General features: G+C 53.2%; 4 protein-coding genes across 12 annotated transcripts in view; 2 read left to right on the top strand and 2 right to left on the bottom strand.

Annotated features, from left to right (window-relative positions):
• NTNG2 (netrin G2) overlaps positions 1 to 53674 on the top strand; it is a 63735-nt gene extending 10061 nt beyond the window's left edge. For 3 of the 4 annotated variants that reach the window (XM_036261256.1, XM_036261254.1, XM_036261255.1), the window contains 8 exons: positions 20065 to 20708; positions 40677 to 40849; positions 43908 to 43934; positions 48462 to 48536; positions 49852 to 49944; positions 51324 to 51491; positions 52760 to 52894; positions 53439 to 53674. In XM_036261256.1, the coding sequence (XP_036117149.1) occupies positions 20065 to 20708; positions 40677 to 40849; positions 43908 to 43934; positions 48462 to 48536; positions 49852 to 49944; positions 51324 to 51491; positions 52760 to 52894; positions 53439 to 53674 (1551 nt within the window). The remainder of the gene's footprint in view (positions 1 to 20064; positions 20709 to 40676; positions 40850 to 43907; positions 43935 to 48461; positions 48537 to 49851; positions 49945 to 51323; positions 51492 to 52759; positions 52895 to 53438) is intronic. The other variant, XM_036261257.1, reaches the window with a different exon arrangement.
• A 6230-nt stretch (positions 53675 to 59904) lies between these two features.
• SETX (senataxin) lies at positions 59905 to 121053 on the bottom strand. 4 transcript variants are annotated; one of them, XM_036262017.1, is made up of 27 exons: positions 120956 to 121053; positions 119949 to 120064; positions 113835 to 113900; positions 113539 to 113722; positions 110175 to 110388; positions 107538 to 107647; positions 105466 to 105685; positions 104307 to 104426; positions 103676 to 103847; positions 103467 to 103554; positions 98157 to 102299; positions 95291 to 95390; positions 89440 to 89613; positions 87254 to 87486; positions 86258 to 86425; positions 85572 to 85722; positions 80030 to 80131; positions 79723 to 79838; positions 77703 to 77774; positions 75938 to 76087; positions 75060 to 75167; positions 72140 to 72327; positions 71505 to 71597; positions 69376 to 69540; positions 68274 to 68372; positions 67309 to 67396; positions 59906 to 63404 (listed from the first exon to the last, which is right to left on the bottom strand). In XM_036262017.1, exons 3-27 carry the CDS (start codon positions 113843 to 113845, stop codon positions 62676 to 62678), a joined length of 7998 nt encoding a protein of 2665 aa, XP_036117910.1. In that variant the 5' UTR covers positions 113846 to 113900; positions 119949 to 120064; positions 120956 to 121053; the 3' UTR covers positions 59906 to 62675. The 4 variants fall into 4 exon arrangements, with proteins under 4 accessions (XP_036117913.1, XP_036117910.1, XP_036117911.1 ...); XM_036262018.1 differs by lacking the exon at positions 113835 to 113900; XM_036262019.1 differs by lacking the exons at positions 113835 to 113900; positions 119949 to 120064; positions 120956 to 121053 and adding an exon at positions 116994 to 117180.
• Positions 121054 to 138190: 17137 nt separating this feature from the next.
• TTF1 (transcription termination factor 1) lies at positions 138191 to 164395 on the bottom strand. Of its 3 annotated transcripts, none has more exons than XM_036261283.1 (11): positions 164355 to 164395; positions 159025 to 159966; positions 157546 to 157769; positions 156034 to 156219; positions 155115 to 155193; positions 151403 to 151533; positions 149894 to 150128; positions 146083 to 146172; positions 144789 to 144854; positions 141273 to 141358; positions 138191 to 140065 (listed from the first exon to the last, which is right to left on the bottom strand). In XM_036261283.1, exons 2-11 carry the CDS (start codon positions 159957 to 159959, stop codon positions 139884 to 139886), a joined length of 2214 nt encoding a protein of 737 aa, XP_036117176.1. In that variant the 5' UTR covers positions 159960 to 159966; positions 164355 to 164395; the 3' UTR covers positions 138191 to 139883. The 3 variants fall into 3 exon arrangements, 2 of the variants coding, with proteins under 2 accessions (XP_036117176.1, XP_036117177.1); XM_036261284.1 differs by having other exon boundaries at positions 159025 to 159977; positions 164355 to 164382; XR_004959499.1 differs by lacking the exons at positions 138191 to 140065; positions 141273 to 141358; positions 164355 to 164395 and having other exon boundaries at positions 149901 to 150128; positions 159025 to 161222.
• A 2630-nt stretch (positions 164396 to 167025) lies between these two features.
• On the top strand, positions 167026 to 279608 carry CFAP77 (cilia and flagella associated protein 77). The gene is made up of 6 exons (XM_036262022.1): positions 167026 to 167268; positions 228370 to 228469; positions 228928 to 229156; positions 252482 to 252587; positions 256098 to 256199; positions 279486 to 279608. The coding sequence occupies exons 1-6, from the start codon at positions 167083 to 167085 to the stop codon at positions 279606 to 279608; spliced, it is 846 nt and encodes a 281-aa protein (XP_036117915.1). The 5' UTR covers positions 167026 to 167082.
• Positions 279609 to 284271: the final 4663 nt, after the last annotated feature.

The raw sequence follows: 284271 nt of genomic DNA, 5'->3' as shown, positions 1-284271 counted from the left end.
AGAGACTTAGAGATTCTAGAACTTTCCAGTTCACATATGCCCACCTTCCCCCAGGCTTATCTTCCTGGTTGTCTCTACGTTCCCCAGCCCTGATTCTTTGTATATTTTCATGTTTCTCCTCTATTGCATGTATTGTCACGGTCTGCCTCAAATCCCATGTGTGACGAGGTCGGGGATGGACGATGGACAGGCAGGCAGGCTGCACCCGTGGTGGACGGGGATTTGGGGTTTGGGATGGGGCAGAAGGGCTCATCCTTGTCCTGCCCCTCTGGGTTGTGGCACTTCGGGTAAGTCCCTTGTGGCTCTGAGCCTCAGTTTTGTCACCTGGAAATGGGGTGATCCCAGACACAACCTCGAAGGCAGCTTGTGGGATGAGATGAGACAGGGCGTGTAACGGCCTCAGTGGGGGGCCTGGCACCGAGGAGGTGTTCCACAGGTGAGCTGTTGTTTTCCATCCTGGAATTTAGCCTCAGAGACAAGAGGAGGAGTAAGAGCAGAAAATGCAGGCTGAAGACAGTCCTGTGGGCCGCGTGTTCCACGTGGGGGAGCCATGGGGGCGGGGGCGGTTCAGGGTGGTCTGGGTGGTTGACGGCCTCGAAGGGCTGGGGGCAGTCAGGAGCGATGGTCAGGGCAGGAGGAAGGGCAGGAGCAAAGGCGCAGAGGAGGGACCGGCGACATGAGGGGCATTGTGTGGATGGCGGGGACAAGCCTCTCCACCTACTCAGTTCTCACAGCCTCTCTCCCGGTCCCAGCGCCTGCAGAGGGGGAGGATGTTGCTGTGCCATTTGATGGACGAATAGACTGAGGCTTCCCAAGTCTCCCTAAATGCGTCAACCTTCCTCTGTCTGGCTCTAGGGTCTGGGGGGTTAGGCCAGGGGCGTGGCAGGAGGGAGGGGAGGAGGGAACAGTGAGCAGGCAGAGGCCTGGGGAGTCCTCAGGCATGAAGCCCCGAGCCACGAGGCTGGAACAGAGCTCGGCAGGCTCCGGGGATCAGCCCCAAGCTGCACCCCTTATCCTCACCCACCAGCCACTGCCCCAGGAACAGGGTGGGCGGCAAAGCTCTGTCCCCATCGTGCAGCCCCTGACCCAGGCTCTCCTGGGATGGACCTGGCCGGAGCCTAGAAGGCCCACGAGGATGCCGGGCTTCTTCCCGGAGGGGCCGAGAAAGTGGGAAATGGCAGATGAGGCTGTAACCGGTTCTGTTCAGCTTTTGTTTGCGGGTTCTGATTTGTTTTTCATCAGCAGCAGATTTGCTGAAATATATGAAAATGTGTTTCTAATTCCCCGAACACACGCCAACTGTGGGGGGGAGGGGGCGGCGTGTTAGAGCAGAGTGAGGGCTGGCGGGGAGCCAGGCAGTTCTAGCCCTGGCCGACTCCTTGCTGCTGGGACCCCAGGCCAAGTCCTGTAGCCTCTGTTTCCCCAACTGTGCGACACTGGGTTTGGCTAGATTAACCAGATCCCGGGTGCTTGCCAGATGCACGCTGGGATGTGGGGGAGCCTAGGCTGGGGAGCAGCCTTGCTCACAAACAGACCACACGGGACTCCAGTGCAGAAAGAGGCCTGCTGGTGTGTATCTGACACCCAGCACAGCACTCGGCTTCTGTTTTTCAAGTTCGGTTTCTTTCTTTCTTTTCTTTTTTAAGTCCTCACCCAAGGATATTTTTCCATTTATCTTCAGAGAGAGTGTGAGGAAGAGAGAGAGAGAGAGAGACATCAGTGTGAAAGACACATCGATTTGTTGGCTCCCGCACGACCCCAACCAGGGCCGGGGACCGAACTGCAGCCGAGGTACACAACCTTGACCGGAATCAAACCCGAGACTCCCTGGTCCTCGAGCTGACGCGCTAACCGCGGAGCCAAACCGGCCAGGGCTTACGTTCAATTTCTTTATCATACTATTCTCATAAATGAACATCAAAACAAAGAAAAACAAAGCCAAGCACTTAACAATATAAGGCTATGTCACAAATGAATTATTTTTCACTTTAATTGATGTAGTTTACATACAGCATTGTATTAATTTTAAGTGTTCAACGCAATGATTCGATACATGTGTATATAGCGAAAGGATCACCACATTAAGCTTGTTAGCATCCATCACCACACGTAGTTAAAAAAAAAATTTTTGTGTGGGATGAAGGCATTTAAAATTTTTTTTCTTTAATTTTTAAATTGATGTGAAATTTACATAACAGAAATTAATCACTTAAAATTTTTATTGCTGTAAAATCTATACAGCGTGAAATTGGCCTAATTATTCATTTGATGTGAACAGTGTGGTGGTGTTGAGCACATTCACAGTGCTGTGCAGCCGCTACCTCTGTTCAGTTCCAGAACTTTCCATCAGCTGTCGCTCCCCATTCCTCCTTCCTCCAGCCTTGGCAACCACTTATCTGCTTTCTGTCCATGGATTTGCCTGTTCGAGACATTTCAGATAAGTGGGATCGCACAATGCAAGACTTGGGTCTGGCCCTGGCTGGGTGCTCAGCCGTTAGAGCGTGGGCCCCAGGACCAAAGAATTGTGGGTTCGATTCCAGTCAAGGTCATGTACCTCCTTTGCGGTTCAGTCCCCAGTCCTGGTTGGGGTCGTGCAGGAGGCAACCACTCGATGTGTCTCTCTCACATCGATGTTTCTCTCTCCCTCTCTCTTTGAAGATAAATGGAAAAATATCCTTGGGTGAGGATTTAAAAAAAAAAAGACTTTTGGGTCTGGCTCCTTTCACTTGGCATCTTGTTTTCGAGGTTCATCCGTGCTGTGGCAGGAATCAGCATCCCTTTCCTTTTTTATGGCTGAGTAATATTCCATTGCATTATCTACTACATTTTGTTTATCCATTCACCAGTTGGTGGGCATTTGAGTTGTTTCCACTTTTTTGGCTATTATAAATAATACTGTTATGAACATGTGTGTATGAGTGTTTTTGTGGACATATGTTCTCATTTCTCTTGGGTATATGGCTGGGAGTGGAATTGCTGGGTCATGTGGTCATTTTCATATTTAAGTTTTTGAGGAACTGCCACACTGTTTTCCACGGTGGCTGCACCATGTTCCATCCCCACTGGCACTGCACAAGGGTCCTGGTTTCTCCACATCCTTGCCAACACTTGCTATTTTCTGGTTGTTGTTTTTTTATCCTCACCAGAGGACATTTTTTCCATTTTTTGCTCAGATAGAGTGGGAGGGAGAGAGAGGAGGAGAGAAAGAGAGAGAGAAACATCGACATGAAAGAGACCCATTGAGTGGCTGCCACCCGCACAACCCAACCAGGGCCAGGGACAAACTGCAACCAAGGTGTCTTAGCGGGAACCGAACCCGGGACTCTCTGGACCACAGGCTGACACTCTAACCGCTGAGCCAAACCGGCCAGGGCTCTGGTTTTGGTTTTGATTATGGTTAACCTAGTGGGCGTGTAGGGGTCTCTCACTGCGGCTTTGATTTGCATTTCCCTGATGACGAATGACACTGGGCATCGTGTGCTTACTGGCGATTTGTTTATCTTTGAAGAAATATCTATTCAAGTCCTTTGCCCATTTTTATTTATTTATTTTTAAGATGATCTATTTTTTTTAATTGATTTTAGATAGAAAGGAAGGGAGAGGGAGAGAGAGAGAGAAACACTGATGAGAGAGAACATCAATTGGCCGCCTCCTGCATGCCCCCCACTGGGGATTGAGCCTACAACCTGGGCATGTGTCCTGACCAGGAATTGAAATGGTGACCTCTTGGTGCATGGGTTGATGCTCAACCACTGAGCCACACCAACTGGGCTCCTTTGCCCTTTTTAAATTGAGTTGTTTGTTTTTTGTTGTTGAATTGTACATGTTCTTTATATATTCTGGATGCTAGACACTTGTCAGACATGATTTGAAAACATTTCCCCTTTCTACAGATAAACTTTTACTCTCCGATTGTGTCCTTTGATACAAAAAATTTTATTTTAGTCAAATTTAATTTATTTCTTCCGTTTGTTGTCACATCTAAGAAACCACTGCCAAGTCCAAGGTTATAAATGTTTACCCCTCTGTCTTCTTCTAAGACTGTTATGGCTTTAGGTCTTATATTTAGGTTTTGACCCATTTTGGTGCATTTCTGTACCTGGTGTAAGATAAGCATGCAGCTTCGTTCTTTGGCACGTGGACGTCCAGTCCTCCTGGTGCCGTTTGTTGAAGAAACTTCTTTTCATCAGGTGTCCTTGGTCTTGTCCTTGAAAAGCAATCATAGATGTGAGGGTTTGTTTCTGGGCTCTCAAAGTTATTGCCCTGAGGCACTGAGCATCCTGGTGCAGTGTTCATCCAGCCTCCCCCATAGCCTTCAGGGCAGAAACTGGTTTTATCCATTGTCCCCAATTCCCAGATGAGGAGACTGAGACTCCAGTATTGAGTAGCAGAGTCTAGGCTCAATAGCAGACACTAGTCGGGTCACCACTAAGCCACGGCGAGGCCCAAGGACAGGGAAAGCCCAAATGCTCACCCCTCTTCCCTCCCCCTCTCCTCCCTCCCTCTTTTTCCTAACACATCTTTCGGTTGGGATGTTAACTCCGATTGTCATCGAGAAGGGTCACTGGAGAGCAGACACTGTGACCTATGACCTTCCTGATTTCTGAATGTCTCCTCTCCAGCTCCCAGCTGACTCCTCTCCCACGCTCACCAGAGTGCCAGGGCAACGCTTGGACATAGCGGGTGATTAGTAGACGCTGATGGTACTTACCCCTCATCTCAAATGGAGGGTGCCGTTTGGAAGGGGTCTCAGAGATCGGCTAAGATCAGAGGAACCCCAAAGTCTATAACTGCTCAAGGGAAAGTGGGTGCCTGGAACTCGGCTGTCGGTGTCCCTCTGCCCCTCCCAGGCAGTCCTAGGGCCCCTGTGAACACAACGTGGAATCGCTAATGGAGTCTAACCCCTCCTTTCCTACGGGGGAAACTGAGGCCCGGCAGGATGCAGTGACCTCCTTGGGCTGCCGTGAGGGACAGCAGGCCCAGGAGTTTCGGACGGAGCCCATGGCTCTCCATTCTTTCCAGAGTGGACTGGGGCCCTGGGGCGGCACCCCACACCAGGCCTCTCTCCATCCACACACATGGGTGTGTCCTCACATGGTGGCCCGTCTGAAAGCCGCCTTCAGGGGGTGAGGCCAGAAGGTGAACGTGTTGCTGTCTGGGCTGCTCAGCTGCCCTCTGTGCCGGGCAGGCCGGGCTCTGCACGGACCTGGTCCTGAGAGTTCCAGGACCCGCCAGCCCACCCGCGCGCCGTGTCCGCTTGCTGGGGCAGCACGTCGGAAGGGGGACAGGAAGGGGATGTCTGTGGCAGGCAGGCAAGGCCGAGGGTGAGGCAGGATGGGGGATCCCTGCCAAGTCAGCGTCCGTGATTGCCCTGTGACGCGGCTGCGGGTGCCGGTCCCCCCAGGCCCTCGGGGAGTGGGCAGCACCCTGGCCTTGCGGGCGCTGGTGCTTCTTTCACACGCCCGTGGCGGGGACGCAGCGCGGTCTCCCGTGTGCCCGGCACCCCACGGAGCACTTCCCGTGTGCGGTGTTTTCGTGCCTTCTCCGCAACACCGCGCCAGGTGGCAGTACAGGTGAGGGGGGCCCAGAGAGGTGGGGAGACTTACCCAGTTTGCCCAGCCGGTGACAAAGCCAGGATCTGTCTCCAGGGCCTGGACCACTGCCCCATCCTGCCTTGCTCTGTAACACCAAAGTCCAACAGCTGTCCTGAGATCGCAGGTGGAAGGGGCCCAGGGCCTCAAGGTACAACTACAGAGGGGCCCCCTTACCTCTTGGGGTCTTGTTGGTGAAAAGGAATTACATGAATCTACGTTTGTGGGTCCGTCCAGCTCTAAACCTGGGGGCTTCTAGAGCTCCCCCTCTATTAAAGACTCGGCCCCCGTCTTCAAGGATCGGGTGTCCTTCTCCCCTAGCCGTTTGTCCTGGGTGCGGTGGGACCCCCCGGAGCCCTCAGTCCCTCATTCCAGCTCCCTCCTGCTGCCCGAGTCATTTGTCCACTGGACTCCAAGCACCGCCCAGGGAAATAAAAGGAAATGAAACACGACCTGAGTCTGTCGTTGGGCAAAAGGTGAAAAGGAGGCCAGTGAGAGGCGGAGGCTGCAGGTTGGTCCGGAGCCCATCCCCAGAGGGCGGGGACAGCCACCGGAAGTGGGCGGTGCCCGCTGTCCCCGCCCTCTGGGAGATCAAGAGACAGCCAGAGGCAGGTGGCAGCAAAAGGAAAGGCCAGCTGTCCAAAGGGCGTGCTGTCTCGTCCCTGTCCCCACCCCAGGTCCATCCCGAGCCCTGCCAACAGCTCTGGGCTGGCATGGTGCTGGGTCTGGCTGCGGGACTAGGCTCCGCACGAGACTGCCTGCCAGGAGCTGGGTGAGGGCAGGCAAGTCTCCCCCGTGCCCGTGGGATAGAGGTCCCCGGGTGCGGCGTCTGGCCTGCGGGACGCCTGCGGGCTCCCTAGCTTCGAGGGAGCGGAGAAGCAGGCAAAGACCAGTGTGCTCCCAGGCGGGGAGACCAGCCCTCACCTCCGCAGCCAGACCCCGAGCAGGGCTCCACCTTTGGGGATCACAGCCCTTTCAGGAATCCATGTGCTCTTTCCAGAACAATGAACATGCACACACACGGACACATATACATGCACACACGTGGACATACACTCACACGCATACGTTGCACATGAATACACATACACGCAGGTACAGCCCAGAGCTGCACACACCCGCAGGGCTTCCTAGGTCACCTTGAGTTCACCTGTGAGCCCCAGAGCCGCTCTGGGAGCCTTTAAGTTCAGGAAAATCACCGTTTTCTCTTGTAACTGCTTCCATAACTGTTAGGATTTTCTGGATTCCACGTCTTCCTTTTCTTCCCCAGACCAGCAACAGCTTACATTTATCGAGTGCCTACTGTATACCAAGCACTTGACCTAACTAGCTCATTGAACCCTCACAGAACACGGATGGTAGATCCCATATTTATACCCATTTGAATGTGAGGAACCTGAGGTTCAGAGAGGTTGAGCCACTTGTCCGAAGTCACACAGCTTCTGAGTAGAGGAGCCTGGCAGGTCCCTCCTGGGCTGCGACCCATCGCCCACCTCCTAACCAGGGTGCCTAGCTGGTGTGACGCGCTCCGAGTGTTTCAGAAAATGCCCGATAGACTGAGGCTGCTGTCGTGTGTGCACGCGTGTGTGTGCACGCGTGTGTGCACGCGGCCGCCCGTGCTGGGTGAGCATGCTGCCCTTGGCAGCCTGTCCTCCCCAGCACATTCTGCCAGCCCCGGAGAGGAGAGCGGATGGAAGGGGTGTGGCGCTTACCCACCCGCTCTGCCCTCGGGGACATGACAGTCTGCTAATCCACTTATTTCATGTCTATCTGGCCGCGTGTTTGCTCCCACGTACCAGCTCTGGAGAAGGCAAGATAGCTTTGCCAGGGAACCTGACTTGCTTTTCTGGGGAAGGAGTGGGAAAAACACGCCCAACAATGGACAATAACGGACCTAAAAATAGAGGTGGGGGAGCAGCAGGGCGGGGTGGGTGGCGTCTGCTTCCACTGGGCCTGTCTGCCTGGCCCCGGGCAGCCCACCCCCCCCACTCAGGGTCCCCGAGGGTTCGGCTGCGTCTCCGCCTAGGGCAGAGGCATGGGAAAGAGGAGGGGCAGGAAAGAGTGTTGGGGGGCCAGGTGCCACCCCAAGATGGAGAACTGTCCCATGGCAGGGTCCGCGAGGCGGTGGCCTCAGTCTTGGCTGCACGTGGCATCCCCTGGGAGGCTGGAGTCAGCTCGGTGCCCAGGACGAGACCGTCCCTGAGTGTCTCTGTGGCTGGCCCCGGGCGCCCCCAGGTGAGTCTCACATGAGAACACTGTCTCCGCTGGAGGAAGGGGTTTGGATTTTGTGGCTCTCTTCTCTGCTAACCCTTGGGGCAGCCTTCTTGAAGTCCCCACACCCAGATGGCAGCTGGGACTCCAGGGGTGGAGAAGGCAGGGCGGGGCTCTGCAGACTCCTGGCCCCCATCTCTGCAGGCCCCGTCCCACCTGAGGGGTTCTCGCAGGCGGCGGCTCCCACTGCTGCTGCATGGTCTCGGGGGGTCAGAGCTCCCAGGGCGTCCCTGGTGCCGCCAGATCTGAGGACCTCACGCCATCTCTCCTGGGACACTGGGTCCCTCCCAGCCTTACACAGGTTGTTTTTTAAATTCCAAGAACGGAGGGGGAGGGCTTGCCCTCAGAACCCTTCCTTTATCTGAGCTGCAGGCACTCGTCCTTGCTCTGGTTCCGGGGGGCTGAGGGGTGCTGGCTCCCACCTGCCCTTTGTTCCCAGGTCCGTAACCTCTCTTCCTGGAAGGAGGCGTGCTGGCCAGAGCTGCGAAATGTCAAGTCTGCGGCTGGCTCCAGGCCTCCCCCTTGGCCTGGTCTCCTGTGCTCTCCGCCAGGCTGCTGGCCTAGCCAGATGCATTAACCCCTCTCTCCCTGGAGCGTTTTGCATGTCTGGTTCCTCTACATACAGAATCCTCCTCACAGCCTGTCCACATCCAACCCATCCATCCTTCTAAAAGCTCACCTCCCCCAGGAAGCCCTCCCGAATATCCCAGCCAAGTTCCCTCCAGGTTTGTCATCCATGCCATTCACAGGACCAAGCATGAGTGACTTCTCTGGTGGTCACAGCAAAGTTGTCAACACTCCCATAGGGGTCAAAGTGCCTGGGGTCAAAGTGACCAGAGGTGTGCCTGGCCCTGGGGGCCTCAGTCTCCTCACCTGTAGAGTGGGGATGATGGTGGTAGCGGCTGGCATTATGGACAGGCACCCTTCCTTGGATCGGCTGGACCAGTCTCCCGAACCTGGCTGGGCAGCTGAGTCACTGCAGAGGGTGTTCTTGGTTGCTTGGTTGGACGGTTGGTTTGCTTTCAATCTGGAACCGAATTTCTGGCCCCAGGGCCAGGATATTTTCCTTCGCCTCTCCTTCCCAGGGACCCTGATGGGCGACCAGGCCTGCTCACTGCTTCTCCGGGGCTGTTGTGCACACAGAGGGCATTCAGAAGTAGTTGATGAATACATGAATGAATGAACGAATGCGTGAGTGAGTGAGTGAGTGAGTGAGTGAATGAATGAAAACTTATTCAGCATTGCCACTCTCACCCCCAAAAGGGCTTCATCCACAGAGTGTGTACCTGTCCAGGTGTGCCCAGAGGTGAGGCAGGGCCAGGGACTTCTTACTTGTTCTCCGTCCCACAGTGGGGAGGGCAGGGGATGGCTTCAATAGGATCATAAATAATCCGCAGGAACCGCGTACACGGTTTGCAGACGGGGACGTCTGCGGCACAAAGGCGCGTGCCTTCCCCCTGCCCCAAGGCCTGGCCACGGCAGGAGGCGGCATGGAGCGCAGGCCTCCCCTGGAGCACGCGTGGAGCGCAGGCCTCCCCTGGAGCACGCGTGGAGCGCAGGCCTCCCCTGGAGCACGCGTGGAGCGCAGGCCTCCCCTGGAGCACGCGTGGAGCGCAGGCCTCCCCTGGAGCACGCGTGGAGCGCAGGCCTCCCCTGGAGCACGCGTGGAGCGCAGGCCTCCCCTGGAGCACGCGTGGAGCGCAGGCCTCCCCTGGAGCACGCGTGGAGCGCAGGCCTCCCCTGGAGCACGCGGGCTCCGGCCGCCTCTGTCCCCGGCTCAGCGTCGCGTGTCTGCGTCTCCATTTCAAAAGTGAAATTAGGAGCTGTGTCTTACCTCATAGGATGGTCACGAAGAGAGAAAATGAAATTTCACATGAAAAGCCCTGACCTCAAGGTCTGAGGCCAATACAGTGCTCAACGCGGATGTTTTTTAAGAAAAGGAGCCGGGCCAGAAGAGGCGCCAGACGGTGGGAGAGGCGGGCAGAGCCAGGGCCGGTTTGGGTTTGACTTTATCCAAGGGGGGTGTCTCCGGGGCCCACAGGGGAGCTGAAAACGCACTGGTGTGTGATAAAGGGGGTCTGGTGGCAGCGGGGGGTGGGCAGAGGCCAAGGGGATCAGGCTTCGCTCTCTCCCTCGGGGACCCGCCCCGCCCAGGGGTGACCCCTGCCAGTCCGAGGCCTCTCCAGCAAGAGGGCCAAGGGCACCTTTCAGGAAAGAAGAGGGGCTTCTGCAAAGGCCCCAGGGATCTGGGGACAGGCAGCTGCCCTGGGAGCCCTAGCCAGACCCCAGGAGGGGCCGCTGGCTGCCCTGCCCCCACCCACCCCACCTCCCTCCTCCCCCAGGCCACTTTCTCTCCTCCGTGATAAAATATTTATGTCAGCAGAGCAAGCCCTCTTTGGGAAGGCTGCATGTGTCTAGCTAGGCTTTGCACAAGCTTTTAAAGAAGGACGCTTTTCCTACTCTCTAAGCATTTTCTAAGTCCTGAATCAATAATGCACTTTACTGGGCTGCCTGGATGGGGCTGTGCTTCCTCTCGGGCCCTCCCCCACCCTGCCCCAGTTTCTCTCTTCCTTCTCTCTTCCTTTCTTTAGCTCCTTCCTTCTCTCTTCCATCCTTCCATTTCTCCGAATATACTTAAAAAAAATTAAAGGGAAGTGTTGAGCTGTTTGGGTGGGGAGCCTCCAGGGGGTGGAGGAGGCGAGGGTGGCAGGAAGGGTCAGCACAGAGGCTGTGGCTGCTGGGCCTTCCCTCGGACCCTGGTGGGGGGCTCTGGAGCTCCTGACCTGGGGAGGAGGAGGGCTTGGGTTAACTCAGCCCCATGCTCTCCTTTTTCTAATCAGTTAGAAAATGTTTACAGCATAACCAGAGAAAACAGCCAACACGTAAAAGAAAGGGGGCCCAGAGCAAAGAAAATATGTCAAGTGTGAAACAATGTATTACCAAACTTTCTAAGGAGCGAGCAGTTCAGTTTGGCCTGCTTTTTTGTGGTAATGAGTTCCCTGACACTGGGGTATGCAAATGGAGATGGTTTCATTCCTTCTCTGAGACAGATGCCCATATGTGTCTGGTCAGTTATATGGTACCAGGTGAGGGCTGGGGTGTGGAAGTCACCTGTGGGGGAGGGCACAGCGATTGTACAGGATAGAATTTCCCGCCCCAGACATTCCTAGAAATCTGGCTGTGGGAAGAATCCACACATGCCTGGGGCAAAACAAAATGTATCCTTCCTTCCTTCCTTCCTTCCTTCCTTCCTTCCTTCCTTCCTTCCTTCCTTCCTTCCTTCCTTCCTTCCTTCCTTCCTTCCTTCTCCTCACCCGAGGACATTTATTTTTTTGCATTTATCTTCAGATAGAGCAGGAGGGAGAGTGGGAGGAAGAGAGAGAGAAATCTATGTGAGAGAGACACATTGACTGGTTGCCACCCAACTGGGGTGGGGACAAACTGCAACCGAGGTACGTGCGTGCCCTTAGCCACTAAGGCTTAGCAGGAACCAAACCCGGGACTCTCTGGTCCTCGGGCCAACGCTCTAACTGCTGAGCCGAACCAGCCAGAGCTTTTCTTTATTGATTTTAGAGAGAGAGAGAGAGAGAGAGATAGCAACATCGATGAGAGAGAACATCGATTGGCCACCTCCTGTATGTCCCACACTGGGGATTTGGCCCACAACCTGGGCATGTGCCCTGACCGAGAGTCGAACTGGTGACCTTTTGGTGCATGGGTTGATGCTCAACCACTGAGCCACACCAGCTGGGAGAATGTATCTTTTTTTGTTTTAATGAATAAAATGTAAGCTCCTGGAGGGAGTAGCCCTTGTCTAGGCAGAGCCTTGGCAAGACCCGCCCCCCCGCTGTTCAGCGGATGCTCGGCATCTCTGACCTCAGCTTCCCAGGTGAGCCGCCCCTGGACAGTGCCACCCTCCCTGCCCCTCACCCGAAAGTCGGGGGAAAGCCGTGCTGGCTGGCTCTGTCGGGGAAGCCAGAATTGGGGTGAGGAGGGCTCCCTGCCCAGCAGTTAGAACAGCACCTATGCCGGCTGCTTCCAACCCCCCTCGGTAACCGCACATCCGCTGGGCGATGCAGGCAGGTCACCTCCCCTCTCTGGGCCACAGCAGAGCAGCAGGAGTCAGGCCGGCTAGGAAGTGCAGCCGGGCGGGCGTTAGACCCCCTGGCCGAGGGCCCTCGCTCAGCAGCCTCTGTGTGCGAACAGCCTGGGGAGGCGGGGCAAGTGGCCGAGGCTGGCTCCTGCTGTCCTAGAGTCCAGTCTCAGGCAGAAGATTCTGGAAGGTCTCCCTTCTCTCCCAAACAATGTGGGGACTGGAGCAGAGTGGAGAGCCGCTCTGGACAACCGAGATTCGTTCCCCCCATCACGCCAGGCCAGGCGGCTTCTGGCGGCCGCCTGAGACTCTGGGTCTCAGCGGACCGTGGCCTAGGAGATGTCCACGTGGCTGGCCAGGATCAGGGTCTGGGGGTGGGCTGGGGGCCGTTGCGGCTTCTGGAGGCTCTGGGACAGGATGGATGGGTCCCAGGGAGACGCCTCGCCCTGGCTCCTGGCCCTTCCCCGCCTGAGTAATGGCTGGGCTGGGAAGACACAGCTCCAAGGAGAAGCAGAATCCAGACAAATCAGAGAAGCTCCCTGACCAGCTGCAGGCCCGAAATGCCCTGAGGGTCGGTTTCCGCTGATTCACGAGCAGAGAGGGTGACCTTGGTGCTGTGGGCTTTCGCTCAAAAAGGGAAGGGAAGAGAAGCCCGTGGGCGGAGGGAGTTAGAGGCAGCAGGCAAGAATCAATGAAAGCAGAGGGGGGGGGAGAAGGGAGGGGAGAGTTTGAGACAGACTGGGCCATCTAGAATTAGAACCCGCTCCCAACAGAATCTCCGTTTCCGCTTTGTTAATAATTTATCCTCGCTGCAACTTTTCTTACCAATAAATAGGAAATCATTTGTCAGGGAGAATTCCCCTGGCACCCGGCTTTCTCCCTGGAGTGGGGGAGGTGGGGATGTGTCTCGGCTCCCTCCTCCCAGCGGCCCAGGGGACTGAGGGCTGGGACTTTGGGATGCCAGGGCCCAGCGCCAGCATCTCATGAACGTGGAAACTGAGGCACAAGGCCCAGCCCAGGTTCCACATGGGGTTAGGCACCGGCTCCCGCATCCTAACCGCGCCCCCGCCGGTCAGGGTGCTCCTTATTGATCTGCAGGCCTGCCCAGGCCCGAAGACGGTCCCGAAATCCCAGGAACGTCGCGCAGGGTGGACGGTGGGCCCAGCCCGCCCGCCTGACGTCCTCTTCCCGCCCACCTTTGCTCCTCTAAGTCCTGTTCTGTACCGGGGAGCGGGTGCACCTGGCCCTTCCCCTGCGCGTCCCCCGCCCCCGTGATGGCCGAGCTCACTGTTCCTCTGCCTTGGCCACCTCCCCAGGGCCCTCCTTGGCAGCCTCCCGCCTCCCACTGGCAGATGCCTCCAGACCCAGTTGAGGTTGACAGGGCTGAGGATGAGACGACAGACAGGTTCAGAAAAATCTGTCAGTTGCTAAACTGTTCCCTGGGCCTGCCCACACGCCTCGGCGCAGCGCGGTGGGCTGTCTGCCTGAGTAGCAGCCGAGTCTCAGGAGCAGGGCTCAGGGCCGGGGGCGGCAGCACCCTTTCCCTTTCGGGTGACGGGCACCGGCGACTGACTTGTCTCAGAGCCCAGCTGCCTGGCTTCTTGTCCCGTCTCTGCCACTGAGGAGCAGGGTGACCTTGAGCATGTCTCAGCCTCTCCTCGCTTGTAGGCTAAAGGACCCCAATATCCAGGTTAATCACACAGCACCTAGAACGGGCCGTGGACCGTGTGTGTGCTCAGGCCACGGGGCTGGTGGCGGTCATGATGCTTTGTCTCTGCACCCACAGTGTGTGAGCCGGGCCACACGTGCTGCAGGTGATGTCCAGAGTGATTCTCACGACAGCCCTAGGAGGCCAGTGTTCCCAGCCTTCCGGGACTTCCATCCAGTGGACTGAGTCCCTCAGGGGTGCCGGGGTCTGGGTGGCAGCGAGGACGGAGGCTGATGAGGCCACTGTCCTCATGGTGCTTCCCCTCCAGCCGAGAAGCCGAGACTGAAGGGGGGGCGAGGCTCGCCCACACGTGTGTGGCTAGTGAGTGGCTGGTCGAGGACTCTCCCTGCTCACCCGGCTGCAAATCACAGAGCTCGCTCCACGCCGCCGCATCCGTTGCCAAACCTGCCTTGTTGGCGTCCAGCCACTGTGAGATTTTGTGTCAACACAGGCTTGGCGCGCACAGGCAGCCTGCATGACGGTGTTTATTCCTCTTCCCGAGACTCTGTTACAGTTCTGGTGACTGCCCCTCCACGGGCGGAGGTCCAGATAGCGGACCTCCCCGGGGCACAGTTACCTCTGTCCCTGCTAAGAGAGACTTTCCAACTCAATTCTATTTTCTGCCTGGAGCTTGTCTGCAGTGTTTACAACCTGGTCGCTGATTCCAACTGTACCCTTTTGCACAGAAAATAACATAACAGCAAAAGCATTTCAGAGACTGTCGCGAGGTTTGGAAAGCGTGGTATGAAATGGCTTCTCCTTCATGTCAGGTGTCCATGGAGGAGACGTGTTCCCACCCCTATCTCCAGTGCTCTTGTCCGGCTGGCTGCCTCCCCCTGGCCCTGCACAGCTCCTCACCCCTCCAGCCAGGCTCTCTGACCGTCCAGGTGACTCGCCTTTATGTGCCTATAGAGACCGGACAGCCGCAGATTTGATGGGCTTGGTTTCCCCAAGATGGCCTTGGTTGGGTCCCACAGTGTCCAGAGGAAGTGAGGAGAGGCCAGCAATACTCAGCTTCCGGTCTGGGACATGGGGCTCCCTGTAGGGAGCTCCCTGGGGGGCCGCTGGGGAAGCATGAGGAAAGTGAAGGGCCCAGCCAGCTCAGCACGTGGTCGCCACTCACTGAAGGTCATGATCATTGCGTTCTCCCCAGCCAGTGCTCCCACGTGTAGGTTCTGGCTTCACTGTTAAGAAGCCTGGACTCGTGGATGGGAAGCTGATGTTGGATAATAATTGCGACCACTTGGGGACATTTTCTAGGCCTTTCATACACATTATCTCACGAGATATTGGTTGAGAAAATAAAGACTCAGAAAGGTAAAGCAACTTTCTCAAGGTCACACAGCTTCAAGGGACAGAGCTGAGAATGCACCCAAGGCTTTCTGATCGAAAGGCCAGTTTCTTTAACTGCCCCAGACTCCAGAAGAGGGGTTCCCAACTGGGGAGATGGGGCTCCATGAAGCCCCCTGAATTTGCATGAAAATGTAGTGTGTTATACTTTTCTGGAGGAAGTTAAGAGGCTTTTCATCAGGGGTATGATATATATATATATATACACACACACACACACACACACACACATATGTATTTATAAAATTAATGAAATGTTTAAAGAAACAGTCACTGCTTTCGATAATATCAAAGACTGGCTTTGGTGTCATTCGAAAAGTTTAGAGGGGCGCCTGAAACATCCGAATGTCTGCCCGCTATTCGGCCCCTTTTTGGACTGTTTGTTTCATCGTGCAGTCTGACCTCACAGTCAAGTGGGGAGGCTGAGACCAGGGAGAGGCAAAGGCTGACCCTCCAGCCTGCCGCCCCCACAGGCGCTGTCATCGGCGCTGAGATGGAGGTGGGGGCTAAACCCACTGCCAGCGGCTGGCTCCTGGATGCTCCGGCTCAGCCCCCCAGCACCTGCCGCGGAGCCACGCCCCTCGCCCCTCAGTGGCTAGGTGCAGCCCTGGGATCTCCCAGCAGCAGGGCGGTGGGAGGAGGAGAAGCAGGTGATGGCCTGGGATTGATTCATTGTCCTCGCTGTTGGTGAGGCCGCTCCGCTCCGCAGCAGGTGCGGGTTGTAACTACATGGGCTGATTCACTGGTGTCTGACCATCTGCTCCCTGGGTTGGGGGCGGGGGCGGGGGTCAGTGGACCCTGCAGGTGAGGGCAGTGAGGCTGGCAGCCAGGTTGGGGGCCCTGAGCCCTGGAGGAACTGGCTGTGTCAGTCTTCTTGGTGACAGACAGGCTGGCGAAGCTGGGGTCTGTGAGGGGGACCACCGGGAGGCTGGGAAGGGGGAGGGGAGGGAAGGCAGGGGGATGAAGAAGGACCAGGGAAAAAGATGAGGTGTGGTGACACACAGAAGTTTGGGGTAGACAGGAATGATGTCAACACTCAATATGAGATATATAAACATTAATCTACTTATTATACTAGTAGCTAATTAATATAATGACAATAATAGCTATAATTTAGTGAACAGTTACTGAGGTCCAGGCCATTTAAGGAGCCTTCGCTACACTGCCCCAGGGAAGCACACAACAACCTCAGGATGGATGACGAGAGAACTGACTTTAACAATTGAGTCAAGCAAGGAGGGCTTCCTGGAGGAAGGGTCTCAGAGCCAGGAGGAGAGAGAGTGGCTGCAGGAGCACAAACTCAGGTGAGGGGGACAAAGCAGCTGGGGAGAAGGCACAGCCTCCGGTGCTGTGTTGACAAGAGCTTTCCAGGTGGACAAGGAAACCTGACAGCACTTGGTGACGCTAGGCTCATAGACACTAGGCTCATGGAGGAGCCTGAGAGAGAACTTCGAAGGAAATTATCAAAAACTCACAATTCAGGCCCTTCTTCTTCCCTGACCCCAGTCATTCCTGCCCCGTCCCCCTTCGCTCACCTGGGATAAGGCTCCCAGTTTGCTGAGGCCTGGGTGGTTTAAACAACAGATTTCTTTTCTCAGGTTCTGCAGTCTTCAAGTCCAAGATCAAGGTTTGTTTGACCTCCCAAGACCAAGGCAGGGTTGGTTTCTCTTGCGGTCTCTCTTCTTGGCTTGCACACCATGAGGAGCTACCTCTTGTCTCCTTTTCATATGCTCTGTGCGCCCAAATTTCCCCCTCTTATTAGCACACCAGTCAGCCTGGGCCCACCCTCAGGACCTCCTTTCTTTTTTTTGTTAATCCTCACCTAAAAATCCACTGATGTTTAGAGAGTGGAAGGAAGGGAGGGAGGGGAGGAGGGGGAGAGAGAGAGAAACATCTGTATGAGAGAGACACCTTGATTGGTTGCCTCCTGCAGGTGCCCCCAACCGGGGCCTGGGATGGAACCTGTAACCCAGGTACCTGCCCTTGACCAGAAATCGAACCCGCGACCCTTCAGTGTGTAGGCTGACCGCTGAGCCACGCCGGCCAGGACACTAAAGACCTCGTTTTAACTTGATCCCTTTAAAGGCCCCACCTCCAAATACAGTTCTTCCATGGTGAGGTGCTGGGCCCAGGGCTTCAGCAGGTGGATTTGGAGGGGGCACAGTTTAGCCCCTAACAAGGTGCCGGGCAGTGGAAAGGTGGTGGCGGCTGAGGACAGAAGGCAGTTGCTGGCTGCGGGGAGTTGTGTCCCCCGCCGTGTCCAGGCCTAAGCTCTGCAGGCTGCTCACCGCCCTCCGCCCTGACCGTCATGAGCAGAGCCCATTGGGCACTGGGCTCAGAGCGCCCTTCCCGCTGTGGCTGGCCCAGCAACTGGGGAGGGGGCCGTCCTACACGGGCTGGCCTGTCTCCCCAGCCCCAGCTGGAAGTCTTGTCTCTGCAGGCCTCTCAGTGTCCCCCCCCCCATTCAAAGTGACAGCCCAGGGTCACCCAGCTTGGAGCACCAGGAAGCTTACACCTCCAGGAGCTGCACCAGGCCCCTCCCTATCGTGTTGCCTGTGAGGTCACCAGTGTTTCCGGACACCCCTGAGGTTGTCCAGGACAGCAGCAAGCTCATCCTCAGAAAACAGCCCGCCCACAAGGAGGCCTGGGCCTCCGTTTCCCCATGCGCTCAATGAGGGTTGGACTCAGTAGTGAACCTCTTCAAACCCCATGTTTGTGGGTCCTGTGAGTCACAAGGCTGGCCAGGTAGGGTGGACAGCAGCAGCGTGGGGGCCAAGGACAGAGCTATTTTTGTCAAGGAGAGCTTTGTAGACCCTGCCTCAGTAAACCCCAGGCCCAGGGCCAGCCCCCCACTGAGGAACCTGGGCAGCCTGGGAACTCGCCTCCTCTAGAGGAGTCAAAGGTGACATCCCGAGGCCACTGCGGTGACTGGGCTGGGGCACAGCCCCTCCCTCCTGGAAGCTGAATGGCTCGCTTTAGAGCGAGCAGCTTTAACTCAGATCAAAGCCCTTTGTCACCGAGCAAACGGGAGACCTGAAATATTCATCAAAAAAGCCGCGAGTGGTCCGGGTGCTGTGCAGTTCCTAGTGGTGGTTTTATTTTTTAATTAGTAGACGTTAGCTTTTAGAGCAGTTTTAGGTGCACAGAAAAGTGAGCAGACAGTATAGGGAGCTCCTCGTGCTGTTTCCTGCACGCGTGTGGTGTAGCTGCTACATTTGTTCCAGATGATGAACCAGCCCTGACACGTCACTGTTCGCTGAAGTCCACAGTTGTCAGTAGGCTTCCCTCGTGGTGCTGAGGTTCTGTGGGTCTGTACCCACCACATCAAGTCGTTCAGAGTCGCTCCCCTGCCCTCAAATTCCCTGTGCTCCACCTGTCCATCCCACCGACCCTGGGCAACCACGGTGTTGGTGACATTTTCAGGCCCCCAGATGAATTCACACGGTGAACCAGATTTGAACTGCCATGGAGGGGAGCCACCGCGGGCCCCCACTGGGCAGGGAGCCCCCTGGAGGCGGAAGGGAGGACAGTAAGCCAGTGGGGGCCGTGCTCTGCTTTGCTCACCAGCCTCCCCCACTGGGTCTGGTGGGCACATGCCAAGGAACTAGAAATGGTTTGCCACCAAGATGTACTCCCTTGCCCTGGCCAGTTGCTCAGTGGTTAGAGCATCAGCCAAGAACCAAAGGTTTGTGGGTTTGATTCCCGGTCAAGCACATACCTGGGTTGCAGGTTTGATCCTGGAACCCAGTCTGGGTCATGCGGGAGGCAACAGATCGATGTGTCTCTCTCAAATCGATGTTTCTCTCTCCCTCCCTCCCTTCCACTCTCTCTAAAATTCAATGGAAAAATATCCTCGTGTGAGGATTAACAACAACAACAACAACAACGGGTTCCTTGTTGGAACCCGTAAACACTCAGCATCCCGCCAGTGTGCCCAGCTTACGTGTGAGGCAGTCACAAATGCTGTGCCAGTGACCGGTGACCATCACGCTCTGCACTGACAGGCCGGGGTGTGGCTCGCAGCTCTTCCCAGCAGGGCCTTGGGCAAGGCCCATCAGCTCCCTGAGGCCAGGTTTCTTCATCCAGAGCACGAAGATAGTACGCCCATTCCGCCCATTCCGAGTGTGGAGGGGGAGAGCAAATCGCAGAGAAGTGAGGGGAGTCTGCGTGAGCTCAGGTGCCTGGCGCCAAGCGGCAGTTCAACAGATCCTGCAGCGTGGGGCTTTCTCACCGCTGCACTGTGGCAACTGCTGTGGCGTAGAGGGTCAGGGAGACGGCTCGCCGCAGGAAATGTTTCACGAGTCAAGGATGTTGGGAGGAATTTTCGAAGGACAGGGACTGTGTCATCTGCAAAGGCTCAGAGGCCCAGACAAGTGGGGCCTGGAGGACAGGTGTGCTCAGGTGGGCTGAGCCCCAGGAGGTTAGGAACAGTGGCTCCGGGTGTCAGGGTCAATGTGTTAAAGAGTTAGAACTTTATCTTCCAGGCAATGGGGAGCCATGGGAGACCTTGGAGCAGGTGACACACCACATTTTTTTTTTTATCCTCACCCGAGGACATTTTTTGCATTTATCTTCAGATAGAGCAGGAGGGAGAGAGGGAGGAAGAGAGAGAAACATCAATGTGAGAGAGACATTGACGGTTGCCACCCACACAACCCCAACCGGAGCCGGGGACAAACTGCAACCGAGGTATGTGCCCTTAGCGGAACCGAACATGGGTCTCTCTGGTCCACGGGCCCACGCTCTAGCCGCTGAGCCAAGCCGTCCAGGGCACACCACCTTTCTTGATGATCTGTGCTTAGGGTAGGAACAAGTGTGTGTTTTCCTGGGCAGCCACAAGGCTGCTTCACAAGTTTTGGGGAAATAGGTACAAACTAGCGACCCAGGAGATGCTTCTTGGTGCCTGGACATGGGAGAGAACACAGGCTCTGTGACCTCTGGGCAGACGCCTGGGCACGCGGTGGGGCGGGGCGGGGCGGGGCGGGGCAGAGGCTTCCCAGGCCCCGCAGAGCAGCCTGTGCCCACCCTTGCCTCCTCCTGTCCCCCTGCAGGAGAACCCCTACCTGTGCAGCAACGAGTGTGACGCCTCCAACCCGGACCTGGCCCACCCGCCGCGGCTCATGTTCGACAAGGAGGACGAGGGCCTGGCCACCTACTGGCAGAGCGTCACGTGGAGCCGCTACCCCAGCCCCCTGGAAGCCAACATCACCCTTTCGTGGAACAAGAGCGTGGAGCTGACGGACGACGTGGTCGTGACCTTCGAGTATGGCCGGCCCACCGTCATGGTCCTGGAGAAGTCCCTGGACAACGGGCGCACGTGGCAGCCCTACCAGTTCTACGCGGAGGACTGCTCGGAGGCCTTCGGCATGCCCGCCCGCCGTGCCCGCGACCTGCCGGCCTCGGGCGCGCACCGCGTGCTGTGCACCGAGCAGTACTCGCGCTGGGCCGGCTCCAAGAAGGAGAAGCACGTGCGCTTCGAGGTGAGGGACCGCTTTGCCATCTTCGCGGGCCCCGACCTGCGCAACATGGACAACCTGTACACGCGGCTGGAGAGCGCCAAGGGCCTCAAGGACTTCTTCACCCTCACCGACCTGCGCATGCGGCTGCTGCGCCCCGCGCTGGGCGGCACGTACGTGCAGCGGGAGAACCTCTACAAGTACTTCTACGCCATCTCCAACATCGAGGTCGTTGGCAGGTAGGACCTGCTGGGGCACCAGGATGTTGCTTGCTTCCTGGGGCATTGTCTTGTTCCCAGGACATTGCTGGGATGTTACCTGATACTTGGTATGTGACCTAGTACCCAGGACATTAACTAGTTTCTGGGGTGTTATCTGGGCAGTTGTGGGACAGAGCATACCCAGGAGGGGCCGAGGGCAAGAAAGCCGCAGTTCCTCAGCCCCAGGGACCTGGGGGCCATGAGCTGGGTTCCAGCCCCGCCCCTCTGCAGATGCTCAGTGGTGTCCCATCTGTAACATGAGGACCAGGGCCTCCTGGAGTCTGTGTCTCCCTGGCAAGGTAGCAGGGCAGTCCCAGCCCAGCAGCTCCCAGATGCCCTTGGCACCCAGCCTCTGCGGGTGGCGCATCAGCTCTGGTGGTGGCAAGAGCCCGGCAGCCCATTCACAGACAGAGTGAGTACTCTTCGGGCGGCTGGTTGGCAGGAAATGGCAGCTTGCTTATCGACTAATTAGGTCTGGTTAGGTGGTTCGGCAAAGGGCCGTGACTGCCTCTGCTTTTCCTTTACAAATTCCGGGTGGGAGATCCCCGCTGGGCCAGGGAGCCAGGCAGACCCAGAGAGACAGGATGGGGTGGCAAAGGTGGATGTGGGGCCCATCCTGAGGGAGCACCTGGGGACCCCCCAGGGGCTTTCAGGCTCTGGAATCTCAGATTGAACCTGTTCTGGGCTCCTTGAGAATTTCATGAGCCAGAGATATAGGTGTGTCCTGTGTGACCTGCTAATAATAGAGGCTGAGCCCTGGCCGGTTTGGCTCAGCGGTTAGAGCGTCAGCCTGCGGTCCAGAGAGACCCGGATTTGGTTCCCACTAAGGGCATGTACCTCGGTTGCAGTTTGTCCTCGGCCCTGGTTGGTCGTGCGGGTGGCAGCCACTCGATGTGTCCCTTTCATGTCGATGTTTCTCTCTCTCTCCCTCTCTCTCTCTCTCCCTCCCTCCCTTCTTCCCTCCCTCCCTTCCAGTCTATCTGAACAAAAAAATGGAAAAATGCCCTCAGGTGAGGATAAAAAAAAATAATAGCAGCTGATATTTACTGAGCATTGGCTACAGCTCATTTCCTATTGAGCAGAGCTAAGGGCTCCATGTACATTTTCTTATTTCATCAATAGACATTCACTTTCCCCATGCTTCTTGAATCCCTAAGCCCACAAATTGAGACTACGTCATTGAGCAAGCCAGACCTGATCCCTACCCTGTGAGCTTTCCCCACAGGCTGAGGTCAGGGTATGTAAGGCGGTCATACCAGACAGCCAAGATGCAACCCAAACATGTCTAAGCTCAAGTCCCTCTCTATGTGGGACCGTGTCACCAGCCTCCCTCCCAGGTCTGAAGGGCTCTGATACAATGGTTATTTCTTGCTCTGTCACTAATGTCAGCCTTTTCCGACTTCAAGGAGGACCCAGGGGAGAGGAGGGGGCAGGAGGCAGAGGGCAGAGACACCTGGCTCTGGGGGAGGGGTGCAGCATCAGGAGAGCCCAGGACCTGGGGAATGAGGAACGAGCACCAATCACCGTGAGAAGAGGGCCGGGTGAGCTGCAACCCCACGAGGCGGGGTGGGGGAGCTCACTGCCCCCAGCAACCTTCTCAAAGTGGAGATGTCGTAATGACCTCCCTGGCATGTGGTGAGATGATGCATTAAAGAGCATGTGTGTGTCCCATTCCTCTGGCGTGGTGTCCGGAGTGGTGATGGAGAAGTGAGGGGCCAGGGTTGCCCGGGAAGGAGGGCATGACCATACCAACCCCCAGAAACCGCAGCTGGAAAGGAGTGGGGAAACGTGCTTTATTGGATTATGGGGATTATACACCTAAACATCCAAAGTGGCCTGGAAGACAATATATGGGTGTAGGGGCAAAAGGGAAGGGTGTGGTCTGTGGAGAAGTGGAGAGAGCAGGCCCTCAGGACAAGCGACCAGTATTGCCAGATCTTTTGATGTTGCAAGAGAAGGCACATAGCAGATACATACGTGAAATGTACTTCGAAATTCTTGGAAAACCTTTTACAGATCAAACAGAACCCACTGGCAGCTCACGAGCTACTGGGGTGCCCCTCTGCTGAGATTTTTACGTCCGTCCTCTTGCCACGGTGATAACATAGCCACTAGACTAACAGCACTCAGCAGGCACCCTGGGGTCTGCGACATGGGCAGAACAGCCTCGCCAAGTCCACCAACTCTGAGTATGGGGCAGAGAGAAGGGGCATTGGTCATCTGCCTCACCCCCAGACCCTGCTCAGGGGCAAATTCTTCTGCCCAGAATACTCTCGGAGGTTCCAGGGAACCAGTCTAGCTGGGCCTTTCCAGCCAGAGAGAGGAAAGAAAGGAGTGTGTTCCCCATTCCTGGAGGTATGCAAGCCGAGCAGGGTGGTGTTTGTGGGAGATGATGGAGGAGGTTCTGTGCCCCTATTCTGTACAATAACAAATGTTGATTAAGTAAACAGAACGTATAGATACCGTTTTAAAATGTGGTGGGTGCCAGGCATTGCATCCTCATCCCCTTTTGCTCAGGAGGCTGACGTCCTTGGAGAGAGATGAGACCTGCTAGACCCTAGCGGCCCAGCTGGGCCTGGACTGGGTGAGCTAGTCCACTTCCCCAGAGTCTGCTGGGCGGGGCTGCCCATCTGAGCCCGGGGCTGCTGACTCGCCTGGTCTTCTACCTCGAGCCCCCCCCTTCTTGCTTTCTGTCTTCTTCCCAAACGTCCTGTTCCTATTGATCACCCGGTAACTGGAGATGGATGGAACTTAGGACGAGAATAGAAACTGCAGGAGGGAAGAAGACCTGGCTTCGCGCGCGTGTGCGCACGCATCTGTGCATGTGTGGTGCGTGTGCGTGCGCACGTGTGTGGTGTGTGTGTGTGTGTGTGTGGAGGGCGGGGGTGGAGGAGGGGTCAGGGAGAGCTGATGCTCTCCCCCTCACTGTAAGGCTGTAGGTGTGCGCCAGCCCTCTTCCTAGTCTCCTCCTCCGCTGTCTACAGGGAAAACTGCGGGTGTGATTCCGCCTGATTCCACCGCGATCCCTGTGGAGGTGTGGGGGGCAGGGCTCCCTCCTCTGGCGATGTTCATTGTCGTCTGCTGAGCAGTCCTTATGGCCAAGCAGTAGTGTGTCTTCTTTGCCCTGTGACAGTCCCTGTCCCCAGTCCACAGATGAGGAAACTGAGGCCTGGAGGTTAAGAGATAGGTGAACGTACCCATTATGATGGCTGCTGTCAGAAAAACAGGAATTGACGGGTGTTGGCGAGGACGCGGGGAAATCGGAACTCTGTGCGCTGTGGTGGGAAGTGCAGTGGTCAGCGCCATGGGAAAGAGTTGGTGGTTCCTCAAAACACCAGAGAGAAGTACCGTAGCACCCAGCGGTCCCAGAGCACGGAGGGCGGGGCCATGAGCAGCTGTGTGAACGCGTGTCCCTAGCGGCACTCACGACAGCCAAGGTGAAAACAACCCGAGTGTCCGCTGGCAGATGGCAGATACGCAGCCTGTGGGCCACCCACATGGTGGAATATTACTCAGCTTCGAAAAGGAAGGAAATTCCAAAACCTCGAATGTGGCTGAACCGTGAGGTCAGGATGCTCAGTAGAACGAGCTGGTCACGGAAGGACAGATACTGTGTGATTCCACCAGTGTGACCGCGATTCCTGAGTCCTTACCTTCACAGAAACAGAAAGTGGGACCGAGGAGACCTGGGGCTGGGGGAGGGGAACGGAAAGCCACTGCCTTGAGGGCACGGAGCCTCTGTTTGGACCGGTTCCACCGCTCTGAAGGGCATCCCCGTAGCCTGCTGTCACTGAGCTACACCCTTGAATGGCAGAGAAGTAAGCTTTACGTCATGTGTATTTTATTATCATGTTTTTAAAACGAAAGAAGAAATGGATGGATGGATGGATGGATGGATGGCCTCCGGGTCAGACTGTCCAGGTATAAATTTGGGCAAGTTACTTCACCTGTCTGGGGCTCCTGTCTCACCTCCATAAAACGGAGACAGTCACCATGGGGTTTACGTGACAAATGCCACTGTCAATGATAGAGCAGGGTCGCAGGGTGTGCCGTGGAGGCCCTTCTACCTGCCCGTGGGCTTTTAGGAGGCCGTGTGGGCCCAAAGGGTGCTGACCCCCCTGAAATTTATGCTGAGTGTTGTGTGTGATTGGCCTGGGAGAGGGTCCCATTTCTTTTGTTTTAATCCTCACCCAAGGACATTTTTGCATTTATCTTCAGATAGAGTGGGAGGGAGAGAGGGAGGAAGAGAGAGAGAGAAACATCGATATGAGAGAGACACATCGACTGGTTGCCACCCACATGACCCCACTGGGGCCAGGGACAAACTGCAGCCGAGGTACGTGCCCTTAGCAGGAACCTAACCCGGGTCTCTCTGGTCCATGGGCCGATGCTCTAACGGCTGAGCCACACTGGCCAGGGCGACAGGGCCCCATTTTCATTTCATTCCCAAAGGGGGTCCGTGATCCCAAAATGTTTAGAGAGTTGGTTTGTGTTCTGTTTATTTTTTTCAACTCAACGTATATGAGCCCAGCTTGTCGGGGGACGGAGATTCATTAGGTGCAGTTCACACCCCCTTAACTGAATCTGCAAGTTCACTGAGTCTTCGCCCCCCATGCTCAGTGAAAACCAACATTGTCCGCTGAGAACTGGGGGTGGGGGAGCAGAGCTGTGCTGAGGCTGTGTGGGGGCCCTCCAGGTGCCTCTGTCTCTGTATGGGACTCGCCCTGTGTCTCTTCTTGTTGGATTAGGGCCCGTCCTGCCACAGTATCCCCTCGCCTTAATTTATGTCCTCGTCCCATCTGCAAAGACCCTACTTCCATATAAGGTCACAATCACAGGCTTCCGGAGTTGGAACTTCAGTGTATCTTTTGGGGGGGACACAACCCATCCCCTAACAGGTACCTGCTACGTGCCCAATGCAACCAGTACTGCAGACCCAAACACCTCCTGGGGTTGGCGTCTAGTAGGGAGAAGGGAATAAACCCACCTGTAGGGAAAGTGCTCGGAAGGAAACCCACCGAGGGGGTCGTGGGGGGCTGGGAGAACCAACCCGACACCGGGACCCAGGTGGTCCAGGAAGGCCCCTGGAGGACACAGCTTTGACGGTGAAACCTGGAAGGTGAGAGAGCAGGTGCATTCCCAGCGGGGGGCGGCAGGTGTAAAGGCCCTGTGTTCAGCATTAACAGGGACGTGCCTTCTAAGCACTTCCTGGGACTGACCGGCTGTGGAGCGGTGGGCGGGTCCTGCCCGGCCTGCAGCCTGGGGAGGGGCTGCTTCCTTCTGCACGCAGGGAGAGCCGTTGTAGGCTTTCAGGCAGGGAAGCGACACGATCTGATTTCTGATGCTTGGAAATTTGAGTTAGGAGGGGGACCAGGCAGTTTCTTCCAAGACCTAGGACAACCTGTACTGGGCTCAGGCGGTGCAGGCGGGAGCCAGTGGCCTTTGTCAGTAGAGTGGACAGAGCAGCTGGTGGGGGCAGGGACGGGGACATTGAGGGGACTCCCAGGTTTCTGGCTTGAGACACTGGGTTGGCTGGAGATATGACCTGGTCAAACGGGGACAACTTTGGTGGTGGGGAGGGGGGAGTTTCTGGAGGAAATTATTTTTAACATGTAAATTTTTTATTTTGCATGTTATGCAGTAAAACTGACCTTTTGGGGTACAGCTCTATGAATTTTAACACATGTATAGATTCATGTAACCTCCACAATCAAGACACAGTCGAGTTCCAGCTCCCAGAAAGCCCCCCGCAGCCCCGGGCACCCGATACCCGCTCTCTGGCCCGGCAGCTTTGTCCTTTTTTTTTTGCATCCTCACCTGAGGACATTCTTCCATATTTTGTTCAGATAGAGTGGGAGGGAGAGAGAGAGAGAAACATCGACGTGAAAGGGACACGTCGAGTGGCTGCCACCCGCACGACCCAACCAGGGCCGGGGACAAACTACAACCGAGGTACGTGCCCCTAGCGGAATCAAACCTGGGTCTCTCTGGACCGCAGGCCGATGCTCTAACCACTGAGCCAAACTGGCCAGGGCAGCTTTGTCCTTTTGAATGTCCTGTCAGTGGAGTCGCAGAGCAGGTGACGTTCGGATTGGCTTCTGTCACTCAGCCAGCGCCTCTGCGGTGCTCCATGTGGCTGCCCCTCCGGCGTGGACCGTTGCCTCGCCGAGCGGTGTCCCCCTGCGTGCGCCCCGTCCACCTGGCCATTCGTGCAGGGAACCCCAATTGCTTCCAGTGTGGGGCACGGATGAGCACAGCTGCTGGGAACATCGGGCAGAGCGGGGTGGACATGGACTTCCGTTCCTGTTGAGGAAACGCAGGTGTGGCGTCGGGCGCATGGATGTGGGAACCACGGGCGAGCACGCTGCCCACGGAGGAAGGTGGGCGTATATCTCGGACCATTGTGTGAGGTGCCCTGGAGGCATCGGGGGCATTCGGACAGGAGGGAGACTGGGCCCTGGGGAGTCTCAGGCTTGGAGATGACCCCTAAGGCATGGAAGTGTGGGACACCCCCTGAGAGAGAGGGAAGATGAGGGGCCAGGTGACCAGAGCCCTAGAGGAGTTGGATGGTGACGGCAGGACCCAGGAGGGGGCAGAGGTGGCAGAAAGCAGAGCCCCAAGGCCAAGCGGGAGGAGAGTGTCAGGGCTGGGGGGGCACCTGTGTCTGATGCCACTGGGGGTCCAGACAGGAGGGCGAGGCGGGTCCATGGACTGAGCGACATGGAGGTCAAAGGCGACCTTGTCGGGGGCAGATTTGGGAGAGTCAGGGACCAAGGGCGTCTTAGGGTGGATTCCAAAAAACTTGAAAAGAATGAATAAGGGGTGAGAAAGCGGGGCGCAGACAAAGCACTTCAGAGGTTCGCCCCTGAAGGGGGCAGGGAGGTGGGTGTGAGCGGTGGGGAGTGTGGGGCGAGGGCGCTCGTGCTGCAGAGGGGGAGGCGCTGGGTGTGCTGGGTTCTGACGGAATGATCCAGAACCGACGGTGAAGAGACCAGGGGGTGGGGGACAGCAGGCCGTGCTGGAGGGCCTCACCCCAGGTGGAGACTGGAACACACGCAGGCTGACAGATTTAAAATCTAGGTCAGAAGCCCTGCTTCTGACACCTCCGGGGACCCCGCGTGGGTCCTGACTCCAGAGGTCTCTAATGAGTCGGCAGCCAGGTGTCGGCGTCAAAGAGAAGCGGACGTTTGAATTCACACTCTTTCATTCGCCAGTTCATGCCCAGGGCGGGTCCCTGCCAGTTCCCAGCCTCTGTTTCCCCGCCGTGAATGGAAACTGCCGTTTCGAGGACTGTGTGGGGACCTGCAGGTGAGCTCGGGGGAACGGAGGTGCCTGTGATTTGGAGAGTGTGTTCTCGGTCACCTGAGCACAGCCCCTTCCAGGGGGCGCCACCCGCTTGGAGGACTCTCTCCCGCCAAACTGAAGCTCGGCCTCTCATCTGGCTGGCTCGCAGCCCCTCTGTCCCCTTCACCAGTCAGCGGGGGTGCAGGGGAGAGAAACGCATCTGCTGTGAGCTGGAGCCGCAGTGACTTTGGAAGAAGGTGACTGCCCAGAGCACAGGAGTGGAGCCCTGCTCGACCCAGTGCCCAGCCTCTGGCCGCCGGACCTGGGACAGGCTCTGGTCCCCCTGCTCTGGGCTGGTAGGACCTGCTTAGCTGTAATTGGGCTAATGAGGCAGGGGCAGGGCAGCCGGGGCCTGAGGGGGGCAGTCAAATAGGGGAGGAGGCAGATAAATCCCAGAGACTTTCCAGGCCTTGCTCACCCCCTGACCCCTTCACCCCTCCACCCCTCCACAGAGGGAGCCTGTCTGAGACTCACAGACTCTCCCTACATGTGCCCCCTGCAGGCCACACACACACACACACACACACACACACACACACACAAGCGCGAGCGACTCCACTTCCTCTGCCCCCAGATCCAACCCACAAGGTGCACCAAGGCCCCCACAGCAGCCCAGGTCAGCCAGGGCCTTGACCTTGGGGCGTTTTGCTGCTTCTCCCCTTGTCATCGCCGGTTGGGTGTCTGGGATCCTGCAGACCTGGCTCCACCCTGTGGGGAAACGCCCACCTCTGGTTCCGCCCCACCCCCACCCCATCTCAGCCTGAGCAGGTTTCCAGCGAGGACCCCACCCAGGGAGGGGCGCACAGGCCTCAGGACCTTGCCGGCCCCTCTCCCTTCTGTCCTGTCCCTTCCATGCGGAGGATTTTTCTCCCAAACGCAAACAGTGTCACTGTGCTGCGTGGGACCTTCAGTGGCTCCCCGTTGACCTCAGAATCAAGTCTACACCCTGTCACTCCACTCACGTGGACCACGGGCTCCCCCCACCTGCACTGGGTCCCCCCGACTTGCCTCTGGACTGTTCCTTCTGCCTGGAACGCAGCCAGCCCTCCCCAGACCTCCTGTCTGCAAACTCCTGACCCCCAGGGCTGGGCTCTGACAGTGGTTCTCTGGGGCTCCCGAAGGCTGCAGACCTGGGAACCACCCGTCCCCTTCTCTGGCCTTCAGCGCTGTCCTCCCCGCGGTAGCCACGCCGCCCGGCCACCTAGTCCCCTGCCCCAGGCTCTAGCTCGGTCACCCCGCGAGGCCAGCGCCCAGACCAGGTGGGCAGGCGGTGTACCTGCCCCCTGCGTTCATGAACAGATGAATGTACATGACCAAGTGAGTCTCACTGCCAGTGACTGTCCAGAGAAGACAGGGCCTGGACACAGACGCTGCGAGGCGGGAGGAGAGCTCAGCTGGGCCTGCTAGCACCCACCCCTCGCGGCCCACACCACCCCGCGACTGCGCCGGGCACCTGGGCCCGCCCTTCCCTCCAGGGGGCTGGGGCCTCACGTGGGGAAAGAAGGGATTCTGCTTCAGTCGGCCAACCTGGTCACCTCCACCATGTCCCCCCAGCCGTGCCCTGGAAGCCGCCGGTCCCCTCCATCCGCTGTCTCCCGTTCCCAGGGAAGCTGCCTCTGGCTTGGTCACGGGTAATCGGATTTAGCAGTGACTGGAGGAGGTGATATATGTTAAAGCACTTAATATAAAAGGACTTCGCACAGCCGCCCGAATTTGATTTGGCCAATGAACTCAATTGCCGGTCTAATTACATTGCAGGAGGAGCGCCAGCCGGCATCCATCCACATTACCCTGGGAAAGCCAGGTTGCGCGGGGGGACGCAGGCCTCCGGACCCTGCACCTGTCCTCCGCCCCCGCCTTGGGGTCTCAGGCCTTGCAGTGCAAGCTGTCCATCAGCCCTGTGTTTCTTCGTGCTAGTGCCCCCGCCCTCCCTCTGCTCCACCAGTGAGCCGGCAGCCACCCGGCAGAGCCGGTCAGTCACCAAGACCCCAGGGCTCGGGGCTCTCCCCGGCACCCCCATGCACCCCATGCCTGAGGGCTCGCTGCCAGTGCCCTGAAATCCTGGCATTGTTGGACCTCAGAGGGGAGCCTGCCCTGGCCCCCTCTCCCTGCCCAGCTCTGGCACTGGCTCCCGCTCACCCTAACTCCCTGCTTCCCTGGTTCCCCCAAGGAGCCGGTGACATCACTCCCTCCAGCAGCCCGAGCTGACCTACATCCCTCCGCCCGCGGTCTGGGAGGCTCTCCAAACACCTTGCTCCTCTCACCATCAGGAGGGAAGGGCTCAGCTCACGATTGTCACGGAGCGATGGTGCCAGGCCCGTGTCCAGATGGCGCTCCTGCCGGCAGCTCCTGGGCACCGCCGGCCCCTCCCCGCAGAGCCTGGCACACTCCGGCCCGGCACCTGCTGGTGCCCCTGCCATCCTGACGGCCGCTTCGTGTGTCTGCCGGGCACCCCGCCGGGCCCGGCCGATGGACAGGACGGGGTGAAGTCAGCGGGCCAGTTGCCCCCAGGCAGAGGCAGAGCGAGTTCCTCATGAACTTGGGGTGTCTGGGACTGCTTTGCCCTGGAGGTGAGGCCTGGCACTGCCCCCGAACTGGCGTGGTCTCCTGGGGCTCGTTAAGGACTCATCAGTTTGAGAGAAAGGGACTTATCAGAGCCGGTGGCTGAGGCCATCTGTCCGGCGGGCAGCAGCAGGGCCGGCTTCCTGTGGGGAATGGGTGCCCCCATGCCAGGCCTCGAGAGAGGTCAGGGGGCAGGCTCAGCCATGTGTGTGAGCAGGTGGTGCTGCCAGAGAAAATGCAGGGTGCATTGAACATTGTATTTTAGATAAAGAACAAATAATCTTTTTATTATGTCTCAGGGGATATATTTATACAAAAACATTATTGGTTGTTTACCTGAAACTCAAATTTAGCAAGGCATCCTATGTGTATGTGTGTGTGTGTGTGTGTGTGTGTGTGTGTGTATATATATATATATATATCCTTTAACTGATTTCAGAGAGCGAGAGAGGAAGGATGAGAGAGAGACATTGATTTGTTGTTCCACTTATTTACGCATTCATTGGTTGATTCTTGTGTGTGCCCTGACCAGGGGTCGAACCCGAAACCTTGGCGTATCGGATGCCATTCTTACCAACTAAGCCACGGTCCAAGGCCCTATATTTTTATTTGCTAAATCTGGTAACCATAGCGACAGGAGGCGTGACTACCATGGGGAAATGAGTGTGTCCCCCTTGTGGGGGTCCCCAGGGGCCTGGGGAACATGTCAGTCATGTCTGCGTTGGGTGCTGCTGGGGATGAGAGGACATGTCCCTTGGGGCCGGTCGCAGGGCAAGGCCAACCTTCTTTCTAGGGACCCCCCGTCCCACCTGTGACGCTCACTGGCCATTACTATACGAGAACAGCAGCTGGCGCTTCCGGAGGGGTCGCCGCGGGCCAGCCCCTGTGGCGCACGCCCCACGTAAGCCCAGCTCCTCCCCCTACAGCCCATTCCCCATTCTGCAGACCAGAAGACAAAGCCCCTGAGCCTGGCCACCGGCCACCACATGCTGCTCCAGTCCAGCGGCTCTGACTGGCCTTTAACTGAGCAGCTGCTCTGTGCTCGATGCTGCAAAGGCTTCTGGGCTCATGTCAGACACCGAGAGCCCGCTGTGCGCCAGGCAGTGCGGGAGGCAGCCAAGCAAGCAGATAACAAGGTGAAGATCTAGGAGACCGGTTAGCCCTTCCCGTTTGCCAACGAAAGGTCTGAGACCCAGAGAAGGACTTGCTCAAGGTCACCCAGCAAATCGGTAGCAGGGCCTGCAAGAATCTGGCTGCTGGCTCAGCACCCCCGCCCCACGGAGAGACTGCTGCCTTCTAAAGAGTTAAAGGCATGGATTCTGGACGGGTGGGGTGGGAAGGGGACAGCAGGCCCGTGGGCCGCTGGCCCACACTGTCCCTCTGTTCATTATTAAATAATGCTTCCTGATGGATGGGCCGAGAGTGCTGTGTTGCGGGCTCGGGCGGCTCGGGCGGCTCAGGTGGTGGTTTTCTGCTGAGATTGATGGCTCTCGAAGGTCAGATTCAGAAAGCAATTCCTTGGGAAAATTGAGCCGTGGATGCAGGGGAACCATTTGGGCTGGAGGTGCAGCCAGGAGTCTGGACCACCCACCCAGGTCTGGACGGGGCAGAAGCTGTTGCTGGAGAAGGTGGGAAGGGGGCCTCTTTCCTCTGTGGCTGCATTTCCTGGCCAAGGCGGGGCGTCAGGATTGGCCAGCAGGGCCGGGCGGCAGGCACCGGAGGGTCTGCCTCGGTGCCCCTCCCTGGTCGTCATCACCCACACGGAGCCCACACACGGCGAGTGCTGGGGGTGGTGGAGTGGCCATGAGGTCCAACCCTCACACCGACATTCCTGGGTTCAAATCCCGCCTCCTCCAGCCAGAGACCGGGGGTGTTATTGCCCTTGACCTAACCAGAATCTGCACCCTCACCTGTGAAATGGGAAGAGGTGCTTCTGGGCACTCACGGGGATCCCATTCACAACGCGCGTCGCCCAGACCTGTTCACGCGAGTCCCCAGTCTGTGTGGATACGCCGGCTTCCTTCTGTTCTCTGTTCCACCTCCCCAGCGCCTCCGGATGGGAGAATCACCGAAGGAGAGCAGCCCGAGGGAGGGAAGGATCCGCCTGTACCGGGGAAGTGTGGGCTGGTTGGACTTCTCTGAGCTGGGTCTGTCTGGAGACTCCCCAAGCCGCCGCCCAGCTGCCTGCCTCCTAAACTGGGGGTCACCAGCGGTGTGGCCTTGAGCAACTTACTTAACGCCTCTGTGCCTCATTGCCTGGTCTGTAAGAAGGAGATGACAGCGACACCCCTCGCAGGACCTCGATGAAGGGCCGATGACGCATGGACGGCCAGGGCCCTGACCTCTGCCCAGCGCTCACCCGCACGGAGCCGGCGCTGCCCTGGCCGGATCCCACTTGCTCCTTAGAGCAGCTGTGCGGCGGTGCCTGCGCCATCCCCGGTTCACAGACCGGGAGGCTGAGGCCGAGGCGAGCCCAGCGGTTCTCCTCAGGTCGGTCAGTGGCAGAACATCCCAGGCGAGCGGGACCCAGGGCCAGGGCTCCCGTCTTTCAGCAGAGGCTCTGGCTCGTCCCAACCCTGCGTGTGTGGGCTCCACCCATCCGTTCATTCCCTCGTTCTGAACGACCAATGTCGCTGATCCTGTGTCAACCCCCCGTGGAAGCAGGACCATTGCTGCCCACTTTTCAGGTGTGAAGACTGAGGCTCGGATTGGTTAAGGCCTTGTGCAGGGCCACATAGCCGAGGGCACTGGGAGCCCGCGGAGGCCCTGCCCAGTGACAGCGCGGCGGATGCCTGCCTGGTGGGTCGCAGGGGCACCCGGCCACCCGGTGGTGAAGACAAGTCCTGGCTCTGCCCTGACCAGACGGGGGACCTCGGGCGGCTTACGTCTCTCCCCAGGACTTGGTTTCCCCATCTCCGCAGTGGCGGTGATGACGCGTGTCTTCCACAGGTGCTGTGAAGGGCCGTGGGTCACGGTGGGAGGTTCAGGATGTGCCTCGAGTCTGCCTGTTTGCCCGCAGCCGTTCTCTGGGTCCAGCGCCACAGGTTTGCTCGGACGGTGAGCAAGCCTCTGAGCGTGTGGGGCCAGACATCGCGGCCAAGCCGGTTCCGGCTCCAGTCCTTCGGGTAACCCTCACAGACCCCCCAACCTCTATGTGTGTGTTGTTTACTGAACAACTTCACTGAGATATTCACATACCATAGAATTTGCACATTTAATTTTTTTCTTATCCTCACCCGAGGACATTTTGCCATTTTTTGTTCATGGGATAGATAGAATGGGAGAGAGAGAGAGAGAGAGAGAGAGAGAGAGAGAGAAACATCGACGTGAAAGGGACACAGTGAGTGGTTGCCACCCGCACGACCCAACCAGGGCCAGGGACAAACTGCAACCGAGGTACGCGCCCTTAGCAGGAACCGAATCCGGGTCTCTCGGGACCGCAGGCCAACGCTCTAACCACTGAGCAAACTGGCCAGGGCTTACTTTTTTTTCTTTATTGATTTTAGAGAGGGAGGAAGGGAGAGGGAGAGAGATAGAAACATTGATGAGAGAGAACATCGATTGGCCACCTCCTGCATGCCCCCCTCTGGGGGTTGGGCCCACAACCTGGGCATGTGCCCTGACCAGGAATCAAACTCGTGACCCCTTGGTGCATGGGTCGACACTCAACCACTGAGCCACACCAGCCAGGCAGAATTTGCATATTTGAAGTGCACGGTTCAGTGTGCCTTCAGTGTACTCACCACAGTAACTAGAGAACATTTTGTCACCCCAGAAAGCAACTCGCTCCCCTTGGCCATCACCCTCCTGCCCCTCCCCCCAGCCCCTGGCAACCATTGAAATGCTTCCTGTCTTGATGCATTCTCCCCCACATCACTGGGGTCACACATCACGTGGCCTTCTGCGTCTGGCTCCTGTCACTCCGCATGTTGTTTTCATGGTTGGTTGATGTCATTGTGTGTCAGTTCTTCGTTCTTTTTTTATGGCTGAGTAATATTCCATTGTGTGGATATACCACATTTTGGTTTTCTGTTGATGGACATTTAGGTCATTTCTACCTTTTGGCTATTATGCATAACACTTGGGTTTATGTACAAGTTTTCCTGTGGATGTATGTTTGCATTTCTCTTGGGTAGACACCTAGGCGTGGAGTTGCTGGGCCTACGACAATTCTAAGGTTCACCTGTTGAGGAACTGCCAGGCTGCTTCCCACTTATTACCTGCCATTGCCTGTGTTTTTAATCTCAGCCACCCAGGGGTGTGCAGTGGGACTCTGATGTCCATTTCCCGGAGGATTAATGGTGGGGAGCATCTTTTCACAAGCTCCTTGGCCATTTGAGTTCCTTCTTTGGAGAAATGTCTATTCAGATTCTTTCCCCATTAAAAAAAATTGAGTTCTTTGTCTTTCTTATTGAGTTGTAAGAGTTCATCGTATATTCATGCGATGAATTCATATTCATATGATAGATATAAATCTCTTATCAGAGATGCAGTCTGCAAAACCCTTCTCCTACTCGGTGGGCTGTCTTTTTGCTTTCTTGCTGGTGTTCTCTGTAACACAAAAGTACTTACGTTTGATGAAGTGCAGTTTGTCTGTTTCTCCTTCTGTTGCCTGTGTTTGGGACGCCCTGTGTTTGGGACGCCCTGCTTAAACCACGGTCATGATTCCCCCGTGTTTCCTTCTCAGAGTTTCTCGCTTTAGCTCTTAGGTAGAGGTCTCTGACCCACTGAGTCTGCTTTTGTTCCTGCTGTGAGGCGGGCTCTAACTTCATTCTTTCCTGTGAGGGTATCTCGGATCACTTACTCATTCAATAATTAAATTAATATACTTATAAATTTTGGCCTCACCTAGGTAATAACGTCCCAGGTTTGATGAGTTTGTCACTTAAAAGAAATGCTGTGTGTTCAAAAGCGCTTGGTCACCGTCGAGCCGCTTTCTCGCTCACGCCTGCTCCGCCGGTCACGCGCGCGCCTGGGGAGACGGGGGTCCACTGGGTGCTGGGGGAGGGGAGTGTGGCAGGGCCGATCCTGGCCTTTAACCTGACACCCCCTGCAGAGATCAGCGTAGGAGCAGGGGTGGAGCCTGGCAGCGTTTTCCGGGGAAGGAGACGGCATGTGCAAAGGTCCAGAGGGAAGTAAGATCAGAACAGATACTGGACAGAATGGGAGAGAGAGGAAGAGATGTGGAGGGGCACAGAGAGACCCAGAACGGACAAGCGCCATGCATGCGTGCGCGCAGACACACACACACGCACACACACACACACACGCAGCATCACCCAGAGCTTCCTGCCAAAGTCAAGAAGACACAGAAGCACTGGGTTCTGTTTCTGTGCCAGCCCTGTGAGGCTTCCCCACACTGTGGGCTCCTCCCGCAGCCCTGCCCACAGGGGACTGCCCATCTCCTTGGTAGAGGGGCGCCGTGCTCATTCCGGGACTCAGCCAGGGAGGGCGCAGAAGCCAAGACACCCTGGGGAGATGGGGTTGGTGGACGGGCTGGCCAGCTTGCGGTGGGGCAGCAGGGGCCGGGAGGGACATCTGGGTTTGGGTCAGGAATAACCAACCACGTGACCTTGGGCAGGCTTCTCCCTGACCTGCCATGAGGCCTGCCCAGCTCTGACATCCGAGACTCGCCGCCGCTGTCACTGCAATGTGCTTCTCTGAGTCCTCTGGTCTTTTCGCATTTTTAACAAGCCACGGTCAGCGTCGCCACCCGAAGCTGAGGCGGCGGTCTTCTCTTCACGTAGCTGATCGCTGAGGATGCCCTGGCCTCAGGCCAGAGGCCGGGAGCACGTTGCTGGTCCCACACAGCTGGTCCCTCTCCAGCTAGCGCAGGGGGACGTTAAATAAGAATCGAAAGGGGGGAGCACCTTCTGAGGTCAAATACATTTTGTAAACAAACTTTTGTTAGACAAAGTCAGACAGACTTCGTTCCCGCAGGACTTGTCAGAGCCTTTAACATGCTAGTGTGCACTGTGCTGCTGGGTGCGGGGCCAGGGGCAGGGTGAGAGGGCACGAAGAGCGCATCATGTATGTAGGCCGGTAGGTTTGAGCACAGGATCCTCCCGGGGTCCCCTGCAGGAAGAGTCCCCAGCGCCGACGGGTACCTGGCCACCCCCCTCGTGCCTTTCCCAGAGCCGGGCAGAGAGGCCCACGGTGTCTGTGTGTGTGGCTGTGGACTGGGCTCCAGAGAAATAGTGGGCCAGCTTCCCACAGCCTCCTGTTGCGGTTCTGTGTTGTAGTGAAACCGCGACAGGGTCAGTGTCCGGGCTGTAGGGGCAGCTGGGTCCATCCTTGGACCTGGGACTTGAGAGTCACCAGTAGTAGAAGGCATGTATCACGGTCTCCAAGGAGCACCCGCCCCGCCAGGCCTGAGGGACCCTGTCCTCCTGGGAGGGAAGTTGTGGCGAGCTCAGGGACCAGCCGCCGCCCCACCCGGGCCCGACTGCATGTTTAAATAGCACTTGGATCTGCTCGAAGAACTAATAGCTGCTCACTACACAGAAGGTAGAGAACATGCAAAGTGACAAAGAAGAAAAGAAAAACCATGTATGCCCCATCTCCCTTCCTAAGACAACCAGAGGAACACCAGGTGTGTTTTCCGTTGGTGTTTTGTGTACAGAGATGTGTATTCTAAACATAATCGGAAGTGACGTGTGCTAGTCGGCTCAGGCTGCCGAAACGGGGCGCCACGGACCGCGGGGCTCAGGCCGGGGTATTCTCGCCCAGTGCTGGAGGGGCGTCCGAGGTCCAGGTGCGGGCGGGTGGCTCTGGTGAGGCCCCTGTCCTGACTGGCCACCTTCTCAGGGGCTCACGTGGTGCAGGGGGGCTCTTCTTATGGGGCCCCGCCCTGATGACCTCATTTAACCTCCGGCACCTCTCCAAAGGCCCCCTGTCCAAAGGCAGCCATGTTGGACGGTAGGGCTTCTACACATGAATTTGGGGGACACAGTTCAGTCCGCAGCACTGTAAGAGATTCGACTGCATCCTACACGCTGTACAACAGTACCCAGCTTTCTGCGATGGGCACACTGTCCTGTTAGCCTCTGGGACTCGGACTCGGCTGTCTCTGAGGCCCAGTCCCTTTTGGGGCAGCCCTGTGACTATGGGCAAGATACTTAACCTCCCCAAGGCTCGGTCTCCTCATCTGTAAAACGGAAGCAAGAACCGGACCAGTCTTGCGGCCGCCAGAGGACCGAAGGAGACACGGTTGGCACACAGTGGGCACCGGGTACGTGTGGCACTACGGACCTAGTCCATGGCTTGAAACGGTCTTTGACAACATAACACTTAATATCTCCATAACATCCACAGCACAGACATCCTCATTTCCTTGACCATCTGCGGGATAATTGGAGGCCAGAGAGAAAGTCCCTGGGGATGCTGAAGCCAGAGGCAGCGGCTAACTCTGAGCGGTACCCAGGCTCCCGCCGGGATCCCTGCCCGGAAGGCGGCCCCGCGATCCCAGGGGGCTCCAGTCGGGTGGAGACAAAGGGCAGAGCGGAGCTGAAGGTCTGGCAGGGCTGGATGACCAAGCGGGAGGGAAGGCAGGACTGAAACGTGTGTGCGGCGAGGCTGGAGACGGAACGCACCCCTCCGCCCAGTGGGAGGTTCGGGGTGAAGAGAAAGGGACGTGTCTGGTTGGAGAAGAAAGGCCTGGTGAGGGGGAACACACCTGCCAGGCACCACTGGAGACCGTGGGCGACTCCATCCGAGTCCAGGCCACTGTCCCCTGCTGTCAGCCAGACCTCCCTGCCCTGGCTCTTGTCGCCCAGACACACCTGTCCCCATGGAGTGGCCATGCCTCCAGCTGGTCAGGGCCCCAGCCTCTGGGTTCTCCCGGACCTCGGAGGTTGAGCTCTGTGTTCTAGGTCTCAGTCCTTCCAGAAGGTTCTCCCCGCCTCACCTGAGTGACTCTTGATCCTCTTCCAGGTCTTCACTTCAGGCTGTTCCTCCTGGAGCCTGTGCTGCTCCCCTGTGACCCAGGACCCCCCAACTTCTCCCTTGTGTGACGTCGAGCACCTGTAACCACTGACCTGTAGCAGGCGACATCAGGGACAGACATGCATGATGGCTGCTTTTCCGTGGAGTCTATTACTTTCTAGGTTTTGGGTGGGCAGGAAAGGGGGCAGATTGTACGGAAAGTTCCTAACAGCCTGCCTCGCGCAGCCGCCCTTTTGCGACGCCTGGCGGGGCCGGCACACCTGTTCCCGTTGCTGAAGCAACCCTGAGACGTTACTGTCCGCTGACGTCCACAGCTGACAGTCGGCTTCCCTCTTGGTGTGATGTTCTGTGGGCTTGGACACGTGCCGGATGCCGTGTCCCCGCCACGACAGGTCATACGGATCGCTCCACTGCCCTCAAACTCCTGTGTGCATCCCGTCCACCCTCCCCCAATCACTGACTTCTTAAATCATCTCCCCGCTAGACCCTCCACTGCATCCGCGCAGGGACCCGTCTGCGTGGCGGAGTGTCCGCGCACTGTCCCCAGCTCAGAGCCCGGCGCGTGACGGGCGCCCTCTAAGTTTTTCCTTTGCGTAATTTAATAAAAATAGGATTCTATTAAACAAGTTATCCTTCAATTTGCTTTCTCCTAATATTGACAATATATCTTGGCTATCTTCCCGTCAGAGAATATAAAGCATTCTCTCTCTCTGACTCCTCATACTGGAAGATTTCCAACGTGCCTACGAAAATGGAACCTGCCACAGGACACTGTCCCCCCGCTCCAGCAGTCACCGGCTCTTGGCCTTTCTTGTTTCATCCCCACCCCTGTCCACATCCTCTCTTCCGGTGTTCCCCGAAGCAGACCCCAGACATCAGACGTTTCGTCTGTAAATGTTTCCGTGTGCATCTCCAAAATATAAGGACTTTTAAATACCACCCAATAGACGTTCATTTAATTCATCAAATAGGGTCAGCGTTCAAATGCCCAGCCGTCTCATGGATATGCATCCCGTTTGTTTTATGTGAGTTTAGAGATGGTTTCAGTGAAGATCCAGATGAGGTCCACACCCTGCAGCTGGTTGGTGTGTCCTGGGCTTTCCCTCCGTCTAGGTCCCTCCTCCCTCAGGGAGATTCTGCCCCTTGCAGTCCATCTGTCGAAGAAACAGGCTGGCATCCCGGGGTTCCCTCCATCGGGATTTTGCTGACTGCGTCCCCCTGGTGTTACCTAGTGTGTTTCTCTGTCCTCCCTGTTTCCTGTAAATTCGTAGCTGGATCCGAATCCTGATCAGATTCAAGTTCAGTTTGTTTTGATGAGACTGCTTCCGGGGAAGGGGGCGTCTCTGCAGGGAAGCTGGTCTCTGTCGTCTCTCTGTGCTGTTCCAGGCTGTTGATACTCAGCCTAGAGCCTCTCATCCAGTGGGGCTGCGAAAGGGCAACCTTCTCAGTCTGTCCGTCCCTCTTCAGTTATTTGCTGGAATGTTTTCATAAAAGACACCCCCCCCAACTCTTGGTTACCCAGAGGTGCTGTTTATACAGGACAGGCAGGACAAATGCTCGATTCTTTCCCTTTATTTACTGGTTTTCAGAATAATGAGTTGCCTATGAGTGAATGAATGAATGAATGAATGAATGAATGAACGAACGAATAATACACGTGTGGATGAGTTGAGGGGTTCTCTCTGCTCTCAAGGGCATGGGCGTGGCCATGGCTACCAGCAGAAGTGCCACCTGGGCCAGGTAGGTCCTCAGCTACACAACAAGGGGCTGGGAGCAGCTCTTGCTACCTGTCAACCCCCTTAGTCTAGAGCAAAGGTGGTCAGAGCTGGGTTGCTAAAAATACAGCATCTGGGACAAAGCATCCCGTCACCCGCCCCACCTGAGACGTAGGAAACCCTCGGAACCACGATCAAGGAGAGCAGACCTGCCGCGTGAGTCCCGGGGCGCCTTGGTCCTGGGCCGGGCTGCGGTGACGTTCCCCGGACGGGGGGGAGTCGGGCAGCGTTCGTCCTGAAGGAGGATCCTGGCGGGGCCACTGGGCTCTCGGTGCCCCCAGGCGGCCTGCCAGGAGCCGGCTGACTCTTCGTGTCCCTGCAGGTGCAAGTGTAACCTGCACGCCAACCTGTGCTCGGTGCACGAGGGCAGCCTGCAGTGCGCGTGCGAGCACAACACCACCGGCCCCGACTGCGGCAAGTGCCGGAAGAACTTCCGCACCCGGTCCTGGCGCGCCGGCTCCTACCTGCCGCTGCCCCACGGCTCTGCCAACGCGTGTACGTACAGCGGGGCGGCCGGGCCCTGGTCTCCCCACCCTTCCACCCCGGAGTTCTGGATCACTCACACGCATGCACACACACACAAGCACACGCACACATGCGTGCACACATACATATGCTCAAATGTGCACATACAGACACAAGCAGACGTGCACACAGACACATGCAAACACATCTGAGCACACATGCACACACATAAACATGTACTCACAAACATGCACACGCACACACCCACACCCCTTGTTACGTGGGTCCCAAGCGCCAGGCCTTGTAATCAGACCCTCTAGGACACCTGTGTTCTCCCAAAACCCAGTTGGCTGTCGGGCTCGGTGGGGGGCCCAAGGCAAGCTGCTCAGCATCATCCCTGCTCTCGTGCCCTTCTCGACCCCGAAGGCTGGTGTCAGGGCAGAGGGTGGGCCCTCACCCAGCTGACTGATGAGCACCGCCCCTTCTAACCAGTGTTCATGGGTGTTTACGGCACGTGCTGCCTGGTCAGCAGCCCTCCAGCCTCAGAGCCGCCCTGGAAGTCGTCCCCATCACCCCTGTGCAGAGGAGTCCTGTGAGGCCGCCCAGTCCTCTGTGCCCCGATCCTGCCCACGGCCTTCCTGTCAGGGAAGCAATCCCGGGGTGCAGCACGTGGCCCTGCATCATGAACACCCCCACTCACGGGGGCCCAGCACAGTCCACGGTGTCTCCCAGGGCGCTCCAAGCTGCAGGGCAGAGGGGCCCGGCTGGCCCTGGGGGCTCTTCCAGACACGCCGAGTGGTTTCTCTGGTGTCTGACATCTGTGCTCTCAGCACAGCTTCTCACTCAGCCCCTCGCCACAACCCCGCTGGTGGGATGGTTATTATTGCCCCATTCTCTGGACAGGCAAACTGAGGCCCAGCACCCTCAGCGCCCTCCTGGGTCTCCAGGCCCGTCACCAGGCCCGATGCCAAAGCCAGGGCTGGGCAGTGGCCGCGGGCACCCGGACAGCCGCCCGCCGCCTGGGTACCGGCAGGAGCCCCTGCAGCGGCGCCCCAGCCCCTGGGGAAGACGGATGTGGCGTGAGGCTGATCAAAGCCTCACAGTGAGGTCGTGACAGGCGTGTCGTGTGTGCTGGGCGGGCTGTGTGACAGGCCTTTGAAGCGGTGACTCCTCAGCTCTCCTGGCCTTCAAAGGCGCAGAGAACTCTGGGCGCTGATGGGCTGGCCCCTCGCTCCCGCCTCCCCAGGTGCCCGTCCCCCTCTCTTTGTGGCTGAACCATCCATCAGTCCCTGTCACTTCTCTCTGATGGCAGCCTCACTGGAGTGTGCCTGCCTGCTGGCCTCCCCTCCCCGCCCTGCCCTCTCCTCTCTGTGCCCAGCCTCCTTCCAGAAGGATCCTCCAGGGCCCCCGGGCCCCAGCAGGTCAGGCCTTCTGTCTGCAGGGCCAGGCCTTTCTCCTGACACCTCCTCCCCTCGGTCAGTCCTGCAGGCAGCTGAAGCGTCCTTGTTGGGGTGCCGGCTCCCGCTCCCCCACGGTTCCCAGGAAGTGTGGTGCACCTGTCCAAGGCCTGCGGCTTCCTCCCCGCCCGCCTTCTCTGGGTCGACCGGCCTTCTCCCCTTCCCCACCTTAGCAAGTGTCACCCACACCCAGAGGCCCGAGCTGCAAGTCTGGGGGTCACCCTCGACTACAGCCCCACCTGCCACCTCCTCCCGCAGGGCCCCTCTGCCCCTCCTGCCCCTGCCCTTCCTCATGGGGTGTTCATGGCTCCGGACCTGTGCTGCCCCCACCCCGCGCCCTCAGGGTAAAATCCTTACCAGTCAAGCCCCCTTCCGAGGCCCTGTGAGCTCATCCCCCCACGCACCTCCCACCGCGTCCCCCCACGCACCTCCCACCGCGTCCCCCACGCACCTCCCACCGCGTCCCCTCTATACCTCCCACCGCGTCCCCCCACGCACCTCCCACCGCGTCCCCCCTCGCACTTCCCACCGCGTCCCCCCACGTACTTCCCACCGCGTCCCCCCATACCTCCCACCGCGTCCCCCCGTACCTCCCACCGCGTCCCCCCGCACCGCCCACCGCGTCCCCACTGAATCCCAGCGCCCGCCCTCCCCAAGTGTCCCTGTGGCTCAGGACACACCCCTTGCCCTGTGACACTCACCTGACCACCTCCCTCACCCTTGAGGCCCAGTTTAGAGGTCACTTTGCCCCTCTGTGCCTGCCCCCCACCCCGTCTCTCCACACAGCCTCCCTGGGTGTGCCAGGCTTTCCCTGGGCTCAGGCTCTGACCAGCGCCCCCTTAAGGAAGGAGGGCGTGTCCCCCAGGCCTCCCTGTCACCCGGAGTGGGCATCCCCTGCCCACACCAGTGTCCCCAGGGCCTCCGGGGTGATAAGCGTATCCTCATTCTCACGGAACACCTGGAGGGAAGCTGAGGCCCCGGCTCCCCCTCCTGGGACTGTGACCGTTCTCCCGCGGGTACCATGAGACCCCGGTCAAACCGTGACCCTGGGCCCTCAGCCCCGGCACAGACACGCACGCACAGCTGTGGACGGGCCATTGCTCCCTGGGCCTGCGTCCTCACCTGTGGAGTCAGGCCCCGCACGGCCCCGTGGGGTGGTTGTGAGGACTGAAGGGCTCGGGCGGGGCAGGGCCGAGCACACCACCGGCGGCCACTACAGTGTTCCCAGTGTTCCTGGGCCGTCCCTCCCTTTCCCCAGATGGGAGCTCACACCAGGGCCTCTCTGGCGGTGACTCCCATTGGATCTCCAGCGAACCTGTCTGGCCCCACGGCTGTGACACTGTGTTCTCTGACGACATCGCTCCAGCCCCTTGTCCTGCGCCAGGGGACCGACAGTCTGAAGTCGGATGAGAGAGGCCCATGAGCAGCCACTTATGGGCAGGTCCCTGATAGGACAAGTCCTGGCCCTGAGACTCAGTTTCTCCATCTGCAAAATGGGCACAGTGAGGGTTCAGAACCGCCGGTGACGGGAAGGGCCCCTCCCCTGCCCTGCTCCCCCACGCCCGCTGAGGGAGGAGGTGGCCTGGGTCCTTGCTTCTCTGGCCACCATGCTGTGACCCTCTCTCCCACAGGTGCAGCTGCAGGCTCCGCCGTTGGCAGTAAGTACACACCTGGCCCCCCCTGGGGTCGGTGACAGCCTCTCTGCATGTCCGGGAAGAGCAGGAAAGGAGTGGGCTCTCCCGCCTGCTGGGCCCTGGGGTGCCCCCCCCCGACTGCGCCTGGTCCATCTCACAGCCCTTCCTGCCCCACTTTGCTGGGGTGCACCCCACCTTCACTTCCCTCCCGCTTCTTGGTCAGTGCTGCTTTGGAAAGGTCCCCATGACCCCTGGGTCAGCCAGACAAGAGTGGGGGCCACCTTCTTCCCAGCCAGCAGCAGAACCCCCCGGCCTGACGGGAGCTCTGGCGAGGCTGGGCAGTGAGCCTGGGCCCAGAGCAGGCAGGCCCCCGGAGGGACAGGAGCGTCCCAGAGCTCCCGGAGGAAGGCGGGGGTGGGGTGGGGTGGGGGGCATGCGTGCCCCGCAGACCCCGTGCTCACAGGTGGGCAGAGGGAGCATCTCATTGAACCTCGCACCTGGGCGGGCCCTGCCATCTGCTCTGAGCGCGCCTCCAGCCAGCGCTGGGAGACCCCGACCTCAGAGGTGCTTTTGGGGGGCACCGTCTCCTTCCACCGGGGCTCTCTGGGGTCAGCCCTGATCTGGACTGCTCCCTGCGGGGACGCCAGTGGGCGGAGAGGGCGCCAGGGGGAGCTGGGTCTGGAGGGGCCTCGGGTCCACTCACGGGGTCCTAAGTTGCTTCTCTGAGTGACCCCCAGCCTCCAACTCCCCCACCCTCTTTCGCTTCTCACGTCTCAGCAGATCCCAGAAAGACCCTGTTCCCACAGCTCGTGTGCTCACTGTGGCCATGAGGGGGCCAGTCACTGTTGCCCCTCCACATCCACTGCTCTGGCCCTCATGGCCCCCGCACCCCACAGCCCAGGTGGGTGCCAGGTGCCCGCCTTTCCCGCGCTGCCGAGTCCCCGCCTCTGTCTGTGGTGTTGGTGAGGCTGTGGGGCATCAGCCCTGGGAGGGCCGGGGCTTGGCCTTAGGGAGCGCTGGGACCCTGCAGGACTCACCTGCCACGGCCCCAGCCAGGGGCTTCAGGGCTCCCTTCGGTCCTGGAATCTTCCTCCTGCCCCCACCCAAGGCACCAAGGCCAGCTTAGCCAAAGGACAGGGTGCCCAGGAGGGCAGCATGCTCACCTGAAGACAGAGTCTTACTTCCTCTGAAGGCAGGACTGGTCTGTGCGCGGGCCGTGGGGTGCTGGGATGGCCCTCTGGTCTCACCTGGGTCTCGCCAGACTGCCCTCTGTAGGTACTGGGGGACCTAGAGGGCCCCTCCTTCCCAGAGGGTGCCAGGGACCCAGGGGTGGCCCACCACAGCCTGTCCTTCTCCTCCCTCCTCCACGGGAGCATTGGCAGGAGGCGGGGCTGGCCAGGGGAGTCGAGGACTTCAGGGAGGCTCTTGGCCGGGAATCATCTGGGGTGGAGGACGGAGTCACTGTGGGGTTGAGAGAAGTTGGCCCGGCCACCTGAGATCTCTGCTGTTTTCACTGAGCCAGTGAAGGGCAGACGGGAACAAACTGGTGGGTGTTGTGTCCGTCTGTACGCGGTGGTCACAGTGGTCTGTCTGGGTGGGAGGCAGATGCTCACACACACACGCACCCCGAGGACCCTTGGCTCCATTTTCTCAGCTGCGGCTGACTCGGTGCAGGGTGCAGGGTGCAGGGCGCAGGGTGCAGGGTGCAGGGTGCAGGGTGAACGGCAAGGCTGGGAGTCGGGGGTCGGGGGCCAGGGCAGTGAGCTGACAGGTGCAGGGTGCAGGGTGCAGGGCGAACGGCGAGGCTGGGCGTCGGGGGTCGGGGGCCAGGGCGGTGAGCTGACAGGTGCAGGGCGCAGGGCGCAGGGCGCAGGGCGAACGGCGAGGCTGGGAGTCGGGGGTCGGGGGCCAGGGCGGTGAGCTGACAGGTGCAGGGTGCAGGGTGCAGGGCGAACGGCGAGGCTGGGAGTCGGGGGTCGGGGGCCAGGGCGGTGAGCTGACAGGTGCAGGGTGCAGGGTGCAGGGTGCAGGGTGAACGGCGAGGCTGGGAGTCGGGGGTCGGGGGCCAGGGCAGTGAGCTGACAGGTGCAGGGTGCAGGGTGCAGGGCGAACGGCGAGGCTGGGAGTCGGGGGTCGGGGGCCAGGGCGGTGAGCTGACAGGTGCAGGGTGCAGGGTGCAGGGTGCAGGGTGAACGGCGAGGCTGGGAGTCGGGGGTCGGGGGCCAGGGCGGTGAGCTGACAGGTGCAGGGTGCAGGGTGCAGGGCACAGGGCGAACGGCGAGGCTGGGAGTCGGGGGTCGGGGGCCAGGGCGGTGAGCTGACAGGTGCAGGGTGCAGGGTGCAGGGCGCAGGGCGAACGGCGAGGCTGGGAGTCGGGGGTCGGGGGCCAGGGCGGTGAGCTGACAGGTGCAGGGTGCAGGGTGCAGGGTGAACGGCGAGGCTGGGAGTCGGGGGTCGGGGGCCAGGGCGGTGAGCTGACAGGTGCAGGGTGCAGGGCGCAGGGTGCAGGGCGAACGGCGAGGCTGGGAGTCAGGGGGTCGGGGGCCAGGGCGGTGAGCTGACAGGTGCAGGGTGCAGGGTGCAGGGCGCAGGGCGAACGGCGAGGCTGGGAGTCGGGGGTCGGGGGCCAGGGCGGTGAGCTGACAGGTGCAGGGTGCAGGGTGCAGGGCAAGGCTGGGAGTCGGGGGTCGGGGACCAGGGCGGTGAGCTGACAGGTGCAGGGTGCAGGGTGCAGGGCGCAGGGCGAACGGCGAGGCTGGGAGTCGGGGGTCGGGGGCCAGGGCGGTGAGCTGACAGGTGCAGGGTGCAGGGTGCAGGGCGCAGGGCGAACGGCGAGGCTGGGAGTCGGGGGTCGGGGGCCAGGGCAGTGAGGTCTGAGTGGGAGGAGGCTGGAGCGTCCAGTGAGGTCGCGGTCGGCTTCGCGTCCTGAGTCCGGCGCCAGGAGAAGGTGGTTCCAGGGCGACAGCCAGTGACCTGAGGGGCCTGCGTTTCGGGGTCGTCATTCCTCTTTAGCAGCTGAAGCCCCTGCCTGGGCCCCCAGTGTGCCTGGAGCCCCTCTAAGAACCACAGCCGCTGCCGCTGGTGGAGACGGCTCCTGGGCTCAGAGCTGGGCGACGGGTCGCTGTCCCGTCCCCAGGACAGGGTGGGAAGAGGCAGCTGCATTTCAGGGTGTGTAGATGTACCTTCAGGAAGCTGTGCGAAGGCAGAAGGCAGAGGAGCAGGTAACAGGATTACCAATGCACTTGCGCAGGACTCGAACTTGGGGCTGCTGACTCCGGGCGCTATTGCCCAGAGGCCTCTGGGGCTGTGAGGTGCTGCCGCCCTCAGACCTGGCCTGCACAGCTCCCGGATTCCGAGGGAAGAGGCAGGGCCTCCGCCTGGTCTTGGCACAACACAGGCCCCTTCGAGAACGTTCTTCCCGCACGTCCCTGTCCCTGGAGAGCCCTGCGGGGCCTGTTCTGCCCCCAGACCCCAGTCCCCAGAAAGGTCCCGAGTCTCTCCAGGCGCCTCCGCACAGGTGCTTCGGGCTCTCTGGCCCGAGGCCAGCTGGGCCTGTGGACTCTGGCCCAGATGCTTCTCCCTCCTGCCAGTCAGGCTGTCTGCAGGGGCTGCCTGGCGAGAAGGCCGCTCCCCACCTCAGCCTGTCCCCCAGGGGGAGTGGGAGGGAGGCGCCAAAGCCCTCAGGCAGGTTTTAGTGCGGCTCTAATTAAGCCCTTGAGTTGGGGCCCAGGCCTCGGCTCCTCCTTGGACACCAGAGTAATGTCACTTTGACGTCCGAAGGCTCCCGTCTCCCAGCTGGACCGTCCCCCGCACTTCTCACTGGTAGATTTTCTTTCTCTCCCCCCAACCAGCATCCTGCATAATCCCTTTAGAAGCAAAAAGATCCGATTTCTCCCGGGTCCCTCTGGGTCTGCCTTTGAAATTCGGCACACAGCAAGGCCCTGACTCCGCCAGCCGCTGCTTCTGCCGCTGTGTCCCGTTGGTCTGTGGCATTTGGGACTTGACTTACACTGGGGTCCCTGGTGTGCATGAGCCTGAACCAGGGGTCAGAGGGAAAGGTGGTGGCCGAGCAGGCAGGCCGGATGCTGGAGGACGTGCTGTCCCTGCGTTGGGTTGGACAGGACGCCTTCAAGGACCCTCTGGACACGTTGGATGTCTTGGCCAGAACACATGTCCCTTAGAGCCATTAGCCAGAGACTTCAGCACAGACAGGTCTGGGCCCAGGTACAGACTCGATCTGACTCTCCTTCGGTGGGGACGGGACCACAGGGCGGGTGGAAGAGTTCCCAAACCCGGAGCCCGCACGCCGGAAGAATGCAGCCACAGGCACGGAGCGCGCCCCCCCCCCCTTCGGCCACACGTGCCGGCTGCAGGCTGCAATGGTAGACACCGCCTCCTGGAGCTGGACCCGTCCTGCCGGTCAGTGTAGACAGAGCCGCCTCTTACAGTGCTGTTTCTGATGAGGGCCAGTGGGGTGCGGTCCTCAGTGGCCCCAGGACACCCCAGCCCCACCCCCTTGCATGACTTTGTTTCTTCTCTTTTTCCCCCAAGAGTGGAACAGGCCATCGACAGCAGCCCCCCCAGGGGAGAGCCCCCCCTGGCCCCAGGTGTCCTCCCGTGCAGAAGGTATGGGGGGAATCTACTTCTTAGACCCACGGGCACCCCCTTAGTGGAGGCAGCAGGTATACGAAGTGGGGATCTGGGGCGGGGGGGGGGGGCTGAGGGGAGGGGCCTTGGAGCTGTCCCCACCCCGCACCTAACTCTCACCTAGGTAGGGTCAGTGTGACATCACCAACCCCCCGCACCCCCCAGGGCTTCAGAGCCCAGCGCAGGCGCGGAGAGGCCTCTCTGGGGCAGCCATGGAGCTGTGTCAGGGGGCTGCCTGCCGGCGGCTCTGAGCAGATGACAGCAGGCTCGGTCCAGGCAGAGGACCTGTGGGCAGACTTGGCGGTGGGTTGGCAGTGAGCAGCCCCCCTGACAAAGGGGGAGATGTGCTGGTTAGAGGAGGCCCTGGTACCAGGCCCAGAGCCCCGTTCTGACAGCAGGAGGCACGCTGGCTTGTAGCCATAGCCTGACACACACGGGAGGCACACAGGACCTGCAGCGTCTCCGAGAAGGGAAGCCATCCGCGTTCCAACTCACCTGTGCCCTGGACATGAATCGCTCGTGCCCCTGAGGCAGAACCCGACCCTCCACCCCTCCAACCGATTCCCCTCCAGCACCAGCGCTGGGCAGTGAGCAGGGCTCTGAGCGCCCTCTGCTGGCAGGATGTCCAGAGCTGGAACCACAGTCAGTGAGGGAGGGTCTGCAGGTCACTCCCAGCAACATGGGGGCCCCTGAGCCTGGCATCCTCTTAGGTGATGTACACAGAGTCGGCTAGAGCCATCACTGCCCTGCCCTGGACTGGCTGGGGCACCAGGCTCCCAGGGGGAAGCTGAGGGGATGATGCTCCCGGCAGGCTCACCCACAAACGTGGGGTGGGTTCTGGACAGTCTGTGCTCATGGGAATCATGGATGGGAAAGGACTCGCTTTGGCTGGGGCAGGGAGATGGCTTCTGAGAGGGAGGGAGAAGCCAAAGGCTGAATGCCAGGCTCAGGACGAGGCACGCTCGGGAGTTGGGGGCAGGACAGCAAGAGAGAGCGCTGGTTTTAATCACACACAGACTGCCCGGCTTCAGCAGAGGGCCTGTGCGCCGCAGGGTGCTGGGGCAGAGGAGTGATTTGGGAGGACGAGTCCAGCAGGGGAACAGCTGGTCTCCCAGGGGGACCAAGGGAGGGCCGGCTCCGTGAGCTCCGTCACCTAGAGTCTCAGCAGGTGCGGAACTGCCCCGAGCGTGCAGGGCTCCTTGGGAGCCTTTGCCAGGCGCATCCTGGGCCCTGACAGCCTGCCCTGGGCAGCTGCCCTGTGGCTGAAGGAGGAGTTGTTTCTCATCTCTCCAAGCTGCGGGCACCTTCGCCGCTGCCCCGGCCCCGGCCTCCAAACCTTTCCAGCTCAGGCCCACATCTCAAGGGATGCCTGCTGAAGAATTCCAAGGTAAGGGGAAGGCCCAGGGCCGGGCCAGCCTCCCCCAACACCTCCGCGGGAAAGCGATGCGGGATGGAGTGCCCGCACCGGGCTCAGAAACCCCGGACTAGCTGGGTCAAGGTGAAACGGAGCCTCTTCCCTCCAGCCCTCTCTTCCCAGGGGAGTGGGGAGCGGGGGTGAGTCAGAGCACAGTGGGCAGCCCCGGGCGGCGGAGCAGCTGCCAGAAATAGCCTGTCCCAACTCCCAGGGGCTCGCCTGGGTTGAAGCAAGGTCTGGGACACAGGGGTCACCGACACTGCTCCTTGGGACACTTGGAGGGTGCCTGCCTTCTTGTCCTTGGAAAAATAAGGTGAGGGGGGCAGGTGCAGGAGGCCCATCTCCTCCTGGGCGCATCTCTCCAGGGGCTCCTTTCTCCAGGGTCTCCCATCCCCTTGACCCCTGACCCCTGGTCATCCCTCCCTCTTCCATCACAGAAGGGAAGGTGGGTCCTCTGGAGACACAAAGATGATATCAGCATCCTTCCTTGTTCAGGGGTAGCCACATCCGCTTTCTTACTCAGGGGGGTGTTGAGTCCCATAGGAGGGTCACTAAGAAAGGGCCCCTCCTCTTGCATCAGGGAAGGTGACCCTCCTTACCAAACCCCAACCCTTCATGAGGTCATGGAATCTGCCTCCCCTCCTCAGGGCCTTGCCCCAGGCGGTCCCAGGACTGGCTCCGTCCCAGGACTGGCTCCGTCCCTGGAGCGATGGAGGCTGGAGGAGACAGTGTGGTGGTGCGGAGAGGGCTGCCCCCAGTTAGAGTCCCAAGCTGGGCTGGGACTAGGGGGCAGCAAAGCCAGCGGGCCCTCTGGTGTCAATCAAATTGGCAGAACAGCTCAGGCTTCTAAGGGCCTGCAGGTGGTGTTTTACCTTCCAACCATCTTCCAAAGCAGCACAGGGAGGAAGCTTCTGGCCCTTTCCATCCATCCAGGGTGCATGTACCTCCCTTCACTGAGTGTGGGGACACAGCGTGAGCGCCGTGAACCCAGGCACTGCCCTCCCTGCATGAATCATTTCTAATCACCCTGGCATCCCTCGGGCATCCCTGCTAAGAGCACCTCGCTTGGCACCCAGCAGGTGCTGCCCACTAGCCCTCCCCGGGGCCCAGCCACGGGGCCAGGTGGGAATTCGTGAGCTAAGCCCACACTGGCTCTCCTCCGGGCCCAAAGCCGGCCTGTCTCTCCCCAAATGCTGTCGAAGTTATGGAGGCCCAGGCCCCGTGCCAGGTCCTACACCCCGCACGGCCCGGGGCGGGTCCTGGCGCTCAGTTTCCCTGGAAGCGCGGGGGAGGGGCGGCAGGGGGCCCCCGTCCCGACCCGCTGACCCGCCGTGTTTCTCGGCTCGGCCCAGACTGCGAGTGCTACGGCCACTCCAACCGCTGCAGCTACATCGACTTCCTCAACGTGGTGACCTGCGTCAGCTGCAAGCACAACACGCGAGGCCAGCACTGCCAGCACTGCCGGCTGGGCTTCTACCGCAACGGCTCGGCCGAGCTGGACGACGAGAACGTGTGCATCGGTGAGCCCGCGGCTGCGGACGGCCCCGCTTCAGCCTCGTCCAAGAAGGGAGCCTCCAGAATCTGTCCTGGGGGCGCGGGGGCTGGGGCTGGTCTGACGCCCCCTTGCTGCGCCTGTGGGCACTTCCCTTCTGGGGCCCAGCTTGTTTGTAAAATCAGGAGGTGGATCGGATCAAAGGTTTGAACCCCTTTCTGTGGCCAAAGCCACAGATTTCTCAGATGCAATTCTTCAAATGCTTTATAAGCAGAGCCCAGCTTACAAAGTGCCTCCACCCCCCCGTGGACCCCTGGTCTGCTTTTTTCAAACTCTGCTCCAGAACTGGCTTTGGGGACCCTGAGCCTGGGCAGAGACAGGTCATCCCAAAAAACCAAAGCCATGCCCCCAACCAACACCCACCAGCCTGGAAGGACTGCCCACCACCCTGCCCCTGTCTGCAGGAGAGGCCAAGTCTCAGCCCTGGTGCTCACCCCCCCCCCCCCCCCCCCGACCGCACTGCCCCTCCCCCAGGCCCGCTCCGGCTTGGGAGAGGGGGGCTGCCCACAAAGCCGGATCTGTCCGTTTGAATCACAGCAGAGGCTTTCAGATAATTCCATCAACTCTAAAGTGATCCAAATAGAATTGTGCCGCTGATGTCACACCGGCCAGCTGCAGGGACAGGGCAAGGCCTCTGGACCCGATTAGAGGCTCCTCTCGTCCCCCAGCATCTGTCTGCCTTAAACCTCGGGCCTAGCACTGGGCTTCAAGAAGTCCCAGAGTGGGGGCATTTGCCCCCTCCCAGAGAGCAGAGGCCCCAGGAAACCAGCTGGGGAGCAGCTGGGGGAGACTGGAGGCCCCTGGGGCTGTTCCTCCACCCGCCCTGGAAAAGAGCTGTAGGTGAGGACCCCCCCCCCCCCAGCCCCCAGGGACACAGGCCCCTGGGCCTCTGATGAGGCTCCTCCCACCAGTCAGTCGCGGCTCTTTAGAGCTGAGATGGATCAGCGCCCACCCCAGTCACAGACGCAGAGACTGAGACCCAGAGCGGGAAAGGGCCTTCGCAGGCACAGTGCCAGGCCAGGGGGAGGAGACGGAATGCCGGGGAAGCGGTCGGTCTTCCCTCGCCATGTGGACGCTCCCGGCAGCTCCCACCCTCCGCCCGCCACGGGCTCGGACAGGGCGTGGGGAGTATCCTCGGGCAGTGCGGAGCCGGGCTGGGAGGAATGAGGGGCCGGGCGGGGCGGGGTCCTGGTCCGCAAGTCGCCCTGACCACACCCGGTGCACCTGTCCGTCCAGAGTGTAACTGCAACCAGATTGGCTCGGTGCATGATCGGTGCAACGAGACCGGCTTCTGCGAGTGCCGTGAGGGCGCGGCGGGGCCCAAGTGCGACGACTGCCTGCCCACGCACTACTGGCGCCAGGGCTGCTACCGTGAGTGGGGTGGGGCCGGGGGGCGGGGCGAGGGGCGGGGCCTTGTGCTGGGGGGGCGGGGTGCCGGGGAGCTGATGCTGCCAGGGTAGGGGCCCCCGCGGGAAGGAGGTTTCACGGGGGTGGCCTGAGTCGGGGCCAGCGGGCGGGGCGGGCCTGTGCGACGGGCCGGGGTCGGGCGCAGGTGGGAATCACGGGAGAGGTGGAGCTGGGTGGCTTGGGAAGGGAGCTGGGGGTTGGCTGGAGTTGGCCGGCCGGAGGAGCGAGGGAGCGAGGCTGTCCGAGGAAGTGGCCTGGTGGAGACCCGGCGTCAGCCACGGCGAGAGGGTGGGAGGGCGCGTGCCCGGGAGCGGGACAGAGCCAGGGCAGCCGCGGAGGGAGGCAGGGGCCCGGGCCCCCTGTCGCTGCTACTCCCCCGAGGGCACGTGTCGAGTGCGCCCTGAGCCTCCAACATCCCCCTGGCCCAGGCCGCGCCCCGAGGGGCACGTGGGGCTCCTGGGGGGAGGGGACCGGGCCACCACCCAAGTAACTGCTCCACCGCCCGCAGCCAACGTGTGCGACGACGACCAGCTGCTCTGCCAGAACGGCGGCACCTGCTTGCAGAACCAGCGCTGCGCCTGCCCGCGCGGCTACACCGGCCTGCGCTGCGAGCAGCCCCGCTGCGCCCCCGCGGACGACGGCGGCGGCCTGGACTGCGACCGCGCGCCCGGGGCCGCGCCGCGCCCCGCCACCCTGCTCGGCTGCCTGCTGCTGCTGGGTCTGGCCGCCCGCCTGGGCTGCTGAGCCGCCGAGGACCCCGCGCCGGGCGGCCTGCCGGGGCCAGGGGCCGGGCGGCGAGAAGGGGCGGCCCGAGCTGCTCCCAGGTGCTACTCAGCAGAACCCCCCGCCCTCCTCCCGGCCTCGCCGCGGCACCTCCCCTCGCCCAGCACTGCAGCAGGGGGCGCCGTGGGGCCCTGGCCCCGGCGGTCTGCAATTTTGGTCTTAGTTTTTCTATTTCCAGCACCCCTTTCCTTTTTTTATGTTTATTTTTGCTGGCGGTGAGACGAGGGGTGGGGAGAAATGCCGCGCACCCCAGGGACACACGACTGTTGCGCACACCCCTGCGCCTGTCCCTGGCTTGCCATCGGCCAGCGGAACTCCACCTCTCCAGTTGCCTACAGCTCCAGTCGCTGACTTCTCTTTTATATTCTTTTCTTGGTTTTCCTTCGCAACCCGCCAGACCCGAGAGAGGCCTGGTGACCGGGAACTCGCTGCCGGGGAGGGCTAGGAAGGCAGGTTTGGAGGGCTGGAAGCGGTTTTGTAGAGAACTATTTTTGTTTGTATTAACCGTCCCCTGGGAGAAGGGACAGAAGCGGATGCTGGTCCCCACGGGGTGGGCGATGGCGTGTAATCGGACAGAGTAAAGAATCTGCTCGCTGCTGCGTCCAGGGCCTGTTTTCTTTCCGTGCTCACTGGGATTTGAAGAGGAGCCCACAAAATAGCCTTAAGGAAACTGCTCACTTCCAGGCCACGACCCCCAAGCCCTCCGGTGCATGGGAACAGGCAGCCCTGCCCCCCAGGCTGGCGGAGTAGCCCTCTCACCGCCTGGCCAGGCATGGCCCTGCCGGTGACCACCACGTGTTCCCCAAACTTGGGAGGTTGCTTCCCTCCTTTCACTAAAACCAAAACCAAACCAGTTTATCGCACTTTTCCTCAGCTGCCTTCAAATTCGAAAGCACGTGGTGGACACTGATAGGCTGCTGAGAAGGGCAAGGATGTGATGGGGCAGCGTTCTAATTTAGAAATCAGGGCGGTGGTGTGGGCTCAGACCTGCCGGACCCCACGACTCCACCCAGCATCTGCAGCTGCTGCCTCCTTCCGGAGCCCACTGTTGGCCCGAGTCCCAAGGTGGACACAGTCCTGGGTGGGCACAGCAGGGACCCAGGGGCAGCATGGGGGTTGAGAGAGGGTGCGCTGAAGGATGGGGCCCATCAGTGGAGAAGAAGCCCTTAGCTAGGGAGGGTGCTCATGTGTTTCCAACCCCTGGTGGTTGCACCCAGATTTCCCTGCCCGCTACTTACTTTCCCACAGCCTGGAAGGCTCCCGGGCCGCGGATCCGGGTCTGGCCCCGCACTGCCCCCGCCGGGACGTTCAGACTGGCCACACTGCATCCAGGCCCCAAGGCAGGGCTAAGACCGAGCTGAACAAAACCTGGCCTTGAGGATGAAGCCAGCACAGCAGAGGGGTAGCTGCGGCTGATGATGTGACTAGCTGCATCTCAAGGCCCACCTGCCCCCCCAGTTCCCGTCCCCAACGCCAGATTGCAGGGGTCAGCTCCCAGCCCCCAAGGAAGTGCCTTCTGTCAGGTCCCTGTGGCTTCACCTCCTTCCCATTGACTGAACCCACTCCGCCCGCCCGCCCGGCAGGAATAAAACTTGTCTGGGGCTCCTTGTGCCTAGGAGTGGCCACAGGACACAGTTCTGGCCAATGAGATGTAAGCAGGAGTGATGAGTGGGGCTTCCAGAAAGTTCCTTCCAAACCCCCCCACCACACACACACGCTACAGGAGCCTCAGGTGGCCCAGGACTAGGCCCTGGCTTCCTCTCCCCTCCCCCACTGCTCAGTCAGCAGGGCTGTGGGGAGGGCGCCTGGCAGCCCTGGGTGAGAGCGATGGGCCAGGAAGGTGAAGCCGCCTGTCTGAGGACCTAGCCCAGGAACCAGCCCTGCTCGTGACCTCCGCACTTCTAAATGTGAGAAAAAATAAACCTCGATGTGATTCAAAACTGGAATTTGGGTTTTCTGTTACCGGCAGACTTACCAATTCCTGCTATAGGCCCCGCCCACCCAGCATCCAGGCACCGAGTCCCCTAAGGGCAGAGAGACTTCCACCCTTCGGTCACGGCTCCCAGAGCGCGTCAGGCCAAGGACCAGGCCCTGCCGCCTCCAGCCGCCTGTCCAGACAGGACCTGCCTGCGCCCTCCAGCTGCAAACGAGTCCAGGAGGGGCAGCTGACCCAAATCCACCTCGGCAACCACCAGTGCAGGCTGCAGTCTGTAAGCAAGTCGCCTTCCCCTATCATCATGGCGTTAAAATACGAAGGCAGGCCTGGTGGGCGGCTCAGCTGGTTGGAGCCCCGTCCCATCATGTCGGGGTTGCAGGTTCGCTCCCCAGTCAGGGCACATGCTCTAAGATCAATCAGTAAAAAAGTGATTTTTAAAAATACAAATGAATGCCCGCCAGTGTGGCTCAGTGGCCCGGTCAGGGCACATGCTCAGTGAGGGACGTGCAGGAGGCGCCAATGTTCTCTCTCATTGATGTTTCTATCTCTCTCTCCCTCTCCCTTTCTCTCTAAAAATCAATCAATAAAAAATACAAAGGAATCACAATAATTCACCCCCCACCCCCACCCCAGTCTGGGTCCGGTTCCTTTGCCAGCAGCAGAATTCAGACGGGTCGATCGGCCCGTGTGTTTGTTGAATTGAGAGGGGACGGCCCTCCAGCATAAATCACAGGTTGAGGCAAGGGGGCAGCTTCCTGCTGGTGTGGGGGCTGCAGGGGGAGCCCCCTGGTAGAGAAGGGGTGCAGCAGGAGCTGTTAACAAGCCAACACAGCAGTGGGGCAGGGCGCTCCCAGAGAGGAGCCCAGGGCTGCAACCAACAGCATCTGCTACGCACGTGCCCACACACACACCCCTTTGTGTCGCTCTGGGTGTGTCCCCAGAAGTCTCCCGAGGGGTCTGGGAGGAGAGGGTCCTCAGTGGCTGCACTCTGCCCTCCCTGCCCTCCCCCAGCCCGACCAGTGCCGCGTCAGCTTCCCTGGGGCTAGCCCTGGTGCTGCGGGCCAGGGAGGTGGAGCGTGTCATAAATCAGAGTGGCAGCCCCAGTCCCTGAGGAGGCGGCTCAGCCCTGACCTCAGCCGCAGGCTGGAGGGAAAGTTGCCAGTGGCTATTTGGAAATTCTGACATCTTCCAGGCAGCTGGGAGAAGGAGAAAACAAGGGTATTGGAGCCGAGTCAGAGCCCAGCCTCTTTGCCGCTGTGACCATGTCCTGAGCTGGTTTGACGTTGTTCAGAGTTCAAGAGAAGGCTCCGCTTCACAGCTCACCCCACCTTCACCCTAAGCCACTTTCTCAGCCTCGGTGCCCCTGACACCTAGGGCGGGATAACTGGGGGGAGGGGCCTATCTTGATCACTGAAGGGTCTGCAGCACCCCTGGCCTCCAGGCACGGCTGCCAGCCTAGCTCCCTCCCGGTGATTACAAGTGCCTCCAGACACCGCAGCCTGGGAGCAGACTTGCCCCAGGTGAGAACCACTGAGCCAGGCAGGATGGTCGCCCTCCCCTCACAGAAGGTGGAGAGGCTAGGAGGCACCTCTGCCTGGGGCACTGGTTTGGGTTAAATGCTGGGTCTGGAGTCAGGCTGTTCTTAGCAAGTGAAGTAAGAAAGCCTGACTCCAGACCCAGCATTTAACCCAAACCAGTGCCCCAGGCAGAGGCGTCCTCCCAGGGCTGCACCCCAACCGCTCCAGTCCCCTCCCTCGCCCTGCTGCAGCAGGAGGCCCGGGGGAGCCAGATTTCATCCGAATGGCTTTGCTGTCAGGGAAATGCCTCCCGGCCACCCCTCCGCGGCAGCCTCACCCCTGCCCCCACCTCTGAATAAGCAGACAGCTAGGTCTGCAGTTTCTGCCTCTTCTGCCTGGTCCAGTTGTGAGCGTTTCACAGGCGCCCGGGGAGCAGCTGTGGGCTCTCGGGATCTCAGCAGGCTGGCCAGGCCGGAGCAGGCCAGACCGAGGCGGCGCACCCCTGCCTGCACCCTGCCCGGGTCCCAGCACTTACACCCTCCCGTCCCCTGGGACCCCCGCACATCCCAGGCCAGAAGAGTTAAGGGAAAAGGCCCACAGAAGAAAAGCTTTACTTGCTAATTTGTCCTTTTAAAACCACAAATCATGGCTGTAGGGAAGTTAGAAATACAGAAAGGCAAGATGATAATTTTTATATTAAAATCACCCACAAACCATCCAGAGCTAATAACTGTTACTACTGCTGATGGATGTCTCTAGTACTTTTCCATAAAACAAACAGCGCAGACGACCTCCCCGCATGTGCTGGGCCCCCGTGAGGCTGTGCTGGGAGCTGACATCTTGTTTCGAGGACGCTGGCTCCCACTCATGAAGCCACTGTCCAGCTGAGAACCTGGGGCTCCCAAAGCGTCCTGGTCACAGGGCTGAGGCATCGAACCCAGAGGCAACGCTGGGTGATTTCGGCAGGAAAGGAGATTTGAGGGACCCCAGGACGCAGAGATTCAGGTCAGGGAACTAGAGGGTGGGAAGGCCCAGGAAGCCATACCAACACCCACACTGCTGCCTCCGGGGCCGGAGAGGCCCCTGTCCCTGTGGCCTAGACGCTGCCTCAGCCCCACCCTCGCCCCCAGGTGCCTCCAGCTGGTGACGCCTGCCCCCCCCACCGTGTGCCCACCCGTGTCCAGCAGTCTTCACTCTGTCAATGGAGGTGGACTGTCTTCCCCCAACCAGAGGAAGGGCACAAAGAAACAAGGACAATCCAGCACAGAGAGGGTAGGTGAGTTGGCCAAGGTCACACAGCCCAAAAGAGGCAGAGTCCAGATGCAGACCCAGTCTCGGCAAAGAAGCCCAAGCTTATAGCACTCAGCTGCACAACGGCCTCCTTTTCCCTCCTTTATTCATTTATTTATTTTAAAGAATACTTTGTTGCTTTTGAGAGAGGGAGGGAGAGACAGACAGAGAAAACCAATATGAGAGCGCAACATCAATCAGCTGCCTCCTGCACAGCCCCTACCGGGGATGTCGAGTCCGAAACCTGGGCCTGTGCCCCGACAGGGAATCGAACCAACCACCTCCTGGTGCACAGGGCGATGCCCAACCAACCGAGCCACTCGGGCCAGGGCTTACCTTTTTTTTTAAACAGTAATAACCTTGTCTTATATATACCCTCTTCAACCCAATGACGTTTAGCGATGTTCCCTGAATGTCAAAGATCTTTTAAGATAAAGACAGCAGCACTCCATCCCCCCTCCGGTTTTCTGCCTCTGCTGCTGCCCTCTTCCCAACCTGAACCCAGGATCTGCTGGCCTCGGGACTCTGCTCCTGGCAAAGATGTCCCACTGTCTGGCCCATGTGCCCCTCGGGCATGACAGGGTCTGGCCAGGTCCCCAGAGTGTGTGGCTGTGTTCCTGGTGGCACAGTTCACAGTTGACCCAGTGCCCACATTTTCCCTGAAGAAGGTGGTCCTCGAAGCAGACGGGATGATGGCAAAGGGCACCTGGACGACCTTGGGCAGGTTACTGTTTCTCTGTGCCTAGTCTCATCCGTGAAATGGGTGTTCAAAACGCTGTCGTTGCCCTGGATCACAGGGTGATGGTGAGATCACAGCGGTGACTCGGGCATGTGGTACCCACAGCACTGTGGGCGCACGCTGCCAACTGCCAGCCCTTGTCCGTGTCCCTCCCCTCCCACGTGGTGCCAGAGCCCATGCTCTCCAGCCGCAGGATGCTGTCACCACCCGGGGAAGGGGAGGGCGTGCAGGGCCCTCCCTGCCAGCAATGCCGGTATGCTGGGGGTGGCCCTGGCGTCGGCTTCGCAGCAGCCTCCCCGTGCCATCGGTCTCACGCACACTCTGGCATGTGACAGTGTTAAGAGCTGGGTGTGTACTGATCCATGGCCTGGGAGTCACTGTGGACATTCGCGGTCCCAGGTCACACATTTAGCCCTAACTTGCTAACCTAATTCACTCGGCACCAGACTCAGTAAGTGGGAAATTGTGGGGCACAGCCCAGGAGTGGGAGGTTCTGGAGAGCTCCCAGGTGACCACGAAGCGTGCCATGGGTTGGAAACTCTGTCTAGAGGTCCCGCTTGCAGCGTGCTGCTGGGCATGGCACGTCCAGGGCGCCCGGGCGTGGGCCGTGGGGAGTGCCACCCAGCACTCGGGACTGCCGCCACAGGCACCTTGTGTGTCACCTGACTTGGCAAGTGCCTTCTGTGCAGGACAGTGACAGTAACTCAGGTCCTTTAAAGAGTTATGGAGAAATCCCACGTGTATGGAAACTGCCTTTTTGGTGCCACCAACACTATGAATTCTATTTAAGCTGAAGCTAAATTTTCGTTTCCTCCCTGAATCACCGGCTCCTCAAACCCCGAGCGGAACCCCAGGAGGGGAGGGGGCTGCGCCCGGGGCGGACAGGAGTAACTTCGAAGTCACTGCTACAGCAATAACTGGCTCTGAAATGACACGGCCGCCGAAGGGCACGAAGCTCTCATCAGGCCCCGTGGCGAGCTCACTGTCCCCGCACACTGTCCCCTCCTGGGAAGGTGTGCACGGCTGGGAGGAGCCAGGGGCCCGGGACGCTGTCTGCTGGCTCGCCCAGGGACAGTGACACCGAGGCTGAGAGCCGTGGTCCCCCAGGAAGCACACTGCACCTTCGTTCAATAAGAGCTCCTAACCCGTCTCAGCTGTTTCCACATTTTAATTCTGCAACTTTCTCTTAGAATTCAAGTTTAACAAAGACAACAGACCTAACGTGTGCAAATCCCAGCTAGGAACTCAAAAGCATAGAAAAAATCAAAGCTTCAGCACAAATTACAATGTGCACATTTGCTTTAGAAAATAGTTCAGGTACATTTTGGTTATAAAACTCATTTACAGATTATTCACATGTACTTAGCAAAATTCTCCTGATAATATATGAAAACAGAACTTAATAAACTGTGCACAATGAACCCAAGGCAAAGAACATATAAAACAGCAACGAAGTAGAACGTGCGCACGCGGAAGAGCCGACCCGGAAGGAAGCAGGTCCTCCCGCACACCGCCTGGCCAGGACCAGCACACGGCCCTGCTCGCCGCCCCTGCAGCGAGCGCACCTGCCGCTGACGCCGGCTGTGACAGCCACATCAAGAAAGGCCCCTCGGGAAGTATGACATGCTTTATGCAAATGCTCTCACCAACTGAACAAGCGTTTCGGACGAAGGTCAGGCCTGCCTGCACCCTGCGGACAAAGCCGGGCTCCGACTGCACTGCGCGAGAACAGGCATGGGACGTCACTGGGGTGACCCTGCTCGGGCATGGGGCACAGCATGTGTCCTGGGGAACACGTGCTTCTCCATTCCCTGCTGCAGAAGCATAGTGGGTGACAGTCTTCACCCCAACATTCTGTCACGCCTCCTTTACAAGTTTGCAGAGTCGTCAGACGCTACACTGTTGTCACCACTCCCAGTATCTGCTCTGTGAGCATTCTGACCAGGCGGTAGGAAAGGAAACCTTAAAGTAACAATGAGATTTCGTGCCCCAGACACATGCGGGAAGCTTCCCGAGCCCTGGCCTCCACCCTGCCTCTCTTCTGTGGCACAGCCCAGGACGAGCGCTCCCCGAGGGACAGGGGTGCTGTCGGACACCAGTGAGAAGGACACAGGCAATGAAAAGCAGACTGTTTAAACTTTGGGCAACCAAACATTGCTTTTTAAAGAACTCTTAGCAATGCGCTTTGGTAGAATCTCTGACACAAAGCCTACAAAGCAGATGACAAACGAAAGCTCAAGAGGTGCACACTCAGCTTCAGGGCTTGTGGCTCTGCCACTAGCTCGCGCTGCAGCACATCCCCAGACCTGGTTCCAGCAACTGCCGCTGTCACCAGTGGGCCTCCCCCGCCTGTGACGCTTCCCCTCGGTTCTGTGTGTCCGGAACATCGCACTTTGGATTCGGCCCCTCCCTGTCCAAGTCTCTCAGCTCTGCTCACTACACTCACTTCCCCTCACCAGACGCTCTGCAACACTGGTGTCTTTTCACAGGTTCACGTGGTTTCTAAAGGTCATAGGAAATGTCACCTCTCTTCCTGGTTCTCAACTCCCAAGTACTTGCACCTCTCTACTAGCCTGCTCTTTGAAAAGGGTGCTGATTCCTGCCTGAAACATCCACACCCTGCCTGCCTCATGGTCCCCTAGGAGCTGGTGACAGAGTCGCTGGGGAGATGCTTACGGGAACAAGCAGCTGGTTCTCCGGGTGGCGTGCAGGGCCGCCCAGCACTGCGAGCCCGGGCGACGCAGCTGGAGCGCCAGGCAGGGGCGCTCACGGTGGGCCGGGGTGTCATTCTTTCAGTCTCCTGCTTTGGGAAGGGTGGGATCTTAGCTAGAGAGCTACGTTATCCTAAAACAGGTAGCTGAGCTCATCACAGGAATGTAACGTCCCGGGCCAAGGTGCCTTGTCTGAAAACGCACGTCAGCAGAACCTGACCTCCAGGAGGCTCCTGTCACTTCTGTAAGTAGAACTGGAGACACTGACCCGTTACCTCACGGGTCCCAGACCACCCAACCTGTCACAGACCTGCTTGGCACCTCAAGGGCTGAAAGGGTCTGCCCTCCCCCTGCTTTTCTTTCTTTTTAACATAGATATGTTCTGGTGAAAATAATTAACATTTTAAGCAAGGGTTAGCAGTCTACTAGATTAAATTTTAAAAGAATTTTGCTATTCACTATACAAATATACATTTCAGCTCCTAAAACACTCACTGGGTCTGACCTAACTTTTATGGAAGAACGAGACCGACACCTCGAGCCTTTGGCTTCAAGGCACCATCACTAATGCACACAGGCCCCGAGTGTCTGCAGCTGACAAGAAGTCCTGCAGATGCTCGGGGCCCAGGGGTTCGGATATACTTTCCATGGCCTCCAACAGCTCACAAACTCCTTTAAGAAAAAAAGTCTTATCTGGATAGTCCTCTTAGCCGGTCACCATAAGCTTGCAATGACGCTTGTGGCCGACAGCGTATGTCCCCTGGCTTCCCTAGAGCTTCCTTTTCTTTGAACCGCTGTCCTCCTCTGGTCTCCCATTGTCCCAGCCAGAGTCCCTCTTGGAGTGATGGCTCACAGAGCTAAGCATGCCCTGGTCCCCGTCACTGACAGCCCTGGTCTCTCTCTGGTGGCTGTGCTCCACTTCCTGGTCACAGGTACTTGTATTTGTGGGGGCAGCGCTGGCAGCAGGAGGGTCACATGGCACGTGAGGTCTGTGGCTGCTCCCTGTGGCCGTGGACTGCTCCACGGAGCTGCCCAGAGCCTGGGGACTCACGGGGAAGCTGGGCTCTTCCGAGGGAGGGCTTGCTCCAGACTGCTGGGGGCTCAAGGGCTCTGGATCTCTCAGGCAGCTCCCTCTGGCTTCAGGGCTCAGGCCCATCCTCCTGAGCAGCCGTGGGTCCCGAAGCTGGTCCCGCACAGGCCTTTCAGACTCCCTCGCAGCACCAGCGGCGGCAGCTCCGTTCGAGTCCCAGGGTGTGTGGTACAGGGAGGAGGCGAGCAGCGTCCTGAGGGGTTCGCTGTCTAGTCTGCTGCTGGGCGAGCCGCCCTGGGGGCCGCCGCCCTCCGGGCCTGTGCAGGAGGGGTGGGTCAGACTTCGCTGCAGCGTGGGCCTGAGTTTCAGGATCTTCACAGCATCGTGTTTGTAGTTCTTGCTGCAGGTCTTGATGATGGCGCCTCGCCTCTGTGCGTCCTGAATCAGATGGTTCCAATGCTGATTGTCCTTGAAATCAAGACAAGGGAGAGACGGTTACACCCCAACAGACACTCACAGGCATGAGGGCCCAGCTTCATGTCTGAACAAAGAAGTAGACTTCCACGAACAGATTCTCCAGAATCCGTGACTCGTGAGACACGGCTGAAAGGGAAAGAAGTCAGCCGGCAGCCCGACAGCCGTCAGAGCTCACCATGTGTGAAGAAGGGCGCTGGCCACTCCCTGCTGCGGCTCCCGAGCGGCTGCGTGCAGCTGCACCCTGGACAGCGGCCCAGGGACCCATTTACATTTCGACTACTTAAAATCAAATGAAGCAAAACTTTAGTTGTACCAGCCACATTTCAAGTGCTCAGTGGCCACCTGTGACCAGCGATTAGCGTGCTGGACAGTGCAGACAGAGGACTTTGTCGTCATCCCAGGAAGTGCCCTGGCCACTGCTGATCTAGTCTCGCCTGCCTCTTGCAAGGCTAATGACGTTCGGAACAGGAAGGGTTGCTTCACAAAGCCCTAACTTCTGAGTGCTCATGACTGTTCTAGAAAAAGTGCCTTAGCTTTCATCAAATTCCTGCAGGCTTCCCAAACTCCATAGGGCTAACCCATCTTAATCCAAGGATATCTGTCCTGGTGCTTCTCTGTCTCAGAGGAGCTGAGGTTAGAAAAGCACGTCTAAGGAAAGAAAACCCACCCGACTGCTCGTCTCTCTCCTCTCGTCCTCAGCAGCGAACTGCTTCTGCATACCCTTCAGAACGTGGGCCTCATTTGAAAGGAAAAGGAGCATGGGGAGACAAAAGACAGAAGCCGGGGAGAGCGGAGGCGGCCAGCTGCCCCGGGCCGTGCTGCCATCGACAGGCGGAGGGCGCCAGGACCAGGCAGACACAGAGTTGACTGTGTGGGACCCGGCCCCTCGACCTCTGAGCCTGTCTCCTCATGTGTGAATAGGATATTGCAGTCAATGTGTTCCACATGCACGCTGTCTTTGCATTTTACCAGTTCTGAATTGGGGGGTGCCCCTTGGCCATGGTGCAGTCCCGTGTAGAAAAAACTATAACCTCTGGACTTTTAAGCAAATAAACTATTTAAAAAAGGAACACGGCTGGCTCTTGCCTGAAAACCTACGCGCAGACAGCTGATGAGACCAAGGAGGTCAGCATTAGAAGCAGAGAGTGGAGACGGCGCTGAGCCAGCAGCTCCCCAGACCGCGCGGGGCAGGGCGTGCATGGCCGAGGACGTGTCCTGAACTGGGGAATGGGAAATATCTGCCTAAATAAGTCTGCAGGAGCTCTTTCAATACATATAAAACAAAAATTCTAGGCAAAAATCAAGAGTCGTGTTACAGTTTAATCCTACACCAAGTAATGGTGCACATAACCGGTGCCTTCCTGAGCTGACAAACTATGAAACCACGCGGACTCAGGGGGTGTCTGCAAGGTTCAAGGCAGGCATGTCAACAGCCGCTCCACACAGGCCCGGTAGGCGTGGGCTCCGTCTCCATTGCGGGCTCACAGAGCTCGGGCCTCGCCCTTCGGTAAAGCACAGACTGAAGCAGGCGGCCTCTGCCAGGTCCGCGGCCCCTAAACTGGGCGTTTCATCCGATCTCATAAAGACAGTTGTAATAAGGGCTATTAGTCTTGGTTTCTCAGAGGAAACCAAGTGCCTTAATCTTTGATTTCCTTTGATTTCACTTCCATAAGGGAAACTGAGCTAAAGAACCAAAAAAAAAAAAAAAAAAAAGCAGCCACAAGGGCAACAAACATTGAAAGGCCCAAATGATCATGGGAGTTCTTCTCTTCTGTCTGTCTCTGTTAGTAGCACTGGGATGCAAGATAATGTCACGGCTAGAGGTCAGTGGCCTTCAAATCTGGGTGTGATCCTGGGGCTCCCAAAGTCTTTCTCAGGGGTGCGAGCACGCGCAGGAACCGATTTCCAGGGACTCGGCGCCCTCGGCCCTCATGGGCTTTCCTGCCCCTCTACTCCATCCTCCATGACCACAGTGGCGCTCGTCCACCCTAAACCTGACCCCAGGTGCACTGCCAGGGCACATAAACAGCCTGGGTGCCAAGTAAGGGGGCAGTGAAAGTAGGGGTGCCGTGAGGGCTTCTCTAATATGGGCACCGCTAAGAGGCACAGTTCTAATAACGTTGTACTTTTCAGATTTAAACATCAAAATTCAACTGTGTAAAAACAGTAATTATAATAGATTATTCAATTGATAAGAAACCTTTTTTTTTATCCTCACCTGAGGACATTTTTCCATTTTTTTTGTTCAGACAGAGTGGGAGGGAGGGAGAGGAAGAGAGAGAGAGAGAGACAGAAACACTGACGTGAAAGGGACACATCGAGTGGCTGCCACCCGCACGACCAACCAGGGCCGGGGACAAACTGCAACCGAGGTACGTGCCCTTAGCGGAAACCGAACCCGGGTCTCTCTGGACCACAGGCCGACGCTCTAACCGCTGAGCCAAACCGGCCAGGGCAGACACTTTTTTTTTTTTAATCCTCACCTGAAGATATTTTTCCACTTATCTTCAGATAGAGTGGGATGGGAAGAGAGAGAGAGAGAAACATCTGACTGGTTGCCTTCTGCACAACCCCGACCAGGGCCAGGGATCGAATCACAGCCAAGGTACGTGCCCTTGACTGGAATCAAACCCGCTGCTCTTTGGTCTTCGGGCCAATACTCTAACCGCTGAGCAACTGGCCAGGGTGATCTTTTTTAAAAAAATCCTCACTTGAGTGTATGTTTATTTATTTATTTAGAGAGAGGAAGGGACAGAGAGGGAGGGAGGGAGAAAGAAACATCAATTGGCTGCCTCTTGTAGGTGCCCCAACCATGGACTGAACCCCCTGCAACCTAGGTATGTTCCCTGACCAGCAATCGGACCCCCAACCCTCTGGTGTATGGAACGATGCTTCAACCAACCAAGCCATGCCAGCCAGGGCAACAAGAAATCATTTTTTTTAAACACTCAGATCCTTATGGTCTCAAGGAAAATAATTTTTTACAAAGCCTTTGATTTTGCCCTGGTCAGCGCTGGTAAGAGTTCAATGAGAAAGACTATATTTGAGCGCCCTCTGGTGGTACTACCAAAATGGGGAAATCGCTGTTAGAGAAATCGGAAAAACTGGAAGTTACTGCCCCTACTGAGACAGGTAGTGAATACCAGCCTCAGCTAGCTGTGATATGACCAAGGTAAGCCCAATATCTGTCTACCAACGAGTCTGCTGGCTCCCTTCTAGCGCTGCACCGTGCCTCCTGGTGACACAGCAGCTCCGCTTGGCGCCAGGGCCAGGGGACAGCCCAAGTGCGCTCTTGCACACGCCCTTGCGCTGGTGTTAAGCTGAGCCAACAATAGCCATGTCTGCTAATTCTAACCCTTCACGAACACATCAGTTTAACAATCCTAGGATGGAGATACCATTTTTTTTTTTTTTAATCCTCACCCGAGGACATTTTTCCATCTTTTTGTACAGATAGAGTGGGAGGGAGAGAGAGGAAGGGAGAGAGAGAGAAACATCGACGTGAAAGGGACACATCGAGTGGCTGCCACCCACACGACCAACCAGGGCCGGGGACAAACTGCAACCGAAGTACATGCCCTTAGCGGGAACCGAACCCGGGTCTCTCTGGACTGCAGGCGGACGCTTTAACCGCTGAGCCAAACTGGCCAGGGCGAGATACCATTTTTTTAAAGGTCATCTTGAGAGGACACTGGGCACCTGGGCCTCAGTGTATGAAAGCCCCAGGGAGAAGCTGCTGGGGGGCACACCACTTGGGGGAGGGGCTCATTCTTTCCTGTCCTCACATACTCCCGAATCCGTTTCCATGTTGATGAAAATAAAAATTAGCCCTCGACCCACTATCCATAATGACAGGCCAACTTCCAGGTTCTCTGGTCACCAAGAGCGTACCTACCATCAGCGTCCTCAAATGTCCAAGGATGAAGAGGCTGTACTTGGCTCGTGTAATGGCGACATTCAATCTCTGCAAACTCGCCAGAAATCTAGGCAAAAAAAAAAGAGTTACTTCTTTTTACAGAGGGACTCAGCGCTGTGTCGGCGTGGGTGGGACAGGCCACGGTGCTCCCTCACTCTTCCTCCCGGCACTGGGCGCCTGGGGCCGGAGCAGGTCCCACTGAGCCAGCAAACAAACATCCAGCGCTTCCCTTTCCTTCAGAGGGATGCGTCTGTCCGTCAGTTTCCTATTTTGACTTGAATGAGATACTGGAAATTTTAACAGTATGATTTCTAAGTCTTAAAGATATCCTACAAATATGACATTAGATTGATTATTTTGAAATGTAAATGTATCTGGGATTACTAAAATATTGTGGAACTAATGCAGAAATATACCCAAATCAGACAAACTTAACAGAAACAGCAAAACTGCTTACAGATGAAGCAGAAATTTCAGATGAGCTGGAAAACAATCAGCTCTGTTTACAGAACGGTCCTGAGATAACTGGTCTCCATGTGCACATGCAGACTCTGGAGGAAGGGGAACTTCAATGACCGTTTTCTTCAGGAACAACTGAACATGTTTACAGTCTGTGAACTTCATCTGCTGCTCAGGAGAAGAGAATCTCAGCCCCCAGACGGAGCACGGTCGCCCTCTGCACACCCACGGCAGGCCTCGGCATCCTGCGCGCACTGAGCAGTGCAGACCAACAGACTCCGCCAACGTGGACGCACAGCGGGAAGAGGGAAAACCACACACGGCACATCCCAGTGGAGAGCAGCAGGCCCGAAACACACCAGACCCAGTGACTGACTTCACTCTTACTCACACTGTGTCACGGGTTCGCATACAAGGTATCAAGAGAGGCAGCCCCACACTGGATCAGCCTCACAACTTAAAGCTCAATAGTGACAGCGACTCACCCGATCGAGCCTTGCAGGGCGTTTGCTCTGACACACGTGACGATAATACAGTCTTTCTGACGACCCTGGAAGGCATCCACAGTGTCGACTTCTGCGGGCCTAGTTACAAAAGAGGAGAGTTTACTAGAAAATGTAAGATGGTTATTAAGCACACACAGTCACAGAGTAGCATTCATTTCTCAGAAATGTCTTCATGGTATCTGCACTCATGCAGTGTGACTCACACAGCACAGAGCCCCCCGGAAGTGCAGTGGTTTGTAAGCACGTTCACTGCCGTGCAACCATCTAATCTCACACCTCCGTCGCCCAAGAGAAACCCCACAGGCCCCGGCAACCTTGAATCCACTGTCTGTCTCTGCAGATGCTCCGTCCTGGACATTCCTATCAGTGGAACCACAGAGCATGTGGCCTGCGTGTCTGGCTTCTCTGACTGTGTGTCCGCGGCTCAGCTGTGCTGCGGTGTGCCAGTGCCTCCTCTCTGCTACGACTGCACGTTTGGTTGTTCAGCTGCACCAAACCCACCCCTCCATCATACAAAGCCTGGTCCTGTTCTTTGTTGGAAAGTGTTTGATTACTAACTCCATCTCTTTACTTTTTATAGGTCTGTTCAATATTTCATTTTTTTCTAGAGTCAATTTTGGTCATTTGTGTGTTTCTAGCTCAAGAAACTTTTGAGTTAATGGGTTTTCAATATTACACCTTTAATTTTACAGTTAAGGTAAAAAGACGACAAAAACATGATCTTGTCCCTACACATAAAAACACGAAAAGGTTTAAATCATTCCTTCTACATGGCGATGTGACTTTCCGCATCCCTCCAGGAAGAGAATTCGGATGGACAAGTCAAGGAGCTAGGGGAAGGCCTGGGCTGCTCCTGGGTCTGCTCCGCCGCTAGGTCTCCGGGGGGCGACCAGTGTCCCACGGCAGGAGCTCTGCCCACCGGCTGCAAGTGAGCCCCTCCTCCACCCAGCGCCCTGTGCTAGACTAACGACCATGGTCACTAACGATCACTCCCCAGTGCTTCCTTTCCTTCTAGCCCCTCTTTCTTCTCTGTAATTCAACAGAAAAACTAGAAATGGCTATAAAAATATAGATGCCTCACCCTTTTCCTTCAAATTCTTTGTCCAACTCCTTCTGAATCATCATTTTCTGAGCCTTGTAATGGGTTATTATGCCAATGTTTCGGAAAGTAATGTCCCTTCTTTTGTCTTTAAGAAGTTTAATCAATTCCATTACCACTTTTATTTCTTGAATATTCACATATGAGCTAAATCGGATGGAAAAAAGAACACGTCAGAACGAACAGCAGGCCGACTGCCAACCAGCTCTGCCACCCGGTCAGCAGTGACTTGGAGGTACTATCCCAGCCCTCATGTATGTGTGAACAGATGCAAACATCATTGCCTGGTGAAACAAAGCTGCGAGAGAGACAAGAGTTCAAAGCTAACTGAGGCTTAGGCACCCATTTTTTTTTTTTTTTTAAATCCTCACCCGAGGACATTTTTCCATTTTTTATACCGATAGAGTGGGAGGGAGAGAGAGGAAGAGACAGAGAGAGAGAAACATCGATGTGAAGGGGACACATCGAGTGGCTGCCACTGCACGACCAACCAGGGCCAGGGACAAACTGCAACCGAAGTACGTGCCCTTGGCGGGAACCGAACCCGTGTCTCTCTGGACCGCAGGCCGATGCTCTAACCGCTGAGCCAAACCAGCCAGGGCTAGGCACCCATTTCTTAAGCACCTATTGAGACAGGAAGAGCGGTAGTAAGAACAGAAGGATACGAGCAATAATGGGCTAATAGTAAAGATGTGCGATCTTCCACACACTGAGAAAAGCGCTTTAGCTGGGTCGCCTTTTTCAATGCCCCCCACTGGCTGTGGGAGGCCACGTGCATACGAGCTCCAGTGACTCGGCCCTGGAGGTGAACAACTTGGGGTCCTCAGTGGCCCAGTCCTCACCGCCCTCGCTGGCCTCACCCTGCACTCCCAACTCACCTCCCAAACAGCACGCGTCCCCTCGGTCCCAGCCAGAGGCGCCATGCAGGGCCTGGGGGCAGAGCACTTGCACCTTTATTCCTGCCCATCTGCCTCCCTGTAAGAGCCCTGAATACCCACCACCCAAACTCCAAGACTTACTGCTCGGTCAACCCAGTTAGCTAGTTTTTTCCTCCATCCTTGAAACCTTGGTTCTGCTTGGTCATCTCAGGTCAACATCCCCTTGTGACCTGTCAAACCCAAAATGCTTATAGGGCTCCGCCCTCAGTCCTCTGCTCCACCCACAAGCCCTCTGGCACTGCAAGGCTGGCCGCCTGTGGCTCTGGATCTCCAGCTCCTCCACCTCTACTGACTCACACCTGAGCCTCACTGAGGACAGGGCCTGCTCGGCAGCTCTCAGGACACAGGTGACTTTGCACATCCTCTGACTTCATCACGACAGGTGGTGTGTGCACCTGTGCTAACAGAGCAGCCCCCCCCCCCCCCCGACCCCCTTGGTCTCTTATAAGCAGCTCTGGTCCTCATTAGCAACCACCAATCCTTTGTGTTGTTACTCATAAACCACTTAACAATCCAATACAGGTAAAGTAATGCCCACCCTCTGTCTCACACCCTAAGTCAGCTGAATCTATACTGACCTTTCACAACACTTACCCCAATTGGTGTAATTAATGACCTTGGCGACTACCTGGTTGATGTCTGTCTTTCCTATTAGACCACAATAAACTCGCTCAGAGCTATGACCTCGGCAGAGATCTACTCAAGTGCCTACCACATGTTAGGTACTACAATCTCCATTATACACTTAAGAATTAAAAGGCTGAAATATAGCCCAGCTGGTATGGCTCAGGGGTTGAGCATTGACCCATGCACCAAGAGGTCGCCTGTTTGATTCCCGGCCAGAGCACATGCCCAGGTTGTGGGCCTGATCCCCAGTGAGGGGCATGCAGGAGGCGGCCAATCGATATTCTCTCTCATCGATGTTTCTATCTCTCTCTAAAATCAATTAAAAAAAAAAATTAAAAAAAAAAAAAGGCTCAAATATATAAAGATGTTAATAATTTATTTTTTAAAAGGAGAGGCTATCAACAACCTGGTTAAATAAAAATGATTGTACTCTGACAATAGACACAGAGATGTGTATATGGACAGTATTCTGAATATAAATATGAACAAATACACTATAACAATTCTGGGCCCGCCCCTGGGGAGTGGAGAAAGAGAAGAACGTACTCATTATCCCGTCTTTCTGAGCCGTCCCCGACATCAAACACGAGGTAGGGCTGAAAGGGCCAGTCTGATGAACACCGATAGGTCTCAGTCACTCTACAAAAAAGCGATCACCGTTCAGAACACAAGTCAAGTTATATGAAAAAAATTTAAGTTATTATTACCATTTTCCTTGTAGAGGAGGAAACTAGGGAAAATAAGAGCACAAGAAGGGCCTTCTTTTATTGCAATGTGCTTTAGTGAAAGGTATAAAACAAGTTTTAGTTCTATTCTAGTGCCAGGGAGAATGAGCTATGTAATTAAAACATAACAATTACAACTGGAAAATAACTCATCATACAGGATGTAGAGAAAAGAGCAAGCCATTCGATGCTATATAGAGTATGGCATGGTTTTCTTTCAGTTAAAAAAAAAATAAAGATACACACAGTACAAGGACTAGAAGAAGATGTACCAAAATGTTACCAGTAACTATTTCTGGGTAGTATAAATATCGGTGGGGTTCCCCTTCTTTTTTGCTTATCTACATTTTTTACAATAAACATGACTTTTATAATTAGAGAAAAGTATTAAATCTTTGCTTTATGCTTTTCATGACAAGAGTTAAAACTAGCTACCAAGTGATGAGTGGAGCCCACCTGTCAGTTTTCAGGTTCCTGTTGTAAATATAATTGGAAGGGAAGAGACAGATGTCGGGGTGCATTCTGTACTGGACGGTCAGCTGCAGGATGGGCAGTCTGCCGCTCACGTGGTGCTCCACGTTCTCCTCCAGCAGTTTGCAGAAGCGGGCCATCAGCGACTGCTCGTAGCCATACTCCTGGGCCTTCTGGGAGGGGGAGGATGAAGCAGTAACCTCTGAGGATCGCCTGTCCTCGTCCCCGTTATAGAAACAAGCACTGAGCTCCACTATGCACACGGCAAGGTTCAGGGGACATTACCAACAATCAGAGTCAGAGAAAGAGGTTTCTGACCCTGGCCCCTGAAAAGCCATGTGGCTTGATCATTCAGGTTGAGGTATTTTCTCCTCATTCAGAAAACCCACACACTGCTCTGAAACCGATATGATCTTGTGAATGACCACAACTGAAGCTATTTTGATGCTAACAGAGGTCACCTGACTCAATGATGAAAGAAGAAAAAAAAAGTAACAGATTTTAACCACTCTTTCTGGGTTATGCTCTCAACAAACAGAAATATTCAGTGCCACTGTAAGCCCATTTTAAGACCAACTTCGCCTGGCCGGTGTGGCTCAGTGGTTGAGCATCAACCCACGCACCAAGAGGTCGCTGGTTCGATTCCCGGTCAGGGCACATGCCCAGGTTGTGGGCCAAATCCCCAGTGGGGGCATGCAGGAGGTGGCCAGTCCATGTTCTCTCTCATCGATGTTTCTATCTCTCTCTTCCTCTCCGTTCCTCTCTCTCTAAAACCAATAAAGAAAAAGTAAAAATAAAAAGCACAGCTCCGCCCACCCTGCCAACACGCACTCAGCAGTCTCGGCAGCCCAGACAGAGCCTCCCAGAACTGTGCTCTGCGGAGAGCACACAGCCGACGCACTAAGCTCATCTCACACCCCCAGCGATGGGCTGCAGCGTGCAACCTGCGGACAGCCTCGCCTGACAGACGGAGAAAGCTGTTATCCTGGAAGAACCTTGGATGTACTTTTCAATGTCAGCATCACACTAAGATTTAAAAAGTATTTTATCAAAGAATCTAGAAGTAGCAATGTGCTCTGGGAAACACATGGAGCCAGGAGGTCTTCGCGACAGCGGGGAGATGTGGAGCCGACGCTGATGTGCGGAGTCTAAACACACCCGCTTCGCACTGTGAGAGCGGAGGGAAGAGGCAGTGCTTCTAAATAACAGATTATTTCTATATGTGAATTTAAATAGGTTGGCACAACTGAATAAAATAAATATTAGTAGACATTTGACAATTTTCATTTATATTCCCCAAAGCTCATTTATTCAAATTAGCCAAAACCTCATTTTGAACCTTCTCTCTGGGGAAAGAAAAAAAAGGACCTACAGGAGATAACACCTACTTCCAGAAAACAGCTGGGCCGCCCTACACGATGACATGGGTTTGCATGTCCTGACACAGAAGCTACTCCTCATCTAGCTACTGACGCAAGAGAAACCAACTTGGCACAGAATGATTCTGCCACCTTTGAAGAAGGCCTACCACCTATATCCACACATACACCAAACTGACAACCACCGGACACACTGACTCGTCACTTGTGCGCCGGTTCCCACTAGAACAGACGCTCCACGAGGGCAGGATTTCAGTCTGTGTCCCTCACTGTCATAACACAGCAGGACCTGAACTAGGCTGGCTCTCAGTAAGTATAGACTGAAAAGGGTGAATCAATGAACATACAAATGCCCAGCCAATCTGTTAAAATACTCTAAACTCTTCAGTTATTACCCCTAGAAAGAGGTTGAGGAAATTAACTTTGTAATTATTTTTTGAACATTCCTCAATAAGCCTGTATTATTTCTGCAATTTAAGAAAGCAGAAATGGACTTTTCTCCCTTTATTTATTTTTTAATCCTCACCCGAGGACATTTTTGCATTTATCTTCAGATAGAGCGGGAGGGAGAGAGGGAGGAAGAGAGAGAGAAACATCGATGTGAGAGAGACACATCAACCACCTGCCACCCACACGACCCCAGTCACCGGGGCCGGGGACAAACTGCAACCGAGGTACATGCCCTTAGCGGGAACTGAACCCGGGTCTCTCTGGACCGCAGGCCGACGCTCTAACTGCTGAGCCCAACTGGCCAGGGCACTTTTGCTATTTTCAATCAATCATGAAAGCAGGCACTCAAGCTGAGGCTCATCAACACCCCTTTTCATTCCCTGCCACAGCCCTTCAACAAGTTGAATCCGTACAGCCTTGAAATATGTATATGATTTAAATTTCAAAACCATGGTCTGGCCCCATTCTGATGGCCCCAAACATCTGCTGAACACCGCCTGGGTGCACTTCTGGGGGCCAGCCTCGCTGAGATGAGCAGCAGAGCGGCGGGTCATGACGCAGGCACCGTCTCCCACCAGCAGGGCTCGCGGTCCCCTTCCGGTCACCTTCCCTCCCCGAGGGTGTGACGGCCACAGGATGCAGAGTTCTAAAACTGGAAATTTCTCTTTATACTGTTTTCCTCAAAGTAGCACCTATTTAAATATAAATCAGTAGGTTGGGATTCTTTTCTTGCTTTTAAAGTTTTTCTTCCATTACTGTTTTGGTGTTTATGTAATTAAAATAAGTCAGAGGCGACCCTTAGAACAGCGGCATCCCGCCTGTCCCAAAGGAAAGCCCCGCACACGTGGAGCAGGGTCTTTTTAGTCTCCTGGTCTCTGACACGGCTCCCGTCACACACACAATTACCAACAAAGGAACATTTTCAGAGACTGAGAAAAATGGTGGTCCTTTTTTCCCAGCCTTCCCAATACTTTTCCCTGCAAATAAGAGGTGATGATCCAACAAAGAACGCCCCACCGCCAAAATTCCAAAGAAGCCCCTTCTACTTGAACTGGATGGGAATACAAGGAACTCACCAAGGAGATGACTGTGGGGGGCAGCTGCTTCGGGTCCCCCACGAGGATTAGCTTGTTACAGCGGTGGATGAGTGGGGTGAGGGTCTCCACTTCACAAGCCTGCCCAGCCTGAGTAACACAGTACAGAATGGAGAAATCATCTTAATCATCTTTGCTTTTTATTTCTCCGTGTGCGGGTCACCAAACTCACACAAGCTCTCACCATTCAGAAAAGAGCCATACTTTCTCCTTCTGCACCAAACATCAAAAACAAGGATTTCTTTAGAGAAACAAACAAACAATAAAACAAAAACACTCAAAAAAATTCACACATGTATTTAGAAGCCAGCCAGCAGCTGGAGGGCACGCCTGTCCCACCCCATCCCGCGCCCTCCTGTTCCTCAGCGGGCGCTCCCTCCACTGGAGGCCGTTTTATCGTGCCCACCTCACACGTTCTCACTAGGGACTACGGGACCTCGGCCTCCTGCACTGGCTCTCTGCACCTCATTGCCCACCCCTGCTATCTTCTGGCTCTGCATCTGGCACACAGTAGGCACCTAATAAATATCTGCTCAGTGGAACAACTAGGAAAATACTGCATCTCAGAGCTGTCCAAAGTTACATTAAAAATGCTTCGAAAGGTAAACTGAGCTATTCCAAGCAGAAGCTTAGACAGTCCTGGGGAGGGCTGAGAGGAGCCATCAGGCACCCTTACAAGGGAACCTCACCACTGGAAGAGCAGCTTGGACCTGGGTTTTGGGGGTACGGGGTCAGCAGCAGCATATTTCAGCACGAAGGGACACACATGTAATGGCAGTAAAGTCAGATGCCAAGACCACTGTGTCAACATCTGGCTCCTACAGCACTAGTCAAAGCTGAATGGCCGCCTGCTCACCAACCTCATCAACAATGACACAGCTGAAGGGTACACCTCCTTGGCCCCGGAACGCAGACTCGAGCAGTAAGCCGCCGCTCGTGCTCAGGGTGCAGCAGATGATGTGGGACTCGAGGATGATGATGCTCTGGGTTTTCTGCGGGCGTCCTTGAACCTGAGACAACAAACACAGGATCATTACTATTCAGCGGTAAGTTCTAGATTACAGTAGGCCTACTTTTGCTATAAAACACCCACCTTCATTATGTGACAGAATATTTGGTAAATAGAAAGGGAGAACCTCAAATCTAGAAAAACAGCAGAAACATTCTAGAGAATCAGAAACCACCAGAAAGAATATGCTTTGAGTTCAGACTAAGCTTAGATAGACTCAGATTTAGGTACCAAAGAAAAACGTATCCCAGGTTTGATCTGGGCTAAGTCGATTACAATGCTTATACAAGCCAATGTACACGGGCAGGTATCCAAGTAAGCAGAGATGAAATAATTCTGAGTTGTAGGGCAATTATCTGAATAAAAACAAGGTCAAAAATAAACCTGAATGTATGTTTTTTGTTCATTTTAAAGTATATAACGTTATTCTTCCTTCTATAAAGGCTAGAACCAACAAAAATAACTGTTTCTCCTTCCAGTTAGAAAACAACCTTGGTCTACTTCTCTAGTGCAGTCTACAGCTCACCCTTGAACTACATGGGTGTTCGGGGAGCTGAGTGTAACTGAAGTCTGTTCTCCGCGAACTCACACCCTCGGATGGAAAACGTCACTGTGCTGCGGTGGCCCGGACAGCGTGAGCGACACCTCTCACTGCACACCACTTGGGCTGGGGCACAGACTGGCATTCTCCGCAGTCAGCCCGCGCCCGCGCCCGCGCCCGAGAGGCAGGGCCGACGCTGCCCTGCACAGGGCCGTCAGCATGGACTTCGAAGCGCATGTGAGCTCTGGGCGGAGGCTGGCGACTGGCCCACCAGGGCCCACCCGCTGCAGCGCCGTCGCCCGGCTCCTCTCAGCCGCGAGCACGCAGACAGCCAAAGGCCGCAGCACACGCGACGAGTAGCAGAAACACGCTACCTGCACACATGAACTTCAGCCTTCAATTTGGGAAGACTGAGTTTGGGCTCAGTTTAAAATTTTAATGAAGTTTCCACCGAATTTTTAATTTGAATAAACAAATTGCTAATGGAAATATGCATTACATTCAACTGTATTTATTTAGTCACATAAAGAAGGCTGGCAATACATTCAGGAGAAAAATCTCCTCAAAAATACTGACAATATATCACTGTTTGCTATTCTACCCTCTCCTGACTCCCAATTGAAACAGTGTGTCATCCGAAGAAATGCAATATGGAGTTGCCACTGTCACTGTGCTCGGATCCAGACATGTGATTCCTTTTCTTAATAGGGAAACACCCACCAACTTGTTTTTATTAACTACTCATCTGGCTATAATTTCATAATGGATCTTGCAGTGGGGGGGGGGGGGGGGCTGACATGAAGCTTAGTATCTACCCAGACCGAGAAAAGAAAAAGATACTCCATAATCACTTCCTTCTTAGATCTCTCAAGTAGTGATAAGAATTCATTATGAGGCTAAAGAAACAAATGTAAATATACATGTCATTACACCATCTCCACTTTCATATTTGTTTGAAATTTGTCTTAATAAAAAAAAAAATTTTTAATGTAATTGACAAAAGCTCAGAGGTTTTCTGAATATGTCATAATTAAAAGAAGAAAAACCAGGAAAATGCTATAAGTAAACAACTTACCTCTTTAATTTTAGAAGCAAGTTCCTGCCTTTCTTTTGAAACTTGGGCAATTTTTTGATCTAATTCTTGCCTCTGGAAAAAATTAGAATGCCATCACTAAAATCAAATAAGCATTTTATTTATTTACTTATTTATTTAATCCTCACCCGAGGACATTTTTGCATTTATCTTCAGATAGAGCAGGAGGAAGAAAGGGAGGAAGAAACACAGAGAAACATCGATGTGAGAGAGACACATTGAGTGGCTGCCACCCACACGACCCCAACGGGGCCGGGGACAAACTACAACCGAGGTACGTGCCCCTAGCGGGAACTGAACCCAGGACTCTCCAGTCCACAGGCCGACGCTCTAACCGCTGAGCCAAACCAGCCAGGGCTAAATAAGCATTTCAAAACGCTTTCCAATGGACTGCTTCACTTCAAAAGGGTGAGCCTACACTTGACAATGGCAAACTCATCCATCCAGGTTTTCTCTTTGCCAGCAAAGTCCTGACGCTCTCTGATGCTCACCTCCAGGGACACCAGCCCTCACAGGAGCCACGCCCCAGGCAGCAGCCCAGCCACAGCAAATGTAAGCTCCTGACAGGATTTCTCCAACAACCTTCGAGATCAAGTCTCCCCTGCCCCCCAGGGCCTGTCTGCCTTATGCAACCCTTAGATAAGACCCCGTGGGGCTGACCAAAACTCCACTTTTTGGTTTGAACTGACCAATGCAGCCTTAGCCCGGGAACCCCAAAGCACTCCACCCAGAGGCCCTATTAAAGGGATGTGCGCCAGGTCCTGCCCCTGGCTGCACTCTGCACTGTGCCCTCGAGGCGGGCTGTGTACTTCCTCCAGGACCCGTGAGTAATAATGTCTCTATTGCAATTTCTCTCAGGTCTCTTGCTGAACCTTGTTCACTTTCCAGCACCCTGTGCTCCACTGAGCAGCAAGTGTTGGTCTGATTAATTCTTCACGCTATGAAAGATCCCCCTTAGGTCCAGCAATATGGCACGTATGCTATTTCTGAGCATCCAAACCCCTGGGTCAACATGCCTTCCGTTTCTAGATGGTTTCAATGAGGCTATCAATCACACCTCAATCATCTCTGTCACAGTGACAGGCATGTAATGCAAGCCCGGCCAATCCTGGCATCCATTCTATTAAAAACAGGAATTAGACCTGCCTGCACACCCAGGGACTAATCCAAGTTCTTCCTTGGAATTGATGCATGGATCATGGCAGGGAGGCCTTCTCTACCTGTGGGTTTTCTAAGCTGGGGTGGTGGACCCTAGAAGTGCTGGGCTCGTCTTTTCCGGGAGAAGAAAAGGCTAACTCACAGACAAGCTAATTAAGGGCACAGAAATGACATCATTTGCTACAGTTAATCCACTCCTACTTTCCCAGGTCTAGGCAGGTGTCAGTAAATTCCACTTCTGTCTAACTTAACTTTTAAAAAATTGTTCTTGATTGATTTGAGAAAGAGGGAGGGAGGGAGGGAGGGAGGGAGGGAGAAATGTAGACTTCTTGTTCCACCCATCCATGCATTCCATGGTTGATTTCTTGTGTGTGCTCTAACAGGGGATCAAACCCACAACCTTGACACATGAGGATGATGCTCTAACCAACTAAGCTACCTGACCAGGGCTTGTCTAACTTAACTTGAATTGAGTTTCTTTAACTTGTAATTGAAAGATACCTAATGAATTCAGTGCAGCTTTAATATAAGGCAGGCAACAGCAAACTACAGCAGGTGGAACAAATTCAACTCGCCATCTGTTTTGTAAATAAAGTTTTATTGGCACAGAGCCACACCCCTTTGTTTATGTACATCTCCTGTGCTACACAGCAGAGCTTAGTCAAAACAGAGTCCTGCAAAGTCTAAACCATTAACTATCTTGTGCTTTTCATACCACTTTTGTACACATTTTTTAATCAACAAATCATGTTATTCCACAGTGAAAAATGGTATCAAATCCTCACCAACTAGCTCGTGCACCTATGATTTACTAGAAACCATTAGTCAAGAAATGTTTAGATACCTGTATTTCCCGCCCACCTCGGCATAAAGCACGCTGGCGGGAAAGTTCATCTAGTTGGTGGTCTAGACATTCCTTTCTTCTATGCATCTCCTGAACATAAGAAGGTAAGTCTTTTTCTAAAAAAAAAAAAGATAAAGAGTTATATGCCGATTCTAACATATCTACATATGCATAACAACAAGATGAAAACCTATTCTCAAAGCCAGGCCATCTCTCGGGTCTCCACATTACATTAAATGCCTAAGCCACTGTCCACTGCACAAAAGGAACAGAGCTGACATTAGCATGAAACTTTTTCAGTACTTACTCATTCTGTGGTTAACTTGGCTGTCCAAACTGAATTTTAGGACCTCACTATTGATAGACTTTTCTGGACCCAGACGTACTAAATTGATATCTCCACAGTTTCCTGTTGATAAAAATCACACTTAAGAGATTAATGAGGACATTGTGAACCTCTGTCCATTATAATATGTATTTCTAAGCAAATGTATTAACAATCAGAAGGGAGCGAACATGAACTATCAGTTAACTGGATACCTGGAACTCCACTAGAGACTTCATGCACATTCTTTCACAGATTCTTCGTAACAACCCTATAAAGTAGGTACTTACCATTTCTACGTAATAGTAGCTATCAAGGTCATATACAAACAGTACAATGCAGAGTTGAGATTCTATTCTACTAATCAATATTTTTAGAACTTTCCATGATAAAACAGATTTCAGAAATGGCGAATTAAGATAAAACAGATTTCTTAACCACAGGATGTTTAAAAAACATATAAAGACTTTTATATGAGACTACATATTGCATTTCTAAACAGTCTTATTTGACCAGCAATCCTTTTCTACAGAGTACTCAGGACAAAGCTTCTGAACCCTGCCCCACTCACATTCTACTCCACCAGGAACAGCCGGGGGTGCCCCGCAGATGATGACAAACACCCTTTAAATTACATAAGTGAGCTCATAAGAAGGTAGGACAAATTCTAGGGTCAGAAACAAAGAGAAGCTGGAAACCAGAGCGGAATGTCCTGAGCTGCTGCGGCTTCCCGGAGGGGGAGGGGCGAGGGCTACGCACTATCTCGGTGACTCGGCATTTTTAAGTTAACATTCAATTAAATGCAGAGCTTTAAAAATCTTTAGTTCGATAGAGTCTGACAAATGTCTATACTGGCTAACTACCGTTCCAATCAAGATACAGAAATCTTACAGCTCAGGCTTGGAATTAAGGCCCACTACAGAGCAAACGGGCCTAAGAGAGGTGGCAGGATGCAGAAGTGAACATGTCTGTCCTGGCTCAGCTGGGGAAAAATTCTCTCCTGGGACTTTCCAATCAGGCCCATGCCACGTGGGAATATGCAAACTAAACACATCATATAGAGATTGACCAAGGTGACCCTCAGAAATACAGTTGAGATTTTAAAAATGAGAATACAAAATACAATTTTATACCAACATATTTAAAAACCTAAGATAATGAGCAAGACTCACTCAAATCTAGAAAATCTGATTAGACCTGTTACAGTTAAAAGCATTTCGACAGTAGATAAAAACGTTATCCTTCTGTCAAAAACAGACAAAAAACAAATAACACTAAGAATGAATTAACCTTCAAGAAAGAGATAATCTGTTTTATATAAAACATTGCAAAGAGTAAACAAAAAAAATTCCCCCAACTCCATTTTTTTTACTCCTCACCCGAGGATACTTTTCTCTTTATCATCAGATAGAGTGGGAGGGAGAAAGAGAGAGAGAAAAAGAGAAACATCGATGTGATAGACCCACATTGACTGGTTGCTTCCCGCACGACCCCAGCAGGGCCGGGGATGAACTACAACTGAGGTACATGCTCTTGACCAGAATCAAACCCGTGGCTCTTTGGTCCTCGGGCCGAGCCGACGTGCTAACTGCTCAGCCAAACCGGCCAGGGCCCAACTACATTTTTAAAGTTTGTGTAACTTCAATACTAAAACTAGAAAAGAAAGACGAAGAAAAACTACAGGCTGGCCTCATTTATGAATAGTAATTTTTAAAATCCTAAATAAAACATTAGCAATCCAGACATGTTAAAAAATAGTAATACACAACCAATTTGGCTTTATTCTAGGAATCAAAGCTCTTTTATCATTAGAAAAACATTGTAATTTACTACATGAACAGATTAAAGAAGAAAAACTTCACTACCATTTCAATGAATGCAACAACAAAACACCCCAAAAATGCAATCAAATTCAACATCCATTCCTGGTAAAAACTCTAGTGAGAAGAGAACCTGCCCTGATGAAGGGCATGTATACACAATGAACCCCAGAAACAAGATCACACTAACTGGCAAGGCCGTTTCCTTACAGGACACCAGGACCACGGGAAAAGTAAAAAGGAGTGGGAATGAAACACTGAGAAAGAAGAAAAAGGTCTTCTGACTGACAGAAGCTATGTTCTCAAAGAATGAAAACTCCGTGCCAACGCCTGGCTTGCAGGGCTGCCGCCACCCTGCCGCGTGGTCGGTGCACACTGGACCGCTCTCCCCACCTGGCCTGGGAGGTCAGTGAGAACCGCACACTGCTGCCCACCCTGCCGCGTGGTCGGTGCACACTGGACTGCACTCCCCACCTGGCCTGGGAGGTCAGTGAGAACCGCACACTGCTGCCCACCCTGCTGCGTGGTCGGTGCACACTGGACCGCTCTCCCCACCTGGCCTGGGAGGTCAGTGAGAACCGCACACTGCTGCCCACCCTGCTGCGTGGTCGGTGCACACTGGACCGCTCTCCCCACCTGGCCTGGGAGGTCAGTGAGAACCGCACACTGCTGCCCACCCTGCTGCGTGGTCGGTGCACACTGGACCGCACTCCCCACCTGGCCTGGGAGGTCAGTGAGAACCGCACACTGCTGCCCACCCTGCTGCGTGGTCGGTGCACACTGGACTGCACTCCCCACCTGGCCTGGGAGGTCAGTGAGAACCGCACACTGCTGCCCACCCTGCTGCGTGGTCGGTGCACACTGGACCGCTCTCCCCACCTGGCCTGGGAGGTCAGTGAGAACCGCACACTGCTGCCCACCCTGCCGCGTGGTCGGTGCACACTGGACTGCACTCCCCACCTGGCCTGGGAGGTCAGTGAGAACCGCACACTGCTGCCCACCCTGCTGCGTGGTCGGTGCACACTGGACCGCTCTCCCCACCTGGCCTGGGAGGTCAGTGAGAACCGCACACTGCTGCCCACCCTGCTGCGTGGTCGGTGCACACTGGACCGCTCTCCCCACCTGGCCTGGGAGGTCAGTGAGAACCGCACACTGCTGCCCACCCTGCTGCGTGGTCGGTGCACACTGGACCGCACTCCCCACCTGGCCTGGGAGGTCAGTGAGAACCGCACACTGCTGCCCACCCTGCTGCGTGGTCGGTGCACACTGGACTGCACTCCCCACCTGGCCTGGGAGGTCAGTGAGAACCGCACACTGCTGCCCACCCTGCTGCGTGGTCGGTGCACACTGGACCGCACTCCCCACCTGGCCTGGGAGGTCAGTGAGAACCGCACACTGCTGCCCACCCTGCTGCGTGGTCGGTGCACACTGGACCGCTCTCCCCACCTGGCCTGGGAGGTCAGTGAGAACCGCACACTGCCTGGGCCAGGTACTCTGGTACAACCGCTTTCAAGAAGAATTTAACACTTTCTAGAAAACTGAATACGCACACATCCTTTAACCCTCGATTTCACCTCTACGTACACATGCAGTAGACCAGTGACCATGACCTGCAGTACAAAGTATACCTCACCCATCAGCAATGAAAGAAGTTTCACAAGACAACTTACCCTACTACCTGTACTCTGATCTTTTCTGCCCGACTTTACCTTGATGAGTATGTGGTCCTGGTCTGCCTAAACTGATTTTACAAGCACTAACGTTCACAAGGCAGCTTTAAAAGCATGGCCCTAGAAAGCTGTACGGAAGCGGAGGAGACAGCCTGCGGACCGAGCTCGGTTCCTCCAGTGCGCCCTCCAGCTGGCATCCGGCAGCGCAACCTCCTTCCTGGCTGCAGCAGCCCTTCCACCCTGCTGGAGAAGCACACACACGGGTAGGAACGCTCACTGCAATCAACGCTGAAGTAGCAGAGCGGAAGAGAGCCTCAATGTCTACCCAGACACCCTACGATGAGATACCCCGGAGCAGCTGAGAGCAATGCCTGTGCCAAGAGACAGTGCTAAGCTCACACACCTCATGACACACTGTGGCTGGGAGAGTGGCAGACTAACTGTCCTGTGAGTCTGACAAGCCAGTGAGTTCTATTTGTAGGTGATACACATGTGGTAAAACAAAAAACGTGTGTTGTCCCTCGGAATAAGGATGGTGGGTCCCAGCTGCTCCCGTAGCTGGGCGGAGCCATGAGTAGGTTCTCGCTGGAAGGAAGGAAGCAGAGGTGTTGCTGGCAGTGTTCAGAACTTTCCTGAAAACAAGGCCAGGATATTCCTTTTGTCCCTTCTTTGTCTTTCCCCCGGGACACTTGCTGCTGGATGTGACTGCTGGAGGTGGAGCAGCCATCCGTGACCAGGAGGGCACCAAGGAGAGGCCACACACAATGGAGCAGCAGGACAGAGGGAGCCCAGAGCTGAGACTCAGCCCAGTACCAGTCCTGAGCTGCCGATCGCTGGCCTTCTGAGAAACTTCTATCCTACCTCAGCCACTGTATTCGGAGCCGCTCTTATTTGCAGTCAAATCTAATCCTAACTGATGAAAGGTACTGTCAGGTAACTTAAGAAAAACAAAATTTGGCCCTGGCCAGTTTGGCTCAGCAGTTAGAGGGCAGTTACGTGGGTTGTGAGTTCAGTCCCCAGCACAGGTGGGGGGCAAGCAGGAGACAAGCAATTGATGTGTCTCTCTCACATCGATGTTTCTCTCTCTCTCTTCCTCCCTTCCTTCCACTCAATCTAAAAATCAATGGGAAAATATCCTCAGGTGAAGATTTAAAAGAAAAACAAAATTTGGTCAGGAAAGACAAGACTATGAGCTGGAGAAAACAGTCTGACCCTAAGCACGCCACACGAGATGTGTGCTGTGACAGCGAGCCAGGCAGACAGGAGCTATGTCCTCCGTCACCTGCCACCTCTTCACCAATGTCAACTGTGCTGGGGCAGTCTACATCCTGCTCTTCAGTCTCTCCTCCCCCGACAGGAAGGTGGGGGCGCCGTGATACCAGCTCCCAGGGGCACTCTGAGAATCACTGGCAGCGAACACTGCTCCAGCCCTCCGGTCGCTCCAGACCACGAAGCCCCAGACACTGTCCGGGCACGGGGGACGCACGGCACAGCCATCACTAACCCTCGCCTTCAGGAGCACACTCCGTTCCAGCTGTGCTGCAGGGCTGGGGTCTCTGGCCTCTGGCCTCTCTAACGACAGAAGCTTCTGCTGGCACCCCCTCCCCACACACCTCCCCTGGCTAACTCCTAAGGGCTATTCAGGTTTTGTCACCTCAGACATCACTTCCTCTACATGCCTTCCCTAACCCCAAATGACTGAGTCAGGGGCCACTCGAAGGTGCCAGGAAGTGCCCACATTTCACTCCTACCAGAGAGCTTACAGCTTGTCCTCTTACTGCCCACGCCTCCACCCACTTCCTCATGAGACTCCTGGAGAGGGTTCACTGCTGAAACCACAGAACTCGGCACAGTGCCTGGCACAGACCAACAATGCCCAGTCACACTTGCTAAAGGAATCCCTAAGGACATAGGGCCACAGCCCATGGACAAGTTATCATCAGAACTGGCTTGTTCTTTGTCATTCAAAGCTGCCCACACTAAACACTGAAAACAAAACAAAAACAAATGAACAGCCCACGATAAGTATCATACCCAGAGGATTCCTCTTGTCTTTACACCTCTCTTTGAACTCCAGGATAATCTTTTTCATCAGCTCATCCACAGCCGCGTTGGAAGGCGCGCACACGAGCACGCGGTTCTGCTTGATCTTGGCGTTGGAGTTCTCATCCAGGTGGCCCCTCCTCTGGTTCCGCCATTCGCCACACACCAGACAGACAGAAAGTCCCCATGAGTCTATTACGTCATGTTAGCCTTTTCTCTACTTCCACACGTTTGAAAGTTCCTCTTACAAGGAGTTAACAATACATAAAAGCATCTATATCTTCCATTGATATTAAAAGTACTCTGGCACAAAATCTTGTTCTAATTTCTTTACGCCTGACCTCAGTACTCGCTTATTTGGTTCAGTGTTCAATACAACCAAAGTGCAGCCCAGGAAGACACTCAAGACCGTCTCCGGCGGATGGGACCCATAACAGCGCCAGAAGACCATCCTGGGGCCCTTAGAATTACTTTTGCCCAAGGCAGTATTTTCTACCTTTCACTGCTTAGAACTTTCTCTCCCTCCACTACCCCTGACTTTGACGAAGTTCCACACAGTATCAGAAAGATACACAGACGTGGAGAGAGAGGCGCCTGCCCTGGGTGCTCGTTCACACGCCGCTGACGCAAGGCCAGCGGCACCGCCCCTCAGCCACAGCACAGGCCCCGCCGGCTACCTCGGTCAGCAGGCGGGACAGGAGGCCAACGATGGTTTTCGATTTCCCTGTTCCAGGTGGCCCATGAATCAGACAGATCTTGGCAACTGCTGGGGAGTGTTTCACCATGGCATACGCCGTTTCTATCGCTTTCTCCTGGTCTTCGTTGAAATCTCTCAAGTAGGCTTTCTACACAAAAAATGAGAGTGAGAACAATAGGGAAAACCCCACAGGGACCCATCCTCAACCTAAAAACCACTTTCACTACTGGAAAGAAAGAAACTTTGTGTCTGTAGGCTTCGGCCCATAGACAAATACAAGTGTTATTTTTATTTGTGATTGTTATAAAGATGATGACAATAAACTGCTCTATAATTCTCTATTTCTTCTTTGGTTCTTCCCATTGTAGTCAATTCTCTCCGTAGACAGTAAAAACAAGTAGTACAGCGGAAAGAACATGGATTTGGGGTCAGATCTGAGTCTAAACCTCAGTTTCACTCACAAGCTAGGTCTCTTAAAACTCCTACCCTGTCTTAGTCCGTCTTCGTCATCCATTAACCCGGACTTCCTCGAAGGGTGAGAACTGGCTGAGCAGAGGCACAGGGAAGCCTAGCACTCAGCTCGGGTTCAGATAGATTCCTTTCTTTGCCTTTCTGTGTTAATTTCCTGGGACGTGTAGGAAGCTCTTCCAGTGAGATACGTGTTCACACAAAATGAGCTTCATCCCACTTGTGAGCACACACCTGTCTTCTCCTACGCCTGAATCTTCATCACCTAACAGCCATTTAGGTGATTACAATGTTGCTCGTCGAGCACACCTCCGATTCTTTATGGTTCTACGCCTTTTTCCTGAAGCAAGCTGATGACCCTAACACACACTCTGCAATATTAAGGACAACCAAGCACTAACCATCCCTGTGCACACGCTATCAACACTCAGCACATACACATGACATGATGCTCTAACATCCTGACATGGAACTGTCTGCCCTTCCCTGTTAGATCCTCAGCACTCACAATTCTCTCAGGTGTTGTCGGAGGCAGATCTTTTGTACAGAAGTCCATGGGGTTTGGGTTCAGAATAGCTCTGGCCAGTTGGTTTCGACTACTCAACAAAGACATGGCTTTCAACTTCCTTTGTGTAGTTACCAGAGAACTGATTACAACACATTTCACGATTTCGTTTAAATTGACTGGCAAATTATCTTGAGTCTGGATGGAAAGGGAACACTCATATTTCCCATTACGCACTAGTATCAAGGAAGAGAAAAAGCAATTTCAGTTACCAGTGAATACCAGTATCCAGTTAAAAAGATTATTCAGAATTAGGTATTTTATAATGTATGTCTTTGTATGACAAGTTATATAAATAATTCACTAAGGAAATACTTCTTGAACCAGGCTTTGGTTCTTCTTTAGAAGAGAGAGGCACACAAACATGTCAGGTGGTGATAAGAAAGTGCTCTGAAGAAAGCATAAAGGGGAGGAAGGGTGTGAGGTAGGGATCACTATAGACAGGAGTCAGGGAAGGTCTTCTGGATCAGGCAATAGTTGAGCAAGGACTTGCAAAAACGCCGCTCAGGAGGCTACTGCAGTCATCCAGGTAAAAGATCATGGCAGGATGGACCAGGACAGAGTAGCAGAGGTGGGGCCTGGGCTCAGGATACACTGCAAAGAGTCGATAGGATCTGCTGATGGACTAGATGTGGGGTGTAAGAGAAAGAGATCGAGGATGACTCTCAGGTTTTTGGCCTGAGCAACAAGAGGAAAGGCCCCACTTATTGAGATGGGAAAAACTAAGGGAATAGTAGATGTTGGGCCAGAAAAGCAAGTGTTTCTTTTTGGACAAGGTTTGAAAGGTGGAGATGTCTGATGGTTGGGTACATGAGGAGTTCAGGGAAGGAGATGACTTTAGAAATATAAATTTGGCAAATGTAATCATTTGCAAGAATCAGAAGCATGTATATATATCTCTGTTATTGCTGTTCTAAATGCATTCTACACGAATTGAGTTCTGATCACATTTACAATACACACACGACACATCAGTTACAATGTAGCCTGACGCTGAACTTCAAGGAGCTTAGTTGTTTTCCAAATATGATGCAAAAAGGCAAAGGAATAATGAAATCATGTTTTCCTTATATCACTGGGACTAAGAAAGCATCAACATCAAAAATGCAGCTTGGCATAGAATAAAGATGCACTTTGCAGGCAAACAGAAGGAGGCTGCAATTCTGCACTTATATTTAATGCCGAGGAAGACCTTGGTTTTGGTACTTAACATCCCTGAACCCTAGCTTCCTGACAGGCAGGAACAAATAATTCTTACCCCTTTGCAGGGCATTGGGGAGGATGATCAACGTGACAGGAAGGATAAGGCACACAGTAGTTGCTCATTAAATTCAAGCTAACATTATTTGTTATGCTGCCCTAGAGAGAGAAGTCCCTACAACCCAATGAACAGGGTGATGTAAACAGTAAACCCCCTCAAGCTGTCTCACAATTAATTACATGTTTAGTTTTCACATTAATAATGAGCCACAAAGCCAAGGCTGAAATGCAATTTAAGATTTAACAAACAGGTGGTTTACAGGTTGTCTGTTTCATAACAAACACAATGACAGATGAAGGAATATCCCACAAGGAGAAGACATTACAAAAGAAAGCATTTACATTATAAGTCTAATTTCAATTATAAGTCTAGAGCAATAAATACTGGACCATTTCCAGATGAGTCTAGAAAAACTAAAAGAGGACTCGAATGGCAATTAATCAACCTAGAGATCCAACAAATGCACAATGACCCCTGAACAACAAACCCTTCCTCACACAGTTGAAAATCCATGTATAACTTTTGATTCCCCCCAAGTTTTATTAATAGCCTACTGATGACCAGAAGTCTTACTGAAAACATACTCGATTGGAACACATTTTGAATGTTACATATTTATAATGTATTTTTACAATGAAATAAGCTGGAGAAAAGATAATGTTATTATGAAAATCATAAGGAAGAGAAAATACAACTCCTCCAGTATTTTTTTAAAAACCCACTTATAAGTGGACCCACACAGTTCAACCCCATGATGTTCAAGGGTCAACTGTACAGCAAAGACATGCTGGTAAAGGACAGCTTAGAGGGAAACTAAAGATGAGCGTACAGCTGCGGACTTCTCTTCAACATCCCATTATGTACTTACTGACTGACGAGCGGCGAAATTTATGAACATAAGCACAGTGATATTCATGGGGGCCTTGGATGAAATTCCCCTCTATATCTCTCTTCTCTGCACTCAGTCTCTCAGGAACCAAAAATACCAAATCGTTCTCCTTTGGATGAAGCTGTTTAGATAGTTCACATTCCTCAAGAAAAACTGCAGAAGAAGAAGAAGTCAGCATTTATCCTAAAAGAATTATTTTATCTTATTTTTCTTCCAAATTACAACAGAAAGTTTATTTAGAAAGTTACAGAGGTAGTAGAAGTGAGCCAGCTGGGCTGCACTGGGGCTTAGGGAAAAATCAGAGAAGTAGAAGGGCCCCCTTGAAGTTTAGGAGTGGGAAAGGCAAAGGTAACCCCTGGGGCAAGAAGAGGGGGATGGGAAGGGTTCCTTGGCGCTTTGGAAGGGGAAAGGCAAAGGTAACCCCTGGGAGAGGGATGGGGGATGGAAAAGGGGCAGGTGTGCTCCCCAGAGGGAAGGTGCCCAGAATTGTTTGAATACAATTAAGTTAAAGGACCCTAAACCCAGTGTGAAGTCCCAGCACACAGACAGCACCAGTGACTCACATACACACTTCAAAACGGGAGTCTACAAATAGTGATTACATAGTCACATCAAATTTTTCTTATAAACTGCTGAAAAGCCAAAACAGATGAAAACATAATATTCAGAAGTAGCTAATATATTTCCTTTCCTTGAAGTTTATTTCAGTTTTTTGTTGTTTTTTTTTATCCTCACCCGAGGACATTTTTCCATTTTTTGTTCAGGTAGACTGGGAGGGAGAGAGAGGAACAGAGAGAGAGAGAGAAACATCGATGTGAAAGGGACACATCGAGTGGCTGCCACCCGCACAACCGACCAGGGCCGGGGACAAACTGCAACCGAGGTACGTGCCCCTAGCGGGAACCGAACCCGGGTCTCTCAGGACCGCAGGCCGACGCTCTAACCACTGAGCCAAACCGGCCAGGGCTATTTCAGTTTTTAATCCAGAAATTTTCTCTTTTGTTCCTCACTTTCAAATTCCCAGGGGAAAACCCAGGAACAGACACAAGTACACATAAGAATTTTGTGTATATGAGTGGCTCGCAAAGCTCCTCAGTCAGCCCAGTGCTTGCAGGGAGTTGGCTCGTTGTCTGGGAAACTGGTCAAGAGTCAAGTACTCTTCAACCTTTCTTTGTGAAGTGTAACACCGAGTAACTAAATGATACAGAGACACTTTTCTTTTCTTTTTTTTTTTTATCCTCACCCGAGGACACTTTTTCATATTTTGTTCAGACAGAGTGGGAGGGAGAGAGAGGGAGAGAGAGAGGGAAACATCGATGTGAAAGGGACACATCGAGTGGCTGCCACCCTCACGACCCAACCAGGGCCGGGGACAAACTGCAACCGAGGTACATGCCCTTAGTGAGAACCGAACCCGGATCTCTCTGGACCTCAGGCTGACGCTCTAACCGCTGAGCCAAACCGGCCAAGGCAAGAGACACTTTTCTTTATAGAGCTATTCCAACTAATAACTAAAGAAATGATCCAGTGAAAATATCACCATTTCGTATCCTTGAACAAATTAGTCAATCAAGGCCTTAAGCGTAACAGCTAAAAATACTACAAAAAGTGAAGAAATTAGACATCGGGCACCTCCTGATAAAGGAAAATACCACCATTGGTGAAAGTTTTGCCAAAAATAATACATCAAACCCCTGGATCCAGTGATCAATTTACAGGAAATGGACACAGAAACATAGACTGAACACCACCAGGGGGTTGCAATCAGCAAAATACAGTAACTCTACAAGACCAATGACCCAATTTCTTCAACAAATAAATTACAGAGGTAAAAAATTTATGAGCTCATTATAGTTTTTAAAATAAAATAAAATTAAAAAACCGTATCAACCAATGTCAATGAGTGAAGCTAATTTGAATTTTAATTCAAATCAGCTGAAAAAAAAATTATTTGAGGAAAACTGGAAATTTGAACGCTGACCAGCTATCTGATATTAAGAAACTGTTAATTTAGCCACAAAAATTTTATTTTATCATGATTTTTAAGGTTGATATCTTTTAGAGATAGTCACTGAAATAAAATTATAAATGACAAAAAAAAAAAAAACTAACCAAAGATAGTCTGCAAAACCTCTCCACAGAGAACTATAAAACATTACTGAAAATAACCTAAATAATTGGTGATATATGCCTTACATATTAGTTAGAAAACCAGTATTAGAAAAATGTCAATTCTTAACAAGTTTTCACATTTTTTCCCTCTAAAATTCATATGGGAATGCAAAGGGACACTAATAGCCAAGGCATTCCGAAGGCAAAAAACAAGGTAGACTTACTCACTGGATGTTAAACTTATCACAAAGCTAGGCTAAGGAATCAGGCAGTGTGATATGGGCAGAAATGATCCAATAAAGGAGTGAGTCCAGAAGAAGCCCCAGTCATGAGGTGAACACTAGATTTATGACCAAAATGGCTCTGTGGAGCACAGAGAAAGGATGGGCTCTTCGATGAAGATGAACAGACCGCGATAACTCCATCTCCACTAGGAAAACAAATGCGACAGGAGCCCACACCTCACTCCTGCGCAAAACTCAACGTCAAGCTGATAAAACAACAAACCCTCCAGAAAAGGGGCTGGCAAACATTTTCTGTAAAGAGCCAAATATGGTATCTGCTGCACATTTATCATCATTTTTTTTTCAAGCCCTTTAAAATGTAAACCCGAATCTAGGGCAATACAAAAACAGGATATGGGGTGGATCTGCAAACTGTAGCTTGCTGACACGCCTCTAGATGTTAAGATAGCATCTTGATGACCTGCGGCAGGAAGGGTTCATAAATGAAGCACAGGCACTAACCACACACACACACACACACACACACACACACACACACACAATGTGTCTGTTATATTAAAAGTAAGAAATTCTTACGAAGAATAAAATAAGAACTTTTAGGACATCACTGAGTGAGTCCAAATGCAAGCCAAAGTGGCAGAATGGCTTGCATCCAGCTTCTACAAAGAATCTCTACAAATCAATAAGAAAAAGACAACTAACAGAAAGTGAACAAGAGCCTTCAATAAGCACTGCCCCAAAGAAGTTATTGAAGCACCTACTAAATCTATGAAAGGTGCTCGACCTCACTGTCTATTACAAAGGGTATTACAAAATAAAACCACAATAGGCCATCAATACACACACTGTAATGGCTAAAATGAAAAAATGAACACGACAATCAACACAGACGTGTTTGTGCAGACACAGACTGACAACTTCTCAGATGCGGCTAGTGGGTATGACTGTACAACAGGCTTGGCATTATCTCAAGCTGAGCTCAGTATACCCTGGGTCTCCGCAATCACTGCTGGATGTGCTCCACAAAAACGCCCTCAGAGAAACACTAGGGGACACCTGAGTGATCACCACAGCACTACTCACACGAAGCTGTGTGTGTAAGTGGACACAGCAGGCCTGAGGCTGTGACCCATAGAAAGGCCTGCTTACACAGTGCGCTCTTGGCATCGGGGAATTTGTATTTCAGGGTAGTTATCACTCACTGATGAGAACAGCTCACTGTGGCTAAACTGTTTGCAGAAAGAATATGGCTTATGCCAAACACCCGCCTTCCTTCTGAAAGTAGAAACTCAGGCTGGACAGAGGTGGTGTGTGCTGTCAGGACTCATGACTGGGAAAATGAAGCGTGTCCTGGGTGACTCTGCTGGGAGAAGACTCGGCAAGCTTTCCCCTCATTTCCTCCCGTCTCCACCCCACATGCTTCTTCCCCTTGTATCCCTGATTTTGCTTTGTATCCTTTCGCCATAATTAAGTCACAGCTGCAAGCATATGTTGAGTCCTCTCAGCAAATCATTACATCTCAGATGGTCATGAAAAGCCCTGATAAACAGGTCAAAACTTCTGGGGAAAAATGTCTACCAACAGTGAAATTCTGATATAGTATACAATGAAATCCTAGCACAGCGATGAAAAAGTAACAAATATGCACACAAAGCTGATGAACTGTACAGAAATGTTATAGCAAAGAAGCCAAACACGAGAGTGAATTTTATGTGAGTCTATCACACAATCAAAATAAATGCCAGATAAATTAGTGATTTAAATATTATTTACAACAAAGCATCCAAATTAAGAAGAAAACCTCCCTAACAGAAAAAACGACAAAGGGCACAATTATTATCCCTGCCCTCGACCCCCAATAATACTAATGACCAGTGAAAGCCTGGGGACAAAAACCACAACCTCAAATGAGATACATTTTCATGTATTAAACTGAAAGAAAAGTTTAAACCAGCACATGAGGGAGAGATACATTCTGCTATCCTATGTACAAGTGAAAATGATGTTCCTTCTGGAAGGCAGAGGCAATATGAATGAAAAGTCTCAAAAGCGCTGCATCCTGTCTGACCTGCACAAAGCTTTACTCGGTGTTTGTAACAGTGACAAACTATGTACAGTGTCCATGCCCAATTAGCAATGATTGGTTAAATGGAACTATGGAATATGCTTATAATGCATAATTACAAATATTACATATACTATCATTATTTAATAACTCTAAAAAAAAATCCACAACATAGTAAATAAAATAAGTCAAATGTAAGCTTCATGAAGGCAGAAATTTTCTTTTCTTAACAGCTACATATCCAGCATCTAGCATCATATACAATCAGATAGTACATACAGGGTGAGGCAAAAGTAGGTTTACAGTTGATCACATGGAAAATAACAATAATGAATAAATAATACTACAAGAATAAATTCTGTTTCATGTACTCACAGTTGCAAACCAACTTTTGTCCCACTCTGTATGCCAATAAATATTTGCTGAATAATTGGTCACAAAATAGGCAAAATGACCTCACACTACACACTCACACCCATACACCCACACACCACACACAATTCACACAGGAAAGGAGAAAGTCTGGCAGTAAGACACATACTTATATGTTCACAGGATTATCTCTGAACAACAGCAATGTTGGGTGATGTCTATTTTGTTGCTGGCTAATATTATCTGAATGTTCTATTATGAACGTATAGTACCTTATCCCCAAAACAGATGCAAATGTTTTCTTAGGTGCATCTATGGAGTAGGGTGAATTTAGGGGATTGGGTAGGATTTCTACATCTTTTTTTTTATTTACTTCTTTATTTTGTTAGTACTCACTCAAGGACATTTTTCCATTGATTTTTAGATAGAGTAGAAGGGAGAGAAGGGGAGAGGGGGAGAAAGAGAGAGAAAGAAACACCAATGTGAGAGAAACACATCGATTGGTTGCCTCCCACAGGACCCCGACCAGGGCCATGGACTGAACCTGCAACCCAGGTATGTGCCCTTGACTGGAATCGAACTCGAGACACTTTAGGGTGAGGGCCAACACTCTCACCGCTGAGCCACAATGGCCAGGGCTGTACTTCTTTTCAAGAGTTCTGAATATGTGGCTCGTCTATGACTGACACACAGATGGGCTCACGAGTTCACATGATCATGAAACGAGAAGGCAGACAGCAGGAAGACTTACTCAGAACCTGTAAACACTGTCATCATAGTGCACCCTCCCCATCACACCCTCTTCACTTCCATGGACACTTGGGCCTGTGGTATTCTATTTACAGAATGATTAAAACCATACATTTTATAGTCATAACTGTCCCAGTAATTATCCTCATTAGGACTTTAAATATATTCTTTGTAACAGGTTACAAATTCAGCTTAAGAAACCTATGTCCCAGAAAATTCAATGACATTTCCTCAAATAAAAATGTCCAATTATTATATGTTCCAAGTTATATAAGAAAGAACTTACCCACAAACTCCCAGTACTTTTTATATTCTGCAGGATATTTTCGTAACTGCAACTCGTAGAATTTTCCTTTATTTGGAGAGCTGAGCCATTCCTGTGCTACCTATACAAAGTGAACAAGGCAAATTGAGAAAGCAAAAACATTCTGGAAAGCCAATGCTAAACAGCAAAATTTCCGAGAGTAAGCCCCAGTAAAGTCCAGAACCTAAAATCCCAGGTGACAGAAACCACCCTCCCCCCCAATTAATTTGGGACTCGTTTCCTATTCAGCATGTAAGGATCTTAGAAGTCGCCACTCCATCCTGACAAGTGAAAAGCTGAACAAGGTGGAAAGTCAACAACTCTCTGATATTCAACAGAGAAGTGCTGCCCCCAAAACTGGAGAGACACAGGTGGACACAGATAACCACAACTGACAGAGCAGAGCCCCTAAGGAGAAATCTGAACTTTGACAAACTGCTGGAGGCTCAGTATGGACAAGGCCAATTCTGAGAACTCCAGGGGGACCCAGGACAAGGGCCCACACTCGGTGAGCTCTACCTCTGGGAGCTCTAGCAGGTCCTCGCAGCGACTACAGGAGAAAACCCCTCTGCTTCCAGCAGGGGCAGAGAAGAGGAGCCACTTTGAACACACCAGAGCATTCCAATCTTACCAGGCCTGCTCGGTGGGGAGATATTTGACCAGAGACTAACCTGCTGGGTATCATCAGGACCTCATTTACGTGGAGGAAGAGAAATAACCAACTCCAGCCCACTCCAGCCATCGTGTCCCACCAAGGAGGCGAGGGGCTGAAACGTGCGTGAAGCTCCCCGTCCGGAGGCAGGGCTAGCATGAGACCACAAGATGCTTCAGCTCCCCGGCAGCTCCCCACATTAGTGAACGCCTATTTGTGGCTGTTCCTTTCACCCAATACATCAACCTTTCAACAAAAATTACAACACATACTCAAAGGCAAAAAACACAATTTGGCCCAGGCTGGTGTGGCTCAGAGGTTAAAGCATCAATCCATGCACTGAAAGGTTATGGGTTCGAGTCCCTGTCAAGGGCATATACGTGGGCTGCAGGTGTGTGATCCCTGGCACTGGTCAAGGCATGTGCAAGAGGCAACCAATTGATGTGTGTACGATGTGTCCTCTCACATCAACGTTTCTCTCTCTCTCTCCACCCCCTTCCTCTCACTCATTCTAAGGGGGGAAAAAAGCAACGAAAAAATATCCTTAGGTGAGGATTAACAATAAAAACAAACAAACACACAATTTGAAGAACAAGCATTAGAACCAGAGTCAGTTATAGCAGAGGTGTTGGAACTATCAAACCAGGGAATTTAAAAAACTGTAGCTAAGCCCAGCCAGTGTGGCTCAGTGGTTGAGCATTGAACCATGCACCAAGAGGTTGCCAGTTTGGCTCCTGGCGGGGCACATGCCCAGGTTGTCAGCCCAATTCCCAGTGGGGGGCATGTAGGAGGCGGCCAATCAATGTCCTCTCTCATCGATGTTTCTATCTCTCCCTTCCTCTCTCTTTAAAATTAATGAAGAAAAAATATTTTAAAAAAATAAACAAATAAATAAAAACTGTAGCTAATATGCTAAGAGTTTACTGGAAAAGGGGGACCATGTAAGAACAGATGAGGAGCCCGGCCAGTGTTGCTCAGTGGATTAAGCGTCCACTGACAGGTCCTGGTTGGATTCCTGGTCGGGGCACATGATGGGTTGCGGCTTGATCCCCAGTAGGGGGCGTGCAGGTGACAGCCAGTGTATCTCTGTCACATCAATGTTTCTGTCTCTCTCTTCCTTCCTCTCTCTCTAAAAAAAAATAATAAAAACACATTTAAAAAAAACAGGTGAGTAAGGTAAGCAGAGATGCACATGATAAGAATCAGAAAGAAAGGCTAGTGATCAAAAGCACTGGTACAGAAATGGAAAACAAGAGGGCCTTCAACGGGCTCACTGGAGACTCGGCTGAGGAAAGACTCTGAGCTCGAGCCTATAGCCACAGAAACTACCAAAGCTGAAAAGCAGAGAGAAAAAAACTGGGGAAAAAAGAATAGGATATCCAAGAACTGTCAGACAACTGCAAAAGGTGCTACAAACATGTAATGGGAAGCCCAGAAGAAAGAGGAAGAAACAGAGACATATTTGAAGCAATAAAGGCTGAGAGTTACCCCAAATTAATGTCAGACACCAATCACAGATCCAGGAAGCTCAGAGAACACCAAGCAGAATAAATGTCAAAAGCAAAACAAACCACACGTAGGCACAACGCTGCCGGGTGCTAACACCACAGAATTATCAGCTGCTTTCCTGAGGTTCACACCTAACTGAGAATCAGATATCATGTGCAGTCCTCCTGGTGGAGTGAGGGAGAGAAGAACCAGATCAGGATGTGCAGGGGAGTGGAGGAGAGGCCGCTAAAGGGAGAGCGCAGCTGCTATGAGTAAGAAACTGGGAAGACAGATGTGCTAAGAGGATTTACTGTTTTCTGTTGCTCAGTGTAAACTGCCCTTTGCCACCTCTTCACGAAAACTGGAGTAAAGGTCTACCTAACTTAAAACAACAAGCAGCAAGCAGATGGGAGACGAGCTTCTGTGAGAAGCTTCCCTTCCCTGTGCACTAGCGAACATCTCCTCCTGCGTTGGCTTGGCAGTACGCCTGAACTGGGCCTGTAGGCTCCAGAAGGGCAGAGGTGAGGAAAGCATCCCCTCTGTGCCACCAGCATCTCGAGCAGTGTGTGGCCGGATGTCTGTTCACCTGAAATCTAGAGGCTACAGCAACACGACAGCAATTGTTTTAACTGCACTCTGTCACTCAGCGGGGTTAAGAAAAGAGCAACTTCAAAGCCTGAATGGTACACAATTAAAATGCATACTTACAGTTTCAAAAGTATTCAATATCATCAAAGGGAAAAAAACATGAAAATAATCTCCACAATCTTGAAATCTGACAGGCACGGGTCTTGAGATGGCCTGACAAAGACTTGCTGGCGGCCCACACTTGTCAAAGCTCAAAAACATCTCAAATTTCCACTTCAAGACCTCTTTGATGAAGGTGTCAAAGACGGACTGTGATGACAAGAGAATGTTGACCGGAGAAGAGGAAAAAGGTCTGCAGTCACCAAATGGGAATTTGTAGGCTGGCCAGCTGGAATGATTTGGAGTTGGAGAATGAAGAACATTGCACAGACTCTTCAATTCACCCATTGGCTTCGGACACAACAGAGAGGCCGGCTGTGGTCCTTTCAAGACAGACTGTCCTCCACTTGACTTATTTTTTAGGCCTGGAAGTGCTGAGGTACTTTCCAAAGACTTGGAAAGATTAGCAGTTCGCGAAGTGCTGGTAAAAATCTTTGCCGTGGGTCTCCAAGGTTTAGGCGCAGAGAGAGGCCTGCCAGGTTTCCGGAAGACATCTCCATCGGCTGCTTTGGGTTTGGAGTGTTTCAAGCAGTATTCGCCCTGGGTTCGCACGATTTCGAAACAATCTTTGTACTTACATGTTGTGCTGCTCAGAGAGTCCAACTGAGGCCGATTCACAGCATCTTCTGCTCCCTGAACACGATCTTTCCTGTGGACGACTTCAATGAGTCTATCACTACCACTGTGCATTTGTGTACCCAAGTCCATGTCTTCAGGATCATGCTGTGTTAAAAAGATATCATCTTCTTCCATATCACTGTCAGAGTCGGGTTGTCCCTTTTTCGAAGTTGCCACCTCTACATGATGTCTGGTCAGGTCACTTCCACCTAACGGGTCCGCTGAAGTGGAGGCTGTCGTGTCACTTGCTGGCATCCTTCCGTTGAATACTGGGGAATTACACAGCTTCAGAAGACAAGCACCACCGGCTGCCTGAGAAACATGGTTTGCCTTCACGGGTTCTGGTTCAGGAGACACACACCTGCGTGACTGATTTCCACTGCTGTTAGCCACCACCTTGGTCGCCCCTTTACGGCTGCCATCTGACCTACTGCACTCCGGCGTGGCTCGGCTGGAATTCGGGGTTGCACGCAGTCCTGCTCGTCTGTCTGCACTTCCATAAGGCCCTGGTCTGTTTTGTTGAGATCTGGGTCTCGTCTGCCTTTGAAACTGAAGATCCTGACTCACAAGCAGTTTCTTGTCTTTCACAGGAAGAGTCTGAGGAGAAATCAGTTTAGTCTTTTTTGGGGTATCAATGGCGCCAACAGTTTTGCCATGGCGACGTAACTGACCTATAGAATCTAAAGATCGCTGTGACAACTCGAATGCACGGCGAGGAGCCTTTTTCAGACCAAGCTTCTCAACTGTGGACGTGGGCTCGGGACACTGGCGAAGTTTCCTTGGTGGCACCACGGCAGGTGCGGTCCTACAGCTCAGGTAACTTGCACTTTTATTCTGCCCTTTTTTGGTATCTGAGTGTGTTTTCTTAGGCGGTTTGGAAACAGGGAGTCTCCTCGTGGATTTGGAGTAAGTACAAGGCTTTGAAGAAGACTTCTTCGAGGAAACCAAAGTGGCTCTCTCAGCACTGGGACCCGGAGATGTCCGTATGTCTGTAATTTTAAAATTATTTTCAGTGAGCTCTCTCTCATCAAGCAGCTCAGACCGGTCCTCATTCCTGACAGAGGATGAAGAATCTTCAGCCATCGGTTTCTTAAATTGTTTTCTCTTAGGTTTCTTGGCTTGACGCTCACAAACCTCAACAGTACTACTACTTCGTGGCTCCACGAGGCCAGTGCCCTCTGTTCCATCTTTGGTCACTTCTTCAGACATAGGAGAGTCTGTATCGTAGCCCCAAATATTTGTGATAATAGCTATATGAGGCAGACATGAACTCTCTTCATCCCCTAGAACCGAATTCTTGTGGTCTGGTTTCTGATCGTGCCAAACTGAAAACACTTCCTGTTGGCTTTCAAACTCAAAAACCTGAGACTCATAGTCCTCCACCTGCAAGGTGGAATCTGTCTTTTCGTCACTCAGCGTACTGTCCACATCTGTGCTAGCTGTTGAAGTGCCCTGCTCCGGACATTCTTTCTCAATGAGCATCTTCTCTTGTTTAATGTGTTGCTCAAAACTCAGAACTCGCTCATCATCATCAGAATCTGAAATAATAATGACTTGTTCATAGCAGATTTCCTTGACATTATTTTGGTTGTCTCTGAAACTTCTTTTATTTTTTACTTTTCTTTGTAGATGGGATGGGCTTTTTTGAGTTGAATCTGATGGAAACTTAATGACACGGGCTTGAGCTATTAAAGATAATTTGTGGAGGTCTCTGTCTACCTGAGAATCTGTTAGGGTGTCCAACTGGGGGCTGATGCTGGGGGCCTGTTCTCTCAGGTCAGAAGAAACCTGGTCAGTGCCCTTGCTGATTTCCTTATCTCTAAATCCAGGCAAAGTGACAGGATCTTTAAAGGGATATGTTCTATGCATGAAAGTATTAATCCTTTCTGTAAATGAAACCAAATCTTTATTATCGACATGACTCAATTCCTGTATTTGACCATTTTCATGGGAAGAAAGGACATCTAACTCTTCATCCTTCAACTGTTTCTTTTTCAGCAAGAAACTGTTATGAGACTTTTGTCCTCCATTTTTATTATCCTGACCGTCAGTCGGATCTGAAGAGAGGTTGTGTGTGAAGCTCTCCCCTTTCTGATCTCCAGTATCTGTCCTCGAACAGACATTCTTGGTGTCGGAGACAGTCAGGTCTCCCTCTAAATCCACAGGGTTACTCACCACGGCACTTTTCCTGTGTTGCTTCATTATTCCATGGGATAACTTAGTACAGATTTCACTTTTTTGTGCCTTAGTTTTTTCTTCTGAAGCTTCTTTCTTTCGAGAGAAATCCTCTTTGGATGTGGACACCTTTGCCAGAGAATCAGTGTTAGACTCAGTTGACAAACATGTTGACGTAAGTCCTCCTTTGTCACACCCCCTTTCTGGATCACTTCTTGAAGTACAGCTCTGTGGTGTACAGGAGCAATTACCTTTCACAGACTTCTTCCTTGTACGTATTTTCACTTGATCTTTGGCTCTTTCAGTGGAGAGGTCTTTATCACTCTGCTTTGAGCATGACTCAGCTGAGAGATGGTCCTCTAGTTTCAAATCTGTTATGGAATTTTGCTCGCTGCCCTCTTCCACAGTATCACTTGCTTTGTTTAGTATACTGCTCTCTTGCACTTGACATACATCAGCTTTCATGGGTTCTTTAGAAAATGTTGGGCTGGAACTTTCCAGACAGTGGGCGTCTTTCTCACACGTCTTCCCTACTTGTTCACTTTCTTTATTACAAGAGGCTGGAAGGAGTTTACATGAAGGAGCCGGCTCCACCAAAGCAGTATATTGAGGTACTTTGATTCTTATGTTTCTAATAATTTGCTTCAAACAAGTTTGCAACTCGTGGGTTTCCTGACTAGTCAACTGCCACCCTAGAGACACATTCCCTCGCAGGAATAAGTTGAGCTTATCCCAGAACTGCTTACAAAGCGCCTGCTGCCCAAGGTGATGCCCTTCCTTGAGGAGACTTCTCACCAGCTGCACACAAGCGAGCTGCACGGAGTTGGCGGGCAGTGGATGCAGCGACAGAGAGGTTATCATTGCCGCTCCTTTGGGGCCACTGCCAGAAGACTTCTCGGAGCTCCGGGCAAACGCAGTGGTGGGAAGCTTGGCGCATTTCACAATGGCTTCTACCCACTGCTGGGAGCTAACCCACAGCAAATGCAAACATTTTTTACTTCTATGTAGTTCAATCACTGACACCAAAATTAGAAAGAAAAATTCAGTGACTTTGTCACACACGACCACTGTTTCGTTGAGAACATCTTTGACTTGGGAATGCAGGTGGTGAATGACCTCTACTATATAAGCCACACCCAGATCCTTAAGATCCATGAGGGATTGAACAAAAGGGATGAACCACAGAAACGTGCTGTTGTGAACACGCATGTCTTGACCAATATCTGACTGAAGCACACTGGCTAACGTTTCCATTTCTTCATACATGTTAGGACAATAATCTGGGCAAATGGCTGATCTCCACCCTGAATCCTAAAATGAAAGAAATACGGACATTCAGACAAACAAGCACCATTCATGAGAGGGTTAGCACACAAGCTGTAAACAAGAAAACATGTGGCTCACTTTCCTATTTTGGTCTACACATACATATAGCCCCAAGAAACTGAAAATCTGGTTCAGTTTGGAGGTGCAGGTTTCATGTAAGGCAGCAGTTCTCAACCTGTGGGTCGCAACCCCTGTGGAGGGTCAAATGACCCTTTCACAGGGGTCACCTAAGATGTAACAGTAGCAAAATTATAGTTATGAAGTAGCAACAAAAATAATTTTATGGCCCTGGCCGGCTTGGCTCAGTGGTTAGAGCGTCGGCCTGCAGTCCAGAGAGACCCAGGTTTGGTTCCCACTAAGGGCATGTGCTTCAGTTGCAGTTTGTCCCCGACCCTGGTTGGGTTGTGTGGGTGGCAGCCACTCTATATGTCCCTTTCACATTGACGTTTCTCTCTCCCTCCCTCCCTCCCACTCTATCTGAACAAAATATCAAAGTGTCCTCGAGCCCTGGCCGGTCTGGCTCAGCAGTTAGAGCGTCGGCCTGCGGTCCAGAGAGACTTGGGTTCGGCTCCTGCTAAGGGCACGTACCTCGGTTGCAGTTTGTCCCTGGCCCTGGTTGGGTCGTGTGGGTGGCAACCACTCAATATGTCCCTTTCACGTTGATGTTTCTCTCTCTCTCTCCCCCTCCCACTCTATCTGAACAAAATATCGAAAAATGTCCTCAGGTGAGGATTAAAAAAAAAAGTGTCCTCGGGTGAGGATAAAAAAATAGTAATTTTACGGTTGGGGGTCACCATAACATGAGGAACTGTATTAAAAGGTAGCGGCATTAGAAGGTTGAGAACCACTGATAAGGGGACATTAACAACACCTCCATGTACTCCGACCCTCTTTCCAGTAGTTTTGATAGCCCCCACCCCATAACCTTTCCACCCTTCCTAACTACAATTAAAAATGTATTTTCCAGTGTGCATGTTGTCATCCAAGTCCACCACTGCCATGCGCACCGCATCCGGCTCCACCAGAAAGCCTTTACACAGCAGCTGACTGCAAAGAGCCACACATCGTAGAATCAGAAATTCAACTATGTAAACGTGGTCTTACACTATAAAGACAATACAATGTCACCTAAATCCTCACAATGTGTGATACCTTTTTGGTCTTTTCAGGGTTGTAACTGTACACAATCTGGCTGCAGGTAACCATATCATCCAGACATGACTCCGGCTCTACCTTGGTCCTTAAACATTAAGAATAAATAGAAATTACAGAAATGAAGAAAAAAAGAAAACCCCTATTTTTCAGATACAACAGAGTGCCTTATAGATAACTCTGAAACCCTGGCACATCTGGGAGCTAACCTTACAGAGCTGCTCCGTATACGCTGGATCTCTCTGTTGTAGCTCGCGTTGTTGATGATGGTCTGAAAGGCCTCAATGGGATCAATAAGTTGACCCCAGACCTTAGATCCCAGGCGATCTAGAATGACCATGAAACAGTGTAATGCTGGCCAGAAAGGATCTTCACTCTCATCTGAAACACAATGGAATTATTGCCAAATTACAGAACAATTAGAAAAGATACTAAAATACATAAAGAATTAAGCATTCTTTACCTGGATAGCAACAAAAACTAAAAACGAAGCAAGTAACTGAAAGTAAAGCACTGCCAATTTTAACTACGTTGTCATTAGAAATGTATCCCCCCAGATTCATCCAAGTCCACCAAGTTTTAATTCTACCACTAACTGGGTGTTTAAACATGAAAAAGGAAGTTGACTTCCCTGGCCATCCATCTCTTCTTTTATGAAAATAAGGTGCTGAATTAAACTCTAAAGGTCCCTTCCAATTTAGAATTCTGAATCTGTGACCCAAACCATAAAATGTTTTCTTTGCTCCACACCATACAGCCAAGTCTTGTAGTGACACCAGTATTTTAAAAGTACACCATCCTCACAGTACTCAAAAGCATTTAGCAAATCAAGTGTATTACCCTCTGACTGCCTCTCCATGATGTGAAGTATTGACTGCATGAAATCGTTCTGTTTGTCTGAGCCCAGCAGCAGCGAATCCATGGCGCGCTCCTCAAGAATGGTCAGCAACATGCAGATACCTGTAAGATTTACAGTTTTCTTGCATCGATTAAATAACACCATCCTAATGCTTCCTCTGATTTAGTTGGCAAAAGAATAACAAAGCGGAAAGATAGAGCAAAACAAATTCCAGTTCCTCAAATATTTAGCTCTGAAATTTTCATATATAATTGCTCCTAAGTAACAGGACTTCAGACTGATTTGGGGGAAAAAGGGGAACATGGGTACAAACTTGGTTAGAAAATAATTTCTAAGATGACTACCACTCAATCTGTATTTCATCAAATCTAAGACAGCTTCAATTTTAAGATCACTATATTTCAAGTACCAACCTCCCCCAAGTATGACCCATGATTGTAAGACTTCACATCAATGAAGTAATGGGGAACTATTTTGAGTCAGTGTAGAACTTGTTTAAAACCAAAGCTAATATCTCTTTCTACTGGGAAATATTTTACAGATGGGAAAAGAGGCATTAAGCCTCTTTGTAAAATAGATCATACACTACTGAAGTCAACTCTATCAATATTTTTTTACATCTAATATTGCTTCAAATAAAATATCTATTTGCTACACTTGAAAACGTACCTCTTGCCCTGGCCGGTTTGGCTCAGCGGTTAGAGCGTCGGCCTGCGGTCCTGAGAAACCCGGGTTCGGTTCCCGCTAAGGGCACGTACCTTGGTTGCAGTTTGTCCCCGGCCGGTTGGGTCGTGTGGGTGGCAGCCACTCGACGTGTCCCTTTCACGTCGATGTTTCTCTCTCTCTCTCTCTCCCTCCCACACTCTATCTGAACAAAAAATAGAAAAAATGTCCTCGGGTGAGGATAAAAAAAAAAACAACGTACCTCTTACATAGGTGGTTTCTAGGATAAATATTTAAAAACAAGATGTGTAATGGTTATGTGTGGTTATGTCAAATTAATGACAAAAGAATTGGGAACTATGAAATCCTGTAATTAGCAATGTTGATAAGATTACCAAAAGAGATCACTTCCTTTGTAGGACATTCATCAGAACTACAGGAAAATACTAATGATATCGATGTAGTGACAATACTTACCTAACCAATAGTTTTTGTAGTTGGTAGTATCATACATGTGTGAGGGTAGGATGATCAGTTTACCCTTCTCAAGGACAGAAGAAGTATAAATGTCTGGATTTTCTAAAAGCCCCAACTCAATGACTTTAAAAAGGCAAGTCAAAACCTCCTGTAAGTCATAATAATCATCTCTGTCCACTTTTCCCAAGCCTTTTGCAGTCAGGATAGCCCAACGCCGAACCTAAAAGCATAACACAGTTGTTACTTCATTCAACAAACAATTGTCTACATACAGCAAAAACATAGTTAAGAAAATAGGATTCCCGCCCTGGCTGGTTTGGCTCAGCGGTTAGAGCGTCCGCCTGCGGTCCGGAGAGACCCGGGTTTGGTTCCCGCTAAGGGCACATACCTCGGTTGCAGTTTGTCCCCGGCCCTGGTTGGTTGTGCGGGTGGCAGCCACTCGATGTGTCCCTTTCACATCGATGTTTCCCTCTCTCTCTCTTCCTCTCTCTCCCTCCCACTCTATCTGTACAAAAAATGGAAAAATGTCCTCGGGTGAGGATAAAAAAAAAAAAAGAAAGAAAATAGGATTCCCTATAGATTTTAAAAAACACAAGCTACTAGGGTCCTGGCCTCACAGCTCAGTTGGTTAGCGCATTGTCTCGATATGCCAAGGTTGTGGGTTTGCTCTCTGGTCAGGGCACATAAAAAAAAAAATCAACCAATGAATACATAAATAAGTGGAACAACAAATAGATGTTTCTCTATCCCTTCTTCTCTCTCTAAAATCAATTTAAAAAAACAAAAGACAAAAAAAAATTTTTTTAAGACACGATACTGACGCAATGTATGAACCTTATTTGATCCTGATTTGAATAAACTAACCCTAATAAAGCATTTACCAGGTCCTCATTTCCATTCATTTAAACACTGGTTAGAAATGACATTAAAAATCATTATTTTAGGTGTGGGGAGGGTGTTTTGTTTTTTTACCGAAGCCAGTCAAGATGTTGGACTAGGTAAGTGCCGTGCTTGCCTCCTCCCACGACCACATCAAAACTGCCACTGAATTATAGAACTATCACCTTGAGAACCCTTGAAGACCAGCCAAACAGAACCCCTATAACTAAGGATGTAAAGATGAAGCCATGTTGAGACTGCGAAAATAAATAAGCAGAAAGTCCCTACCTTTTAGAGACATGTTCTGACGCATCTCATGGATAAAATGCTCTGGCGTCTCAGGTTTGCTCTAACTCGTCCCAAGGGGGGTCAACATCAACCATGTACTGAGAACTGATGCAGCTCAGTGATGGATACATAGGGGTTCACTATACCATTCTACTATTGTATGTTTGTCATTTTCCATAATAGAACATTTTTTAAAAGGAAGAAAACAATGAAAAGAGGAACCTCAAAAGAAACACCTACGCACTAAGCGCAATGCCAGGGTTCAGTGCCTGGTGCTGCCCTCGGCACCTTTCCTGCCCAGTACTCTGGTGACCTCACACTCCTCTTCATTTCTAGCACCTGAAAACGGGATTTCCTCCATCCCTTCTCCCGCTTACACTTACTTTATTTATTGTTAATCCTCACCTAAGGATATTTTTCCATTAATTTTTTTTTTTTCAGACAGAATGGGAGGAAGGGAGAGAAAGAAAGACAACTGGCTGCTTCCCACTCAGGGTCAGGGATTGAACTAGCAACCGACATAGGTGCCTTTGACCGGGAATCGAACCCGCAACCCTTTTGCCAGGGGAAGACGCTCTAACCACTGAGCAAACTAGCCAGGGCCCCACCCACACTGTAAAAAAAATCTCATCTACTGGCAAAATAATTTTTTCAAACACTGTAACTAGTATTTCCATGTGTCTGGAGTGGGGCAGGCAGACAAGGAAGCGAGAGAGAACAGTCCTTCAATGGTTCAGGTCAACACAGTAAAAGACGTTCAGATTATTACAATTTGTCTTCTAAGCTGAAGCAGAACCTACCAGAAGTGTTCTGACAAACATTTCAACAAATACGTGTCAGAACTTCTATTACTGCCACCTACGCATGCAAACATAGCGTGTGCTTCCGTCGCCTGACACACTCACCATTTCATTGGGATGGACCAAAAACAAATAGATCCCAGGCTGTTTCTCAAACACCTGAAAGGAGCAATTCGCTTGTTCCATCCGACACAGCGCTTCAACACATAACTCATCTAAACAGACAAAATAAGGGAGTAAACATAAGACATGCATTTTATCAATTTATTGAGCCCCTAAAGCTGGCTCCTTCAGTTGTTTCGTGAGTGAATGAAAACTCGTTCCTTGTAAATGTAGGCGCATTATGTACCTACCTGAAAGACTAACTGATCACAGTGTGGTTTTGATGAATTATTCTGACTAGTATATACATCTCTTTATTTTTTTACTCTTGACATAATTATCTACATATGTATCTTCTTAGAAGTATAGTTACACGTCCAACTCCATTAGTATTTTACATTTGATTCATGTGGATTTTATTGGTACTGGAGTGATAAAGTCAGCTTCCCCTCACCTCCAACCCCCCCCCCACACACACACACACATACACACACACTGGCTATTTTATCTTGCTCTTGTTTACTGAAGAATCCATTTTTCCCACGGGTTTGAAATGCTACCAACATCAAACACTAAATTCCCCAAATAGACCTGCCTTATTTCTGGACACTACACTGCTCCCCTGTGTAAGCATGGTTCTAACTCCTGTTGCTTTATGGAATTTTCATCATTACTCTTGCCAGAGTGTTCTCAATAGACTTGTACATTTACCTATGAGATGAATCTTCTTCAGTTTGTTAAGCTAACATTGTTAGTGGTAGTGGTTGGCTTTGGGGAGGAGGGAATGATGACTTGAACCACATGAGGGGAGTTCCTGGGGTACTGATACTGTTTCTTTATCTGAGTGGTGGCCACAAAAGTTGTGGAAAAAAACACCAAGCTTATTACTTTTCTGGACATAATATTCTTTTCTTTTTTAATTTATTGATTTGAGAGAGACATTGATTTGTTGTTCCACTTGTTTATGCCTTCAGTGGTTGATTCACATATGTGCCCTGACCAGGGATCAAACCCAAAACCTGGGGAAGGTATCAGAAGGACGCTCTAACCAACTGAGCCACCAGCCAGGGCCTAGACATAGTATTCTTTAAAATATGTTTTTATTGATTTTTTTTTTTTTTAGAGAGAGAGGGAAAGATAGAAATATCGATGTGAGAGAGAAACACCAATTAGCTGCCTCCTGCACGCCCCCCTACTAGGGATCAAGCCCACAATCCGGGCATGTGCCCTGACCGGGAATCGAACTGGGACTTCTCAGTCCATGGAACAACACTCAACCACTGAGCCACACTGGTGGAGCATAGATATAGTATTCTTTTTTTTTTCCTTTATTGAGTTTTAGAGAGAGAGAGAAACAAAGAGGGAGAGAGAGAGATAAAAGCATCGAGAGAGAACGTCGATTGGCCACCTTCTGCATACCCCTGATTAGGGACCTGGTTCACAACCTGGGCATGTGCCCTGACCAGGAATTGAATTGGGACCTCTCAGTCCATGAGATGACGATCAATCCACTGAGCCACACTGGTGGGGCATGGACATAGCATTCTTTAATAAATATTTGAAAAATAACTTATTAGAATTTTTAAATCTTTCTTAAATGCATTTAGATTTCATCAGATTTTTTGATCAACTTTCTAGTTTACTGAAAATACAGAGGATAGAGATGTAAGTTAAATAACATTGCAAGAAAGCAATGAGAAAAATTCAAAATGTGCCTTATTCAGTGTAACTCTATGGTCTCAACAAGTCACTTAGGGAAAAAAAGAACCACACCAATAAAAGGTATGTGCGCATACATGTACAAATACACTCTTTTAGATGAAAAGAGATGTCAGAAAGGGAAATCAAATGTAATGTATAATCCCGACTGGACTCTAATTTAAACAAACCAGCCAAAAAACATATTTTGTGACTACTGGGAAAATGTAAATATGGACTAGATATTAAATGCCTTAAAGGTGTAATTTTGTTAGATTTGACAAATCAAGAAAATGTCTTTACTTTTAAGAGATTCATACTAAGAAATGCAAACATTTCTTAGTATGAATCTCTTAAAGGACCAAAATCTAGGCAGCCATAACATGCTACTCTATAGTAATTAATGAAAATTACTGTAGCCCAGTGGTTCCCAGACAGGGACAACTCTGACTCTCCCCAGCCCTGCCCCCAACTTCTAAGGGGCATTTGGCACTATCTGGAGACATTTTTAATTCTGGTTTTCACAACGGGTTGGGGGAGAGCTGGTTACTACACCATCTAGCTGATGGAGCCCAAGGGTACTAGTACACATCCCACAGCACACAGGACAGTCCCCACAAGACTAATCCAGTCTAGATGTCAGTGGTGCTGAGGCTAAGACAAACACAAGAATGACAATGGACTGGAGAGATGAATAAAATATATACTAAAGCAAATATAGCAAGATGTTAGCAACTGTGGAATCTATGTGGTATGTCTGTGGTGTTCACTGCATAATTTACTTTCTTTATATTTGGAAAATTTGATAACAAAATGTTGAGAAAAGTATTACCAGGTATCATAATTATATGTTTAACGAACAGATTTTCATATAGATAAACCTAAATTCTTACAATTGTTAAAATAAAACTGATATAACCTGTAGAACACCATGATACTCACTAACACGCTCATGTAATAGCAGATAAGGATATTTCAGGATTTCAAGAAGAGGAACTCGAAGCTTATTTTCAAAGTCTTGGCCAGTGAAGTCAAACAGTTGTGCCTCTCCATTGTTGTCTACTATATATAATTCATCATCATCTTCTTCGATTTCTGCCCTCATGGATTTTTCAAAGTGATTTATGAGACGTAAGGTTTCTAATTCCCATAAAACCTACAGTAAAAGAAAAATGGGCAGTGTGCTTTATATCTTGTTATCACAAAATAAATTGGATGAGATGATCTTTCTAAAAGCCTTTTCCTAAGCATAAAGACTCAGAAATTTAAAGTACCAGACATCACAGATTTATTTGAAGAAGACAGTCACTAACCATGGCCACATTTATGATACATGAATACGAATGCAGTAAACCCTTCATTTGCGGACATCGTTTTAATGGACTTCACATTTAACAGACAAAAATTTCCAGTCCATGTCTTATGTGAAAATTAACACCGTGTTAATTTTTAAATGCTTTTAACCAATATTTGCTTATAATTAAATTATTATTATTTTTGTTGCTAATCCTCACCCAAGGATATTTTTTCCACTGATTTTTAGAGAGAGTGGAAGGGAGGAAGAAAGGGGGTGGGGGAGAGAGAGGAAGAAAGAGAGAAGAACATTGATGTGAGAGACATACATCGACTGGTTGCCTCCCACACACACCCTGACTAACTGGGGCCAGGGATCAAACCTGCAACCCAGGTCCGTCACCTTGACCAGGAACCAAACCTATGACCCTTCAGTTCATGGGCCAACGCTCTAACCATTGCGCAAGACCAGCCAGGGCTGCTTATAATTAAATTAACAGGGTTTTTTTTTTTGTTGTTATTATTAAGTCACTGTTATTTTTAACAAATTTTAGCAAATAGGCCATATGTTAGAAAAAACACACTGTAGTGATTTGCCTACATAAATATTACATATCTACAACTACCGTCTACATAATTAAATCCAAGACTCACTGCTCATAAACAACGTTCTTTGAATGATTAGCACATGATCACACCGGATCTTGAGTGGTAATTGGTTCTGTTGTCACATGGCGTGACTCCCTGCAGCAGTTTTTTTTTAATCTTTATTGTTGAAGGTATTACATGTCGCCTTTCTTTCCCACTGATCCCCTCCTCCCCTGCCTTCACCAACCATTGTCTGTGTCCACTGGTTGTGCATAGATTTATTCTGAGCAGTTGTTTTTTTTTATTCTTACCTGAGGACATTTTTCCATTTTTTGTTCAGATGGAGAGAGAGGAAGAGAAAGAGAGAGAGAAACATCGATATGAAAGAAACACATCGAGTGGCTGCCACCCGCACAACCCAACCAGGGCCGGGGACAAACTGCAACCGAGGTACGTGCCCTTAGCGAGAACCGAACCCGGGTCTCTCTGAACCGCAGGCCAACGCTCTAACTGCTGAGCCAAACTGGCCAGGGCCATTCTGAGCAGTTTTAACACGTGCAGGCCAATGTTCCAATGTGTACTAAGCCACACCCTCACCCTGTGCATTTGTTTATTCTCAGTGACTGGTGAATGCACGCACTTACTAGACCTATTCAATAAAGACTTAAAATTACTGCAATACATAAAGGAAACTTTTCTGTGAAATTAAACTTTTCAAACATACTTAATTTTAACTACACAAACGTGTCTACATAAGTGAAAACGGGCAAACTAATCTGTCTATTTTTTATCATATGCATTTGGAAAACCTACTTTATTATATAACGGACTTTCAGCTTTAACGGACACACCTCCTCGCCCGAACTAGTCCGTTCTATCGAGGTTTTCCTGTACACGGAGTATGACAGGGTTAAACATTGCCCGTGCAGAGTTTCACTATCAATATCTCAACATCCCAAACAACTCTACTTAAAAAGAAGTGACAAGTTGAAGTTTCTCTGTCAAAAGCAAGAGCTAGGCCTCTGTCTTCCCTTCTGTGTTCCAGCCATAATTACCCACTTAAAACATCAGCTTTAGCACAGAGACACTGCTTGGCTTCACAACTGGAAGACTTTGTAAATGCAAAAGTTTTCTGAACAGATTTACAACTAATCATCCCCTCTTCCTTTCTATATATTTCTATGGTCCACATTCTATTTTTCATCACATAAATGTAATAAACCAAATATTCAAAGCTACATATTTAAAATTATGTTTTACTTTGGTTATTCTGACTAGAAAATATGCTTGCCCTAGAGGTTTCTACCATTTACCTATTTAAAAATGAAAAGAGGGGAAATTTTTTTTTTTTAAATAGCCCAAGCGGCCCTGGCCGGTTTGGCTCAGCGGTTAGAGCATCAACCTGCGGTCCAGAGAGACTCGGGTTCAGTTCCTGCTAAGGGCACGTACCTTGGTTGCAGTTTGTCCCTGGCCCTGATTGGGTTGTGTGGGTGGCAGCCACTCGATGTGTCCCTTTCATGTCGATGTTTCTCTCTCTCTCTCTCTCTTCCTCTCTCTCCCTTCTACTCTATCTGAACAAAAAAAAATGGAAAAATGTCCTTGGGTGAGGATAAAAAAAATAGCCCAAGCACCTGGCCAGTGTGGCTCAGTGGATTGAACATCGTCCCATGGACTGACAGGTCCAGGTTCGATTCCCAGTCAGGGCACATTCCCGGGTTATGGACCCAATTCCCAGTGTGGGGCATGCAGGAGGCGGCCAATTGATGATCTCTCTCTTTGATGTTTCTATCTCTCTCTCCCTCTCCCTTCCTCTCTCTCTAAAAATCAATAAAGAGCCCTGGCCAGTTTTGTTCAGCGGGTAGAGTGTTGGCCCACGGACCGGAGAGTCCCAGGTTCAGTTCCCACTAAGGGCATGTACCTCGGTTTCGGTTTGCCCCTGGCCCCGGTTGAGGTCGTGTGGGTGGCAACCAGTCGATGTGTCTCTCTCACGTCGATGTTTCTCTCTCTTCCCCTTTCTCTCCCTCCTGCTCTATGTGAAGATAATGCCCCCCAAAAAATGTCCTCAGGTGAAGATACAAAAAAAAAAAAATCAATAAAGAAAAAATAGCCCAAGCCATTCAGTCACATGAATTCATAACACTGCCAAATATACTGACATAAAAACATGAACCAAACTGCTGATATATCACTTCATTTCATAAAATTGTTTGGTATCAAAATGACTTAAAGTGAGAGGTCATAAAATTCTGGTTTAAGTTTCAATTCAGTTCCATCCATCAATGACCACTGACTCAGGTAATGAATTAGGTATTAGAGGTATGTAAAGTTTAAAGCATCAGTTCCCTGACTACTTCCAAAAGAGTTCAAATTTATTCACTTCCTAGTTATCAAGCTCCAAAATATATCCCCCGCTGATGTAACTTACCTCATGCAAGAACGGCAGCTCATCCCTGGCTCTGTGGTACTCAGTCACACACTCCAGGCAGTAGCAGAGGTCTTCATCTGCTGTTTGGAAGTCACTGGGCTGGGTCCTGGAGGCATAGCACTGCAGGAACTCGATGGTGGAAACGCCACCTGGCGTACACCAACAACATGTGCTCATTCTGTACCTATATCCAGAAAAGAAAACAAAGGCTAAAGAAAAATAAAATACTTCGGGCTTGTTCTGTGCGAAGAATGGGTACACTTCCACTAACAACCATCCTGAACTGAAAAACATACCTCCACCACATCCAGAACAACCTGCTGGCCAGCTGTCAATCACTGACTAAACTCAAGTCCTCAAAACTTTGACACATGGAAAATACAATAAAATGAAAGCACTTTGTTAGTTATAAACATCATAAGGTAGTACAGTTGTGCTATATAAAAAGCTCAAAACTATGTAATATTGATACAAAATATACTGAGACACAGAACTATCCGTGTTTCCAAAGTATAGATTTTGGAGTCTTCTACTGATGCACTGAAGCTAAGAGAAAAGCTCAAGGAACCTTTTACATTCCCAAAGCCATGTTTGGGAAATCCCTGGAAACATGAAAATCCATTAACACTAATCCATACCAAAACAAAAACTTACATAGAAAAGGATTTTCTCTCGTTTACAAAGTATATATACACATGAATTTGCCATAGTGAACTGCTGTCCATAACTCACTGCTTATTGATACACTGTAATAGACAAATGTTAATATATGGCTACTGAGTTTGATGCTTAGTTTTTCTACTGTCTCCAACTTCTTGTTTTCATAATACCATCAGAGCCTTGACCATCCAAGCTCAAATGAAAAGGTTAAGATTAAATACTTTTCCAAATCCTAGCAGTCTGAAGGACAGCAAAGTAGCAAGACTATACTAGGAAATCCCAAGAACCAAATGTGTCAACAATTTGAATGAATACCTATGAGGCAGGTTTATCAGAACTGCAAATGACATGAAACTGAGATTAGCAAATAGGATGAAAGCCAAAATCCAGAGAGATCTCTAATTCTAATGAGGTATAATAAAAATAAGCTAAGACCTAACATTTTTATCCCTAACTAAATGCATTTAAAAGCAAACAGGATAGCCCTGGCTGGTTTGGCTCAGCAGCTGGATCACTGGCCTGAAGACCAGAGAGTCCCGGGTATGGTTCCTGCTAGGGGCATGTACAAAAAAAACAAACAAACAAAAAAAAGCAAACAGGATAGCCTGGACAGTATGGTTCAGTGATTGAGCGTCGACCCATGCACCAAGAGGTCACTGGTTCGATTCCCAGTCAGGGCACATGCCCAGGTTGTAGGCCCAATCCCCAGTTGGGGACATGCAGGAGGTGGCCAATTGATGTTTTCTCTCATCAATGTTTCCATCTCTCTCTCTCCCTAAAATCAATAAAGGGAAAAAAAATTTTTTTAAATAAATAAAAGCAAACAGGATACTCATTGCCAGTAAGCAAGGTACTGCAGCTAAATAAAAAGCAAATGTATGCATTAAAATAAATAAACAAATGAGAGAGAGAAGGGAGGAGGAGGCAGAGAAGGATCGGGGCAGGGAAAATATATCTTATAGTGCCAGAAAGTACTCAAAATACAAAAAGATTAAGTCATGGCAACGGGACACAGGAGCCAACCTGAAAGAGCGCTCAATGGCCAAAGCTCAAACATTTTGAACAAAATAAATGTAATATTGGATTATAACCCACAGTATAAAGTAAATACACACGAATCCATGCTGGTATAAATGAATGATTGAATGAATAAACAAATGTGGGGGAAGGGACAAATCTTCCTTATAGAAGAATTCCAAATAATATATTGATACTCCCCATTCCAGGAGGTGGCGCTCAATCACACACCCCTTCTTGAGTGTGGGCCAAAGAAGAGAGTAATGGAAAAGCAGTAAATTTACAGTGGAGACACCTGGCAAACACAACCTTAATCAAATGAGCAAGGTGAACATCACCTGTGTAAGTCATGTTTCTAACCTGACACAATGTGACAAGGAAACAACTTCAATCTGAAGTATGCTTCTCCAAAACCCACGATGCCCCAGTCTATTCATGAGAAAAACATCAGATAAACTCAAAGTACCATCTAAACAGCTACCAGTCAGTCTGAAACAAGAAAACCACACCCAAAGGGAGGCAAAGCAAGCACTCTTTTATACAAAACTAATGACTGATTGGGAATTGGTCCAGGAAATTATCCAACAAACCTCATCTTGAGAAACTTGACCTCAAGTCTCCAGTGAATATAAAATACCAGCCTAATGGGGAAAAAAATGTTATAAATCCAACTAAGTTCACTTCATAAACTAGATGAACTTAACCCACACCTCCTCATCAGGGGTAAAATCATCCCGAGAGAGATGAAATTGGTTTGCCCTACTCTTTTTATGTATAAAGCACACATATACGTACACTACATAGATATACACCACATTACTAGTGTTGAAATTTCACAGGAAAGAAATGTCTAAAATGTTTCCTTTCAGGAAGGGAGGGGGAAGGAACAAATAAAGGTTAAGAAACATGAATTGAATATATGGATTCAGAAACTTGGCAGTGTGAGGGTCCTGAATGGTATCACCCTAAAATTCAGAGTGCATAATCACTGCTAATGATCTTGACAGAAATGATAGTTTACTGCTGAGGCTTTTGTGGCATAATGCCAGTTCTTTAAAATAAAACTGATAAAAACAAGTCCTTACTTTCTTCTTACACCCACAATTAAAGACAAGCACAAATGCATACATATACTCAAATACATATATTTGTCTTACAAATTCATTTTTTAAATTTATTAAATATTAACTGTGGCCCTGCCCGGATTTGCTCTGCAGTTAGAGCGTCAGCCCACAGACCAATGAGCTGTGGGTTCGATTCCAGTGAAGGGCACACGTACCCCAGTTGCGGTTCATCCCCGGCCCTGGTCAGGGTCTTGTGGGAGGCAACCAGTTGATATGTCCTCTCATGTTGATGTTTCTCTCCCTTTCCCTCTCTCTCTCTCTTTCCCTCCCTCCCACTCTATCTGAAGATAAATAATAAAAAAAAAAGATCCTCGGGTGAGGATTAAAATAATTCTATATATATATATATATTAATTGTGTATTTTCTTCATGCTCCTATGAAGAATTTAGGGCAGTTTTCAATATTAAAGTACTTCATATAGAAAAGGACATTTTTAAAAGAGATTTAAAAAGAGAGAGCAATCCAAACTTATTTAAAAGATATTTAATTTTACTAAGCCCTAAATTGGGAGCTTCCTGAAAAGCAGAGCAACAAGGTAACACGATGAGGTCCACAGTCCTCATCTGAAAAACAAAAGCAGCATGCTAGCTCGGCTGAGAGTCCTGCCCTTTCCTACACTGATTCTAACGCAACTCCGTTCCAGTAATGCTTACCTGGCACAAGGGTGCTGCAGACTAGGGACTACGAAGTAACACAGTGAATAGCATTAGTTTTTTTCAGAATATAAAATTCTTCTATTCCAAGCAGAGTTTCTTGTACCAGAAAGGCCAGTCACAACACCAGGAAGTGAAGAGGCTGCAGAAGCTATTGTTTCTGGTGATCTAACTCAATGTGGGGAGTGAACTCAGATTTAAGAATAGAAAGTGAAACTTACAGATTTCTCAAACACCAATTATTTCTAGCATGATTTAGCAGGGAAAAGGTTGCAGTCAATTAAAATTTCGAAAAAATTAAGGGACTGAAGTAAAATAATAACTTTGTTACAACATGTTAACAAAGTAATTAGTATAGAAACCTTGCATTAAGAGAATTAGGAAGTCTGCTTTTTATTTCACTCCCTCAGAGCTAGGCTATTTCCACACTCAAAGCCGGACTAAACTGTCTCCAAGTAGATGGAAGTTACGCCCATGTAACAGATAAGCACCATGGAATTGACAATATACAGAGAAACATGTTTGTGATTCCTCTCAAATGGCCAAAATATGTATGATTATGTCCCCAAATCTAAAATCACCACTGGCCTGATAGCTAAACCCTGCAAATTCTGAATAGGGTATATTGTAATTTTCTTTTTAAGGGAAAATCACAGCAGATGACTATGAATCCTATTAAGTTTTCGCCCAACTCAGTTTTATTAATTTCACCAGATTTTAACTGCTTAGAACTATTACTGAAGCCAAGATGGTGGGGGTCCAGGGAATCCTCAAGCTGCAGGACAGAAATAAGAACCACTCCCCAAGCATCAAAAGGAGCTGATTTTATATTTTCTACCTTGTATAAGGGAGCTGATGTGTCAATAAGACAGGATGCTTCACCAGAAGGATAGCTGTAACTTTCTATACACTTTCCCTGGGGATATCATTTCTCAGTATTAGCTAGCCAGAAACTTCAAGTAACAATCACTTTCTTCTATCTTTCCCAGCTCAACTTCTAGAAAAAATCACCTATATTCACTTCTTTAGCTCCTCTGTACTCTGGTCTCTACCCTCACTGAATGCCTTCACAGAAGTCCTTCATAATCTCTGCATTACCAAATCAGGTAGGTTCTTGATGCCTCTAAACATATGAAAATGCTGCCATGGGATGGGGGAGGTGGAAGAGGGCAAAGCAGAGATAAATGGGGACGAAAAGAGACTTGACTTAGGTGGTAAACACATGATGCAGTGTGCAGATGACATGTTACTGAGTTGCACACTTGAAACTTATATAGTTTTATTAACAAATGTCACCCCAATAAATTCAATAAAAAAAAACTTTAAAAAAGAAAAAGGCCCTGGCCGGTTTTCTCAGTGGTTAGAGCGTTGGCTCATGAACCAAAGAGTCTCGGGTTCGAATCCCAGTAAAGGGCACATATCTTGGTTTCAGGTCTAATACCAAGCCCCAGTAGGGTTCATGTGGGAGGCAACCAATCGGTGTGTCTCTTTCACATCAATGTTTCTCTCTTTCTCCCTTCCACCCCTCCCTCCTTTCCACTCTACATAGAAAAGTTAATGGAATAATTTCCTCAGGTGAGAATTAACAAAAGAAAAAGAATGTGATGAATAAAATGTTACTAATGCAGATTAAATTTTTAAATGTGCAAAAAAAAAAAAGAGAGAGCGAGAGAAAGAAAAAAAGAAAACACTGGTCATGTATTCCTTAGGTAAGACAACAGCATTCTCCTCTCAGTTTCTCTACTCAATCTCCTTCATAAGCACCTCTTCCTTTGTGACTGCAAATATCAGTTTCCAAAGACTGTCCTCAGGACTCTAACCTCTTCATTTAATATCTTCTTTCTGGATGACCTAATTCAAACCACTGCTTCAAAACTCTACCTATTTTGAGGTTTCTCAAAGACTGAGAATATATATAGAACTCTAAATGCAGTGCTTAACTACATTTCAGATACTCAATAAATGAGAGCCTAGCCTAGAAGTCCACAAAGATATAGTCAATATCCCCGTGCACAGTGAATCTCTACTCATCTGACAGGCACCTCAAACAGAAAAGAACAAAGTCCTTCCCTTAAATACGTTATTTTCTATATTCATGGCATTATGACCCCTTTAGTTTTCAAACCAGTAACCTGGAAATTACTCTATTACATCTGTTACATCTGTACTTGACTCTCAGTAAGACTGCCACTGCCTTAGTTTAACACATTCTCATTTGTCTGGATTATAGAAAAAGCCTAAATGGGATTCTTCTGCCTCCTGTTCCGCCAAAATGCTGCCAAAGGGTAAAGAAAAAAGCTGGACTTTGAAAGCACAAATGACTCCTCCACAGTCTTGGGATCAACTTCAAATGTCTGAGCTCAGTACATAAGGCCCTGCCTGATCTGGCTTCAGCACCATCTCTTACCACTCCCCTCACTTGCTCTCCAAAAAGTGCTTCATGGTGTTTGGCATTCCTTGCCTTTATGGAAGCTCATCCATCTGCCTTGAGCACCCACCCTCTGCCTGGTTCTTGACTCTGAAAGTGCATCAAAAACTCACCAAAGAGACTCGAAGAAAACAAACAAGGTAGAAGATGAGATAATACAGATAAAATTCAGATTCCATTTTTAAAAAGAACTCCACTAGTGATTGTGGTAAAAAAAAAAAAAAAAAAAAAAAAAAGCCAGATTTGAGAACTACCCATGTGCAACCAACCCATCCCTGAGTGTCATCACATCTGGGGCTTATCTGACCCATCTTCTCCCTTCCGGTCTGTCTTTAATAACCTTCTCCATTATCTCAGGACTTTTATGGTTTTATCACTGCACTTCCATGTTGGGTTGAGTTGTTATTCTCAGCAATTTTAAATCTGTAGGGCAAGGATCTGTTCTGTACAATCCCTTTTAGTCCAGCTTGGTACAAAGTAAGTGACTGAAAAAAAATGTCTTAAATGTTTGCTTAAAAAATAATTACCTGGGCTAATGGCTTACAGAGACGTGATCTTCTCAGTTGAGATTCCTGGGCTTATTTGTAAACGGGTGAGAATCTGCATTCATACATACCCAGACTCTGGCCCCAAAAGGACATTTCTGAAAAAAGATAAAAAGAAACAAACTGGTAACACAGTTTTTATACTCTGTCTTATTCTGAGTTTCACAACAGATGTTACTGTTTAATGAAAACACTCATGGTCACAGAGATCAGACAACTTGCCTGTGGGCGCACAAGTACAGTAGTGAAGAAATGACAATTTCCATTCTGACTCTACAGGTTATACTCATTCCGTTGGGGCTGGCCCCACTCAGGAACAGCTAGGCACTAGGGTAAAACTTCCCCAAATGAGCAAATGCAGGTTTGATCAGCCCTAGGATCATCAGTAACTAACTCATCTGTCACTTTAAACGTCAAACTCTTCCTTCTAAGTAAGTGCAGGGTTCTTTTCCCTTCAAGCCTTGTGTTTGGTGCCGTCTGGGCCGTGCCAGCCTTTCGCACATCGAAAGTGGGGTGGGCAAAGCTCCTGTGGCTGGCTGTCAGCGCCCCATCACCTTCAGGTGGAGTGGGAGGGACTCAGGTGGCCATTCGGGAGAGGCGCACTCTCCAAAGGGCGAGACCCCGGAGCGGGGGAAAGGCAGGGGCATCGAGAGGACCAAGACTTCCTCCCAACCCACCCGCGAGGGCACTACACAAGGCCCAGACCGAAAGTTGCTCACACGACACCGCACTGTAGACAACAGGAAGGGAGAAGGGGTCCCAGCGCCCGGGACCCCGAGGTGCAGGAGGCAGCAGGGGACGACCCACCAGACACTAAGGGGGTGCTCCCGCCTGTGCCTCCCTGACCCTCCACAGCGCCCCGGAGCTCGCGCCGCCCCTCCCCCACCCGCCCGGACCTCACGCGCCGCGACAGTTATTCCACGCGGCCCCGCGCGCAGCAGCCGCGCACGCGCCCACCGGTGCGACCTCGAGCCCGCCCCTGTCCTCACCCAGCGTGGCCTCGCGCCGGCCGCCAGCCCCCCTCCATGCCTCTGCTCAACAGTGTGCCGAGGGCGGAAGTGGAGGTCCGCACCCCGCTAGCCAACCCCCGGGCGCCGCGAGCGACGGTCCTGCCCCTGCGCGCCGTGGGCTGTCCGCAAGCCCCGCCTCAGCCGTCACTTTGTTTTGGGGCGCCGAGGGGCGGGGCGTGGGAAGAGATGCGCCTGAGCTCCGCGAGGAGGCCGGAACACTTGGCGCTGGCGTCACTTCCGGTCTGCCGGGCCGACCAATCAGGAGCGTCCGCGCGGTTGGGGGCGGAGCTCGTTGCCGAGGAGTGAACGCGGCCCTGCCCAAGAGTCCCTCCCGGTGGGGACGCACCCCGCCTCCTGCCCCCAGGTGGCTTAGGCGCTTACCTTTCTGCCTTTTCCGCTGTCCTTTTCTGTTTCCAGCGCCTCAGACGTTTCCAGGAGGGTGCGTGACGAACTGCGAAGGAACTTTTTTCTTTTTTAGGTTTCCTTTAAAGACATAAATCAACCTGTAATTGGAGGACAAGGTATACTTTGGATTCCAGGAAAGGGATACATTAAGTATTGCGACCTGGGGGAATACATATATGTTGTATCCAGGAAAGGGATACATTAAGTATTGCGATCTGGGGGAATACATATATGTTGTTTCCAGGAAAGGGATACATTAAGTATTGCGATCTGGGGGAATACATATATGTTGGGGGAATACATGTATGTTGTATTCCAGGAAAGGGATACATTAAGTATTGCAATCTGGGGGAATACATATATGTTGTATCCAGGAAAGGGATACATTAAGTATTGCGATCTGGGGGAATACATATATGTTGGGGGAATACATGTATGTTGTATTCCAGGAAAGGGATACATTAAGTATTGCGACCTGGGGGAATACAACAAAGTATTGCGATCTGGGGGAATACATATATGTTGGGGGAATACATATATGTTGTATTCCAGGAAAGGGATACATTAAGTATTGCGATCTGGGGGAATACATATATGTTGGGGGAATACATGTATGTTGTATTCCAGGAAAGGGATACATTAAGTATTGCGATCTGGAGGAATACATATATGTTGGGGGAATACATGTATGTTGTATTCCAGGAAAGGGATACATTAAGTATTGCGATCTGGGGGAATACATATATGTTGGGGGAATACATATATGTTGTATTCCAGGAAAGGGATACATTAAGTATTGCGATCTGGGGGAATACATATATGTTGGGGGAATACATGTATGTTGTATTCCAGGAAAGGGATACATTAAGTATTGCGATCTGGGGGAATACATATATGTTGGGGGAATACATATATGTTGTATTCCAGGAAAGGGATACATTAAGTATTGCGACCTGGGGGAATACATATATGTTGGGGAATACATATATGTTGTGTTCCAAAAAAGGGATACATTAAGTATTGCGATCTGGGGGAATACAGATACTTTGGATTCCAGGAAAGGGATACATTAAGTATTGTAAAGAAAAACAATACAGAGTATCCCAGTTCAAACCACCACCCGAAAGCCTACCCCTTTTTTCTTTTCTATAATTTTTTTTTCTTTTCTATAATTTTTTTTTCTTTATTGATTTTAGAGACAGAAGGAGGGAGAGGGAGAAATAGAAACATCAATGAGAGAGAACATCCACTGACCGTGGCGGGCATGCCCCACCTAGGGATTTGGCCCACAACCTAGTCTTGGGCCCTGACCAGGAGTCCAACAGGGAACCTCTTGGTGCAGGGGTGGAAGCTCAGTCACTGAGCCACACCCGCCGGGCCTTTTTTATTTTTTTTTATTTTTATTTTTTAACACCTACTCCTGACTTGGGTGATGAGGAACCACCACTAGCTTTTACTCTAGTAGAGAAGGCAGAAAAAACCCCACGATAATTACTAACGCTGATCAGCGCTGCAAAGGAAAGAGGCCGAGAAGGGCCCGACCCAGCAGCGCGGCCGGAGCGGTCTTGCCCGGGAGAACCCTAACCGAAGACTGAGAAGGAGCACGCCAAGCCCGCAGGAGGGCCCCCGGGGCAGCTTCCGGTGAGGGGCGTGGCTTGTGCCGACGCCCGGTGACCGTTATGCTAATTTGCCAAAGTGGCCGTTGGCGTTGGGGCACGTGGGCGAAAAACCGTTATTCCCCTGGCTTCTAGATCTTTCTACCCTGGGAACTAGTTTGGCCGCATTCAGTGGAAGTGTTCCAATGAGACAGGCTGCACGCCCGTTTCCAACGGGACCGCGCTACCCATCGGACATGCATCCATCCATCCCTTCGTAAAATAATCTCTATAGACATATTTTTATGGAGTACTTTGAAAACTACAGACAGACCTGTATTTTGGATGGCTATGGAAGAGAATCTTTAAAAGAAGGAGAAGGTGCACAGAATTGCCCGAATTTCTAGGGCCGGGCACTCCCGTGTCCGGTGGCAGAATTTGTCGCCTACGTTACTGCAGGGGGTGGGGAAGAACATTACTAAACGCCACCAGCTCACCGCGGAGGGACCAGCGCGATGGCCAGCCTTGGGCACCGAACCCGGGGGCTTGGGCCAGGGACACATCCAGCTGTTCTAACTCCAACATCAGAGGGGGGCGGTGACATTTTGGGTTGAAGAAATCGTTTAATGTCGAACGATGTACTGGGGCCCGGCCGGTGTGGCTCAGGGGTTGAGAGCGACCCTGCACCAAGAGGACGCCGGTTCCATCCCCAGTCAGGGCCCAGGCCCAGGTTGTGGGGCGACCCCCGCGGGGGGCGTGCAGGGGGCGGCCAGTCCATGTTCTCTCTCATCCATGTTTCTCTCTCTCCCCCTCTCCCTCGAATCAATAAAGAAAAACAAAACAAGGTATCTGAGCCCATTAAAGGCAAAAAGTGCCTCGGTCCCACTCCAGCCATAACTTGGGCTTGCCTCTGAGCTCTGTGGGCCTTGGCCTTGTACCACGTTTGTTTTTAATCTGCAAGCAATATATTAAGTGTCACTTGCTTTTCAACTTTATACTGAACGCATCTTACACGCACATTATGTCCCAAGATCGATCCCAGGGACAGTCGAGAGCCCAACACTCCACCAATGTGGGGGTGTTTTTAAAAACACTGTCGTAAAATGTTCGAATGCAAAACTGGGAATAAAATATTTACATGGGATGCATGGCACAAATGACAAGTTTTTTAAATGGAAAAACCCCACAAATAATAATTTAAAAAAAGAATCCAGAAAATAAACAACATATAAGCTGCAAACACAGCTCGATAAAAATGACATATTTTGGCTTCATACACGTTACCTGGACAACAAGGATCAAGATCTTTTTCTTTCTTTTTTCTTTTCTTTCTTTCTTTCTTTTTTAACAGAGAACACAAGGATAATTCAGCCTTTTCTCTAGCAAGGTTGATGAAATTAAGAGTTCATAAAAGTTTCTTTCGGATTCGTGATTTTGTTTGATCACGTCATGTCAATTTTTAGGAGTGGCAAATTAAAGACAAATCCTTTCAAGCTTGTTTTCACGTAGGAGCTGTAAGATATCAGAGAACGTAAGGTCTCTGGTGTTGTGACCGAACCTCAATAGTTAGAACTGACGACACTTTATTACCAGGCTGCATTTTTAGATCCTTATTGTGAGTTTTAGGACTTTATGTCAGAATGTCAGTACTTGGCCTGGTTTGATCATTCCTCCTCATTGTTTGGATCACCAACAACCAAAAAGCCTATTACTCTTTATTTCTATTTGAAATGGATCTCTTCCAATGTGTTACCGAATTTTTTTTTGTTATAATTTCTGTTGATTTCATCATCATTCATCCTCAGTTTTGCTTCATATTCCATTAATTTTTGTCACCTTTCTACAGTTATACACAATAAAAACCACAGATTTTAGATGTATGGTGTGGGGAGTTCTAACAACTCCCTAATTTTGTGTAACCATCTTCCAATCAAGATACGGAACATTTTCCTCACCCCAGAAAGTGCCTGGGATTGTTCCACACTAAATTCCCTTCCCCACACTCACCCGACGGAACTGCTGGTCTGATTCCTCTCACTGCATCTATCACCATGGGCCCACGTAGACTGTTCTAGAACTCTAGCTCAGTGGAATTATACATCATGTACACCTTTTTCTGTCTCCTTTTGTTCAACAGGAACTGTGTGAGGTTCATAGTTGCTGCCCGTATCTGCAGTGCGTTTTTGTTGCGGAGAGGGATGTCATTAAATGGGTACCACATTTTTCTCACCCAGCTGGTGAACAGTGGTGGTTTCAAGTTTTTCACTACTAAGAATAAAGCTGTTATTCTCGAACAACAAGCGCTGGTGCGGGTGTGGAGAAAAGGGGACTCCAGCACACTGCTGGTGGGAATGCAGACTGGTGCTGCCACTGTGGGAAACAATACAGTGTTTCCTCAAAAAATTAAAAATGGAACTGCCATTTGACCCAGTGATCCCACTTCTAGGAATATACCCTAAGAAGCCTGAAACACAATCAGGAAAAATAGATGCACCCCTGTGTCCATAGCAGCGCTATTTACAATAGCTAAGATCTGGAAACAGCTCAAGTGCCCATCAGTAGATGAGTGGATGAAAGAACATAATGAACAAAATAAGCTGTGACCAAAAGAGATTCAGCCATGGAAGTAGGGAACAGACTGACAAACCTCAGAGGGGACCTTTGGGAGGGGTGGGGAGAGATAAACCAAAGCACTTACACGAACAACCAAAGGACATAGACACTAGGGGAAAGCAGGAGGGGGTGGGAGAGGGGAGGAAGGGTCAATGGGGGTAAAACGGGGGGAGAGGGGGTGTATCTGTAATACTTTCAACAACACTTTTAAAAAGAATAAAGCTGTTATGAACGTTACTGTACAAATCTTCTAACGGATGCATGCTTTTATTTAACTTGGATAAATCTCCAGGAGTGGAATTTCTGCATTAGAATAGGTGTATATTTAAAAGTATGAGGACTTACAACCCATTTTCCAAGGTGGTTTCGCCATCTGAAATTCCTATAAACAACACACAAGTGTTCCATTTGCTCCACAAACTCGCTAACACTTCCCACTGGGAATCTTTCACATTTCAGTCTTCCCAGTGGACTAAAAGCACACCTCATTTGTATTCCCACGACATCTAATGATGTAGAACATCTTGTTATCTGCTTGTTGGGAATAGTATATCTTCTTTATGAATTATCTGCATGTTCCTTTGACAATTTTTTTTTATAAGGACTTTATATAGGACTCCTGACCTACAGGTCTGCAAGATAATAATTTTGTGTGGTTTCAAGTCACTAAATTTATGGTACTGTGTTATGTCAGCATAGAAATTTAATACAAAGTTACGTAAAATGTTTAATTCTGGCCCTGGCTAGGTGGCTCAGTTGGTGGGAGCATCGTCCCATGCACAAAATGTTGTGGGTTCGATTCCTGGTCAGGGCACATGCCCAGGCTTTGGGTTTGATCCTGGTCAGGGAGCATAGGGGGGCCAACCAATGGATGTTTCTCACATCAAAGTCTCTCTTTCTCAAATCTCAAATCAATAAAAACATATCCTTGGGTAAGGGTCAAAAAAATTCTTTTTAATTCTGTTTGCCACTTGATATAGACACTTCATTGATTTCTACATATGGATCTTGTCTCTGGCAATTTTGCTTAACTATTCATTGCAGTACTGCCACAGTCCAGCCGCAGCAGGGTCCGGGGGCCCGCAGGTGGTGAGGCGTCGGTGCTGGGAGACAGGTGACTACACGACTCAGAGGCAGTGTGACACTCTTCCGATTTATTGCAAGTTTCTATGTGCTTATATACTTTCTTTTTTGGCATGAATTTAACATTTGCGGTTAAAGAAGCAGAGAGTTTCATTCCATAGTACCAGGATGTTAGTTTCATTTTTGTCAGAATTAATTTATAACCTTTTGTATTTATAGATACTATCAAAGAAGGGAGTAGAGTAACCTGTAAGGTGAGACAGAGTTTTCTATAGGCCCTTTGTCTGAGATTAATAGGTGACCTTTATTTAAAATCTAGTTCTGGGTTTTTAGATCAGCTAGTTTTTGATTCACCTCCCTAACTAACTCAGGACAGCATTTCTTATAAAACCTGTTCAGTTGCAGTGACTGAGATTTCTTCTGTTCCCTTGTGCACAAGCACCAAGGGGGCCTTGGCGTGCCAACCCTTCCATGAAGGCAAGCTCGCGTGAGGACCACGGAGTCCGTCTGTGTTAACTCTTCTTATTCTGTCTGGGGAGGAGGCACAGGAGCATAAGGTACCTCCATCAGTTCTACCTGTTGCAATTCATCCATGAATTGTTTATTAGAGACTTCCGGGGGAAGTCTTACCTAACTGAATTAGTAAATTACTAAGACAGTCTGGACATGCAGTGGTGAGTGTTTCAGGGGAAGCTGGGGTTTCTTCAGCATTTAGTTGAAGAGGCATGATTTCAGATACTTTGTTTGTTACTCCCAGGTTAGTCATAGTAGAATAACAATTCCCAATATTATAACTCCCGTAACACCGATTAATCCCACCCCCATCTACGTCCTCTTCCTAGAAGATGCGTCCTTGAAGCTTCCTCTCCGTATCTGGACTGTCAGACGATGTGGTTGGAAGAGGACACAGCATCTCTCCCTTTTTTATTTTTTAATTTGAACGTTTCAAATTGAGTTAGAAGATTGTTGATTGAAGCAATTATTCTGAAGATGACTGGGAAAATAAGAATTATGACAATAATTATAAAAATAGTTATCCCTATGTGAATTAGTCCAGACCACCAAACTGTAGGATTAATGGTATTCCGAACAGAGTGCCAAAGACTGTGTGCAGTGTCTCCTCCAAAGGGCAATCCAGTTTTGTTTGACTTAAGTCTCTAATTTTTTCTTGTAATGACTGTATACCTGGAGCTAAATTTGTATTATACCAAATTCCCTGTAGATGAGTTTTAACCTTTCCCCAAGGTTCTGAACTATTGTCATAGGGATATGGAGTTACACAAATCCATTTATATTGTGAAGGCAATGAGTAGTCATTTGAGTCTTTATATTCTGAATCTGGTTCCCTATATAAATTACTGTATCTTCTAATGCATTAATCCTAGTTTCTAGTTTCTTGTCTAATTTTTCCTGAATAGCTAAAGCTAGAGATACATTATGTGATAGATCATTAACATGATTAGCAGTATGAATTTCCTGTACTAATGCAGTAGTAGAAACAGCGATTGAAGCTATTATACTAATTAAAGCTCTGATTCCTAAAATTAATGCAGCTACAAAATGTTTAGGTCTCATTAATTCATCTAATCTCTGAATGATATGTAATCCTGGATCATCATACCTTTCCTCATCCAGAGTAATAGGAAGTAATACATGTGCAGGCTGATGTACAATGATAAACGTGGTGTAGTTTGTAGGTAACCCAGAGTTAATACAATGAGTAATTATGCATTTTTTACATATAATATGGTATGAGGTTCCTATATGAGTTATGTTTAGAATCTTAGAATTTCCTATTATAATAGCATGCGGAATATTAACACAAGCCCTAATAGCAAAGGGTTCCGGAACGCCACTGGTAGGTCTGTGGAAAGAATCGTGTTAGTAGCAGCTAAGAGTCTAAATAAATCAGGATAGAGAGCAGTTCTGGGGAGGAGAGATGCATCTTAGCAACTTTAGGCATCAGAGAATCAGGTTCATCTTCTGGAATCCATCCCAGCACTGGATAGGGGAGAGGTGGCATTCTTCCTTCCTTATGTAGGCCGATGAGCCGATCGGGATCCAGAGGGGGTCTGCGTCCTGTGGAAATATACAAGCATATCCTCGCCCTGATATTAGTATATCAGGCCCTTTCCATTGACCAGCTAGTAAATCCTTCCATTTTACCATAACTTTCACCTGAGGAATATGATCCCAATGTCTCATCATGGGGGTTAATCCTTGATCACTACTATTTAAGTGGTTAATTACGAATAGAGCATGCTGTGGTACATGATGAGGAGATAAATACTTATTCATTCCCTGTTGAAGTCTGGAAATTTGATTCTTAAGTGTTTGGTGAGCTCTTTCAATTATAGCCTGAACTTGGGGATTATAAGGTATTCCTGTAATATGTTTAATCTGAAATTTATTACAAAATTCTTGAAATGCTTTAGAAGTATAAACAGGTTTTTAATGTTTTTGGCATTCCCATATAAGAGAAGGTTTGAATCATATGTTGGATTACATCCTTATATGCTTCTCCAGTTCTTGCTGAAGCAAAGATCACATGAGAACATGTATCTATAGTAACATGAACAAAAGGCTTTTTTCCAAATTCTGGAATATGAGTTACATCCATTTGCCATAAAATGTTAGGTTTTAATCCCCTAGGGTTTACTCCCATCTGCAAAGTTGGGATTTGAGTAGCACAGGCAGGACATTGTCTTACTATTTGCCGTGCTTGCTCTCTAGTTAGACGAAATTGCAGGCGTGAGGCTGAGGCATTCTGACGATGCAGGGCAGAGGTGGGTGCTTCTCTAAGGCTGTCATTAGGACTTTCTTCGTTAACTGATCTGCCCACCTGTCTCCTGCTACCAGGGGACCTTCTAAATCAGAATGCCCTCTTAATGTGTCCTATAAAAAAGAGAGACAATCTCTGATGAATCAATTTTTGTAATATCTGAAGCTGAGTATTTATGCTAGAATTAGTAGAAATTAACGCTGTCTCTATGGCTGGGAATAAATGTACTGTCTAAGCTGAGTCTGTGTAAAGATGAAAAGGCTGTGTTACTTGTTGGAAGGCAGTTATTGCCACAGCCTAGAAATTGAGTGTAAGATTTTCCTTTAAAAGCTGCAGCTATCGGTACTCCTTGTATATAAGCTGGAGATGCTTCCACACAAGTTCTAATAAAATCACTCATATTACCTGTGCTCCGTACAGGTCTTAACAATGCTTGGCAGGTAGGATCAGCATTCTCAAAGGCCAATTGTTTCAAAATCAATTCTGCCACCTCAGGGTTATTTATGGCTTTAGAAACATTCTCTTCTAGTCTGGCTAGAAACTCTTCATAGGATTCTTCAGGGCCCTGCTTAACGTTACTTAAAAAAGTTGTTTGTTTTAGGTGACTGCAAGTTTTGATACTTCCTCTAGCACAGTTCTTGGTAGCTCAAGTTGAGCCTGTGGTGTGAAATATTCTTCACTTCCTACAAGCATAGAGAACGTAATTTTATCTCTAGGCCTCTTTAAAATTCCTCTCTGAGCTACTGCTTTAGCTCGTTCTTCATAATCTGCTTTCCATAGTAAATATTGTCCTACAGGTAAACAAGACCTAGCAGTTTGCTGCCAATCAAAGGGCGTCGTCCTCACTAGCAATAGAATCAACCAGCTGTAAGGTATGAGGTGATGATGAACCAAAATCTTTCACCGCTATTTTCATTCTTTTAAAAGCTTAGAGGGGAGAGGTTCCCATTGCGGTGGCCCCTCATCTCCCGTGGACAGTCCTGGAAAACACCCGAAGTCGTTCTCACCCATACTCTAGCTTGCTGAACAGCCCCAGAAACCCAACCTCTGTTGGAACTATTCTTGGTCGTCGGGGGGCAGTAGGGGCAGTAGGAGCAGAAGCCCCACCGATGCTTTGAAGGGCTCAGGGTCATCATTGTGGTGATACTGCAGCAGCATTGTCCAATTCCTACTGATAATCTGGGGGTGAGATTTCATCCCGGGCTCTAAATGTGTTCCTGATTTTATTGGAGAATCCTGCTCATTAATGCCGGCATAATTCTTAACCTTTTTTATTTCTGAAAACAAGGGTATTGACTCTTCAGTAACCTGTTTTGCTAAGCAAACGGCCTCATGTGTGGGATCAAAGCTATCTTTTAAAGCATTCATAAAGAGAAGGCATCAATAGGCACCTTTTCAAGTTTGTGAACAGAATAATAATTTTTCATTTCTTTTCCTAACCTTAACCAGGAATCTAAATTCAAAGTACCCACCTCCGGAATCCACGGAGCACATTCTTGTACCAAATGAAAAAATTCTCTAAGCTGTTTACTTGAGACATGAATACCTCTTTTATTTAACATGTTTAGTTACATCAATAAATAATCCTCTTTCCTTAGATTCCGTGTCCCATGATTACTCGCCCCTTTTCTACTTAGCCTTTGGCTAAGGGGTCTGCAGCACCCAAACGGCGAGAGCCTTATCCTTGCTGAAAATATGTACACATACCTTCAGGTCCCTGTTTGGGCGCCACTTGCCGCAGTCCAGCCGCAGCAGGGCCCGGGGGCCCGCAGGTGGTGAGGCGTCGGCGCTGGGAGACAGGTGACCACACGACTCAGGGGCAGTGTGACACTCTTCCGATTTATTGCAAGTTTCTATGTGCTTATATACTTTCTTTTTTGGCATGAGTTTAACATTTGAGGTTAAAGAAGTAGGGAGTTTCATTCCATAGTACCAGGATATTAATTTCATTTTTGTAAGAATTAATTTATATCCTTTTGTATTTATAGATACTATCAAAGAAGGGAGTAGAGTAACCTGTAAGGTGAGACAGAGTTTTCTATAGGCCCTTTGTCTGAGATTAATAGGTGACCTTTATTTAAAATCTAGTTCTGGGTTTTTAGATCAGCTAGTTTTTTATTTCCCTCCCTAACTAACTCAGGACAGCATTTCTCATAAAACCTGTTCAGTTGCAGTGACTGAGATTTCTTCTGTTCCCTTGTGCACAAGCACCAAGGGGGCCTTGGCGTGCCGACCCTTCCATGAAGGCAAGCTCGCGTGAGGACCGTGGAGTCCGTCTGTGTTAACTCTTCTTATTCCATCTGGGGAGAAGGCACAGGAGTATAAGGTGCCTCCATCAGTTCTACCTGTCGCAATTCATCCATGAATTGTTTATTAGAGACTTTCGGGGGAAGTCTTACCTAATTGAATTAGTAAATTACTAAGACAGTCTGGACATGCAGTGGTGAGTGTTTCAGGGGAAGCTGGGGTTTCTTCAGCATTTAGTTGAAGAGGCATGATTTCAGATACTTTGTTTGTTACTCCCAGGTTAGTCATAGTAGAATAACAGTTCCCAATATTATAACTCCCATAACACCGATTAATCCCACCCCCTGCCACGTCCTCCTCCTAGAAGATGCGTCCTTGAAGCTTCCTCTCCGTATCCGGACTGTCAGATGATGTGGTCGGAAGAGGACGCGGCACAATACATTCTCTAGATTCCTACGGATTTCCTCCCTGCACAATCCAATCTGCGGACAAGGGCGGTTAGATATTCCTTTCCAATCCCTGTAGGTTTTACTTCCTTTTCTCGCCTGACTGCACTAACTGGATAATGCTGGGAGGTGTAGAGAGTAGGTATCCTTTTCTTCAATCTCAAAGGGAAAATATTTCAATGTTTCACTTTTTAAAATGTTTGCCAAAAAAATGTTTGCTGCAGGTTTTAAAAATACCCTTTATCAAGTTGAGGAAATTGCCCTGTTTTTATGGGATGGATCTGGAATTCATCAAATGCAAATAGTCTTTATTCTTTATTAACATGGTGGATTGTACTGATGGGTTCCCCCCCCCTAAAATTGTTTTTGTACTGAAAGACTTCGAGAGACAGCTGGTGGCTGGCAGAGAGGAGGGAGATTGGGGGACAGGGTGGAAAGGTGAAGGGATTAAGAACAGAGGGGCAGTTACAGATAGGCACAGGGAAGTAACTGAAGCGTAGGAAAGATAGTAATATTGTGGTAACTGTAAGGTGCCAGGTGGATTCTGGAAACATCTTGTAAAGTATGATTGTCTAACCACTATACTATACACCTGGAACCAATACAAAATAAAATGGAAAGAAAAAATGTCTTCGTAGTGTGGGGGATCAGGGGCCCGAGACAGGGCCGGAAGGGTCAGCAATGGGAGATTGTGCAGAATCTTTGTGGACACTGTAAGTGAATCTCACCCCAGCGCGGTGGGAAGCCCCTGGCTTCCAAACACGGCGGCACGCGAGCAAGTCCGCAGCCGCGGGAGTGCCGGTCGGAGAAGGGCTGTGTAATGGGCGAGAGCAGTGTAGTTCGGACAGAGAGGATGTCTGAGATCAAGGCTGATGAGGGTGGAGGCAGATGGAGTCCAGTGTTTGGAGGCAGATTGGTGGCGTTTGCTCAGGGACCAGACGCGGGGGTAGCAGGGAGAAGGCGGCAGCACACGGAGGCCTCCTGTTTCTGACTTCGTCTCAGGGAAAATCCGCCACGGGCAGAGATGGGGAGCCTCGGGCGGGGCTAACATGTTTGTAACCAGTTAAGCTCCACGTGGACACCGCATGGAGGCGGCCAGCAGGCAGCTGGATCTTTGGGCCGGGAGTTCAGGGAGAATCTGGCCTCCAGGCACGTTTCGGGGCCGTCAGCAGGCACACGGTTTCCAGGCCCGTGAAGAGCCCAGGGCGGCCCGAGGAACCAGAACATTCGGAAGTTGGGAGGGAAGCAGAAAGCGCTCAATGACTCCGTAGAAATGTATATATTTAAAGCTGGTTAACACCAGAGCTTGTTCATATGGTGATAACAACCCGGAACAGGAGACTGATAATGTAGGAGACGGATCAGCAAAGGACCAAAGTCTCTGGTCTAAATCAGGGTCAGGCCATGGAGCTCAGGTGCAGGGACTCAGCTGTGGTAGAAGCAGCGAGTGTAACTGGAGGTAGATGTACCTGGTTTTGGAGGAAAGAGGGGATTGATGTCTGATGGCTTTAATTTTCTCAGTGAGTCATGAAAAGGGCAGAGGATGGGGTGGGAAGGTTGAATGTTTAAAATAGCTAATGTGGCAAAAAGAAAAGCAAACCTAGATGAGACTTCAAGTGGACTCCTTTGTAACATTGTGTCCGTTTGCGCTTTATAGTCATTAAAGTGAAAGCAGAGTTGTGTGACTTCTGGGAATATTCAGCTCTTCCCACGCAGGTAGCAGGCAGACGGAAGGGCTCGCCCAGGTTTGGGGTCCTGAACAGAGAAGCACCAGAGCTGAGGGGTTTGGGAAGGGAGGGGTTGTGTGTGAGACTCGCTCGAGACAACATGCTCACTCACGACTTACACTATACCAACACTATCAACTAGCAATGCACAACCTCTACCTTGCAAGATGTTTTTATTTTCTCAGAGTTTGGAAGACATCGCTGGTTCAGGCCCTGCAGCTCTAATATAGACGACCTCCTGGCCTGGACCCAAGACCTCTTCTGGCAAGGAGCCCTTGGAGGCTTTACACCCCCAGACACCGACTTCCACACCTTCCTCTTCCTCTTTCTTCCCATTTAACATGCTTTCCCTACTTCTTCCTCTGGCCCTCTTCACATCTCTTCCTCTGACCTCAAGGCCCGAACCCGACGTTTGGAGGTTCTTTCTTAATATATCCCCCACCCAGCCTTTAACCAAATAATCGCCTCCACAGACTGGCCCCGCACGGGCTGCTCCTCAACCATCACCATTGCTCCCAACTCTGACAAAACACAACCATTCCAAGGAATGGAGCTTTGCGCCCCCTCTTCCATAGACCTCGCCCTCCAAAATAGCTGTATGCTAGCCGCCACATGTCCTAAGAGACAGCAGGCGTATAAAAACACCCACCGGCCCCTGGACTTTCTCCATTTCTGACCCCTGGGACTGTAAGTGGGAACGAGGCCAAAAAGAAACCCTTATCAAGGGATGGACCAAATGCCACATAATCATCACCGGAAACATGTCCCGCAAAAAACATCCTTCCAGAAACTAGAAGACCTCATCCACAAAATCTTAGCCCAGGAGACTTCCCTAACGGAACACCTCTCTAACAAACCAACCCCCATTTTCATGGCTAAATGTAATCAAAAAGGGAGTCCAAGTTCCAGACCTAGCCCAGGAAGTCGAGCCCTCTCCATGCTTCCTCTGTGCCTTCCTGGATCGACCACCAGGGGCTGCATCCCACTCCCATACCCTCAACACTTCTAAAACCTGCCCCGCCTCCTCCTTTTCCCTAGACCACGTGCCCTCATACACCCCAAATGACACCTATAATCTATGCCATCTCCCACCCGACATGCAATCAAACTCATCAAATTACCTCTGACATTACAAGTCCCAGGGGAACTTTTTTTGGTGGAACCACACTCCAACCAACCGCATCGACACCACCTCTCTGGGCCCATGTGTCCCGCAACCCTCGCCCCACAGCTTCTACGTTACACTGAGGGTGAGGGAGCCGGAACCCTTCAAACTCCCGCCAGAAGCGGGCTACTTTCCTCCCATTTCTTGCAGGCCGCACCTTTTCCACCTCAGTAGCAGCCCTAGGAATTGGGGGGATCGGACTCGGACACAGCCTTAAAATGACCGAACAAATCCAGGCCGATTTAGAACGAGGTTTCGAGAACTCAGCAGCCTCTCTAGCCTCCCTACAACAACTCACCTCCCTAGCAGAGGTCACCCTCCAAAACCGACGGGCCCTGGACCTCCTCACCGCTGAGAAAGGAGGTACCTGCCTTTTCCTCCAAGAAAAATGCTGCTACTGTATCAACGAATCAGGTATGATAGGGAAAAATACTCTCTCCGAAAACTCCAGGAGAGGCTCCGCAATCACAGGCCCGAGGAAGCATCACCACTAGGCCAATGGTGATCAAACCCCCTCTTTAACATCCTACTCCCACTTATAACTCCACTAATAGTAATTTCTCTCCTCTTGCCGCTTCTCCCAAGTTTTCTGAAACTTCTACGTGCACGGGTGACCAAGCTCGCCAGGGTCGTCCACCACCGACTTCTACTCCAAACTTACACCCCACTACCCCAGGTGACCCCCCAGGAGGGGCAACCCAGAGGGAGAACAGCAGGAAGGAGCTACAGAGGCCCTCCCTAGGGGTCAACCCAGAGTTCCAATCAACACAAACTTTTTCCAAATTATATGAACTAAGAGTCGGGAAATGTCAGCTCTAACCTCCATATTACTGCCCCAAGCCTCTTCATACTTTCATATTGATGCCCCAAGGCTCTTACCGGTTAACCTTGCCCTAAGCCTCTCATCCCAGGAAAGCAAACCCATCACTCCAGCCAGGCTGAAGGAATGCCGGAACCACCCTAACCCACCCCAAACTGCAAATGGTCGACAAGAAAAACAAGTTCCAGGAGACCCACCCAGGCCCGACCAAAGACGACCACGTCTCCTCGGCTGAATGGCCACCCCCCAGCCCTAAGTTTAAAAATCCTTAGTCTGTACAAGCTGGTTGCTCTCTCCTTAGAGGTAGTCGGGCAGGCTGATTCCCAATAAACCCGCACTTCTGGAGACCCCGCACCCCTCGTCCTGCCTCGTTCTCACACTGTGATGACGGACTCCGGCAGCCTGCAGAGGCTGAGAGTAGCTGATGGATTCTTTGATGAGGTTGAAGAATTATGACTGGATTTCAGGAAATGACCTGGAAATGGTGTTCAGAAAGGGTTAGGCTGTGTAGCCTTTGAGAAAACAGGCACAAGTCTGTGCTGTCCACCGCGGCATTTCAGCTCACTGTGTGTGTGTGAGACCTGCTTGTTGGACTGAAAGTGTGCTGTGGCCAGAATCAATCTTGGTCTGATTATGAGACTCTTTTTTGTTGTGGTTGTTAATCCTCACCCGAGGGATTTTTCCAAAGATTTTTAAAGAGTGGAAAGGAGGAGGGAGGAGGGGAGAGGGAGAGGGACATGGTATGAAAGAGACATATTGATTGGCTGCCTCCTGCACAACCTGAACCAGGGCCAGGGATTGAACCTGCAACCCAGGTACATGCCCTTGACCAGGAATCAAATCTGCGACCCTTTGGGCTGACGCTGTAATTGCTGAGCCAAACCAGCCAGGACATGAGACCTTTTTTATGAGCGTGAAACAAGGAAGGGCTTAAGGCAGAAGGAGGAAGACGAGGCGGGGATGCGCTGCCTCCTAGAAACATGGCAAAGAAGGGAGCCCAGGCGGGGCTGCTGTCAGCTCCCTGGAGTCAGAGGAGAGGCCCTGGGGACAGGTTCAGGGGTCTGCCCATTGCTCGCTTGGCTGCCAGCCCAGGAGGCGCACGCCTGTGGGAAGAAGAGGGGGAAAGGCACCGGTGTGCTCCTAGGAGTGAGAGTGCCCTGTTTAACCTCCTCCGCTGCAGAGCCCTGGGCCGCTCTGTTGCATAACGAAACCTGTAATCAAACATCAATAGCTAAAGAATACGTATATTAGCCCTGGCCGGTTTGGCTCAGCGGTTGGAGCGTCGGCCTGCGGTACAGAGAGACCCGGGTTCGGTTCCCGCTAAGGGCATGTACCTCGGTTGCAGTTTGTCCCCGGCCCTGGTTGGTCGTGCGGGTGGCAGCCGCTCGATGTGTCCCTTAACGTCGATGTTTCTCTCTCTCTCTCCCTCCCGCTCTATCTGAACAAAAAATGGAAAGATGTCCTCGGGTGAGGATAAAAAAAAATAATAATAAAGAATACGCATATTAAAAGGTGTAAAACGACCATGAACGGGACCAAGAACTCAAATAACGCAGAGTCAGGACTGTTGGAAAACGATTTGATTTGTCCCTGGGTCTTGTTTCTTGTGAGACAGGTTTTCTTTTTACCTGTCACCTCCTGTATCCCCTTCTTCCTCCCAAGAGCAGATATTACTCGAGGTTCTTCCTCTGCTCCCCCACTCCCCCGCGGGGAGCTCATAGGAGATACAGGTGAGAGGTATAAAAATCACTTCTACGAAGTAGTTTATGGGTCAAACTCACAGCAGGTCAGTGTAGATGACGCACTGTCATCTACATTTGTGGTTTGCTCCCTCAGTCCACTCACCTCTTCTGTGATGGGACCCCGATTTTCTACTGGGGTACCGACCCTCTCAGCCATTCAAGGGGTGCTGCGCTAAGTCCCAGCTCCCAAAGCAATCCTGTCTCCCCAGCTACAGTGACAGTGGGTATTAGGGACAAAACCCAGGACTTGAGCAAGAAGAGGAGACGACCCTTTTCTTCCCCTGAGTGGGTATCCTGAACTCGAGGCTGTATGAAGGGGCCCCCGTGTGGACTATAGGTGAAGTGCACTCTGGAGAGACAGCATCTGGATGACTGAGCAGCTGTTATACACGAGCCCTGCAAGTAAAATGCGCGCACCCTCCCTCCAGTTCTAGATTCCTTAGATCTCAGTCAGATTTTTTTCGCAAATCAAGACTTCTAACCTATAAACTCACAACCCCACTGCCCAGAGAAAAACCATTGACGCTTTAGGTTTAATTCTTCCCACACACATTTTAATGTATCTATATATACACATTTCCCTTTATTTTTAATTTTATAAAATTGAGAAAATATATAAACTCTTCTGAAATATTTAGTTGATAATGTTGTTCATCTCTTTTTATGTCAAGCAAACGTGTCAGCATTTAACATCAGAGCATCACATTCCATTAGAACATTTTCATTTTTTTAATCTCTCACATGATAAAGGTGCTGTTGTTATACACTAGCCCATTATCCCTTTAGGTCCTAGACGGGGGTGTGGGTCACAGAACACGCACCTCCTTATGGTCAGCTGTGTCTCACCAGACTGTCCTGCAAGGGGAACAAACACTGTTCCCGTCAGCACAGAGACAGAGAGGACGTGACCAAAGGCAAATGCTTTCTAAAAAGAAAATCCTTGTTTGTTTACCGAGTGCTCACTGAGCGGGTATTATTTGACAATGCTGGGTGCTGCGGACACACTGGTGACCCAGGACTCCTACAATGGCTTGCGGCAGGTTTGGGGAAACGTCTAGCTTTGCAGGTGAACTGACCAACATCACATTGTGCTGTAACGCGAGTGACATCCGAGAGAACACTCAGGCAGTGGGGTCGCACCTTGGCACGGATGGCGCCAGCCCTGTAATGGGACACTGTTCACTTTTCTTCCTGTGTTCTGCCTGTACAGATGTGGCCAGGAGCCTGGAAACCTGACTTCCCTGGCCACAGGTCCCGCTCAGGGGCTGCCCATGGAGACACTTGAGACCACCCAGCAGGAGGGAGGCAGGACCTGTGTTCCAGGGAGACACATGTCCCCACTGAGGCAGTGTGGCAGAGAAGGGACAGCTGTACAGGCTCCAGGCCACCCAGGGTTTGCAGAGAAGGACGGGGGCACGTTAGGCCACAGGGCTTCCCCTCGGGTCCGCATCACTGGTTAATTCGACCTCCCTGTTCGCCCCTCTATCCCGCTGAACGAGTGTGCAGCCTAAGCCCCTGGAGGAAGCCCTCCGCTGACCGTCTGCGTGCTCCTGCTTCCCTGCCCGCGGGGAGAGCCCCGGGTCCCGCAGGCAGGCTGTGCCGGGCATCGGGCATCCCTCCCTAACGGCCAGCGCCCTGCAAGCAACGGGGACGGTGCAAGGTTCTCCCTGCAGCTTCACACCAGGCTGGCTCAGGGACTGGCTCCGAGGGCATCTTGTACGAAAAAAGGCATGTCTTTAAACACTAGAATACCACGCAGGAAATGAGCCGCACACAGTGACACATACAGGGGAACCGAAACCAGTCTGAGGCGCATCACACGCAGCCAGCCCCTAACACTTACCCAACACTCAGACCACCGCACACAGATACACGGCGGCGGAAGCGAGTGGCCTGCAGTCGTCGGCGTTCCCATCTTGCTGTGCGCGGGCAGTTCAATCCACGCAATGAAATGTCCAGGGCGCGACCACCCACTGCTGCACGGGGGGCTTGGGGTAACCAGGTTCTACAGAGAACAGCAGCTGTGATTGCTTTCGCTAGGACAGAAATGTGAAATCAACTCATATGCGCCTCTTCCTTTTCAGTCTAACCAACTCGGTCTGGCTGACTCAAATCTGACGACGCCAATCAGTTCTCGATGCACCACAACAAAGTCACCACTTTGACACCCTTCCTGCGGCCAGTGCATCTTCTTTACTAACCAGCAACACGGCAAGCAGCTTTCTGACACGTGTCTATAGATACGGCCAAACCCAGAACGCGGACAAGAAATGGGCATCCCTTTAGCTCTGTCCACCTCCGTCCTCCTCCTCACTGTCGTCGTCACAGTAAAAGATGTCTCTGAACAGGAAGACGCGCCTGGGTGCCGCGGGCGCCTGGAGCTTGGCGCCTCTCTTCTCCATCTTCTTCTCCAGCTTTTCTTTGAGCAAAGGCAGACTCGTCTCGTAGAGGTAGTCCATAATCTCTAGAGACAAAGATTTAACTGGAAATGACTTGCACATGTGTGCATGAACAAAGGTCACGGACAACAAAGCTGGGGACGGGGTGGTTTGGCTCAGCGGTTAGAGCGTCGGCCTGCGGTCTGGAGAGACCCGGGTTCGGTTCCCGCTAAGGGCGCGTACCTCGGTTGCAGTTTGTCCCCGGCCCTGGTCGGTTGTGCGGGTGGCAGCCACTCGATGTGTCCCTTTCACATCGATGTTTCTCTCTCTCTCTCTCTGTTCCTCTCTCTCCCTCCCACTCTACCTGAACAAAAAATGGAAGAATGTCCTTGGGTGAGGATAAAAAAAAAAAGAAAAGAAAGCTGGGGACAGGGTGGGAGGGGGGAGGGGGAATCAGTGGGGGGAAAGGAGTAACATCTGTAACAAAAATAAATAAAGTAATGGGAAAAAAAAGAAATGCCCTGCACAAAGCCTCTGCCCCAGGCCAGGGACAGGGCATTACTGCTGTCCCCGCTCCGTGCGGTGATTCACCTGCTGGACCCTGTTCTCACCGGTCTGCCCAGCCTGGCTGCTTCAACCCTCTCAAACATCCTCGGAGGCAGCCGCTGTTGCGGTTTCTCAAATGAGGAAACTGAGGCATCCTGAAACATTAGGAAACTGGCCCAGAGTCATGGACTTAGTTGGGGCGAGGCCTGGGTTCAAACCCAGGGAGTGATGTCAGCTAAATTCAAGAGGGTTTGCAACGCTCCAGGGCAGTGGCACCCGAACCAGTGGTCCCCAAACACTGCTGCAGGACAGACCACTTGAGATGCTCCTGTGAGCGCGTGAAGAGAAGATCACACCCCTGAACTCGATCTAGAGACGAGCATTTGGTACGTCTGGGATGGCCCGGGTGGGGGAGCCCACTTCAAAACCACCCACAGGTGGAAGCATGTGTGCGTGCACGTGGCGTGACGACAACCCAGAAGCACGCGCGGGTTTACCGAGTGCTTGCTAAGCACCGAGCACCCCGCTGACCACATCTTACCCTGATTTTTATTTTTATTATCCGTGGTCTCATTTAGTACTTCAGAAAGTCCTGGCACCCGGGTAGGACTTATAATAAGCCAGTTTTCACCATGTGACAACGGAAGAAGCTGAGGCTCCCGGAAGTGGAGTGACTTGCTCAAGGTCACTACCGGCGTGTGGCACCCCACACTGTGCTCTACCCATTCCAATGCTGAGAATACTGACCTGGAAACGTCTTCTTCTGCCAAAAGGGGACACAGGTAGCTTTGAGCTTATAAAATTTAGTTTGCACATAAGACGGAGGAACATCACTTTAGGAAGGAAAAGGTAAAAAATGGTCAGTGCTGGTATAAAAACGAATCATTTCGGCCGCACTGCACGGACGAGGTGAGGTCTAGACTACCGAGCTTTCCTAACCCTGAACGTGGAACCGTCCCGGCCGCAACGTGACCAAACAGGACACATGGAAAGCTGCTGATGGCTCTGCTAAAGACACACAAGGGAGCAAGTCAGCAGGGCGGCACGATGGGTTCTGTCTAAACTGGGACAACTGAAGTTTCCAGCTGGGAGACAAAGTTTAACACTAGCCAGCACGTGCTGATGCTCACCGCGGACCCGGCCCTGCCCTAGGTACTTCCCACGCAGCAACACACACGCCTCACGACCATGCTACCAGCAAGCCGCTACTCTCGGCCCTCATCTTAGGGATGGGGAAACTGAGGCAGAGAGACGTGGTCCCAGGTCTTACGGCTAATAAAGGGCAGAGCCGGGACAGCTGGGTGATTTGACTCCAGCTTCCACACTCTCAGCCATCACACTCAGGATGGATGTGTGCATGTCGCCGTTCAAGGCAGACGACCTGATTTTTATTTTGTAAAAGCTCCAAAATGCACATGCTGATGATGTTTTGGTGACTCAAATACATTTTCACTTTGTAGTAAGACTGTAACAACCAAATCTTACCATTTCTAAAGTAAAAATCACTAACTTCACTTCCTGGACACTTTTTCTTAAGCAATAATGAACTAACCTAGCAGTTAAAATGATTAGCGTGGATAATTTTATCTGTTAAATATGTGGAAGGAAAGATGAGTGGGCTCTTTCGACCCCTTCACCACAGCGACACGAGCTGGACACACGGTGTGCTGGGCACTGCGCCAAGAACCTGCCCGCCTCACCTCCCCAGGGCCTCGCGGGGCCCCTCGAGCCACGGCGTGCACGGGGAGCCGAGACAGCGCGGGCACACGCGGCCTGAGGACGCACCACGCCACCCGGCTCCCCCGCGCCGCACGCCCGGCGTCACGTTCTGTGGACTCAGCTCGGGCTCAGAGGGGTGACATCAACTGGTCTGGACATTTTCAAACTCATTAGGCGGATGCTGCCTTTAGATCCTGCCTAAACAATTCACACGGGAGGCTTTCAGGACCTGAAGAGTCTGAAATTTTAACTATTTTTCACTGTTTAAGTTCATTAGTAAAACTTTCAGAATGTACTCTTTCAGACAGTATTTGACTAGCTGCCATAATTGCCGTTTTACAGCTTTGAGATTTACAAATCTCAAATAGAACAATCCATTTTAAAAATATACATATAGGCCTTGGCCAGGTAGCTCAGTTGGTTAGTGTCGTCCCAATACGCCAAGGTTGTGGGTTCAATCCCTGGTCAGGGCACATACAAGAACCAACCGAAGAATGCATGAATAAGTAGAGCAACAAATCGATGTCTCTCTCTCTCTAAAATAAGTTTTAAAAATTCTGAAATATATGTATAATTTTTACTTAAAATCATTAAAAACCCGTTTTAAGAAATCATGTAATCTGAAGCAATGTCACAAAATATACAAGAAATGACTGGAAATATCAGATTTTTAAAAAGCGCTTGATAATATAAAGAGGGGGTTTTGCGGACATAGTCCTCAAGATGAAAGTTGGTGGGGTGCACAGCAGGGTCCCCTTCCTTCTAAGCACCTCAGACACCACGATACGGAAGGGCAGGTGCCACCCCTCGGGGAGCTAGGAAGGAAAGGGCGTGGAGCTACGGGCATGTGTCCGACTCCTGGCAGGGCCTGTCACTAAAAGACTCCAGTTCTCCAAGTTAAAAAAGAAAGACGGCTTGTTCTTTGGCAACATCCCAAGGTGGAAGTAACTAACCAGAGAACTGGTCTGACCCTTCCTGATGGACCCATGACAGCTGTGGCCAGCAGCCAAGCTCCTGCAAGTCAGCCAGGCTGCCACGGCCCTGCTCCTGTCCACCTTCCAAACTAAAGGCCAAACAGTCCCTCCACACCCTACTTCCCAAAGCCCACACCACCCGCACCCCACGATTCTCGACAATCTGCTCTGCTCAGAGGGACTGAGCTCTGCGGGCCAGCTCTCCCTCGGGCACCGAGCGTGGCACCTGGACACTGAGTGGCCTCTGCTGATGGAAAGGCAAGGGCCGCGGCCCTGGGGCTCGCAGGGAGGCAGGCAGACAGCCCGTGGACAGCGAGGAGTCTCCCTCCTCAGACGAGATGCCAAGGAGCACCCTTCGAGACCACGAGGGGAGCGAGCGGGCAGCAGCCTTCTCACCCCAAGGGCGACCGCTACCGAAAGCGCCGCGCGGAGGCTGCAGGGGCCGAGCGCCTCTGTCCGCTGGACCAAGCGCAGGCGGGCGGCTCCGGGCGGGCACCCCACACCAGCGCTTCGGTCATGGGCACGGACATGTGCACACGCATGGGCTGATGGTCCGGTCTCCGCTCGGTGGACCCTTGACGTGATCCCTCAGCCCTTCCTTCCCCCACATCCACTCCCACTTGCAAGTCAAGGCAAACGGCCTCCCTGGCCGGTGCGCGGAGAGCGGCGGCTCCACTGGGCTCCGCTGCTTCACCGTGCTGGTTCCGACAGCAGCGCCTCAGCTCTAGGTGGCTGCGCAGACCTTCTCCTTCACGCTTTTTCGCATTGTCCTTATGCTATAACGATCTTCCTCATATAGATAGCTACATCTTAAGCTATATTTTGTGAGTTTATGGAAAAAAAAAAGATATAATTTTTTTTTTAAGAAAAGATGCAGTGGCCAAATGTGGTAGATACCAGCAGAGCCAAATGGCCAAAATCAGAGCCAGCGCCTCAGGACGTGACGGGACGTGAGGAGCCACACCCGTCACGTTCCTACCTGATGCGGAGCCCTAACGTAACTGGAGGAGCCGTCAGACACTCCAGCAGAGGGAGCGTCCCCAGGACAGGCAGCCCGTGTCCCCAGCATTTCAACTCTACAACTGAAAGCCACCAGAGACGGGGCGTGCAGCGCGTGACCTGGACGGCATCCCAAGCAGGGGGAAATGTAACCCAGAACGTTACTAGGACAAGGGGACTCTGAGTGTGGCTCAACGTCAGATCTCCTTGGCATGACCACTGCAGAATGACAACCTCCTACAGGACACGCTGCCCCTCACATGGGCTCCTTGGAGAAGCGGCGGGAGGGGGAGACGATGGTCCTGGGCAAAGGGTACGTGGGCTCTTGGTCCCAGTCCCTCAGCTCGTGAGCTCTGAAGCTTCTGAGCCCGTACACGGCTCGCTCACTCCTCAGGTGTCTTCAGTGGGGGCAGAGTGGGGGCTCTGAAGACATATGTACATAAATGCAACTTCCAGACACAGCCCACACGCAGCATGATTTCAGCTGGTTCCTTAAGTTCTGATAGGCAGTAATTTCTGAAAAACCACTGCTTATCTTTAAATTAACTTAATATTAAACAAATGCTCTTACCCTATGGTACTAGCAAGATCTTCCCAGTCTATTTCATTAGCATCTTCCACATTGATCTCGTACAGCCTACGAGAAAACATAAAAATTGAGTTTTCAAGCAAATATTGGCACGACAGGCGTCTGTGGGGACTCACAGGCTATTAAGGGCTTGAAGGCACCAACCCCTTCGTCCGGGCCAGCGAGCAGAATGCCAGCCCAAGGTCACTGAGTTGGTGGGCTACGAACCTAAAAACCCCCCGAGCCCTCCACACCTCCCACCACATCGTGCTTTCTCATGGTAGAAACACAACTGCCACACGGAGAGGGTACACCAGTGCTCAGCACACACCACGTGGCATTCACTCATTCACTGACCCTCAACACCCTGATGAGGTCGGGGGAGTCTCTCCATTCTACAGGCGAGGAAACGGGACCGAGAGCCTGGGGCCCTGGGCCAAGGTTTCATGACTGACAGGTGGCACCAACCATGGAACCCAGGCTGCCCGACTTGATGCCCTCCCCGGCTCCGCTCATCTATGCTGTCTCTCTGGTGGGGACACGGGAGGCACACCAACGGCGCCACAGCAGGCATCAGGACAGCACAGGGACCAGAATCCAGAGCCTCCCGCTCTTTGCTGTTGTTTGACCCGAGCCCAGGTTTCCTGAAACAGACACGTCTCCCCTCCTTCAGGAAGGGAACTGCGTGGCCCAGAACTCAGACAAAACCAAAGACCCGCCCGCTGGCACCCACCAACGCGCGCTGGCGGGCAGCAGGGCTCGGCAGGAATAAGCTGCCTCCGCTTCCACACGGACGGAAATGACGGGCATCCACGTGAACACCTTCCAGGGCTAAAATGACTGCATTTGTTGCATGTGTAGTACATTCTCCACACATTGTTTCATTTCTTCTCCCAATAACAGTAAGAGGCAGGTACTATTATCATCATGCTCATTTAGAATAAAGAAACCAAGACCTAGCAAGGAAAACACGCCCAAGGTGCCGGAACAGGGATCTGCACTGTGTACACGCAGACAGTGCCGAACAGGGATCTGCACCGTGTACATGTAGAAGCTGCCGGAACAGGGATCTGAACGGTGTACATGCAGACAGTGCCGAACAGGGATCTGAACCGTGTACATGTAGAAGCTGCCGGAACAGGGATCTGCACCGTGTACATGTAGAAGCTGCCGGAACAGGGATCTGCACCGTGTACATGTAGAAAGCCCAGAACCATGGCACCTCACTGCGCGTTCTGCCACTGAACGACGACTCTGGGAGAGAAGCCGTGAACTAGCCCCACTTCCTGGGCCGTACCTTTCGATCAGGTTGATCTTGGCCTGCAGGGCATTCACTCCTCGGTACACGTCCCGACCATTCGTCATTCTCTTGGTGAGAATTTCCGACCTGATTGGAAGAAAGGAGAATCTAGGTCACTTTCAGGGGTGCAGTTTCTATTCCAGTTCCCTATCTTTCCCCTCTCAACTGCCCTCCTCAGACCACTTTCAAGCTTCTGCAGCTCGTCCTTGCTCACATCTGCCACCACCCACAAGACAGTGGTTTTGAAAAGAAGTGGGAAAGGACAATACAGTGATAGAAAGTGGTGACTATGGAGCTGGATGAAGAATGCAAGAAACACTGTTGGTTACAGAATTTCCATAGCAAACAAGTTTAAAAAGGGGACGAAGAAGCAGCCCAGTATAGCAGCTGCTGAAGGATGCTGTGCAGACAGTTTCGTTCTGACTGTTTTATAAACAGACGTTGCTCTCACCACCGTGACCAGCTGCTGGGACACCAAATGAGACAAATTTAGTAAAGTGATACATGATCTGAGGATTTCTCTCAGGCCCGAACCTATTGGCTGAAGGAAAAGGTGACCGAAGTTCCTAATTAGAGTAGCAACCCAATTTAAAATATTTAAACAGTCCTTGTTTTGCATTGCAAAACTTGTCACAAACTGATGGACAGATCATTAGCCGTTACCATTCTCCTTACTTATTTTTTTGTTAATCCTCATTCAAGGATATTTTTTCCCTTGATTTTTAGAGAGTGGAAGGGAAGGGGGGGAGAAACATTGATGGGAGAGAGACATAGATTGGTTGCCTCCTGCACGCGCCCTGGCCGGGGCCGGAGAATCAAACCTATGACCCAGGTACATGCCCTTGACTGGGAATCAAACCTCAGGCCCTTCCGTCCTAGGGCCAACACTCTAACCACGAAGCCACACCTTCTTGATAAGGGAGAGAGACATGGCACACACGTGGTAATAGCACCGATGTTCTTACTAACAGCCATCCACATTCGTGGGTTTGAAATGTGTCACTTGAGCCCGTCAGTATGGCTCAGTGTTTGAGCATCAACCCATGCACCAACAGAACGCTGGTTTGATTCCTGGTCAGGGCACATGCCCAAGGTTGTGGGCCAAATCCCCAGAGGGGGGCATGCAGGAGGCGGCCAATCAATGTTCTCTCTCATCAATGTTTCTATCTCTCTCTCCCTCTCCCTTCCTCTCTCTCTAAAAACCAATAAAGAAAAAAAATTTTTTTTAATGTGTCACTTGAGGTCATTTCAATGTTACATGAAGTAAACGTATGTTCAGGCTACAAGTATCCTGCTTTTTTCTTCAAATTGAGAAGCAAGCCTTGCACATTATTTAATTACACCGATTCTGAAGGTGGTCTACCTCGTTTAACACTGACCATCAATCCTCCAACTGAGGTTCATAACTCACCCTTTTTTAGTCTAAAACATAAGGGTGGGAGGGGCTCTGGTTCCTCCATCTCATACTATGCCCCAAACACTATCCGTTCTTTGCAGTGTAGTTCCCTGAACATAGTCTTCTATTAAAATAAACAAATAACTCTTCAACGGAATGTAAAGTACAAAAATAATAAACGGTATAATCTAGGCATTTTCTTTTAGCATAAAATACACCTACTCAGGATTTCATTCTTATTTGACAAGCAGGATGCCCGAGCTTCCTTTGTGCATGAGGTGAGGGTCCTGAGCCGCAGGACCCCTGCTTCTAGGGCAGCTCAGAGGCCCTCCGGGGCTGCGGCTGAGTCCAAGGACTCACAGCAAGATCAGGACCAGAAATACTCCCAGACGTTCGATGTACTGAAACAGTTCTATGGGGTGGGACCCCTCACTCTAGGAAGAGGCAGGTGAATCAGGAACTCATCACCGAATTAGTAAGCAACAGACAAAAGGCACAGCTCTTACTAATCACTGTTTGTGATGTTTTTCCTGAATGTTCGTTCTTTTGTTTTGTTTTAATGCTCACCTGAGGACACTTTTCCATTGACAGTTTTTTTAGAGTGGGAGAGGGAGGGAGGGAGAGAGAGAGAGAAACACCGATGTGAGACACATTGATTGGATGCCTCCCACGTGACCCTGACTAGGGCTGGGAATGAACCTGCAACCAAGGTACATGCCTTTGACAGGGAATCAAATCCGAGACACTCAGGTCTGAGCTCCAAGGCTATAACCGCTAAGCCCAACCAGCCAGGGCCTGAATGTTAGTTTTTTTTTTTTTTTTAATCTTCACCCAAGGATATTTTTCTATTTATCACCAGATAGAGTGGGAGGGAGGCAGAGAGAGAGAAACATCGATGTGAGAGAGACACATTAACTGGCTGCCTCCTGCATGACTAGACCAGGCCTGGGGACAAACCACAACCAAGGTACGTGCCCTTTGACTGGAATCAAACCCACAACTCATTGGTCTGCAGGCTGACGCTCTAACCGCTGAGCAAACCAGCCAGGCTGGTTTCTTTTTTTTTCCCTGAAAATATTTTTATTGATTTTTTTAGAGAGAAAGGGAGGGGGAGAGAGAGATAGAAACATCGATGAGAGAGAGAAAGACATCAATCAGCTGCCTCCTGCTGATCACCAGGTAATCTAATGCCTCACGGAGGAAAGCCAGATGTTTGGACTTTCATGTGCATGTTTCTGTTTAAAAAAACCAAACATTGGTATCACGAGTTTTTAAAACGCTACAGGCCACATTGAGCATGTGTGCAGGCCAGCGGTGCCCTCGAGCCGCCGTCTGCAACCGCGTCAGCAGTGTTGCCAGGTGCGGGTCCTGAGCGTGTCATTCTGTCTTGTTAACTCCTCCTCAGTGCTCAGTGTCGATGTGGATGTCCGTGGCTCTTTATCAGTAAGATCGGGGAGGTCATAGTACTAGTTCCTGTCTAGCAGGGTTCCTGTAAGGATGAAGGATGGGTCCCTGGCACGCGTGTCCAGTGGGAGGTGGTGGGCGTGGCTAGAGTAGGCACGGGGTGATGGACTATAATATCTTTTTTTAAAAATATGTTTTAATTGATTTTTTTAGAGAGAGGGGAAGAAAGAGAGAGAATCATGAATCGGCTGCCTCCTGCACGCCCTCTACTGGGGATCGAGCCCGTAACCTGGGCTTGTGCTCTGATGGACTCAGACTGGAGCCTCTCAGTCCATGGGATGATACTCAGTCCACTGAGCCACACCAGCTGAGCAGTTTTTTGGTCTTTTTTTAATGCCACAAACAGGAAACTACCTTGTTACTAAAGGCTTAGAAAGGGACAGACTGAAGAAATCAGAGGTCCATATTCAGTATTAAAAACGTTCAAGTTCTGCCCTGGCCGGTTTGGCTCAGTGGTTAGAGTGTCGACCTGCAGTCCAGAGAGCCGGGTTCAGTTTCCGCTAAGGGCATGTACCTCGGTTGCAGTTTGTCCCCAGCTGCTTGGTGTGTACCTTTCACGTCGATGTTTCTCTCTCTCTCTCTCTCTCTCTCTCTCTCTCTCTCTCTCTCTCCCTCCCTCCCTCCCTCCCTCCCACTCTATCTGAACAAAAATGGAAAAAATGTCCTCGGGAGGATAAAAAAAAGGTTCAAGTTCTTTACGAGGCAGTCGTATGGTGCGCCAGGGTTGGGGAAGTGCTGACTTAAATCAGACGTTGACAACACCAAGGGAGCTGTGCGTGCGGCAAAGGACGGTGATTCTTGACATGGGAGGCTTTCTTTCCACATGGTGGCCACACAGATATTCTTACAACCCCCCAATCTACCCACCCTATAGAAACTGGGGGGTTGGGGGGAGAGAGAAAGAGAGAGTATCTCGTTGAAATTTACATAAGAAGCCTTAAAACTTACCACTTACTTTTACACTGCATCCAATTCCTGGTCTCTACTTTAGCTTCGACTTCTACCCACGATATGCCCCTGTAGAGCTTTTCCCGAACAATGGACAAGCAGCCTTCGGGGTTTTCCTGGAGTTTAGAATCTACCTCTTTTAAATCCCGGGGAGACATTTTCTTCAGAATCACTTCTTCAACAGCCTTGATTAACTTCTGGGTTTCCGCCTTACTCCAAGCACCGTGGTTTCTTTCTACAGACAAAAAAGGATGATGTTAGAGTTGCTAATATATTTTTCCAACATAATATTAAAAATAAAATGATAATGTCCAATCCATGTCATTACACATCTGTCCAAACCCATAGAATATACAACACCAAGATGACCCCAGATGTCAACTCTGGGGAATCAGGGCGTCTGTGTAGGTTCATGAACTGTAACAAGCGTACCCCTCTGGTGGGGGAGGCTGTGCATGTGAGGTTGGGGGGGACACGGGAACTCTCTGTATCCTCTTCTCAGCTTACTGTGAACCCAACACTTCTCTAAAAAAATAAAGCCTGGCCCTGGCCGGTTTGGCTCAGCGGTTGGAGTGTCGGCCTGCGGACCAGAGAGTCCCGAGTTCAGTTCCCGCTAGGGGCACGTACTAAAAAAAGCCTGAAAAAAGATAAGACACTTTTCACAAGACAAGGAGCAACATCTCAATTATAAATGTAAACTACCAAACAGTTACATGCACACTGAAATGAAGCTACTACAGTGGCATGGATTCGTTTAAGAACCGACACCAAAGAGTCCTTTCTTAAAGCAGTGCCAGCCCAAGTGGGGGGCCAGGCCATGGGAGCCCCGTGCCCACAATGACAGCGATTAAAGACGGTCTTCCTAAAGCAACTGGGGTTTTTCAAGTGTGGAAATAACCAAGGGAGCTTTTGATGAAAGAGGAGAAAGAGAAAGGAGATCAACAACACTGGTTTAGGGGAAAGTCCCTGCCTAATAAGTCACCGAACTGCACCCCTCCCTCCCAGCCTCTCCTACCCGCTGCCTCCTTGGTACAGGTCCGCTTGGCAGTGACAGGCAGGCTGAAAGCGACTGAACTGAGGTGTGGTGGCAATCAGTCTGGTGGATAAAGGTCACCCTTTCATGCGTGTGCATGAGGAAGTGAAATGAATCAGGATGAGAGATGGCTTAAAACAATGGCTCTCTCAGTCCGGCCGGCACGACTCAGTGGTTGAGCATCGACCCTGCACCATGAGGTCATCGGTTCGATTCCCAGTCAGGACACATGCCCAGGTTGTGGGCCCAATCACCAGTGGGGGGCATGCAGGAGGCGGCCCATCGATGTTTCCATCCCTCTCTCCCTCTCACTTCCTCTCTTTCTAAAAATCAATAAAGAAAGAAAAAATTTAAAAACAAAGAAAAAAATAATGGCTCTCTCAGAATACAGGTCACAATGATTCCTGGGCATGGGATCACGGCGGCCTGCCGGGCTCGTTTGCTCCCCGAGGTGGGCCCCAGAAACCACAACTCACCACTGCTGATCTGGGAGAATTTTAGGGCAACAGAGAGGCTGCTCCGAGCCACCAAATCCCCGATCTTTTTCCAGTCGTTGCCATGGAGGGAATGGTATATCTTTAACTTCTCGGTATCCCCTTTGCTGTACCTACAACAAAGGGGACACGTTAAAGTTAAAAAAAAAAATTTGTAGTTAGGCGAAATTCACATAACTTGACATAAAGCACGCATAACGGTTCACACAACTTTACAGCACACAATTCAGAGACACTTAGTATGTTCACAATATTATGTGACAGTGGCCTCCACCTAGTTCTTAAGTTTTGATCTTATTAATCCCTACCCAAGGTTGTTTTCTCCACTGACTTTTAGAGAAAGGGAGAGGGGGGAAGGGGAAGAGAAGGAGAGGGAGGGAGGGAGGGGGAGAGAGAGAGAGAAGGAAATATTGATGTGACACAGACACATCAATAGGTTGCCTCCCACTCACACCCCAACCGGGGCCAGGGATTGAACCTCCCGTGTGTGGGCCGACACTTTAACCACTGAGCAACACTGGCTAGGGCATCTTAAGCTTTTTAATCACCCTCAAAGGATATCTCGTATCCATTAAGCAATCACTTCCAATTAATAATTACTTGCTAAAGGAGAAAAAAACCCTGACTCTGGCTTGCAAAGCCATCCACAGTCTGCAACAATTTTGAACTACGAGACTAAAAACCATTGTCATCATAGTCTGCTGTAGTGCTGGGAAAGGTGGATGGGGCGGCCATCCAATGACCAGAGCTCCAGTCACTTCCTGCCCAGCAGCGGGACTGTGGCTACCCCACCAATCAGTCCTGGCAGTCCCAGGCCAGAGGCTCAGTAAGAGTGGCCAGAGCAAATACCGGGATCAGGGTATCCCCCTCCAAACCCCGAAGGCACATCTCGTACATGACAACACAAATTTCTTAGTGTGCCTACGAAGTCCGCCCCCCTGCAGCTTGGCCCGCCAGCCCCCTCAAGGGTCCCCACCTTGGAGCCCAGTCCCCGTGGTGGATGTCGCCTCCTCGCCCGCCTGGACAGCTCCTGCAGCCGGCCGTGCGGCTCCCCACCCCCGGAGCCTGCGCTGCGCTGCAGAGCCCTGCCCCTCCCTGCACGAGCCACGGCCCGTCTGTCTGTCTCCTCCAGACCACTCTGTCCAACACACGAGCCGTGTGTCCTTTAAAATTCCCTAATGGTCATGGGACAATTAACTGTATTTAGTCTCAGTGAGTTCATGTTTTACTTAACCCAACATATTAAAACCGCAGTCATTTCAACATGTAATGAGTGTCAAAAGTATTGAGGCCCGGCCAGCGCGGCTCAGTGGCTGAGCACAGACCCAGGCACCAAGAGGTTGCCAGTTCGATTCCCAGTCAGGGCACGTGCCCAGGTTGTGGGACCCATCCACAGTGGGGGGCATGCAGGAGGCGGTCAGTCGATGTTCTCTCTCATCGATGTTTCTCTCTCCCTCTCCCTTCCTCTCTCTCTAATATCAATAAAGAAAAAAAAAGTATCGAGACGCTGTGCTTCTCTTCCTCACACCGAGCCGTCTGCGCCAGGGGGTGTGACTCTGAGGCACGCCTCCACTGGGACCAGGACACTTCAGGTGCCCGACGGCCACGTGCGGCTGGTGGGCACCAGGACGGCCAGCACAGCTCTGGAGGACAAGTCCTACAAGGGCAGAGACCCTACATTAATTCTGCATAAGGACAAATATATTAAAGAACAGAACGAAAGAAACCACAGTAAGTGGAGTTTGAGACTCAACACCCCAAATGTGTACGTGAAGAAAAGGCAATCTTTTGACATGCTGCAACTCCCTGACCTGGGCGGGGAGTGGCTCCTGTGGTCAGTGACGCAGCACGGAAGAGGCCTGGTGAGAGCCCAGCGTCCTGATGACCGTGGGCAGAACTGCTGGACATGAGACCCCACGCTTGGCAACCGCGAGTGCAGACTCCGTCCCTGACCGTGGAGAACTGTGTTTCTGTAGCTTCCTTCTCAGGTAATCAGGGTCCTTCTGCAGTTAAAACCACCTCAGGGCACCCTTGAAGCAGAAGAGGGCGCCAGAGGGAAACTGAGGGTACAAACACGAGCAGACAGGGACACTGACTTCAAGGCCTGCAGAGCTGGAAAATGTTTTGATTTTTGGCTTTCTGCACTTTTTTCAATGAAGAATCCCTTAGTTTGGAAAAATATTCTATGGGTAAATGGTGACCACAACACAAATAACATGGTACAAATAAATGAACTTTTTTATAGAATGACACTTTCATTATTCTATTATTTTTAAATTTATTGATTAAAAAAATTTTTTTCTTTATCAATTTTGAGAGAAAGAAAAAGGGAGAGGGAGAGAGAGAGAAACATCAATGAGAGAGAACACTGACTGGCCACCTCCTGCATGCCCCGCAACCTGGGCACGTGCCCTGACCAGGAATCAAACTGGTGCCTCTTGGTTTATGGGTTGATGCTCAGCCACTGAGCCACACGGGTCAGGCCACTTTCATTATTCTAAAAGTTTCATTCCCACACTTATGTCACAGGTAGAAAAATGTCCCCTCAGCTGTCACCATTTCCCAAGCACATTCTTTTAAGTCCCATTTCAAATGTCATTTTTAGCGACTTTCCTTAAAGTTCTGTCCCCTCTTGGGGCTTGGCAAAGAGGGTAGGGTGGGTGTCAGTCTGTGTTAGGGGCCTTTCCTCTACTTAAGGTTTATTTATTTTGGTAAAAAATTTAAAAATGAAACCAAGTCAGATCAATGTTCGCAGTTCAGATAACACACGTGCTGGTTTGAAATCACGTAGCTGGGCAGAAGCCAGCCGGCCCGCTGGGAGCACTCGCTGCCTCCCAGAGGGAGCCCAGGCCACGAGCCACGGGCCGCTGCTCGGGCCTCGAGGGCTGACGCTTTCACGCTCGTCCCCTTGTCCTTGAGCAGAGAGCTCGCCCAAAGCCAACACTTCACCTGCATTTGTTTTCTTTGGAATGTTGGAAACAAACTATAACTGGGTATTTTATTTAGGAAAAAGGAGAGGAGAAAACCACCATCACCACATAAACATAAAATCTGCCACTGAGTCACACTCAAGTGACCTCATACTGCTTCAGATATTCACTGACAACCCAAGAACTGGGCCCAGAGCTCAAGAGAACACCACACAGGATTGTCGGGGTTCACAAGGGGCTTGCAAGTTAGCAGGGTGGACTTCCTGGGCAACAGCAGGTGTGGCCGAGCACGCCGAGTGGCGAAAGTATAAAGAAAAAGCCGAGGACTCGGGAGATCACACAGGCTAGAGGCGGAAACGGAAACGGGCCAGGAAGACAGCACCTGACAACAGACACGCCTGGCTTCACACACAAACCATCACGTCTTTACTTCTGACCTGGTGCCGTGGACGCTTTAACTTCCAGGGTCAGCAAAGACCAGAGAAACGTTCCGGGTCAAGCCACTAAGACGTTCTTTTTTTTTAATGTTTTTATCCTCACCCGAGGACATTTTTTGATATTTTGTTTAGATAGAGTGGGAGGGAGAGAGACAAACAGAGAGAAACATCAACGTGGTTGCCACCCACACGACCCAACCAGGGCCGGGGACAAACTGCAACTGAGGTACATGCCCTTAGCGGGAACCGAACCCAGACCTCTCCAGACGGCGGGCCGACGCTCTAACCGCTGAGCCAAACCGGCCAGGGCTAAGACGCTGTTCTTACCTGCCTTTGTAATTATTGACATCAAACATCTTCTTGGCTCGGTAGTACACGAGTTTCCAGGGCCGGGCAATGCCCTTACCTAACGTCAGAAGACAGGTGGTCAGAAGGGCACAGGGTGTGGCATGAAGAGGTCCCGGAACAGCTCTTTAAACACCACAAACTATCCTAGACCCACGGCAAGGTTGGGATGTCACGTCCTGCAGGCACTGTCTTGGGAAGCAGATGTACAGAATCACCAGTTTCCTTGGAGATCTCGGAACACTTTGTATTAGAGGCTCCCGCTCCGGTCTCCCGAATTCACGGAAAAGACCGTCACAAGGCAAAGTAATTCTAACATAGTGTGAACGAGGGAAGCTGCATGGCGGACACATGCCAAGAGTTCCCCATAAGAACGTGTCACATGAACAGGCTTCCCCTCCACAGGGCTCACTCTGCCGTCTTCCTGGGCACGTTCCGGAGAAAACCTCAGACATTAACCTCTTTCCATTCAAGAGAGGTTTTTCCAGGCTGGTGCTGCAGCGCTCATGACCTCTGACTTCCCAGCATCACCTGCAGGAGGGGTTCCCACTACGAAGCCCCTGCATGACTACACTCCGAACACTCAGGAGACCCTGGTGCATGAAGGATGCACTTTGTGCTGCAGACGGAAAACGTACACCACGAAGAACAGGAAGAGAAACCTAGACCGTAATTATTACCAAGTAGGACAGCTGGAAGGTGATCATTTCATTCCTAAAATCTGTAGAGCACTATACTTGGGAGACGTGAACACATCCCAAATCCCCAAATGCAGGCTGCCAACAAGAACACCCTCGCCCACAGCAGCACTACACACACGAAGGGCCAGCGCTGTGCTGAGCACTCGCCAAGGAGGCCATGGGAGCCCGTGGGTGGGCAGAGCGAGCAGTTCCAAACTTACCAATGTGCACCCTAAAGGCGTATTTTCTCTTTAGGTCGGTGATCGCAGCCTTCTCCTCCGGGTATCTGTCCGTGTACAGCAGCTTGTCTGCGTTCTCGATCCCTGTCAGGGACAGAAATTCTTGCACGTTTTTCTCTAACTGCTTATTTTCCTTTGCAGAAAACTTGCCAAATTTAATGGCGACACCTAGGATGGGGCGGGAGAAAAAGCATGTGGTCAAGCGAGCCCAGCTCGTGCTCCTCAGCAGTGACAATGCAGGGCCCGGTCAGCTGGTCCCTGCCCAGGCCGCCTGCTCGGCTCCCCTCCGAGTCAGCTCCAGGCTCACCCCACTCTCCCCCTGGTCTTCCCTGGGATCCCGTTCCAGGGCCCTTTCCTGCCTCACTGATCTCCTTTCAAACTAGTTCTTTTTTTATATTAAAAAGTGGATAAATACTCATTAAAACTTCAAAGAGTACGAAAATAAAAGTTTAGAAAAGCCCCCTTTACTCTCCTCCACCACACTGCCCTCACAGCAGCCCGAGAACTGGCTGGCACACGGTCTACGCGTGCTCTCTGCACATGCACCAGGGGAGGGGCGTGTCGCTGCACCTGACATTCCAGTCCTCCTCCCGACTCCAGGCCCCCAAGTTTCATCATGTGTTAACTGCGTTCTGCAGTGTATTTCTATTCTTAGACTCAGTTTTTAAACATCTTTTATAAAATACATACTCATAAAAATTTCAGCACAGAATATATGAATAAAATGGGGTCATTCTATAGACACTGCTCTATAAATTGTGTTTTTCTCACTTAATTTGTCTATTTTCAAAGCTGATCTCTTCCAGATGACTGAGTCTCCAAGGCCCCTTTCTTTCTCGGGACAGTGGACAGCGCTTCCAGAGTGGGCGCTGGGAAACACTGCCCACCGGGCACCGGCCTCCCTTGTGCAGTTCATTCTAAATCCAACAGGCTTCCTGGGAGGTGCCCGCGACAGCGAGGCCAGGGAGACCAAGCTGGGTCCTGCTGACACCATGCCCACTCCACCAACTCACCCTCAAATGAACATCTCAGGGAAAGAACCGCTCACTGAAACTGATGACTGTGAGCACTTAATTTTATTTCATTTCCGGATCCCAGGCCACAACCAACTGACTTCCTCCTCCACCTCCTCTCCCAGGACCGAGCTCCTGGTCTGTGGGTTAGGGGCTCCTGCGGCCCTAGTCCTCCTTGTCTCCCCTACCAGAGCTGGACAAAGAGGAAAACCAGTGCACTTCACTGGGCCACCTTACAGCCTGGACCACAGTTCTGGGTAGATGATGCACTGTAAGTTGTACACTTAAAACCTATATAATTTTATTTACCAAGGCAACCCCAGTAAATTCAATTTAAAAGTAACATTCTGGATGGAGTTAAAGCGGAAGGTTGCTATAGGATGATGCTGTGCGTCTCTAAATCTGACCGGTTCACAGAAGAAGGTCAGGCCAGCTGTGTCCCCAGGGAAGTGCGACAAGCACTGGGGTTCCCCAAGCTCACCCTGCGCTTTGAACTCCTTGAACCGTCCCAAGTCGTCCCGGTACATGCGCTTGATCGTGGTGGCAGCCCTGTCCTCGATGCCAGGGATGAACTCTTGGAGCTGCTTCACGGCAGAGGCCAAGTCCACATCCGCATCGTCCGAGTCTCTCGAGTCTTCGGATAAGTACCTTGCTTCAGAATCTTTAGCCGATTCCAAATTGCTTTCTTCGTCTGTAGGTCCGAACCTAAGGGGGAAACTGGACTGGTTAACACTGAGACGCCACTTGCCCTAGTAGCTTTTAAATACTTTTCCTGCAGGGACTCTCATTTCGACGAGACGTGGTTCAGTTGAGGATGTCTGAACTCTTGGACGTAACTGCTAACTAGGACCCAGGCTGCCTACATGGTAGGCGCCCCCCCCAAACTGTTCCCACCAGGGTTACTTCTTATATTACCATTTCTCAGATGATTTTGTTTTAGAAATTGACTTCCAAATAAGCTAAGTCCTATTCAACTTCCCGACCCTCCCAATGAGTTAAGTTTTATAATAATGGTGACTAAATAGTTAAATCAACATCCTGGCTTGCCACGGTTACAGTTCTTTTTGCTGTGGTCGGTAATGGCTACATTTCCCTTTGCATGGCTTTCTATGTATCGATCATTAATGCATCCCCAGATCTTCAGATCCCCTCTTCTTATGTCCAACTGTATCAACCAACTACTCAGACAGGAAACAGAAACAAAGTCCTGTGCCTTTGTCTAGGCAGGGTTAACAGTCTCCAGCGGGCTCACTGTGCAACATAAGTTAAGGACACAGTCCCAGCACACTCCTGCCTCATTACCAGCGTTCTGAAAACGTTCAGACAAGATGGCTCGGAGGATGACGTGAATGGGCCACCACCATTGTCAGGACCACCTGAAGCGAGGCCGCTCCCATGTAACTGCTAGGGGGACTGTTTTAAGCCAGGACAACCCAATGAATGTAAGAAAGCCACTGAGCAAAAATGAGGGGAAAAAATCTGTCCCAAGTCCCAGGAAAGTCCTGAATTGATTCATCAGACTCTACTGATGAATAATCAAAATACTATCGGTAATTATATAAATAGTGTTAAAATCTTTTCTTAATGAGAAAAGTTATACTTTCTCAAAAGTATAACAATTCAAGTTATTTTCCTGCTCAGTAACATTCGTAGTTATCTACTCTTTTGTATCTATATGCAAATAGACAGACAAAGGTAGTTTTGGGGGGTCTTAAAATGCCTATTACAGGCAGTTACAGAATCTGGGGCTAGAACAGTCAGTTCTTGGGGCAGATCTAACTGCCCATGTTTTGCATGAAGAAAGGACGCTCCGTCCAGTCACTTGGCTAAGTGTGCACCCCGCCCTGGACATTTCGTTTAGCTCTAGGATTCCAGCCACTGACCACAGACGTGCGGACCAGACCCCAGGCAGCGTTCAGACAGAAGACCCCCCCCGGAAGGCACACCAGTCCCGAGTTACCTCTGCACCTGCTCCGGGCCCGCCTGGGTTCCCTCCTGCGGCCGGGGCGTCGCGCTTTCCTCCATCACGGGACCGGTCCCTTCCGGAGAATCAAGGAGCGGGGCCTCAAAGGTCGCACTGGCGACCGACGACCTCTGCCTCCTTTTCTTCGCCCTTTTCTTCAACTGGCAGGACTCCTGCTCGCCTTCTGTGGTTCCCGTGCCACGGACAACTGGCGACCCCTCCGAGCTCACGGTCTCAGGACGCTCCAATTCCTGACTATGTGAACTGTCTCTCTTTCTTTTCTTCGGCTTCTTTTTAGGAGCAGCGCCCAGCAGCCGTGTGACCCGGCCTTCCAGGCGCCCAGAGGGCAGGGCCTCGGGCTGGGGCAGGGCGCTGGGGTCCGGGCCTCCTCGCACAGCAGCACAGGCCACAGCTTCCCGCCGCCGCTTCTTCTTCCTCCTCTCCCTCACCCTGTCACTCGGGCCCTCCAGCTCGTTCTCCCGGCGCTCAGTGACCGTGCGCGGCTCCCCGGCCTCGGGCTCCCCAGCTGCCTCGGGCTCCTTGCCCACGTCCACGAAAACGACGTCAATATCCCTTCTGAAGTTCTTCGGCATGTTCTCGATGTTCTCTTTATCCACCAGGACGTACACGCCTGTCTCATCCTCTACCCCCGGAGCAGCCCTTCTTCTCTTTTTCCTCTTTTTGGCTGCGGAAGGGGCCGTTTCCGTCTCATCACAGAGCTCTGATGGTCTCAAAGGAGAAGGGGCGAGATGCTGGCGGTCCGTTCTCGGTTTTTCCCTCTTGGTTTCGTGAGACTGCTCACCTGCCAGGGGGCAGTCTCTGAAACTTTCGTGGGCACGCGCCTGGTGTCTTTCCTTATCTACTGTATACTTTTTCTTTCTCTTGTCGAAAACTGGAGTGTGAATGTCCAATCTGCTCAAGTCGCCTTCCATTTTACTCCTAGAGGGAAACTCGACGACAAGGGCTTATTTTTGCAAAGCATTTAAAACGTTAGCCTCAGGAGAATAAGAAAATCACAGAAAATGAAACTGTATGACCACGGACAAGCTGGAACCATGATCACACAGCTCATGCCATTCTAAACGCTCGGGAGCTCCGTGTAACCCACTCAGCCTGCTCCCCTGCCTTCACGACTCAGGACAGCTATTCACGGGCGCCAATGCTCACGGCCACCTCGCCTTCCAGCTCTGTGCCAGCACACACATGCCACAACTCTTCCCTTGGCTCAAGGGCTGACAGCATCCGACTCCCTGTGTCTGGAACACTCTCCGCTGCCTCCCTCCATCCTTCAGAGCTTAGCTGGAAGATCGCTGTTTCAAGAAAGCTTTCCCCAGTCAAAAGGATATACACGCCACGATGCCACGTATATTAAGTTTAAAATCCACACACAACTGTATGTATCTGTTCTCACATGTAGTAAAACTATGAACACAGGCATGGTGACTTTAATGGGCAAATTCAGGGATTAGGAACAAGTAGAGAGCTAGTTTCTCCATATCTACAATCTTTTATTTCTTAATTGAGGTAATGATGACAGGGGTGTTATATTTTTATCTGTACTTACTTGAATGCCCTAAATAAAAAACAAGGGGCAGAACAAGGGTATAGATCGCTTTCATTTGAGTTTGAAAACAAGCAATTCAAGGATATAAATATCTAAGTATTTGCAAAAAAAGCAAAGAAAAGAAAGCTTTCCCTGACCCCTGTGCTAGGCCCATTCCCCAAATGCTATACTGACTTCATGGCAAACTGTACTTCACTTTGGTAGCATTTAACTCAGCTGTAGCTTAAAAAATAAAGTTAATTAATTAGTCATGTCATGTCTGTCTCCTCTGCTAAAAAAAGGAAATTCCAAGACAGGCTGTTTGCCTGTACTGCCCCCACCCAGGAGCCACAGCTCAGAACTCTACACAACCCGAGTGTGGGACCCACCAGGGTCTTCACCGTGGGGACCAAGCAGTGTCCGCTGACCTCCAACGGAGACCATGTCTTTGAGAAAGGGGCTGGAGCCCTGGCCGGTTTGGCTCAGCGGTTAGAGCATCAGCCTGAGGTCCAGAGAAAGGGGCTAGACGGTCCTTGTTAAAGTCCAACAAAGAGTCAGAATTCTGCACTAAGGTGGAATGAAATTTAGTAAGGCGCCAAGGTCGATATCACAGAGAGCACGCGCCTTTTGGAGTTGAAGTACACGGATAAAAATGAACTGTATCAGAGATGGTGAAAAGTATACTTTACAAACATGTCTTATAACTCTCCTTGCTCTGTATTGCTTCTGTGTTTCCCTTTTTAAGATTTGATTTCTCTTTGACTGGTTAGTATACTTATCTGGCTCAAACACCATAATCTATTCTTATTTCCCTCCTTCCTTACATAGTAGGTAGCATCAATGTATTCTGATCTGCATTTTGCTGTTTTTCACTTAACAATGGATCCCAGAGCCCTCTCTGCATCAGTGATCATTCAAGTCTGAATGGTAAGCAAGCACATTTTCTACAGAAGGCACCTAACTTCTCCTGAGCAGTAAAGAGGCTATAAGATTTGTGTGGCTGGAGGGAGGGGGCTACAAACAAACAGGTGGGCTTATACTGCACACCAAATCCCCCGGCCTCAGGGTCTCACCTTCAAGGGAGGCACCCAGAGCTCTGGTTGAGGCCTTCCTCCCTGATGCTCCCCAGAGACACATGGAAACCTATGCGTGACCTCTCTGAGGTCTCGGCTATAGACAGGGTGAGTGCTGCAAGCTGACTCCCTGTTCGGAGAGTCCAGCAGGCTTTTCCGTCTTATACCGTATACGACTGAAACCCCGCCTCTAGCATAGTGCCGGGCTCATAGGAGGAGCTATGAATTAATGCCTTCTCTTTGGCTGCCCTTGAACTGCTAAGGATGGCTGGAGAAAACAATCTCACAACTGGACAGATGGGCACCATTGTAAACACGCGGTCGCTGACGCTAGCTGGGGCCTGAACACTGCCCAGCAACCGGACTGTGCCTGTCCAGATCTGCGCTGTGACCCAGTAACCACTGGCCACACAAGACTGCTGAGCACCTGAAATGTGGCCAGGCCAGACTGTGCTCTAAGTGCAAAATACACACCGGGTTCTACAGACTCGGAACAAAGACACTAAAATATCCCAGTCATCGTTTTTGTATATTGCTTTCATGTTGAAATAGTACCTTGAATATTGTTAGGTAAAATACATTCTGAATTCCACCTTTTCTTTTTGTTTTTTTGTTGTTGTATTTTATCCTCGCCCGAGGCATTTTTTGATGTTTTGTTCAGATAGAGTGGGAGGGAGAGAGAGAGAAACATCGACGTGAAAGGGACACATCGAGTGGCTGCCACCCACACGACCCAACCAGGGTCAGGGACAAACTGCAACCGAGGTCCACGCCCTTAGCAGGAACCGAACCCAGGTCTCTCCAGACCGCAGGCCGACGCTCTAACCACTGAGCCAAACCGGCCAGGGCTGAATTCCACCTTTTCCTTTTTATTGCAGCTACTAGCCACAACATTAAATTACACGTGTGGCTCGCATGCTATTTTTTCTAGACAGCACTGCTCCAGACAGCTCACTTGCCCACTCTCTTGAAATAATCATTTCAAATCTTTCAACTCTGAACAGACTTCTAAATTCCATTCTCCCCTCACTTTCAGCCAGCTAGCTTCTACGATCCACCTCACATGCACACACCTTAGACAAGAAATGTTCCCTCCGACCCTGCACGCCTGCGCGCATCTGCCCCTCTTGCTGCAGCAAAGTGACCCTTCTCCTGCCCACAACCACTCCCTGCACATGACTGCTGGATGCCAACCTCCTCCTGCCTCTCAGAGTCCACGGTCCGTCAGGTCATCCATCTCTCTCGTGTCTCTGGCCTGTCCCTCCTGCACTGGCTCTCTTCTGGCAACACTCCGTCAATCTCTAGACAATTCTATTGTTTTTAATCCCCACCTGAGGACATACTTTTCCACTTATCTTCAGATAGAGTGGGAGAGAGAGAGAGAGAGAGAGAGAAACATCAATGTGAGAGAGACACGTTGATTGGCTGCCCCCGCGTGACTCCAGCCAGGGCCAGGGACCAAACCACAACTGAGGTACGTGCCCTTGACCGGAATCGAACCGGAGACTCTGGTCCACAGCCCCACACTCTAACTTCTGAGCCAAACCAGCCAGGGCTAGACTCTTCTAAATTAAACAAAGCAAAACAAAACAACCAAGAAGGCAACCATCCTCTAACCCTAAAGTCGCATCTCTTTCCTCCCCTTCACAGCAAAATTTCTTGAGAGAAACTGCCTCCTCCATTTCCTCACGTTCCACCCACTTCTCCATCCACTTCTTTGTAGCTCCCACCCTCACTACTCCCGAGTTGGCCTACAACCTTCAGCCGCTACATTCAACAGACGCCTTCCTGGCCCATCTTTCAGAGCCTCTTCATAACAATGAGTAGAGCAGATGACTCCATCAAATATTCTCCTACTTTCCATCAGTTTTTTTCTTTTTTTATAAATACCTAAGTTTCTCCTTCTTGTTTCTTGAATACAACACAACCTTTTAAATATATGGTCACTTCCTGCTATAAACACGTGATGGTTTCCTGTTATTCCTAAGATCAAGTTCCCAAACTTTACAGCCCTACCACCCCTTCGTGACCTAGTCTGGCCCACGCCCACCTCTCCAGCTCTTTCTCTGGGTTTCAGACCCGCCTTCTCCCAGTTCCTAGAAAACATCACGTTCCTTTTCATTCTCAGGGACTTCTCAAAGAGCTCATTCTGCAGGAATGCGTTTCCTCCGTTCACTTTCTGAGCTAAGACTGGCCTAAGCGTGAAAGTCCTTTCCAGAGGCTTCTCTAATCGCTTCCCTGGGTCCCCTCTCCCTGGTATGTGCTGTTTCCCCAACAATCCAGCCGCTTCCCTACTGCCCTTCCCAGTTCTGACATGACCGGCCTCCAAGGGCTGGGATGTTGTCGGCCTGGCTCCCAGGCAGCCCCCAGCGCTCCTGCCTCTGGGTCGGTGGGTTCGCCTTTATCTCCACTTCTGCGGGCACCCGCTTCCCGCCCTGCGGCGGTGGGCGAGCCCAGCCTGGCCTCGGACCCCTCGCCGCTGTGCCGCGTGATGGAGCCCCTGCTGGGCTCCGGGGCGCGTGCTCGGGGCCGGGGGGAGGAACGACCCGGAAGGCCCGCACTCGGCCGCCCCCCGGACCCGTGCGGAGCGGCCCGCAGCGGCCGCCGAGGAAACGGGCGCCACCCCATCCTGCAGACCTCGGGCCAACCACCCGCCCCTCGACTCGTATCTGCGCGTCTAAAAACCCGGAACAGCGCAAACCGCTTTCTACCTGCCGTCCGAAAGCGTCACCACCACTCTTCCAATCCGGAAGTGCTGCGACGGCGGAAGCGGAAGTCGTGTGCGTCACTTCCGTTTCGCCCCAGGCGTTCCGTTGCCATGGCGACAAGCCCGCGGCTCGGACTGCGAGAGCGCCGTGGTTATCTGCCTGTTTTGCTCCGGGGAGGTTTGGGGGGGGGGGGGCTTGGGGGAGGGGGAGGGGAGGGGAGGGGGTCCTAAGGCTAAGACAGGAGGCGATTCTTCCGTGCGCTCGCCAGGTCACGCGTGCACCCTTCCATCAGCGGTCTTCGCGAACTCCATCCACACTCCAGCAGTGCGAGCATGGCGGGGCCCTACCGAGGAAGACAGACACAAACAAACCCGGCTAACTTCGGGTTATCCTGTCAGGAAATGTGACGCGAGGGAGTGACCGGGGACAGCGATGCTACTGTAGACGGGAGGGAAGGCTCTTCGAGGATGACAGTGGAGCCGAGTTCCACGTGAAAAGGGCGCGCACAAGGCTGGGTGGCAGACTGTTCCGGACTGGAAGCAGATACAGAGGCCTGAGCCTGGTTTCTGGAGGCGCTGAAAGGCCAGGGCAGCTGGGCACAGTGACCGGAAGGCAGAGTGGCAGGAGGTGATGTCCCCATCAGGCGGAGCTAGTGGGTGCCAGGGTCTGACACACAGAGAGTTTAGATGAGACAGAAAGAGCCTCCAGATCTATTCCAGTCCTCCCATTTCAACTGCATCCGGAAGTTACTGCTAGTGAACATAACCACATTGGCTCCTTGTTCTCTCATTTAATCCTATAACAACCCTGTGTTGTAGGTATGTTTATTAGGTATTTTTGGCATCGCCTTGTGGGTGAGAAACTAGGGCTTAATGTAACTTGCTAAGGGGACTCCGCGACCCAGCCAGGATTCAGCCCTGCGCTCTGCTCCAGGGCCCACTCTCCTGACTCCCTCTGTGTGAGCTGCCAAGCCGCTTTGATCGAAGAGCGCACAACCTGCATGTCGGTGACAGTCCAGATGCGAGAGACCATGAGCACATATCATTGAGTACACCTACACGTCATCACCCAAGGCTGCGTCAGGAAATGGGGGTGGGGTGTTGTCCACTGTTGGCACATAAGGCCGTGAAATGCAGGTTCGTGGTTGGTGACGCTTGCTCTGTGGTGAACACCTTGCCCTGAGCAGTGTGGATATTTGAGCACTTAATGATGATAATGATGGGGGAATAAACCCACAAAAGGTTGGCACTAGAAGATAGACTAGAGATGCTCCAGGCTAGTGGTTCCAAAAACACTGCACCAATCACCTGGGAAGCTTGTAAAAAGGGCAGATTCCCAACTTTGCATGTGGAGTGCATATCAAGCACCATTATAGCATCACATGGGTGTAATAATGACGTAGTTATGTACGAGAATCTTGTTCTTGGCAGATACATGCTGAAGTGTTTTGGGTCAAACAGGATACTGTCTACAGATATTTTCAAATTAATTCAGCAATGTGTGTGTGTGTGTGTGTGTGACACAGTAAGGAAGTAAATGTGGCAAAAACTAAAAACTGGTGAATCTAGGTGAGATTTACATGAGTTTTCACTGTACTCTTCTTTAAACTTTTCTACAGCTTTGAATTTTTTCGAAATAAAAAAATATACGATGGCCCTGGCCGGTTTGGCTCAGCGGTTAGAGCGTCGGCCTGCGGTCCAGAGAGACCCAGGTTCGATTCCCGCTAAGGGCATGTACCTCGGTTGCAGTTTGTCCCCGGCCCTGGTTGGTCGTGTGGGTGGCAGCCACTCGATGTGTCCCTTTCACATCGATGTTTCTCTCTCTCTCTCTCTCCCTCCCACTCTATCTGTACAAAAAATGTCCTCGGGTGAGGATAAATATATATATATATATATATATATATATATATATATATATTAACGGAAGGGAAGAGATATTTTAAAATGCAGGTTCCCAGATCCCATTTCCAGACTTTCTGGCTCAGTGAATCTGTGCTTTTCAACTTCCCTTCATTTTGCTGCACAGAGTTGGGCACCACTGACCTCATTTAGCTCTGTGCTCTCCTCCCTACCTATTTCACAGAAGAAAACACCAGGATTCAAGAGGGTGCCTGGTTTGAGATCACCCAGTGGCCAGGAGTGAGGATTCTTAGTTCACCCTGAAACATTTAGCACCCTGTGTCAGTGTGTGTGTGTGTGTGTGTGTGTGTGTGTGTGTGTGTGGGGGGGTTGGGAAGACCTTTGCCTTGGAAGACTAAATGACCCTCTAGAGCCCTGTCGCTTTTTAACACAAGTGGTGATTCCTGGGGTTTTCTCACGTCGATTTAAGGAAACTTTGAGCACGTCCACTTGGGTGGCCAACAATGGTTTCCTAAAAGAAACAAAGTGCACGTAGAACCGTTGGCGTCCCGTCGCCACGGAGACAGGGCGTTCCATTCCTCCTTAAGGGGTGGTCTTTGACTTTCCCTCCTTCCCCAATCCACAAAACGGCGCCCAGAAGATGCTCTGAGGAACCAAAGGGGCTTATATGGACCGTCAGGTCTCCTTGAAACGAGGCAGCTGCCAAGGCTGGTGCACCCCGCTCCTGAGGGAGCCCGGCGGCCGGTGCCCACCCCAGGGTCCAAGTGGTGGGGTCCAAGCGGCAGGCTCCTAGGAGCTGCGCGAGGGGCCCCGAAGCTGGGAAGCCCGCCGGACTCAGCCCGGGGGTCGCCTTCCTGCGACCGACCTCCAGGATGCCAGAGGCCAAGAGCTCCCGCCACGACCTCATGCGAAGGAAGGAGTCGGTGCACCGCACGGTCAGCCAGATCTGCCCGCCCCCGCGGCGGCCCCTGACCGTGGCTGACATCCGGCGGGGCATGGAGAACGAGAGGCTGGGGGTCGTGCGGGATTCCATGTTTCAGAACCCGCTCATCGTCAAGGTGAGAGCACACACGCCACCACCCTTTCGAGTCGCCCCCTCACTGAGCACGCACTCGTCCGTGGGTGTCCCCATGTCCAGCCCTGGCCCCACAGCCTGGGTCCAGCGAAGCGCTGGAAGTCCGGGCCCTGGTTCAGACAGACCAGGACCCCCATGCGGTCACGGGCAGGTGCCATCGCCTCTGAGCCTCAGCTTCCCCAGCCTCAAAGGGGGATGATAACCGCACTCATTAAAGGAGTGACTGGGAAGGTTGAAGAGGGTGATCCCTGCGGGAGTCCTCGGCCACAACAGCACCCGACACACGACGAGCCCGCAATGTTGGCTGAGGCCCTTTACCGGGGCTGCTGATGAGCCCAAGGGTGACAGGTCGCACGCACTCCGACTACGTCCTCACCCACCACCTGCCAGCCCGCTCGGGGTGCAGCCCCTGCCCCTGCCCCTGCCCCTGCCCGCTGGGCGGCTACCACGCAGGGAGCCTCCGTGTCTCTGCTGGAAGCACCGCTTCTCGGCTCATTTCCGCTGCAGCGCACTCTGCTCGAGGTGCCGCACCAGGAACGCAGCGCGCACCCGCGCCGGGAGGCCCCGCAGGCGCGAGGGAGGGCTTGCGGTTTCCAACTAGATCGCGTCCTCTGGCATTGCGCGTCCCCTTGTTTGACCTAATTTCCGGACTGGCGACCACCCCGACACCCAACACTTTCCCACGGCCTCAGGAAAGGGAGTTACTGCACCACGGTGCCTCATTGTGTGGGATGCCCCCCCAAGCTATATATATGTACTTTCATGCATGTAAGCACACATACATGTACATTAGACACACGCCTACATCTTCATATATGTATACACATATACACACATGTGTCAATGTACACTATACATAGATAATATAATACAAGGTGGTCAAAACTAGGTTTATAGCTGTTCATATGGAAAGTGAAGTTTGGCTGTCGGGAAGCGGGTCGCGCAGCAACTTTATCTTGCGCCACTGGAGGGCAGTGTGCTTCAAAAAATGCGGCAGTTCCCGTGGTCGGAGGTGGCAGGCGCGGGTGGTAACCAAGGATGCAGGAAGGATTGTTTATCTAACTCCAGGCGCCGATTAGAGCCTAGAGTTTTTGTTATTGTTGTTTTTAATTTCTTATTTATTAATTTGTTTTTGTTACAGATGTTTCTCATTTCCCCCATTGACACCCTCCTCCCCTTCCCCCCGCCCCCTCCTCAGCTTTGCTGTCTGTGTTCATTGGTCATGCGTACATGCATGTGTTTGGGAGCACAGGGAACCTGGGTCTTCTTAACACCGTGCTAGAATTAGCTGAGTTCATTGGTCCCTATGAAAACACGCACTCTCCTCGTGCCTTCCCCCAGACTACGTCCTTGCCTGCATCTGGGGAAGGGGGCTTATCACACTGGGCACCCTTCTCTCACACAGTCACTTTCTTATGCCTGCTCAAGTAGAACAAGATCCTTTATTTATTTCTGGGTGAGAAGAGCTATTCTCAGTGGCCAGATAGGGCAGATGAGGTTCTCCATTCTGGGACCAAGGGGAGAACTAAGTCCCCCACCTCTGATCAGCTGCTTCAGTGTTAGGCCATCGCCTGCGCCCAGGCAGCCACTCTGGGCTCCTCCTTCTCGCCAAATATGAACCCAGTGTCATTTTGGAGTTACTGTTCACCACGGTGCCTTATTGTGTGTGATGCCCACCCCGAGCTATATATATGTACTTTCATACATGTAAGCACACACACACATTAGACACATACATGCATCTTCATATATGTGTACACATATACATGCATGTGTAAATGTACACTATACATAGATAATATAATACAAGGGTGGTCAAAACTAGGTTTATAGCTGTTCATATGGAAAATACAACAATCATTAATGAATAATACAAAGATAAATTATGTTTCATGTACTCACAACTGTAAGCCTACTTTTGCCTACCTCTGTGTACAATACAAGCAAAATTCCTTCCTCTTTTTCCTTTGCTTCCTCCACTTCAAGGACAACATTTGGCCTCTGGGTGGCACTAGCTCACCAGCTTCCAGGACAGATTCTGCTCCCTGCTCCCTGCTCCTTGCACCTGAACTTAGGTTTGGAAAAAGTGCAGATGGCTGACTGCTGACCAGGGAATCTGTCCTCAGGGCATGAGACGCAGAGCGGGACTGCCCTGGCTGGGGCGGCGGTGACAGCGAGGGGCTGGGGCTGCGCCCAGGTGTTCTCTGTGACTGCACCCAGCTCCCGTCAGGGCAGCCAGGGGCCAAGGGCTTGTCCTTCTCCTGTCCCCTCTCCTGTTCTTGATGGGCTGTAGGTACCTTCTACCGGAGTTCTGAGCATGTCCACATTTTAACACCAACCAGCGCCACAGGACTTTCTGCCAAAACCCGCCCGAAAGAAAAGCTGCCTCGACACTGAGGGGAGGAACCCTGACTCACCTTTTCCAGCCCGGCTTCCCAGACGGATGGCCCCCGTGGCGGCCCCCCCTTCCGCTCTGGCAGAGCGGAGCCTGGCTTAGAAGCTGCGTTCTGGCTCCCAGCTCAGTATTATTTTTACCACTCCAGACAGCTTCCTACATTTAAAAAAATTGTTTTTTAATTATAGAAAATCTTTGGGGTTTTCGGCTCTCGAGAAAAGAAGATTGAATGATTGTGGAGCCTTTTAAAAAAGTCTTTTCAAAAACAATAGGTTGCCTAAGCTTCTTTTGTGTCTTGGCTGGTGGGTTTCTCACTGTGGCATGTCAGGTTTGGAGGATATTTTGGTTTTGGCTCTCTGCACCTGAAGGTTGCGTGGATGTTGGAAGAACAGGCCGTGTTCTTAGAAACAGTCATTTATTCCGCCACACTGGGGCTGCTGCTCAGGTTGTGTTCCGCGGTGAGCAGGAACAGGCTGTTTTTCATTGAAACGCACGCACCCGCCCGGACAGACCCGGCGCTGCCATTTCCCAGGCGTGGGTTCACCGGACGCATATGTGTCCGTTACTCGAGAACATGCCTGCAGGTTGCCACAGCCACCGAGTGAAAAGGGAAAACCTCAGACATCCAAGCCCCTATTTTATCTACAAATGCTCAACAACTATCTGCCTCATTTAAAACCAAGCCAACTGGTTATTAGCGGGACTGATTGACTCAAGCAGGTGCTTCTTGTGGTCACAAAACGATGTAAATATTTTCCATTAGGAAGAGCTTCTACTCTATTGTCTAAAGCGATGTGCTATTAGCCAGTTTTTCTCCCAATGTGACTCTCTGGGAAGAATAAAATTCAACAGAAAAAGAACCAGGCTTCTCCCTGCATGACTCATTCCCCCGAACTCTGTGCCTCAACACAGAATCCCGGGGCCAGAGCCTTCAAGGCTCCGTCGCAGAGCCTGCCAGGCGCCTGCCTGCCGCTGGAGCTCAGCTGGTGGCCTGTCACTACCGTTCTGGGGAGAGAAGCTTGGTGTGCTCCTCTGACGGCCTGAGTCTTCCGTTGCCCTGGAGAGCAGACATGTACAGGGGAGGAATTGATTGAATCGAGCACCCTTAGAAAATGTAAATGATCATGGCACCGATTTTTCATAATTTATTAATGATTTTGTTTTTCTGTCGGGTCTTGTGTCACAAATAAGAAGTGCTAAAATAGAGCCATACAATCACGTCCTGGCAGGGAGGAGGCTTGCAGACATCTAGCGCGGTTCCTTTCTAGAGGAGATTAGGACCCAGGGAGGGGAAGAGACTCATCCAAGGTGCCACCCCGAACTGGTCGCAGGAGTGGGAGGAGATTCCTGTCTCCTGACTTTCAGCCTCGTGCTTTTCTGGCCACAATATTCTAATTAATTAATGGCAACCCAGATTGAGTACATCTGTACAGCAGTCGGTCAAAAATGTTGACCAATGACTCTGATTCCCAGACCATTTCACTCAGCATCCCTTCCAAAGTGAGCTCGACTGATTTCTCTGGGTTTGCTGACAGCTAAGGAATATTTATTGAGTGTTTACTAAGTGCCTTGCCACTAAGCTTTCTTGGGGGCATAGAAACAGTTCAGAACTCAGCCCTGACACACGAGGAGTTAACTGGAGTATACATGTGCACTATATATTGCGTGCACATACCTAGTGCATACATATGTTGCTGTACACAGCTCCTGCCTTGAAGGAAGCGTTAGCTCTTATTTTTGTGCACACACACACAAATAAAAGCAATGTCATGGGGCACCCCCTGCAAGTGTCAAATGAGCTGCACAACCCCGAAGGTTTGAGGTTTTGGGGGAGGCTTTGTGAAGACACGGGCCTGGAACAGGACCTTGATGGGTGCAGAGGGAGATGCAGGTTAGTGGTGGGCTGGAAACCACTCAGCCCCGTGGGGCCAAATGATTGCACCTTCTGTAGATCCCAGGTGTTCATAGGTTTTCACCCCAATCCTAGTTTAGTTTACCGGACTCGGTGCCTCTGCTGGGTTCATTATCATCAGTCTCATCACCACGAGGAAGCATTTACTTAGAGCCAGTGGGTTCGAATTAGATGCGCTACCAAATTAGGAACCACACCGTGCCCACTAACAGCTTAACATCTCGAATGAATATTAATGCTGGGGAACATAAACGCCTAGAGGCAAATGCAAAGGAGGCGAGCAGACACACAGGTGTGCACGTAGCCTGGCATGGCTCGGGGTTTGTATCACGTTTGAGTAAAAGGTGAAAATGCTACATTCGGCTTTACCCATTGACGAGGACACTGCTGATTGCTCTTCTCCTTTCACATCCAATCACAGCGTAGGAGGAGGAAATGAACCGGTGGGAAGGGGATTGAAAGGGAGCTGCCCATTCTGACCACCCGCCTTAGCTGGCCGGCCAGTGGGTAGGTTTCTTTTTCTTTGGGGAAAGCTGTGGGTTTGTCTGCCCTTGCAACTTTCCCTCTTGATCCTTGTTTTCTTTTGAAATCAAAGCCTCCCCCTTTCCGGTGCCCAGCTGCACCCTGCGGGAGCCATCAGGGGCGGGACAGCCCCAAGCCGCTCAGAAACCCGGATGCTGCCTCGCGGGCTTGTCCGTGCATCGCCGCTGGGCTCTCCTTGCTAGCTCCTGAGTCGGTGTAACTGCGGACAGTTCCAACGATTTCAGGCCGGAGCTGTCGCTTTCTCACAGCCACAGGAATAGAGATACGGTGGTTGCCCAGGCAGATATCAAACTGCAGCCGCCTCCCGGAGAGAGGCCAGCAGGGCGTGCAGGCAGCAGGCTCTGGGGCAGGCGGGTCCAAGGGCGACTGCTGTGCCAGCCCCTTCCTGGCTGCGCCACCCGTGAGCTTACCTACCTGAGCCTCAGTTTCCTGTCTGTGAAATGAAGTGGCAGCAGCTGGCGCCTGGCCCTGGGAGAGTTGTGAGGATTTCACGGGACAGCACAGTGTGCCAGGCCCAGGAGGGCCCAGGAGGCCACTTAATAACTGGGTCGTTTGTTATTTTCTGTTGCCAGAGTCCCTTTATCCCTTTCCGTTTTTGTTCCTCAAAACCACCTTTGTATTCCCATCAACTGACTTTAAGTAAATGCTGGAAATCTAACCTTCTACAATCAATGTATAATGAGAGACATCCACCCAAGTGCTTGCTTTGTGTGTGTGTGTTCTCGTTGAAGAACAGTCACCCACCCTGTGTCTGGCTTCCTGCCGCTGTGTGCCCTGGGGCAGACGGGTGTGCCCTGGCGATGGTGAAAACAACCCACTTTCCAGCTCTCCCGAGGTTCTTGGGCAGGAGGCTTCATTTCTGAGCCTCAGTTTCCTCATTTGTGAAGCGTAAGTGCTAATACCTACCTTCCCTCTTCTCATGGGTGGAATGGAGACTGATTTAAGTGAGATGCTAGCTCATGGAGGAGATTATGATAGACTTATCATAGACAGAATTCTGATAGATTATTCTAGAACTGGACCAGTGGTTCTCAGTTGAGGGCAATTTTGCTCCCCAGGGAACATCTGGCCATGTCTGAAGGTGTTTATCACAACTGCGGAGGGGGTGCCACTGGCATCCAGTGGGTAGAAGCCAGGGAGGCTGCTCAGTGTCCTGCACAGATGCCCCCCAAACAGGGAATCACCTGACCCCAAGTGTCAATAGTGCCGAGGCTGAGAACCCGAACCATAAACACGGGGAGAATTCGTGATTAGTTCACCCACGGTCCAGGGGCCCTTGACAACCCAATGCAACGCTTATAGAAATGAGAGGTTTAGTTTTCATTGCTTCTCTATCTTTTGTTTGCTTCCACCCCTCCACCCACGCCTTTTATGGCTATTTTAACCCCTCCCCGCTTTTTGAATCCATTCCCTTGTTCTTAGTTATGGTTTCCATGAGTCTCTGGGTTTGCTGGGGCTTGTGTGTCTCCAGCCTCACCCGCGTTGTGGTTCAGAGAAGTCACAGGCGTTTCCAGCCATCCAGCGAGTGTGGCCCCTAACTCCTCAGGTGCACGGGTCAGCGTGGGGCTGGTCCAGAGTGCTGCGACAGTCACCCAGCTTTGTTCCGCAGCCCGCCACGCCCAGGGCTTTTGTTTGGCTTCGTGTTGTCGTCCTCAGCGTGAGCTCATCTAGGACTTGGCACGGGATCAACTTGGTCCACCAGACATGGGACTCACGGTGGCCAGGGCCCCATCGTAGCCTGACACCTTGGCCGTGGCACTAAGGACTGCATTTGAGGAAGCCAGTAAATGCACTTTACAAAGAAAACAGCTGTATTTTCCACCCGATAATGTCAAGGCACACTAATTTCAAGAAACTGACCAGCGGGTCAGTGAGCAGAAAGGTCGATGGGAGTAACACATCACGGGAGAATGGCCCCCCAGAGCACCGTAGGAAACGCGAGATGAGCCCCAAAACAGGCTTCTTGGTCTTTTATATGAACCAAACAGTGCATATTTGGGAGACCGAGGAACCCAGACGCGAACAAGACACATTTTTTTGTGTAGCTCAAAATCACCTGTGCTTGCCCAGGAGCATGCAAGTGGAGACTGAGAAACTCTTTGATTTCAAGGTGGGTCATCCATGTGCGGCTCCCTGCTTGCTGCCGGTGGCCGGCCATTTGTAACCAACGACACAGCGTCCAAGCTGCATCGCCGCATGAAGGGAAGAGCCCAGATACCACAGCCTCTCACAAAGATGGGGCTCCCCAGACCGATCGAGAGAAGTAGAAAATTTGCTGGCAGTTTGTTGGTCAATTTTACTGAACGATAGTGTTTTTGCCATGTTGCCACATTAAAATGCCTTCTCGACGTCCCCACTGTGTGGAATTGCATCCATATTTTCCTGTCTCCCACGAGATCATCAAGGACAGAGAAGGTGGCTCTGTATTTATTTTTGGCACACGCTGGAGACTGTTAGTGAGCCCATCAGTCAATGAGCAGATATTTATTGAACACTTACAATGTGCAAGGTATTTGTGGGCACACAAGAGGTTGAAGAATTTGTTCTCAAGAAGTTTATGGGCTGGTCAAGGAGAACCAGACTTCGCACGTTAAAAGCACTAATAAAAGTTATTACAGGTGGAAGGAGAGGGGATGAGAGGCAGTGTTAATAGCTGGGAGTGAAGCCGGGCTGGAGTGCCTGGGCTGGGCTGCAGGACAGGCTGGTTCCAGCCTGTGGACAGGAGAGGGAGGGGCGGGCGGCGCAGGCACAGCGTGTGACCCGGGTGAGGTGTTCTCAGCGAGAATGGACAGCGCTCTGAGGGAGGCAGAGGGGTGCATGCACTCCCTGCTGGGGTTCTGGGAGCGCTCTGAGGGAGGCAGAGGGGTGCACACACGCCCTGCTGGGGTTCTGGGAGCGCTCTGAGGGAGGCAGAGGGGTGCACGCCTTTCCGGGGGAAACCAACCTGGAGGTAGGCTTTGCCTGCAGACAGCTTACAACCTCGTAGGAACAGGCATAAGAACAGACAGCCAAGTGGCCAAGATTCAGTGACAGCTGCCTGCCCAGGACCCATGGTCACGTGGTCTCAGACGCCGGCTCGAACAGGGACACAGAGATTAGTAAGTGTGTGAAGGGAGCTGGGGGGCAGGGCAGAGGCGCATCCAGGTTTCCTACGGCCTGAAGCTCGTGAAATCTGGGGGTGTTTCTTTAAGAAACAGAGTACACAATTATAAATAATTTTGGAAATTAAGTCCAAGGCCTTGGAAAGGGACACATGTAAAGAAGGACCCTGGGGCTAAAGCTTCATTAGCCTTCGAGTAAATCCCCTGACTAGGGGAGAGAAAGCTTCCCAGAAGGGACAGCGGTTTGGTGGGGTGTGGGAGGGGGATGCACGGAGTCACCAAGCTCGAGAGCCCTCAGTTTCCCTCCAGGCCGCGTGTCACTCACTCACTCCCGCACGCATCGCACCCTTCCCCTGGGTCAGGCCTCAGGAACACGGGCTCCCGCACACGCTTGTCGACTCTGAAACCTGGGGTGCGCCCCTCAATGTCGCTAAGCCTGGTTCCTGCACCCCCCAGTGGCTTCCTCTCACCCCAGAGCCCTTCATTCGCTCATTCGGCTATTTGCAAAATGTTTATTGAGGGGCTATAGGTGCCAGGCAGTGGGCTGGACTCTGGGGGGCCCTCAGTGGACAGGAGAGCCACCCTGGTGAAGACAGACAGCAACTATTCCTACTGAGGACGAGTCTCAGCGAGGGAGGCCAGGGCGTGAAGAGGCGTCAACCAGGAGGCGAGGGAGCTCCTGCCCCGAGGATGCGACACAGGAGCCCAACCCTCCAAGATGAGTGGAGCTGGTCAGTTAGGAGGGGCTGAGCACCCACCTGTCCATGTTTGGGTGGGTGGTGGATAGAGATGGTTCCCGATGAAGGACGAGGTTTTGTGCCTCCAAGCAAGGAGCCACCTGCAAGTGTGGAGGCTGCAGTGACGCCTCGGGACAGGCGAGTGCCAGCGGGGGCTGGGCAGGGAGCCCTGGCCCCGAGAGGCCCGCAGGGGCCGCGGCAAGGGGACCTGAACAAGGCAGAGCACAGAGGACTGAGACCACAGACACCACCACGGACTCAGGGCCAGCACCTGCCTCCCTGCACTGAAGGGGACAGCAGGCCCACGGGGACACACGCCCGCCGCCAGGAAGACGTGGCCAAGGCCCTCCTCTGCTGGACGGGACGGACACGCGAACTGCCCCCCGGTTTCCCACCAGGCGGCCTGTGCGGCTGCGTCACGGTGTAGGGTTAGTGGCTGCGATTTGTTTACTTTTTGCAAGTAACACAAGCCCCCAGTCTGTCACTCAGTATTTTCACTGCGTCGTTTGAGGGAACCTGCTGGAATGCTTCCCGAGGGGACCCTCCGGGCTGAGTGCCGGGCTTCCTGCGCCTCCCCAACCTGGATGCGCGGTCGCTGAAGACTTTGCTCTCTCTGCAGGCCCCCAGTGGGCATTAAATACGGAGGTTTAAGCAAGTCTTTCAAAAACTCCCCTTCTAAGAGGAGAGCACCTGGCGTTTCTGAAGGCGCCGTCTTTGCTCAGGCATCTGCTCGCTTTCTTGAGGGGGATCTCCCAGGACCGCCTGGCGGGTGCTCGCGGCCTGACTTCTCCCGAGCAGCAGGAGGCTGGGGCCCGGACTCTGGATTTCCAGGGAGCTTCTGGCTGAGGCCCCATCTGGCAGCTGACCCCACCCTCCCCGTGCGTGGACAGCAGCTGCCCGTTGAGGAGCCCTCTGTGTGCCAGGCCCCGGGTCGGCCCTTCTTAGTCATCATCCCCTTAAGTCTTTGCAACAACCCTGGGAACTGGGACTAGCATTGTCCCCATTTTACAGACAGGGAGGCTGAGGCTTGTGGAGGTGACACCAGTCCTCGGGCCAGTGCGGGCAGGGGCCAGCCTTCTAGCCAGGTCTCCACTGCCCGGGGTCATAACCGTCGTGCAGGTCAAAAGACCTGGGTGACACCAGGGGCCACTGTTTGTTGAGCACCTGCCAGGTGCCAGGCAGGTCAGCGTGCTGAGCTCAGAAAGTCACACAGAGGGTAGAGGGCAGAGTGTGGGGCCCGTGTGCGCCCACAGCTTCTCATGGTCCTTACAGCTTGTGCCACACTGTCCGTCACCCCGGAGACTCCTTTGTCCTGATGGGAGAGAAGCGTTCAGTTCCTCTCCATCCTCTAGCAGCGGTTCTCAACCTGGGGGTCGCGACCCCTTTGGGGGTCGAACGACCGTTTCACAGGGGTCGCCTAAGACATAACAGTATCAAAATTACAGTTATGAAGTAGCAATGAAAATAATTTTGTGGTTGGGGGTCACCACACATGAGGACCTGTATTAAAGTGTTGCGGCATCAGGAAGGTTGAGAACCCCTTTAGTAAAGGGTCCCAGTCATCAGAGATGCGCTTTCTGTTCTCATGGAGCCTACGGTCTAGTTGGGCACATAGCCACACCACGCACACGCACACGCACGGGCATGCACACACGCCAGAGCCGGCTGCACAAGGCTGAAACAGGACCAGGGTGTTATGAGTGAGGGCAGCCCATGGCCCAGAGGGGTCCAGAGCAGCCCGGGGGGCTGCTGGGAGGTCAGGCGGAGACCAGGGAGAAGGGCCTTGCGGACCTGGAAAAGCCAGACAAGGAGAGAGAGGCTGCCGGGAGCTCGGGAGCGTGGAGGGAAAGCCGGAGGGAGCCTGATGCGAAGCGACGTCAGGGGGGGCGGCTTACGGAGTCTGCTCAGAAGTTCGAAGAAGGAACAAGACGTAGAGCGAGCAGGAGCGTGGATTCTTGGTTTCCCACCGCCGCTGGAGCTCGGGGCATTCACAACGTGCACCTCCGCCGGGCGGGAGCCAGGGCGGCTGGGGCGAAATCGCCATCAAGGCTGACCAGGATGGCCTCACCCTTTCAAAGGGAAGGGTCCCCTCCTCCCTCATCAGTGAGAGCAAATTGTTATCAGATTAGCGCCAGCAAAGAAAAGCACAGTCCCGCAGCCTCACAGTTAGTTAGCATTTAGATAGACTGGGGCAGGGGCCCACACAACAGGCGTCAAAGCCGGGCTCTGGGCCGCTGCAGGGATTAATTTCTTTAACCAACAGGCCTGATCTGGCCTAACTCATTACCCTGCCTTGTCAGAGTGGATGTGAGACTCGATTGAAGATTATACCACTTAGGCCTTGCCTTGTTTTCTGCCGAAAGCAGGCCTATTGAATTGCACATTCTTGCGAAGCCCCCGTCAATACTCAGCGGCCTGAGGTTCTAATTCTGCTTCATTTAAACTTCATCAACTTTTCCAATCAAGTGGAAGGATCCGAAATAGGCTCTGTGAGCAGAAAGGCCGCTTCCCTTTGTCAGATAATTTATTCTTTTCCTCCTTTCCTCCCCCCTGGCTTTCTCTCCCCGGCCGCTCTGCACCCCCACCAGTGCCCCCCTCCTTATCTCAATGTGGAAATGAGATTACAGTATTTAAATGACTATGATAATCAATCTGGGGACCCGGAGCTGAGATTGAGGTTAATTTTTCTTAGCAGAACAAAGGAGCGGGATGCCTTTGGGGACGGGAGGTGCAATCTGGGGCCCTTGCTTGTTTTCTCCCCCCGAAATGGCAGTTTTAGGAGTCTTTTCTTGTTGCTAGCTAGGCACCGGGTGTGAGTTTTCACGGCGGCCCCTGAGAGAGCAGAGATGTAATTTTGAACTGATAAACAGCAAACGGCCTTCAATCAACAATTTTAATAGGGGGAAAAAAAAAGTCATATATATGATAGGAGCACAGATCTAATGAAAGGGTGATCATTTACCTTATTTATTTTAAAACACACTAGGAGTCATCTCCCACTGCGTCAGAACGAGTAATTACAGCCACACGGCGCCCCTGTAAACTTCGGAATAAAGAGCCTTGTCACTCAGACAGTCTCCTTCCTGGCAGCTTTTGCCGCCATAAAAGTTGAGATTTTGTCATGTTCTGGCTAATTGGAAACGGGGTCATTATGCCATTGAACATCGACAAGAAAGGGACTTGTTCTGCTGGTACCTGTAGCACAAGCTGGAACCCACCGGCCCCCCAGCCCCGCCGCTAAAACAGAGAGAATCAAAATATGTATATTTCTTTGTCTCCCTCTGCTATCTTGTCAGGGCTGTTTTACACGCCCGACACCCAGTGTTATCTTTTATTTGTGTCAGGAGAAAGGATTTGACAAGTTCAGTATACAATGTTCGTTTGGCAAGGCAAATTTTTCATACCGATTTTGAGCAGGAAATGAAACTATCTTTCAACAGAATGAGCAACATCATTTTTGGACAGACTTATTACGAGGGAGCGGGGGCTGCAGGCCTTTGTTAACACCCACGATCCTGCAAAGTCTGATCCGCTTTTCTAAAAGTAGGATTTGGTTTCCACATGCAACCCTAGTCTGGGGGGGAATAAGAAACCCCCATAAGGTCTTCGAGCAGGGATGCCTAATATTATATTCCCCTCCCTCCCTGCCCCCCCAAGTCATTAATAGGCTGGAATAAATTGTTCCTCTTCTATATTATAATGACTTTGTTTCAGACCCTTTAAACTGTGGGTGAGTCTGACAGTTATCTGCATTTGCAACGCAAAATATGGAATAACCACCACTGTCTGAAGGAGCAGCAAAAACCCATAAGCAACCTGATTTGTGAAGAATGAAATCCCCACCCCCACATCCACTTCCCATCACTGTTTACCTAAAAAAGAAGACTCTCTCGCCCTCCGTGCTACCAAATTCATTTGGGGCAGTGGTTTATGGTGACATTTTTCTTTCTTAAAGCAAATATTGACTCACCATGGGGAAATTAAAACTCCATTAGGCATTGCTACATTGTACAGCAGGCTGCATTACAATAGTCGAGCTACTATTAATTGGTTTCTTCCTCGGGAATAAAGCAGGGAGGGCAGAGGGAAAGGGGAAAGAGAAGATGGATTTAAACTATAATTTTTTAAAATGACACCATCTACATCAGCCAAGGTAATCATTACATGGTTATTCATCTAAAATATAAAGAGGCTGCCGCCTAATAAGATAACGAATTCATCAATGCACAAAGCCTGCAGTGAGTTATTCCCAGGCTGGGGACAATACATCTGAACGCACATGGGCCAGCCTTGACCAGATCCGGGCAACTCAGGCCTGGCTCCCCCCGAGCACAGGGCTGGTTCTTTTGTAGCTGTAAGACATTTCTTTCCCGAGATGAGGCACGATGTCCCTTCTGGCTCACTGTGAGCGCTCTGTCTTTCCGCCCACAGTCTCCTCTGCCCACCTGAACTCCACTCGCTGTATCGCGGCTCCTCCGCTCATTGTCAGGTCTAGTGACTCTGCCCTCTGCTTTGCTGCCTAGGGCTGCCAGAGCTAATGACTGCAGCCGGGATGGAGGTGTCGGCCGGCTGGCTCCTTCCGGGGCTGTGAGGCAGGACCTGTTGCTGGCCTCTCTTTGGCTGGTCCATAGCTGTGTCCACATTCAAATGCTCAAATTTCCCCTTTTTATAAGGATGTGAGTCCTATTGGATTAGGGGTTCACTCTGCTCCATTATGACCTCATCTTAACAAATTACCTTTGCATTGACCCAGTGGCCAAATCAGGTCACATTCTGAGGTCCTTAGGGTTAGGACTTCAACATGGACCTGCTTTGGGCTTGGGTCCTGCTCACGGGTCCATGAGCTGTGGTAAGGATAACATGGTAATCACTAGCTCTGTGGTCTCCTCTCCGGTGTGGTGTGGACCACGCATGGATAACAATCACGAACAAGCCTGTTCTATCTGTGGTACTTTTGTCTTGTTATTGTGTTTAGCTCTTAAGCATAACTAACTTGCTTCGCTAGTCATCTGTAAGATACTCCTTGAGGGTAGACCTTATACCGTACTTCCTTTTCTCTCCCACAGAGCTATTTATCCATCCATCCATCCACCCATCCATCCATCTCTCCATCCATCCATCCATCCACCCATCTATCCATTGTTCTATCCATCCATCCATCTCTCCATCCATCCATCCACCCATCTATCCATGTCTCCATCCATCCATCCACCCATCTGTCCATTGTTCTATCCATCCATCTCTCCATCCATCCATCCATCCATCCACCCATCTATCCATTGTTCTATCCATCCATCCATCTCTCCATCCATCCATCCACCCATCTATCCATCCATCCATCTCTCCATCCATCCATCCATCCATCCACCCATCTATCCATTGTTCTATCCATCCATCCATTTCTCCATCCATCCATCCACCCATCTATCCATTGTTCTATCCATCCATCCATCTCTCCATCCATCCATCCACCCATCTATCCATTGTTCTATCCATCCATCCATCTCTCCATCCATCCATCCACCCATCTATCCATTGTTCTATCCATCCACCCGTCTATCCATCCACCCGTCTATCCACCATCCATCTCTTCATCCATCCATCCATCCATCCACCATCCACCCACCCATCTACCCATCTATCCATCCATCCATCCATCTACCCACCCATCTATCCACCATCCATTCATCCATCCATCCATCCATCCACTATCTCTTTATCCATCCATCCACCCATCTATCCACCATCCATCTCTCCATCCATCCATCCACCATCCATCCATCCATCATTCATCCATTGTTTTAGCCAACAAATACTTTAGTATTGACTGAATTTTCATTATATATTTCAGGCACTGGGCTAGGCACTAGAAAGACATTTTGGTGAGCAAGATTTGACATGATCACTGGCCTTCTGAAACCTTACAGTCTAATCAGGCAGATGAACATTAATGAAAGAATCACAAGTAAATGTAAGATTGCAAATGTAATAAGAGTGAAGAAGGAGAAGTTCATGGTGCACCTAATTGGGAAATTTCACATCGCTGGGGGTGGGGTCAGGAACGATTTCTTGGAGAAAATGAAAATTGAGCTGAGATTTGAATTAACCAGAAAAGGAATGGGGGTGGGGTGGTGGAGGAGAAGGACAGGGGCTTTCAGGCACTTAGAAGAGCATGTGCAAAGATCCTGGGGTGGGAGCGGATGTGGTGATTCCAGCCATGGAGAAAGTCTGGAGTGGTTGGACGTGGTGTGCAGAGAATGGGATGAGGCAGGCGGCTGGGTCTACTAGGACAGGGTCATGCAGGGCCTTGGAGGCCAGTGAAGGAGTTTTACCTTTAGCCCAAGGGTCATGGGGAGGAAGACCTCTAAGCAGAGGTCGGGACCGGGGACAGAGGAACATGGTCTCACTGGCCTTGCAAAGGCCCTTCTGGCTACAGAGTGACGAGTGGATCGAGTGCCCGGGCAGCCGGGGGGAGGTCCTTGAGGGGTTTACAAAGTAATGTAAGCGAGAGGCAAGCCTTGATTGAGGACGGGGGAGACCAGACAAATGGGCCACTAGAGGGATATTTAGGAGGCAGCTCTAGCAGGACTTGGTGATGTGTGGATGGATGTGAATATGGGGGTGCCGGAGAAGGAAGTGTGAAGTGTGTGGGTGAAGGTCATGGGTTTGCTTCTGGATATTTCTTGTGGGTAAACGGCTGGCTTTCGGTGAGCGGCCGGAGGTTCGGGGAGTGTGTCTCTGCCTGCAGCTCCCCCCTGTCACCACCAGCAGGCGCTCTCGGACCTCCATCCTCCTCCACGCATTCACTGTCCACCTGAAGGCCCCAGACATTCTTTAGGACTGACTCCAAGGGCTTTCTCCTCTTGAAAGGGCTTCTTTCCCTCCCGCACTCTGCGTGTGTCCCATCATGCCACACTCCCTGGAATCGTCCCTCCTGGGTCTCAGCCTGCAGTGAACGGCGAGAGTCTCGGGTGAGGACCGTGTCTTTCCATGTCTCCATTTCGATTCCTAGCCAGTGTTTGGCATAGACAGTCACTCTGTAACGTTTCTTTCTTTCTTTCTTTTATTTATTTATTTTTTTATCCTCACCCGAGGACATTTTTGCATTTATTTTGAGACAGAGCGGGAGGGGGAGAGGGAGGAAGAGAAAGAGAAACATCGATGTGAGAGAGACACACCAAGTGGTTGCCACCCACACAATTCCAACCAGGGCCGGGGACAAACTGCAACCAAGGTACGTGCCCTTAGCAGGAACCGAACCCGGGCTTCTCTGGTCCGTGGGCCGACGCTCTAGCCGCTGAGCCAAGCCTGCCAGGGCTGTAATGTTTCTTGAATAAACGAGTGAGTGAACATGCGAAAGAATGAATGAGGGGATACGCTGGTGGTTTGGAGTTGCCGTCGGTGACCGGCTGTGGGGGGCACGGAGGAAACAAGTCTAACCTGCACATGCGTTTGACTCCGAGGTGCCACAGTATCAGCCTGGCATCTCCAGTGACCCTCCACCACCTACAGGACACAATCGAGACTCTGGTTTGCAAAAGGTTCATGAGTTATTCTCCACTTTCAGGCTCCGATAATATTCAACACACGTTCCTTCCCGGCTGTGGCAGATCCTCCCATGCCTCTCGGGTGACTGTCACCTGTGGGCAGGCTGTTCCCCTGCCTGAGACCTGGCTTCTCTGCCTGCCCCCTTCTCCTGTTCTCGCATGGCCATTCCTCACTCACGGTGTCGCGCTCAGCCGCGTGCCCTCCCTCTGGAAGTCTTTCGTGGCCCGACGCACTCTGAGACGGTTTACGTGCCCCCTTTGCCTCCATGACATCCCGTGTGTATTTCTGTCACTCTGTGAGCATGCACATTACAATGTCTATCTGGGTGGGTTCCGTGTGGGTAGGAACCAGGTCTTGTCACCTCTTATCCCCAGTGCCTACAGCTCTTGGCATGAAGTGGGGAGGTGTTCAGTAAATGTTTGCCAAGTGAGTGAGCAAATAAACAATTTACTGAGTACCTGGGAGACTGTTTCCTAGTCAACAGTCATCTTGGCATTTCTAGGAACATCCAGATGTATTTTCAGTTACAAGCGAAGACACTTTCATTTTAAGATTCAAGACGGGGTGTTCTCCAGAAGGAAGACATAGCTGTGTGCACCGGTGGGTGAGCTGCCGAACCGGCCACGTGGTCGCCTGGAGAAGCACCCGTCTCTGTGGAGAACTGTGTCCCTGCACAGCAACCGGTGCCAGCGGCCGGGTTCTCCAGCCCCAGGGGCCTCAGAGCACCGCACGGGGGCTGCTGGGGGCTTGGGCGGTTTTCTGGTCGCCCTTTAGATGGGAGCATTTAACAAGTAAACCAAACGGGACTTTGGAGGTGCGATCCCACCGAGCCCGGCCTTTGTGTCAGATGCTCACGCTGCCGGCGCAGCCCTGGCGCCAGAGAGAAAAAGGGAACACGTGGCGGGTCCCAAACTAGAAAGAGCTTTTTCTGTGACAGGATATTGAACCGTCTGATCGAGCCCAACAAAGCGCTCGAATCATACTTGAATACTTGGAGAAAGAACATTGTTCCCAGACACTTAACATGGACTGGGGTGGGTCCCCTTTCTTCCGGCGCCTCTGCGGTGGCGTCGTGGGCTGTGATGATTTGTATCGTGCTGTAAGCCGACAGGGTAATCCGGAGCAGCGGGAGCGGAGGCAGCCCGGGCAGACTTCAAACCCTGCTAATTAAAACAATCCTTCCTCTCCCCAAGAAGGCTAATGAGACAGAAAGAGAGCAGGCTAATGAAAATGTCACCACAAGATTGCCCACTTACTTTATTTATTTACTGAACGCTGCAACTTCCGTTTGGGGTTCTAAGAGAGCGAGATTTCTCAGGAATTTGCTAGAAGCCCCTTTCTTAATCCATCACCGCACTGCCCAGCGAGAGCCTGTCTGCAGTGATCTGACATCTCATCTCCAGTTGTCAATAATGACAATGTTCCAGGAAGAGGGTTTGGCTTGTGCTCACTTTGAACCAAATAAAGAGGAAAGGAATCTGAAAATACTGTTTTCAGAGTATTTTCCCCCAAATCCAAGAGGCCAGCTTGCTTCTGAAAGCCTGGGCCCCCTGGGACGGTGGCCAGTCCCTGAGTGGTTTGTTGAGACGAGGTCGCTGCACTCAAACAGCCGTAACGTTGATCCCAGCAGCACTGGTTCCGCCAGGAAGTCAGTTAACATGGTGTTTCACGGAGCCCAGCGTGGTCTGGCCCTTCAGTATCGGGAGGGCACTTCAGGGTCCCCCACCTTCATTTCAACGCCTTAAATGCTTGGTGACGTCTGCTAATGACTTTACCGATACCACTTTCCACTAGACCGTGAAAGAGAGAAAGTTGGGTTCAGCCTGGTGTGAATTTGGCTAAGTGGTGTTTTCTGCTGGTGAGCCTGGGTTCTTGTTACCAGAGGGCATCTGCCCAACAGGCAGACTGGGAGGCTTGGGCCCACCGTCCGTCAGCATTCGTTCGATGGCGGCCATGACCAACGGCCACATGCTGGATGGCTTGAAACAATAGACATATGTTAGCTCTGGAGACCAGAAGGCTGAAGCCAAATGCTGCCTTGGGATGCTTGAGAATCCCTCCTTGCATCTCCCAGCTTCCGGGGGCTCCAGGTGTCCCTTGGCTTGTGACCGAATCACTCCAGTCTCTGTCTCCGTGGCCCCATGGTCTTCTGCTCTGTGTCTCCTACTCTTTCTTATAAAGACACTTATCTTTGGGTTTAGGGCCCACGTGGATAACCCAGGATGATCTTTCTCATCTCCAGATCCTTTAATTTGTTACATCTGCAAAGACCATTTTCCAAATGAGGTCACATTCATAGTTTCTGGGGACATATCTCTTATGGGGGCCACCGTTCAATCTGCTATAAAGCTGAGTCGAATAAAGTTGTGTTGGTGAATTGATCCAAGTCAATCAAATGAACATTTCCCACCCTTGCTTCAAGAAAGAATGTGTGTGCCCACCTCCTTCTTCATGTCATGAAGACATATGCAGAGTGATTTTTATAAAGAACATTCAGAAGAGAACACACCTTTGGAAAGACATTGGTCATGACCATTTCCCCATCTGCGTTTCGAGTAGGGGGCTTTAATGCTATAGTAGATAATCATGACAAGTGCCAGCAATGGGGAAGATGTTCATGATGTAATGATATTCATGGGGGCAAAAGCAGAACACAAAATTCTACCTCTGATTTGGTTATAGTTTTATAAAAATTCTTTTTGTCCATGAATAGTACTTGGGAGGGAACTCTGAAAAATGAAAACTAGTAACAATTATATATGGGGGATAGATATTCTAGGTGATCCCCCCATTTTAAAATTCTTATTATGAGGAGAATCAACATCATCATCATCACCACCACCATCACGACAATCATCATCATCACCACCATCATCATCACTGTCATCATTAACATCATCACAACAATCATCACCATCATCACCACCACCATCACCATCATCACGACAATCATCACCATCACCACCATCATCACTGTCATCATTACCATCATCACAACAATCATCACTGTCATCACCATCATCATCACCATCACCACGACAATCATCATCACCACTGTCATCATCAGTCATCATTACCATCATCACAACAATCACCACCACCACCACCATCACCATGACAACCATCATCACCACCATCATCATCACAACCATCATCACCATCACCGCCATCAGCATCATATCATTCAATGAGAAATGTCACCACCATCATCAGTGGAAGCAGCAGCAGCAGCAACAATAACAGCTCACACCACCAAGTTTTCCACGGCAAGGTAGGAACTTAAACATGCATTCTCGGGGCAGATCCTCACACCACCACCACAAGGGTTATCGCTATTGTTGCCCCCATTTTACAGATGGGGGCTCAAAGAGGTATAGAAACCTGCCTGAAGTCAGCCTGCTAGCGCATGGTGGAACCAAGACCCGAACCCCAGCTGGGCTGAGGCCAGAGCCCGTGCCTGGCTTTCCACTGACCAGCTACTGACAAGAACGGTTAGCATCAAGGTTACACTCAGGTTTACAGAGACCTTTGCATTTGTCATCTCATTTGCCACCACCCTGTGAGGCTGTCATCATTATTGTCATTTGAAGGTCAAGGAACCCGAGGCTCAGAGAGGTGAAGGGACTGAGACCCCACAAGTGGTAGGTGGCTCTTGAACCGAGGCCCTGAACCCTGCAGGCTGTGTGGGCTCCCCTGTTTTACATAGACACCTCCTGGACGCTGGGCCATCCTTCAGCAAACCTCTCCCATAGAAGACAATTTCTGATACAACCTGTGTGTGTTCCCAAAATAGCTGTTGAGTGACAGTCCAGCCTCCTAGACTTGAAGCAAAGACCACTCTTCTCGTCACTCACCTTCTCTCCTGCCCTCCCCCCTCCTCCCCTGACCCCTCTGCACCCTAAACACACAGCACCAGGCGGAGTGGGAACTCCTGCCTTTGTTTTCAAAGTGAGGTGTGGAGGCTCTCACCCCATAAATCTGCCATTTGCAGATGTTCTTTGGGAGTAGGGAGAAAGGATGGGACCAGGTACTCCAGCAATTCTACTCATTATTTACACAGACAAGGAGATATTTCAGTAGAGCGGCGCTCGGCTCTGAGTGACAAGGCGTGCTTCTGCGGTGCAGGGTTCAGGGAAATTGCCGTGAAGTTGACAGCGTCCTAATGTACAGTCGCGACTCCGCTGAAGCGCGGCGCGTCTTCATTTCGGAAGTACGAGCTGACCTGTTCATTAGCTGTGAGTCAGGCGGAGTTTACACGCTCTGAAACACAAAGGCACAGGAGCGGCATGCTTCTTCGGGGGGCCGCAGACTCCCCCTCCCCCTCCCCGCCACCACGCGCGAGAACACGTCCAGCGCTGAGTGTTCCGAATGGGAGTGGACGCATTTTCCTTGAAATGACAGCTTCCCTCGGAGTCATGGGGCAAAGTTGCCGGTTGCCTTCATCCTCCTCCCCAGGGTGAGCAGCAAGTGCTCAGGCTCCTTGATGAGGTGAGGTCTGGGGAGACAACCTGGGTACCCGGCACCCAAACCCGCTTCCGTGGCGTGGCTGGTGGACCGCAGCACCGAGTCCCTGGTGCTTGTCGGAAATGCAGTCACAGCGCCCAGCCCAGACCCCCCAGCGCAGAATCTCTAACAAGGTCCCAGGTGTCTGTGTGCTGATTCCAGGTCGAGAAGAGACGGCCGCCCGCGTGCCCCACGCTTCGCCCAGGCTAAGCGGCCCCCGGTCGCTGCGCTCATTTGCTTGTTCGGCACACATTTGTTTGGCATTTGCTGTGTGCCAGGAGCCAACTCAGGTAGCAGGAATACAGGGAATACAGACAGAAGAAGCCCCTGCTCTCCCTTGGGGAGCTCGCAAGCCCGCAGGGAAGCCAGACGTGGAGCAAAGCGTCACCCGTGGAACAGATCCCAGAGCCTTCCTCCCCTGAGCAGAGTGGCACCCGCATCTCGGTGGCATTGCAACCGGCCAACGTTGTCCAAAGGAGAAAAAACACATCTGTGCGATCGTTAGCGCTGCATCATGTTGCACGATCTCATAAACCAATAGGCAAAATCCATATTATATACAATTAACCATCTCAAGTACACAGCTCGGTGACATCTGGTGTATCCCCAGTGTTCACCACCACCACCCCTCTAGTTCGGAAACACTTCATCAGCCCAGGAGAACCCCCTGTACCCGCTAAATAACCACCCCACCTCCCTCTGCCCCCCTCTCCTGCTTTGCTTTCTGTCTCTATGGATTTGACTATTCCGGACATTTTATATAAAATGAGTGATAGAATATGTAATCTTTCGTGTCTGGCTTCTTCTGCTTAGCATAATGTTTTATTCGCTGATGGATGTTGATGCTCATTTAAAAGAAACCCCTCAGTTTAAAACTGGTTGGTGTCTGTCTCGCGCAAACCAGCCTGCCTTGGTAACAATGCTCGTGTGGATTATCACATTATCACAATGCCAGTCATCGCTTACATTGGTCTGTAAGCTACAAACCGGAGCAGCACCGTGAGAACAGGACTCCAGGTTACACGCAGGGAGCCCCTGGACACACTTGAAGGGCAGATACGAGCCTTGAAAATCACTCCTGAAGGTCTGCAAAGCACGCATCGTGTGCCCGCAGCACAGCGTGACATCAGTGCCAGCTCTGGGCCATTCTCCCATTTTACTCAATCAGCCAGCACGTCCCTTCAACAGCCAGGTCGTCCGCCGCACTCTGCCCTGCGTAGATGTCAGTGGCCTACTGGTCAGACGCTTGGACCGTCCCTGATGGGAGCGGAGCAGCCACCAGGGGGAAGGGCTCCCCGGGGCTCTGCAGGCAATCCACACCCGCTCCCCTTTCCTGCAGAGAGGGGGCCTCGCAGCTTGGAGGGAAATCAGCTTGAAAACGAAAGCCCTGGGCCGAAGCAGGCGCAACGGAAGGAGGCATTTGTGAGGATAAGGCTCAGATGGCGCTTTCCGGCCAAGTAAACCTAGAGCCACCTGCAGCAGCGTCGCCAGGGAGACACATGCCCCATCTGGGAAGATCGCCGCATAAGCCACAGCTTGTCATTGGGCAGGAAGTACTCTCTCTCCTTGGAGAATCTGCCTAATTATGGGTTGGATAAGTGCCAGGGAAGAGGAAGGGGCGAGTGAAATGCAGACGCAGTGCCGCACTCGGAGCTCGGAGCCCGCCGCCCGCGCAGGTTGTCAGGGGCCAGGCCGGCTGCCCGCTCGGCTGCGGGCTCCCCACACGCTGCGGTGTTCGGATCCACCGGACGCGTGTGCGAATCCCTTGTTGCGACTGGTGAAGCACGGACTTGAGCAGGTTCCTGCATTTTTGTCCTTCGTTTAAAAGTGTTAAAAACTGGGGTGAAACACACATCGAACTTGCCATCGTAGCCGTTAAGTGCACAGTTCGGTGGCACTGAGGACATCCATGGTGTGCAGCCGTCGCCCCCTCATCCCCAGAACTTTTCCATCTTCCCAAACTGAAACTCCGTCCCCGCCCCGCCGCCGGCACCCCGTCCCGCCTCCATTCTCCACGCACTAGATCGTTCTGAGCACCTCGTGTAAGTGGGGTCCTGCAGGACCTGGCCTTTCGCGTCTGGCTCATTGCACTCAGCACGGTGTCCTCAAAGTTGTAGTGAGCGTCGGAGCTCCTCCCCTTTACGGCCCAACAGTCCACTGTGTGGCTAGGCCCCATGCGGTGTACCAGCCACCATCGGATGGACACCGGCTGCTTCCGCCCTTTGGCTGTTGTGAATGATGCCGCTAAGAACATGAATGTACAGGCTACCAACTTTCTTTTATTTTTGTCAGTCCTCACCCAAGGACATTTTTCCATGGATTTCTTAGATAGAGTGGAAGGGAGGGAGGGAGGGAGGCAGGGAGAGAGAGAGAGAAACATTGATGTGAGAGACACATCGATTGGTTGCCTCCCACACGACCGCGGCCCCCGGACCAGGGATCCAACCTGCGACCCAGGTGTGTGCCTTTGACTGGGAATCAAACCTGAGACCCTTTGGTCCATGGGCCAGTGCTCTAACCGCTGAGCAACACCGTCCAGGGCCGGGTTAGTGACTTTTAAACAACGAAACAAACAAGAGCGTGTGTTTGGCCTTGTTCCTTCCAGCCCGTGGTCTCTGGGTGTCCTCCTGGGAAGGGGGCTGGGACCCGCACCTCCTCTCACTGTGTGATCACAGCCCCCGGGAGAGGCGGGCTCTGTCGGCCCTTCTGACCGCATGGTCCGGGAGCGGTCGTGGGAGGACTTTCCTGAGGCTCCCAGGCACCGGGAGCCCCGGTGACCTTGACCTGCCTGACACTGCCTAATGCAAACAGGTGGAGAAGAGCCTCCTTAAAACCTGGGAACTTAGAGCCAGCGCGAGCAGCCCAGACAGCAGCCCCCGGCCAGGCCGGACTCTGCCCTCAAACCAAGGCGCTGCCCTCTGCCTGGGGTCTTGGAGTCTGCTGGGCACGGTGGTCCCGCTCCTCACCTCACCACAGAAGCGCCAGCTCTGAGGAAGAACATACCCGACAGCCCGCCTGGCACCTCGCTCACCTGCCGGGCAGCCTGTCGAGCGCCTCAGGCAGGTGGCTCCCGGGGCTCCAGGTCTGCAGAGGGGAGCCTGCCCTGCTGGTCCTCACGCAGGCGGCCCCTGGGCCACACTGACGGGCGCTGCGGGGTGCCGTGTGCTGATGCGGGGAAGGAGGTAGCAGTCACCCGGCCCTCCTGCCCCCAGTGACCGCCTGTGGGGGACATGCCGGAGCCGGGCGAGGATAAGAAGACGACACAAGCAGTCAATTCCTCACCTGAGAGTTTAGGAGGGGGGGGGGGCTGGAGAGGGGAAGGTGCTCACCTTGGTTTAGAACTAACAGACCCTCCCCAGCACCTTGGGGTCATTCCCCGAGTGCGCGCCTTTCTCAGGACCCTTTGCGTGGAAGCCTTGAATTCTAAGTGGGAGACTTGGTCCGAAAAGCCCAGGACGAGCCAGGTGCCTTCACTGCACACTGCCCCGGTGGGCGCGGCCTCCACAGCTGGGGGGGGCGGGTGAGGAGGCGCCTACTGTGCCTCTCCCTGGGTCGGGACGCGTGCTCACTCAGTGGCCCAGGTCTCGTTCAGGCCCCTCCTCCCAGCAGCCTCCGGAGAGGAACGAGTCCTCCCATTCTACAGCGGAGAAGGTGGAGGCTGGGGGTCGGGTGACCTGCCCGGAGGCCCAGGCAGTGAGGCGGGAGCCAGGCTTGGAGCCAGAGCCGGAGTCTCTGGACCCCACCCTCGGCTGCTGCTTCTGCGTTTTCCCCTTAAAATCAACTAAAGAGAGAAGCCTGGAGCGGAGGCGGTGAGTGCACACCTGTCTGTCAATTAGCGCTGCCTCTTGGGGTGCAGAGAGTGAGCTAGGTCCCATTCACTGATCATTCTGTTCAGGGAACCCCTCCCACCGGGAAAAAGCCGTATTATTCTAATTCCGGTTCCGTTTCAAGTCCAGCAAATCATGGAAAACCGGCCGCTGTGACCCTGCTCTCGGCTCTCACTCCACTGGGGGTCCTGGATCCTGCCACCCGGACGTGGCCCCTCCCTGCTGCCCCCCCGCAAAGCGCGGTGAGCGTGCCTCTGGCCCCGCAGCCAGCTTGCCCTCCCTCCGTGGCTCCCGCCTCGCCGTCCTCTGAAATGTTCCCCCGCCGACAGCAGGAACACGGGGACTTCAAACACCCAGCACAACCTCTGTGCTGAGAGGGTGGATTTCTGGGGCGCTAAAAGGTAGAACACACTGGGAAATGGGGCTGATTAAAGAATCAACCTGCCACCTCCCTCCCGGCCCCAGCCCTAGGATGTTTCTTCGTGACACTGACCGACGTTCAAAGGCCGGCGGCGAAGGAAAGGCCGTTCGGACGCGGTTTCCGCGGCCGGGGATGGTTTCAAAGCCGTGTTCTGCGGCGAGGCGCTGCCCGGGGAGGCAGCCCCTGTCTACGTGGTGACACTGTTATGTGCTTTGTTTGGGAGTGTGGCTTAATTAGATGACAACCCGGAGGTGCTATGTTTGCAAGGTAATTCTGGTCTCCTGGGCAGAGGGCTAATTCAGCTTTTTGGTTTAATTCAGAAACGAGAGGAAAGAAGCTCAGATATTAGTGGATCAAGAACACACACACACACACACACACACACACGTTACACGGACATCACAACACTTTGGCTGCGTGGCCCTAGAAGACGGAGCAGAGAGATGGAACATGGTTCCTGAAGGCCATCTCTCTTCCACACGCTGCGTGCGGCGGTGTGGTGTCGGGGCACAGCCTTGAGTCAGACAGACGGACAGACAGACCTGGCTTCGAAGCCCAGCCCCACCACTTCTCGCTGTCTGACGTCGGCAGGCGTTTGTTCAACCTCCCAGAGCTCCCATTTCTGTGAACCCGGGACGGTAAACCTGCCCCAGGTTGTCCCGAGGCTCACGTGAAGACGTGTCAGTGGCACGTGGCAGAGGTCCTGGGACAGGGCAGTGTCCCCCCAGTGACGTCTCCTGATTATGAGGTGCAGGGAGCAGAGGTGAATGAAGGAACCCAGGGCCTGCCTTTGGGCTAATCGGAGGTAGACCCATGTGACCTACTGCCAAGGTCGTGGGGAAAGTCCAGCGACTGGGGCATGACAAGGACAGCACAGCGGAGGGGAAGTCACAGAGGGATTGCAGAGGGGCCAGTCTGCAGGTGGTTTTACAGCTTTTCCCTTTTTGTGGTTTCGGAAGGAATTACTGTCGTGCAATAAGATCCGCCCACTCCAAGCGTACGGTCTGGTGCATTCTGGTCACCGTGGCAGTCATGTAACCTCCGTCACCGTCACAACCTAGCACAGTTTCCTCACCCCAGGAAGCTCCTGGCTCCTTTCCTATGCATGGCCCCAGGCACCACGCTTTCTGTTTATCCGGCCACCAGCTGATGGCCACGGGCCGCTGCCAGTCTGCAGCTATGGCGAGTAGTACCGCCGGGAGTGTCCACGTACACATTTCAGTGTGAGCACGGATCTCACACCGAATGCCGAGGAGTGGGTCTCTGGGCTACACAGTCAGCGTGTTTAACTTCATCAGGACCCGTGGTTTTCCAACTGGCTTCCCCATCTTGCCTTCTCCCCAGCAGAGCATGAGGGTTCCAGTTGCTCCACGTCCTTGTCAACACTTGCTATTGTCAGGATTGTTAACCTCGATGCTTGAGTTTCGGAGGACGATAGAGTCTGGTAGACAAATGCGGTGGGGAGAGTATTCCAGGTGAAGGAAGTAGCACGTGAAGAAGCTGGGAGGCAAGAAGGATGCCATGTGTGGGAACTGCAGAGAGGTCAGTGTGCCGGGGCATAAGGGAGGGGCCTGGGAGTGGGGACACGGGAAGAGCAGGAGGTGACCTCAAAGGTGGGCACACCGGGCACCACGCTTCCATGAGATAGGTCTCATCTTACCCCTTCTACAGACGAGGAGACAGAGGCATGACTCATTAACATGCCTCCATCATAGGGTAAGATGTAGATTGGAGACTTGAGTTTCGGCGTCTGGCTTTGCGTCACGTGCTTACCCATTACACCACACCGCCCACCTGGAAATCGTGGCTCTGGTCCTATAGACAGTGTGATGCTGTCAAAGGTTTTAAGAGGGGAAGTGAAATGAACGGACCTGGATGTTGCAAGAGCACTTGGCTGCAGAGCGATAACGGGTGAGAGGGGCACACCTGGAGGCCGGGAGCCCAGGAAGAGGCTGCTGCGGGGTGCGGGGGAGAGCTGATGCCAGTGCACAGCAGTGGAAGGGAAACAAGGAGGCACTGGAGAGCATTCGGGGGCACCTGGCTGAGTATGGGGGGCCAGGAAAAGGAGCGGAGTGCAGATATCAGGATTCGGCACGGGCAGCTGAGTCAAGGGTGCAGGATCTAACCAGAACAGAGTTCCGAGACGCGAGCAGGTCTGCAGAAAGACCGCGGGTTAGGTTTGGACGTATGGATGTAGACAGTGGGTCTGCCACCCACCATGGCGCTTTGGAGCTCATGGTTTTAACACCCACGTGAGGGGCCCGAAGGCCTGTGGTATTTGGGGGTTCGTAGTTCTGCGGAGACGTGGTTGGGGCGCCCTGCACTGAGACGTGAGCATGTGTGCAGGACTCTCTCAAACTGGTGAGTGGGCCCAGTCGGCCACCCAGCATCCACGCTGCAACCCCACTTTGTATCCCTCCTCCTCACTGCACAACACTCGTGAAGGTCCTTCGTGTCTCTCGCTCTGTCCCCGCCGCTCCCCCAAGTCCAGGGCCACCATTGCTTCTCCCCAGGCTAATTGCGCAGGCCTCCTCCCTGGCCTCCCCCTACCTGCTGCAGCCTCCTCTGCTCGGTTCCTCCAATGGAGTCGCATCTATCTTTAGAGAAATGTCAGCCCCCTTCACTCCCTCACTTCAAGCTGTTAGGGCTCCTCCTGCTGTCTACAGGGCAGGTCACCGTGCACGGGTGCCCTCCTCCAGGTCGGTGTGAACTGCAGGGAAGGGGCCACGGCAGACAGAACGCTTCTGCAGGGCACACCTTCATGAGAGCATCGATGCCGCCGCCTTGGAGCCCGAGGGAAGCTCAGGCTTGTCCAGAGCGCAGTCCTGCCGCAGCAAGTGGGCACTGACGTCCTGAGTAGGAAACACCTGTTCCCCACCCTCCCCCTCTGCAGAGGGCGCCTGGGCTCGGCTCTGGTCACCTGGGGTGCGGTGGGCATGGGGAGGAGGGGAAGGCTGGTGCGAAGCCCAGAAACCCTGGGAGGACCAGCGGAAAGAGAAGGGCGGGCCCAGGTTGAATCCGATGACGATATTCGAGTCCTTGAAGACGTGTCCACGGACACACAGGTGCCTCTTCTGTGTTGCTCCGGAGGGAAGAGCTGTTTAACTGCCACCAACATTGGATCCCCACCAGGGGGCAGAGCCTGGTCCGGCAACTAAGATTGGGGATCGGGACCCTGGTGGAAGCTCGGGGGGCACTCAGTTGGATTTACAGAAGAGACACCCAAGACCGTGCCTGTCAATCAATGGGACGGACTGCCTCAGGCAGCAGGGCCTCCCCTCGCAGGACCTACCGGCCAGACTGGAGAACCAGCGACGTCCCAAGGAAACTGATGGAACCGGAGTGGCCGGGTAGACCAGATGCCCTCGTGGCCCTTTCTGCCTCTCAAACTTTTTGATTCTTAAAGGCAGTTCCGCTCCTAATAAGAAAATGTCTGAGAAGCACTTCGTGGCACTGTGTCAGACTCGTGGCTTCTCTTTTGCCAAGTCTCATGGGGGTGCGGCTAGATGGGTCTGGGCCGCTGGTGCCACCCTTGGCTCGGGCCCTGTCCTGCGTGCCCTTGGGGACTCTCGGCTTCCTTGTCTGTAACTCAGTGATTCCGAAACTCTGTCCAGAGTGAACATTCGAGCTTCTCAAAAAAGCCAGTATACTCTATATATTGAAGACGGAGAAGAACTGTATCTCAGGGTTGGTTAAAAAGGCAGCTGAAAGGTGAATGTTTAGCAGTAACAAAGATCTCCAGAGAGAGGGCTTCAGGCAGAGGTTGGGGCCAGGGGCAGCAGGTGAAGGCCCCCCATGCCATATCTCGCTGCCCAGTTTTGTAGCAATTCCTAGATTCTGGGGTACAATTCAGAGTGCCTGGATTATAGGAGATGTTTTTGCTTCAAATTATCTCCTGGCCTCTCACCTCTGCGCCCATAAGAACAATTTGCTTTTGTAATTTACTGTACTGCTGTCCCTTCCTGCTTCAGAGGAAGGGGGGCGTTTGTTTAATAGATTTGAATGTCATCAGCCTGTGTATTTGCACCAAAGCATAATAATAATAAATTACGGTCCTAATAAGTAGGCTGCCCAGAAGGATGATGGTGCCCCCCCCAATAAATTGATGTGCATTCTCTGGAATTTAGGGGCATCATAATTTATCGGGGTTCATTTTTCCTATCCAATTTGAAGAGAGGCTGCACTGTTTTGCAAGCAATAATGCCTACCATTGTATTTCTTGGCTAAGCAGAGAAAAGCATTCTTATTATTTTTTTGCCTACTTCCTAGTTATTACCGCAATACCTAGCAGCTTCTTTATGGGAAAGAGTTTATCAATATTTCAATTATAAGCTCCAATTTTCAGGAGGTTTGTAACTCGTCTATTTAAAAATCAAATCAGGCAAAAAACACAGCAAGTAGTTTTTCATCCCAGGAACCCGGGTGCTTTCTGAGATATTAAATAACCGATGCAAATCGGTTCAGTTTCTTTCAACTTCTAGGGTGAAACTTTGGTTTTTCTTCCCCACACGAGTAAAGTAGAATTAAGCTGCTCCTTCCATCAGAAGCCCTCCGATGCTCCTGGGTCTCCACGTGCAGCGAAAGGGAAGAGATTCTGCAACCGACGTGTTCACGCGCCCGGTGGAGGGGGGCCCTGGAGAAGCCCCCGCCAGTCCCTTGTTGACCAACGAGTGATAGTTGATATGACGCCCTACTGAACAGAACCACGTGGTGAATCCTTTTCCAGCAGACTCTTCAGAAAAGCAAATATGCTCTTAACTAGACCACGGGCCTGTGGGCTGTTTGAAAAGGGGACACACCACATGAGTAGCCAAGGACAGTCCCCTTTTCTACTGAGAGGGCGAGGCCGGCCTGCGGGGTGGACATGCCATGCACTCCAGGTACCCAGGGCAGCTGCTGCGCTCAGTCACCCCCGGACTTTCACCGCACCCCAAGGCCCTTCTTTCAAACTCCCCTCCAGCCACAGTGCTCGATCACAGAGCCTCCCAGGGCCACCCGGGGAGAGGACAGAGAATATACGACACTGCACACACACTGTCCCCTGGTCACAACAGCCCCGTACCGACGCCGTGTTATTGGATTGGCCTTTGAAAGAGAAGGAGAGTTGACTAGCGGGGAGAACCCCAGTTCATGGCCCAGCGCAGCGACCTCTCGGGCGGGGACGGGCGGCCTCTGTTCTGCCTGCAGGGAATCGGGGCCTTTCTTAGGCCTTGTTGGGGTGGGTGGGACCTTGGCAGGTGTCTGCAGTCGCACGGTTAGTGCTTCGCTATGCGTGGGGTTCTCACCTTCAGAACCCCCCCTCCCCACCCCAAGCTCTCTCCTGTCAGCCCCCAACAGGACAGTTGTCAGTGAAAAGCAGTAACTCCTAACCTTCGGGTTGGGGAAGCCAGGGGGCGTGGTGGCCCCGGACTAGCTGTGGAACCGTGAGCAAGTTCTCACAGCCCTGGGTCCTCACCCCTGTGACATGGGGATACCACGCGTCTGGTGGCACGGCTGTGGGGCTGGCACGCGCTCTCACGTTCGCTGCCTCTTCTGAGGCACCTGCTGGGTGTCAGGCACCGTCCGAGGCTCTGGGGGAAGGAGTGGGGGGTGAGACAGGCCTCTCCCACGCTCACATCCTAACGGGAAGTTTAGACAATAAATAAGTAACTTAAAAAATAGCGCTTCTTGCCCTGGCCGGTTTGGCTCAGCGGTTAGCACGTCGGCCCGCGGACCAGAGAGACCTGGGTTCGGTTCCCGCTGAGGGCACGTACCTCGGTTGCAGTTTGTCCCCCCCGGCCTCAGTTGGGGTTGTGTAGGTGGCAGCCAGTCGATGTGTCTCTCTCACATCGATGTTTCTTTCGCTGTCTTCCTCCCTCTCTCCCTCCTGCTCTATCTGAAGATGAATGGAAAAATGTCCTCAGACGAGGATAAAAAAAATATATAGCACTTCCCTTTGTGACAAATAGCTGTGCGGGGGCAGGGAAGGCTGCTTGGAGGAGTGACTGAGGAGGGACCCCATCCCCAGTGGTTCCTACAAGCCCCATTTCCAGGGCGCCTCCCCAGCACCTGGCCTGCCCCACCCTCGGTCACTCATCCTGCCCAGAGCACCTTCGGCCTGTTCCTCCGTGTCCAGTCGGGCCCCAGAAGGACTTATACCCTCTGGGCGCATGAAACACTGGCCCCTGCACTGTCTCTGCATTCATGCTGATGGACTGGTCACCGGGGCAGGGACGTCCAGGCGACGCGTCCTTCCGGTGGCCCTGCTTGGCACCCTCAGCCTCAAGTCTGTTTCTTCTTCCTCCGGTCTTCATGGGAAACGGCAGGTCTAAGAAACTGTTCAGCTGGGGCAGCAGCCCACCGGGAGTGCCGGGAAAAGGCCTCTGACCTGGCCGGAAATCCGTGAAAGCTCATGCCGAGACCACTCCACACCCCCGGGCAGCCCCACTACGAAGGCGACCAAGGGCGACCCCTCCTGTTTACATAGGAGCCCACGAGCCCCGAGAACGGGCCACCCCCCACCCCACGAAGGGATGGCGAGGACACCGCTGACGTTCAAGCTTCCCCTCGGCAAGCCCTCTGCCCGGTGCCATCCCGGGGAACCCCATTCCCACGCATGCCCCCACCCGGCTCAGAGCCCTGGTAGCCGACAGGAGGCCACATCTGATAAAGGGAAAAGAAAAGGATTAAAATCGAGGCTTTGCTGTTGTTTTTCTCTGATAACGGTGCAGCGAGGAACAGCTCAGTCGTGTCAGCGAGCAGTTTCTCACTGGTGTTTTCGTTTCATGCTTCAATATCTTCCTCCAGCTGCTCGCGTCTCCTTCCCTTTCTCCTCGCTTTGATCTATTCGTGCTCCCCAGAAGTGGGGTTTATAAATCATTGTAATGCAGCCCCGGGAAAGATGGTGCTTAGTGCCGGGAGAGATGCGTCGCCGCTAACAGCCTCGGCAGGGAGGGAACCGCCGCTCGGCGCTGGGTTCTGGCGACGGGTTACTGATGGTGTTTGCTTTTTATGTCTGCGCCCGCGCCATCGGGGCAGGGCCGCGGGGAGCGGTCCACACGCCACCTCTGTCATATTTCAAGCCTCCTCCGCAGCGGAAAACAAACTGCTCGGGCTCGCGCTCGGGGAAGCAGAGAGAAAGGGAGGCCACGCGCAGAGGCAGGAAGGCTGGGAAGGAGCGTGCGGGCCTCCTGTGGGTTCCGCCTCGGGCAGCGCCGGCTGCTGGACCGGCTCTGCCCCGACACCGGCCTGCGCGACCCATGTCACGACTCCGGCGTTCCGCTCCGGGGCCGCTGGCCCAGCTCCCCGGGGCACAGTAAGGAGTGTGAGAGCCCATCCTGCTGTCCCAAGGCCCGGCCTCCCTGGTCATGTTTATGGCCCCATTTTCTCAGTAGCTCAGAGCAGCAGAAGCTGGGTGTGGGTTTCCTTCGGCCTCGGAGTGGCCTCGCTGTGCGTGTGAGACCCAGGGGGGAAGCCATGACAATCCTACCAGGCCTTGAATCAGAACATACAGAGGACCTGCTACCCAGGGGCCAGAGAGCTGTGTTTGCAGCCACCCGGGCCCCTGGGCGGGCCAGCCTCACGCAGAGGTGCTGTTTCCGGCTGCAGTGACATTCTCGGGGACTTTGATTTGTTCCTTAACTACGGGCCTCTCCACCGGGGCCTGCCCGGCAGGGGCACGGGAGGCTCAGCGGATGCCCTCGCTCACCTCCCTTCCTCACATCAGACATCTCAGCCGAATGTTCCCGGTCTGGGTCATCTGCCCACTCTGTGTTGCCTGTGAAGGCCAAGTGCTGATTCTAACAATGATCTTTACTCAGCAGCAGGAAATGCTTGTTCTGCTGGTAGGTCAGGTCTGCACAGGCCGGAGCGAGGTGCGGACGATCGCCAGGCCGTGGTGCAGCCCGGCGGGGTCCAGGAGAGCGGGGAGCGGCGATGGGCACCTGTGTCCGCCCGGTCCAGCAGGATGGCCACCGCCCACGTGCCGACACGGAGCGCCTGCAACCTGGCTGGTGCGAGGGAAGACCAGATTTTAAAAGATTTTTAATTCACTTGAAGTCTAAATAGCACCAGGGCTGGTGGCTGTCGTCTGAGGTGGCTGAGTGGACAGAGCCCTGGGGGTGCAGAGAGGAGAACGCGTGGCGGGGCCTCCGTTCCCCTGGCAGCGCTCTCGAGGGGCCAGCACTCAAACAGGGCAGTGGGTACCCAGAGAGAAAAGAACGGGGAAACCAGGAAACGGCTGCATCCTGTTGAAGGTACGCCCTCTCCCCTGCGCACAGCAGGGCTGGAGACCTCACGGGTTTGTTAACCAGACCAGATCGCGGGTCGCTGAATGTTTACTTCCCTGGGGGCAAAAATGAAGAGACAATTCAGATAAACTGTGACTTGCTTTTTCTGTAGGGGCTCAATTTATAACCCTGGAATTGTGTGACTTCCCCTGGACATCTCATGCAGCCAAGATGGATGGACAGATGGATGGACGGATGGACGGACGGACGGACGGACGGACGGACGGATGGATGGACGGACGGAAGGATGGACAGATGGATGGATGGATGGACGGACTGACGGATGGACAGACGGATGGATGGACGGATGGATGGACGGACGGATGGACGGACGGACGGACGGATGGATGGACGGACGGAAGGATGGACGGACGGATGGATGGAGTATGTATGCTTGTTAGAGACCTTCAGGAAACTGCTCCCGATTACCCAGGGCACCGCACACCGTACAACTTCATGAGCAACAGGGTTTACTGACCAAGCTCTTCAAGTTCATTGAAGAGTTTTGCTGGGTGTACCAGATGGGATGCTGCAGAAAAGTCACCACGAGCCATTTCCTGCCTCACTTCCCCTGCTGTCATTTTTGCCCCAGTCCCTCCCCTCATTCCTGGGCAGCTCGATGATCACACTGCCGTACCCCGGTTCCTCCACTTGACGAGTCAGGGGGCCTTGCGTAAGTGACTCGACCTCCCAAAGCCCCTGCCACCTCCTCTGTGGAACAGAAATGACTGTAGCACTCATGCCGACAATGTAGGAACATTTGTCAACAGATGCGTGGAAACACCAAGTGCAGTATATCCAAACGATGGAATATTATACAGCCATAAAAAAAATGAGGTATTGCTAAAAGCCCCAATGTGGGTGAACCTCAAAATATATGCTGAGTGCAAGAAGCCAGACACCAAAGGCCATGTATTGTGTGAGCCCATTTATATAAAATACCTAGAATAGGTAAATCCATAGAAACTGAAAGTAGATGGATCAGTGGTTGCCCAGGGCTGGGGAGGTGGGGGATGGGGAGTGACTGCCAAATGGTAACAATTTTCTGGGGGGTGGAAACCTTTGGTGCAAGCACAGTGCCGGGCACGTAGTAAGTGCCGACTGAGGATGGGCCTTAACAATAGGAGCAGTGACCCCCCAACACACATTCTCCAGTCTCCGCAGGCATCTCTCGGATGCACGGGTCACACCCTTCCAAAGTGACCGTCTGCAGGGGGTGTTCACAGAGAGCACATGTGAGCCGGAGTCCTGGCAGAGCGCCAGCTGCTTCTGGGCCAGACAAAACCCACGTGTCGGACGAGTGGTGTGCCCGGGGGCGTGCTCAGGTCGCAAGGAGCACTTCCGCTCGTCTCTCTCCCTGGTGGCAGGACGAGGTAGGACCCGAGGTCCATCCCGTGGGACCTGCTGCAGTTTGGCTAACATGTTAATTGCCTTTGCTTCAGGAGATTCCCTCCGGCTCAGGGACCGGGACTGCTCCCTACCCCTGCTCCGGGTCCCCAGCAGCCACGGGGCAGCAGCCCTAGCAGCGGGAGCAGCTTGATTTTTTTGAGCCCGAAGAAGCTATAAATCTAGAGCTTTAATCATGTCTTCATGATCATTCAGCAAAGAGCAACGGAGGATTTATTCTGCCGGGACCACGGTGGGAAGACCGCAGGGGGTTGTCACGGGGATATTGGTTTAGCAAAGGTAGGCCGCTCCCCTGGGCTGTCCCCGGGCCCGCGAAGAGCGATGGCACCGGTGGCCACGACGAGGCAATTACTGGTGTGCACAGACACGGCTCTGTCAAGAGGCAGGCTTCCTGCGCGGGCCGCGGGGCGCCCTCGGCTGCTCCCGGCTCTGCTCCGGAGCCCGTGTCCTTGAGACAGCAGTGAGCATTTTTTAAAAGCCCCAAGGGTCCTTTCCAGTTTTCTCTGCAACTGTTACGGAGGAGAAATCGGGGAACCGGAGAGGACCGGGTGTTCCCTCGCTCACGGCAGGCGCCTGGTGTCTGCTCGCCGAGCGCGTCCTGTCCTTCACTCTGCGGGGGAGGAGAGAGGCCCGGAGAGGTGCCGGCTACTCGCTGTCACCCAGCGGCCGCCAGCTCCCAGGGCTGCCTGCTTCTGTGCCGGGCCTTGCTGACAAAGCTCAGCTCTGGAGCAGAGAGGGGTGGGTCCCCCCGAGGAGGGAGGAGGCCCCGTTCCTGGGCGGCCTCTGCGGGCATTTCCTGCGAGTGTTTCTGCACAGGTGGGCTTTCCCTTCGCCCCGTAACGTCATCTGCGTGTGGATGGGACGTGTCACGAAGCAGCGGGTATAATAGCGCTTCCTCCTTTTCCAAAGGTGCATCTCATCTGTCACATGGCTGGGCCGTCAGAGAGGCAGCCCCTGCTCCTCACCAGGTCCCAACACTGTCACACAACACTCCCAGAACGTGTTAGTGTGCGTGAGCGGGTACTTCTGTCAGCTACACCTCAGTCGGGGTGTCGCTGGGCCAAAGGGCACTCACGTTTTCCATGTCAGAGGTGTGGAAAGTCGTCCCCCAAATGTCGGCCGTGCACAGCCTGAGGGCGCCGTCCTCCACGCCGCCCCCTGAAAGTTCAGCCACCTCTCTGTCCACTTCCTACTCGCCCTCTGCAGGACTGTGGGCACGCAATAGGTGCCCACAGTAAAAAACACAGAGCAACTGCTGCGCACCCCTTAGGTGCCAGGCCTTGTTCCTGTGCTGGGAAGAGACCCAGGCCCGTCTTCATGGGGCTTGCTCCCTGGCAGGAGGGGCAGGGAGCGCTGGGCGGGGCAGGCGCTAGTCACTGTGACCCCAGCCTGGCCCCGGCTCGACCTCCACACACACTTTCCCATGAACCCTCCCAGTGTGCCCATTTCACAGATGAGGAAACTGAGGCTTGAAGAGGTCACATTACATAACCAGTTTTAAAAAGCACGAAAGGCAGACCGGGGGTTTCGGCTCGGACGCCGTTTTCTGGACACCACACGGCTGCAGAGAGTGAGGGTCCGGGCAGCGGGGGCCCACAGTAAAACCGCACCAGCCACGCGTGCAGTTTCTAATGCTCTGCTGTCTGCATTAAATACATGAAAAGGAACGGGAGAAAGTAATTTTAATACTATATCATTTAGCCCAATATATTCAAAATCTCGTCACTTCAACACGTAATCGATATGAAAATTATTATTACTATTATTATTTTTATCCTCACCTGAGGACATTTTTCCATTTTTTGTTCAGATAGAGCAGGAGGGAGAGAGAAGAAGAGAGAGAGAGAGAAATATCAAAGTGAAAGGGACACATCGAGTGGCTGCCACCCTCATGACCCAACCAGGGCCGGGGACAAACTGCAACCGAGGTACGTGCCCTTAGCGGGAACTGAACCCAGGTCTCTCTGGACCGCAGGCCGACACTCTAACTGCTGAGCCAAACCGGCCAGGGCTCGATAGGAAAATTACTAATGAGCTACTTTAGATTCCTTTTTCGCACTGTGTCTTTGAGCTCCGGTTGCATTCTGCACGTCCAGCACGTCTGCTTAGGGCCGGCCACACGCCAGCAGCCACCGCACTGAAGCTCAGCTCACGGGAAAGAACGGTGGGCATTTAACTGACTGGGTGGGAACTGACCTTCTGTGGAAAGTTGTCTCCATTAAAAAAAAAATCCTCCCGACTGGTGTGGGTCAGTGGTTGAGCATCGACCCACGCACCCAGAGGTCACCGGTTCATTTCCCGGTCAGGGCACATGCCCAGGTTGTGGGCCCAATCCCCAGTGGAAGGCATGCAGGAGGCGGCCAGTCGATGTTCTCTCTCATTGATATCTCTAGCTATCTCTCCCTGTTCCTCCCTCTCTCTCCAAAATCAATAAAGGAAAAAAAAATTTTTTTTTAAATCAAATTCACATACTCTTTTGCCCAATTGTCAAACTTTTGGAACTCTCTTCTACAGAATGCTTGCTGCAGCCTAATTTGCTGTAGAAAATAATGAAAACAAAACAAAGGAAACATCCTGACTGGTCACAGGCAGTTGAGAGAAACATTGTATACATAGCGTGGAATATTATACAGCCACAAAAAAGCAGAAGTTGGACCTAGACCTAGGCCCTTGATCTATGGAGAGTTGCAGATCCCACTTGTACAGGGAAAAATTCTGATATTTGTATAAACGTCAATAATGCATGCTTATGTTTAAACGAGAAGGCATAGAAGGACACCGCCAGATGTCAACACCGGAGACTTCAGTGGGTGGGGTGGGGGACAGGAGCTTGTCTACTTTGTCTTTATACATGTCTGATTGTTTGACTTGCACAACAAGCAATAATCACTTAAAAGAGACCACCCATAAACTTTTCTAAAAAGTCTCCCAATTCTGTCAAACTTCCCCTGGGTCCTGGAACAGAAGAGCAAATTCTCTGCCACTTGTACCCTGCCCTTCATTTGAGCTGTTAGCTTTCAGAGAATTAGGCCAAGGGCACGAGGAGACATAAAAACTCAACAGAGGAAAAAGAAAAAATAAAAGCAGTTCAACAGGAGGCATCTTACGAACTGGCCGGGGGAAGGGCCCTCACCCGACTGAGAGCGTTCTGTCTGCGTGGATCTGTGGATCTGACTGACTGCCGAGCCCGCAAACGCCAGATGAGCGGCTCTAACGCAAGGTTACAGAGGAGAGTTGACTGCAGCGTATCTAGGGTGCAGCGTATCTAGCACTCACTAGAAGCTCCCAGGTGATTCCAAAGGGTGGCTGGCCCCACCCCAGAGTTCCTTCGGAGAACCACTTGGTTTACACAAATCCAGGTTGCCCACGGATGACCACGCCTCTGCCGGGCGCAGCCAGACACGCCTGCAAACCGAGTCCCGAGAGGGATGCAGATCCTGGGGCTCGTGGGCAGGGACGGGACCGTTCTGCAAGCCCGCCACCTGGTACTGAATGTTACGTTGCCCTCCCGGCTGTAGGAGCAATGTTCTGCATACCAAGAACCTGGGAAAGAGACTATTGGGATTGGCACAGGACACCGGGCTGAGGGAGCCCCTCACGAGCTATAGCTCCCCCAGCCCTCGGGGCCTCTTCCAGAAGCCTGTCTGGTCCTCCCTCATCACACCCAAGGATTCACCCAGTGGAAGGGAGAGACCACCCTCAGGCTCCTCCTCAGCCCTCATTCTTTGATCCAAGTGAACCAATGACATTTGTCACAGGCAAGTGTCCCAGGGCTGGGAACATCCTTTTTTCTTTTTCTTTTAAAATTATTCTAAAAACACTCATAGGAAAACTTACCAGCTTAACCATTTTGAAGTGCACAGCTAGGTGATGTCAAGGACACTCACACCGTGGTGCAGCCGTCACCTCCCTCCGCCTCCAGGACTCTTCATCTGGCAAAACCGAAACTGTCCCCACGAATCGCGCTCCGTTTCTCCCGCCCCCAGCCCCTGGCGCCCAGCACTCCCTTCGTGTCCCTGTGAATCTGACCTCTCTCGGCCCCTCAGGTAAGCGGAACCATACACCGTCTGCCCCTTGGTGCCTGGTTCATTTCCCTCGGTATAACGCCCTCAAGGTTCAGCCCATGTTGTAGCAGGTGTCAGGATTTTCCTCCTTTTTATGGCTGAATAATATTCCATTGCGGACGGACCACATCTCGCTTATCCATTCATCCGTCAGGGGACGTGTCGGTGGCTTCCACTGTCTCGCTATTGTGAAAAGGCTGCTAGGGACACGGGTGCTCAATACCCCCTCGAGACTCCACTCCTAGTTCTCTTTGGTGCATACCCAGATGTGGACTGTTGAATCACAGGGTGGTTCTGTTTTTAATTTTTTGAGGAACCTCTACACTGCCTTCCACGGTGGCTGCACCATTGGGCATTCCCACCCTCGGTGCACGGGGTTTCAGTTTCTCCACCTGTTCGCTGACACTTGCTCTTCTCCTATGTGGAGTAGCGTCCTCCTGGGTGTGAGCAGGGGCACATCCTTCACAAAGCCCCATGAGTTCAGTGCTCTGGGCTAAGGGCCACACGGCAAATGCAGATGCTATGGAGTCGCCCTTCCCCTCCCGCTGAAAGGCCTTCAGGGTCCCTCACTGCCTCAGAATCGCAGACCAGAGCCCTTAATATGGGCCACTGCCCCACATGTTCCCTGCACGAGGTCGTGCCTCTCACTCCAGCCTCGTGCCAGGACACGCTCCCTGGAACGTGGCCCGTGGGGCCCATGCCCCGTTCCCCCCCAGTGCCTGCCCCTGGCTCCGTTCATTTTCACCCAGCTATTTCTCACCCTGCAGCTTTCGACTCAAATACCTGTCCCTCAGCGAAGACCCTGATGGCTCAAGACCAGGCTACAACCCCCCTATCTGCACCCCCAAAGCAGCTGCTCTTTCTAAGACTTGTCTCAGGAATAATGAAATGCGTCCTCCTGTGATGCCTGCCTTTCTGGCTAGAACAGAAGCGCCGCGTGACCGGACACGGTGGTATCTCGTCCGCTCGCTCACTGCTCCGTCCCCAGTGCCTTTCACCTAGCAGGTGCTCACCTAAGTCCTTGGCAAAAATAAACGCACAAACACACACGGGTGCTTCTGAACAAGCATGCACACACACACGCACACACACGCACAGAACTCGTGTTCACATCTAACTCCCAGCCTATGTACATAAACCCAGGCCGCCTTTTCCAAAGGAAAATCCAAAGTAATTATTAAGGGAAACCTATTTTCAGATTTTTATTTCCCCTGCCTCCAAATTTCCTCTCTCCAATCAGCCGTCAGTACCTGAACAGTAACAATCTTTGCTAATTGCATCTTTGTAATCAAGCTGAGAAGCTTTCTAAGAAAAAGAAAAGAAAAAAAAAGATGCTCCCTTATCAAAAAAGGGGTTGGTGGGGAGCGTCAAGAGGGCTCTGTGAGCAGGGCAGAGACACCAGCCATAAGAGGGGCTGGGGGACCAGCCTGTGAAGTCAGAGATCATTTCCCCCCAAGTGCCTCCCAAAAGAAGATAAAAGCAAGATAAAAATACCTTCCCTTTCCCCCCTAATTTGTAGTTTTCTGGTGTTAGCAAGGCTTATAAGACACATGCTCCCAATTAGCTGCTCCTCTTAATTTAAATGCTTCATAAATTATCTCCTGCGCGTGTGGATTATCACTTCATAATGTGAGTTAGCATTTAAATAAATAGCTGTGGTGTAGGAAATTAGAGAGGTTTACTTCTGAGGCGCTGGCGTAATGAAGGAAAATACCATGGCCACGGATGGGGGGGCAGGAGGGGACACACAGGCTGCTCCGTGTCCCAGAGAACGAGAGTCCTCTGCAGAGTCCGGCCCCCCTCTACCAGCGTCGACATTCTCTAATATGAAGTGTGTTTCACGGGCTCCATTTCTTTTAACTTTTAATTTTGAAATAATTATAGACTCATAAGAAGTTGCAGAAAGAGTGCAGAGAGGTGCCTGGCACCCTCGACCCCGTTCCCCCAGCGGTAGCACCTGAAATAATAATGAAATATCCAAACCAGGACTGACATCGGCTCCCTCTACAGGCCTGATTCAAGTCCACTAGTGGCTCCATCATTTTTTAAAAAAATTTATTTGTCGATAAATCCTCACCCGAAGATATTTTTTCCAGTGATTTTCAGAGAGAGAGTGGAAGGGAGGGAGGGGGAGAGAGAGACATCAATGTGAGACAAGACACATCAATCAGTTGCCTCCTGCATGTGCTGCGACCAGGGCCTGGGATCGAACCTGCAACCCAGGTACGTGCCCTTGATCGGGACTAAAACCCCTGAGCCTTCGGTGCACAGGTCGATGCTCTAACCACTGAGCAACACCAGCCAGGGCATGCTCTGTCATTTTTTAAAAGTGGGCATTTCAAAGGCATCTCACGTGCAGGAATCACAGTGATAGCAGCTCTGCTTTGTGCGCGCACGAAGGGCCACACCTGCACTGCATGCTTCCAGCCCTCTCTCACCCGGTTCCTACAGCAGCCCTGGCACGGAGGGAAGGTCTTTTTGTGCAGGGGCGTCCTGTTGCCAGGGTGTATAATTTCTACCCAAAAGAAGTGTTGAAATTTTTTTTTTTCTTTATTGATTTTAGAGAGAAGTAGGGAGAGGGACAGAGATGGAAACATCGATGAGAGAGAACATCGACTGGCCGCCTCCCGCATGCCCCCCACTGGGGATCTGGCCCACAACCTGGGCATGTGCCCTGACCGGGAATCAAACCGGTGACCTCTTGGTCAGGGGTCGATGCTCAGCCACTGAGCCACACGGGCGGGCAGAAGTGTTGAAATCTGAACCCCCAAGGTGGTGGTATTAGGAGGTGGGACCTTTGGGAAGGTATCAGGTTGTGAGGGTGGGTCCTCACGCATGGGACTAGTGCCCCTGTGAAAGCTCTCTCACCCTCTTGCCGCCCTGTGGGGACACAGCGAGCCGTTGGCAGTGTGCCGCCGGAAGTGGGTTCTCCCCAGACACCAAGCCTACTGGCTCCCAATCTTAGCACCCAGGCTACCGTGTTCCCTCGTAGCAGCCCAAACGGACGAAGACGTGCGTGGGCCCCAATCACTTGATAATGTGCCCAGGGGTCAACGCTCGATTCCAGGTGATTTCTGGTGAGGGGACAGCAGCCCTGGGCCCTCTTCTGAGCATGGACTGGGGTGTCCTCTGTGTCATCCCCACCCAGCAAGGCTGCCAGACAGCACCGCCGCCCAGTTCACCTCGGATGCCAGACAGCGAGGACTGAGTACGTTCCTGCGATGTGCGGCCGTGTTCATACTAACGCAACATGCATCGTTCCTCCGCGACTTGCATCGAATGGCCTGTTCTGCGTTTTTTCTTTGCTAGGTCTGGCCACGGGGCAGGGCCCGGTCACGGCTCCCACCACCTACCCCAGGGCCACCTTTCTTTCTGTACCTCAGGAAAGGACAAGTTTTGGGAGACCAAGAATTGTGTCCTTCACTTCACTGTCCCCATTGCTGGGCCCAGCGCCTGGCACACACCTGGTACTGTCTGTGAAGCATCGCGAGGCGATGGCACTCGGACTTTGCTGTGGGCAGACGGCGGGTTATCCAGGGAGATATCTGCGAGGCTCCTGACTGTGGAGTGAGCACAGCGCAGCAGCGTGGCCAGGGCTGTGGCTGGCTCTATGGCGTACGTGGGTGCGTGCTCGTGGCGTGGGCAGATGTGAACATGGCCATGATGATGGCTCCTTCTGCCGCGGGTTTGGTGCATGCGGGCACAGGGCCACGTACTGAGCCGAACCACATGAAGGTGCCAGTGTTTTCCCCGTTTGGACCCACAAAACCATGTCGCATGGTCCAGTCCAGTGCTTGACGGGCCTTCTCTTCTCTGATCCTCACGGCATCCCGCAGAGGCAGTTACTGTGTAGCATCCCCATTTTACAGCTGGGGAGACTGAGGCCAAGAGGGGTGCAGTCAGGTGCTCAAGCTTACTCAGCTGAGTGGCAGCTTGGATTTCAGCCAGGCAGGTGGTCATGGCTCGCACACCTGCACAAGGCACCGGCGGGTGACTTCCAGGGTCCGGAGAGCCCCTCTAGTCCAAACCCATGTGCGGGAACAGGGTGGTCCGTGGACGCGAGCCGGGAGCCTCCCCGCACCAGTGCCTGGCTCCTGCTTGTGATGGGAGCTGGCGCCTCTTCTGACAAACCCAGGAGTCTGTGCCCTGCTCTGGACCCGCAGTCAGGCGCCTGCGTCAGATCCCTTCTCAGAACTGGGATTGTCTCTTGTGAGGATTTGCCTTTATGAAAATCTTGCTTCGTTGAAAACAAGGCCCAGTTCGCATTTTAAGATTGGCATGTTGGCCCTAGCTGGTTTGGCTCAGCAGTTAGAGCATCGGCCTGTAAACCGATAAGTCGAGGGTTTGATTTTGGTCAAGGGCACATACTTCTGTTGCGGTTCATCCCCAGCCCTGGTCAGGGTTGTGCGGGAAGCAACCAGTCGACGTGTCCCTCTCACATCAATGTTTCTCGCTCCTTCTCTCTCTCTTTCTCACTCTATCTGAACAAAAATGGAAAAGTATCCTCAGATGAGGATTAAAAAAAAAAAAAAGGTTGGCATCTGGTTTATTTCAGTAGGGAATTCAGGTGGTCCAGGGCATGCCCGTCCCCGGAACAGGGTGGGCTTCTAGTCCCTGTTCTGTGTGGCTTTCTGCTGGGCAGTCATACGCGGAGGACGGCCTGGGCACCGTTCCTTCGCTGCATTCGCTCATTCGCTCAAACATGAAAACGATCACACTGTGACTCTGGCTCCATCCATCCAGGAAGGAGCGAGGCTCCGGTGACACGGGGTAAACGCCGCACAGTGCATCAGGACAGCTGGTTCCCCTCGCTGAGGATGCCAGGGATCAAAGGCCACCCTCCGAACGCTCGAAGCCCTTTGAAGCTCTTAACAAAGGCTTTTTCTAAGAAAAGACCGCCTTTAAGACCAGAGGGGGGCTTGCAGATGAGGCCGCTGGGAATGGGCTGCAAACACAGGGAGGTTGTGGCTGCGATTTTTCTGCGTGTGAGTGACGCGTGGGCACGCAGCGTGAGGGACGAAGGCAGGGAGAGTGGCATGCCCGTCCCAGGGCAGGCTGCTTGAGGGGCATTGGAGATGCCACAGGACGTTTTCTCCACAAGAGTCAAAACGGGGTCTGACTGCTTCTGTCTTTCTGACACATCTTCTAATCAGCTTTCTTCCAACTGTATATCCCTGACCCTTGTAAAAGGATTGCATTGAAGGCAGGTTTTAAGCTGCGTTTTTAATAAGTCAGTAAGAAAGCTCAAAATTATTTAAAGCTCCTTAAAGAGGATTATATTTGATTTCTTAAGGGAATTCTGGGGTGCAGAACAGACACGATGCTCTGTCCTGAGACGGCTTCATGTTAAGGAAGTGCATCATTTGGGACAAACACTCTAAACTATTGCCCTGTCGGAGGGGGAGAACCCCGAATGAGGGGCTGCTGCCAGCAGAGGGGCGGGCATGAGCGGCCGGGGGCTGGGGCGGGGAGGGGATCGCGTCCAAGCTTCCAAGCAGAGGTTCAGCTTCTCCCCTGCAGGGTGTCCCCTGCCCTCTAGACTCTGCTTTCCTGGGACTCTCGAGAGGACCCTCAGATTCCCCAGGTGTCCGGGACAGCCTGCCTGGAGGGCACGCACCGAGGGGCACAGGCAAATTGGCCTCGGGACACGTTTTCCGTGTTTGTGTTTACGGCTCCCTCCCCCACTGGGCCCCCATCTGAGGCTGGTCTGCAGTGGGGAACATCACAGGACCCCAGGCTGGTTCCAGCCTCCCTGCCCAGGGGACACTGGGGCAGGGAGGAAGCGCACCTTGGGGCTCAGCTTCCTTGTCCACAGCAGTCTTTTTTGTTTTAATCCTCAACCGAGGACATTTTTGCATTTATCTTCAGATAAGAGCAAGAGGGAGAGAGGGAGGAAGAGAGAGAGAGAAACATTGATGTGACAGAGACACATGGACTCGTTGCCACCCACACAACCCCAACCAGGGCCGTGGACAAGCTGCAACCGAGGTACATGCCCTTAGCGGGAACCGAACCCAGGACTCTCTGGTCCGGAGACCGATGCTCTAACCATTGAGCAACCCGGCCAGGGCGTCCACGGCAGTCTTAAGTGGCCAGGTCGAGGGAGAAGTCCGGGCAGCTGGCGGGGGAGGGGGACAGTGTGGGAGCAGGAAGAACATGGAAGCCACGTGGAACTGCACCGGCAGCTCTCCTGGCACCGAGTCACCTTTGAGCCCTGCAGCTCAAGGGTCTGGTGTTGGCACTGAGTCCGGAGGGTCCTGACAGCTGCCCTCTCTGTTCTTGGCGAGTGCCCTCTGCCTGGCTCACAGATGGCTGGCTTCTCCCGTGTGCACACATGCTGGGAAAAGAACGAGCTAATTCTCTGTCTTCTTGTAAGGGCGCTAATCCCTTCATCAGGGCTCCACCCTCGTGACCTAATCACCTCTCGAAGGCCCCGCCTCCGAACTCCGTGACGTTGAGGATTCTGAGTCTTGGGAAGACACAAACATTTAACTGATAATAGTATTCACGAGCAGAGGGCATCCCTGCTCCCCTGTTTCCATGTCTCTCTGCAGGGTGCTCTCTCTGTACCTCCGTCGCCCCAGGTCTGGTTTAGGCCCCTTCCCTGGCGCCCTCTCTTGGGCATTCTGAATGCCAAGGCAGGGCGAGGAGAACACGGCTGAACTCACGTGGCAAAGTCAGGAGGCTGCTGGCTGGCAGGCGGCGTGGGCGTGGGCGCTCTCGGCCTGACCCCGTGGTCACAGAGGGGGGTCTGCACAGCCACCGGCTCCCTGGCTCATTCCACGCCTTCCTGTCTGGGTGACACGCCACAAGGTTCTCGGCTTCTCCGAAAGCTCAGAAGACAAAGATGGGAGCTCACAGAGTCAGTGTGAGGGACGCCGTTTTGTTTTCTCCATCCCATCTACCCCTCCTGCCAGGTCTCGGGCTGTTCCACTTCCCCGCGGGTGGCTGGGAGACAGGCTCAGCCAGTGGGCAGCCGAGGGGTGACTCAGCAGGTCTGGGTTGGCCACACCCCGCACATGCCAGAGGAAGGACTAGGCCTGGCCAGATCCTGGCAGGTGAACCTCTGACGTCTAAGCCCTCGGACGTCGGGCTGGATGAGTCTTGTTCACTGGGGGCCCTGGACCACGCCGCTCAGTCCACGATGACCATGGGAGGGGCTGGAGACGAAGCTCAAGCGTGTGAGTGGTCAGCGGGGTCCATGAGGGCAACTCCCCGGACACCCTGGACCCCAAGGCTGCAGGAACTTCCCTGGCTGCGATAGTTAGTGGGCACTGCCCCCCTGGTTGACAATGGGAGAAGTCAACGCTCTCCACGGGGAGAGGACAACTGGACGTTCTGTACCTGGTGTCTCCTGACTCCTGAGTCGAGTCCGGCTCCTTTTGTTACAATAAACCCTAACCATGAGCACAGTGGGCTTCTCTGAACCCTGTGGCCCTTCTGCCCAGAGAACTCTCGAAGTTGAAGATGCTCTCTGCTTACCCCAGATTAGCCACAGGAAGCTGAGGCTCTGCTGCAGGCATTCTGGGGTGGGGCAAGACGTGCGTCGTTATCCTCCGTGGGCCCAAGAGCATCCAAAGAGAATCCGCCGGTCCGATGATCAGTCCGTGGTCCGGCCGGCGAGGCGGGCACTCCAGCCTCGGGCCTTCAATCGAACAGCACCCAGGGGACCTCGGGCGGGTCCCGGGGCCACCGCGCAGTCGGAATGCAGGGTTGGTTTCCCCCCACTGCTCAGTCGGTGCCAGTGGCGCTGGGCATGCTCACTCCTCGACTTCAGAAGGGGCACTCAGAGAACCCAGCAGACTCCTTTAACAAGCAACACCACTGGCTTTTATTACTTTGGGCAGGATAAAATTTGCTCCTGAATAAGCAAGAGCTCCTGGCAGCTCCGTCGGCACGAGGTGCCCTGTTTGAAAAGAGATGAGAGGCAAGGGACAAAATAAGTGAGCCTCCCCCGAGGCAGGTGGGGCCCAGCACGCCGAGGTGACAGGGGCGGGCGCGTCTTCTAACGAAGGAGAGAAGACACTCATCTCAGCCTGCCTCTAACCCAAAACGATGGAGTTCATTTGCATTTAGATCTGCTTCGTTCCCTCTTCTCATCTAAAGACAAATCCTCACCAAAGGCTGCTTAATTAGACCAAATTAGATTTCCGCTCGGCGGCTTGTCACTCATTACCAAATGCTGTTCTTTTTCTGGTTCGGTAATTACAGGCTGGTCTGCACCCATTTGTAAGCGTTCACTCCGGCCATCGAGTGGGACTTGCTTTCCTGATTTTGTGCAGAGAAGAGGAGAATTATTATCAATTCTGTCTGTTTTATAAGTTGGATCCAGACCATTACTGGAGTCTTTTACAATAATGGGTATTCTCACTCTTAAGTCGTGATTAATTGTAGGAGCAGCACAGGGTTTGGTGATTTCCAAGACTGAAAGCTAAGTACAAACAGATTTCATGCGTAGCAATGACGCCACGTATTTGAAATCTTTACCTAGTGACGCCACCCTCTTCCGTCAAAGGAGCCAATGCACAGCCCTCGTCCTCGGTTCACTGCTCAGCTGTCTTCTGCTAGACCGTCTTCAGGGGTGCCGAGACCTCCTCTTTCCGGGTTCACTCCCTCCTCCCAGCCTTGAGCCCGGGCGTGTTCAGTGCTCGGTCCTGGCTACCGAGCCGGTGGCGGTGCCCTGGAGGCCCTGGTGGACGGGCTGGGTCTGCCTGCTCCAAGGTCATTGTCACATTCTTCAAACACGTGATCACATTCCTTGTACTTGGTGCAGCTCAGCATCTGGGGACCCCTCCCAAACCCAGGGGTGAGCCTAGAGAGGCCAGGGGTGGAGTTCCAGCCCAGGGCAGCCCAATCGGCTCTGCCCTGTGGTTCGGGCTGAGTGCCTGTGGGCAGGTGGGCACGCGCCAGGCACAGGTGCTGCAGATGGAGACAGCCAGGTGGCGGCAACATTCTCTGATGATGACGGCCACTCGTCCTGCACACATCAGTGAGGCCTACCGCGTGCGGGCGTCGAGTATCCTTCCCTCGCGCCAGATCTGGGGCTGGGGCGGCACTGGGCAGTGAGCTGACCCGTGGGAGAGTAGACTCGGGAGCCTGGGCCGGGCCGGCCGAGCGCTTTCCCAGCATGCACTCTGCCTTCTGGACGGAAGACTCGGATGGCGTAGATCTCCGATGTGGAGCTAGGCAGTGCCGGAGGGGGCCCCAAGGAAAACTAGCTCTGCCCCCTCGTTTTACAGATGGTAACGCCAAGGCCAGAGAAAGCAGGGAGCCACCTCAAGGCTGCCCTCCTGGATTGGCCTCCCGTCTCCCACCCGTCAGAGACCCAGTGTGGTCCTGCTGTCCGACGCCCACAGTGGGGCAGGACAGGTCTCCACCTTGTGCCCTGCAGAATCTGGGCATAGATTCCGTACCCTGCTCGGGAAGACCTGCCCCGGTGGCCCAGGCCTGGGGGCAGGGGGACGCTGCTTCCGTGACTTCCAGAGATCAGGTCCCTGCCCCGCGCCAGTCACCTGGGCATTCCGGAAACGCGTGCTGAAGGCCCGCTGTGTGCCAGGCATGGGGACGCCTCGGTGGGTGGCACGGACTTGCCTCTGCATCATGCGGCCGGCATGCAGCTGAGCGAGCGCGGCAGGGAGCATCCCCAGCCCCCGAGGACCCAGCAGCTGTGATGAGGTGGGCAGGACAGTCAACACGCGGGATCCGTCCGCTGGGTTCCTAACGGGCTGCAGTCTCGGGTCTTTCCCAAGGAGGGGACCCGTAACGCGGAGTCAGGGGCCCAGGAACAGGGCAGGATGGGGAGGGGATTGAACGCGTCTCGCGTGGGCCGTTCAAGGGGCTGAACTGAAAGGAGACCACCGGCTGGAAGCGGGAAGAGAGGGTGGTGGTGAGGCTGGAATCCCCGGGGCCCGCACTCCGTGGGAGCTGAAGACCGCCCTGTGTGTGGCTCCTTGCCTGTCTATTTCCCCCGAGTCGGCTGAGGCCTGTTAGCTCAAAAGCCCGCCAGACAAAACTCAAATTTTGACACATACAATTGTTAAAAAAAAAAAAAAAAAGCCCAAAGGAGCAGATTTTTAGCCATCTAGGGCCCCCTGCTTCGCATACCCCTCAAACTGACAAGAGCCCAAGGCACATCTGCTGCTCTCGGGGCTCAGACCCAGACACTCCTGCCCTGCCCTGAACAGCGTCACCCGGACACCCGAGCCCCTCCCCTGCTCCCTCTCTGCTGCAGTTGCCTGCCCTCCCCCCTTCTGGACGGTGGCCCCTCGCTCCTAAGTCCCTGGACAGTCTCTCATAGTGAGGACTTCCCTCTTGTCCACTCCCGGCCAAGCACATCGACGAAGCACGCGTGTGAACGCCTCTCGTGGGCATGTCTTTGTCCTTGATCAGCCCAAATCCTCGCACTCCCTCCCTCCACTCCTCCCTCCACGGCCAGATTATCATGCACCTCGTCTTCTCCAGGTACCAAGCCCAGTGCCCTGGCCCCGTAAGCGGCTGCCACCTCTGCCGTAAATAGGAGCATTGCTTAGGCCCTCCCGTCACCTTCCCTGTAAAGTGGTTCCAAGACCAGTTGGAAAACAACTCAGGCTGCAGGGAGGGACCCGGCCCGCCAGCCGCCCAGCTGGGCCGGAAGCATAGCCGCTCTGCTGCGGGCTCTGCCGTGTGGCCGCGTCCCAGCTTCTGCAACCTGCCAGGCTAACAGGTCAGCTGCCGTTCTGTGTTAAACTTCCTCTCCTTTATCACCATGCCAGTTTTTTATTGACACGGAAATAAAACTTACAATCAATGAGATGTTATGAAATATACATCAAAACCAAAGTCACTGGAGCTGGCGTTTTTATCTGTTCTCGGGAAGGAACAAGGGTTTATGGGGGGGGGGGGACACAGAACATTTTTCTTCCCTATTACATGATCCGATTCTCAATGAATCTATAAAGAAAATGAAAACATAAATAGAGTAACCAAACAGAATGATCCCCGCAGCTGTCAAAACTTAAAACAGTCCCGTTTTCCTTTGATTTCTGCTTTAAGTTTTGAAAAGTACATAGATCACACTCTGTGCTTTTTCTTTCTCTCTTTCCTTTTTTATTTTGTTTTTTTTTTTTTTTTTTTTTTGGTAGGGAGCCCCTTTCTTGACTCTGCTGCGTCTGTGCCCCTGGTTTTGACCCTTGGCAACTGACCTGACCAAATGACCAAACGAAGATGCCACTTACTTCTCTTGTCAGCCCCACCTCCGTGGAGGAGACCACGTTGTCTGTTTATCACTTCTCGGCGGTCCAGAAACTTCCCCCTTTCCTGTTGGACACCTCGTCAGGGGAGGCTCAAAGGTGCTCCTTCCTTTGCAGAAGGAGCGGCCCCCTGGAGAGGAAGGGGGAAGGAGGAGCCCCTCCCAGCTGGTCGCCTCCTCTGCGGGTTTACGTCGTGGTCTCATCTAAATTTCGTCTTTACACCCTGAGGTGGGGGTGCAGGGGTGGTTGTCCCTGTTTCACGCACAGTGAGAAGCTGAGCCGCTAAGAGGTCACACAGGGAAGGAAGGTCAGCGTGCGGATTCGAACCCATCTGTCCACACCGAGGGGGAGCTGCAGAGGCCCTCTGACATGGCCTAGTTGAGTGATTCTCTTTTTCTTTTAAAGCCACAGAACTCCACGTGGACATGGGGATAAATCACACCAGTATCACAGCATCGTCGGGCCAGGTCGGGATGAGGGCTTCTGCTCCTGGGAGTCTCTGCTGCTTGTCCCCCGAGGTTCCCCAAGCTCCTCTCTGCACCTCGAGGAATTGTGGCACTCAGAGGGAAAGCCACTGACCTCCAGTATGTCCATGGACAGACGAGGTGGCAAGTGCTAGCACCCTGGGCTCTGGACTCCCAGTCCAGGGCTCCTCCTCCCTCCCCATAGCAGCCTTCCAAAGTAAGTCCACACGAAGCCAAGGAGGGGCGCGATGGGAGGTGAAATCCATCGTGTCTCACTGGTCCTTGGGCCTCTCTTAAAAAAAAATATTCGAAGACCTCAGAAGCCTCCAACAGACACACCTGCACCCACTTCCACCGGGCAGGCCATCACAGCTACGAGATCCGGATGGGACCTGACCCTAAATATTCCGGTCCCAGCCTAGAGCCCCCCACCCTACTTCCACACAGTCTCGCTTCCTTAAGATCGAGCGATGTTTTCTTACCACGCTGCCCCACAGTGAGACCACATTTCTTTCCTTTCCCATCCCAATAGACAGAGAGAAGAGATTCCTAAATTGCTCAGGTTGGAGGCATGGCATACCCTTCCTGTGGACGGACTAGTTTTTCTTTTTACTGAGGCAAAATTCACATGAAATGAACCATCGGCCATTTTAAGCACACCGCTCAGTGGCATTCAGCACCATCACAGCGGTCGGCAATCACCATCTCCGTCTCGCGCCAGGGCGGCTGTAACCCCCAACAGCAAGCGCCACACCTGCTGAGCAGTCAGCCCCGTTCTCCCCTCCCCCATCCCTCGGCACTCACCTGTGGATCGACCTCTCCTGGCCTTTCACATAAATCGAATCCTACGATGTGCGGCCTTTCGCGTCTTCCCCTCGACATACGTTTTCCAGGCTCACGCACGTGGGAGGAGGGGCCAGTACTTTATTCCTTTTCATGGCTGCGTAATATTCTACTGCAAACGACAGACCGCATTTTTCTCCGTTTGTCAGCTGGTGGACGTTCGGGTGGTCTCCATCTTTTGGCTCTCACGACCATCACCGCTGTGAACTGTGTGTGCATAGATTAGCTCGAACACCTGTTTCCCCTTCCTTTGGGTATTTGCTGGCTCAACTGGTGATTCTACGTTTAACTTTGGAAAAACCTTCCAAAGGACATGTTAATTTTATAGCTAGTTGTCTGTTCACACCAATGACAAAGTAGCTGAGAGGTCACAGTCATGGAGAAGCTCATGAGGACCACTGGCTGGTAGGACTGCTTTTTATAGGAACCTTCCAGGCCCTCTGCTTAGAACTTCCTCTGAGTTGTGAGCTGCTCCCGCAGTCCTGAGCTGGGCCCTCCCTCTCATTATGCCTGTTTTATAGGCAAGGAACCTGAAGCTCAGAGGTCAAGTAACTTGCTCAGGGTTACAGAGCTGAGAAGCCAGAATTCCAACTTGGGTGGTGTGGCCCCAAGCTCATGTTGCTCAGCACTAACTGTCAAAGCCCAATCACGTGCTCAGTGATTTCTGTTGGGACCCAGCACGTGTCGGGGTGCAGGCTGGCCACAGCGTTTGGTGTCTAGTGATACCCGGCTGGGGCTGTTAGGAAGATGAGCCAGGGCTGCCCCCAGGGCTGGGATCCAACCCCACAGTGCTCTCTGTCTGTCCGGGGTATCGAGGTATCCCTCCTGTCTTCAGAGAACAGCTAGTCATCCCCATATCATACCTCCATTTACTTCCTGGGCACCCGCCCTGTGTCCACTGAGGTGCTGAGACCCCCTCGTTCACTCATCTCAGCCGTGAACCTAAGAGGGGGGTGTTTTCCACGTTCTATCAATCAGGAACTTGGGGTGCAGGTAGGTCGAGTAACTATGTCCAGGTCACATGGGTGGAACTGGAGATCCAGGGCCCACCCAGACATTCAGATTCCAAAGCCACACCGATGTCCGGGGTCGGCCTTCACCCCGTCCCTGCACTGGAGAAACAACCTCTTTCTGATTTACCCTGAAGTTTCTGGGAGTTTGTTCCCCAGGACAATGAGCCTCTTCCTAAGAGTGACGTAGGCCAGTTCATAATCGTGGATGACACCTAGCCGTTTTTTATTGCTTTCTTTCTCTCTTTCTTTTTTAAAATCCAAATCATGGTGATTGTTTCTTCCAATGTCTCACATTTGCCTTTTTCAAAACGCAGCGCGTCCCCCCTCATCCGCCTAAACCTGCCGCTGAGTTACCGGCCCCCCGAGGCCGGGGCTCCGAGCGATGCGTCTGCGTCTGCCGCGCGCCTTCTCTGAGTGTAATCAAACATCAAGCTAAGTAGCAAATAAATCTCTCGATCTCATAAGCTGCACAGCGAGATCATGTAAATGCAAATGAAGGACCTGGTTTCAAGCTGTCGAGGGGGAGGGGAGGGAACGCTGGTGCCCTGTCACCGTGACCGCCTCCTACCGCAAGGGCCATACATCAGCCACCGCAACGGGCCAGGCAGCTCCGAGGGGGCCGGGCTGCCCCGGAGGACGCCAGAGCAGCACAGGCCCGAGGAGCCGGCAAGGCGAGGGGGGCTGGGCCGGGGCCCTGGGGCTGCTTCAGTCCTGCCCACAGCAGCAGTGACAGAAACCACCGCGCACTGAGCACGCGTCCTGGGCCAGACACCGCTAAATGCTCCGTGTGGCCTGCGGAGATTTGACAGTCCAGAAACGGGGACAAGACAAATTAAGTGACTTGCCCAAGGTTACCCGGGAAGTGGCAGAGCTGGGACTCAGTTCTGTGTGACATTAACTCGCCGGCTTCCCTATCCTGCCGCCTGGCCTGGGGCCTCCCCCGCGGCCCCTCCTCCGCCCTGCAGCAGCACCTCAGCCCCATTATAAACCCGCAGCGGAGTTAAACCGACGCTGGGGAAGAACCTCGACTCTGACCCTGGGCGGGTACATTAACACAGAAACTCACGACGTAACTCTGCCTTTTGGCTTCTTTAATTATAAGGGTAAAATCCCACCCCACCCTCCCAAAAGGCCCCCGTCTCTAACTACACGCCCTCACAATCTGCTTGCGTTTTCTTCCAGTGTGTTTTTCAATGAATTTTTTTTTTTTACCTGGCTGCAACAGGAGTCTGTGTATAATTAACCCCCGCTGTGCTTTTTTTCACTTGACGTTATTTTATCTGCCTTGGATCCCACGTGGATGTGGTCTCCTTGTCTGTGGCTTCTGTGTCACTGCGTGGCGCTCCAGGGCCACTGGCCGGGGTCGCGCTCCTGAGCCGGCTGTGGAGCCCCGGTCGAGCCCCTCCTGTGTAACGTACCTATTTCACATGCTTGTTTATCCGAGGCTCTCATTATGGAAATAAATAAATATTCTCTATGCTAATCATGATCACAATTTGCATTTATATTGTGCTTTTCATTCGAGGATCTTAAGTTGTTTTACAATAATGAACTAGCGCTCCGTGGGCGCGGCGTACGCGTGTGTGTGCATGCGCGGGGGACGTACACAGATATTTATTTAAGAACTACCAGGCCGTAACTGTGGGATTTCACCTAACTACGCTTTAATAGGATGCAGGAAGGGGAACAGGGGCTTTTCAACGGGCGAACAAACATTCATCTACTTTAGACGCGGGGCCGGGTCAACGAGCCACGGTCTAGTGGCTGCCAGGACGTGGGAGAGGTTCTTGCGTGGACAGCTCCTCATGGCAAAAGGCCGGCCTAGAGCGCCCGCACCGGGCCCTTTGGCGGTGGCCCCGGCCTGTTTGTCCAGCAGGGGATCCAGTTCAGGCCACCCGAAAAACAAAGCCACCTGGTCTCGCCCATTCCTGCCTCTTTGGTAGAAAATGGGACCGGTTAACATTTTTTTACAGTATATGGAGTGAAAATAATGAGATTTGAGTAGCGAGGCCAGGTCGGTTGCTTTGAAGTTGTCCCAGGAAAATGGGCCTCGGCAAGCGTCCAGGGCCCGGGCCTCGCTTCCTGGGCCTCAGGCGACTTCAGAGCAGGCGGCAGCTTTCGGGAGACGCCACCTGTGCTTGCCTCTGGAACACCCTGTGGTCCTCACGCTGGCGACCGGCTGCTCCGAGGGGGCTCTGGGCCGGGGGCCTGGTTCCCAGCGCGGGTTTCTAGGGCCCAGCCCTTCACGTTGGGGAGCGGAGGGAGCTTCCGTGCAGAAGGAGCCCAGAGAATCCCAGGACCCCTGGGACGGGGACAGAGATGGTTTTAATTAGAGCTGAGAGATGAGAAATAAGGCAGAGAGGGATGACATCTTAATGAGGTTTAATGAAGCTGTCTGCTGGTGGGGACAGCTGTCACCCAGAGCTGTATTCCAGCCAAGCCAGTCTGACAGGAAGCTTGGAGAAAGGCAGTCTGAAGGCTGGGGAGGAGGGCAGGGTGGTCAGGCCCCCTGATTCTAACACCTCGATGACAAGACCTCGGCCAGTGGGTCACATCTGCAGGGCTTCGATGTGCCACGGTGCCCGCAGTGCTAAGGTGTGCTTCTGAAGAGACCTGGAGGGTTTGCACGAGGTGTCTTAGATTCAGCCGTAAATATGAGTAACACAAGGAGGGCTTGCCTTTGAGACTTGAGGGGTTCATTGGGCTGCTCCCTTTCTGAGCCTCAGTTTCCCCATCTGTCCAAAGTGGTCTCCCTTATTGAGTTGTGAGGGGCTGCTGTGGGGTTAGCCTTGAGCTACCGTGTCCGAGAGAACCGAGTCTAACCCCGGATCTTTTATTTGCTACCTGGATGGCTTGGAGTAAGCGTCAACCTGTCTAAGTTTGAGCTTTCCCATCTGTAAACTGGGAAGCCTACCACAGTGGGGCTGGCAGAGTTCAGGGAGAAGCACAGACAGCTCCCAGGACACAGTAAATGTGCAATAAGGGGACCTGCTAAATGAAGCACAGGGCCCACCAGGAGCTTTGCATGTAGGAGGTGCTCAATACATGTTCACTCTGTTCTTCATTTCTTTCTTCACTTCTGCAGCAAAGGGAGTGTGGTGGTTCTGAGAGACCCCTGTGCAGGGAAGAAGCTCCCAGCCCTCATGTGGCCCAACAGACCATCTGTGCCAGCTGCCCCAGGACCTTTGCATATTCCATCCTGAGGGCTGGCTAGGAGGCCCCTTTTCCCTCTGGGTCGTCTCTCATCCTGTTCTGGGCTGGTAGGGCAGGCTGCTTGGGATCATGGGTGGCCGATTGAAACTGAGATTTGTGACCACATCTAGTCATGTCCATCTCTATCAGAGTGGGGTGGCCATGGAGAAGCAGGTGACCAACACTGTCAGGCCTTAAGTGCCCTTGTGTTTCAGTGGCAGCCAATTTCAGACGTCTGTCACAACCGGCTTGCCTGCATGTAGAAGGCCAGGGTCAGCAGCTCCTCTCAGTACCTGTCTGCCAGTTCCCAGCTGGCTTTGCGCAGGCCCCCTGAGGTGCCCAGAGACCCGCAGACCACTCTGTCGGCCAGACTTTCTCTGTGGGTTCTGGAAAGCCCCTCTGGACGAGATGGGGAAGAAGGCCCACCTCCGGGAACCCTCCGCACCCCTGCCTCCCTGGCCACCCCACTAGAATCTTCTTCAGGTCGGCTCTCCTCAAAATGCCCGTCCAAGATCTGTATCTTTCTCTCCTTTCCCCTGACCCAGCCATGACTCGGCTGTCCTGTGTCCAGGTCAGTCCAGGCCCACAATGTCTTCTGAAGCAACAGCAGTTTTTTAGCCCCCAGCCCACCCATCAAAGAGCAGACTTTACCAGGGGGCCGAATCTGCTTCTCGCCAAATTCTCGGGGCGTCTCCTTCAGTCTACCGAGCGACACCCCCGTCTGGAAAGGTCAGAGGAGATGAGGAAACTGATATTGAACCCTCAAGGATTTCTGGATGGGACCTCGCCCGCCCCGTAGTCTCAGACTGCAGCTCAGAGCCCGCTGGAGAACCGCGTTCATTTAGTCTCTCTTGGTTACGTGCCTCCTGTCTGAAGGCGGATCTCCTGTTTGGCCGTGGCTCCTCCGTGCGGCCGTGGTCACAGGAGAAGGGGTGAAAAGGGCACCCACTTCGGGTCAGGAGGCAGCAGGGCAGTGCCCCTGAAGCTTCCTTGTGCTGCTTCAGCCACTGTCCCCGCCCCAAGGGGACGCATGTCCCTGACCCCCAACCAGATGGACCATATTCTTGTGCTTGAACGTCGGCTCCGTAGAGCAGGCCCACCTTGTGCGTCGGCTCCTTTCCCTGCAGGAGGTGTGTGACAGCCACTGTGACGGTGTCTAGTTCTTCATTCTCACGAGGGTCGTGTCGCGCAGCCTCGGTACTCTCGGCATTCGGGCCAGAGCGCTCCTTGTCGGGGGTGGGGCTGTCCTGTGCACTGTGAGATGCTTAGCGGCCCCCTTGGTCCCCACCCCCACATGGAGGGCAGTACCCCCTCCCAAGCTGAGACCACCCAAAATGTCTCCAGACATGACTAAATGTACTCGGGGGGCAGGAGCAAAATCACTCCCAATTGAGAACCAATTCTATGGAACAAATAGGTCACAACTCCTTTTTTCCCACCTGGGATGTCATTTAGGGCTGTTTCCAATACGTGGCTGTCACATCTTGAGGTCCTATGGGCATTCTCAGACGTATCTTTGGGTGGACATGGGCACTCATTTCTGTTGGGGGTCCAGGAGGGTGTTCTCAGGTTGGCACATTGGCATATGTTTAGCTTTAGTAAAGACAGCTCCATAATTTTCCACGGTGGTCACACCAGTCTAGTTCCCACCAAGTACCTTCACCGGAAGCACTGAGTTTTCCCTTTGCATGTCCCAGAGACTGAGCACCTTAACCTATGGTTCTTGGCTACTGGGACATCCTCTTAATGAAGTACCTGTTCAAGTCTTTTGCTCATTTTTCTATAGGATCAGCTGCCTTTTTCTTATTAGTCTGTAGCCGCTTTTTCTATATGATGGATAAGAGTCTTTTGACACATACATGTATTGCAAATATCTCGTCTCACCCGAAGGACTCATGGGTTTTCAGAGCTAGAGGCAATCTGTTGAGTTGTCCTATTTGCAAGAAGATAAATTTCATAAGGGCAGGGGCTATGCATCTTCTTTGTTCACCTTCACACTCTGGGCACAGGGCCTGGCGCAGAACAGGTAGAAAATAAATGTTGGTGCAGTGAAAAAAATGAGCGCACCTCCCAGTGGGCTGATCTGTGCAGCCTAAGGCTTCGATGCACTTTGCCAGTTGTCGATTCCCAGAAAAAGAGCAGGAAGAGGAAGGCACCCGCCTCCTCCCTGCCCCCTCTGCCCACCCAGAGTGGCGGCCAGCTCCTGAGTCTGTCTGTCATTCCTCTGCCAGCTGGAAGTCTGCCCACCTGCACCTGCCCGGAGGGAGGGGGCCTCTCCCAGAGAAGTCACATTTTAATTAACTTCCCCGGCAGTCATCAGAGAGGCCAGATCATTTTCATAAACAAATGAGAAGCCAGAGCTTTGTCTGCAGCTCAGAGCGAGTCGTGTGGAAGGAATTCAAACAAACTGCCTCGCGGAGGCCCCAGGCACCTGGGCACCTGCCTGGGACTCAAGGCCCCAGAGCCCTGCAGGTCAGGGCCTGGGTTTGAGATGGGAAGGAAGAGGGAGAAAACTGATCAGACTCCGTGGAAAAAAACTGACAGAGTCTCCAAGGAGGCATTTCACTCATTCACTCATTCATTCGCCCCTATGTACTAGCATCTCCTCTGTGCTGGGCCCTGGAAAAAGAGGGGTGAACATAAAGACTGATGGGGGCACATGGGGAGCCTCTGTCCCTTCTGCTCAATTTTGCTGTGAACCAAAACTGCTCTAAAAATTAAAGTCTATTTTTTTTTTTTTTTTATCCTCACCAGAGGACTTTTTTTCATTTTTTGTTCAGGTAGAGTGGGAGGGAGGGAGAGGAACAGAGAGAGAGAGGAGAGAAACATCGATGTGAAGGGACACATCGAGTGGCTGCCACCCGCACGACCAACCAGGGCCGGGGACAAACTGCAACTGAGGTACATGCCCTTAGCGGGAACCGAACCCGGGTCCCTTCGGACCGCAGGCCGATGCTCTAACCGCTGAGCCAAACCGGCTAGGGCTAAAGTCTATTTTTTAAATGTTTTTCTTCATTAAAAAATTTTTTTTCTTTATTGATTTTATAGAGAGAGGAAGGGAGAGGAAGAGAGAGATAGAAACATCGATGAGAGAGAACATTGGCCGCCTCCTGCATGGCCCCCACTGGGGATTTGGCCCACAAGCTGGGCATATGACGTGACCAGGGATCGAACTGGTGGCCTGGTGCATGGGTCAATGCCCAACCACTGAGCCACACTGGCCGGACTTAAAATGTTTTAAAATTAAGCTTAAATAGTTAAAGACTGAGCTCATAGTCTGCCTGGGGAGTCAGATATTAAACTGATCATCACACGGTTAATGACTTGATTACACTACTTTGTAATTTGTAATGGCTCTACAGCAATATAATTCATACACCATACAATTCACTCATTTTTTAAAAATTGATTTTAGACAGAGCAAAAGAGAGAGAGAAATATCGATCGGTTGCTTCCCATATGCACCCCAACCAGGATCGAATCCGAAACCTGGGCATGTGCCCTGACCAGGAATCAAATCCTCAGCCCTTGGTGCACAGGACGACACTTTCACTACCTGAGCCACCTGGCCGGGCCAATTCACTCATTTAACACTTTTTTTTTTGGTACATGCCCCTAGCGGGAACCGAACACAGGACTCTCTGATCCGCAGGCCGATGCTCCAACCGCTGAGCCAAACCGGCCAGGGCCCAATTCACTCATTTAAAGCACACAACCCACAGGCTTCCAGCATATTCACAGAATTGTGCAACAGTCACCATGATCAATTTCAAGACATTTTCATTACCCCCAAAGAAGCCCCGCACACCTTAGCTGTCACTGCCCATCGTCCCATGCCCCTCCCCCTCCCCGCCACAGGCAACCACTAATCTGCTTTCAGTCTCTACGGATTTGCCTACTTACGACATTTCTTGTATACGGAATCACGTCACACCGGTCCTTTGTGAGCGGCTCCTTCAGGGAGCATCATGTAACCAAGGCCCATCCAGGCGGCAGCAGGCACCCCTGTGTGATTCTGCAAGTGCTCCCAGGTGGCCTAGGGCCCTGTGATGTCACATTCAGGGAAGCTTATCTGGGCCGGGGGCAGAAGAGGCCCATCCTAGGCATTTATCACCCAGGCAGTTGACCTGGCATGCGCAGTCTTAGAAATCCAGGCCACTTGGGTCCTAAGCCCGAATGAGCAGAGCAGTAAAAGTTACCGAAGTCAGGTGTGGGAGCGGCTACTGTGGACTCGGGGGCCCAGAGAGCTTGAAGAATGAGGACCAGTAGGGAGCGTGGGCCAGGGACAAAGGGCGTTCCAGGAGGCTGGGCACCTGCGGGCCCTCGGCGAGGGGAGTGAGCTAGCCTGCACGGGGGAGAAATGAGAGGTGAAGCTGCAGGGACGGGTGGGGTTGGAAGGGGCAGGGCCCGGACTGCCAGCCCCAGGGGTGGGTTTCGTCCAAAGACAGTGATGAGCCCTGGCCGGTTTGGCTCAGCGGTTAGAGCGTCGGCCTGCGGTCCAGAGAGACCCGGGTTCGGTTCCCGCTAAGGGCGCGTACCTCGGTTGCAGTTTGTCCCCGGCCCTGGTTGGGTGGCAGCCACTCGATGTGTCCCTTTCACATCAATGTTTCTCTCTCTCTCTCTCCCTCTCTCTTCCTCCCACTCTATCTGAACAAAAAATGGAAAAATGTCCTCAGGTGAGGATAAAAAAAAAAAGAGAGACAGAGATAAGCCATTATAGGTGGTCCCTGATCACCTAACCCGCGTGCTCAGGTCCCTGGGAGCCAGAGGGACGGGGACATAGATGAGATAGAAGAAGGAGCAAGAGTGAGGACGAAGGGCGAGAAGCATGTGAGAAACCAACTCCTGTACCTGGAGCACGGACCCCAGCAAGTGCCCGTCAGGGTGAGGACGATGATCGGAGCACCTACAGGACAGGGCCCTGGCCTCGGGGAGCTGCTGAGAGGCAGCATGGCAGGTGATGGAGACCTCCCGCCGAGGCCGGACCCACTGCGTTGAAACCCAGCCCCATCACTTAGGAGCCCTGCATAATGGTCACCTCCCTGGGTCTCAGTTTCCCTACTTAGAAAACGGGGGGATTAACGTGGCCGAGAATACACAGAGTAACGTCTTTCCTACAGACCCCTCTGGGGGCTCAAGGAGGAGTTCACCAGAGACTTAGAGAGAGGATAGTTGTCCCGCAGCCCAGGGTGACGACGGGCCTGGTCACTGGTAGGGATGCAGGGTTAGGGGGGAAAGATGTCCTCGATGGGGGCTCCAGGTGAGTGAACCAGGCCCTGCGGCACATCTGCATGGTGGGTCGCCTCCAGCTGTGCCAGCAGGCCTCGACTGGACCCCAGTGCAGCTGCTCAGAGCAGACCGCGTGACCCCGTCCCGCCGGGCCAGCCGGGCCGCGGCTCCGCTGGTCTGGCTGGACCCTTAGCACGAGTAACCCAGGCCGGTGTCTCAGTGCCCATCCAAACGCACACCTCTCGGAAGGGCTCTGTCGGCCACACCCTAGTAGCCCTGCAGGTTGCCCTCGGGGCCTGGGGTAAAGCGGGCATCGGGGGACTCCCTGTTGTCTGATTTCTCATCAAACGGTTGGTCTGAGATGCCTTCGCCCCTGTGCTCCCCCCACAGGCCGAGCTCGGGAAGCCCCGAGAAAGAAGCTACAGTCTTCCTGGAATTGACTTTAACTACGGACTCTACATCCGGGGGCTGGATGGAGGGGTCCCCGAAGGTGAGCGAGCACGTCCGGAGCTTGAGCCCTGGCCCTAGGCTGGCCACAGTCCAGGAAGAGCGCCCAGGGCCTGGCCTGCAGCACCGCCTGGTGGGAACCACGGTCTGGGAGTAGCGAGACGGGGAGGACCAAGCCAGGGCCAGGGGGCTGTGTTGGGGAAACAGGAAAGAACTCACCCCGTGTGGAAGCTTGTCCCGAGGCCAGAGGCCGTCTGGGCTCTGACCGCCCAACGGGGGTCAAGGCCAGGCTAACCCAGCTCCATGAAGCTGCCCTCTGGACACTCTGGGAATCCTGACCCCTCCCTCTCCAGGGAGCCAGGCAGGGCTGGCCTACAGCAGGCTCCAGGTTAATGGGAAGGTACAGAACCCTCGGGGCCCCGTGTCTTCTTAGTCGGGCACCACGGGTGGTTTCGCTGCCCAGACTGACCTGCACCATGATCTGTGTCTCCCCGCCCTCAGCCATCGGACACTGGAATGTGTTTAAGCAGCAGCCCACTTGTCCTCAAGAGCTGAGCCGGAATTATATCGCCATGAATCGCGGGGCCGTGAAAGCCGGCCTGGCAACTGCCAAGGAGAACCTCCTCTACCGTCAGCTCAATGACATACGCATCAGTGACAAGGAGGACCGAAGGCTCAAGAAGGAACTGCCCTCTCTCCCTCCAAACATGACCTTTGGGATCTGCTCACGGTAGGATCTGCACCTTCGGCTCCATTCCTCACGACGATGGGGCGAGGGGGGTTAGTGGTACCTAAACTAGGGATTGAGGCGGGAACATGACTGGACTCCAGGGAGGGGCAGGTGATCCAGGCCTGGCCAATCAGTGTGCTTCACTAACCTTGGTCACAGTGATGGGTTCAGGGGCCGACATGTGACCATGTCCCAACCCTGACATGCATGACAGCCTGTAAAAGTAGAATGTGGCCCTGGGCCAGTTTGGCTCAGCGGTTAGAGCATCGGCCTGCGGTCCAGAGAGAGCCGGGTTCAGTTCCTGCTAAGGGCACGTACCTCGGTTGCAGTTTGTCCCTGGCCCTGGTTGATCGTGAGGGTGGCAGCCACTCAATGTGTCCCTTTCACGTCGATGTTTCTCTCTCTCTCTCTTCCTCTCTCTCTTTCCACTCTATCTGAACAAAAAATGGAAAAATGTCCTCGGATGAGGATTAAAAAAAAAAAAAAGTAGAATGTGGGTGCACGTCATCAGTCTCAACTCAAACTGCCTTGATATTTTTTTAAGGGAAACTCGCTGGCTCACATGACTGACAAGCCCAGGAGTAACAGCGCCCGCTGTGCTCCCCAGTTTGGGCTCCTTTCTCTGACAAGCTCCTTCCTCCTGCAACAAGAGAGCCAGGATCGGTTCCATCCTGTTCGCCTAGTGACCCCAGTGGGAAGCTTGTAAAAACTACAGACGCCTTGAGATTGAGTCTTTGGTCCAACTTTGTGCCATGCCTACCCCGAACCAAGCACTGCAAGTAGGGTTTGTGAAATGCACTGATTGGCCAGTCCTGGTCACATGTCTGCCTCTGCGCCAACTGCTGAGGCCAGTGGGTTCTCATGCTCTGATTGGCCAGGCTGATCCCTTGCCCCTCCTTAGAGGGGGCGTGGTTGGAATCCATCCCCACAATCACCAGGGGCTAATGGAGAAGATGGAGAAAGAGGGATTCTGTCCTCGGAAGGGGTGGGGCCTAGAACTAACTGCAGGCAGGCAACCGGAGCAGATGTCCACTGCGGCAGGGCTCCCTGAGCCCGCTGGGTCACAGCTTCCCATGGCTGCGGAATGACAGAGGTTTGCACACCACACAGACGAATAGACCTGCTCTCAGCCACAGCAACTGGCCGGGCACGTCCAGCTGCCCCGAGCCCACCCAGATACCTGTGGCTGAAAAGCCAATACTTGGCCCACCAGCATGGCAGCGCCCTGCTTTGCCCACAGTCAAGGCCATTGACTCTATCTTCACGCCCGCTCTTGGCTAGGCCATCATACTTGATGTGCTTTTTAGCGGCTCCTTCTTTATTTTTTTCAAATCATCTTTACATTGGTAGAATATAAGATTTCCCATTCGAAGCACACAGCTCGGTGGCATTGAAGGACATTCACACGGTTGTGGGGCCACTGCCACCGTCCACCTCCAGGACAATTCGTTCTGCAAAACTGAACCCTGAGCTCATGACACTCACCGATTCCTCCCTCCCCCCGCCCCTGGTGCCCACCATTCTCCTTTTTGCCTTGATGAATTTGACTACTGTGCTACCTCAACTAAATGGAATCACAGTATTTGCCCCTTTGTGTCTCCTTTACCTTAATGTCCTCATGGTTTATCCACGTTGGAGCAGGTGTCAGGATTTCCTCCTTCTTGAAGCCGGAGACTGTTTCATTGTGCGTCTCGACCACCTTTTGCGTGTGCATGTATCTGTGGATGCACACCGGGGTGCATGTACCTGTTGGCCATTGTGAATATGCTGGGTGACGTGGGTCTCGATGTCTGTCTGAGCCTCTTCCAGTTCCTTCGGGCCCGTACCCAGAGTGGGACTGCTGCTCACACGCAAAATCTACGCTTCATTTTTTGAGGAGCCTCACGCGGTTTCCCACAGTGCCTGCCACTGTGCCTCTGGGCGCCCTTCTCACCATCCTCAGGCTAAAACCTGCCGTTCTCCTGAGTTCAGCTCAGCGTCATCACTTCCTCCTTCCTTCCTGCCCTGGCCTCACATCTCCCTCCCTGCTCACCGGCCCTCGAAACCCAGAATCCGCCACTAGAGGCGGGTTGGAAAGTCTCCGCTGGGTTGGACTAGCTAAGCGTCTGTACGCTGTCCTTACCCAACCTTCGCAGTGATGCCCACATCAGTCCCCCAGCGCTGGCACCTGCCCCGCCCCCCGCTGTGTCTCCTCGCCCTTCTGTCACAGGCTGTCGGGGGCACCGAGGCACAGGGTCCCCCTGGGCACAGCTCACTGGGCCTGTGCGTGCTGGTCACCAGCGTCTCAAAGACAGCCTGGTGCCCGGGAGGAGCCCTGGCCGAGTCAGCCTGGGGTTCTAGTCCCAGCTTTGTCCCCAACTCTCCTTCCTCCCAGAATTTTGTTTCTAATCCGTACATAGGACGTTACAGTAGTAACCGGGCGTCCTGGGACTCTCTGGTAAGTTCCCTGTCATTGTCATGGAAACCCTGTGCAGGAGGCCGCAGGGTGGCAGCCAAGGCAGGAAGGTGTTGCTTGGCCTTCCCAAGTTCACATAACTTCCTCAGCCTGTGGGGCCTGGATTCTCAACCTGGAGTGCTTATATTTTTAAATACGGAAATATACAGACATGAGCAGTCACCTGGTTCAAAGCCCTTACTGAAAACAGGAAAGTAGAAGCCCAGAGAGGTGAAGAGACTTTCCCAAGGCCGCCGAGCAAGTTGTGACCAGACGAGAGCCGGACCCGGAGCCAGGCTGGTGGACTCCCTGTCCAGTGCTCCTTCCACGCCATGCCTCTGTGGGAGGCAGAGCGCCGGCACCCCCAGTTGCCGGTCCCGGGGCTCTGTTTTCCTATACACAACGGCCAAGCTGAAGTCGCCGGGCTCAGCGAGGACACCCATCATCATCTAGCCTTCGATATAAAAACCTTAAATTGCTATAAAACCGAGTGGCTACCATTCCAGGGACAGGACGTGATGAAGTGCTGGCTACATCTTCTGTGATGGTAAATGGGCTTTGCATATGCAAATTGAATGGATTTTAAAATGGTATTTAATGACAATTTTCGTAGCAGACGTTAACATTAATTGCACAAAAATGAAAATGCTGCATTAGGTTGCTGTTAGCAGCAAATATCGTGGCCATAAAGCTTTATCTTGATCAACAGCAGCCCTTCCTGAAGTGACAGAGCAGCTCAGCAAATGGCAAGCAAAAGGGCTTTTATGGAACAAAAATATCCCCCAAAGCAGGCCCAAATCAGCATCAATTTCGCTTTATTTCTTCGTAAGTGGAGGTTAAATGGCGACTGGAAAAGCTTTTACGGAGCTGCCCGAGCTGCCCACCAGCCCCACCTCACAGCACAAGCAGGGAGCAGTTGAAAAGCCATCGCCCTGCGTAACGGGGCTATTACGTTCAAGTTATGGGGCCGAGGACCATTTTCTAATGATCACCTTTTACAAGCCGTGATTGTATTTATTTCTTCACTTTAAAAGCATGTTTGAAACCAGATCCCATCATACTCGACTACCCAAGGAGTTGTTGGGGTGATTTGGTCCCAATAAAGAAGGAAACAAACAAGCGAGCACCATCTACTCACAACTACAGACGCGTTAAAAAATGAAAATAAAGTCCCACCTTGGACTCCACACAGGGGCCGCTCCTGGAAGCTAGGAAGCTAGGAAGCTAGGAAGCACAGAGGTGGCGACTGCCCTGTGAGGTCGCCTCTGACCAGGCCACTCCCCCACCCTCCATACCAAATCCTCTTCCCTCTTCCCTCTATGTGTCTTACGATGGCAAAGGAAACAGAGGGGGGCATCACGCGCCCCCCTGCACCCACCACTCCACCTCTCAGTACCAGATGGGGTCCAAGCCTCAGCTGACGATGAGCCCGTCACTTCCTGTCCAGTGAGCCAGTTGGGTCCCCAGTCCACACAGTGGGTTACAGATGGTCACTCACTCGCAAAGGAACACTTCCACCCACCAGCCTCTGCGGCTACAAGGAAGAGGAGCCCGAGCTCTTATCTGGAAAAGGGGGCCCATGCAGGCAGGTCAACCCAAAGAGATGTTTGTTTGGTTCAGGCAATAATTTAAAAAAAAAAAAAGAAGAGTTGCCACATAGTTGTCAGGAGATTTGATATAAACACTTGCTTTTCCCAGTTCTTTAAGAAGTTAGAAGCCCCGGCCACCTGGATGGGCACTCCTGCCTGGTGCCCGGGGCTGGGCCTGGGAGACAGCACCCCCTTTGGGCAGAATCCTTGCGTACTCTTCTGTCTGTCCCAGCACCCCCCATCCAGCCTGGCTCTCATTTCCATCATCTGCCTGGTCCCGCTGGGCACTGAGTTTGCAACCACTGGTCATACACTGGTCATCACGACCCCTCAGCTCACTGCAGCCTCTTTGTGTCCTCCGATGGTGGTGGGGCCACCCCGAACGGAAGCTGCCATGACTTGAGCTTGTGTGGAGCAGGCGTTTTGCACACGTAATTGCTAATCCTAACAGCGTTCTGTGCATGTCACAGGCCAGGAAGGGAGGGGACAGGCCCTAACAGACGCTGCATAGTAGCAGAGCCCAGATCTGTACCGCGTGTGGCTGGCTGCTTTGGAGACCACACCTCCAGCACCAGGCAGCTGGGAGAAGCCCATGCACACTCACGCTACGATGGCACTGTCGAATCTCAGAATCCAAGTCAGGGGAGAATTTTAAATTTTCATCACCAGAGTGTAAGGCCATAACCCACATCTCAAAGCATGCTGTGAGCCAAGGTTTATAAACAGATATGTCCGGAGGCCAGAAATGTAACTATTAAAGAGGCACTTAATTATTGATGCATTTTAATACGTGTTTGCAAATGTTCGCATGCCCTTGGCACATCTTAAATTGTTACTGCTCCTAATTGGTCCAGCATTGTCCATTATAATGAGTCAGAGATGGCAAGGGGGGGGGCAGAGAGAGTTGGGCAGCAGCTGGTGCTCCTGGCAGATTCTGGACGCCCAGCGTTCTACCACCGCCCTGCCCAGAGCCTCATGCCACAGGCAAGGCAAAGACGCTACCAGGAGAATCCATCACTCAGTCAATGAGCAAACAGCCCCCTGAGTGTCAGTCTGACAGGAGCCGGATGGAAGGTGGTAGACCCGGCGTTGAATTAATAATGGCAACTATGTATTATTGTTACTATTACATGTCAGACATTGAACTGAGCATCTCAGAGCCACCTTAACAAACTCCGAACAGCTCAGTGAGTGTGAGCTTGGAAGTCCTGCATCCCCACCTTACAGAAGAAGAGACAGAGGGTCAGAGAGGTGGAGTCGTTTGGCCCAGATTGGTCTGATCTGATCTGCCTGCCTAACGAACACAAACAGGGAGGTGACACAGGTGAGACGCTACCAGGGGAGCTGAGCTAGAACAGCTCCACGTTGTGGAAAGCCATCCTGTCCGGACTGTTCTGAGAGCTTTCAACTGAATCTGAACACATCAAAGGAGCTCAATGAGCTTCCCTTTGGAGGCGTCACTTCCCTTTACCTTCACCTGCAGGGGCGCCCCACTTCCCAATAAACAGACTCCTTGATGGGGCACCCGACAGCCCCATGGCACTGGACACCCTCACCCCGGCTCCCAGCGCTGACCACCGTGCCCTGGTGCAGAGGCCTCAGGAAACAGCCGCTGCTGGAGGCACGGATGAAGACCACCCTGGAATCTGAATGCGAAGCCAGCGGCAGCAGGCACCTTCGGTGGAACACTAAGTTCACCCACCAGCTCGCCTGGTGTGGCCCCCTGCAGTCCTGGTGCTGAAAGCGTGCAGACCCCGGAAAAGCAGAAGCGCAGGAAAGGCAGGAAATGCTCCCGCCCACCGTGGGCCTGCGCTCTGCCGGCCCGCTACCAGCTGCACCGCAGCCCTACACTGACTAGTGTGGAGGGTGGGGGAGGTTCCGCCGGCTGTGAAAGAATGTCTGCTGCCTGGCCGGGTTTTTGATTCTCTCTGCCAAGCTGATTTATTTTACACATTGACAATGGGCCCCTCCATCTCTCTGCTTTATTTTGTGTCTCCCAGAGCCGATGGCCAAAATCCAAGCCACCCTCCCAAACACCTATAAAATAACAAGCTCCTCCCCAGGCACCTGTCCCAGAGATCCATGATGTTTTACTGAACGGGGATCCCCGGCCAACTCCGATTCAGCGGTGGCCTGAAATCCGGCTGAATGAAACCAGGCTGACCACAAGGGGGAGCCTGTGGGCCTGGCAGAGACCCCTTCGCCTCGCCTCGGCAGCCCTCTGCCCCTCTGCCCCCCTGCTCAGTGCACTGACAGCAACTGTACTTAAATGAGACAGTCCCCAACTTACGAGGGTTGGACTTAAGATTTTGCAGCGAGACAATGGTGCAAAAGCAACACATGTCTGGCAGAAAGCCTACTTTGAATTTTGAATTTTGAGCTTTTCTTGTGAGACTAGGCAAGCAGTGATCACAAGGGTAAACAAGGTCCTGGAGGGCAGGGACAATGTCGGTTCTGTCCGCCGCTATCTCATCCGATTCTGATACATAGCAGGCACTCAATGCATATTTGTTGGGAGAAATATGGTCCAGAACCTTTGAAGGCTTTGAGGCAGAGTTAGAGTGAAGAAGACAGTCCCTTTGAGACCCAGGGAGGAGATGGTAAAGCCAGAAGACCTGTGTCAGACAGACTCTACTGTTCCCCTATAGCTGCTGTTACGAATCAGTGTCATGGTGACGCTGCCTCAGAGAGTGAATGTGTCCTTTGGCCAAATTACTAGAGATAGCAAGTTCAGAGCAATGGAGGTGACCTTCCCACTCTATTCTGCCACTTAGGTCACACTCGTAACATCAAGTCAAAAATATGAGACATTGTACATTCGGGGAAGGCCCATAAACAGGAGAGAGGAGACATCAGGATGGTGGGTGGGATGGGAGGAGGGAGACCACTTCATACAAAGAACATGACATGAATGAGGTCTTCCTAGCTGGGTGAGAAAAGATGCAGGCAGCCCTCAACTCTCTGAGGCCCTGCTATGAGGACAAGGGAGGAGCTTTTTCCTCAGGGGTTTCAAAGACAAAACAAGGACCAGTGTGTGTGCTTGGGGGGCACTGACCCTCATGGCTAAGATTTGCAGAGCCCTCACTAAGCATCATCTCGTTAAATCCTCACAACTCTACCAAGTAGGGACTATCATTCCCATTTTATAGATGGGGAAACTGAGGCTCAGAGAATCACTTGCCTGAAGCCAGACAGCCAGTCGGGGACAGAGCAGGATCCGAGCCACGCCTCCTTCCAGAGCTGCGGACTGTGTGCCAGGCCCTGGGAGAGGGCGTCACTTCTCATCCTGAGCCCGGTGGCAGGGCGAGTCCTCGGCAGCAGATGGCATCTACAGTGACAGTCATAGTCATCAACAGCCAGCGCTGACGAGCAGGTGGGGGGGGCCTGGCTCTCCACAGAGCAACGCAGTTAATCCTGCTGCACCCCTGCACCCCCACGTACCCATGGGGAAACTGAGCCATGGGCAGCTTGTGTCCCTTAACAAGAGGTCACAGGTGATAAGTGGACGCGTGGGGACTCAGGTCCAGGCAGCTCACTCCAGAACCTTCGCACATGGTGGCTAGAATAGACTCTCACAGGAGGCAGAGGTATTGGCTGGCCCCCCGGACCCTCTCATCACTGCGCAAACCGGGTGCAACTGGGGCCCCCCCTCCTCAGAGCCACCGCTCCCTTCCATGGGCCGATCTGAAGGGGGCCGTCACCGGAAGCCCAGGCGGGGACGCGGCTGGGGACTGGTGTGGTCCGAGGGCCCCATCCCCTCCTCGCTGCCTGAAGCTCAGCCTCCCTGGGACCCCTCCCAGCTCCCCAGATTCCTGCTCAGTCCTACTCCAACATGCCTTTGCTGCCAGAGCCGGCGAGGGGACATTTTTCAGGCTCTGCTTTCTCCCTCTGCCCTCTCTTGCGGCCCAGACAGAGATTTATCCCCGGCCCGAGGCTCCTGGCACCGGGAGCAGAGAGGGCTCGGGGAGCGCCGATGGGCCCATAATGGATAGGGCCGCCGCTCCCCTGGGGCCTGTCCCGCCTGAACCCCATCATCCATCAGGAGCTGCAGGTGCCGGGGTCAGCGCTAACGAGGCCGCGCGCTCCCCCTCGGGGCCTCCCAGCCGCATCACGCAGGCTCCGCTCCTACCTTCCGATTCTCGGAGCTGAGACGCCCGTCTGTGGCGGTGGGCAAAGCGCGGGGCGTGGGCTCGCTGCCTGCCGGCTGCCCTCTCCGCATCTCTGCCGCCTTCGGTCTCCACGCAGTCGGAAGGGCTGCTGGGGTGCGGCTGGGGCGCATGCCTCCAGGGACATGCTGGCCCCTGCGACACGGGGCACAGCGGAGCTGGTACTGCTGGGAGCCAGCCAGGCCCCTGTCTGCACCTGGAGGGCCCCGCCTGGAGCCAGACGCCACCCCAGGTCCTGCTGCCACACCCGCGCACCGGAGGGCAGAATTCGCGGAATGAGCGTGCCCTGCCGGGGCCATTCAGGTGGAGACAGACATTTGTGCCTGAACCCCAGCCCTGCATTAGCTTTGATGAATAACAACTCCAGCTTCTGCTTCCTCAGCGTCTGTGGGGTCAGGCATGGTGCGCCACTCACGCCTCCTCACAGGACCCTCAGAGTGACCCTGTGGGCAGCGCCTCTCTTATCCCCATTTGACAGGTGGGAAAACCAAGGCCCGGTGACCCTCTCCACGATCACATGGCCACACTTATCTCCGTCTGTGCTGCATGTGCATTTGGTGCCTGCCGTGCTGGGCATCGTGCCAGGTGTTTGGGGTACAGAGAGGGAGCGAGACACTAAATAAAATAGGCAGCGACCAGATAAAATGGCAGCGTGGTCGGCACGCCTCTGGGCGGACAGAGGAGGGTAGGAGAAGGGCACAGAGAGACTTCGGGCCGTGTCTGCTCCTGCGAGGGGCTGCACCCCCAGTCCGGGAACACAGTCGCTGTGGTGCTTGCGGCCTGACTGCGTGCGGAAGGGTAGACAGCCTGACGGCCCCTCCCCCGAGGTCGGACACGCCGGCACTCTCATGGCGAACACGGGAGGTGGCCGGCTCTTCCCGGGGCACGGGCTCGCCGGCACGGAGCTCAGCTGGGGCCTCCGTAACAAACGACCACCCCCTGGGTGGCTTCAAGACCACGGAGACTGACTGTATCGTGATGTGGACCCCAGAAGTCCACAATCAAGGCCTCACAGGGCCACACTCCATCTGAAGGCTCGGGAGACGCCTCCCCGCCTGTGCCGGCTCCTGGCAGCTCCTGGCGCCCTCGGCTCGAGCCGCTTCACCCCCACCTCTGCTCTGCGGCCACGTGGGCTCCCCGCCGTGTGTCCGCGTCTCTTCTGTCTCTTACCAGGACACCTCTCACTGGATTTAGGGCTCACCCGGGTCATCCAGGGGGTCTAGTCTTGAGGTCCTCAAGTTCATCGCATCTGCAGCAGCTCCTTTTCCAAGTAAGGTCTCAGCCACAGGCTTCGGGGCGAGAAAAAGGACGTATCTTTAGGGGGGCACCCACCTTCACCCCACTACAATCATCAGAGCATCTTAACACAAAGCCAGAAAGTTCTCGTTTTATTTACCATTTATTCTCCATCCCCATTCATCCCCCCAGTGATGAGGGGGCCCTCCCCCCTCCCCCTGCCATCACCACACAGGAAGTCCTACATTTTAGAAAGCGTTCAGTTTCGAGGAAACTACCTTCAGAACTATTATTTTCACTATGGCTGCCCCCAGAGTCCTGTTCCGTTGTGAGAAGAGGGTGACCAGCCGGACGCCAGGCCTGAGCGCTGTCCGGGAGGGGTCTTGCCGTCCTCTCTCCGTCGTCAGGAGAAAACTCTCCAACAAAGACAAGCTCCGTATGGAGCTGCCCCGAACCCGCCATCGGACTTGCTTCTGATCCTTTTTGCAAAACGATGAAAAAAATACAATGTAACAATTCCCACACGAAGCCCCTGCCCACCCTTTCCAACCCCCACCCTTCCCCTGCTCCCGGGAGCCCTCCAAGGATGGGACATGTGCGTCCGCGGGACTCACGGTCTGGCCGCCCCGTTAGATGTCCTTAAAGAATGTGTATTCTGCGGTGTGGTTTCACACCCTATAAATCACCTCGCGTGGCAACTTCCTTTTTCACTCAGCACATTTGTAAATGTCACTCCGGTCGGCATCGCATCTCCCACCGAGGGGGTGCCCCCTCTCCCACCGAGGGGGTGCCCATCTCCCACCCAGGGGGTGCCCATCTCCCACCGAGGGGGTGCCCATCTCCCACCCAGGGGGTGCCCATCTCCCACCGAGGGGGTGCCCATCTCCCACCCAGGGGGTGCCCCTCTCCCACCCAGGGGGTGCCCATCTCCCACCCAGGGGGTGCCCTTCTCCCACCCAGGGGGTGCCCTTCTCCCACCCAGGGCGTCCACCTCTCCCGTAGTGGGGGCGGCAGGTGCTTCCTTTGCCCCGTGACCTCTGCAGGTGTGTGGGATCCCCCGGGGTCTGCAGCCACAGCAGGGTTGCCGGGTTGAAGCGGGACCTCCTGGGCATGTGCTGCACACCCCACCCGTCCCGGTGCTCAGCACCCCCTCTGCGGGGGGCCCAATCTGCTGCTCCCTTTCCCAGGTGCCAGGACCCCCAGCACAGCAGATTCCTGCGAGGCCTGGAGGGCATTCCCTTCCCCCCATGTCCGTGCTGCTCTGTCAGGCCTCCCCTCTGCAGAGGAGCTCACCACAGCCAGCCGTGCTGAGAGGAGGTGGGGTGCGCAGGGAGGGCCCCCGAGGTGCGGGCACAGGCACTCCAGGTTGGGAGAAGCTTCCCGAAAGCCGGCAGCTCTGCCGCCCATCCTCGGCCAGCCCTGGGCGCCTGTGCGGGAACCGCTAATTGAATCACCCGTGTGGAACTGTTAGCACATGGCAGTGACCTCTTACACGGCTCCGAGGCCAGGCGTGGGCCCTCCTCTGCCGTCGGCATGTGTTGGATCCACAAACAATGAAAAACTGACCGCGAGCCCAGGGGTCTCCCTCTCTAAGGAGCTCTGGGAGTCCTGCCAGGGAGAGAGGCCGCGCCTCAGGCCCTCGGGCCAAGGAGGGGCAATCAGGGCCAGGCGGTGGGCGGAGGGGGTCGAAGGGGGTGATGGTGGCGGCCAGGTTGCAAGGCTCTCCTTGGGAAAGGCTCAGAGCTGTAACCCCCTAGGAGGCCAGGGACCACATGGGCCAGACTCGTCGGGGATGGGGGTGGGCAAAATGCAGATGCCTGGGCCCCAGCCCAGGCCCAGTGAGTCAGAATGTCTGGAGGTGGCGCCCAGGCACCCCTACTGTGGAGAAGCCCCTGGGTGATTCTCATTCGCCCTCAGGATTGCGAATCTGGCCTCAGCGTGACGAGGGAGGAGAGCGTATTAAAACGCAACCTCTGATCCTGGCCCGGCCCCTGGGTCTTTGGGCTCCTGGGCCGTTGGCTGCAGCCGGCCTTGCACGAGCCCTGGACACTCTGGTTTTTCTGAGCCCCTTCTCTGTTAAAATAAAAAATCAGAAGTGTTTTATGGCTGTACCAGGGCCCAGGCACCATGCTTCCCAGGCCCTGGCCTGCCCCATCAGGCCTCGTCACCCCTTCTTTCTTTAAGGGAGTTTCTCTCCTCGCCCACCCATCTCCGTGCCTCCGCCCCTCCAGCCCCCCTCTTTCTGGAGGGGCACAGACGAAGGTGGCAGGAGGTGAAAACGCCCCTTGAAGCCCGACGTCTCCAGAATCGACAAGTGCTCTCCTGTTCCTGTCCCGAGGGACGGTGAGCTCACCCCTTCATCTGCACGGCCTCCATTTCTCCTTCTGTAGAGGTACTACCGCTGCCTCCTGTGTCAGAAGAAATGGCGTGAGTTCGTCCGCAGAGAGTCCTCTGAGCTCTTGGGAAGTAGAGACACCAAGTATTTTTGTGATTTAAGAGGCTTGGAGCCAAGGCCACAGTTTCACACGCCCGCAGGGGCCAGGCAAGTTAAAGGGTGAAACCAGCAATAGGGGGTGGTGGGGACTGTGTCATTCTTGAGCACCTGCCTGGCCTCCAGCCAGCTCTTGACATGAGAGAATGTGGGCCCAGTGTCACCAGGTGATCTCATGCCTCACGGAGGGAAGCCAGATGTTTGGACGTTCACGTGCATGCTTCTATTTAGGAACAACAAACACTGGTATATCGCGAGCTTTTAAAACGCTACAGGCCGCCCTGGCCGGTTTGGCTCAGCAGTTAGAGCATTGGCCTGCGGTCCCGAGAGACCCGGGTTCGGTTCCCGCTAAGGGCATGTGCCTTGGTTGCAGTTTGTCCACGGCCCTGGTTGGTCGTGCGGATGGCAGCCACTTGATGTGTCCCTTTCACATCGATGTTTCTCTCTCTCTCTCTTCCTCTTTCTCCCTCACACTCTACCTGAACAAAAAATGTCCTCGGGTGAGGATAAAAATAATAATAATAATAATAATAATAACAAAATAAATAAATAAATAAATAAAACGCTACAGGCCACACTGAGCATGTGTGCAGGCCAGCGGTGCCCTCGAGCCGCCGTCTGTGCAGTGTTGCCAGGTGCGGGTCCTGAGCGTGTCATTCCGTCTTGTTAACTCCTCCTCAGTGCTCAGTGTCGATGTGGATGTCCGTGGCTCTTTATCAGTAAGATCGGGGAGGTCACAGTACTAGTCCCTGTCTAGCAGGGTTCCTGTAAGGATGAAGGATTGGTCCCTGGCACGCGTGTCCAGCAGGAGGTGGTGGGCGTGGTTAGAGTAGGCACTGGTGATGGACTGCTTCATATCTTGACTATGGTGGTGAGTACGTGAACTACACATGTGATAGGATTTCAAAAAATAAATACACACACGCACATGCACACAAGTACAAGTGAGCTTGGAGACATCTGAACAAGAGGGGTGGATTTTCTCAATGTCAATACCCTGGATGTGATTCTGTCATTTGGTTCCATAAGATGTTACCAAGGGGGGAAACTGGGTGTTCCCAGGAAACAGGGACCTCTGTTTTATTTCTCATAACTGCCTGTGAAATCTGCAATGATCTCAATTAAAGTTTCAATGTATGTAGAAAAAAAAACCAGCAGATGATTTAACAGTGGCTTTGGTACCGTGCGGTAACCTGGTCAGAACAACTTGTTAGAAAAAACAGCTGTATAACAGGCGCAGGCCAAGTGCTCAGTAAAGGGTCACTGAAGTCACCTGGCACTCAGACAGAAGGCCTCGGGTCATGAGCACAGGCGGGGCAGCCCCCTCCCTGAAGGGTGCCTCTGGGTGCTGTCTGAGAACACAGGGGACCCTCCCCAGGCCCCACAAGTGAAGGAACCCCTTCAGAGACCGGCAGAGAGGTTGGGTGTCGTCCTGGGTTGTTTGACTTAGAATCGCAGAGGGAAGCCCAGCCGTCCAGCCGCCTCCAAAACCAGACCCTCCCCGTCCACGGCGTGCTCTGGATGTCACGCCGGCTGAGGAGACACGGCCCAGCCTGGAGGCCGCTGTCCACTCCGTGGGCCCGGAGGCTGTGTGGACGCCTGCGCCTCTCCCGCCCCTTGGGACAGCCAGCACATTAGAGATGGATTTTAATTTTATTTTAACAAAATAGCTGTCTCCACTGGAAGAAGCATCAAGCGTCAAATAAGGACCCGTCTGGAGCGGAATCGCGTTGAACAGACCTCCGTGCTGTCATTGATTTTCCGGGAAGAAAAAAATTGCCTCTGGCTACTAAACCGAATTAGTAGTCACTGATGACCAATTATTTCAGCCCGCTGTGAATGGGGAGCCGCACTAAAATCCGGTTTGTCAGACCCAAGGCTGCCTTCTCAAACACCTTTCAACAAATGTGTACCTGAGTCCCTCAGAAGGTTCCTGCAGCGTCCTCTCCTCCGCCAACTTCTGCAGCTCCACGAAGTTTTAATGAGCAGCGAAGATGAAGATGGGTTGCCATGAAAGGGGCCCCTCTAATCCACAGAGCGCTCGTTGGCAGAGAGGAGCCATGTGGGCAAATCGGAGCTGTCAGGCCTCACCCCCACGCGCACCGAGTGTCAGCCTAATGTTTGCAAATGATCCTTCCACCCCCCTCGCGCGTCCGGCGCCTTCAGCCGAGATCAACCCCTGGTCTGGGGGATCAGTCGCCAGACAGCAAGATGGACTTGATTGAACTAATTTGAACTTTCTCGCAGGCCTACCCCGGGCCGGAGCTGACTTCACCTCGTTGCTGCCCGTCTTCCGCTTTATTAGATGGGGCGTTGACACGGTTCTGTTGTTAGAGGGAGTCAGGCGGGTGAGGCACTTGTCCAAGAGGTTCCTGCCAGGCTATCAGCAAATAACCTGTCCAGGCCCTCAGCGGCAGAAGGGGGGCTGCTCAGAACCAGGAAAAACCCTCAGCGTGAGAACTGGAGAGCCCCAGGCGGGGCCACCAGGGCGCCGGGACAGATCGGCCTCCTTGTGTCCAGGAAACACGGCTGGCAAAGTCCAGAGAAGCAAATTGTGGGAAAGTACAACTTAATTCCACCAGCCGGGCACAGAGCAGGGCCAGTGGCCAGGCCACCTGGACAGGCCGCCCGGACCACAGCCCCACTCTGGGGTCCTGGCCCACAGCCCACAGGAACCTGGATTTGGAGCCTGGCTCCACCCCTTGGTTTCTCTGAATCTGTGAGCCAACCCCAGGCAAGTTGCTTAATGTCTCTGAGCCTCAGTTTCCCTGTCTGAAAGCAGGAATGTCCCTCCTCACTGTCAGACTTCTGAGGGGTCACTGAGACTCTAGCTGAAGTGCTCAACACGGGCTCCGTATATAAGTGCTCGTTACAACGGGGGCATCTTCGAGTCACTGGTATTCTCCAGCGCCTGTCGGGCCAGCTAGGGTTGGGAGGCTCGGTGCTCGCCCGGCCTGGCTCCCTGCCTGTTGACGCATCCCTCTGTCTGGAGACCCCTTGCTTCACTTCCCCTCCTGGCCATCTTCTCCCACCCCTACAGACATGTCAAGAGGCTGAGAGGGGACTTTCCTCGATGACCCGTCCTCTCCTCTGAGCTCCAGCGGCCACCCTTCCACTGGCACGGAGGCTTCGGTACTGCAGGGGGCAGTGCCGCAGAGTGGACACGCCCACAGGCTTCCCGGGAAAAGGCGACGTGTCGCTCACTGGCTGTGTGGTCTTGGGCAAGACAATGAACTTCTCTGGGCCTCCGATTTCTCGTCTGTGAAATAGGGAAATTAATATCTGTCTCTAGATTGCTGTCCTAAGGATAGAGGAAGCAGGCAGGAAGCCTGGGCTGCGACAATTATTGCTATGGCTGCTGCATGCCCTGCGACCCCTCAGGCCCCTGGGTTTGGCCTCTGTCTGCAGCCGGCTTGCTGGCTGTCCCTCCCAGTCTTTGCAGAAATCAGGGGCAGGTTCGCTTGGCCGCAGACACTGCAGCCTGAAGGGCAGGAGTCCAGGCTTTGCTCCCGGAGTGTGCTGTGTGACCCGCGCCAGCCATTTGACCTCTCTGGACGTCGGCCCCCCACCGCACCTTTCTCACCTCGTTTAGTGAGGATAAATAATTAAGATCTTCTGTGTGAACCCTCTCCAGCTCCTTCCACCAAAGCTGCGGAGATCGGCTACATCCGTGACCACCGGGCCTTTCAGCCTGTGGCAAAAATCATTCACTTTGGGGTGGGGAAAAAAAGCCTTTCTTTATTATAAAGAACTACATCTTCCTTAAAAAGAAAAAATCAAATGTGTTTTAAGGCAGCAGCAACAAATAGTTGCAGAAGAAAACAAGAAAAAATGGTTCCTAGAGATGCATCGGGAAGAGTGAAGTGCACAGGAAAATGCTCGGCCCCCAGTGTGGACTGGGCAGCTGGGCTCTGGCCAAGGGCTTCCTGGGGCCCAGAAGGCCTGCCCCCTGGGCCGCTTGTGGAGAAAAGGGACAGTTCTGGTTTGGCCATGGCGGGGGTGGGGCATGCGGTAGGCTCACATCTTGACCCTGAGTCTGGGACCCCAACCCATCACCCCATCCCTGGCTGTGTGGCCCCAGCCGGGTAGCACAAATACTCAGACATCACTCCGGGTCATTACATGCAGCTGTGTAGGATTTCCTCAGGACACAGCTCCGCTGCGTGACTGCGGCCAGTGCGGGGGGACTTGGGAGCTGCTTGCTCCGAGGGCCGCTGCTTCCGGCCCTTTCCCGCGGAGGTCACCGGCATCAGCGCCGGTTCTGGTCCCTTCCAGGTACAAAACACCGTCTCCGCACTACTCCGTGCGTCCAGTCCGCTGCGACAGTCAGCACTTCCAGCCTCGTGGGGGGAACAGCTTCTTTCCTCCCCGGCTGGCGCTCCGGTGAGCTGCTCTCTGTCACCCCACCTGCCGTCCTCAGCTCCAGGGCGGTGGGGACACTACAGTAGGACCCTCGGTTATCCCTACACAGCCTGGCTTGATCTGGTGACATTCACTTAGTATTCGTTCATTTGCTCCTGGACGCAAGAATGACCGATAGTCCGTGCACTTTCCTCTCCCTGGCTTGGGATCGGAGAAGATTTGGGACGCTTCTTCATAACAAGTTCTGGGAAGCCCTGGAACACTGTCTGCAGCAGGGTGGCAGAGCCCGTGGAGACAGACCCAGGCCCGGGCCCGTGGCCCTGGTGACGCTTGTGCGCGTGCTTCAGTCGACTCTGATCTTTCCTATTTTCCCAGGCAAGTCACCCATTTTGCTTTGGTTTTCACATTTGTTAGCGTAAAGTTAAGCATAATATTCCCTTACAATTTTTTTTTCTTTATTGGATTTAGAAAGAGAGGAGGAGAGAGAGAGAGAGAGAGAGAAACATCGATGAGACAGAACATCTACTGGCTGCCTCCTGCGTGCCCCCCACTGGGGATCAGGCCCACAACCTGGGCATGTGCCCTGACCGGGAATCGAACCAGCGACCCAGCGACCTCCTGGTGCAGGGTCGACGCTCAGCCGCTGAGCCACACCGGCCGGACTCCCTTATAATTTAAAAAAACATCTCGCCTGCACTCAAGGGCAACCTTCGATCTTGTGAAGCCCTTTCAAATTCAAGGCTCTATTTTAGAAAAAAATCCAAAATCATGAATGCAAATTTAGACATGAAACTGAATACTTCATTAGAAAGAGAAAAAAAAAAATCAGAAAACATCAAAATATTACGTAAGCTGACCAACACCACAAACCACAAAATCCAGAAAAACGACCCTTGGAAAACACTCCTGCACTCACGTTTCCCGAGAGTCTGGGCTCCGTACTCTCTGGTTCCCTCTTTGTACGACAGTCCTTTTGAAATATTTTTCTAGAAGCAGAAGCTATCTCAGCCCCCTCTAGCACACTCGATGGCGTTTAAAAATACTTTCCTTTGAAATAATTTTAGATTCACGGGGAGTTCTAAAGCAGAACAGAGAGGTCCCGCTCAGCCTTCACCCGGTCACCCCCATGATGAAATCTTACATAACTAGGGCGCATTATCGAAACTAAGCGACCAATGTTGGTCTCACAAGCCCCAGGCTCGCCTGCCCACCTGCACCCGCTCATGTGTGTTCAGGTCTGTGCATTTGATCACACGTGCAGATTTATGGAGCATCATCACGATACAGAGCTGTCCCGTCCCCTCAAAGACCTCCCTGGCACCAACCCCTGGTGACCCCTCTCCGCACCACTGCAGAGCCCCTGGAAAATCCCAGAATGCTGTGCATGGAATCACACGTGTAATCTTCTCAGACTGGCCCCTTTGACTCAGCATCACGGCCTTGAGCTCCCTCCAAGCCGTGTGCACCAACAGTTTGCTGCTTCCTGTCGCTGTGTCTTCCCCGGCACAGATGTCCCAAGGTTCGTTTTGCCACTCACCCACTGAAGGACATTTGGGTGTCCCCAGTTTGGCGCTATCACACACAAAGCTGCTATGACCACCCATGCATCGGTTTGTTGGAGACATTCCCGTTTCTCTGGCGGACATGCCGGGGAGTGCAGTCGCTCGGCCGGGAGCTGAGTGTACGCTTCGCTTGCTTTTGGAGAAGCTGCCAGACTACGTTCCCGAGCGGCTGTGCCTTTTTACCTTCCCACCGGCAGCGTGCGAGAGATTTCCTTTCTCGGCGTCTTCGCCGGCATTTGGTGTCGTCACCGTGTCTTACTTCAGCTGTACTAACAGGTGTGTAGTGACCTGTCACCGTGGTCTTAGTGTGCGTTTCTCGAGTGGCTGGGGATGTTGACAGTTTTTCACGGACTTGCTTGCCATCCATACATCCTCTTAGATCAAAGGTCTCTCATTTTGCAATCAAATTGTTTGTCTGTGGCGATGGGTTTAGAGTTCATGGTCCCCACAGTCCTTTGCCAGATGAGCGGCTTGCACAGGCTTCTCCCAGGCTGGGGTTCACCTTCTCATCCGCAAAGCACAAGTCCGTCGTCTCGGGGCAGTCCAGCCTACGTATTTCTTTCTCTTGTGGGTCACGCTTCTGGTGTCAAGTCTAGAACCTGTCTCCTAGCCTAACCCTGGCTCCCAAAGATTCTTGCCCTCACTTTTTTACAAGTTCCTTAGCCTTGCGTGTAAATCTACGGTCCGTTTGGAGTTCGCTCTTGTGTATGTGTGAGAATTAGATCACGAGTTTTCTGTGTTTATGCCTTTGATGTCCAGTTGTTCCGGCGCCATTTGTTGAAAAGACTGTCCCTCCTCCCTGCACTGGACTGCATTCCGATAGGTGAACGTCCTCTGACTTATTATAACTCATGTCCAGCTAATTCATCACACCCTGGCGCATGAAAAGTACATCTCCTAAAGTGTTGCCTCATCTCTCTCCCTCCCCCTCCCCCTCCCCCTCCCTCTCTCTCTCTCTCTCTCTCTCTCTCTCTCTCTCTCTCTCGGCTCAGTCTAAGAAAGAAAAGGCCATTGAGGCTGTTTGAAGAGGGGTGATGTGATCCCATCCACTCCCTGAGGTGTCCCAGGTCGGACAAGCCTCCGACCTCTGAGCCCCGTTAGTGAGCCAGGGCAGACCCTGCTGGATGTCCTTCAGCCAGCCAGGGCTGGGGGCGGTGAGCGACAGGTTTACCAGCTCCTCCCCGGCTCCGAGCGCCTCCCTGCCTGTTCCCAGGAGGTGAGACCGTGGCCGGTCAGTGTGGCTGCAGGAGGACCGGGGCAGGTCGCCGTGGTGTGTGCCGCGGGCTGCCGGGAAGCCAGCTCCTCGGTGGCGAAGGCCTCTGGGGGGGGCTGGTGCCAGACTCCACATCCGGTGTCATTGGAAAGCGCGGCTATAAATTAGGCGGCTCAGGAGCATGGGGCGTGTAATAATGAAGCAATAAAAGTCTCCACAGGGGAAGGATGTGCGCGGGCTGCTCCGTGAAGAGGCCTCTGCACCGTGTGGCATTTCAGAGCCTGACGCTCCATTCAGAGTCTCGGGTCGGCAGTCCCCGAGGGGTCTGTGGGGTCAACGGGCCAGTCTTTAAGTGTTGACAAGGATGTCGAAGTCTGAGGACCACGGTGCACAGCCCGAGGCCCAAGGTATTCCGTCTCAGGTCCTAGCTGCACGACCTTGGGGGTGGCTTCTCTTCTGCGGTCACAGGGTCAGATCGGAGGCGCTCAGCCTTTCCTGGGGCACACACACCTCTGAGAATGTGACACACTGTGCGTCCTCGCCCCGGACAGAGTGCCTGTACACACCCGCTCAGAAACACTGCCTGCGCCTGCACGGCACGTCAGGGCTCTGGGTGTGGGGGCTGGATGGTCTCCGGGTGGGGGTCCTGGGCCAGGCACCTCCAGGCCCACTGACCAGGACATGCTTCTGACGAGGCCCCCCGTGGCCCGTGCCCTCCGGAGACCCGTTGCTCTGTGGCTCCAGCTGTGGAGGGCTCTGTGGTGTCCCAGCAGGGGACCTCCTCTGAGCGGCGCCCAGCTGCCGTTTCTACTGGTGTTTCCCAAAGTCTGGGCTCAGGAAGCCCTGTGTTTCTGTGTCCTGGGGCTGCACTAACTATCGCCACAAGCTTGGTGGCTTAAAATCACAGAAGTGTGTTCCCTCCAGTTCAAGAGTTTAAATCCAAGGTGTCAGCAGGGCCACGCGCCCCCTGCTGGGGAGGCTCCAGGGGAGGGCTTTTCCCTGACTCTACCCTTCCAGCTTCTGGGGATCCCAGACCGTGAGAGCCACCCTCCGATCTCTGCCTGCGTCCTCACGTCACCCGCCTCTTCCCTGCGTCTCGCTTCTGTGTATCTCTTACGAGGACACTGTCATTGGGTTTAGGGCCTTCCCTGAAAAGCATGTCCAGAATTATTTACTCTACCTTGAGATCCTTGATTGTCTCAAAAGCCCTTTTTTCCAAATAAAGGATGGAAACATATCTTTGGGGGGCACCATTCGATCCTCTCCGCCCTGTTTCAGAACTACTTCCTATGTTTGCTCAAAATGCTCTGTCTTGGGCCCCTCCCTCTCCCTGAATGAGAACCTGTGGGGGCGGGGCCCACGTGATTCTGCAGCCCACCTGCTGGGTCCTGGGAAGGTGACTCAGCTGTCCAGGGTCAAAGGAAGGTCGGAGAGGAGTGACTGGGGAAAACAATGAGCTTCCTTCACTGGTTTTTCTTTTCTTTTTCGTTTTTTCACTTCTCCTTACGAAAAATTTTAAATATGCATGAAAGCAGAGCCGGAGGATGACAGCCCGCCCGTGGTTCGCCTCACGCAGCTCCCAGCCTTACCGACCGCTCTGCCTTCCCTCTCGCACAGCTTTGTTTCTGTTGTTTTCGTTCTTGCTGGAGTATCTTCTGAACAAACTAAAAAATCTGCAGCAACCCATTATTCACTTACAAACCGCTCAGGATGCGTGTGTAACAGCCGCGCACCCCACGGCCCACGGCCTGCACTGGTGCTCACTGTTCCCGGGTCCCCCAGACGCCTTTCCGCTCTGGTCTGCGTGGGTCAGCTCTGAGCCGGTCCAGCGTGGCCCGTGGTCGACTGCTCCTTAGGCCACCTTCAATCTACTTCCTTCCTCATCCTCTCTTCTCTCCCATGTGCCTCGTTTGCCGCAGTGACCGCGTCATTTGTCCTGCGGAATGTCCCACACTCTAGGTGACCACATCCTGGCGGGGAAGTGGGGCGCCCCTCCCCGCCTCCCCCGCGCGAACCATAAGGCAGCGCTAAGCCCACGGCTCCACGCACTAGGAAGGGCGTTTCCTCTTTATTTTTAACTAATTCAAATTCAGATTTAAAAACCTGATGGTTTAAACGTCTCATTGATATTTTAAAGGGATTCCATGTTGACACGATAATATTTTGGGTATATTAGCAAAATTAATTTCACTTGTTTCTTTTTTTAAAAAAATTTTGTATACTCATCCAAGGATATTATTTTATTGATTTGAGAGAGAGAGGGAAGGAAGAGGGAAGGAGAGCGAGAGAAACATCTATTGGTTGCCTTCCATACATGTCCCAACTGGGGATGAACCCCCTGCCAGGCATGTGCCCTGATGGGGAATTGAACCGGCAACCTTTCGGTGCACGGGACAGTGCTCTGAGCCACGCCGGCCGGGCTCCCTGGTTCCCTCTAACACGGCTACTGAAATCAGTGTAGCTGCATGGCTTACGTTAGACTGTCTGATGGTGTTTGTCGCAGTGTAGCCGCATGGCTCACGTTAGACCGTCTGATGGTGTTTGTCTCAGTGTAGCCGCATGGCTCACGTTAGACCGTCTGATGGTGTTTGTCGCAGTGTAGCCGCATGGCTCACGTTAGACCGTCTGATGGTGTTTGTCGCAGTGTAGCCGCATGGCTCACGTTAGACCGTCTGATGGTGTTTGTCGCAGTGTAGCCGCATGGCTCACGTTAGACCGTCTGATGGTGTTTGTCGCAGTGTAGCCGCATGGCTCACGTTAGACCGTCTGATGGTGTTTGTCGCAGTGTAGCCGCATGGCTCATGTTAGACCGTCTGATGGTGTTTGTCGCAGTGTAGCCGCATGGCTCACGTTAGACCGTCTGATGGTGTTTGTCGCAGTGTAGCCGCATGGCTTACGTTAGACTGTCTGATGGTGTTTGTCGCAAAGCTGGATGCCTTCAGGTTCATTTCAGGCATTTTCCCCAAGCAGTTGGTGGATGGTGCCACGAATCTTTCGTATCATTTCCACACTGTGTCTGCCACCTTCAATGATGTTAAAGTTGATCATTTGAGTACATTTTATGTTATGTATATTTTACCACAATAAAACATACTGATCACTGGGTTCCGTCGCTGTAGCCTGACCCACCCCTGGTAAAGCCCCCCCTTCCCACCTGCCTGCCACGTAATCACTTAGTAGCCATTGATGACTTTTACCTACATCCATTATTTCACGAGGAGCGTGAGAGAGAGAGGGTCCCCTCTCCTCAGTTCTGTCCTTCCTCCTGCATTTGTCAGCTCTGGTCCTTCTGTGAGAACGCACCTGCTGTGTCACCCCGAGCGGTCTCAGCACCATCCCACTGCCCTGGGACCTTACCCCTTCGTCTCCAGGGTGATGTCCGGCTTTGCGGTGCTGCAAAGGAGCCGAGCACACAGCACGCCCTGCACAGGACAAGTGCCGCTTGGCTGGACCCTTGTCGCCGAGGCCGAGCCGGCACTGAAGGGGTGCAGGCAGGTTGACTCAGGTCCTTCACAGAGGGGAAGTGACTTCAGCCGAAGGGGCTCGGTCTGAATGCAACATGGGTGGGTGTGCAGCCAAGGGCACAGCGCAGGGTCGGCGGGGGGGTCACCAAGAGGCGATGTTGAGGGCGGCGGATTCTTGCTAACCTGACTTACAGGGTCCTTGGTAAGGCAGGCCTGGTGACCCCACAGCAGGGGTGGGGCTGGCTTTGCAGGTTCTATTTTTATTTTATCTTTATTGATTTTAGAGAGAGAGGAAGGGAGAGGAAAAGAGAGATAGAAACATCAATGAGAAAGAACATCGATGGGCCGCCTCCTGCATGCCCCGCACCCTGCATGCCCCCCACTGGGGATCGGGCCCACAGCCTGGGCATGTGCCCTGACCGGGAATCAAACCAGCAACCTCTTTGTGTGTGGGTCAACGCTCAACCGCTGAGCCACACCGGCCGGGCTCACAGGTTCTTTGTTAAGACTGGCTTCAGGGGCCCAAGGGTGAGGCTGAGTCAAACGGCCAAGGGTCCCAAGGAGCCTCTCTCAAATCTGGTCAAGGAGACCGTCTCTGTCACCCTCCCAGGCCCAGCACGTGATCGGGGTGCGGTCAGTGTTTGTGGAATGACTCGCTTGAGGCGGCCGCTTCTTCCTCAGCTTCCAAAGGGGGAGAGAGCTCTGGAGGCCTGGGGGAGGGGTCTGCCCCGGGGCCTGGCCAGCCAGGCGGTGGCTGGGGAGGGTGCCCTGGCTCCTGGACCTCAAGGCCCCTGCACTCCCCCCGCAGGCCTTCCACCCCCTTCTTTGACCTGCTGCAGCACCGGTACCAGCAGCTGTGGGTGCAGGAGCAGAAGGACGCACAGAAAGCCATCAAACTGGAGAAGCAGCACAAGGTAAGGGCGGTCTCGCGCCCAGTCGGGTGGCAGCGGCGGGCGGGGCTGGCTGGGCAAAGCTTTGAGACTGAGCCCTGGCATGTTTGTCCCTGGGGGGATGCTTGTTGCTGTGCCAACCAGGCATCATAGAAAGGTAGAGCCAGAGAGGGTCTTGGTGACGGTCAGATTCAACCCCTACCTAGGCCCCAAGAGTGCAAGACTCCGAACAGGGTCCCCGTGCACGGGCCCGGTAAGCCCCCGACGCAGGACTGGAACCCATGTCCCGGTCCCACTGCGGACTCTCGCACCAAACGTCCCGGAAATCAGACTGTGAACCACCTGACCTGGCCCACGCAGACAGGCGCCCTGGGCTCTCTGGAGAGAAGGCGAGGAAGGGGAGGGGAACCGAGCAGACCCACTTCTGGGGGGGTGCTCTAGAGGACACCGATTAACCTTCAGGAGCGCCATTCGTTTCAAAGTAACGACTCGGCCCCCTGCTGACCACTCCCGAACATCATCTCCATCATCTCACTGACGGTGGGTACCACCCCGCTTCCCAGGCACCGACATCGAGCTCAGAGAGGCGGCGCCCACACAGGGGCCTGGGCTGGGGACAGACCAGGTCCGGGCACTGCAACCGAACGGTGCGAGGGGCAGGAGGCCCACACTGACCACCCTAAAGTCAGAACTGCCCGTGTTCATGTCACACTGTACAGGCCTCGTTAGAAGCACGACTTCGGTGTCTGGTTGTCACAACAATCACCACCCAAGTCGTCCCCTCGCTTCCTGCTGAGAACGGGGCTGAGCCTGCACCCCGTCTTCCTGCCTGTGGTCCCCCTGAGCACCCCGTGAGGTCAGGGTCTCATCAGATCATCTCAGTTTGGTTCATTTTCAGATGGGGAAACTGAGGCTCGGGGACATTAAGTGAGTGGCCAAAGCGTCAGGACAGACCTGGACAACGGGTGTGCCCCACCCCAGAGCGCAGGCTTTTCTCGAGGGCGAGGTTCCACCCCTGCTGATCACAGGAGAACTCGGGGTTCAGCAACAGTGCCTGTGATGTCCCAGGGCCACACTGGGGCATGGAGGAGCCTTCCCCGGGAGCCTGGTGGCCTCAGGACAGCACAGGGGCCTCGGGTTGCCCCAGGCCCATGGATGGCAGGGAGCCACAGCCCCCCAGATGTTCCCAGCAGCCCACAGAGTCTAAGACACCGGCTCATTGAAGAGCAGAGCATGGTGATACCATTTTAAAAGCAGCCCGTGACCAGTTGATTCGTTAGCGGCTCAAGGAAGAGGCCACTTGCTGTGGTCACGACCGTTTCAGAGGGAGCTTTGCCGTCACGAGCTGCCCGTGGCCCTGGTGGAGAGTCACGTGTTATCGTTAGCAGCGGTTTGCAGTGACTCAGTGTCGCAAATGCAGTGTCCCGAGCCTCCCAGAACCCACCTCCTGACTCTAGAAACAATCTGTAACCAGCGACCCTCCTCTTTTTAGCAGAGCCCCCCCTAAAGAAGCTAACATGAGTGGCTACACCCCAAGCACTGGTTGGGACCTGGTGTCCGGGGGGTTGGCTTCCAGTGTGCCACTTTTTTGCCAGGATCTCAATGGTTTCACTGGGCAAAAACAGGGGTCAGACTAAATGAGGTCCCTGTGCCAGGCCTAGCACGTCGTAGGCACTCAGAAGAACCAACCCCAGCGTTCCCTTCCCGTCCAGGCGCCTCCAGGGCTGCCAAACCAATGGCTGCGAACACCCAGTGCCACCAAACGCTGGGGCTGTTGTCTGGGTTGGCACACAATGTTTGGGGCTGACAAGAGGGTCGGTTTGCAAGGTCCAATTGCCGCCATCCAAGGAGAAGCCCGTCTCAGCAGCTGAGGACGTCCTGGATTTTGGACGGTCAGGACCCCAAGTGAAACTCTCATTAACAGGGTCCATTTAGTGAGCAATCACCTTGGACCAGACGCTCTGCTCGGAGCTTAGCTTGGGAAGTCAGACAGTGGCCCTGTCTGCCAGGGATCGGCACCCCGTTTCCAGCACAGGGCGCTGAGGCTGAGAGCGGTGGCCGGACCACCCGTGCCCCCCGCTCCTGAAGGCCAGCTCGTGAACACCGGGCTGTACGGCCTCTCTGCTTTGGTCCCAAGACCGAGTCTCAGAATCGCTCTAGAAGGCACAGAGAGGGCAGCCGGTCCAAAGAGCTTGTACGTCACCCACAGACACATTCAGGAAATTAATACAACCGATTAACAAAATAAATCCAGGGGTCCGACGGGGTGGTAGCATCTTTAGTTAAACTGGGTTCAGCTCTCCCCTGACCACTGGGCCCCCGTGTGCCTGATACACAGGAGGGCGCTGCTGACAGTTCATCGGGCTTCGTCCTTAGGGGACATTGACTTGGACAGACGAAACCCTGGTGAAACCCGGGGCACATCCAGGCTTGGAGGGGCCTGCGACTTCTCTACACTTTGGGGTCCTATTTGAGACTCTACGTAAAGAGTCCCTGTCGGCCTGGAAGCTTCCCCAGGGAATGCTGAGTTTTGATAGGATCACAGCCATGGGCTAAGGTGGGACTGGTGGGACGCCCCAGGACACTCCGACGATGCAGAGTCGGGCTCCCTCTTGCTGATTCGGAGCTGCAGGGGGCCTTGGCCCCATGTGAGCTGCTCCGGCTGCCATAACAAAGAGCCACAGGTTGGGCGGCTTCAACAACAGAAACCTGTTGTCCCCCAGTGCCCGAGGCTGGGGGTCCGAGATCAAGGTGTGGGCAGGGGTGGTTCCTTCTGAGGTCCCCTCCTCGGCCTGTAGACAGAGGCCTGCTCAGACAGAGGCGCGGTCTTTCTCTGTGTGACATGCCTGGGGTGTCTTCCTCTTACACAGATGCCAGGCCTATCGTATTAGGGCCCCATCCTTAGGACCTCGTTTAACCTTAATAATCTGCCAAATGCCCCATCTCCAGATACAGTCTCACTGGGTTAGGGCTCCTGCATGTGAACTTGAAAGAGATGCTGTTCAGGCCATAGCACCCCCCACGAGCTCTAGCATCCAACTTCCAGGCTTGTTGGCACCTGTGAGCGGGCACAGGGCATGCCGTCCGGGAGCAGGACTACCTCTGAGCCCCTGAACCCCTCCCAAGAGGAGCCCTCATCCCTCTTCTGAGAGTGGGCCGTGGTGAGGACCTGCTCCCGAGAGATGCCAACAGCCCCCCACTCAGACACTGTGGAGCCCCTACGAACTGCCCGGCTGTGTGAGCTCAGAGGAAATGACCAGAATGCCCGGGACCAAGGCAACCGCACGCCAGAGCCCGGGACGCCACGTGCGGCGTGCCATGGTCCCCTCCAAGTCCGCTGAGCTGGGGCCAGGGCGCAGCAAGGGCTCAGGTGCCGTGAGTTCAGACTTGGCGAAGGGCAGGATGCGGGAGAAAAGTGACCGCGGGCCTGCGACACCGGGAATCGCAGCCTCTGCCCTCGTGTGCCCCGGCCGCAGCGCGGTCTCCCCAGGCGGCCAGGTGAGCCTCGTGCCTCTGTGTCCCTCTGCCCTGCAGATGATCCTCGGGAAGCTCTATGAGACCCGGAGCAGCCAGCTGCGGAAGTACAAGCCGCCCGTGAAGCTGGACGCCCTCTGGCACATGCCCCACTTCCGGAAGGTCAGCTCACCCCTGCCCCTCCCACGCCTGGGCAGCCGCCACTCACCTCGCCCCAGTTCTGTGAGCTTCTAACCCCCAAGGGGCATAACGGCAGTAATATCAGGATTGCTGTCAGCGGTGAGCATGTCCTAAGTGCCAGCGCTGAGCTCCAGGTCACAGACCCGTCACACTCACCGAAGGGGCAGCTGCTGCTCTGTCCCCATGTCACAGACAGGAAACGGCCAATGCTGGTAAGGGGCAGCCTTGGGCTGGGTCCAGGCCACCTGACACCGGAGCCTGGGGGTCTGTCCTGCCTCTGGACACTGTCTGGGTCAAACCCCTCCACTGATAGGGTCATCGCAGCACCACATCCTGTCCTGGGGACTTGGGGACGCAAGACAGCTCAGTGCCACCAGCGCTAAACCTCCCTCAGGGTGGGATCCCTGGGCGATGGGAGCAGAGGTCTCCTGGGGGCTAAACTCAGAACTGAGTGGTGTTCATTCGCCCAGTAGCCCTGCAGCTGTGCCCAAACAGAGGTTCCCGTAAGAGCTGTGGGCACGACGCAGAGGAAAACCAGGCCATCTGGGGACAGCAGCTTCAGGACGGGGGCGGGGGGCTGTGCATGCCCACCTCTGGCCCACTGAGCCTTTCTAGGGGCCTCAGGGGACACGCCTGGCCCCAGGAAGACAGCCGCATCAAGCAGCATCTGGGCTAGCCCAGGCCGGCCGCCGTGTCGAGTTAAACTGCAATTTAGACAATGAAGGGGCCGGTGCCTTCCTGAGCCTAATGCAATCGAACAAGCTGCTGAGCTGCGCCGGGGAAGCCTGCCCGCCCCCTCGATGCGGCCTCTCGTGTCGGCCCAGTGGCCTCTGTCGGCACATGTCAGTGGCCATTTGCCCCGCCGCCCGTCAGCCGCGCCGCCCCCGTGCACAGGAACTGCCTGGCCGGTCAGGAGGCGCTGGGAGCCACGGATGCTGCAGCATTTCTCCCTGACCCGCCGCACCCCTCAGCCGCGCTCTGTCGCTCCCCATTTCCTGCCTTCTGAGCCGCGCTCTTCCTCCCCATCTCTCACTCAGCATCCCAACATCTGCAACATTGGTGGGGTGCAGGCACGGGGGGTGCTGTCTGGGGAGGGCCGGGGCTCCTGGCTCCATGCATGAGATGCCCTGCACGGCTGGCTCGCTGCTCTCTAGCATTGATTCCAAGCCCCCAGACCCTTCCCCTCTGACTTAGGATCTGCCTGAGTCCCAAGGCAAGGGACAGACACGGGCTCACAACACGCCCCCAGCGGGACAGGGAAAGGGCTCCTTCCACCTCACCCCCCCCACCCTGGGCCACAGCGACTCTCCTGTGCCAGGAGCTCCTGTCTCACTCGCTGGTGTCCCGGCAGTGTCCGGCCCACGGTTGGAACACCCACACAGAAATAAACAGAAGAGCTTCTATTTTCCAAGGAGGAGATTTGACTGAGCCCTGCACGGCCTCCCCCGGTCTTGACACTGTTAGAAAATCCTGTCACGCGCAGCAGTGGCCGACCGATGACGCCAGCCTTTACTTTGGTGCCAGGCGTTGTGCTAGTGATCTGTGTGCATTCTGTCCTGCAGATGTCCTCACCCGTTGTGCAGAGCGAGGGGCTGGGCCTGGGACCCAGGTTCCGGTGACAGCAGGGCCCAGGCGGCGCACACTACCCATCACGAGAAGGAATAGGAACGCAGGCGCCGGGCAGAGAGGGTGTTTCTCATCTTTTCTGGGATGTTCACGGGGTTCCAGAAGCCACCTGTTACAGCCCAGCGAGGCCCTTAGAGCCCCAGAGTGCTGCCACTAGCAGATCGGTGCTCAGCCCCCTCCCGGTGGGAAATGAGAGGTGCTTACTGCGCGCGCACTGTGTGTGAGGGCTGGACATGCGCAAGCTCACAGACACGATGTCCCCGTTCTACGGATGTGGAGACTGAGGCTCAGAGAGGTGGAGGGCCTTGCCCTGGCGAAGGGGATCCCGGGCTCAGTCCCCGGCTTCCTAAACCTCTTCTCTCCACGACTGGGCTCCTTCCCTCACCGCCCGGCCCCACCCCAGCAGGTCCCCTCTCCCCCGACGGCTCCCTTCCCCCCCTTTGCCCTCATCCACACGTCAATCAACTACCTAAATGGACCACTAGCTGTTCACTGTCCATCTTCCCCAATGAAACGGGAGCCCATTAGGACCATGAGTGTCGTGCCCCCATCATGTCCCCAGAGCCCAGCACAGTGCCTGGCCCCCAGAGGGTGGTCAGTGTCTGAAGAATGGATGAAGGAGTGGATGAAAGAATGAAAGACAAGCCCGGCCGGTGTGGCTCAGGGGTTGAGCGTCGACCCTGCATCAAGAGGTTGCTGGTTCGATTCCCGGTCAGGGCACATGCCCAGGTTGTGGGCCTGATCCCCAGTGGGGGGCATGCAGGAGGCAGCAATCAATGTTCTCTCTCATCGATGTTTCTCCCTCTCCCTCTCCCTTCCTCTCTTTCTAAAAAATTAATAAAGAAAAAAAATTTTCTTTTAAAGAATGAGAGACAAGTACAGCCCAGGACAGAGAGTTAAAAACCTTTTACAGACCTGATTAAACGTACTTTCTGAACCAGACGTGCCAGCACCCAGCACCCCGGCAGCCGCTGATGGAGGCGGGGCAGCGTCGGGCGGCCCCTGTGGTCAGGGCCTGGAGCACCGAGCCCAGGAGGGTCTTTGTCTGCCTCTTGTGTCCTGTCCCTGCTGATCCCCCGCCCCACCCCTCCCCGCCCTGGCCCCATTATGAAAGGTAAAAGCGTTTCCAAAAAAGTTGAGCCTGTCACAGTGATGGATAACCTAAATGAACTCTCCCCGCTCGTGAACAGATGTCAGCGCTGAACTCTGTCAGAAATAATTAAACACCTTTCACAGGGAAGAGCTGCAGGCAGGCGCAGGCCGCTCCTCCGGCTGGGTCGCCGCCGAGCAAGCTGGCTTCCAACAGCCCAGCCAGCCCCCGGGGGCCGCCCCTGCCAGCCAGCCACCCGGCGTGACAAGGGGCACTTAGGGGGTCGTGAGCCCCAGAGGGCCCGAGGTAAAGGACAAGTCACATCCCTCAGGGCGCTGATTCCGTGGGCCACAGGATCCCAGCGAGACAGGCTGTCATCGACTCCGGGGCTTCTATGGTCTCCACGACCAGCAGTTGCCACAAATGTCCAGTGCCCAGAGGGAGGGTCAGCCAACAGCTGGCGAGACATTCACCTTGTGCCGCCAGCCAGCTCAGAGGTCTGGGCTGGCGGTGGAACCTCTCTGGGCCTCAGTTTCCTCATCTGAAAATGAGAGGAAGGGCTAGATGAGGGTCTGTCTGCCACCCTAAGGTCCCATGGTCCCAAGTTCACTGGTGGAGGAGCCATGTGGGAGGGGGCAGACTCCAAAGTCAGAGTGAACTATCAGGGAACAGCTCCGGTTCCCATCTGGGGGACGAAGCGTGAGCTCATGGCCTCCCAGCCCTGAGTGGACAGATCGCTGGCTGGGGGCAGCACCCTCCTTGCCCGGTGGCATCGGGCTCCCATCCCCTTCACCAGGTACGCTGGGGCCTTCGGGGAGGGAGGGGGTGCTGTGACTGTGTGTGCACATGTGACTCCAGGGTCAGCCAGGCCAAGGTCACAGGGCAACCCTGTCACTCCCGACCTGTCAGATGGATCTACCTGTCCAAGACTGTTTCCTCTTCCATAAAGTGGACTAGTGGCACTGCCTGGCAGCTGCTGGGAGGGTGGATGAGAGCACACGTGAGCAAGGGTTAGTGAGTGCCTGGCCCTAGTCAGGTGCCAACAGACGGCAGCTGCCGTGGGCATGGTCCTGGCAATCATCCATTTACTCATTCACTCGTTCATTCATCCATTCACTCATTCACTCATTCACTCATTCATCCACTCGTTCACTATTCACTCACTCAATCATTCACTCATTCACTTGTTCATCCATTCACTCATTCACTCGTTCACTCATTCATTCATCCATTCATTCATTCATTCACCCACTCACTCATTCATCCGTTCACTCGTTCACTCACTCACTCATCCATTCACTCATTCACTTGTTCACTCATTCATTCATCCATTCATCCATTCATTCACTCAGTCACCATTCACTCATTCATTCATTCATTCACTCACTCATTCACTCACAAATCTTGTTGAGCACCTTTGTGCCAGGCCCTGTTCTCAGTGCTAATTTGGCTGCTTCAGGGCTGCTGGACAGACAGACGGGCAGACAGGTGACTACAGGTACACGGCTGGATGGGGAAGTTTGGAGCAGCTTCACCCCCAGGGTGTCCAGTGCTTCCAACCCCAAGTGGTGGGGAGACACCAACCTCAGTCAGCAACTCAACCTTTTGGGTGGGGATGGTCACCATAACGCCGCCCCATCACCACGACCCTGGCACGACCTGGCCCACCTGTTCACGTGCCTTTCGCAGAAACCCCCTTGGGCTCTTCCCAGGTGAGCCAGACACCTGGCCTGCCCAGGTCAGCCCTCCTTTGGGCCTGTTGGGAGGCGGAATTATTCATAGCTCCACTTTCTGCTCTCAAAACGGACCCAGTCTGAAGCACCCATCATACCGTCACCTAAAGGAATCCAAGAAAAACAGAGACTTTATCTTTCTTTACAGAAGGCTGCCGGTGATAGCGCCCAGACAAAGGGGCGCGCGCCCCGAATATGTACGGCGGCCTCGGCCATAAAGGTGAAAGGTTGATGCCGCCGGTCACGCGACGGTTCACACGCGTGATAGCAAACAGATTCAGAGATCATGCATACAGTTGTGAAATATCGCAGGCCCACCGAGAGTGACAACTTCAGTCTGTACTTACTGACATGCTGTGACACACACTGACGGAAAGAGCCCGCGCTGTGTCGGGGGCTCAGGGTCGCAGGTGTGTGTGCTCCAGGGCAGATGTCCGGGGGAGGGGCCCCGAGGGGCGGCGGGGCTCTGCGGGCTGAGCCGTCCTCCCTCTGAAGCTCTTTCCTGCACTGTTACAGTTTCTACAGTGAGGACATGTAGCTTTTACAGAATAAGTAAGGCTAGTTTTGTCAGTGTTTTTAAAAGATGGGGACTCGACTCCCCCCACCCCGTGCGTGTCCGTGACCAAGACCCCTCGCCGCGCAGTTCCGCTGATGGCTCCGAACGCTCCCAAGCTGCTGGCCGTGCCCGGTCTCTCACACTCAGTGCCCGTCAGGCGTGAAGGTCGGAGGCCGAGCGCTGCCAGCAGAGCAGGTGACCCACCCGCAGAGCCCAGATCTCTGTGGCCGAGTCCACGTTCTGACTGGAGATCCAAAATCCATGGGGGCGGGGGGGAGCTGCTGCCCAAGCATCTCCAGTCTCACTTCCATCCCGCCTCCCACCTCCCCCACCGCGGGGCTGACACCCCGACATTACACCGTCACTCAGTCACTAAAGTATGAACAAATCGACCATTTTCGTTTGGCGTTTGGTCTCAGCCCCACCGCTTTAGAATAATGGCCCACGCTATTAAGCTAACAGTTTGATTTACAAGCTGTTGTGCTCCGGACGCTGAGATCAGACTCCTCTTTGTGCAAGACTGACCCCGCCTCGGGTCTCCTGGGCCCCTGGCTGCCTAATAGAACAGGAGACGGCGGGGAACTCAGCAGCCAGCCGAGCGGTGACACCCAGAGACACGCTGATTAGCGAAAAGCCGCTGAACCTAAGAAAGGGGTTTTCGCTCCCACCTTTAAGCTCTCTGAGAGATCACAGCAGGCTGCAAAGTTAACTCTGCTAACACCCAGGGGCCGCAGGGCGCGGCCACCCCCCTGCCGCCCTCTTGCTCAGCCCCAAAGTCTGGCCCAGGAAGGGCAGCTTCCAGGTCTGCCGCGTCTCCGAGGCCCCACGCTGCTGACGTGTTTTAAGAACCCTGTCGCCGTGTTGCACCGGAATGAAAATATCCCTGTGGCTATGCATGGCGCGGAGCCCAGGCCGGGAAGTGTCCCACTCGGAAACGGGGCCACAGAAAGCGTGATGCAGAGGTCCTGAGGCAGTCGATGTTTTTTCCCTAAATACAGACCCCCCCTTACCATTCAGATCAGTGTGCAGAAGGGAAGGAAGCAGGGGTTTAACTGGTTTACAGCACCGGCCCCTCGGAGGTACGGAATCCACAGGCCCCTGCGCACAGGTGCTATCACTGCTCAAATACTGGCAAGTCTCCGATCAGCAGGGCTGAGGCTCTGGGGACAGACACAAAGGGGCAACGTTCCTGGAGCAACGGGGGACAGCTCAGGCATCATGGGACGCAGGAGCTGGCACTTCTAACGCGACCGGCCCTGAATCCTGGGGACCCCAGCCTGGCCGTCCCCTGAACCCTTCCAGCACCTGGGAATTTTGAGTGTAATCCAGAAAACTCTTCTCCCCAACCGGGCATGAAAATACTTCACATTTTGAGCTGAACACCAACCAGAAAACTAGAGGAAGTCAACTTGTTTTGGCATCGGCTGTATTTCTAATCTCCAGAGACAGCAAGAATCTCATGTTGAACTTCGGGAGTCGATGGGGCTGTGGGGTCTCCGGCTTCTTCCTCCAGTTTATCCCCAGGAGAATAAATCCTCACGATCTAAAGAGACTCTCCTGGGCTGGAGGAGGGGTTCGGGCTAGCTGCCACCTCTAGGATGACTTCCCCGGTGTCACCCGCGAATCCCTCATTTCCACGCGTCCCACTTGTCAGCCTCTGTCACCAGGCGCCGACGCTGCCGGTGTGACAGGGCCCGAAGCTGCCGCGCACGTGGCCAGCTGCTAGTTCCGGCAGATAAACAGCGTCTTATGAGTCACTCGGATAAACTCAAGGTTCACTCAAGCTGAGGTCTGTCAAAGGTGCAGGCGAGATGAACCAGGAGGCTGGTACCTTTAAGTCTGAGAGCAGCAGGCAGCCAACCCATCCTCCCCAGAGCCCCGCAGAGATGTGGGGTCCGCTGGTCGGAGAACACCCGCTGGGGGGAGAGCGAGACGCTGGCCCTGCTCTGCTGCCCCCTCTCTTCCCCTCCTCAGAGGCCTTGGGCCGGGAGGCCTTAGAGAGCTCCCTGGCAGCCCGGGCGCTTTGAGAAACGGTCCCCTTCATTTGTGTGCTCTCTGCAGCCCGACGTGGCAGAGGCGAATCCCGCTGTCTGAGACGCGGAAGCAAAAGCTCGGAGACATCAAGTCTCGTGCCCCAGGTTCAGTTAGCAAGTGGCTGGCACCCCCTGGCCCGCCGCCTGCAGGCCTCAGGCCCTGGGAGGGCGGATAAACAGGAAGGACCTGTGCCTGGGGTCAGGGGCCAGCGGGGCTAAATGCAGGTCCTGGGAAGGAAAGTGGACGGCGGTCGGGAACTTGGGTTTTTATAGGCGTCTGGAGGGTCGTGGCCAGCCCTGCTCTGGCCGATTTAAGCCCTTGCAATAAACAAGACTTTCCACTGCCCTGAAGGCCTTTAGACCTTGAAAACACCCCTGAGCATCTTTTAAATTGTAGTTTGGCCCCAGGCTAAAGAGGAAAGAAGCCATTGATCGGGGTTAGGCTTGCTGTAATAAGAGGCTTGAGCCCCCGCTGGTGTCGCTCAGTGGTTGAGCGTCGACCCAGGCACCAAGAGGTCACAGGTTCGATTCCTGGTCACGGCACATGCCCAGGTTGTGGGCCCGATCCCCAGTGGGGGGCACGCAGGAGGCGGCCAATCGGTGTTCTCTCTCATCGATGTTTCTATCCCTCTCTCCCTCTCCCTTCCTCTCTCTCTAAAATCAATAAAGAGCCCTGGCCGGTTTGGCTCAGCGGTTAGAGCATCAGCCTGCGGTCCACAGAGACCCGGTTTCGGTTCCCGCTAAGGGCATGTACCTTGGTTGCAGTTTGTCCCCGGCCCTGGTTGGGTCGTGTGGGTGGCAGCTGCTCGATGTGTCCCTTTCACATCGATGTTTCTCTCTCTTCCTCTCTCTCCTTCCCGCTCTACCTGAGTAAAAAATGGAAAAATGTCCTCGGGTGAGGATAAAAATAAATAAATAAATAAAAATATGTAAAAAAATAAAATAAAATCAATAAAGAAAAAAAAGGAGGTGTGAAGCAGAGACAGGGCAGAGAGGGCGGGCTGGGCCTGTGGGCTCAGAAGCTGCCGCCAGCGCCAGGCCCCAGGCTCCGCCCCCTCTGCATCTGTAAAGTGGGGACGACAAGAAAGAGGGTCAAGTGCAAGAGGCGCATGGAAAGCGCTCGCCACGGGCCTTGCCAGGGGACGATCCAGGAGCAGCAGTGTCTGGGTGGGACGGGCTGTGCCATGGGCCCCGCAGGGGGTCCTCTAGGGAGAGGTTGGAGCTGCAGATCGCAGGGCGCCCCCCAGAGCCCTGAGCCAGCGGTTCTAGGGTAGCCGCCAGGTCTGTTTCCAGCGAGCAGCTCCCCCAGCTCCCTGGGTCAGCCAGGGGCTCTTACACAGTTATAATGAAGAGATAGGTGTCCTGTGGCAGGTGGGTGCGCTTTCATCCATCTGATATGAAGCCTGCTGGCTTTCAAAAAGAAGCAGGGATCACGACCTCCGTCTTCACCTGCTCAGGCTGCTACACCACAGACCGGGGGCTCCAACACCAGGCATTTGTTTCTCCCGGTTCCGGAGGCTGGAAGTCCCAGGCCGGGTGCTGGCTCGGCTGGTTCTCACGAGGCTCTTCTCCTGGCCCTCAGGCGGCCGCCTCGTCGGAGAGAGGGAGGGCGAGCGCGCACCCCGGTGTTCCTCCTGGCGAGGGCACCAATCCCACCATGGGTCCCGTCCTCGCGAGCCTACCTAACTACCTCCCAAGGGCCCCACCTCCAAACACCATCACACTGAGGGGTATGACTTGTAGGAGAACACAATTCAGCCCATAGCAACCCCTTTCTCAAGTTCCGTCGAAATCTGCCTCCTTTTATCTTCCACCTCCTGGCTGTGTTTCTCCCTCTGGACCCCATGGGATCACCCGTTCCCCCTTCTAGGTGAGAGTCCGGCAAATACCCAAAGTCCAACACTGCTTCTTCATGGACGCCTTCGTCCATCCATCCATCCATCCATTCGTCCATCCATCCATCCACCCACCTATTCATCTATCCACTGATCTATCCATCCGTCCATCCACCTACTCATCCATCCATCCATCCATCCATTCATCTGTCCATCCATCCGTCCATCCATCCATCCATCCATCCATCCATCCATTCGTCCATCCACCTACTCATCCATCCACCCATCCATCCATTCATCTGTCCGTCCATCCATCCATCCATCCATCCATCCATCCATCCATCCATCCACCTATTCATCTATCCACTGATCTATCCATCCGTCCATCCACCTACTCATCCATCCACCCATCCATCCATTCATCTGTCCATCCATCCATCCATCCATCCATCCATCCATCCATCCACCTATTCATCTATCCACTGATCTATCCATCCGTCCATCCACCTACTCATCCATCCACCCATCCATCCATTCATCTGTCCATCCTTCCATCCATCCATCTTTCCATCTGTTTGTCCACCCAGCCAAGATTTGTTGGGTGTCTACATGTTGTCTCTAACAGCAGAGTTACCCCAAGACCTTTGAAAGTCTCCTGTCTGTTGATATTCCCCTAGAACAGGGTCCAGAATATGCCATCATCAGCCTCTAATATTCTTATTTGTGACTTGACAAGGTCGAGCCTTCTTCTTAAAACACATCCCCCAAAGATTCTGCCCAGCTGAGCATCGTCCCATGCACTGAGAGGTCCCGGTTTGATTCCCGGTCAGGGCACATGCCTGGGTTGCAGGCTCCATCCCCAGTAGGGGGCGTGCAGGAGGCAGCCGATTGATGTTTCTCTGTCACAGCGATGTTTCTATCTCTCTCTCTACAAAAAATCAGTAATTTAAAAACATATTTAAAAACTCTTTCTTTTTTAAAAAAAATTGTTCCTGCTCATTATTCCAATAAGAACAGAAGAAATACACCAAAACCTCACCGCCTGCACCCACCCCAGTGGGCATGGACGCCGGACGCCTGAGTGTGTCCCTGGCTTCCCTGGCAGACACAGGAGTGGTTCCACGGCCTATATGAATAAGCGATAAGGCACTGACGGGCACTGTGTGGACGGCTCAGCAAAGGACTTAATTTGCAACCAAGCACAAAATCAAAGGCTCTGCCGACCGAGGAACCGCGGGCCCGGACAACCACCTGGCGCTGCCTGCAAAGGCACTGTCAGGTGAATTTCCACAGAAAGTAATTAGGGGTCCCCACTGTCTAAATCCAGCAACAGAATCCGGAGCCCTGGGCTTGGGCGCTCAGCAGGGATCTGGTGTCTCCTCCCAGCCTGATCCGTCATCAAAACGAACAGCGGAGGTTTCCGGGGATCGGCGGGCACGTCCCGGACACCCCTCCAGCCCCGCCTGCGCCTGCAGGTGTTGTCGTCCCGGAGAAGCGGCAGGCAGCAAATGAGATCACTGCTTGTGGAACAGGGCTGAGATGAATATACACCTATACAGACCTCTCTGAGAGCTGGCAAGCGCCAATTAATATTTATCAAGTACCCACAGCGTTCACGATACTGAGAAGCAACGAGCCAAACATACAGCCCACAGCCTCGGGGAGTCTGCGTCCTGATGGAAAAGCCACACACGAATAGATGCGCGTGTACTTGGAGGCCCCGCCCTGGCAGGGACCCCTTCGGAGCTCAGGTTAATGTCCATAGCAAGTGGCCTCTTCTGACATTTATAGCAAGTGGAGACGAGGTAGCATCCTCAACCGGGCGTCATCAGCACCACGGCCTGGCGGGGGGGCATTGCTGAGACACCAGCCCAACTCACTGGGCCTGTCCCATCCACGGAGCCTCCTGCCAGCATCCCATCAACACACCTGCCTCGCAAACTCCCTCCTTAGCCCTCTCTTGTGCTTAAAATAGAAGAGAAAGTCCCACTCTCCGGGGCAGATTAGTCTCCCGCGACCCGCGTATCCTATTTCTACACAGAGCGGGCGGAGCGAGCACCGGCCAGACTCTCCCACGCGGTGTGCGACCCGCCCGGCCACCTCCCGGCAGGACAGCGCCTGGCAGATCGTCCTCTGGGTTCCGAAGAGAAAGGGGCCCTTCTCGCCCGCGCCTGTGTTGACAACCCCATTGAAAGAGCCCTCCCTGCCGCTGCGAAGGCTCCTGCGAAGGCTCGTCCCGGCACCCACTCAGCACCCCCCCAACTCAGACAAGTTTCGAAAGGCGAAGAATCTGGAGAACACAGGGGCTCGCCCACCCGGCCCCATCACAGAGGGAGAGGCGGCCGCTGGCGAGCGGGGCTGCCGGGCCTCCTCACCTGGCCCCGCGGTGCACCGCCTCCAATTAAATCAAAACGGTTTGTTTTTAATGGTCTTTTACACTGACAAGTGGGCGATCATTTTGGGCCCACTAGCTGTCAGGGAACTGAGGCAAATCCTCCGTTGATAATGCCCAATGCTTCCAATTAGGAGCTGAGGCCGCTCCCGGCGCACTAACGATTCCCCAGCCGCCCCCCAGGCCCCGCTGGCGCCGGCTGCAGCTCCTCGCCCGCGCCGCAAATTACTGCCACCGAACCCGGCCCGTCTCCGCCGCCGCGCCGGGCCCGGGCCTGTTGGGCTTAATGAGCCGATGGAAGTTTCGAGGCTCCGGCGCTAAATTCTTTTCTTGTTTGACAGCTGCTCGGCTAAGGCGAGTGTTGACCTTATAAAAGATTTAGTGTTTCTCATTATTTTCTGTCAAGCTTCACAAGTGATGGCTCGGCGGTTGGTTATCATTTGCATCCCGGGGTGGGCGCGCGTGTGTGCGTGTGCGTGTGCGTGTGTGCGCGTGTGCGCCTGTGTGTGTGTGTCGGACGGGGCTCCGAGGTGGAGACGGGGGACGGGAAGGGTCTTTCTCTCCCCTCTTGCATTTGGCTCCTGCAGAACAGGCTCCACTGTGATGTTCTCGGGCCGAGGCGCTTCAAAGAGCCGCCCAGAGGCACAGCCCATGTCGGCTGGTTGGGGGCTCCCAGGCCTCCCGGATGGCATTCGGGTGGAGGCGCAGGAGGAAACCCCGGGCACCCGGGAGCCTGCCAGACCGGCCCAGACATGCTGGAGCGAAGGACGCTGGAGCCACTCGGCGCCCAGGACGGTCGTAGCGCCTCACTCAGCTGTCATCGGGAAGGACCCCCTCTCCTGGCCCTGTTTTAAACCACTGCTCTACCCCCTACACAAGGATTTAATGGTGTTTAAAGTGGACCCACTTCTTTACAAGTGGCGCATATTTCTGCCCCCCCCCAGGCGACCGGGAGCGTTTGTTAGTCCTCATTTGGTCCCCGCACCCATGCCAAGTGGGGCCGCTCTCTGAATAACAAGACCCCAGGGAGTCCTCTCGGGCTCCCGGCCCAGACTCCTCTCGCCCCTGCGGCTCGGCTCCACTCTCCACGTTCTCCCCTCCTGCCCCCTCCCCACTGGCCAGCCCAGCCCAGGGGACCCAGGTGGGCCGGAGGGGGAGGGGCCGTGAAGGGCAGGTGAACACGTGGTGTCTTCTTGCCGGGATCTCCTCCTTCATCCTTGTGGCACGAGACACTATTTTGATCTCTGACCCCCGGCCACCCGTGCCCACGGCAGACCTGGCTAATCGATCACTGCACACTTTCTCAGGGGCCTCGATTCAGCCTGAGAGTCTTTTGAACAGAAAGGGCCTCGGCCAGCATCGGTCTGTCAGAGCCGACAATGCCACCCCGGCCTCAGAGGGGCCGCTTACATAAATCACCAAGTATCCAAAAACTCCTCGTCTTTGCATGCTACCTTAGCTGATTTTTATATAAAAGGAAATAGAATACAGCCCACTAAAGGAAAATAGATAAATGGAATGACATCGAAATTAAAAACTTTGGCCCTGGCCAGTTCGGCTCAGTGGCTGGAGCATTGGCCCGAAGCCGGAAGGGTCTCGGGTTCGATTCCCAGTCAGGAGCACATACCTGGGTTGCAGGTTCGACTCCCAGTGAGGGTATGTGTGGGAGACAGCCAATCGATGTTTCTCACACGCGTTTCTCTCTCCTTCCCTTTCTCCCTAGAAATCAATGAAAGCATACCCTCGGGTGAAGGTTTTAAAAAAATAATAATAAATAAAATAAAAAGTAATAAAGAAAAGAAAGTGAAAAGACAGCCCATAGAACAGGAGAAAGTATCTGCAAATCATAGAGCTAATAAAGGAGTGTGTCCCTGAGTGCAGACAGCACTCCTACAACTCGGTGATGAAACGTGAATGACCCGATTATAAAGGGGGCAAAGGGGAGGAAGACACATTTCTCCAAAGAAGACTTTGCCCTGGCCCACTTGCCCTGGCTGGTTTGGCTCAGCGGTTGTAGCATTGGCCTGCGGACCAGAGAGTCCTGGGTTCGGTTCCCGCTAGAAGCACATACCAAAAAAAAAACACATACAAGGTGCTCAACATCATTAGCCTTTGGGGCAGTGGTTCTCAACCTTCTTTTTTTTTTATCCTCACCCGAGGATATTTTTCCATTTTTTGTACAGATAGAGTGGGAGGGAGAGAGAGAGAGGAAGGGAGAGAGAGACAGAAACATCGACGTGAAGGGACACATCGAGTGGCTGCCATCCGCACGACCAACCAGGGCCGGGGACAAACTGCAACCGAGGTACGTCCCCTTAGCGGGAACCGAACCCGGGTCTCTCCGGACCGCAGGCCGACGCTCTAACCGCTGAACCAAACTGGCCAGGGCGGTTCTCAACCTTCTTAATGCCCCGACCCTTTAACACAGTTCATGTTGTGGTGACCCCCAAACATAAAATTATTTCCATTGCTACTTCATAACTGTAATTTTGCTACTGTTATGAATCGCCATGGGAAATATGTGTTTTCCCATGGTCTTGGGCAACCCCTGTGAAAGGGTCGTTCGACCCCCAAAGGAGTCACGACCGACAGGTTGAGAAGCACTGCTTTAGGGAACTATAAATCACAACCACAGCAGAATACCACTTGCCCACTAGGGTGGCCATAATAATGACAATTAAAAGACAGACAATAATAAGTGTTGACAGGATGTGGAGAAACTGGAACCCTCATAAGTGGCTGGTGAGATACTGTAGCAGTTTCCCAAAAGGCTAAATATAGAGTTCCCACGTGACCCAGCAGTTCTGCTCCTATGGGTTGTTCCTAAGAGAAATGAAAAAATAAGTCCACACAAAGACTTGAACATGAATGTTTCTAGTAGCATTATTCATAATAGCCAAAAAGTGGCAGAACCCAAATGTCCATCTTTCTTTCTTTCTTTCTTTCTTTCTTTCTTTCTTTCTTTCTTTCTTTCTTTCTTTCTTTCTTTCTTTCTTTCTTTCTTTCTTTCTTTCTTTCTTTCTTATTTTTATCCTCACCCGAGGACATTTTTCCATTTTTTGTTCAGGTAGAGTGGGAGGGAGAGAGAGGAACAGAGAGAGAGAGAGAAACATCGATGCGAAAGGAACACATCGAGTGGCTGCCACCCGCACGACCAACCAGGGCCGGGGACAAACTGCAACCGAGGTACGCGCCCTTAGCGGGAACCGAACCCGGGTCTCTCTGGACTGCAGGCCAACGCTCTAACCGCTGAGCCAAACCGGCCAGGGCCAAATGTCCATCTTTAAATGGTAAATTTATAAATTATATATCTCAATATAGCTGTTTTGTTTGTTTGTTTGTTTGTTTGTTTTTAAAGGTTCAGCCCCTGGCTGGTTTGGCTCAGCCGTTAGAGCATCGGCCCGCAGACCAGAGAGTCCTGGGTTCGGTTCCCGCTAGGGGCACATACCAAAAAAAAAAAAAGCCCACTTGAGTCAAATCAGTGCTCATCACAAAGATTCTGTTAAGAGAATCTTTTGGGACCTGGAAGAGGGTGATGATTGGCCACCATGAAATGGCCTCGGATGACGAGGGAGGGGCTGGTGTGTCCTCGATTTCCCCCAGTTATCTACTGTGACTCTCACCTGAAACCTGTTAAACTCAGAAGCTGAAGCAGAAATGGGGCTTGGGGGGGGGGACAGGGATCAGGCAAACACCCACCTAGGTTGGCACCCTACTGTTCCTCTGGCAAACAAACTCATTGCTCAATTTGGATCTCAACTGCTGCTGACCAGCCTTCACCAGTCCCTGGAAGTGATCAAGAGACATCGGTTTGGCTTCTGAAAATAGCAACTTGATTCTCATTTTCTTTTTTTTTTAATCTTCACCTGAGGACACTTCTGCATTTATCTCCAGACAGAGTGGGAGGAAGAGAGAGAGAGAAACATCGATGTGAGAGAGACACATCGAGTGTCTGCCACCCACACAACCCCAACCCAGGCCAGGGACAAACTGCACCTGAGGTACGTGTCCTCAGCAGGAACCGAACCCGGGACTCTCTGGTCCATGGGCCAATGCTCTAACCGCTGAGCCAAACCAGCCAGGGCTCGATTCTCATTTTCTTTTCTTTCTTCCTTTTTTTTTTATCCTCACCTGAGGACATTTTTCCATTTTTTTTGTTCAGATAGAGTGGGAGGGAGAGAGAGAGGGAAACATCCACGTGAAAGAGACACATCGAGTGGCTGCCACCCGCGTGACCAACCAGGGTCGGGGACAAACTGCAACCGAGGTACATGCCCTTATCGGGAACTGAACCCGGGTCTCTCCGGACCGCAGGCGGATGCTCCAACTGCTGAGCGAAACCGGCCAGGGCTCGATTCTCATTTTCAAAGGCTTGCAGGATTCTGCTTCTGCCTCAGCAAGTCTCGAGGTCCTGACAGACTTGGACCCTAGATCGGGCTTCCCGCTAAGCGCTGGGTGTCCTTGGGTTAGCTTCTTAACCATCCTGACCTTCAGCCTCCTCTCTCATCAGGGGAGGATGCCCCCTCGCCCTCAGGGCCGGGCGGGCTCGGCTCCCCACCTGGATGTTCCGGAAACCTCACACCAGAGCCTGCTCCCAGGCAGGAAGTTCATTTCCAAGCCCAGCTTGGATATTCTTTGAAACGCGGCCTGGGTTGGGGCCTGTGTCCTCGCTCCACAGAGAAACAAGGGCTAGTAGCAGAATAACAATTTAGGGGCCACACGTCGCGGGAGAGCTTGTCACCTCGTTAATTAGTTCACCTCCCGAACCTGCGACATCAGAGCTCAGGACCCAGCCAACGCCAATGACGCCTCTCGCGGGCCCGTGTCCTGCCGGGGCCTCTGACCTCCAGCCGCCCCAGCATGACAGAGATCACTGACCTGGGACTGATCCATAGTCTCCAAGCGCCCTCATTAGAGGAGACAGCCCCTCAATCTTGCTGAGAAAATCCCTCTCCCAGTCACCTCGGCGCCTGCCACTTAGGAAAACCACCTGAACTAAAATCTCTATAGCTGTCATTTTTTTTTTAGTTGTTTGGCAGGTTATTTCTTTCTTTCCTTTTTCTTTTTTTTTAATCTGGCTATTTTTTTCTCAAGTCCTGCCTTTTGCTTTCTCGGCCCCCAGACCTGGCCGAGACTTGGTGTCCATGGGGGCCCATCCTGTGGCTGAGGAGACGGGAGTGGAGGGTCTGAGGGCCCCACGGCCCAGCCTGGGAGCGTGCCTGGTGGAGGGTCGGTCCCCCAGCCGTCCACGGCGCGTGGGGACGGCTGTACACACCAGCTCACGCAGGGGAGGAGGCGCAGGGAAACCACTGTCCCTGCCGCCGAGCCCGGCTGCGGCTGCCTCCGTGTCCCCCTCGGCGGCGGCCTCCTGCGGCGGGAAGGCAGCCAGGCCAGGGGAAGGAGGAGGCAGGGTTCTGCTCACGGGTGAGCACGTGCACCAGGCTGTTCCACGCAGCCCACAGCCACAGTCAGAGGGAAACAGCCAGCGCCTTCCATCCCGGGGCTTGGACGCTCTCTTAGGCCCCGAGGTGAACGCCAGCCCCGCGAGGCAGGAAGGCCTGCCAGGGAGGAGCCGCGGGGAGAGTTGGCACGAGCCGGTCACTCTGCCCCGGTGGACTTCGCTTCCAGTGGCTCACGCACAGGTCTCGGGTAACTAACAGGAGCCCTGCGCCCCTGGGACCAAGCTGAGACGGAAGCTGTCTCTGTGCCCCCTCCCGGAGGCAATGCCGGGCACCCCTTCTGGGCACGTCCCTTCCTTCCACGTCTCTCTACTTAACTGGAGTCCGACGCACTTGAACAAAGCGGGGGGTCGTCGCGCGTGTTTTATGCTTTTCATAGAAACGGCACTGTGCTCCCGTCCCACCCCGCCAACCAAACCGTTCTCCCGCAACACCGTTCTGGAGATTCGCGTGTGTCGATTCCCGCAGACCTGGAGTGGCATGGCCGGGAGAACGTGCCGGGAGGCCAATACCAAAGCCCCTGCCGCGTGCGGTCGAGCCCGGAACGCGGTGAGGGCGACCCATTTTCAATCTCAGTTACTTGAAACTTAAACGGCCGCACGTGGCTAGTGGCTACCCTGTGGGCAGCGCCCCTGTGGGTGCTCATTGCAACTGGCACCGAGCATCCCACGGCGTGAACTGGCCACCTCCGGCCCCCCTGGCCCCCGCTGGGGACAAGCAGCTGCTTCCAGGACTCACCGTGTCGCAGTGAGGATTCCTGCACACACCTCTGTGGACGTGTAGTTTCTCCAGGGTTTACACCCAACATGGGCTCGCTGGCTCACAGGGGCTCGCGGTGCCAGGCCACCAGCAGCAGATGAGGCCCCCGTTCCCGATCAGCTCCTCGCTGCTGTCACAGTCCGAGGGGCGTGGGCAGCATCTCCCTGCTGTCAGGTGCGGTTCCCTGGCCGCGTGGGGGGCTGAGCCGCTTCCCGGGCTGGATGGTTGCAGGTTCCCCTCCACAGGCTGCTTGTCCCTTTCTTCTGCCTCTGCTGTGGACCCCAAGGCCACCTCCCCATCTCCGCCTTACCCTTCGAGACCCCACTTGTCTGTTCGTCCCTCAGGCACCCTGCTCTGGCTCCACAGTATGAGTTTGAGACCTCTGTGTTGTAAGATCTTACCGAACCTGGTACTTCTTGTAATACTTGGCACAGCTAGAATCGATTAGGTGTGTGACTGTGTTTGTATTACCAGTTTGCTGGCTCTCTGGTAGCAGAAGCTTTCTAAATGTATCCCAACGCCCAGCACGGAGCCTGGCACGGACGGGGCGGACACTCGGTGAATATTTGGGGGCTGAAATAATTCACGCCCAGATCACAGGGGCACCCTCTCTATCACGCCGCTGGTTCATTCCATGTGGGGATTCCCTGTTCAAAGTAGATCAGACTGGCCCTGGCCGGTTTGGCTCAGTGGTTAGAGCGTCGGCCTGCGGACCAGAGAGACCCGGGTTCAGTTCCTGCTAAGGGCACGTACCTCGGTTGCAGTCTGTCCCCGGCCCCAGTTGGGGTTGTGTGGGTGGCAGCCACTCGATGTGTCTCTCTGTCTCTCTTCCTCCCTCTCTCCCTCCTGCTTTATCTGAAGATAAATGCAAAAATGTCCTCGGGTGAGGACAAAAACAAAAACAAAAAACCCAAAGTAGATCAGTCTTTCCAAACAGGCTTAAAAAGCAAAAACTCAACAAATATTAACAAAGTGTCTGAATCACACAGATTACTTTGGTACCAAAGAAATTAAATTAGAGCCCAGCAGGGGTGCTCAGTGGTTAGAGCACTGGCCCACGCCCCAGAAGGTCTCGAGTTCGATTCCCGGTCAGGGCACCTACCTGGGTTGCAGGTTCGATCCCCAGTCCCGGTCAGGGTGCACGTGGGAGGCAACCAATCAATGTTTCTCACACACCAATGTTCCTCTCTCTCTCTTTCTCTTTCTCCCCCTCCCTCCCTTCCCCTGTTTCTGAAATCAATGGAAAAAATACCCTCGAGTGAGGATTAAAGAAAAAATAATTAGAAATGAGTCACAAAACATAACTAATGAAATTGCCTGGAATTTAAAAGCATATTTATAAATAACCTAAGGACCAAAGAAGAAATCCAAACAGAAACGTGATAGACATGAGATGAAAAGAACAGAACAAAAATAAATACACTCAAGACTTGTGAGGTGGGATGAAAGAGAACGGGGAGGCAACACAGTTGCTAATGCCATGCTACATAAATGTCAAGATTAGAAAGAAGGAGGATTAAAAGGTAATTAGCTGAGCAGACGACGCTAGGTGCTAGAAAAGGAAGACCAGAGTACCCTCAGAGAAGGACATGACGAAGTCAGGAGCACAACCCACAAAACGTCGAGGGTGTCTGACCATTAAGGGTATCAGCCCAATAAAACCCTGGCTCATTGAAGGTGGATCAGAAAAGGTGCGGATGCTTTCAAATGAACTGGGAAACAGAATCCAAAAATCTGGGTCCAGGAGCGAAGTGGGGACCACAGGTGGGCAGGGAGGGGGCAGAGCAAAGGCAGTGGGTGAGCTACCTGCCGGACAAGGCTCTGCCCCGGACTCCTAGAGACCCCGGGAGAGTCACTTCCCCCCTTTGGCCTCAGATTCCCCATCTGTAGAATGGGACAGTGGGGTTCAGTGATCTCTGAGGTCTCTCCCAACGCTGACTGTCTGGGAATTTTGTATTCCAACCGGGTATGCAAGGAGGGGGCATGATGATTTCTCAAGGCAGCCTTGCCTACAAACCTCCGGTGAAATGTGACTGCTCTCACATACCCTGCCTCACCTCCTTGGCCCCAGCAACCCTGGTGTCCTTGCATTTCCTCTCATCTTCCCGAGTCAGGGACTGGCCTGTTCCAGCGAGGGCCCCCCTCCCCGGCGGGGAACCTCATCGTCTCTAGAAAGACCTGCCTGCCCCCAGATGGACTGAGAGCTCCCCAGTTCACAGTCTTGCTACATTGTCATTAAACAATTAATTACACATTTAGGGCATTTAGCGGCTGCCTCCTAGGCCCTCTTGCCCAGTGCATGTGGGCAAGTGCCCGCCCTGGTCTGTCTTCCTCACCAGTGTATCCCCAGGGTGGAGGTGCCCGCTCCTTATTTGGACAGTGCCCTTCACATGCCCCCCATTCAAACGGGACCAGCACCTGGGCCGGCCTGGGCGCCGCGCCCCCTCCCCACCCTGCTCCCGGGGCAGCGGGCAGCCTTGGTGTTCGCCCCTTATTTACCTGCACTGACCTCAGAGCGACTCGGCTCCGCTCAGCAAAGCTGTCTCCTGCCAAAGCCGTTACAATTTCGTAGCTCCGGGCGGAGACAGACTGCAGATGGCTTAATTTAGAAGCATCTCCGAAGGAATTCCTTGCTCCACGGCTCTCATCCTCTGACTCCGGGGGTCCACAGGGTCGTGACCACACACAGCTGGAGGCCTGGCTTGTAATGAGGAGCCTGGTCTCTGGCTGCCATCTTAGGGGAGAGGGGGCGCGTGGGATCGGAGCCGCACGTCCCCCCAGCGACTTTCACGCGACCCATTTCATAAGCGTTTATTTCGAGAGGAGAGTTTAGCCACGAAGACCTGGGCCCAGAGTCCCACCGCTCTGGGTTCAGCTGTGCAAACTGGGGCAGGTGCCTCCACCTCCCGGGGCCTCTGTCTCCCCATCTGGGAAACGGAGACAACATCTGGGTGCTCTGAGGCTGCTGTGAAGCAAGCGCTCGGCCCCCGGCGAACCCCAGGCCTGTTGTGACATCGCTGCTGATGGGAGCAGCTGGGGATCCCGGTGCAGGCCCTCCAGGACGCCGCCGAGGGCACCCCGCTTCTTGGCTCTCTGAGGGCTGGACTCCTCTCTCCGCGGACTCCGCGTTCTGCTCGGGCACTGGGGATTTCGCGGGACAGAAGAGACCCGGCCCACGTGGGGTAAGCTTTGGCCCGAGTCAGCTTTGATGAGAGTCCAGCAGCACCGAACCAGCAGCGCCCAGCGTCACCTCGCCTCTCCCGCTCCTGGTGGCTCCGGTCTCCGCCTCCGTCCTCACCCAGCCTCCCCTCTGTGTCCACATCCTCTGTCTCTGTAAGGACACTCGACAGGGTGCCCGTCCGAATAATTCAGCATGTTCTCATCTCTACACCCTAATTACATCTTCAAAGACCCTTTTTCCTAATAAAGCCCCATTCACAGGTTCTAGGGGTTCCAGTGTGGGCACATGGTCAGGGTCCCCATTCAGCCCACGACAGGGCGGGCGTGAGTGGAGGTGGCCGACGTGGACCGCGGAGCTACAAGCCCCTGTTAAGAGCCATTGGCGACCGGCCACTCGGGACATAACCGTGGCCACTCTGGGTGCTACAGAAGAGGCCGAGGAGACCAGGGAGTCCCAGCGGCTGGGCATTCGAAGCGCGAGGCCCCCAGGGACCCACCGTGCCAGCCTCACTGCCTTCTGGGAGCCGGGAGCATCGTGTCCCGGTGAAAACCCGCCCTCCCTGCGAGGGCACACGCAGGCGCACCTCCGAAGCCTTTTGTCTCTTGGCTGTTTCCCTCTCTTCTCAATAACCTTTTGAAGCCACTTGGGGAACTTTTCTGAAACTGGAGATTAAGCTGAGGACCAGATCATGGTTCGATCCAAAGAGCTGGACACCGGGCATGGAGCTCAGGACCAGTGAGCACCAGGTCCATGGAGCCCAGGCCCCTGCGCTGGGCTCCCAGAGCCTGGCACGATCCTGACACATGGCCAAGAAGGCTGCCACCGGCGGCTGGGGCCCCGATGGCTCCCCGGGTCCCTGCGGGACTTGCACGGGGAAGTGGACCTCCTGGGCTGGCCCACACGGCCGCCTACGTTAGAACCTCCGGGGACCCTTCTCCCGGGGCACAGCCCACGGCTTTCTGTAGCGTCTCCCCCAGCGATGAAGACCGTGGCTTTATGTCCTGGAATAACTAACATGCCTCAGCATGAGAAGCAGCTGCAGCAGAATGTTCTAGAAAGAACCCAGACCTCAGTGCCTCGAGGTTGGTGGCCGGGTGCCAAAGCAGTGTGTCTGCCGCTGATGCTCTGTGGGGCCGACCCTGCGCCAAACCCTCTCTGGGCCTCAGTTTCCTCATCTGTAAAACAGGGAAGGGCCCCACTGGATTCCACCCGGCCCCCAGGCACCCTGGTTCCCTGCCCTTCCCTGCCAGTGAGCTCGGACCCGGGGCCTGAGGCCAGGACCTGAGCAGCGGTCCAGACCTCGGTTGGGGGTGAGGGTGGCCGTCCTGGAATAAGGAAGCGGAGGTAGGCCTCAGGGAACCGGGGGGCCACAGCAGCTCCCACACACCCTCAGCAGAGACTTCACCTGGTTCCGCCTCCAGGAAGCCACCGCGCACTTCGGGCTCTGGTTGGGGTCGTGATCCCCCGAGGGGTGGGGGGCAGGCAGCCGCCCCAGCCCTGGGCCGTGCTACAGCCACAGGGCCCCACCCAGCCTGACACCTGACAAGGGCCTGGGGCAGGGTCCTGCTCTATCCTGAAGACACAGCGGAGCAAACCCAACCCCCTGCCATGCCCCCACCCCACCCCGACCCCCTGCCACCTGGGGAACCTGGGCTCTGATGGCCCCTGCTCAGCCTTCAAGCCTCAAGTGTCCCCTGAAGTGTCTTTGCCCCCGAGCGGCCCCCAGCTCGCGAGGCTGAGCTCACGGAATTTGTCCTCGCCGTCCGATGGCCGCAATGAAACAGCCGAGGAATGATGGTCGGCGACTCCCTTCTCGAGGTGAACTCTGAGGGGCAGGCGTCCCTCCTGTATGTCTCTGACTCCCCTGTGCCTGGCCCAGTCTTGTGAATAAATGCAGGAGGGAAGAAGGACGGGAAGGAGGGGCCTCCCTTAGGTGACCCTAAAGTAGACATGGCAGTGTCGGGGGGTGTTCTCACCCTGCCAGTGACGTCACAAGTCCAGGAGAGGGAGGGCGCCACCCACCACCCTTCCCGAGAAGGAAGGCTCCGCTGAATTCCGGCTGCACGAGATTCGAACCCACGAGGCTCCCGCTCCTGGGGTCTGCCTCCCTCACGTGTGTCCCCTGCAGGGCCGGGGGCATGTTCCTGAACTCTGGCGCTGGTGCTGTTGAGTGTCAGCCAGGGGCTCCTGGGCAGCGGCCTCCGGGCAAGAGGGGACCTGGGTCACCTCCCCACGATGCACTGTGAAGGACAGTGCCGGGGGGGTCCCCCGAGAGAGGACCGCTTGTTGGGGGTTTTCGTGGTGGAAGACCAGTGTGTGAAGGATGACACAGGCTACCAGGTCCCACCACAGTGACTCCGTCATCATGTGGCTGTCACCATGCACCCATCTCCCCTGCAGGGAGGGGGCGGCCGGGGAAACACTGCCATGCTGCCGGGGCGGCCCCTCCCGCTGCCTTCTGCCCACAGCCGTCCTGCCCCGCGCCGGGACTCGGGGCTCGGGCTCCTCCCTCCCGCCCCTCACAGCCGCTTTATCTGTACTCTGAGAGGGAGCTCGGGCAGGCGAGCACTCACACCCCCTGACCGCTCCTCCTTCCATCCGCAGGTGGGACCCCATCTCGACACCTTCCCCACCGAGGCTGACCGCCAGAGAGCCTTCAAAGCTCACCGCGAGGAGGGTGCCGTGCGCCAGGGGACCCTGCGGATGGGCAACTACACGCACCCCTAAAGCCTCCTCCACACAGGAAACAAGTCCGGAAGGACTCGCCTTTCTTGCCCTAACTCACATAAGACACTCTCCTATTTTTAATAGGTCTTTGGCTCCGTTTGTGCGAAGTCCCCCTTTTTAGGTTAGCTCCTCTACCCAGGGGCTCCCCTTCCTCAAACCCTCACTCAGGAAGATAGACCAAACGACAAGGCAGACCCTGGGCTGCCGGCTAAGGTGTCCGAGGCGCTGCCCAAGGACCGCCCGCGAGTTTCCTGCAGAAGGTGCCGGTCACGTGCCCTGAAAGCCCCACTTTATATCCAACGTGAGTCTTAACTGCTCTTTTGGGGACGCCTGAGGTCTCACCACGGCAGTGACATCTCTCCGGGAGCTCGGGCGGCAGGACGACACAGGCTGGTTCCTGGGCACCGCTCCGTGGGCGCCCCAACGGCTGGCGGGCCAACGGCTGCTCGCCGAGACCCACCCGAGAGCGGCGCTGGACGGCGCAGCCGGTGCGTCTCGGCCAAACCCCTGAGCCCCTCCCCTCCACCTCTGAACCTCGGCGTGTTCTTTGGCTTCTCCCCACAAGCGACAGGCTGATCTTTATTTTGAATGAAAATGCTGCTTGTCACCCTGCTCTCGTGTCTCTATCTGAAAACCAGGACGTTACACCTGGCGTGAGAACCAACCTCAGCCCCTTCGGATGACACTGTTACCGCCCAGAGACCCTTCGCGGTCCATTACTTCCTCCAGGCACCCGACAGTTCCCGCGTCTCAAAAGCCATTTCTGGAATTCCTCCCCGAAGTCCAGACTCGGTTACCCGGCTGCCCACTGGGCGTGGCCACTCACGTCTGGCATGTCTCCAACCGGCACAGCCAAGACGGGACACTAGCCGTCCCCACCAAACTTGCTTCTCCATTTTCCCATCTCATAAATGAGGCCACCAACACCCAGCTGTAGAAGCCACACATTTCCCTCATCTCTGACATTGACCCCGTGAAATCACTGCCCAGAACCTGCTGGCCCGTCCCCTCCTCCCTGGGGACTCGCAGTGGGCTCCCTCAGCATCCCCCGGCTTCACCGTCACAACACATCCCATGAGCACCCTCAGCACTCCGGTGGCTTCCCTCCGCCCTGAAGTGAGACCTACCCGCCTGACCCGGTGGGACCCCAGGTGAGACAGCTGGGCCAGCCCTCTGGCTTCCTCCCCGGCCTCTGCCCACTGCCCACAGGCCACAGCCGCTCACTCCTGCCCTCGGCTTTCTGCTTCCGTTCCCCTCTGCCTGCAACCCCTGGGCCTCAGACGTCCCCTGCCTGCCCCTTCTTGTCATCAGATCTTAGCTCAAAAGTCAAGTCCTCTACTCAAAAGGCCTTCCCTGAAACAGCCTCCCGATAAAGTCACACCAACCTAGTTTATTCTCTGCAAGTAGCAATGGGGTCAGGCATCTCAGATCCGGGGCCCAGATCCAAGGGCCCGGCCCAGTGATACCTGTGGGACGACCCACCGCGGGAACAGCCGCTGTGACTCACGCCCCCTGCAGGCCGCGCCTGGCAGGGAGAAAGGCTGAGTGGTGATTACAGATCTGAGTTTCTCCGCAGCCCCTATGTGCACGAGAGGCCAATTCCACAGAAATGCCGCACACTCTAACCCCTCAGGACTCGGGCTCAGCCAGGGCCTTCCCAGACCCGCCCCAGCCCAAGGGCCTGACATCCTCCCCCCACCACATGAGCCAGAGGGAAAAAGCACCCCACTCATCTTGGCTAAAGCCACCTGAATCCTCTGACCCCCAGGGAGCAGGGACCCTCCTAGGAGAGCAGGGAGCACCCAAGGGGCCTGGCCTCTGAGCCGGAAGCCATTCCATCGGTCCAGAGCACGAAGCCCAGCTCCACCCTGTAATTTCTGTGTGACCTTCAGCAAGTGTCCTAACCTCTCTGTGCCTCACCTGTGAGACAGGAGCCTGACACAGTACAGAACATCTGCTCAAGAGACACTAGATCATGCCTAACTGAAGAATGTGTCTAGCACGATCAGTACCGGGTCATAGATCCATGTGAATTGTTTTCTTATGAATAAAGGGCACCGAAAAGGGGCAACCAGACCCTGAGTGACGGACGGGCGAGGCAGCAGTTTCAGGGGAACAGCAGCTGGTGTCCAGGCGCATCAAGAAAGTAAAGATATTGTCAACACACTTTTCTGAATTCCCTGTGGAAAGGCGAAGGGGGCACCTTAGGACACAGAATGTCCGGAAGGACCTGAAATTAGGCTCAGTCCACAGCAGGGCGGGGCAAGCTTTGCTATGGCAACCAGAGACGCCCATAGGCCAGCGGCCCCTCCAGGCTGCTTTTCCGAGGGCCTGGGCCAAGGGGAACATGGGGACTTGGGCAGAAGCAGCTTCGAGGAATCTCCCCTGTGGGTCTGATCCTCACCGTTGCCTCCGCAGGCAGAAACTGTGGGACCTGCTGGGGCTGTGAGGGTGCCCTGGGGGCGACACCCCCATCCTCGCCTGGAGAGCCTGGCCACGGGGTGCTCCGGGTCTGGGCCGGAAGCGGCTCTCCTCAGAGGGTCCCTCAGCTCCTTGTCCTACAGCGCCACCCTCTGGCAAGTCCAAGTCCAAGTGAGGCTCCTGGCCTTCCCTCCCCCAACTTGGCTCTTCCGCATTAATTATTTGTACCTGTGCAAAGCCCCAGGTCGGATTCCGGTCTCATTCCACCTTCTTAGGTATCTTGTAGCATCGGTCAAATGCCTGTCCTGGCTGAGGAGTCCCACGCACAACTGGGGTCCCTCTGGCTGCCCTGCATGACCCAGGGTAGAGTCCTCAAAGGCTCCTGCCTGGTGGGGCCTCAGGGGCCATCTGTTAGCCTCCCTGCACTGCCAGGGACTTCAGTCAGTGAGTTAGGCCACCAGCTGTCCCAGGCCGCTGACTGACATACTTTATGTTGCAGAGCCTGCCCCACAGACTACTTGTCAAAGATGGATGGACACGGGGAGCTTAGCTTAGCTCCCGTCCCAAGTCCCCAGTCACTTCCAGGCAATGCCATGTGGGGGTGGCCGTCACCGGAGGTGTGGCACGTACCCATTTTTTGCTCATTTCCCTGCTGATTGGCATTTGCAAACATTCTACCTCCTGGTTGGGTTTCCTGGCAACAGCCCATCAGAAATTTAACCAAATAAAAAGGCCTGGGTCACTGTCCTCAAGAGCTGGGGGACAGGGGCAGCTGGTCTGGACTTCCTGTGGGTCTGCTCGAAATTCTTGGAAGTCCTGTCTGAGGTGGGAGGAAGGCGGTGATCATGTGATGTGCACTTGGCAGAAGCGGGGAGCAAGGGCCAGCCTGGGGTGCAGGGAGCCTTGGGAAACAGGCCGCGTGGAGCTGGGCGGGGCCTGAGGAGACACGCAGCCCTGCAGAGCGGACGTCGGGGTTTAGTTACTCAGCAGCCCAAGGGAAGCGGCAGACCTCCCGGCTGGAGGTCAGCTCTCTCTTCATGCTGAACCCCAGGCTTCAGTCTATTTCCAGATTTTTCAACCAGAGCCCAAACCTCCTTCATTCTCTCAGTGCCCCCCCCCTCTCTCTCATGCCCCCCCATCTCTCTCATCGAACCAGAGGACTAATCATTTTCCTGGTAAGAAGAAAGGGGCTCTGGAGTCTGGCTGCTGCGCAGGGTTTTCAGCAGTGATGGGAGCAAGGAACCAGAGGCAGTTCCTGGGGTCTGCCTGGCAGGGGCTCCCAGAGCCTGAAGTGAGGGCACAGCTTACAGGCCACGGACCCAGATCCAGCCCCGGGGCGGTCCCTGGACCCAGGTCTGGCTTTTTGATTCACCCACTCCAGCTCCCCAGCTAGTGCTGGTCTAGAAACCAGATTTAGGGGTTCAGAGAAAGCGCATCGCCAGGGCAGCCAGCCGGGGTGCCAGGACCACAGCCAGACAGGCCTGCGCTGTGGGCAGGTGCCTTCCCTTGCATTTGCTTCTGGACTCAAACCACCTTTTTGCTTCATTTATTTTTACTTGGAAAATCTTAGATGCTTGAAATCATTAAAAGAATTAAAACAAGACAAAACAAAACAAAAACTAGGTTGGCTTTCGCCCTGGCCAGTTTGGCTCAGGGGTTAGAGCGTCGGCCCGCGGACCAGAGAGACCTGGGTTCGGTTCCCGCGAAGGGCACGTACCTCAGCTGCGGTTCGTGTGGGTGGCAGCCACTCGATGTGTCTCTCACACCCATGTTTCTCTATTTCTTCCTCCCTCTCTCCCTCCCCATTCTATCTGAAGATAAATGCAAAAATGTCCTGGGGTGAGGATAAAAAAAAAAAAAAAAACTTGGTTGGCTTTATGTCCAGATTCCCAGAACTGAATGCAGGTAAATTATAAACTTGAATCCACAAATGGGAAATAATCTATGAAGGGGATTGAGCCGGCTGGGCAGCACGGTGCGGTGAGCCCGTCCGGCTTACTCTCCTGGACAACGCCAGCAGCTCGTGTGGTGCCCCATGCGGGGCAGACTGCATGCTGGGGGAGGAGGGAGGGAGGGGAGAGAAGAATGTGCTCCCTTCTGGTTGCAGTAGCTCCAGGGGGGTTGAAGCCACAAAAATAGTTGTGAGCAGCATGACATTGAGGCCCACAAATCGCCCAAATCCTTGTTCAACCCATCTGTTTGCGGAACAGAGGTATTAGCATCCAGGTCTGGCCTGTATCAT

The sequence above is a fragment of the Molossus molossus genome, unplaced genomic scaffold (genome assembly GCF_014108415.1).
Source record: "Molossus molossus isolate mMolMol1 unplaced genomic scaffold, mMolMol1.p scaffold_m16_p_14, whole genome shotgun sequence".
In the NCBI taxonomy this organism is placed as follows: Eukaryota; Metazoa; Chordata; class Mammalia; order Chiroptera; family Molossidae; genus Molossus; species Molossus molossus.
Note: the sequence above shows the minus strand (reverse complement) of the source record. Positions and strands in the feature narration are given on the sequence as shown.

What these genes read in the sequence shown, in the direction of transcription:
- SETX (XM_036262017.1), bottom strand. An exon ending in AGCTGCCGTTCTTGCATGAG is followed by an intron (nt 110,389 to 113,538) that starts GTAAGTTACATC and finishes CTTTTACTGTAG; the next exon opens with GTTTTATGGGAATTAGAAAC. An exon ending in GCTGTGTCATTGTTGATGAG is followed by an intron (nt 75,168 to 75,937) that starts GTTGGTGAGCAG and finishes TGTGTTACTCAG; the next exon opens with GCTGGGCAGGCTTGTGAAGT.
- TTF1 (XM_036261283.1), bottom strand. Translation starts at nt 159,959, where the DNA reads ATGGAAGGCGACTTGAGCAGATTGGACATTCACACTCCAGTTTTCGAC. An exon ending in CAAGGAGTTCAAAGCGCAGG is followed by an intron (nt 156,220 to 157,545) that starts GTGAGCTTGGGG and finishes GCCCCATCCTAG; the next exon opens with GTGTCGCCATTAAATTTGGC. An exon ending in AAGATCAACCTGATCGAAAG is followed by an intron (nt 144,855 to 146,082) that starts GTACGGCCCAGG and finishes GTTTTCTCGTAG; the next exon opens with GCTGTACGAGATCAATGTGG.
- CFAP77 (XM_036262022.1), top strand. Translation starts at nt 167,083, where the DNA reads ATGCCAGAGGCCAAGAGCTCCCGCCACGACCTCATGCGAAGGAAGGAG. An exon ending in ACCTTTGGGATCTGCTCACG is followed by an intron (nt 229,157 to 252,481) that starts GTAGGATCTGCA and finishes CTCCCCCCGCAG; the next exon opens with GCCTTCCACCCCCTTCTTTG. An exon ending in ACATGCCCCACTTCCGGAAG is followed by an intron (nt 256,200 to 279,485) that starts GTCAGCTCACCC and finishes TTCCATCCGCAG; the next exon opens with GTGGGACCCCATCTCGACAC.